The 288,358-nt window shown below is 44.4% G+C and overlaps 3 protein-coding genes across 9 annotated transcripts; 2 read left to right on the plus strand and 1 right to left on the minus strand.

Moving 5' to 3' along the window:
- The first annotated feature begins 10,901 nt into the window (after positions 1-10,901).
- Positions 10,902-190,603, plus strand: CCDC85C (coiled-coil domain containing 85C). 4 transcript variants are annotated; one of them, XM_082218898.1, is made up of 8 exons: positions 10,915-11,650; positions 11,990-12,741; positions 127,029-127,105; positions 143,791-143,829; positions 154,258-154,362; positions 173,295-173,390; positions 179,387-179,485; positions 183,169-190,603. In XM_082218898.1, exons 2-8 carry the CDS (start codon positions 12,036-12,038, stop codon positions 183,256-183,258), a joined length of 1,212 nt encoding a protein of 403 aa, XP_082075024.1. In that variant the 5' UTR covers positions 10,915-11,650; positions 11,990-12,035; the 3' UTR covers positions 183,259-190,603. The 4 variants fall into 4 exon arrangements, with proteins under 4 accessions (XP_082075026.1, XP_082075027.1, XP_082075024.1 ...); XM_082218900.1 differs by lacking the exon at positions 179,387-179,485 and having other exon boundaries at positions 10,902-12,741; XM_082218901.1 differs by lacking the exon at positions 154,258-154,362 and having other exon boundaries at positions 10,908-12,741.
- A 2,831-nt stretch (positions 190,604-193,434) lies between these two features.
- Positions 193,435-206,375, minus strand: CCNK (cyclin K). 3 transcript variants are annotated; one of them, XM_082217935.1, is made up of 12 exons: positions 206,195-206,375; positions 205,366-205,625; positions 204,799-204,880; positions 203,117-203,248; positions 202,718-202,786; positions 201,230-201,335; positions 199,197-199,254; positions 198,317-198,486; positions 196,723-196,994; positions 195,772-195,805; positions 195,495-195,566; positions 193,435-194,754 (listed from the first exon to the last, which is right to left on the minus strand). In XM_082217935.1, the coding sequence occupies exons 2-12, from the start codon at positions 205,560-205,562 to the stop codon at positions 194,138-194,140; spliced, it is 1,809 nt and encodes a 602-aa protein (XP_082074061.1). In that variant the 5' UTR covers positions 205,563-205,625; positions 206,195-206,375; the 3' UTR covers positions 193,435-194,137. The 3 variants fall into 3 exon arrangements, with proteins under 3 accessions (XP_082074061.1, XP_082074062.1, XP_082074063.1); XM_082217936.1 differs by lacking the exon at positions 206,195-206,375 and adding an exon at positions 206,083-206,100; XM_082217937.1 differs by lacking the exon at positions 202,718-202,786 and having other exon boundaries at positions 206,195-206,372.
- Positions 206,376-206,796: 421 nt separating this feature from the next.
- SETD3 (SET domain containing 3, actin N3(tau)-histidine methyltransferase) lies at positions 206,797-258,723 on the plus strand. Of its 2 annotated transcripts, none has more exons than XM_082218020.1 (13): positions 206,797-206,925; positions 218,798-218,907; positions 219,224-219,316; positions 220,989-221,137; positions 221,680-221,752; positions 224,341-224,597; positions 244,016-244,074; positions 245,428-245,542; positions 249,453-249,527; positions 254,091-254,257; positions 255,070-255,155; positions 256,081-256,241; positions 257,358-258,723. In XM_082218020.1, exons 2-13 carry the CDS (start codon positions 218,805-218,807, stop codon positions 257,802-257,804), a joined length of 1,785 nt encoding a protein of 594 aa, XP_082074146.1. In that variant the 5' UTR covers positions 206,797-206,925; positions 218,798-218,804; the 3' UTR covers positions 257,805-258,723. The 2 variants fall into 2 exon arrangements, with proteins under 2 accessions (XP_082074146.1, XP_082074145.1); XM_082218019.1 differs by lacking the exon at positions 206,797-206,925 and adding an exon at positions 206,965-207,100 and having other exon boundaries at positions 218,796-218,907.
- The last annotated feature ends 29,635 nt before the right edge of the window (positions 258,724-288,358 follow it).

Below are 288,358 nucleotides of genomic sequence, written 5' to 3' on the forward strand. Positions count from 1 at the left end.
TTGGAGCGCTCGCAGGCCGGTGTTTCCCAGTTGTCAGTTTTTAAACCTCTTTTGTTGACCACCAGCATTACACTTTCCATTGTTAAATTCAGAATAGAGTAGTTGCTTTGGAAGACGATAATCAGGCATCCGCACAACATGACCAGTTCAATGAACCCTGGAAAAAAAGGAAGTGGTTGTAGTGCTGCTTGGGGATCTATCTATCTATCTATCTATCTATTTGTCTATAATCTTCTGTAATTACCATTTCACATTGGAGTTAATTGTCTTAGTGGGATTGCTTCACCTGTGAGTTGCCATTGGTGATGGCCTGTTTTTGTAGTATGTATTCTCCTTGTTTTGTAAAGAATTGGGATTTTGGGGTGGGGTGGGGTAATAGAGATTCTTTTCATAACGTGATGTGGAACAGTATCCAGTTCTTACTCAGAGCTCTTCAGTGCTCTGTAGGCATTCCTGACATTTAGCACTATTGGATGAAAATAATTTATTGCTATGCCTACTAGCCTTATATCATTTTAGGCAGAGCTGAGTAATTTTATACATCCATACGGGAAAGTACTTGATGCAGGACCTAAAAAGAAGACCTGCTGGTTCTGTTTTGGTTTGAATGCACGCCTGTCATACTGTCTCTGTCTGGTTTCCTCATCAGACAATATGCTGGCATTCTCAAAGCTTCTATTCCCTGGATGGTTCACAGATCACTAGAGCTTGAATATGAGACATAAGGAGGTACAAAAGTTTAATTATTTGCAGCAAATATCAGCATGTGATAAGGAGTTCTCTATTGCTCCAAATGTAAATGCCCGTTCACGTTTACATTTTGGACCAATAAACAATCTAACCTTAGCTGCATCTGCACTAATTATTACCTATCTACGTTCTGATATTAATGTGCACATAAGATTTAGCTGGCAGCAAGACGTATTATCACAGTTCAAGTACTCGTTGGCAGGGCCAGTGAGGGGTAACGCATAGAAAGGGAGGGTGTCCTTAGAAGAGACTGAGAGCTTGGTAGAGAGGCCTGGAGGGCTACACATGGACCCTGAGTCTCTCCACCACTGGTTTAATCAGGCTTGAAGCAATGGTATCAATCTCTTCTGGGTAGATTCTTCTTCTTCTTTGGCAATCACTCGTAGCTGAGTAAGATTGTCTTCCATGAACACGGTTTTAACAGTGAGTCCGTAAATGACTGTGGAGGCCAATTCTGGATCCACACGTCCTTCCACAGTGGGGACATGTGGTTTCCGGGCAGGAGTTGATCACGGTGAGGGTTTACGACCGCTGGGTGGTGACTCCACTGGGTGTGGTGTGGTGATCCAGTCAGAGGAAAGGGGAGACAGGCTATGTTTAGGGCAACTTTTCTAGCACCTCCCCCTTTTTGGGGTTAGCAGAGTGGATCCTAAATAGAGCTGTTCAGTCATGGATACATCTGCCAAGCTGTTCAACTGCCTCGTTCCTTGAGTCAGAGCGACTGAATCTGTATCCACCGCCCGTGTGGCAGTTCATGACCAGGGGCTTCCAGATTTTACGGTCCTGCCCCCGTTACCATTTGCTGACTGCCATGGGGCTTTTGGGGTTTGGGATGGGTTTTTGGAAGACGCCTGTGCGTGAATGTGTTTTATGTGTGGAGATCAGTGCACGGTGACCAACACACAGTCTTTGCAGTAAGGCTCAATTCCCATAGCATGAGTACCACCACGACCGGTAGATTCTTATCGGCTGCAGCCTTCATCTGCCTTCACAGCCGTTGTAACATACCGCTTGTTATCTTCCGCCTGTTCTGCCATTGAGGACTTCTTGGATCAGGCACCCCCAAACTCAGCCCTCCAGATGTTTTGGGACTATAGTTCCCATCACCCCTCACCACTGGTCCTGTTAGCTAGGGATGATGGGAGTTGTAGTCCCAAAACATCTGGAGGGCCAAGTTTGGGGGTGCCTGTTTTGGATCATTCTTTGTCTAGCTCCTCCCCTTTGACCTTACCGCCTTGGGTGACTGCTGGGAGTACGAGACTCCTGATGGCTTTGCTCACAAGAGTCATAGGAACGTGCAAGCCCACTCACCAGCGAGTGAGTCTGGGTTAGATTAGGAATGTGGTGTATCACAGTCTGCGTTTGTATGCAGTGGCATAGCAGGATATTGCTCCATTGACCTGAATTTTAGGAGATTAAGGGGTAGTCAGCTTGGTGCCCAGTAGACAACAGCTCTCTCCATGCTTGACATTGGGTCATGCTGGCAGAAGCTCATGGGAGTTATCGTCCAAACCATCAGCAGGGCACCATCTTGGTTTCTGTTCCACACATTTCTATGTGGGTAAAGAGAGGATAGCATCTAAATGATATCTAGGTGTATGTCTGCAGCATGACTCTTGTAGTTTTTGCCATTTCAGTTTGTCCTTATTATCAATTCCTTGAAAGATTCCATCAACGGTGTCTCCGAAAAATTTTACACATTACTTGGGAAGACAGGCGAACTAATACCAGTGTACTGGAAGAAGCAAAGATCACCAGTGTTGAAGCAATGATTCATCAACATTGTTGGACTGGTCATGTTGTGCGGATGCCTGATGATCCTTTTCCAAAGCAGCTACTCTATTCCGAACTTAAAAATGGAAAGCGTAATGCTGGTGGTCAACAAAAGAGTTTTAAAGACTGTCTCAAGGGAAATCTAAAAAAATGTAATATAAACACTGACAACTGGGAAACACTTGACTGTGAGCGCTCCAATTGGAGAGCAGCCTTTACCAAAGGTATCATGGGCTTTGAAGACGCTTGAACTCAGGACGCAAGGGAGAAACGTGCTAGGAGGAAGGCATGCTTGGCAAATCCACACTGTGATCAACTCCTGCCTGGAAACCAATGTCCTCACTGTGGAAGGACATGTGGATCCAGAATTGGCCTCCATAGTCACTTATGGACTCATTGTTTAAACCGTGTTTATGGAAGACAATCTTACTCAGCTACGAGTGATCGCCAAAGAGATATTTGTTTGTTTGTTTTGTCTTACTTTGTATCTGGTTTCCTTTTTTATATATTTTATTGCAATACTGAAAACCTCAATAAAAATATTACTAAACACACACATTTCTTCCTTTTGAGGTTTAGGGTATTTTTTAATGTAACACTGCAAATATTAAGAAGATACTTAATGCCCAGGTGTCATTACATATCTAGTGCCTGGATGAAACCCAACGTGCTGTGATTTTTCTTCAATATATAATATGAGAAATGTATGATGAATAAATTATAGCTAAATAAATATAAGAACAAGAGACTGTGGGGCTTAGCATGTTTTTGGTGTGCTGAAAGCGGTGGAGTCTGGAAGGTGACACAGTCCATCAAATAGAGAAGAGAGGTCTGGATATAACACCACCAATCTTCTTGCTCTATAAAATAAATAAATAACTGAACAGATAAATACCGGTAACTTAAGAGCATTAATCTTGAAAGAGTTTGCATGTTTGCAATACCCATTTTGTCCTGCAGAGGGAATGTTTTTGGTAAGAATTTGGTCCTGTTAAGGTGCAGCTTGGAATTCTAAATCTTAATTGATGTGGAACATTGTTTAAAAAACACCTGCTAATACATTATTTTATTTTATTTTGAGAAAAACCCAGTGCTTAGCCTATAAAGGCTTTCCACAGTTGCTTTCATCTTATTGTGTGTGCGCAGTTACTCTAAATGCTGACATTATCATTCTTGAAGCCTAAAAAAATATTTGCTGGGATTTGTTCTGCTGATGACGATACGGCTTGCTTTAAGGGGTGTGTTTAACCAGACTGAGTTCCAAGGGAGGTTCAGGAACAGGGATACAAAATGCAATCTGGTATCTATCCTATGAGGGAAAGCGGATTCTAATTGGGGAGTAAATTCTATTTTACTCAGTGGGATTTACTTCTGCAAAGACATGCACAGGAGCGCACTGTAAGACTCCCATCCTATTCCCACTTACATGGAAGGAAGTCCTATTTAACTCAATGTGACTGAGTTAATGGGGTCGTGTTGAAAAACCTTTTGATTGCCTTGACTAACCAATGAACACAAATTATTAAAGTGATTGATGCCGCACCATAAATGCTCTAGTAAGTGAGGTAACACTTTTGTGGTTATTTAATGGAGATAATGAGCTATCTGTTCTTTGAATAAAGCAACAAAGCCTGAATCAAGAGGGATGTAAACATGCTTTGCAACTGTGCCCTCAGTGCTCTGTGGTCCCTTTGCAAAGGGTCTTGGACAAATGCAGTTGAAACCTTAATTAATTTTATTTGATTGCACCAGTTAATAATGTTTTCAGTAATGACCAAGGCTAGTCCTGATTACTCGTATAGCACTTTTGATTTCCAAATGTTTCTTTTTGGCCTTTGTTGCATTTGCTGTCACAACAACAGTGGGTTACAATATTACTCTGTTTTACAAATGGGGAATTGGAAATGAAAGGGTGACAGATTCCATTATTAGACATTATTAAACCGAAAACACGTAGGAGGCGTGGGGCTGTGTGTGCTGCGCCCTTCATCCTTGATCTTGATCTTGATCTTGCTGTGTTTAGTGGCAATGTGGGAATGTTCAGGGTGGCAGGAGAGGATATATTGTTTATTAATATCCTTCCTAATTTGCACTAGCAAGTTCCTTTACATAGCAGAGTTTACATTCCCCTTTTTACATAAACAGCAGATAGCTGGTTGCAGGCTCGTTTGAGCCTCTCACTATTATACAATTCAGTCTGTCTCCGATTGAATTGTACGTTCCTGGTAAGTTCCCTTGAATCCCTCTTAAAAGAATAAAGACGCCACAATCTTATTCAAAGTCAATAAAAGAAGTTTACTTACATCAGTTCACAGTTGGATCCCTGAAGGCAGATTTAGTTATAAATATGTACATGTGGATCTACCCCATATAGGGGAATAATCCCACTTCTTCTGCTAGCTAAAAGCTAGTCAAACGACGAAGGAAGTGAAAAAAAAGAGAGAGTGCTGCATGACTCATCCTTTTGTTACCTGGACAGGTTCGGTCACGTCCACCTTCTTTCACATGCAAAAGGAAGGATGCTCCAGCCAGGAGGAACAGGAAGTTTTGACTAGCTGGACCAAACATTCCCTTGCATGTCTTCTCTAGCATTACAAGGAATGTTGTACTTGACAGCCTCTCATGGATCACATCCCACAGGCAAGGTCTGAAGGGAGCTTCTAAGCCTGCTTAGTTAAACAGGCTTACAAACCTTCCTGTAATGGAAAACACTGATTGTGGGTTCCCAATCACAGGGAGGCTCATAAGCGCCATCAGGTGAACATGCTCACAAACCCCCTTCAGCTCTTGCCACTGAATGACACAAGGTCAGAGATGGAAAGGCTGACGCCCTACATCTTTTAAATGCTTTCAGTTTAAGGAGGGGTGTCATGAGGGATGGTTTGCATGTAACACTAAACCATGGTTTGGCATCATGTGGCGTGAGCCTGAGTGAGACTTGAGCTTCCATGCTCTTTCATTCTTCCTCCTTCTGCTGCATGCACAGCCCAGAGTTGAAGTTCAGCACTTTTACAGAGTTCTGACTTATATCATACCAACAAGAGATTGGGTCAAAAAATAAAATACAGTGGCACCTCTGGATGCGAACAGGATCCACTCCGAAGCCCCGTTCGCATCCTGAAGTGAACGCAACCTGCGTTCACACGTCTGTGGGTCGTGATTCGCCGCTTCTGCACATGCGTGTGGCATCATTTTGAGCGTCAAGCTCCGAAACCTGGAAGTAACGCGCTCCGTTACTTCCGGGTCGCCGCGGAGTGCAGCCTGAAAATGCTTAACCCGAAGCTACTTCAACCCGAGGTATGACTGCAAAATAAATGATCAGTTTAACATCTTAGTTTCACAAGCCATGATTTGAAGCTGGCTTGTTTTGAAACTGATCAGCTTCTTTTAAACCACGGTCATCCACTCTTATGACAGGACGAGTGTAGAATCTGTGACAATGAAACTGAACGCTGCTGGAGTCCTCCTTCTGGTAGGTTGGGAGGAGCAAGAGGGAGTGCGCAAGCTTAAATCTCAGTTGGGCTAGTCCCACTTTGTGTGCTAAACATAGTGCCAAAGCACGGTGTAGCATTATGTACAAAGAATCCCATTGGGGTCGTGGCAGAACTGGGACATGAGTTTTGGCCTCATTAATCCAATGTGAGCTTGCTATCCCACGAACCATATCTGAATTAAAAGTAGAAATAAAAATTAAGATAATATTAGGTTGCACTGATGTTCTGTTGTGCCTGCCGCATAAAGAATGGCATTAATGTTCAAAGATAATAATGCTGGTGCAATAGCCGGTTCTCTCGGCCAATAAAGCGAGATGAGCGCCGCAACCCCAGAGTCAGTCACCACTGGACCTAATGGTCAGGGGTCCCTTTACCTTTACAACTATGCAATTCCTTTGCCTTATGCAAAACTCAGAGAACAAACAAACTCTGTCCTGCTTTTTGGAAACACCTTATATGGAAAGTCCCTGGTTTTGTTATGTTTTTACATCCATCTTATACTGTACAAAAACCGATTCCAATTATTATTATTTTATTATTTATTTATTTTGTATACCACTCTATACCCAAGGATCTCAGGGTTGTTCCCAGCATAAAATCAGAATATAACATCCCAACATAACATCTAGTTATTGGGGATACAGGATAGGCGAAGACGAGTAGGGTAAAGAATTGATTCTATATTTATTGTTAGCTGCCAGGGTGGTTAAAGTAAAAAATAAAATAAAAATGGAAATATTTAGGAGTTAAATAAGGATTTATGGTACAGTCAAATCTGCACATCTAGTGTTAAAAAAATTGACAAAAAAATTAAGGTGTAGTAGAGGACAAAGATTTGTTTTCAACCACATGGCAAACATTTATATTGTATGTAAATTATGACAGCAGTGCCTTCAGTAAAATATGCTATTTGGAATTCTTAGTAACTCTTCAGCATCAAGTGAGTATATCATAAGACCCTGAGGACAGCATCCTGATACAAACAAAACAAATATTTTAAAAGGAAATGTTACTATCCTGCAGTAACAATAGTTCTATCCCCCAGGGATTGTGAGTGAAATGACCTAAAATTGTGCCCTTTTTTTGGTATGCATGTTTAATTTGATATTTCATTTAATTGTAGTCCTTCATTTCTGTATAAAATGAAATGCGCAGAATACGGCGTCTTGCCACAGAGAGACCAATCATGGCTGAATTCACTCCCATAAATTCCAAAGAAACATGCTAAAGGGGAAATCTAGCCCTATGAGCTTTCTTCCGTTCTTGTCATATTAAGTGTTGCTCAGTAAACTCATCCCTGATTAACAGAGGGGAGAAAAATTGTCCTCTTCAGAGCAGTAAATGTGATAGGCTTTGATGCTGCATTACATGGGCATAAAAAGCTTAGTGTGGCATGCACATTAAAAATCCCTTTCATTTGCAGCTTGATGAAGGTCCCCCGGCCAAATGTGAGTGTTTGGTCTATTGTTTATTAACAGCCCTTATTTCCCTGTCACAAATTAGCACACATAATATTTTTATTTTTTTTTAAAAAAAATGCAATTTCCTGCGAGACAGAGACAGGAATTGGCTTTGTTAGCTTGCTGTCTACAACAGATAAGCCCTGATTCAGAAAGGTGGAAACAGGATGTATGTATTCTATCATAAGCATGCATCACAATCATCATCATTCTGTTGTCTCCAACATGCCATATAGTGTCCAGGCTGTGCTTTAGCGATGTGCCCCAATTTACTCTGACTAGTGACATTAAGACCAAACTTACTGTGTGCTTGTGAAACATGGACCACTTATAAACGCCATCTCCAACTCCTCGAAAGACTCCATCAATGGTGTCTCCGAAAATTTTTACACATCACTTGGGAAGACAGGCAAACTAATACCAGTGTACTGGAAGAAGCAAAGATCACCAATACTGAAGTAATGATTCTTCAACATCAACTTCGTTGGGCTGGTCATGTTGGGCAGATGCCTGATGATCGTCTTCCAAAGCAACTACTCTATTCCGAACTTAAAAATGGAAAGCGTAATGCTGATGGTCAACAAAAGAGGTTTAAAGACTGTCTCAAGGCAATTTAAAAAAAATGTAGTATAAACACCAACAATTGGGAAACACTTGCCTGCGAGCTCTCCAATTGGAGAACAGCCTTTACCAAAGGTGTCATGGGCTTGAAGACACTCAAACTCAGGATGCAAGGGAGAAACATGCTAAGAGGAAGGCACGCTTGGGAAATCCACACCGTGATCAACTCTAATCCGGAAACCAATGTCCTCACTGTGGAAGGACGTGTGGGTCCAGAATTGGCCTCCACAGTCACTTACGGACTCATTGTTAAAACAGTGTTTATGGAAGACAATCTTACTCAGCTACGAGTGATTGCCAAAGAAGAAGAAGTAAGGTCCTGGTTTCCAATGGGATGTTGAGATTCCTGCATTGCAAGGGGTTGGATGAGTTGACCCTTGAGGTCCCTTCCAACTCTACAATTTTATGATCCTATGGGAAAGGGGCGGGGTGGGGTGGAGGGTTCTTCGGGTAAGATAGAGGCAGTGTTGCCTGTGGTGTGTACATCCATCCCACCATTGTCTCCCTTCGTGGGATTTGCAGTTGTTTTTGTGGGACTCAAAGCCCCCTGCAAAACCTGTTTGATCAGAGATGACAAGAGAACCAAGTTGTCCCAGAGCAGGGCACAGCCTTGCTGGCGAGATCCAGCCATTGCCTTCATGTCTGACCAGGTGCACGTGCCTGCCCAGACAGAGCACATGTGTGTGCTTGCAGCCTGTAGAGCAAGAGAAGATTGTATGCGAGCTTGCCCCGCCTTGTCTTTAAAAAGCTTGGCGGGAGAGGCGAGTCAGCTGACATCTTCATAGCTTCCTTTTGGTAATGTCCCTCTTGCTTTCCTCAAGTAACTTGGAATCTTGACTTCTGGACCTTGTGCTTGCCGCTGAGCCTCTATCGCTGTTCGCCTGAACAAAGATAATCTTCCTTACACTCAAGTGACAGCTGCTGTCCTTGTGTTCTGGGACGGTAGCCTGACACAAGGTTCTTATATGAATGGGACCAACACCCAAATAAGACAGCATAGTATTGCAGCGTACAAGTTGCTAAGATCGCAAAACTGCAACAACATCTACCTTGGAGACCTTATACTTGGAAGGCAAGATAATAAAACAATGTTTTGCACAGCACATAGATTGGGAGGAAGCTAATATGTAGCGACAATTTATAAAGTGCCCCCCCAAGATCTAGGTGTTGTGCAAGCCACATTTTCCTGTTTTATTTAAATTTTGCCTTGCAACCTTTACAACGCCCCTTGAGGCAGGTGAGAGTGAATGTCCTCAGCAGGGACTGAGACACAGTGACTTGCCTTAATGAGCTACTGAAGTAGAATTGCAGCTATGGGGTTCCTGGTTCACGTCTCACATTCTTAGCCAATGCACCAGCTCCGAGGTTATAAAACGACAGATCTTGTGACCATGCTGTGCAAATGTTCTGAAAACAGCCCAAGGTCAAGCAATTCAGGGACAACGCAAAAAGTTGCCTACTTCCTGTAAGAAAGGTTTTGCTGACTACACCGAGCTCACTTCCAGTGTTCAAAGCATTTCATATACATTCACCCTCCTTACAATGGCCCTATAAGGCAAACCAGGGCTGTTTCTTACTTTTCCCAGGACCCCTATAAGCCAATAGTGGTTTGCTTAACACACCTTACTGAGCTCTGGCCAGATTTCAACTTTCCAAGTCACAAGCTCATAGCCACTCTTCACTATAACCTATGATTGAACCTGTGATCTTTATAGGAAGTATCTACTCTAACCAGGGAGAGTGTTTCTCACCTCCAGCCCATGCTGGCTGATCTCTCTCTCCGTCTTGTTTACCTGTTAGATCAGGCCCAGAATTCAGAGGATGGGATATCAGCCAGGCCAAGCCTATTTATTTTAAAGGAGGAACCCCAGCAGGATCACAGTACCTTCCTTTTGTATTTAAACCTTTACTTGGGTCTGGTTAGAAGAAAAAGAGAAATATGTAAGGAAATTTATTTTAATGTAAAAAAGAACAGAGAAAAGCTCCGGAACACATTTATGGGTGGTTTTTTTTTTTTTAAATCCTTTATTGGCTTTGCTTCTTGGCGTGTGAGATTGACGCTGAACCAAAGTCCACGAAAGTAGACACGTTTCCGACACCCCTGGGTGTTTTTTTATCCTCTGGGATGCGGGTGCGCGCCCCTTTCCCCCGCGTTACAACCCCGCCCCCCCATTGGGAGCCCCACACTGCTCCCAATTTCTGCCTGCTCGGCTATTTCTCCCATCCGATCTGAACCCAAAAATATCCCCACCCCACAAACTTAACCATTCCATTCGCCGTCCTCAAAACGGACCGCCCCCTCCCCCCCCTATCTTCCCCGCTTGCACAGACCAAAGAAATTCCCGAGCCGATTAACACGAAATGAGAAAAAATAAAATGAGGCTGGGGCCACAACAAATCGAGGATTTCCCAAGTTGTGCTCCTTTCTGGGTCCGTTGCGCACGGTTGCCTGCGATCCCTTCCCTGCTCTGGGTTCGAAGGCGCGGATTAGAGGTGACTTTTAGGAGAAAAGAATAAGAGAGGAAGAAGGATCAGGAGGGGGGGGGAAGCCTCCTTTTGTCTGCTGATGCTCCCTGTTGCTGTGTGGGGTGGGGGGGGAGAGAGAGAGGGGCGCGCGCGCGGCCCCTTTAAGCGAGGCGCGCCGCGCGTCTACCTTTCCCTTTTGCGCACCTGGCTCTTTCGAACTGCGCCCTCGCCGCCGCCTCATTGGCTGCGGCGCGCCAGCAGCGCCGCTTCTCCCCGGTAACCTGACCCCGGGGCGGAAAGGGAAGGCCACCTGAACGGGCTTAGGGGCAGGGAGGAGAAGCCGCCTTTGCCCAGGGTCCTCCGGATTGGGCCATCGCGAGGCAGCGGGAGGAGCTTGGCTCCGTCATCTGCCCGCATGCAAAACCGTGCAGGGGTCGGCGGCTGCTGAGAGCAGGGCGCTGCAAGGGGAGAGGGGCGTCTGCGCGGTTGCAGAGCTCTCTTTCTCTCCCGATCTCCGCCGCACTCAATTTTCTCTTTCTTGCTTCTTCTCCAGCGGCATTCCAGGTTTTCCTCCTCCCGGAGCCTCCCACCTCCTTTTCTCCTCCCCTCGAGTAGGCGGCGCCTCGTTTCAAGCTCTTTTTCTCCCTCTCCCCCGGCTCTCCCGTTCCATTAAAGGAATGCTCTCCCCTCCGCCCCATCTCGCCATCACCTTCTCGCCGTGAAATTTAAATGCAGTTTTGACCCCCCCAAAAAAGAGAGAGACAGAAGAAGGGACTGACATCATCCTGCCTCGGAACTGAAAGCGAAGAAAACGAAGGCGAAGGGACCTGCTTCTTAATTTTTAACCAGTGTTGTTTCGTTTTGTTATAACTCTCCAAGCTGCTGCGGGCTCCTAGGAGGCTGGATCGCCGAGGGTGCGCGCTCAGTGCCCCTAGCGCTAGATTTTTTTGTTTTATTTTGCAGCGGGGGATCGAGGTGGCAGCGATGTTGGAGCAAGTGAAACGGGCAAAGACCTAAAGCAGGTTGATCTACGAGCCAGCAACTGCCCCCCCCCCCGCGGCTTGCTGTGGTTTTGATTAACCTCTGGTAAGTTGATTGCTTCACTTGGAGAGAAAAAAATAGCTACAGAGCTTTCGGAGCTGATCCTTTTTTAATTTGGGTTGTGTGGCTTTTTTTATTTTTTTGGCGTCGAATTTTAAGGCATGGGAGTTGTAGGCAGGAGAATGCGATTTACAGAAATGAGTGGATTTGCTCTTCTTCCTTGTTGTGCTCTTCCCTGAAGAATTATAGTGGACTGGGGTTTTGTGTGTGTTGTTTTTTTTTTTAAAAAAAGAAACCCTCCAAGATGTTGCATTAAAAAACATTTTGACCTGAAGGATTTTTTTAAAAAAAAATTAAAAACAATTTTATTTAATTTTTGTGAAGGGCGGTTTTCTTAAAGGAGTAAAAGTAGAAGTGGCTCTGTACAAACATGGCAAAGAATTCTGTGGAAGGGTCCAAGGAAGACCTGAGCAAAGTGACGGAAGAGGACATGTTGAGGTGCAGCAAGGAAGAGCTGGTGAAGAGGCTGAAGAAACTGGAGAGCGAAAAGATGAACTTGATGGTGGAGCACGGCAACTTGATCAAGGACGTGAACCAGAGGCTCCAGATTCATTTGCACGAGATCAGGGGGCTGAAGGAAGTGAACCAAAAGCTCCAGGACGACAACCATGAACTGAGGGAGCTCTGCTGCTTTCTGGACGATGACCGGCAGAAGGGGAAAAAGCTGTCCAGGGAATGGCAGAGGTTTGGGAGGCACACGGCTGGCGTGATGTGGAAGGAGGTGGGGATGTACCAGCAGAAGCTGAAGGAGCTGGAAGCTAAGCAGGACTCCCTCATGAGGGAGAACATGGAGCTGAAGGAGATTGTCCTGATGTTGGACGAGGAGAGGAACGGGGCGGGCTCTCGGAGTTCGATAGACAGCCAAGCCAGCCTCACCAACCTGAACGGGGGCTCTGGAACCAGGGATGTTGGAGATGGGAGCAGTACCTCCAGCACTGGCAGCGCAGGGAGCCCAGACCATCACCACCATCTTCACCATCACAAGCCTGTTGAGAACAAGGCCGGAGCTATCCGCAGGTCGATGGATGACCTCTCTGCACCGCTTCACCACCGGAGCATCCCTAATGGACTGAATGGTAAGTTTTCTTTAAATCCACTTATCTCTCTCTGTGTGTGTGTGTGCACTGGAAATAGCAAGAAGCTTAGAGATCAGTCCAAGGGGGAACCCACCTGTGGGATTTTGGCTTTGTTTGAGGCCTGTTGATCCTGTCTTGCAACCTGACACCTGTCCTCTTGACTTACAACTCGCTTAACAGAAGTCACGCTACGTAGGTTAAAGTTAACCCATAATAACAGCCCAGCCATGCTAGCAATCTGGGTGGTTAAGGAAAAACCCCCACCCCACATTTTTCAACGCATATTTTTTGGGAGAGTATAGCTCAGAAAAAAATAGTTAGAAGTATGGAACCAGGTGTCTGTGCTCAGTTAGCACAGAGGTGCAGTCATTGTGTTACCTGTGCCTCTTGTGACACTTTCACCCCCACCCAGTACACAGCAGCACGAGCTGTTCTGTTCGTGGTACCAGCCTGTCATTTAGGAATTCCTGCTTCTTGGCTCCTGTGCTAACAGAAAGCTTGGCTATGATGTGCTCTTGCTTCTCCACAGAGTCTCCTGGGCAGGAGTGAAGGCTCTGGCCTCCTATTGTCTAGGCTTCACCATCTGCAGCAAAACAAACAAACAAATAGACAGACACAGCTCCCTTGTCTCCAGGGTTTTTGCCAGGTTCAGTTCATTAACATGTAAGAAAAGCACTTTGGGACAGAAGATGTCACAGGGATGCATACAAGATTTGGATGAGTGCAGGTCAGGCAATGGTAGCTGAAATGCTGGGTCCCAAATAGCGGTATTGAGGATCTGGTTGTTTTAAAAAACAACAACCCAGTTTCTTTTATGGCTGGTTGAGTGCAGAACAGTTTTGCTGCTGATACTAATGCATCATTGCAAAATGTTTGTTAGCTGTGCCATTGAAGTGGAAGTTGTGATTCTCCCTCCTGCTCCATTATAAGGCTAAATGAATGGATTGTGTGGAGGGTCTAAATTAAACAGTGTTTAGTAAAATAAAATAAAAAGTTTTCCCCTTCAGCCTTTAATGTTTAGTTTTCTCCTGTTACCTGTTTGATAGTTTGAGCACCACTGAAAGTATAGCAGGGATAGCGATGACGGCAGTTTTAAGTCCTCATCTGCAAGGTGGTGATGAAAATGCTGATTCTTAGGTCTTTGCAATTTTCTCTCTCGCTGAACAATATCTGTGCCAGAAATATTGGTTAGTGTATGTGTAGTTTTGTTTGTGTGTGTGTGTTTGTGTGCTTAATTTGCTGTTCTTCGGTGATTGGATCCATATAAATATTCTGAGTCACTTCTGCCAAACCCTGATACAAAGCTGATGTGATCTCATACTTATTTTATATATCTGCCTACATGTTGAGCTCATTCTGTCTCGAGGGCTTAGCAGAGTACGGGAACTTGGTTAGCATGCTGTCACAGTAGGACGAAATGTGTGCGCGCACGTGCCTTTGTAATGTTACACGCATCAGATTGCCAAGTGAAAAACTATCCTCCCTATCGCCTTGCCTGCAGCCGCCAAATTTGGTTCAGATAAAACTTAGCATATCATCTCTGAAAGGTGTTCAGACTTTGAGTAGCCAAGGATTGAGTAGTTGATGGAGATGCGGCAGCCACTCAGTCTGGCCGCATGCTTTCTGGACTTTATACAAACAGAAAAGCCATGGGTAATATATTGGGCATTGTAGGATGAGAGGTGGATTTTGGGGTCCTCACTTGAACAAACCTATCAATTTGTTATGTAGGGCATTGGGCACTGAGCACTATAGTTAATGCATGTGCAAATACCCTTCAAATCTTAGCAGACTGATGCCTAACCTTTTATATTTGGAAGTAAGTCTTGCCAGCTGTGTTAGGCTTGTGCTATTGCTTTTGTGTTGAACATTGGTCAATAACATCTGGAGTGGCACAGGATTTATAATGGTGTAGGATGCTCCCCTCACAGGGTGCTGAGCTGAGGGGCTGCCAAACAACAGCAACAGCAACACCTATATTTATACGGGCCTTGGTTAGATGGGCGATTGAGTTGCTGCAACTATGACCCAGTGCACTTGAGAGCATTTGCAGAACAGAAGGCAAGAGGGATGACACATGAAAATAAATATTGGGGGGGGGCACCAAATTTTGTCGTCGCTGAGGGTGCCATATCACCAGAGTCCACCCCTGTCTGGAGGGCATCTCATTGGTTACCTCTGCCCTATGGGATATTATTAAGAGAATGAGCCACAGAAGACCTTGTGTTTGCAGTGCTCCTCCAGTGCTGCCCCAAGGAGGAATTTGGAAACTTCCGGTTCTTTTTTAGACTAACCGCAGTTTGCTGTAGTGTCCAAACCCTGACAAACTGTGGTTAGACTTTGCTATGTTTAGTGGAAACAAGACAGCTTCAAAACATGTTTTACAAAGCTGGTTTGTTTCTCTGTCTGTAGATTGGATTAACCACAGTTTAGGGTCTGGACATAACGCTAAACTGTGCTTAATTTAAAACAGAAGTAGAAGTTTCCAATCTTCTCACAACCATGCGATGGATGGAGGAGTGTGCCAGCCCAGTTTTCCTGTGGTTCCTTCTTTCAATGTTAAATCATGGCTTAGCGTTGTATGTGAAATGGGCTATTGATTTAATTGGGGCTTGACTTCCAAACAAGTGTGCTTAGATAGGCAAGTGTGCTCAGAAGACATCTTCTCAAAAGCAATTCAGTTTTGTTAAGAATAATGCTGTGTGAATTGATAAGTAGTGCATATTGTGGCTAAGATGACAAGAAGTGGCCTAGAAATTTTCCCTCTCACACTCATGTAGCCAACCTTTGTAGTAATACACCTGTCAGATTTGGCCTGCAAGGCCAATCCTTATAATGATTTGGCCTTTGGAGCTGAAAAGACCTTCTCTCCTGCCTCAAACACGTTCTTGCCTTCAATCTTGCTGAAAACCTAAGGGAATCCATAGTTATGAAGAGTTCCTGTGCTTCAATTATTTACCAGTACACCACTGATTAATGTACTTGGATTTAATCCAAACCATACTCTCCAGACAAAATTTAAATAAGGGTTTTTAATGGAAAAGTTAGTGCTACATAAACACTTTGACTGAAGAAGGAGCATAACACCACAATTGCATCCCAAGGAACTCCTTGAATCAAGGCAACGGAAATCAAGAACAAAACCTGGCAGAATAATTTAATAGGCCTTTGGGCGTGTAGGAATGGGATTCCTGAACAACTGATGGTCCAGGTACAAATGACTGAGAAATAAGGGCAGAAAACTGGGGAGGGGGTCTGGCCATGGATTAGATGAGTGCTGAAGCTGAGCATTCGCTTGGTGTTTGAGTGATGAGACAGGTGGATAATTTGCAGTGGAGTTGTGAGGGAACTGAGGTGTGATAAGAGAAGGTGGCTGGAATAGCGGAGGTAAAAAAAGGAGGGATGGAGAGGAAGGGATGGATAATCACAATCCTGTTCAGTAGGGAAATATAGTCTCTCTGTCTGGCCCTTGGGACTCACTCTAGGCCACAGGCCCTCCTAAGCCAAACCCCTCACCCGTTGTGTTTTGCACCCTCCTCAAGTTATAAGAAACATCAGGAAGAACTTTCTGGCAGTAATAACTGTTCAACAGTTGAACAGATTCCCTTGGACTCTGGTGGTGGACTCTCCCTCATGGGAGTTTTTTTTCATGGTTACTTCAGTTGAGATTCTTGCATTGCAGGGGGTTGGACTAGATGACCCTTGGGGTCCCTTTTTACTCTACAGTTCTATGATTCCATAAGTGTTTTTTGCCAGGCTGGAATGCGTCCTTGAACTCAAATTATGCTTCTTACTTGCCAGGATAGAGGTGGGTTTGCACGGGCAGGCAAAGGCAGGACTGCTGGTATAGAGGTAGAAATCGCATGATTGCCCTGCCTCCTCTTGCCTCTGGTTCAACCCACCACTGGCATGTGACTCCCAGAATATTGCTGAGAAGGAGATATGACCCCTCTACTGGAAAAAGTTCCTGATCAGGAAATGGGAGAATACATTGTATTGTTGTTGTTTAGTCGTTTAGTCGTGTCCGACTCTTCGTGACCCCCTGGACCAGAGCATGCCAGGCACTCCTGTCTTCCACTGCCTCCTGCAGTTTGGTCAAACTCATGTTGGTAGCTTCGAGAACACTGTCCAACCATCTCATCCTCTTTCGTCCCCTTCTCCTTGTGCCCTCCATCTTTCCCAACATCAGGGTCTTTTCCAGGGAGTCTTCTCTTCTCATGAGGTGGCCAAAGTATTGGAGCTTCAGCTTCAGGATCTGTCCTTCCAGTGAGCACTCAGGGCTGATTTCCTTCAGAATGGAGAGGTTTGATCTTCTTGCAGTCCATGGGACTCTCAAGAGTCCCATCACTAAAGGAATGGCCCTCTGCTGTGGCAGGTCTCTTACAGGAGTCACCAATTACCCACAGTGCTACTGTCCTTAACAGCCACTGGCATTTGGGCATTGATTGTTTGTTAAACCCTTCTCAATGCTACTTACAAGAACACCTAACAAAACCTGGGAGACTTGGCTGTCTAAACACTGCCAATAGGAATTGATAGCAGTACTTCTACAAGATGGCATTTAAAGCTCCTATTTAAAACTTCCCTCTGCCAACCTGTCAAAGGAAATGGTAGTTTGTTTATTTTTGGCATTTTATGTACCGCCCAATCAACCGTGTTGTGGCTCTGCGAAAGAGCTCAAAGAGGAAACTACAGTTCCCAGCATTCTCCAGTTCTTCAGGAGTTCTGTCTTAGAAAAACTGCAGACTCTGCTCTCGTTCTGATCCCACCCATGGCTGGCATGCTGCCTCTGACAGACTGCGGTAAAAAGGTTTCTCCAGTCCCGCCTTGGGATGAGCGGTGCTAAGCCTCTTTCAATCAAACCAGTTTTAAGTGTGTGCGGTATGGCTGTGCCTGAATAATGGATTCACAGGGCCCTCCACCCTGATGGAGAGAGAGAGAGAGAGGTTTTGCACAAGCTCAGCAAGACTTGATGATTGAATTTAGATGCTGCTGTGCTGGCTTGTGATCTCCATAAAATTTTTCTTGCAATCCAGTTTAGCCCTCAGTCCTCATAATCTACATTTTGTTCTAATTTTGAGTATCCATACCCAGCCTTTCAGTTGAATGATTCTCTTTTTTAATTGTAATTTAATTTAATTTAATTTAATTATAAATATCAATACATTACAAAACAATATATACTCAACATAACATTACATATGTTACATACATATGTTACATACAAAACATACAACATATATCTCACCTTCACCACCCCTTCTACCTATCACGTGATTATTGACTTCCAACCAGTCTCATTGTGTAATTCTGTCACTCATTAAATCTATGCGCAATTCATGTTACTTATTTTGTTTATCTTTTGTAATAATTACATCTTTTCACTTGTCTAATTTCTCTGTTCATTAGATTTATTTATACATCTGTCAGGAGATTTGTGTTTTCTATATAAATTTTGAGATAATCATTGACTATTGACCAGTCTTTATTGACCCTTTGTGTGGTATTGCCTCTTAATCTCCCAGACAATTTTGCAAGCTGTGAGTACTCAATCAAGTTGAATGATTCTCAAGGTGACTTAAGAATAGGCTGTGTTAATAGCGGGGATTGAGACCCCAAAACTGGACACAGCCGTGGTCCAGCAATCCATAGCTCCCCTGGCTGATAGATGGGGCCCAAATATGCTTCCCTCTAGCTCCACAATGCCAGGGCAAATGGCAGCTGGAGCTGAGTGTTATTTCTGGCAGGGAGAAAGGAAGCCAGCTCCTTGCAGCTGGTCCTTCTCGGGCTGATTGATGAGGCCTGGCTGAATGTCTCCTTGCTCCGATTGTCTTTCCCCCTCTACATAACTGAGTGCTGTGGTCTGCAGGAGAGAGGACCTCCTGTGGATATCAATTTCATCAAGAAGTGTAAGAACAGGTCCTTTAGTGTGGTGGCACCTACACATTGGAAATCTTTCCTGGAGATTTTTATCATGGTTTGGATCTGGCTTGAAATTGTGTTTTTTCCCCTTGATGCTTTGAAATGTTGGTTGCATTGGGATGTCTCGGGGTGGAGTGATTTGCAAATGAAGTAAAAATAAATATTATTCCTTTGGAGGCAGGGGGCGTAACCTCCCAGTGGGTGGGTCCCCTGGCACAAGGTGTCTGTCTCATCTTCATAAGGAGACTGTAGAGAAGCAGTCTTGCAGTGGATCCATCAGCCCTCTGAATTCCCCCTGTTCTGCTAAGCTGGGAGCACCGGCACTTTGCTGTTGGGTTCCAGGGAAGCACTGACGTCAACAGGAACATGTGTGGTAACTTGCCTAAGCTTCCCCTCTAGGCTATCAAGCCACCTTACCCCACCCTCCCTTATGTTGTAGGGTTCTGGGGGTTGAGAAATCACTTGGCAATTTCCCTCCTTTGAATTCCTTTGCCCTGGAATACAGAGATGGGAGAGACGAATAAGTCTGGTACAGGGAAGGCAAATTGTAGTTTTCTTTGGGTACTTCCTCCAGTAAACACATGTGCGGCTTTGGGGAGGGGTAAAAATGCAGAAAGCGATGGTCTGTTCTTAGGCTGAATCTCTTGTTGGGCTGCTGCTGCTGCTGCTGCTGCTGCAGGAAAGTTGCCCTATGCTGAATCATCCATATTATGGCTGTAACGTGGAGGAGTATTTTATTTCATTTATTTACCAACCTTTAGTTTAAACTCTGGTAAGCACCAAAATGGGAGACATCTTGGGAACAATGGAATATCCATAGCTCAGTGTGTGGGCACATGTTTTGCATATGAAAAGTTCAAAGTTCAACCCCAATACCTCTAGGTAGGTCCAGAAGGATCCCTACCTGGAGAGCTACTGCCCATTATTGTAGACAATACTGAGTAGAAGGGATCTATGGACTGACTGGGGGATAAGATAATTCCATATGTATTCATAGTGGGGTTCAGGTACTATCATCAATTCAAAGTGTTGGTGCTGACCTTTAAAGCCCTAAACGACTTCGACCCTGTATAGCTGAAGGAGCGTTTCCACCTCCATTGTCTAGCCCAGACACTGAGGTTCAGCGCCGAAGGCCTTCTGGCACTTCCCTCATTGCAAGAAGTGAGGGTATAGGGAACCAGGCAGAGGGCCTTCTTGGTAGTGGCGCCAGCCATGTGGAATGCCCTCCCATCAGAAGTTAAGGAGATAAATATATAGTACCTTGGATGTCGAATGGAGTCCGTTCCGGAAGTCCATTCGACTTCCAAAATGTTTGAAAACCAATCAGAAGCAGCCAATGAGAAGCTGCGGAAGCCCCGTCAGACATTCGGGTTCCAAAAGAACGTTCACAAACCAGAACAATCACTTTTGTGGCATTAGGGAATCAAAACGTCTGAGTTCCAGGGCATTCGGGATCCAAAGTATGACTGTACAACCTTTAGAAGACATCTGAAATCAGTCCCGTATAGGGAAGTGTTTAATGTTTAATGTTTGGTGTTTTATTATGCTTTTACATTTGTTGGAAGCCGCCCAGACTATCTGGGGCAACCCAATCAGATGGGCGGGGTGCAAATAATGATGATGATAATTATTATTATTATTATTATTTTATTATCATTATCATCATCATCTTCAGACTGCTCTATAAATTCTGCCTCCTCAAGTATGTGTGGAACATTCTTTCGGAATTAACCAGGATGTACAAGGGTGCATAATTATGCCCGTATACCTTGTACCAAATAGAAATTTTGCTTGCCAGCAAAAATGAAAAGGGTGGCGCTGTTGTGGCCTTGTTCAGTCCCTTGCGTTTGTATAAAAGAGACTTAAGTCTGAAGCCTGCTTTCGTACCCTGTGGCATGTAAAACTGGTGTGCCATGTTTGTGCGACTTTTAAGATGCTGCAATTGGCCCCAAGCTCACGTTTTCCTTGGTGAAATGTTGTGAATGGCAAAACCTGCAGTTTGCTGCATGGCGAAGCAATAGTGCAGACACTTTACTAGCTGGCTGGAATGCAAATCAAGCTCGCCCCACTGAAAAGTGTTTTGTGAATCGGCTCTCCATTTGGGTACGCTGTTGGAATAACTTGCCCTGCGAACAATAGATTGCCTGAGCTTTGTTATAATCTGCTCATGTGTGTGAGCACAGTTCCTCCCACTTCTTGGCTGCCTGTGTGGGAAGGAACTCTCTGGCTGCAAGCCAACCTTTTCTCCCCACCCCCCACCCCCTGGGTACGGAGGCCTCTGTTTTCCAAACATCCAGCTTCAGACACCCAAAGGTGGCTGGTGTTGGCGTTCAGCTTGGTGATAAGTCCTGGATATGGGTCTCATTTGCTGAGAGTTGAGACAGCTATCTTGATGTTCTTTCTTCAGCATCATTCCGGGGGTTTCCTTCTAAACCTGATCTTTCTCCGAGTACATATGTTAAGAACTTCAATGGCTCAGATAAGCATCAGTATTCTGTGTAGCAAAAGCCTTCACATATGTAAATGTAGCCTCTTATCCGCACTGTTTGTACTGAAGCTGAAAAGTCTGCTGTAGCAAAAGCAGTTTCATTAGGACTGTCATACCATTGCTGGTGGGGAGAGTAAACTCCGAGTTTGGAGCTAAAAGAAACCCTCCAAAAACTCTACAGTTTTGACCCCACCCAGAAGTCTGGTGTCAAGGCCAACTGTTACAAATCAGGGGTGGGCAGGCCCAGTTGTACTTTCATGTTTTAAGCTGGCATGTTTTCACATGCCACCTTCTTAATGTGTATTGAAAGAGTTGTCCAGTAGGCGTCGGAGAAAGCAAGTGTTTATTTTTTCCTTAGGAAGTGAAGCTCAAGGGCCTTGCATGCAGAAGATTCAATCGCCTGCTCATCTCCAAATAAGGGCTGGGAATGGTCCCTGCCTGGGACCCTACAGAGCCACTTCTTGTACATATAGATAATGCAGAACCAGATGAGCTAATGGTCTGTGTCCTGTATATGGCAGCTTCCTTGTTCATTTTGTAGCTCAGCACTGCAGGTGCCTTGGTGTTAGACCTTTCCAACTCCCTGCTTTTCTTTTCTGCTGTGCTTAGAAAAATACAAAGTGCCCAGGCTGCAGGTTGACATCCTCTTAGAAAAAGATTAGACGTGTTTTGAGAGTGTAAACGTGTTTTGAGAAAGAACCTGATAGCAGCGTTCAAGGTCAAAATCTGTGAGGCATCTCCCTCAAACAATCCTGAGAGTTCTTGAAGAAGCAGCAACTGGCATCTGCTCCCTCCTTTCCCCAAGGACATGAGAAATATAAATATGAAAGGTTCCACTCCTTTCCATTGCACAGCTCCTAGTATGTGAGGTGTTTTATTAACCATTTTCTTCTTCTTTATTGCTACACTTAGCATCATAGCTAAGCTTGGGAGCTCAGAACCCGGAAATCCCCATTTCAAATCACTGGGCCTGTTGGCGCATCATGCTCAGCCAAACTATGGCGTATCATGAATGTACAGGCTCCTGAGGAGGCAACTGTACCCGTTTGCTCCTTCCTAGGCTTTTTAGGTCAGTGTGCACAGCCAATAAACCAAGCTTTGGCTTAGCATATTGTCCAAATCCGAAATCATGGGTAAGGGTTCTCTTCCATAACCGTGATGACCTGTAGCCAAGGTTTGTCCTATGGTAGAGGTTTTTAAAACAGTTTAGAAGTGGTGTGTGTCTGTGTGTACCATCTCCCTTGTGCAGAGAGGTGGTTCAGAGTTTGGCTGCAGTTCTCTGTTTTAAAAATGACGAAGGTGCCCAATAGAAATTCACCCAAACATTTCAATCAGAGTCTTGGATTTTTATTTTTTAAAAATCTGCACAAAACGTTAACACAGTAAAAGCTCTTTTAGGAAAAAAACAAATCTGGCATTGAGGTCATGATACTTTGCTAAAAGATTTGGTGAGAAAGAAACCCAGAATACGCTGCAATGTAGGAATGCATATTGATTGCGTGTGAATATTCTGCTCAAAAGCAAGCTTAAACATTAGCTTGGCCCCTAAATGACTCTCTCCCCAACACTCTTTCTTTCCCGGATGTGTTTCCATGACTCCATGTTCTTATGGTTGGAACCTTAGATTTTGATCAGACAAGGTTTTTTGAAATTTGACATTGATCCCACGGAGGGCAATGCTTGTTTCCCTTTTAGATCCCAAAACACAGAGCGGTAAGGCTGAATAGGATCCAAATGCCAACCTTTTTTATTTGCTTTATGAGGTAACAACTTTTGTTTATTGCTGTGTTTCTAAGGACTTTCCCTTCCAGGATCTGGCTCAGCTCAGAACCTGCTTACCTTCACAGGTAAGAGTGATAACATTGGGCCTCTTCAGACCACTTAAGCCCAACCTCAAACATGGGACCCATTGAAGTGCTTTACTGTGTAGATCTTCTACCACCACCACCCCAACCCACTTTTTTTTATTTAAAGAAAACTACAGCAGTGGGAACACTGTGATTCCCGTCAGAACAACTCATGACCCAGTTACGGGTCACTTGGACACCAGAGATCTAGGCCAGCTCGCAGCACAGAGCCAGAACCCTGCACCCCCAGATGTTCCAGACAGATTGTCATGTGCGATTGCAGCCTGTGATTTCGTTTATCTGATGCAGCCTGCCCAAGGCAGGGAGGAAATGGGTGCGTGGCGTGTTTTGCCAGACATTATGATGGGAAAAGGGCTCTGGCCTGATTGAAGTGAGTGGCGACCAAACCTTGTGGGAGGAAAAGGAAGAGCCCGGTTCCTCTCTTCCCCACCCTCCTGTTACTTCCAGTCAATAAGGTGACCGACTGTGGAGGGCAGGTCTCCTATATCTGCACTAGACATTTGAAGCAGTTGTATATATACCACTTTATCTGTGTATCTGAAGGAGCTTTACCAGTATATCTGAAGGAGCGTCTCCACCTCCATCGTTCTGCCCAGACACTGAGGTCCAGCGCCGAGGGCCTTCTGGCGGTTCCCTCACTGCGAGAAGGGAACCAGGCAGAGGGCCTTCTCGGTAGTGGCACCCGCCCTGTGGAACGACCAGATGTCAAAGAGATAAACAACTACCATACTTTTAGAAGACATCTGAAGGCAGCCCTGTTTAGGGAAGTTTTCAATGTTTGATGGATTACTGTATTTTAATATTGTGTTGGAAGCCACCCAGAGTGGCTGGGGAAGCCCAGCCAGATGGGCAGGGTATAAATAAGAAATTATTATTATTATTACTTTAAGCAGTCATTGCTCCCCCCAAAGGATCCTGGGAACATTAATGTGTTAAGGGCACCAAGGGTTGTTAGGAGACCCCTGTTTCCCACCTACCCATGGAGTTTCATTTCCCAAAGTTCCCTGGGAAAAAGGACAAATAGTTAAACCACTCTAAGAACTGCAGCTTGGTGGGGGGAACAGTAGTCCCCTAACAATTCTCCTCAGTGCCCTTAAGAAACCACAGTCGGTTTGATAAAGCTTCAGATGCAGAGGATACCAGAGAAAATAAAACTCTGGCAGGTTACAGGCTGCTCTGCACAAGTGATGAAAAGCTGCATTTTGCTGAAATCTCTCTTCCTGTTACACCTGGTCACCTGCTCTTTCCAAGTTCCTTAGTTTGATCTGGGGGAGGACAAAACATGGGTGTGGTTCCAAACTGGCAATTTGGGCCAGTTTCTTTTCCCGTCCTACTTCCAGTGAAGTTTGAGGTGTCCAAATGCCACACCCTATGGCTGGCATTTTCGATGGCTGCGGTGGCCATTCATGTGGCTGGCTAGGTGTGGCAGGTAAGTGGCTCAGGTGTTGCCATTTCCTGGAATTTCTCTGAAGTGTGGCAAGAGGCAGGATGCGAAGAGCTATAATCTCCCCACTTCTTCGTGACATATCAAAATAACGATGGCTTGGTGGCAGACTGCAGGCTTGCCCCAACCCCTTCTGGCCCCACCAAATTTTAATCATGGCGTGGCAGTAAATTTCGTGAGGAAAATGAAGCAGTGAAGTTTCCATGTGCTTTATATTTCATGTAAATATGTTTTTGCATTGCTGTTTGGTGTGTGTCCTAGAACAAATGCGGGCCTCTGCTAATCTGGCCCTTGATTTTTTGAAAAATAAAATTGTTCAGCGTATTCCCTACAAAGCACCTGAAAGTGATTTCACAATACAACATAACCTTTATGCAGAACAATTACACATATAAAAGCAATTAAAAAGCATTACATATGTAAAAACAGTTAAAACCTAAAGCCTGTCCAGACACGTAGATGTTTGTGTGTTTTTATCTTTTTATTGCTAATATTAATTATTTTTAAGGGAGTTTGCTGATAATTTTAATGTTGCTAGCAAACTGCTTAGACGCTTTATTGCAGTCAAGTGCTGTATACATTTTGTTAATTAAACTAATTCACTGAAACAATAAATCTGTCTTGTCTGTCTATGTCTGTCTGCCTATCTGCCTATCTATCTAGCTATCTAGCTATCTGATAACTTTTAGGGAAAGAGCCACAGCTCAGTGGTAGAACAAGCCCGCCAGGTGGGTGGGCATGAATAATAAGATTATTATTATTATTATTATTTGCATGCAGAAGGTCCTAGGTTCAGGTGGTGGCATCTCGGATATGGCCTGGAGAGAACCCTGCCAGAAACCCCACAGAACTGCTGCTAGTAAGTATAGGTATTATTTATCTAGTTGGGCTAATAGAATCATAGAATTGTAGTGTTGGAAGGGACCACAAGGAACATCTAGTCCCACCCCGTGCAACTGCACCAGTGGTCTGACTTAATACGAGGCAGCTTCCAACGTTAGGAAATTCTCCAGATCCTCAGCTGGTTCCTAATTATGTGAGCCTCATATCTTTGGAATGTGTGGTGCGCCATTGATGTGACTCACCTGCTACATCATTCTAGATTCAGGTAGGTAGCCGTGTTGGTCTGATGCAGTTGAAATAAATTTAAAAAGTAAGAAATTGTCCAGTAGCAACTTTTGTTGTTGTTGTTTAGTCGTGTCCAACTCTTCGTGACCCCATGGACCAGAGCACACCAGGCACTCCTGTCTTCCACTGCCTCCCGCAGTTTGGTCAAACTCGTGCTGCTAGCTTCGAGAACACTGTCCAACCATCTTGTCCTCTGTCGTCCCCTTCTCCTTGTGCCCTCAATCTTTCCCAACATCAGAGTCTTTTCCAGTGAGTCTTCTCTTCCCATGAGGTGGCCAAAGTATTGGAGCCTCAGCTTCAGGATCTGTCCTTCCAGTGAGCACTCAGGGCTGATTTTCTTAAGAATGGATAGGTTTGATCTTCTTGCAGTCCATGGGACTCTTAAGAGTCTCCTCCAGCACCATAATTCAAAAGCATCAATTCTTTGGCGATCAGCCTTCTTTATGGTCCAACTCTCACTTCTATACATCACTACTAGGAAAACCATAGCTTTAACTATACGGACCTTTGTCGGCAAGGTGATGTCTTTGCTTTTTAAGATGCTGTTTAGGTTTGTCATTACTTTTCTCCCAAGAAGCAGGCGTCTTTTAATTTCGTGACTGCTGTCACCATCTGCAGTGATCATGGAGCCCAAGAAAGTAAAATCTCTCACTGCCTCCATTTCTTCCCCTTCTATTTGCCAGGAGGTGATGGGCCCAGTAGCCATGATCTTAGTTTATTTGATGTTGAGTAGCAACTTAGAGACCAACTAAGTTTGTTCTGGGTATACGCTATCATGAAGTGTGCATGCACACGAGAGCTTATACCCAGAACAAACTTAATTGGTCTCTAAGGTGCTACTGGACAATTTTTTTATTTATTTCGACTGCTACATCATGTTCAGCTTTGTCACATATATATAGACTTGCTATCCATGAGGTGGCTCAGATTGTTCTGGTTTGAGACCCTATGTGGCTCCCAGAAACATGTCCATTGCTGCTTGAATAGCTAAGTCAGTAAAGCATGAGACTCTTAGACTTTGGGTCGTCGGTTTGAGCTCCACGTTGGGCAAATGGTTCCCACATTGCAGCGGGTTTGACTGGATGACCCTCGTGGGCCCTTTCAACTCTGCAGTTCTATGATTTATGTATTATTGGAGCATTCAAGACAAGTCACTTTGCCAAGAAACCACCACCTTGCTTCAGTTTGCCCTCTCGCCTTTCTGCCTGAATCTGTCCATATTATGGGTGACCTTGCCTAGTTCTTTTCCTTGGTTGGCTCTAGTCAAGCAGGGTACAGATTCTTTACCCTTAGTGAGTAAAGCACAGGCGTATGGAAGGAAACCCGCTGAGATATTTATCTTTTTGGCCAATTACGTTGCTGACTGATGTGTCTGCAGTAATAGCCCATCATGGCTATGTGGTTTTCCGAAGAAGGATTGCTGTCTTGGGGGTTAAGAGGGTGGAAAGATCGCCACTAGTACTATTGATCCCCACTTGTAAATGCTCACTTAGGGGGCACAATGTATTGCAGTAAAGCAGAGGTATGGAAGCATTATTTGAAAGGAAGTGGCTGTTGCCTGGGGGGCGGGATTGGAACTGATCCATGCGTGTGGCCATTAAGGCACAATATATACTTCCCTCTCCCTTGCCTCCCTGCCAGCCCTGTAGGCCAGAGAACCTTCTGTTTTCATTAAGGTATTGACAGTCAATGTGCATGTTTGCTGGGATAAATTAATGAGGCCAGAAAGAGCAACAGGGGGCGGAGGCAGGAAACTGGCCTAGCTCATTGGGATTTCTGAGCAACTGGCAAAGGCCATCCTGGATGTAAAAAAAATGTTTCGAAAAGATAAATAAAGAACAGAGAAACGTGCATTACTTGTTTGTTTTAAATTTCCCAATTCCAAAGATCTCACTGGCTCTCGGTGTACATACCGTCCAATATTTCTCCAATGAAAATAGCAATATTCTATTCCATATTAATAATATTATTAATAATAATTTTATTATTTATAACCCACCCATCTGACGGGGTTGCCCCAGCCACTCTGAGCAGCTAACAAAATGAATTTCAATAGGGACAAATGTCAGGTTGTGCAATTAGGCGGGAAGAACCAGATGCACAAATATAAGATGGAGGATGCCTGGCTTACTAGCAGTACAGGTGAAAAGGATCTAGGAGTCTTCTTGGATTGCAAGCTTAACATGAGTCCGCAGTGTGATGCAGCAAACAAAGCTAATGCTATTCTAGGCTGCCAGTTCAAATATGAAAACCAAGTTCTGCACAAAGTACAATTGTCGGCCAATCTCCAGGAAAGGGGGAGTTCAAGCCTTGAGGGGCTGTTGCCAAGAATGCCCTTGAAGACCTGTGTGATGGCCTTAGATCAGTGGCAGAGCATATGCTTTGCATGCAGAAGGTCCCAGGTACAATCTCCAGTGTCTCCCAGTGGGGCAGGCAGAGACACCTGCCCAAAGTGAGAGCCAGTGTGGTGTAGTGGTTAAGAGCTGTAGATTCGTAATCTGGGGAACCAGGTTCGCGTCTCCGCTCCTCCACATGCAGCTGCTGGGTGACCTTGGGCCAGTCACACTTCTCTGAAGTCTCTCAGCCCCATTCACCTCACAGAGTGTTTGCTGTGGTGGAGGAAGGTAAAGGAGAATGTGAGCCGCTTTGAGACTCCGTAAGGGGAGTGATAAAGCGGGATATCAAATCCAAACTCTTATTCAAAATCTTGGAGAGCTGCAGTCAGACAATACTGAGGTGGACAAGCCAGTTCTCTGACTCAGGAAGCTGCCCTGTACCATGTTCCTTCCTAGGATACCGATTATATTGTCAAGAATGTGGGGTGAACAGCTTGTGGTTCTGGGGCCACACCTGCCTCACCAAGGCTCCCAGGTCCAAGCAGCCACATACCAACAGCAAGAGGGAGATGCTCCCAGAGAGCTGGTTGGTCTGGTCTGACAGCTTTGGTCTCAGAGACTTTCATGTGCAACTCAACCATCTCTTGCTGATGCTGCCTATAGATTTGTTCTCTTGCGCAGACTCTTATTTGTACATCAGTTGAAATGCACCCAGATTTGAAATGGACTATTGCCTAGCGCTTACATCAGTTAAACCTGATAGTTCTTGAGAGTTCAGCTGCCTCAAAGGTGTCTGTGTTCCCTTGCTTATATAATTTAGTATTTGTTACTTTTGCCTCAAATCTTTCCCCTTCTCTCTTTCTCTGACCGCCACCTCTTCCGCTGCCGTTTCCCGGTTTCCTCTCGGTTTTGGTATGTTCTAGCTAAAAAACGTCAGAATAAAGACTCCTTATGGATTGCGAGAGAAAATCAATCAAGAGCCTCTGGGCTGTTGATGCAATTATGGTCTCATACCTGTCCGAGGCAATTAAATAATGGAACGGAAACTGAGTAATGTCAAATATCTGGTTCCTTCCCGCGGTACATGATTACAAAGGATCAAATTAATTTAAGCCGTGGGCCTGCTAAGTTAGAGTGCTGCATTTAGGTGAAGACTGGCTGGGGAATTTGGGAGAGTGAAGGTCCTGAATCATTTAGCATAGGAGCAATCTGAGAGGCAGTAAATAATATAGTTTGGTTTTAAAAACGCAGTCACGGGGAACTTGTCCAGAAGAAGAAACCATCCCTCGAGACCTGTTATATTTAAACAGGAAGTGTAATACTGTATTGGCAGAAAGTATCTGATACCAAAATTCCTACTTGAAGTGTTTATTCAGTGTTGGCCCAGGCATAAAAAGAGAACCCCTGTTTATTAATTCCAGGATTGGTTGGTTGATAAGAATATATTTGCTGGTTCGGAGCAGCAGCACAGTGACTTGTCAAGAACGACATGAGCAGAGCTTTAACTTCTTGTTGATAACCAATCTCTGGTATTCAAATGTGTTTTGCCCCTCAATAGAGCTCTCATGGTAAACAGCTTTCGGGAAGCCTATTCTTTTACATACGATATGATATATATGCAATTTAATAGCTGTCACAAAGAGGGTGGAGCAAATTTCTTTTCTATAGGACCAGAGGGTAGTATCCAAACCAGTGGATCCAAATTACAAAAAAAAAAAAGGGGGGGGGAGAGATTTCAACTAAACATGAGTCAGCAATGTGATGCAGCAGCAAAGAAGGCTAACGCTATTCTCGGCTGCATCAACAGAAGTATATAGTCCAGATCAAGAGAAGTAATGGTCCCACTCTATTCTGCCTTGGTCTGACCACATCTGGAATGCTGTGTTCAGTTCTGGGCACCTCAGTTTAAGAAGGATGTTGACAAGCTAGAACGTGTGCAGAGGACAGCAACCAAGATGATCAAGGGTCTGGAAACCACGTTTTATGAGGAACCTTGAAATAACAGTTTGCTCTTTTTTTAAAAAAAAAAAGGCTGAACAAATAACCTCTCAGAGGTACTGTTTCAACCAAACAGTATGATTTTTATCCGGAGAATACCTGCCATGTTTCTTCAGCTGACCTTAATTTTCCTCGAACCCATCTGACTGATAACAGAAAGGTTCTTTTGCGAACCTTTTCCTAACCCAGCAATATCCTTTTGGAGGTGACCAGAAGTGCGTAAGGTATTTCAAATGCATGCACAAGCTTTTCTCATTCTTGTGTTACCGTGTGGGGGGGAAGGGGGTGGGAAAGAGTTCAAGTGCTGAATTGCTCAGAGCTGTCAAAGGTACAGGAGTCCTGCCAGGAAGGGAAAAGCAAACAAACAAACCATGACAACCATAATCTTGTACTCTGACTTCTGCTGTTTGCTCCAGGCCTCTCTGTATGGGTGGGACTTGGAGTGCTTACGCCGGCAATCGTGGGATGAAGCTCATATAGATTTAGCGAAAGGAGGGAGAGCCGTTCGGATCGTTGCTACAAGTTACGGGGGAAACTCCTCCAGAGGAGCAGTGCAATTCCTCCCTGCGGCTCCTCTTTCTTGTAGAGCCTTCAGGAAGAACTGCCTACAGTTCCCCCAAGCATTTTTTCACAAACGTGTGTTGGGGGGTTGCAGCCAATTTCAGCAAAAATCGAGGCTGAAGGATAAACCGCATGTTTCAGGGTAGAAAGGCAGTCTCCTTAACTGAAAAGCAATAGAATCGTAGAATTGCAGAGTTGGAAGGGATCGCAAAGGGCATTTAGTCCAACCCCCTGCAGGGCGTGAATCTTTCGCAAAATGTGGGGCTCAAACCCACAACCCTGAGATTAAGAGTTATATTCTCTAGTGACTGAGCTATCTGCTTTGGGAGGCTGCAGATTTGGGTGAAGGAGCATTGTGAGAGGAAAGGGTGCTTCATTATCGTACTTTTCTGTGTATAAGACTAGGTTTTTTTTTACTTTAAAATAAGGTTAAAAATCTGGGGGCATCTTATACATGGTTAATGCATATGACCATTTTCAAAATTTGGGGTCCCCAAAAGTAGGGGGGGGGGTTATACATAGAATCATAGAATAGAATCATAGAGTTGGAAGAGACCACAAGGGCCATCGAGTCCAACCCCCTGCCAAGCAGGAAACACCATCAGAGCACTCCTGACATATGGTTGTCAAGCCTCTGCTTAAAGACCTCCAAAGAAGGAGACTCCACCACACTCCTTGGCAGCAAATTCCACTGTCAAACAGCTCTTACTGTCAGGAAGTTCTTCCTAATGTTTAGGAAGAATAAGACATGGGGGTGTCTTATACATGGAAAAATACAGTATTTCCCTGTGTTCCATTTCCCCCTGCTTGAATCACTTCTCAGCACTAACTTAACACATGCGGTGGGGATTGGGAGAAGGTTCAAGAATAAATTTATATATATATATATAATTTATTTTGTATTTTATCCCCACCCCAACACAAGTGGGAAAGCAGTTTGTTGTTATTGTTGTTATTATTTATTAAATGTATAGCCAAAGATCAAACGGCAGTTTAGAGAGTGGTTTGAGATCAGGATTTTGCTTGGGAAAAAATTAAATTTATATACCGCCCTGCACCCACAGGTCTCAGGGAGGTTCACAGGATAAAATCACAAAATGCGTAATCAAAATAAAAACAAGAACAACCCAATACCCCCCCCCCCCCAATAATCAGAGAGGGGAAGTAGAATTTGAAACACACAATATTTGTAACAAAACATATAAAAATAAGCACCCATATAAGTCAAGGAGTAGATTAAAAGATTGATTTAACTTTCAAATCAAAACGTTTTAGCCATCGGTTTCTCCCCTCCCCATTTTAACCATTCATAGACGCTCTTTGATCCAGCAGAGGCTTATATGAAGGGGTGCTGGCAGACAATTTTCTATTACTCCCCCTTCCTTCTGCAGCCCTTGCCCCCATCCCCAAATCTGATCCAAGTATTGAGGAAACCTTTGGGATAGCTTTTGGTGGGAGCAGAGGAAGGGGTTAAGCACCTCCTCCCCTGCTGCTTCTCTAGTCCAGTGTTTCCCAAACTTTTTTGGGCAACGGCACACCTGTTTACTGAAAAAAATCTCGCGGCACACCACCATTAAAGCCCCGCCCTGTGACGTCAGCGCGCAGCGTCACGCCGGGAGGGACGCACGAAAGTGAAAGTTTTTTCCCTCCCCCTTGCCGGGGAACCTCCAAGCTTTGGGGGTGGGAGGAGGCAGCAGAGCGAGGGACTGAGGGACGGCGGCAACTGAGGCGGCGGCGGCTGTTGTGGTGGCGGCGATAGCGGGCGGAGGAGGGGGCGGCGGCGGGGCTTGAGGAGCCGTCGCCGGGAGTTGCTGCTGCTGTTGTTGTTGCTGCTGCCCGGACATGCCGGCCTCCTCCTCCTCCTCCTCCGCTGTCTCGCGCTCCTCCCTTTTGCACGTGCTGCCCCACCGCTCGGCACCACCACCGCGGAGCCGCCCCCGGCTCGACGCGGATCCTCACCGCCGCCGCCTCTCACCGCCCGACTCGCCCGCCTCCCTCCCACGGCACACCAGCCAATGTCTCACGGCACAGTAGTGTGCCGCGGAACACCGGTTGGGAAACACTGCTCTAGTCAAATTGCAGCCTCATCCACTACTTTCCATTACAAAGAAAATAAAATTAGTGAAAGTCTCTGACATGTTGGCATGGTATAGGGGCTGAGAGATAAAAAGGGAAGCTCTTGGGTTCTGACCTTGTCTCTCTGCCACAAATTTGCTCAGTGGTCTTAATCCTGACTGGTCTTGCAGTGTGCATTCCCTCTATTTCCAATGCTCATTTGGGAGTGGTGTTGCTTATACAGCTGAAACATCACCACCCATATACATATAATGGCATTGACAGATTTGGGGGAACTCTTAAGGGTTGTAGAAGTAAAAAAATATTCCTAGGCGAAACATTGCGGGGACCCCCTAAAACAGCCCAACGGTGACTGAGCATGCTCAGTGGCCTCTGAAAGCTGGAGACTGTTGATGCACATGGAAATGGATGGGGAAATGGAATGGAGTTTCCGGGCGGCGGGCGTGGCTGATTAGAACAGCGAACAAGAACACTGCCCGCTGCAACATTTTGTTGCAGGCCCCACGTGCTAAGCATGACACGTTTCCTGCAAAGCCTTGGGCTGCGAGATTCTCAGAAAGGCAAACTCTCCCTGTGTGTGTGTTTTAAGTCTCACGTCCCAATTCATTAAACGAGAGTGCTCGTTAGGGTGGGTGTTTGTGGGTGGGCGTGTAAGTAAAATGAGCCGTTGCCGTTCTTGGCTTTTGCTTCAACCATGCAGTGACTTTCACAAGCAAGCAGCCCTCTTGTTTCTATGGAGAGGGACGTGTTCACGCAGCCTTTAATTTGGGAGATGGAGCTAACCTTCTCCTATGCTTCACAACTCAGTAAGCAGCGCGAAGACAGATTCTCGGAGACAATGCTACTTTTTCTGCCAGCAGATATCTATTTGTGGAAATGGGTCAGCTTCCTCTTGGTGGACACGTTAGCGCTCCAGTGCCTGGGAGCGCTTGCTTTACAATTTTTCTGTCCGCGACGCAGGCAGCAGAGCTCCTCTGCATAACTACTCGTGGCAGCCCAGTGTTTCATGAATTGAAGCGAGTTAACCACAAGGAGAGGATGACATTTCGAGACAGCGCAGGATGAATTCCAAGTTCTGGGCGCACGCACATGAGCTGGATTGCTGTAAAACAAAAGGGGATGTTGTTGTTTTTAGTAGCTAATGCAAGCACAGAAACCATATAAAGGGAGGCATGTTTAAAACAGCCACGACCTGGGTTTATTCCATTACCTGCGCATACCTTTGGTGGTAACGAAATCTCACCTGAACTGATGCTGGGCTCCGGTGTGATGGTGGCTAGCTGCCCTCATCTTCACTGTGGGGCTGCCTTTGTTATTGTTATCACATCCCTTCTACGCAAGCATTTGAGGGTGATGTGCAATAAAAATGGCAGAAATCGTTTAACCACAAAGAAAAAGCCCACAGAGGATATTTATTTATTTTTAAATACAGTCATACCTCGGGATAAATACACTTCAGGATAAGTATTTTCGGGTTGTGCTTCGCGGCGACCCAGAAGTAACGGAGCGCGTTACTTTCGGATTTCTCCGCTCGCGCATGCGCAGATGGTCAAAATGACATCGTGTGCATGCGTGGAAGCAGTGAAACGCGACCCGTGCACGCGCAGTCGTGTCTTAAGTTCTGTTCAGGATGCGAACAGGGCTCCGGAACGGATCCTGTTCGTATTCCGAGGTACCACTGTAATGAAATAGGCACCAATGGCTGAGGCCCAATCCGGCTGCAAAAGCCTTTGAGAATGAAAATGCCTTCAGTTGTTTCTGGAAAGTGCAGAGAGTATCTCAACAGCAGTACTACCCACCAGGAAAGGGGCAGCCCCACTGAAAGCCCTGCTGAGTTACTAGGGCAGAGGCAGACCCACCACACTAAATTACAGTGGTACCTCTGGATGCGAACGGGATCCGTTCTGGAGCCCCGTTCGCATCCTGAGTAGAACATAACACGTGACTGTCCATCTGGGCGTGCGCGGGTTGCGATTCGCCACTTCCGTGCATGCGTGTGACGTCATTTTGAGCATCTGCGCATGCGCGTGTGACAAAACCCGGAAGTAACGTGTTCCGTTACTTCCGGGTCGCGGCAGAGCGTAACCTGAAAATGCTCAACCTGCAGCATATTTAACCCGAGGTATGACTGTACTAGGGACGCGGGTGGCGCTGTGGGCTAAAGCCTCAGCGCCTAGGGCTTGCCGATCGAAAGGTCGGCGGTTCGAATCCCCGCGGCGGGGTGCGCTCCCGCTGCTCGGTCCCAGCGCCTGCCAACCTAGCAGTTCGAAAGCACCCCCGGGGGCAAGTAGATAAATAGGTACCGCTTACCAGCGGGAAGGTAAACGGCGTTCCGTGTGCGGCTCTGGCTCGCCAGATGCAGCTTTGTCACGCTGGCCACGTGACCCGGAAGTGTCTCCGGACAGCGCTGGCCCCCGGCCAATAGATGTGAGATGGGCGCACAAACCCCAGAGTCTGTCAAGACTGGCCCGTTCGGGCAGGGGTACCTTTACCTTTACCTTTATGACTGTACTGTTTCTGCACCATTTGCATTTCTACCTCCTCTTCTGTGGAATTCAGAGAGCCTTCATCACACTAGATTCCCAGTATGCTAGGGAGAAAACTATGTGGCTTGTATGTGGCATGAGAGGGCATGCAGAGGTGGGGATGTGCGCTGCCCTGGTCATCTCTTTGTTCTGGGGATCTAACTGATGTGACCGCCACTAAAAACTTGAGGGCGGCCTTAGTGGTGGTTGAAACAGGTGGATTTTGAATACTTGAGGCAGGTTAAGCAGCTATGCCACCTGCTTCAAGAGTTTAGAGCCTGTCCCCCCCCCCCGCTCCGTTCTTGTATTTGTAAATAGAACATTTGGTACATAGACACCTTCAGAGCTCTCTCACCCAGAGGAAATTATTCTGGCAGTGTCCTGGAACTTGTCTCTGCTCAGGAAAGTTGAGTGTCAAATGCATGACAATAGAATGGAATATTATCAAAATGGCGCCGCAGTTGAGAGCTGCATTAGAAAATGGCAACCCAAGCTCTGTCGTACATATACCTTTTCTAAGAAAGCTGCATCGTTTACAGTAAAGGCAGGCATAGTGCTGAAAATTGGTCATGTAGCCCACAGCAGCTTGCTTCACATGTTGCGGCCAAACATTTATACCCCATTTTGGGCTTATGAAGTGGGAACTGAATTGGGAAGTGAATGCCCGTACTCAGACATTCTGATTCCCCATCTCACTTCCTGATTTGATCAAATCACAGTTTGCTGTTATATCTAGACTGGGCAAACCACATGGTTCATGTAGCACGGTCAGTTATTAACAGCCAGAAAAAGAAAGAAAACACATCACCAAAAAAAGAGTAAGGAAACATGTTACACATTTGCATAAACATTGTATGCGCTGATGTTTGTGTGTAGATGCATATTAAATATGTTTTAACTGGCCTTGGACCAGACAGGCCTTCAAAAATAGAGGACTGTCCTCTGCCCGGTGGGACACCTCAAGTTTCTGCAAAGCATTGTTTTCCTTGGTTGGATGTAAGGGCAACCATGGTTTGAGCAACCTAGGAAATGAGGGAAAGAATTGAATTGCAGTACGTGAGGGGAGGAGATCATGGGAGCCTGAGGTTTGGAAACAGACAAACACAAAAATAGCTTGCCTCTCTGGGAGATATATAGGGAGGTAGCTTTTAAGATGATGTATGCTTGACAGTATGTCCCTTCCCTCTGCAGCCACTCTGACTATGTGATTTCTGCCAAGTTCTCAGTTTTATATTAGCTGCTGTTGGCCTAATTTTGTTGTGACAGCTCCAAACTACAGAGCAGGCTTTTCCTGTGCCAGGGGCTCCTAAATTTAAGCAGGCAAAAAGCTGTTTTTGACACCCCAGGAGATTTGTGTGCAAGGCACATGGCAGGACTGCAGTAGGGCTAGACTGACTCTAAGCTTGGTGGCTCAGCTTTGGTTGCCCTGAGATCCACAATCTGAAACCTGATGCAGAAAAATTGAAGAACTCTATTTTATTACTTTTATATTATTCGATTCCGTTTACGAATTGCTTCCCGTAAAATATCCCAAGAGTGATTTCCCAGTAAAAACCTTGCTGCGCTTCAAAAAAGCAGAGATTGTAGATTGGAAATGGATCAGAAAAGGGGGGCAAAGATGATCAACGGGTTTGGAGAGACTCTCCTCTGAGGAAAGGTTGCAGTGTCTGAGGGCTCTTAGTTTCGAGAAAAAGCGACTTAGAGGCGACATTGTAGAAGTTTGTAAAGCAGATGGAGGAAAGGTTTTCTCCCTCATAATGTTCGTACTCGTGGATATTCAACGAATGTCGGAAGATTCAGGACAGCTTTTTAAAAAGTATTTTTTCAACTGTGCATCATTAAACTATGGAACTCTTTCGCACATGAGGCAATGATCGCCACCATCTTGGATGGCTGTAGAAGAGGGGATAAGGCTATAAGGGTTACAGTAGCTTCAGGTTACAGACTCCACTAACCCAAAAATAGTACCTCTGGTTAAGAACTTTGCTTCAGGATGAGAACAGAAATTGTTCGGCGGCAGCGGGAGGCCCCATTAGCTAAAGTGGTACCTCAGGTTAAGAACATTTTCAGGTTAAGAACAGACCTCCAAAACGAATTAAGTTCTTAACCAGAGGTACCACTGTAAACCTGTTTCTTCAGGGGACATAAAATTCCATACAACGCAAGCAACTGACCAGGAATCTGAGTGCAAGAACTGAACAGAGCTCAGAGTCCTTCCACAACAACTCAACTTTCCTCCCTTTCTTCATTTAATCCATGTAATTTAGGGATGTCCTTTTTTGCAGCTATTGTTAAACAACTGGGAGACAGAAAACCTTACCGGTCTATTGCAAGTCGCCCAGAGATCTATCAACAGACCCAGATCTAACTTCTCTCCACCCCGGCTTGTTGGCTTAATTTGTGCTTCTAGATGTTTGCAGACTTAACATTCACTCAAACTGATCATCTATAATCATATATTGTTCTTATTAATTGGTAGAGAGTGTCATGGCAACGACATGAGGACGCTGGAGCGCTCTTAAGATATGTTGACACCAATGCATCTTACTGAAAAGCCTACAACCTTTGACTTTTCTATCTCTGGCAGATGGTATATCACTTTTGTCTGTTTTCCTAAGCGCAGTTAACATAGAAGCAGTTCCACCGAAATCAATCAGTGATGCTTCCGGACTCGTCTTAAATTACTATCTCAGCCTGTGACAAGTGATGGTTTTCAGCTCTAGATAAGCAGAACAACTTGCAAGTACCGAATGGATTTAAACACCGCTCATGAGTGGATTTTGGAATTGGAAACGAATTCTGCAATCTGTTTTGGGCATGCAGCAAAAAAGCTGACCACATCATGTGATCAGTCTCAGGAGATGACAGGCACCTGTTTTGCATGCTTGCAGTTCCGTGTTGAGGGGCTAATATCTGGGGTTGGACATGGACCCTTTTGTCTGATTCAACACAAGTCTGGCTTATTACAGACTATTTACCTCATAAAAAAAGCTTAACTAGAAACCTGCCTCTCTCCTGAGTGTTTTTGCTGTCTACGTTTTCAAAATGTGTCGGAAGTCACAACTAGGGGTTGCATGTCATGGGCACTAAAATAATTAAAATTCTATACGGAGCAAAGCTAGATTCTATGCCCTCAATAGTGGAGGGCTGTATAGACGATGCCAATTAAATTGGCATATCTGTGTGCCTATTTTACATATCTTTCAACTTTGTGTCAGTTGTGGGTTGTGGAGTGGGGGGCGGGGAAGGAACTACAGAACCTTTCCTTGGTTTCAAAGATTGATAGTGGTGCAGTTAATTTTAGACTCTGAATTTAATGTTCGTGTTGTGAGGGTGGAGGAGTTGCTTTGGATTCTTTAAATGGTAATGTGTATTACTTCACTTAAAAACGTAGCAAGCTATCCCTATTGCATTCGGGGACTGTCCTGTATTTTTCTGCTGAGTGGGGCTCTGGAACATTTTCTTGGCAGTTAGTTCCCTCCTGTTGATACTGGTTTTATTTACTTTGTTAAGCACCTTGGACATTTCTGTGGGGAGGCATTCCCCCAGTGAGGATAAGCATGCTTTATGGGTACCGACTGCTGGGAGTCTGTTGGCAGTGATGATGGAATGTCGAATCTGTACAGCTGGCAGACTGGAACCCAGAGGGTGGTGCTGTGGTCTAAATCACTAAGCCCCTTGGGCTTGCTGATCAGTAGGTCGGAGGATCGAATCCCCGCAGTGGGGTGAGCTTCCGTTGCTCTGTCCTAGCTCCTGCCAACCTAGCAGTTTGAAAGCACACTAGTGCAAGTAGATAAATAGGTACCGTTGTGGCGGGAAGGTAAATGGCATTTCTGTGCGCTCTGGCTTCCGTCACGGTGTCTCGTTGTGTCAGAAGTTATTTAATCATGCTGGCCACATGACCCGGAAAGCTGTCTGTGGACAAATGCCGGCTCCCTCAGCTTTAAGCGAGAGGAGCGCCACACCCCATGGTTGCCTTTGACTGGACTTAACCGCCCAGGGGTCTTTTACCTTTACCTTATATGTGCATGCTGCAACTTTTTGTTGCAAGCGCCACGTGTTCACATTCTTACAACTGCAATTGTTGTTAATTATTTACCTCATAAAGACATCTTTTTCTCCTAATCCACCCTTCAACCTGAGGGATCGTGGGGCAGGATACAAAATACATGCAATCCTGTTAAACACAATAAGAGCTCATTTGGGACAATAGGAGCAGCTAAAACCACTGAGCCAGGGTATCAGTCACCATTTAGCCCTAAGTCCTCGACAATGCCTAGGTAAATAGGTAGGTATTTACTCAGTGCCAGTATCACAACAGCTTTGAGCACATGCTACGAATAATGTTTATGTTATTGTGTGAAGACATCATGGAACTGGTGGAAAGAACCAAGTCAGAGAGAAAAATAATTTCTTACTATTGCTGTCCCTCTTTTTCCTGGACATTCAAATGTGTCACTCCTTTTCAGCAACAAGAATAATAGAATCATAGAATTGTAGAGTCGGAAGGGACTCGAGGGTCATCCAGTCCAACAGCTCTTACTGCCAGAAAGTTGTTCTTGATGTTTCATTGGAATCTCCTTTCTTGTAACTTGAAGGGCTGAGGCTTAGTGGAAGGGCATCTGCTCAGGTTCAGTCCTCAGTGTCATCATATTGGAGGCCCTCTGTCTGCAGCTCTAGAGAGATACTGACAGCCAGTGTAGACAGTACTGACCTAGATGGAACCAGTGGACTCGGGAGCACAATATCACAAAATCACAGCTCCATCGGGCAAAATGTGCACGGTTCTGCATGCTCTTTGCGGCTAGGGATGTTACCTGGCACATGAAAATCTGGGTTCAGAATTATGCCCCAGTGGGGAAGCTTGAACCAGGAAAAAGTACGGCATTACAGTGGACGCTGGGGTCGCGAACGTGATCTGTGCAGGATGGACATCCGCAAACCGCAGCGGTGAGTCTACGCACGCATGCACGCACGCATCTGCTACCTGAGCCAAGGTGAAGGACTTAATGCTGGCCTAGCCCCAGCTCAGCTGGTAAAACCCAAGATCTGCTGAATGCAAACTCTCCTCCTGGGGGAACTTGGGTTTGGATTGCACTGTCCTGTTATACGTTTTGTAGGTACCAGAGCCCAGTGACCCTTTGTCCTTCAGCAGCACCCTCCAAAGCATAAAGGGTAGGAGTAAGCATAGCAGGTTGTATTTCCTGGGCTTTGCAATATATTGATCAGAAGCGAGAACAAACTTATCTGCTCACTTCATTTATCCAGTTTGTCTAGGGGAGAGCACCATCAGCAGCTGGCTAAGCAAATTTTTTTGCTGCACTCATCATCAAATACAGACTTGATGTCTCTCCCAGGTTGTTATGGTCTCTTCACCTACTGGGTCACCAAGACCCAGGGATGCCTTCTCATTCCCTTATTGGCCAGGGCTCCACATGCACACAACTTCTATATATGTCAGGGTTACACAGAGCCAAACATTCCCACTGCTAATAATCTGTTATGACTCGAAATCTCGGCATTCACTGAATTCAATAGTCTTTTTGGTCTGCTGGGGACGGATCACTGTGGCATGCAGTAGGAACCCTTGCCTATGTCCCTTTGGGGGTGTGTGTAAATGGGGGTTAGTTTGATGCCCCACTACCATATTTACTTGAGTCTAATGTGCCATCGAATCTAATGTGTGCCTCAAATTTTCAGAACCTTGAAACCAAAAAAAAATTTGCTGGCGAATGTAAGTGTGCCATCAAATCTAATGCGCGCCTTAATTTTTGCAATGTAATTTGGCCAAAAGAAGCTGAGCATTAGATTCAAATAAATACTGTATTTTTCTGCAGAGTTTTGGAGACCTGCAATGTCACGCCATTCCAGTTTGTAGCTTTGAATGTCTACCCATAAACCCTGAAGCTTATTCATAGTGATCTAACCCAGTTTCAAAAGCTCTGTGTGGCTTCTCAGAAGCGCTTCTTGACACCCGGGGCTCTTGAGGCTGTGAGGTTCTCACTCCTTTTCTCCCATGCTTTTACAATGTGAAGAAGAGAGAGGTAGGATTTTTTATTTTTTTTAAAAAAGTAAAAGGTTGCAAATCACTAAAAATAAACATATGTGCTCAAAACTAGGTAATTCTTACGGCATTTGGTGTTGCTGAATCTCAGCATTTCTATGGAAACAACTTGTATGGAAAAAAAGATTTGCTGTCAGTGGCGTTCTTATCTGATAGAGTTCAAGCCAGGTTTAAAGAGGTTTGCCTTTATCCTTAACGTGTTGCTGGCAATCCTTGCAAAGGCGGCACGTTGCAAATGTATAAGGCTTGTCACTCTTCTGGATGTGTTATCGAGCATTCATCAGGAGAATCCTGCATCTGCCTTTGGGCTTGATTTCCGCCCCCCTTGAAAACACGCTCATTTCCCTAATAGGCATTCCTGAGAGCCACTCCCGTTTTGCAGGTTAAAGACTTGACCTCTGTTTTGGCAAAATGGGTGGGTGGAGGGGGAAGGATGGCAGCAGCAAAATAGGCGAAGTGAATGCCAAGTGAACCTGGTATGGGTTTTTATTTTGTATTCAGGTAGGTAGCCGTATTGGTCTGATGCAGTCGAAATATATTAAAAAATAAAAAAATTGTCCAGTAGCACCTTAGAGACCAACTAAGTTTGTTCTTGATATAAGCTTGAAGAAGTGTGCATGCACACGAAAGCTTATACAGTAGTACCGCGGGTTATATACCGTTACATACGCTTCAGGTTACAGACTCCGCTAACCCAGAAATAGTACCTCGGGTTAAGAACTTTGCTTCAGGATGAGAACAGAAATCGTGTTCCGGCGGTGTGGCAGCAGCAGGAGGCCCCATTAGCTAAAGTGGTGCTTCAGGTTAAGAACAGTTTCAGGTTAAGAACGGACCTCCAGAACAAATTAAGTTCTTAACCCGAGGTACCACTGTACCAAGAACAAACTTAGTTGGTCTCTAAGGTGCTACTAGGTGTCTGAAGAAGTGTGCATGCACATGAAAGCTTATACCAAGAACAAACTTAGTTGGTCTCTAAGGTGCTACTGGACAATTTTTTAACTTTAACTATTTTGTAGTTAAAGTTGCATCAGCCCCTGAAGTGCATTTTACCAAAACGCAATGGTCACCTTTTTCCCTCCCTTTGGCACCTGTTTGGGGTTCATTCTACCACAGACCTACAACCTTTCCCCAAGGAGCACAGCAATGAGCATGCACATGTGACCCTCTCGGACCATTTTGTGCTTGGTCACAGTACGTATTGTTCTGTGTGGAGAGAGAGCTGGTGCAAACCTCTGGAATTATGAGCATGATGGCTACACTTTGCCTCCACGGCTGGAGGCAGCGATGCCTTCTGAAAAACCGTTGCTGGAAACCACAGGAGGGGAAAGGGCTCTTGTGGTTTGTTTGGTCTTGCTTGCTGGTTTCCCACAGGCCTGTGGTTGGCCAGTGTGAGAAGAGGATGCCTGATCAGATGGTTCTTTGGCCTAATCCTGCAGGCTCTTTTTATGTTCTTAATAACATCGTGCCAGACCTTTGGTACTGTCGGGAATCAAGCCTTTATCAGGAGAAACTGGCAACTCCCCCAGGCACCCGGCTTGATCTCCTGTTGACCTCCCTGTCTGCATTCCCCAGCAAGATCCAGGCAGAGGTCGCGATAGGCGATCCCTCTCAGCGTGAGAAGAACACCCCCCCTCTTTCCTGCCCCCCCCCAGCAGGGGAAAGAGATAGACAGAAACGTATTTACATGCCTTTATTTCTGTCTTTGCAGCGTTACAAAAAACATGACTGCTCTCTCTTCAAACTCCAGCAGTCGGAAAAAGAAACACCTGCACTTCCTGTACAGGAACAAGAGGAAGAGCTCATATTACACTCTGAGCTAATTCCGGTGCTTCGCACTGTGAATAGACTGTCCCTCAGTTTCCCATGGACAGTCCCAACATTCCCATTATGTTTTGCTTTCAAGCTACCAGCAGCTCGCGGCTGCATTGCTTCAATATCGTAACAGATACATGCTTATCAGAAGCATGGGTGAAGGTGCAACTGCCGGTTGTTTGGCAGGGTATCAATAGGTTTTGCACTGGTCTCCAGTATCCTTTTTTCTGTGTTGGACAATTTGTATCTTGCATTCCAGTATATTTTGTTCCTTTAGCATTGTTACCTCAAGACACTGGCAGAAAATGTAGCTTCGTTAGAACCAAGGCCAGGAAGACGAAAGGGGGTTTCAAGGCTATCATGCTTGCTAGCACGCTGAAGCAACCTTTGCCGACGTTCTGCTTTTTTAGAACTGGCGAGGGAGATAGGATAGATGTGTAGAACGTTCTGGAAAGTGTGGAGGAAGCGGATAGAGAAAAGCTTTTCTCCCTCTCTCTCACAATGCCTAACCAAGTTAATGCTGGGAGATTCAGGACAAACGAAAGGAAGTGAGGTCTGACCAGAGCAGAATACAGGGAAGTAATAGTGCCACTGTATTCTGCTCTGGTCAGACCTCACCTGGAGTACTGTGTCCAGTTCTGGGCACCACAATTCAAGAAGGACACTGACAAACTGGAATGTGTCCAGAGGAGGGCAACCAAAATGGTCAAAGGCCTGGAAACGATGCCTTATGAGGAACGGCTAAGGGAGCTGGGCATGTTTATCCTGGAGAAGAGGAGGTTAAGGGGTGATATGATAGCCATGTTCAAATATATAAAAGGATGTCACATAGAGGAGGGAGAAAGGTTGTTTTCTGCTGCTCCAGAGAAGCGGGCACGGAGCAATGGATCCAAACTACAAGAAAGAAGATTCCACCTAAACATTAGGAAGAACTTCCTGACAGTAAGAGCTGTTTGACAGTGGAATTTGCTGCCAAGGAGTGTGGTGGAGTCTCCTACTTTGGAGGTCTTTAAGCAGAGGCTTGACAACCATATGTCAGGAGTGCTCTGATTGTGTTTCCTGCTTGGCAGGGGGTTGGACTTGATGGCCCTTGTGGTCTCTTCCAACTCTATGATTCTATGATTCTAAGTACAATGCAGTGTAAATGCAATTTTAAGTAAATGTAATTTAAACTATGGAATTCACACCCATGAGAAGTTATGCTGGCCACCAGCTTGGATAGCTTCAGAAGAGGATTATACAAATTCATGACGGATAAGGCCACTGATAAATGTCTGCTAGGCGTGATAGCTTATGTTCTGCCTCCCACTGCCAGAGACAGCAGGCCTCTGAACACCAGTTGCTGGGAGTCACAAATGGGAAGAGTGCAGTTCCACTCAGGTCCTGCTTTCAGGCTTCCTAGAGGCTTCAGACTAGATGGGCCTTTTTGTCTGCCCCAGTGGTGCTTTTGTTGTCATCCATCTGTCTTGAGAGACAATGGAGTGCACCTCTGGGGGGTGAAGTCAAACGGCTGCTGCGTATCCAGCACTGAAGTGACATCCCCAAGGAGCAAACCTGGGCAGCGTGCACTGCCAGATTTACGTATAAGCTAAACAAGCTATAGCTTAGGGCCCCACTCTCTTGGCCCCCCCCAAAAAAAAAATTAAAGGAAAAAAACACCTGGATGTACATTTCCAAAATATAAGATAAAAAACAAATAAAATAAAACCTACATACAGCAACAGTGTTTTGTGTTGTGTAGGCTCCTATGATGGAAGTAATGGGCCCTGCCTGCTAGCCTGCTCCCTAAAATATTGCTGGTTTGCTCATTTCTATATACAGTGGTACCTTGGGATGCGAACGGGATCCGTTCCAGAGCCCCGTTCGCATCCTGAACAGAACATAAGACACGACAGCGCGTCTGCGTGTTCGCGGGTCGCATTTCACCGCTTCGGCACACGCGTGTGACGTCATTTTGACCATCTGCGCAAGCGGCGAAACTCTTGTTACTTCCGGGTCGCTGCGGAGCGCAACCCGAAAGCGCTCAACCTGAAGCGTATTTATCCTGAGGTATGCCTATATTGGGTGCCTATATATAGCCTGGTTGCATGGTCCATATATTCATCACAAAAAACAGCAACAATTTGTTGTTGATGAAGGACAGCTGGACATATAAAGGGCCTCATTACCTTCAGTAGATTAGGGCCTCAGCAAGCCTACATCCAGCCCTGGCAGTGTGCATGGAGGTGCTGGGCTGCCCAGACAACAGAAACCCCCCCCCCCTCAGCCTTTCTGATGCGGTTCAAAGGAAAAGCAGAGCAATACGTTTGGCACCAACTTGGCTGCAGGAGTTTCCGGAAGGAGGCATAACAACCATCTAAGATTTTACCATCTTAGAGACCCCACTCCTGATTTTAGTGTTTACTCCCAAGCCTTTTCTTCTTCCAAATACCATATTTTTCGCTCTGTAACACGCACTCGACCATAACACGCACGTAGTTTTTAGAGGAGGAAAATCCATAGGCATGCCACCTGTAGGCATTCCCTCCATAACACGCACAGACATTTCCCGTTACTTTTTAGGAGGAAAAAAGTGAGTGTTATGGTGCAAAAAATACGGTACATCCTGCAAGGCAGTGGAGGTTTAGGATCAGAGTATTCCTTTTCCTAGATGGAACCTTCCCAGGTTCACAAGCCCCATCTGCCCCTCACCTCCCTCTACATCAGGTGCAGAAACCACCATTGGCCATTGGATCCATTATTGGTCTCCATCTGCGGAATCTGCCAGAGCCTGTCTTCACATTCCCTATCCCACCAAGGGCTAGAGACCCATCGGCTACCCTCACCTGTTTTAGCCTGCCAGTCAAAGCCGTTCCCAGGGTGCAGCTGCTATCACGTACTGACAGCTTCTAGGAGCCACAGGTGAGAGCTGAGTGCAAGGTGGGGACCAAAGGCGGACAAACTACCCCAGAAGGAGCATGGTGTGTCCCCGCACCCAGTGCAGCGGTAGAAGCAGCAGTGGTGGAGAAGTTGACTTTTAGAATATTTGTCCACTGTGAATGACCTCCGTATGAAATAACCTCTGAGAAGAGGAAAAACCATGGTTCCTAAGAACACAATTCAGAATTCTTTTGCCCCTGTAGATGCTGTGATCCAAAGTGTATAAAGAGAGGGGAGGGGAACAAAAACTCTTTTCCATGCAGAAATGCAGGTTTTACCTAACTGAGCAATTTTCCGTGCCCTGTCTCTTACAACTGCAGTAACATTGATGGGGGGGGGGGTGTCATGTTCTCCCAAGGGCTTTTGTTTTCGCCATCCTCTTAACTACCTGTTCTGCCTCTTTAAAACATGGGGATTTGGTTTTTAAAGCTCAAGGCTTTCATTCCTCTTTGATGTCAGGAAACATGATAATGCATGCCTTGTTTGTTTGGATATTCCCGCCTGGAATCCATGAACATTCCACAACTCCCTGGAAATACTGCAATTTGCAGACCTGCGGGCAGTCTTGGTAAATCTGCATATGAATGCAGCCATACCTAGTTCAGAACCATCTTTTTTTTGTGAAACCAAAATCTGCTTTTATAAAGATTTTACACATAATAGTTGGCAGTCTGGCCTGCTGAGAACACACTTACATTTTCTTTTATCCACTGTTGTGCTGAAATATGGAACAGCAGCATGGTGTGTGTGTGTAGCATAATTTTTCTGTAGCTGATTTAAGAACAAAATTAATCTGTATATACCACTGGCCTTCTGCAGTACCGTATTTTTCTGTCTGTAAGATGCCCCCATGTATGACACCCCCTATTTTTGGGGACTCCAATTTAAGATAACTGGGGGCAGATCTATCCATGTATAAGACTCCCCCAAATTTTGGACATTTTTTTAAAGGAGAGAAACCTAGTCTTATACACGGAAAAATACAGTATGTACTCACAACTGAACATGGTTTTTGGCCATGGTTCCTAAATAAAACGTGGTTCATTGGATCTTATTCATTCATTCATTTATTTAATTTATATACCACCTTTATTTTCCAAGGATCTTGTAGGTGTTTTCATAATACGTTATGTTTTGTTAGCTTTCTTAATATAAGGGGCTTGTGGGAGAATATACTTTCAATTGAGAATGAGGATAAGAATGCTGCTGTTCTGTGTTTCTGAGTCTCTGCAGGCGGCAGTGTGTGTCCTCCCTGACTGCTGGTCCCCCGTCTAGCATTTAACAATAATTTATTGCAAACAGCATGCTTGGTGCAAGGCTCTTTCCCATAGCTGTTCACGTCTACATTGGGTAGACAAGAATGCACAAAGTAGGTAACATGGTATCTTCCTTTGGACAAACTTTTGGTTGTTGTAGGAATATTTCAGGAGTATTGAAGATTCCTGTGAAACTCACAGCCTTGCTCCTGCCTAAAGTTGGTTCAACAGAAAATGCAGTTTTCCTGCTGTGTATATATTTTGTTCTTTGGGAATAGAACATAACTTGTTTTTTTGTTGGCATCTATCTGTATGTCTCTAGAGACAGGGGTGAAGTCAAACTGCTGGAGAACCACAATGCCTGCTGTGGCTGCAGAGACTGGTAACTTGGAGCTGCTTCTTCCCACATTGTTTTTGCTGTGTTAGTCGCTCAGAAGCGACTTTTCCTTGGCTGCCCAGACGACAAGACCCCCAGTCTCAATGTCAAACGTCCAAAGGAAAGTAGAGCAATACAGTGGATGCTCGGGTTGCGAACATGATCCGTGAGGGAAGCATGTCCACAACCCGCAGCGCCGCGTCTGCGCACGCACAGGTCACAATTTAGCGCTTCTGCTCATGCGCAAGCGCCGAAACCTGGAAGTAACCCGTTCCGGTACTTCTGGGTTTGACGCGGTGCGCAACCTGAAATCACGCAACCCAAAGCATCTGTAACCCGAGGTATGACTGCGTTTGGCACCAGCTTGGCTGCAGGAATTACCGGAAGGAGGCGTAAAAGACGCCATCCAACTGTTTTAGGGACACTGGATTTGTGTAGGGTTTTACTCCTCAGCCTTTTCTTCTCCCAGCGATGTCCCTCGAGGCAGTGGGTATGGATTTATCTGAGATGCCTTGCAGAAAGCCACACCAGTGGTTCATCTAACTCAGCTTTCTCTACTGAGCATGACCAGCAAGTCAACAACAAGCCATGGGTCAGGATTGGCTAGTGATCGTGACTGTGCAGCAAACTATGATCCCTGGTTTGGAAGTAACCTGAAGCCAAGACTGTGCATTGTTTATCCTGCTTGCTCTGGGGAGAAGTAGAGCAACAGCAGTCTGGTTTATCATGGCGTGGCATAAACATGCAGCATGTTCACGCACGCATGCAAGGAAGTGCGGCTTATCATTATGCATGAATGTGGCCATAAGGAACCAAATGGGAGAAGGCAGGATTGGCAGAAGGAGGGATGGAGTGGGAATGCTGCTTAATATAGTAACGGGTGCAGAATGGTTAACTGTGAGTTGAAGCCTGAACTCTTCTTGCATCAAGTTGTCATTCCCACTGTATATTGTTTTATTTCACTGGAGGGGAACTAGGGCAGCGTGTACTCTGTGCTATGAAAACAAATTAAAGTTGCAACCCTAGGCTTACTCAGTCGGGCGCAAGCACCATTGAATACGTTGGGCTTTGCTTTTGAGTAAAGGCACCGTGGCTCACACTGCACACTTTCTGCGCAAAAGCCACACAGGTTCTGTGCCCAGGAAAGCAGAATTCTGCAACTCGCCTAAAATCAGCAAGCCGAACAATGTTGAACATTTCCCTTCACCTCCTTTGCATAATTCTAGTTTTGCTAGTAGTGGAGAAGCCCAGGGAATTATTCCTGACACTGCTGTCACCATGCATAGAACCTGTACATAAGAAAAGAAAATGAAATGAAAGCTTTGTTTCTCAGGCAGCTGAATTATTCTCCCTGTATTCCCCCACTTTCTTTTTCTTCACCCTGAACATCCTTAAACTGCTAACATCAGGCAACTCTTTTCTTGCCTAACCCAATTGCCACTTCATCGTTCTGTTGATGATTCTGCAATGTTATTAACCCCTCCTGTGTTAGAAGCAATCAGAGTCAAGCTTCTTTCCCTTTGAAAAAACAGCCTTTTGAGCCTGTCACTGCCTTTCAAAGTAGTTTGCTATGTTAGGGGGAGGGTAGATCTGTCAGAGCTCTGGCAACTTATTAAGGGGAGTGGGGGGAAAGGTGGTGATGAGTCCACAGTAACTCTTCCTAAGCAATTATTGTGAAAGATTGTCAGTGTGAGTAACATGGTATGTTAAAAGCCTTAATTTTAATTTAGAATGCAAACCTTAATGACTTTCCCTGTTCCCAAAATTCCTTTCTTCCTGCTTTTTAAGTTGCCAAAGCAGAGAGGGAAGGAAGCTTTAGTAATACAGATTTTTTCATTGAAAAATCACTTACAACAAATGATAAGATTATTACGGGCGTTATCACCCTTTGAAAAGTGACATTTGTGTCTGCTCCACCAGCCGCCTCATTGAAGACTCATTGTCTTTCTCTCCTCAGCTGGTTGTTAGAAAGGAGTAATTACAACTCTGAAGATTCTATCTTTTCCCATATTTCACATTTTCAGTATCTAAAACCAAAAAGGATGGGGGAAAGGGGCTTCCTGAATGCATGAGTGTTTCTTTCTTTAAATTCTTCAGGCTATATGTGCAAAAAAAACCCCAAAAACCCTACCTGGAGGTGGGGAAGATTTAATATGCCATAATTGAATTCAGTCATTTACTAATTTGCAGCTGAAAGAGTTGTTGAATCTCTCTGTTTGCCATTAGCAAGGTGCTGTTCCAGCCCTCAGAAAAAGAAATGTTATTTCAAGGGCTGTGGGCTGTTGGATGGACTCTTGAGTCCTAGTTTTATCCTGCTTTGGGTTGGGAAGGTTCCATTTTGTTGGGCATTGGTTCAAAACGAAAGCTTCTCCTTTCAAGCTTTTGTATGACTAGAGGCTGAACTCCCTGCTCACTTATCTCTACCACCTAGAACAAGTATAGCATAGAGGGAAATAGCCTCTGAAATGGGACATTTTGTCTAGGTAAAAGACTCCCACTGTGACGTCTTCACTATATGTTTAAAGCAGTGTCATGTCATGGCACTTTAAATAGTCATGGCTTCTCCCAGAGAATTCTGGGAAGTGTAGTTTGTTAAGCATGCTGAGAGTTGTTAGGAGACCCCCCATTCCATTCACAGAGCTACTATTTCAGAGTGGCCAATCCCTCTTTCCTGGGAATTGTAGCTCTCTGAGGGGATCAGGGGTCTCCTAATAACTCTCAGCACTCTTATCAAACCACACTTCCCAGGAGTCTGGAGGAAGTCATGACTATTTATAAAGTGTTGCAATTTAATGTACAGTGTAGATGGGTCCATACTAGGGCATGTAATTGTGAATAGGACTATTAACTGCATGTCCTTGTGGATAGCTCAGTCGGTAGAGCATGAGGCTCTTCATCTCAAGGTCGTGGGTTTGAGCCCCAGGCTGGGCAAAAAACTCCTGCATTGCAGGGGGTCGGACTAGATGACCCCCGGGGTCCCTTCCAGTTCTACAATTCTATGATTCTACACGGCATTTTACATTCTTCAGGGTTCTGGGCAGATGATATCTCCAGCCCTACTTGGGGATTAAACCCGAGGTGTTTTGCTTGCAAAGCATGTGCTCCGTTGTTGAGCTATGACCCGTCTCCAACCGCCAGATTCAAAACAGGATTATTATAATCTACCTCATAGGCCTCTCACCTTAAGGTTTCATGCTCTACAGCCAGAGGTTGCTATCACCATGGCTCATTTGTTTACGCTCAGTCTCTGGTCTGCTGTGCAGATTCACTTTGGCAGCTACTCCTTCCTTTTGCTCACCTTCTTAAGGTGAGCAAGGAAGAAGAGGAGCAGGGCTTGGGAGCACCAGAGAAACTTACCCTTGATCATATACTTTATATCAGTGGTAGGCAATCTAAGGCCTGGGGGCCCGATGTGGCCCAATCACCTTATCAATCCGGCCCGTCCATCAGCGTGTTTTTACATGAGTAGAATATGTCCTTTTATTTTAAATGCATCTCTGGGTTATTTGTGGGGCCTGCCTGGTGTTTTTACATGAGTAGAATGTGTGCTTTTATTTAAAATGTATCTCTGGGTTATTTGTGGGGCATAGGAATTTGTTCTCCCCCCCCCCCATATATCTGGCCCAACACATGGTCTGAGGGACGGTGGACCAGCCCATGGCTGAAAAAGGTTGCTGACCCCTGCTTTTATATCCTGGGTGGAAAACTGGATCCAGCCCACAAGCCAGGTCCTCTATCCTCCACTTCCCTGGTGGGACCACTTTTAACAGCTGGACTCCCATCTGTCAGTCACCAGACATCACCACAATATCACACAAATCTTTATATGATGATGTGTTTAGCTCGAGCTGGGCAGCAAAGGAAGGATCCTCGGGGCAAACACATGTTCATTGGACTCTTTGCCCCAGAAAATGTTGTTTCCCTGGTGGTCTGTCGTCTTAAAATGGCAGCGTCAGGTGGGTAAAGAATTCCAGGTCAGCCATGAGTGACGCTGGAGGAAATCTCTAGCTTCAAGGAGCCTGTGGAAAGTGATTTCTACGGAATAAATACAGGAGATTGGGTTGCTGGAAAAAGTAGCTTCTTGTTAAAAGGAGGGGGCAGAAGCTTATTAGATGTTAGATCTCCTACTTCTTTTCACTATGTGATTGTATGAGCTCTAATTAGTCTAAGAAAATATGTGCTGTGTCAGGCGTGTAAGGGCTGCGTTGTGTGATGAGCAGCAAATGAGGTGGTCTATTTTTTGCTCTTCTCTTTCTCAAGGGATTCCAAGCATATGTTCTATATTTTATTTATGGGTTTGTTAAATGTTGGATAAAGAAAACGAAATGGCATGAAAGTAAGTGTCTAGAAGCTGTGTGATAGGGGTTTCCTCATCCCACCATTGTGGCTTTTGTTTTTTTGGGGGGAGCAGCATGTACTGTTCCAAAACTTGGAACGTGGTGGTGTTGTTGTTAAAAAAGCTATTTGCCCATGTCTGCAAATAATACATTTATTTGGTAAGCATGCAAGGGAATTTACCAAGGCAAATATATTCTGTGCACTTTTAAAATTTATCCTGTATTCATAGGATCATGGAATTGTAGAGTTGGAAGGGGTCACAAGGGGTCATCTAGTCCAACCCCCTGCAATGCAGGAATTTTTTGCCCAGCGTGGGGCTCAAACCCACGACCGTGAGGTTAAGAGTCTCACGCTCTACCGACTTCCTCGTGGATCTAGAAATCGGCACGCTCTGAGCTCACTACAGACAGCAGAGAGCCTATTATTTTTCATATGGCCCACAGTGTGTAATGAAAGATTGAGATAATGCAAGAAAACAGTTATTTATCTGGGATTAGCCTACATAAAACAGTTACTTCAAGCAGAAAGTAGGGCAGAATCACAACCTCTTTAAAATGAGATTGAATTGTAGCCTGATTTTTGAGAAATCCCAGATCGGTGGGAATCGCTTAAATGGGTTAAAGATTAGGTTCATGGAATGGCTCTGCTGAGCTGGACTAAAATTTGCATTGGCGCTACCTGAGGCCCTCTCAGTGGTTGTTGGTGGACCTCAGTTCCCCTAAGCCACAACCAGCATAGCCAGTGCCCAGGGATGATGGGAGTTGTAGTCTAACAACATCTAGAGCAGCCTTTCTCAACCTTGGGTCCCCAGATGTTGTTGAACTACAACTCCCATCATCCCTAGCTAGCAAGGCCAGAGCTCGGGGATGATGGGAGTTGTAGTCCAACAACATCTGGGGGCTCAAGGTTGAGAAACACTGATCTAGAGGGTATCAGATTGGGGAAGCCTGACCTATCTCTTGTATCGTTCAATATGGGTACACTCATCACAATGCGCCATGTGTGTAACTATATTGTTACAAAGGTAGGGCATCACCCCAAGCTGTATACTGTATAAGATACTGTATACAGTTTATTTTGCACCTATATTGCACCTGGGTCTAGGTGGCAGAAGAGAGTTTGCAGCATTACATACTGTAAAAGGTAAAGGGACCCCTGACCATTAGGTCCAGTCCTGACCAACTCTGGGGTTGCGGCGCTCATCTCGCTTTATCGGCCAAGGGAGCCGGCGTACAGCTTCCGGGTCATGTGGCCAGCATGACTAAGCCGCTTCTGGTGAACCAGAGCAGTGCACAGAAACGCCGTTTACCTTCCTGCCGGAGCGGTACCTATTTATCTACCTGCACTTTGACATGCTTTTGAACTGCTAGGTTGGCAGGAGCTGGGACAGAACAACGGGAGCTCACCCCGCCACGGGGTTCGAACCCCCAACCTTTTGATCGGCAAGTCCTAGGCTCTGTGGTTTAACCCACAGCGCCACCCGCGTCCCATTACGTATTGAGGGGTATGCTATTCCCCACAGTAGGGCAGCATTGGAGTCAAACCATGAATCTGGGTTCAGACATACTGCTAAACTAAACCGTCGTTTCCTGGTGACAGGAACAGGACCTGGGAAGGAGTAAAATGGCTACTATTTTGTTGTGAATACTTGCACACTCGTTCCTTCAGCTTGTTTTACAACTGTTTCTTCTTTACTTCTTCCCAAGATAAGCGCTCTCTCTCTCTCTCTCTCTCTCTCTCTCTCTCTCTATGTGAAATCTCTGCTTGCTTGTGAGACAAAAGAAATATTTCCAGTGACTTATTGTGGCAGCAGTTTATCCCTGGTAAATAGATTGTGATGCATATGGCTTTTCTGTGGATGAGAAACTTTATCCCTGACCGCTCCATCACTGCATATTATCATACGGATGGTTCATTGAATGGAATTTCATGACTGCCTTGACCTAATTTAAAGGCCTAGATTAAAACAAAATTTGCCGTCTTCATCTTCTTAATTCAGCAGCACAAAGGAAGGATGCTAGGTTCATTCTTCCTCTGTCTCACCCCACCTCTTTATAACAGACACTGTCTCTCTCAAACACACACAGCAATATGTGGTACCCTTTCGGACATCTATTTAAACGTGTTGCTTAGCCAGAATTGGCCATTATTTATCAGCGAAAATTCAGACCACTTTATGTATGTTTTTATGCGTCTACTAAATTTATTAGATGCCAAATAGCTGCTGCTCGCTGGGTATATTACCAAGAAAAATAGATCGATCAATCGAAAGATAGATAGATAGCTTTTTTTCAGGGGGTCTTTTCTTCTTTGGCGATCACTCGTAGCCGAGTAAGGTTGTCTTCCATAAACACGGTTTTCACAGTGAGTCCATAAGTGACCGTGGAGGCCAATTCTGGATCCACACGTCCTTCCACAGTGGAGACATAGGTTTCCGGGCGGGAGTTGATCATGGTGTGGATTTGCCAAGCATGCCTTCCTCTTATCACATTTCTCCCTTGCATGCCTTGCAGGATTATATATATATCTTTGAAACACCATTGGGAAAGCCTACAGACACCTGTAAACCTCTGGAAACCCTTGGAAAGCCCTGTAAAAACCCAGCAGCACTCACAAGAAGTCAAACTCCACCACAGTTGCTCTGTCCAAACAGTGGTGTAGCTAGTGTGCCCCGGTCTACGCCTCTGCCTCCAAACCTCCTTGCTCAAACTTTTTGCAGGCATCAATGGTCAGTGCAAGGGCTCCCGGAATTGCACTTGCAAAGGGTTTTGGGATGGTTAGGTGCTATTTTTTGTGCCTGCTTGTCCTTTCCGGGCTCTTTTAGGTCTGTTTTGGCTTTTTTAAAGTCACTTCCCAGTTCGGCGCCGTCACACCTCAATTGGACGCGCCTCAGTTGGTTGTTGCTTGTATTACAATTGCTACAGGAGGCAGAAAAAATATATAAAATGGCTCACCAACCTCCTCAACAATTTTCAGGCCCCCAGATTAGGTTTAAACGCTGCCTGGGGCTGGCACCCTTTGCTTGTAGGTCATGTTGGGTCGATGAGGGGCTGTGATGGGGGAGAAACTTGCGGCTGGCCGGCTGGCTGGCTTTGCCTTTGGGCAGCGAGTAAGTTTGTGCTTTTGCCTGGAACTGCCATCTGAAAACTGCTCTGTACAGTGCAAGAGGGAGAGAGGAGAGGCAAAGGTGTTCGGGTTGCTATAAACACTAAAAAAAACAACCAACGCAGATTCTTTAATCTCCCTTTCCTGGGCCGGCTGCGTACTGCATCTCTAATCATTTAATCACTACGTGGCTTTCATGAGCAGGCAATCCTTTTGTGCAAGGTCGAGCCCTGCATCCCCACGGCAGGACCGAAGCCCCATTCATAAACAAGCCCCTGGACATCTCCCTTTTATCCCGTGCACATGGATGCGAGAGAATTGCAAACAATGGGGCGGTTTGAAACAAAAGTGGCCCATTGTTCAGCGACTGCCAAGGCAGGAGGTCAGCCAGCCCAGCCCTGGCCTGTTGCAGGCGGGAGACTATTGTCTCCGTAATTGGATTTGTGCTGATGGTGTCCAGCCAGTGGGGCTGCAAGCAAGGAAGCTGACCTGATTTGGGGGGCAGGCAGAGGGAGGCAGCAGGAGGAAGGAGACGCTTGCCAAGCAAGATAAACAAAGCTGCCGCTTTGGGCCAGCCAGGCTGCCTTGGAAGTTTGTGTGGCATTTGCTGAGGGCAACACATTCAAAGTCCCAGGGAGGGGTGGTGATGGTGGAATTCTAATAAAGTTAGAAAGCAACAGGCTGCGAGGGGGGGGGGCGGGAAGCAGCACTGGGCCTCATGCTGGTAGCCAGGGTGGATCCCAAACACCCTGGCATATTTTGGCACTGAATTTTGGAAGGTGGGCAGGAGAGAGGGGAAGTTGAGCTTGCCACAAAGCGCCAACTTTTCACGCCTGGTAAAAGCAGATGGGCTGCTGTCCTGAAAACCACGTGTTGGTGGTTGGGCTCAGGCTAAGTTGAGTTTAGGGGAAGTGCTTTTGCAGAACTGAGTACCTTGACTTCAGAGTGTGTGGCACAGTTGCCCAGTTTTTCTCCATTCTGTCTCTCTGTCTCTCTCTCTGTCTCTCTCTGTCTCTGTGTGTGTGTGTGTGTGCGTTTGGAGAGGAAGGTGGGTTTCTGTATGTTGTTGTTGTTTAGTCATTTAGTCATGTCCGACTCTTCCTGACCCCATGGACCAGAGCATGCCAGACACTCCTGTCTTCCACTGCCTCCCGCAGTTTGGTCAAACTCATGCTGGTAGCTTCAAGAACACTGTCCAACCATCTCGTCCTCTGTGTTCCCTTCTCCTTGTGCCCTCAATCTTTCCCAACATCAGGGTCTTTTTCAGGGAGTCTTCTCTTCTCATGAGGTGGCCAAAGTATTGGAGTCTCAGCTTCAGGATCTGTCTTTCCAGTGAGCACTCGGGGCTGATTTCCTTCAAAATGGATAGGTTTGATCTTCTTGCAGTCCATGGGACTCTCAAGAGTCTCCTCCAGCACCATAATTCAAAAGCATCAATTCTTCGGCGTTCAGCAGCATGCCTACTTCTGTTTGATACCGGGTGTGAGTAAAATGGGGTCCTGAATAGGCAGGCAATGCCGTACAGTGCGGCATGGAAAGTGAAACTAGAACAAGGGCTAGGACTGCAACACAAGTCAAGCCTGCATTTGTGAGTTTGTTAGGACTATTGCATACCCGCCAACATTTCTCCAATTAAAATAGGGACATCCTATTCCACAGCAGCGGCAGCAGCAGCAGCAACAATTTTATTATTTATACTCTCCCATCTGACTGGGTTGCCGCAGCCACTCTGGGCAGTTTCTGACATACATAAAAACATAATTAAACATTAAACAACTTCCCTATACAGGGCTGCCTTCAGATGCCGTCTAAAGGTTGTATAGTTACTTATCTCCTTGGCTCAGGGGTTGCATAACTCCATACCCTCCCATATTTCTCCGATGAAAATAGGACTTTCTGAGGAAAAGTGGGACATTCTGGGATCTAATCAGAAACTGGGATGGCTTCTGTAAATCCGGGACTGTCCCTGGAAAAATAGGGACACTTGGAGGGTCTGTTGCAATGTCACTTTTAATAAGAGAGTTACAGTTTCTCTACTGCTGTCTCCGGTATTCTTTAAACACTTAGGTATTCCTTATAGTACATTTGCACATGGCCAGATTCTGCGTGTGGAATGACTTATGTGGAGGGAAAGATCAGCCACAGGGAGTAAAATGTATTGGACCAGTCACGCCTTACCTTGAGGGAGAAAAGGCTAGGAAAAAGGAAAAAGGAACTCAGTAGATGAGGAAGAGACTGTAAGTGGAGTTTTCCAAACAGACCACATTTGTCAGGGCACTTACATATGTTTCAATGATTCTGTTCAGTTTTTACGATTAATTTCAATATGTCTATGTGCTTTTAAATTTAGAAATTTTGGTAATTAAGTGGTACATAAATAGCAGAAATAAATATGCAGAAATCGTACTTCAATGCTGACTTTCCCAGATTGGATCGGAGATAGGAAAATCCCCGTGTTTGAATGCTCTGTGTAAAACAATTTCCTGTACGTAGAAAGGTAGCGTGACAGGAGGAGGAAGAGTCTTAGCCTAGTCTTCTCCCCAAGCAGGAGGGGCTTTCTTTGGCTGCAGGAAAATCCAGACATCTGACACGTAACCTTTGCTGTTAGGGATGGTACGATTCAAGAAGGGGTGACCTGCGACTCCAGTCTGCTTGAAACTCCCTTTTGAAGGAACTCGGAAGGGATGGTGTATAACTCCTGCAATAGATCAGGTCGGAGTTCATCTTTGCTCTTCTTCTTCTTTTTTAAGAATTCCCAGCAATTCCCTTTGGTGTTTTAGTGTATTTTGGTTTGTTGATCTCTCTCGCTCACACAGCATTCTTGGGAACTCTGGTTTGACTCTCGTGCATTCCACTTAACAACAGGTGCCTTCAGCAAAAACATAAATCACTGCTCTTTTTTACCAGGAATATTTCCAGTTCTGTGGCCATGCCGAAGAACCTAAGAAGAGCGTGCTGGATCAGGCCAATGGCCTATCTAGTCCAGCATCCTGTTCTCCCAGTGACCTACCAGACGCCTGTGTGAAACCAGGGAGCAGCACAGGAGCACAAGAGTGCTCTGCTCACCTGCGATTCTCAGCAATTGGTATTCAGAGGAATCATAATAGAATCATAGAATTTCAGAATTGGAAGGGATCACAAGGGTCATCTAGTCCCACCCCCCGAAATGTCTTCTCTTTGGTGATCTCATGTAGCCGAGTAAGATCTTCCATAAACACAGTTTTAACAATGAGTCCGTAGGTGACTGTGGAGGCCAATTCTGGATCCACACGTCCTTCCACAGTGGGGACATTGGTTTCCGGGCGGGAGTTCATCACGGTGTGGATTTGCCAAGCATGCTTTCCTCTTAGCACGTTTCTCCCTTGCGTCCTAAGTTCGAGTGTCTTCAAAGTCCATGACACCTTTGGTAAAGGCTGTTCTCCAGCTGGAGCGCTCGCAGGCCAGTGCTTCCCAGTTGTCGGTGTTTATACTACATTTTTATAAATTTGCCTTGAGACCGTCTTTAAACCTCTTTTGTTGACCACCTGCTCACCTGAAATGTAGTGGAGGTAGAACATAGCCATTGTGGCTAGTAACCCTCGAATGCATATGATAATATGTAAAGTATTTTGTGTGTGGGTGTTCGTTTATGAACTGGTCGCCTTTTCCCCTTTCCATACAAATCATCTTTCTCTTTTCACCTGGACCTCCTTATCATGCCTTTTTAGATAATGTAAACTCCCCATCAAGCCCTCCCAGGTTGTACCACTTCCCCCATCAAATCAATCCTGAGAGATGAATCACTGATAGTCACACTGTCTTCCTGGACTGCTAAGTTTACAACAGCCTAGATCTGACACTCATGCATTTCCTGGTTAGACAGGGAGTCGCTCCCAGCCACGTGGATCCACCCACTGGCTGCTTGACCTTTCCCACCCACCCCTCCTTTCTGAAAACTAACATTGGCAGAGTGATCACATCTCATTCCCTTCGTCACATGCCTGGGTGCCCAGAACAAAAGCCTTTTTGTGACCATCGCCTTCTTGAGTGTTCATCCTCCATGGCCCAGTATGGAGCGGCAAATCATACAGGCAATGTATGTGTTTTCTCTCTAGGCTTGTTCACACGTTACAGTGAACACAGGTCCAAGCTGTTTCCTCTACAAGTGCTTGTGTGAAAGAGTGTAAACTTTTTAATTTGTACAGCTGGGCCATTGTGTACACAGGCTGTACACTTACTGAATACTGCATGTGAATAACTGTATGAATGTGCAACTGAGCTGCTTGTATAAGGATTGTATAAAGATTGCACATTTGTTGAATGTAATGTGTGAATGCACAACCCATTCTTTGTGACTCCTTTCTAAATGCTTACATGTTATTTGGCTTCGAAGTCTTCATTCTGAGCTTAAAAAACACTCCCCTCCAGTCTTCTGCGGTGTTGCAGCTTGCAGGTTAAGATAAAGGTAAAAGGTAAAGGACCCCTGGATGGTTAAGTCCAGTCAAAGGCAACTATGGGGTTGTGGCGCTCATCTCGCTTCAGGACTAGGGAGCTGGAGTTTGCCCACAGACAGCTTTCCGGGTCATGTGGCCAGCATGAGTAAACCGCTTCTGTCGCAACAGAACAACATGACGGAAACCAGAGCGCACGGAAACGCCATTTACCTTCCCGCTGCAGCAGTACCTATTTATCTACTTGCACTGGTGTGCTTTCGAACTGCTAGGTTGGCAGGAGCTGGGACAGAGCAACAGGAGCTCACCCTGTCGCGGGGATTTGAACCACCAACCTTCTGATCAGCAAGTTCAAGAGGCTCAGTGGTTTAGACCACAGCACCACCTGCGCCCCTTTCAGGCTAAGATAAACTTTGCTCAACTTGAACTGTTTTATGGCTCACTTCTAAGGGCTTGGAAGACCCTTGCTCTTGGGTAGGCAAACTAAGGCCCAGGGAATGGATCCGGCCCAATTGCCTTCTAAATCCGGCCCGCGGACGGTCTGGGAATCAGCGTGTTTTTACATGAGTAGAATGTGTGCTTTTATTTAAAATGCATCTCTGGGTTATTTGTGAGGCCTAGGAATTTGTTCATCCCCCCCCCCCAAATATAGCCCGCTCCCCCCCACAAGGTCTGAGGGACAGTGGGCTGGCCCCCTGCTGAAAAAGTTTGCTGACCCCTGCCCTTGCTCCTTCGACAGCAAATTAAGCATGGATTAGAATTTATGGAGTGGCATTATAAAACATGTAAGTCCTACTGTTTGGCCTTTAAAGCGTATTAATATGATATACTTGTTCTTGGTCCATGTTTAGGAAAATGATCTGAATAAATGGCTTTGCTTGGGTTTAATTCCATCATAGGTCAAGAACTCAGGACTGAGAGTGGGAATATGGCCCTGGCAAAACCTAAATCTCTCAATTTAGGCTCAATTTTCAAAAGCTGACAAAACGTGTTCATATAAGTACTGTATGCTTATATAGCTTGCAGAGTTGTTCCAACATTTGCCTTTGTTTCACTTTTCTTCTTTGTTGATTTGACCTTTTTTGGCCCTTAACTTATGTGACAGTTTAATGGTAATCCAGATAAACCTTGAGACATAAATCCACGTCTTTGTGGTATTCTGCAGGAAATGTTTAGATAAGGAAGTGGAAGAGTGCAAAGTGTCCTGGAAAGGATCTTCCACAAGGTTGAAATTGTGGCTCACTGTCAGCTGCCTCTGGTTGACCCTGCTGTGTTTTAATGGTGCAATGTTGAGTTGAGAATTACTTAGATTGTGTCTCTCTCTGTGTGTGTTGGTGATATGATTAGTTGAGGTCCACAAATGTGCTTGCTGTTGGCGAGGGGATCTTTTTAAATGGGTGTGTAGAGCACTAGGGAGAATTGCTGTACAGTGGATGCTCGGGCTGCAAACGTGATCCATGTGGGATGCATGTTCGCAACCCGCAGCGTTCGCAACCCGTAGAGGCGCATCTGCGCACACACATGTTGTGATTCGGTGCTTCTGTGCATGCGCAAAGCGCGATTAAGCACTTGTGCACATGCGCGACCGCCGAAACCCGGAAGTAACCTGTTCTGGTACTTCTGAGTTTTGGTGGTCCGGAATCCGAAAAAAAACGCAACCTGAAGCGTCTGTAACCCGAGGTATGACTGTACTTCTCACAAACCTAGAGAAGAGGCCAAAGTGTGGTGAATCTTGGAGATACTTGGAAAGCAGCAAGATGGCTTGTTGGCCTTCCGAGTGTTTTTGAGATTCATCACAGCACATATCCTCTTTCTTTCATAGAATCATAGAGTTGGAAGAGACCACAAGGGCCATCGAGTCCAACCTCCTGCCAAGCAGGAAACACCATCAGAGCACTCCTGACATATGGTTGTCAAGCCTCTGCTTAAAGACCTCCAAAGAAGGAGACTCCGCCACACTCCTTGGCAGCAAATGCCACTGTCAAACAGCTCTTACTGTCAGGAAGTTCTTCCTAATGTTTAGGTGGAATCTTCTTTCTTGTAGTTTGGATCCATTGCTCCGTGTCCTCTTCTCTGGAGCAGCAGAAAACAACCTTTCTCCCTCCTCTATGTGACATCCTTTTATATATTTGAACATGGCTATCATATCACCCCTTAACCTCCTCTTCTCCAGGCTAAACATGCCCAGCTCCCTTAGCCGTTCCTCATAAGGCATCGTTTCCAGGCCTTTGACCATTTTGGTTGCCCTCCTCTGGACACGTTCCAGTTTGTCAGTATCCTTCTTGAACTGTGGTGCCCAGAACTGGACACAGTACTCCAGGTGAGGTCTGACCAGAGCAGAATACAGTGGCACTATTACTTCCCTTGATCTAGATGCTATACTCCTATTGATGCAGCCCAGAATTGCATTGGCTTTTTTAGCTCCCACTCTTTCCTAGCTCGGAGTGAGGGAAGAGGAAAGAAGGTCAAACAAGGGCCCGCCCTCTAGGTGTGGGTTTGTGCATCAAGTCAGTCATACATTTGTGCTGGCTGCCAGGGCCTCCTGGCGTGGTTTGGAATTTGGACTCCACAGACTGCCCTGTTTTCTGACAGAGTTGGAAAATAATTCTTGACTCCGGCTACAAATTTCAGACATTGGAAGGTGGTCTCCCAGTCAACTTCATGGCTGAATGAAGCTTGGAAGCCAGGATTGCTTGACCAAAGCCCATTGCTTTTATCCATCACACCACAACTGGATAGTCTTTTACCTGTCAAGTGACACATTTCTTTGGGGATAATCAGCCAGGGACAGTTTACCACTGGTGGGCAGCAGACGGTGGGATGAATGTCAAAAGTATTCAGGGTCACCTCCTGTCCCCCTCTGCATTTCTGGCACCCCAGCTTTCCTTTCCCCTCAATCTTCTTCCTTCTACCACCCCTTTTGCTTCTCTCCCCTCCCAGAATTCTGCAGAGGGAAGGGCAGATGGCTGTTCCCAAAAATATGAAGGGAGAGGGAATCCCCTGAAGTGTTTGACCCAGTCATAATAATAATAATAATAATAATAATAATAATAATAATAATAATAATTTCTTTATACCCCACCCATCTGGCTGGATTTCCCTAGCCACTCTGGGCGGCTCCCAACACAATATTAAAAACACGATAAAACATCAAACATTAAAAATTTCCCTAAACAGGGTTCCCTTCAGATGTCTTCTAAAAGTCAGATAGTTGTTTATTTCCTTTACATCTGATGGGAGGGCGCTCCACAGGGAGGGGGTTACTGCTGCAAAGGCCCTCTACCTGATTCCCTGTAACCTCACTTCTCGCCAGAAGGCCCTCGGCGCTGGACCTCAGTGTCCAGGCTGAATGATGTGGGTGGAGATGCTCCTTCAGGTACACTGGGCCGAGGCCGTTTAGGGCTTTAAAGGTCAGCACCAACACTGTGAATTGTGCTCAGAAACGTACTGGGAGCCAATGTAGGTATTTCAGGACTGGTGTTATATGGTCTCGGCAACCACTCCCAGTCACTGGTCTAGCTGCTGCATTCTGGTTTGGTTGTAGTTTCTGGGTCACCTTCAAAGGTAGCCCCACGTAGAGCGCATTGCAGTAGTCCAAGTGGGACATAACTAGAGCATGCACCACTCTGGCGAGACAGTCTGTGGGCAGGTGGGGTCTCCACCTTCATACCAGATGGAGCTGGTAGACAGCTGCCCTGGACACAGAATTAACCTGTGCCTCCATAATCACTGTACGTCAGAAGTAATCATTTCATTGCCTTAAGTTTACTGAGCTACTAACCCTTCCGCATTTTATATTTTGGTTTCCTTGCGAACTGGCTTGCAAACATAGCGTGCAAAGGGCTTTTGAAATTAGACTGAGGACTGGATGCATTGCTCCACTTTTCTGTCTAGGCTTTGAGTCTCAAGGAATATCGCTGGGGAAATATCCCTGTATTTTGCATCCACAAGTCAGGATGAGCCTTCTTCAGTACTGCTCAAGTCTCGCCTCGCCGCCTTCCTATCTTCTTCTGAACCTGCCAGTTTTGTCTCTCTCCCCTGCACTGTTTTGAAACCCCCCCTGATGGTTTTCCGAGGGGGGAGTCCTGGGCAGTCACTCAAATCGGATGGCTGGCGCTCGGGGGAGATATTCCAGGGCCCTGGAGATGACTCAAGGCAAGAAGCCCTTTTCATTTCTGTCGCCTGACGTCTTAACGCAAAGGCTCATCTTTTGGGGAATTTCCCACAGGCAGCCTTCTTGTACAGACTGCACAGCATGGCAAGCAGGAACGCCTCACTCCCCAATGCCTCTCCTTTTGTCTAAAGCCTGATTTAAATCACATTTTACCAGTACTGCACACCCACAATACTTCTATAAATCTTGCAGCCGTTGTACACAGTTGTTTACACAGGGTGATAAACACAGGTGTTTTGCCAAGGTTTTTTGCTACTGGCAGTACACTAAGTCAGGAGTGCAAAGAGGGTTCATTTCTTCGAATGGTCCCGGAGCTTTTCTGAGTTGTGGAAGAGACCTAGGCCCCACCTGCACTATGCATTTAAAACAGTATCATGCCACTTTAGACAGTCACATCTCCTCCCAAAGAATCCTGGGGGTCCTAGTTGATTAAGGGCTCAGGGAGTTGTTAAAATGCCCTCTATTCCCCACAGAAAGCTGAAATTTCCACAGCGGTTTAACCATCCATCACTCTTACTAGGGACTTCTGGGAATAGTAGCTCTGTGAGGAGAATAGGGGTCTCCTAACCAATCTCAGCATCCTTAACAAACTACTGTTCCCAGGATCCTTTGGGGGAAGCACTGGAGGAGGAAGAGGGGTGCGGGGGGAGTGCCCTGCCCCCAACATTGCGAACCTGGCAGGGTGCCATCGTGGCTGCCCCCCTGCACTCGGTGCCCCACCCCCCTCTCTCCGCCCCCCGGTGCCGGAACAGGAAGCTGGGGGGAATCCATGCGTTTTTGAGGTGGTGTGATACCGCTTCTTCTTCTTCTTACTATTATTATTATTATTATTATTATTATTATTATTATTATTATTATTATTATATCTTACTTATACTCCACCCATCTTGCTGGGCTCATAACAGAATATTAAAAACACAATAAAGCATCAAACATTTAAAACTTCCCTAAACAGAGCTGGCTTCAGATGTCTTCTAAAAATCTGGTAGTTGTTTATTTCCTTGCCGCCTGATGGGAGGGCATTCCACAGGGAGGGCGCCACCAACGAGAAGGCCCTCTGCCCGGTTCCCTGTAACCTCATTTCTCACAGTGAGGGAACCGCCAGAAGGCCCTCGGAGCTGGACCTTAGTGTCTGGGTAGAACGATGGGGGTGGAGATGCTCCTTCAGGTATACTGGACCAAGGCTGTTTAGTGCAGATGGGACCTCTGATGGATACAGGAGACCCGTCAGATGTCAAGGAAATAAGCAACTATCTGACTTTTAGAAGACATCTGAATGCAGCCCTGTATAGGGAGGTTTTTAATGTTTTTCTTTGCTTAATGTTTTTCATTTGTTGGAAGCTGCCCAGAATGGCTGGGGCAACCTAGTCAGATGGGCAGCGTATAAATAGATCATCATCATTATTGTTATTACCCGCCCTCCACAGCTTGGGTGGAGCAGGAGGGTGGGGAAGTGAAGAACAGGGCGCTTTCCTCTTCCTCCCACATGGTTTGATCACCACTTACTTCAGTCAGGCCAGTTTGTCTTCCTAAACACAGCCCATTTCCCCGCGCCACATCTGGCAAGAGACGCCATGCTCCCATTTCCTCACGGCCTGTGGCAGACTGTACGTCAGATAAATGAAACCACAGGCTGCAGTTGCACATGGCAGTCTGCTTGGAACAGCTTGGTGCGAAGGGATCCTGGCTCTGTTCTGTGAGTCGGCTTAGATCACCGGTGTCCAACTGACCTGCAACTGGGTCATGAGTTGATTCGTTGGGAATCTTTGAGGGAAGCCATTGCTGTTTAAAGTGGTTTGGTGCTGCTTCAAATCAGGGGCTTTGGTGATAGGGCCTGTCTCATTTATTGATATGATGGATTGCAGCTGCCTCTTATCCCAAATTTTGCCAGTCACAGCGCAAAGGAGCTTTTAAGCTCTCCACCTTGCTTGTGTTTAAATTTTGGGATTTCAACCAGCGGCGTCCCACAGGGTATGGTTGAAATTTCGCAAGTTAAATGTGCGTAAGGTGCAGTCCTATTGCATTATACAAACACACTGTCTCTGCTGCCTTTGCCACACCTGCAGAAAACCTTACATTTTCATGCATTTTAAGTAGAGATCTTTCCCGGTCTGCATCTATACTGCAATTGCTTTTAGGTATTCTTAAAGCTAAAGGAATCCCTGACCATTAGGTCCAGTCGTGGCCGACTCTGGGGTTGCGGCGCTCATCTCGCTTTATTGGCCGAGGGAGCTGGCGTACAGCTTCCAGATCATGTGGTCAGCATGACCAAGCCGCTTCTGGCGAACCAGAGCAGCGCACGGAAACGCCGTTTACCTTCCCGCCGGAGCGGTACCTGTTTACTTGCACTTTGACGTGCTTTCGAACTGCTAGGTTGGCAGGAGCAGGGACTGAGCAACGGGAGCTCACCCCGTCACGGGGATTCGAACCGCTGACCTTCTGATCGGCAAGCCCTAGGCTTTGTGGTTTAACCAACAGCGCTACCCTCATCCCTTAGGTATTCTTAGATGTGTTTAATTTTTTTTAAAAAACTATTTTGTTGCTGCTTATGTGTTTTGTACCCTGGGCTCCTTTGGGAAGGAAGGGCTTTATATAAATAAACAGGAAAACTAAAATAAGCTCGTGGTAGCCTCATTTTCTGATGCTCCTAGCTGTCACTGGTTTATTTCCAACTACAGACTGGTGTAGGCAACATCTTACTGGTGCTGTCATCATATATAAGGGGGTCATGGCATGAGGCAAATTTAACGTGGCCTTTTGTGGAAAAGACCAATTCTTAACTATGCAGCCCCAGTGTATTCCATTTTATCTTATGTACTGTGACACAGACTGGCCTGAAAGTTCAGCAGAAGTTCATATATGCCGCCAGGAGGATTCTTCTGGGCACCTGGCTCCTCTCATATCCAACTTTTGCTTTATCTGAGGACTGGTTTTTGCATCACCAGAGCTGAAATCTCAGCTTTTTTGTTAGGTGTTTTTGGTCTTTTTTTGCTCTCCGGCACAGATCTGTTGCTCAAGTGTCAATATGTTCCCTTGAAAAGAAACATCCTGCTGTCCAAGCCATTACATGCTGATTATGGTTTATCGCTGCTGTGGAATCTTCCGCTCCTCCATTTGTCTAAATTGGAGACATCTTAAACCCCTGTTGAGCAACTAGTCTTCCTGGAGGGGCGATTCTGAATTGTGAGCAGGCGTTGGTGGGCTGGAGTCTCACCCTCCGGTCCATTCCCATATGCTCTCTGGCGAGTTCTGTTGCCATAGAAACATATTTTTCTTCTTCTTCTTCACCTTGTTTCCGTCTCTAGTCTAGTAACGGAGAGGGCCCAGGCGGGGCTTGTTAAGGAGGCTGGATTTGGCTCAGAAGCCTCTGGTTGCTGTATAAAAGGTAAAGGGACCCCTGACCATTAGGTCCATTCGTGACCGACTCTGGGGTTGCGGCGCTCATCTTGCTTTATTGGCCTACAGCTTCCGGGTCATGTGGCCAGCATGACTAAGCCGCTTCTGGCGAACCAGAGCAGGGCACGGAAATGCCGTTTACCTTCCTGCTGGAGCGGTACCTATTTATCTACTTGCACTTTGACGTGCTTTCGAACTGCTAGGTTGGCAGGATCTGGGACCGAGCAACAGGCCCTCACCCCGTCGCGGGGATTCGAACCGCCAACCTTCTCATCAGCAAGTCCTAGGCTCTGTGGTTTAACCCACAGCACCACCTGCACCCACCTTAAAACGATTTCTTAGCATCTAGAAATTGAGCTCATCCTTGGGACACTTCTGTACTTCTCAAACTACTTGCAATGCTTGGCCTGTAGGGCAATGAGGAATAATGTTCTTTGGAGAAGTGCAGAGAGCTACACATAGCAAGCTGTCTTTTACCAAGTAAGACTATTGGCCCATCTAACTCAGTTCTGTCAACACTGGCTGGCAGCAGTTCTCCAGGGTTTCTTTTGCCTGGAGATCTACCTGGGAAGTTTGGTATGCAAAGCAATGTGCTCTTCCCTTGAGCTACTGCCCTGACCCACATTTGCTATCAGGATTAATTTTCTTGATTTATTTTTAAATCAGATTTTTTTTATTTAAATCGGATTTTTAAAATAAAATGCTTTTGGAGGAAAAATATTTCTAAAGATAGTTTTCTATTTAAGTTACATTATAGACCAAAGGCTATTCATCAGGAAATAAGGATTTGTTTTTCATGTGTGCTAAAATTCAGTCCACTTTTTTTTAAAAAAAACACCATTTAACCACATTAGTTAACAAGCATGGATACATATGCTATAATGTTATTGTTTTAGTTAAATAAATTGTTTAAATTGTTATTAAGGAATAGATGTCCAAATATAAACAGTTAACTTATTAAATCTCACAATAATTTCATAATTACTTTATCTGCCTATGTATTTTTAATAGTATAACCAAATCAGTAATTTTTTATATAACTGTAAAAACTACTCTGAAAATTGATTATTCCAAAAATAAAACCTTCATCTGGTTGTAAATATTAAGATTATACCATCAAGAATGAATCTTTCTGTAAAAAAGAAAAGATTTAAATCAGGTCTTATTGATTAGTGATTTAAATCGTGATCCACCCTGTTTCTGACTAATTGCTATGTTCAAGAAGAGAAAGGAAAGTATTTGCAAAAGGATCAGAAGGTGTGAGATGCAGGCAGAAACCAGTCAATAGTTGGAGCATAGGCAGAGATCTAAATAGCTTTTTAAAAAAATGAAAACAAAAACAGCATGTTTAAAGCAAGAAAAGACTCACTTGAAATAGGAAAGTTTAAAGATGTGAATAAGAGGAAAGAACAGGCAGAACACTAGTTACTAAATACAAGAGGGAAATGGATCAGGAAGTGAAGTAGAAACTTTAATTAAGGGGTGGGGAACCTTTTTTGGTCCAAAGGCCAGATACGTACCAGGCATGCCCACTGAGGGCCAAGTGGCTGGTTCTAAAGGATGATGCTTTAAATGAAGTTACTATAATTATATTTTTTATTATTAAAAATTCCCCCACTGCAGCTTTCCAACAGTATTGAAGCCCACAAGTTATTCACCACCATGTTAAAGGCAGAATTCATGCATGCATACACACACACACAGAGCAAATTAAAAGGGGACGAGTATGTTTGGGGCAAAAAAAAAAAGTCAGGAGACTCTTGGATGACTGTGAACATTTTTACCCTTGCCTTCAAGTAAATTCCCAGAGCAGCTTACAAGGAAACTCAAATTGCAATAAAACAATTAAGCTACTAAAAGCTTCAACATCTATAAAAGAAGCTCATAAAACAATTAGCAGAGATAAAACAGACTAAAATAAAAGACCCAGGAAAATAAAAACTTGTTTGCCACTTGCTACAATGACATCAAGATAGACACAGGTTGAGACCTCCTGGGGAGGTGATTCTATAGCCAGGGCGCCTCTTTCACTGATAACCATTCACCCCATATCAGACATGAGAGGAACCATTGGTGAAGATTTCAGTGTACATGTGAGATAAAGGTACTAATTGGGGGGGGGGGGAGAGAATGGGCAAAGGAGCAGGTTGAAGAAGAGAATTTGCAGAAGCAACCAAATACTGAGATGAGAGGAAGATTTGGCAAGAAACCGTGAAATTGCTCGGCAGGAAACAGAGCAGGTGGATAGGAGTAAAGGATGTATTTAACACAGAGAGATCAGAGTGAAGTTGTGTTGGCAGCTCTGGCCCAGGAAACAGTCAAGGCTGAGGAGCAACGAGATAAAGAAAACGATAGAGTTGTGGTAAAGGAGGATGTTGCGAGATGGAGTGGGATGCTCTGGAGAAGAAAGACCAAGTGATGGAACAAAGAGGATAAGAGGGTTTGAGGAGAGTGAGATTGGGAGGTGACCTATACTGAGTAATGGTCCACCTAACTCAGTATTGTCTACATTAACCGGGAGTGGATTGCAGGCAGCGTTCTCTCCCACCCTTATGTGGAGATGCCAGGATTTGAACGTGGGACCTTCTGCATGCAAGGCGGATACTCTATCACTGAGCTACAGCTCCTTACCTAACAAGCTGCTGTGCAAGGTGGAGTGAATGATGGACTGAATCTCTGCTACACTTTCTTGGTCACCAAATACCACCACCTAGAACGGAGTTTGCGGAGATCTGCACAACTTGTAGCCCGCCAAGGCACTTGGGTAGCCAAAATTCATGGCAGGCGGGTTGCAGTCACCTTACTCAGTAATTAAAGGTTCTGCCCCTCAATTTTCAGGGCCAAAGCCCCTACCCAAGGCGGCTTGGCGGATCCCAAGTTCTTCAGTAGTTCTGGGGCATTTTTGCTTCTTCAGAAATGGCTGCACAAGAATCAGGATGCCGTGAGTCCATTAAGCAGCCAGTGTAGTTGCGATGCGTAAAAAGCCTGTCTATTTGGTGTGGGTGGAGAAACCCATTAAGCCTCTTAAGCAAAGACAATACAAGACCTGGAATACCAGGCATTCTTCAGAAGAAGAGAGAGACCACCTGCCAGATCAAGGCACCTGAGATCTGAGGTCAGCAGTAAATTTAGGAGGTGGGGATTACTGCAAAGACAGGCTTGTGAGCGACGTTCCCACGCTGTGCTGGAGCTGTGGATGCTGTGAGCTGTGTTCTGGTATGCGCAAAAGGACTGCTACCATTATAAAGGTGTCCAAATAGCTCACACACTCTTTCCCTTTGAAACAGAGAAAATCACAGCCTTAAACCATGGGAAACCAGTTCTCCCTGTGGCCTTTATTGAGAGAGCCTTTACTCATTTTGGAAGGTTTCTTCTTCCTTTTCCTCTCCTCCAGGGACAGTCTATATGTTCTTGTCACGTTGCAGAGAACTGATCACAAGTGCTCTCTGTGGGAGGTAGAAGATGTGGAAGACTTGGTCTGTTGGGCAAAAACAGCAAAAACCCAAAGTGGGGTTTCTCTGAACAGGGTGGGGTGTGTACAGGGGTGCCAACTTGAATAAAATATTGGGTGGGGCCAGGTAAGGCCTACGCTGCACGATCAATCACAAGGCACACACCATTTGAATGGCAATGCCCATCAACTTTGGGGGCGAGGGCCCAGAGCCCTCAAATATTTTCTCGGGAAAGTTTAATGGGAAGGGAGGGGAACAGGAAACTAGTTTTCTTTGAACCACTCAAGAAATCTGGGCTGTATATCTTCGGCACGATTTTTCTTACCTCTGGAATGAAAACCTATCCATTCTTACTTGTGACCAGGCATGGTTACAAACGTTTCTCATATGATACTTTTATCACTGGAATGACGCGTGGGAATCAGCCTTGACACCGAAATGAGTTGTGGGTTTTAATCTTTGGAGAAAATTTGCCGCGTAAATAATACAGTGTTATGACTTTGTACTGAAAAGGCGATACATCTCCTTGTAGCTGGCTTGTAGCTGATTTGAAAATAATGTTATGACTTCTTGCTTCTAGGTTCCCTTAAAAAAAAAAAAAGGCTGTTCATGCTCACTGATCAATATGGAATGAAATTCCATTTATCAACTAAGGATTCTCAAGTGCCTCTCCGAATTTAAATGGGAAAGTTATTATGGTGCATCTTTTTAAAGAGCCTCATGTTGCGTTAGGCATTATAGTCGCTGTGTGGATGGATGTTCGCTCTTTTAACTACACTACCTGCAAAATGAAAATTACGCCATATATCTTTTCTTTTTTAAAAAAGAGCCTTACAATGTTAAGTGGGTCCTCGTAGGAGCATTACTGCAATTCAAAAATAGGCTTTGCTTGGGTTTGACTGGCAATGCATATCTTAAGTGCTCCAGGGATTGGAGAACAAAGATATTGATATTGTGTGAATTCTCTTCCTTAAAAACAGATGAATACATTCTGGCTGTGCGACATCAAAAGATGCAGACAGTGCCAGACTATCCGCTAATGTCAGAATGATGTTTTTGATAAAAGCTTTAGATGACAGGCGTGGATGGCCAAATTAACGGTGTCTGGAGTAACACCTGTCACAGCACCACAGTTTTATCAGGTTTTTTTAAAGGTACAATGTGAATCTTTTTTCATATTTTGAGATTCACGACAGGCTCGTTGTAAGCATCCTGGGTTTAGAATCTCATGTTGAATGCAGATAATTGTGTTTCTTTCAGCTTATAGACAGAACATTTCTCTCCTTTGAGGGTAGCAGAACAGCTGGTTCACACATCCATGACTTCAAGGACGAGCGATGACTTGTACGTGTGAATGAGCCACTGCAGATCTAGCACCACAGATGGAACTCTTACCACAAATTCAATACAGCATTACACAAGGGCCCTGCTGGATCAGAGCAAAGGAATCCTGTTCTCAGGGTAGCCAGTGAGATGCCTGCGGGAGGCTTGCAAACAGGACTTGAGAGCAACAGCATTCTCTTCACTTGTGGGTACTCAAGAATAACCGTGTCCAATTCCATTGTTGTTGTTGTTCACCAGAGTTTTGCCCCTGTTAGCAGAGCTGCTTTGGGCGACAGCACTAGCCTCCACCCAACCCCATTCCATGGAAAGATACAGCCTTGAGCATTGTGGATAAATAAACATGGCGGCTGTTAACAACAGCTCTGCTGCTGCTGCAGCAGCAAAGGAAGCATAAGCCTATGCTCAGGGATGGGGAGCTTGATGCCCTATACAGGTGCTGTTGAACTCCAACTTCCATCAGCCCCAGGGATGATGGGAATTGTGGTCCTGTGGCATTTGGAGGGCCATAGGTCCCTCACCTCTGTCCTAATGGATGATGAATGGTGGGCATGAATGGCAAAGAACCATGTATACCCATTTGCACTCATTTGTTACTAACCCGTTTCAGAAATCAGACTAAATGGGGACTCATTCAATTCCCTTTTAGATTGGTTCTGAAACAGCTCTCTATGACAACAGATCATAAAGGTAAAGGTAAAGGACTCCTGACAGTTAAGTCCAGTCACGAACGACTCTGGGGTTGCAGCGCTCATCTCGCTTTACTGGCCAAGGGAGCCGGCGTGGCTAGCATGACTAAGCTGCCTCTGGCGAAACCAGAGCAGTGCACGGAAATGCCGTTTATCTTCCCGCCGGAGTGGTACCATTTATCTACTTGCACTTGGGGTGTGCTTTTGAACTGCTAGGTTGGCAGAAGCTGGGACCGAGCAATGGGACCTCACCCCATCGCGGGGATTTGAACCGCCGACCTTCCGATCGGCGAGCCCAAGCAGCACAGTGGTTTAGACCACAGCGCCACCCGAGTCCAATAAAAATAAAGGGGGCCCAGTGTGCGGTAGCAGGTTTGCTTCTTGTCACTCCTATTTGAAGAACAGTTAATATTGCTTTAAGCATGAGCTGGACCTGATCAGAAGAGTATGTGGGGAATCTGACCTGCGGAGTCAAAAGCCGAAAGGTCATGTATGCAGTTGAAGTGTCTTTGTAGTGGGGATGCCCTCTGCGCCGTCACAACTGTTTACACAGTTGTTGCCGCTTAATTAAAAGTCCTTAAAAACGATGCTGCTTAAGGAATCGTTGTTTTTATTATTGTTCAGTTAGGTGCTTCTTTTCTCGTGGGAAGAGGTCTTGTTGTCTTGAAATGCGACTAATTGGATAACGATCTGTATGAAGTGCTTAAGGCTGCAGGGATGCAATCTCCAGGGAACTCAATGGGACTGCATTGGAACGAAAAATAATGCAAAATACGTGAATTCAAATATCGTAATGTACATGGAATCAAAGTGATGGTCAGACTTCCAGAAATAATAGAAGGTTGCCTGCATGGAATTATTCTGACTGCAGGGCTGTAGTTTTATAACTGTATACATGAGGATTCACCGTGGATTCAGGTAGCAAGTGTTTTAATATGAAAAACACTTTTAAAGTGATTTTATGTTAGCTGCAAACATAGAACCAAACCTAGCAGCCGTATAAGAGCCTGCTGGATCCGGCCAGTGTCTCATCTAGTCCAGCATCCTGCTCTTACAGTGGCTACCCTGGTGTCTGCAGGAATCCAAGCCCAAGACTACTCTCCCTTACTATGGTTTCCATGCAATTGGTATTCAGCAGCATTGCCCCCAACTGTGGGGGCAGAGCGTAGCCATTGTGGCTGGTAGCCACCAATAGCCGTCTCCTCCATGAATTTGTCCAATCCTCTTTTAAGGCTGTCCAAGTTGGTGGCCATCACTGACTCCTGTGGGAGCGAGTTCCATAGTCTACTGCATGAATAAGTACTTTGAAGAAGTAATTGGTGCAGACTGTTGTCTGTCTGTCTGTCTCTTTCTCTCTCTGTGTGTATGTTAGTGTGCGTGTTCAAAATAAACTTACATTCTTATTTTTGTACAGTCATACCTCGTGTTGCGTTTGCTTCAGGTTGAGCGTTTTCAGGTCGTATCCCGTGGCGACCCGGAAGTACCGGAAAGCGTTACTTCTGGGTTTCGCCGCTCGCACATGGGCAGGTGCTCAAAATGATGTCACGTGCAGAAGCGGCGACAAGCGCAGTCGCGGGTTGCGTTCTGCTCATGTTGCGAACGGGCCTTTGGAACGGATCCCGTTCGCAACCAGAGGTACCACTGTAGTTTCATTCAGGCGTACCCATCAGATAGTATGAGTCAGTACTTTGTCCAGATATACAGCCAAAAGTTCTGGATGAGAGCATATTGTGCTGGTGGCTTGCTATCATTCTCAGTTTTTGTTAACATTGGTAATAAAATCATACCAGCCTGAGATGAATCTGTCAACTTTTGATTGACTTTTGGCCATGCTGTAACTATTTTAAAAGGAACTTAAAACAGAAATAAAAACCCTGCCTGCTTTGTATAAATGCTAGGCAGCATGCAGTGGCAATGAGGGAGCTGTTTAGGACGGTATTCACAAGATGATGATTAATTCAATTTGTATACTTCCCTCCATCCAAAGATCCCAGGATGGTTCACAACAGAAAAATATTAAATGAGAACACAAAAATAGATAATAAAACAAAAACAATCCAATAATCCCTTTCCCCACAAACACATCTAAAAAGCACCCCTCAGGTGGTTTGTGGTGGTAAGCAGCATAACACATTTCTATTGGTGATATCACTTACTGGCTGGATGCAGAGGAGAGGTGGGAGGTAAGGTAAAGGTAAAGGACCCCTGGACGGTTAAGTCCTATGGTTACAATAGGTTTAGTCCTATGAAAGGCGACTATGGGGTTGCAGCAGTGGCGTAGCGTGGGGGGTGCAGGGGGGCCGGCCGCACTGGGCGCAACATCTGGGGGTTAGGGTTAGGGGGCGCAAATCCACGGGTTAGGGGGCGCAAATCCACGGGTTAGGGGGCGCAAATTACTTGCCTTGCCCCGGGTACTGACAACCCACGCTACGCCACTGGGTTGCAGTGCTCATCTCGCTTTCAGCTGAGGGAGCCGGCATTTGTCCACAGACAGCTTTTCAGGTCATGTGGCCAGGATGACGAAACTGCTTCTGGCACAACGGAACACTGTGACGGAAACCAGAGCGCACAGAAATGCTGTTTACCTTCCTGCCACAGCGGTACCTATTTATCTACTTGCACTGGTGTGCTTTCGAACTGCTAGGTTGGCAGGAACTGGGACAGAGCAAGGGGAGCTCACCTGGTCGCAGGGATTTGAACTGCCGACGTTCCGATCAGCAAGCCAAAAGGCTCAGTGGTTTAGACCACAGCAGCTAGGGAATCCCTGGGGATTAGGGGCGTCATTATGATGCACGGGCAGAGGAAGAAGACTGGGAGGTGGTACAGTTGGGATTTTAAACACAGTTGCACTCAATAGGAATTACTTCCAAATAACAGGCAGAGAATTATTTATTATTATTATTATTATTAAACTTTTATACTGCTTAGTTGCCCAGGTGGCTTCTAAGCAGTTTGTACTAGTATAAAACCAAAACTCACATAATTAAAACACACCATAAAACCATCTCATCAAAACATTAGCATAAGCATGCACAATTGGAAAGTGCAATAAAGCAAGCCCATTGAAACAGCACAACAATTACAACGCTTAAAACAGCAATTAAAGCAGGAGGTTCAAAGTCTGGAGGTTAGGGGAATGCTTTCTAAATAGGTGTGGCAGAATGCTTTCTAAAGAGCTGGCAGAAGGCCAGGACATATGGGGCCTCTCATATTGGAGCAGGAGAGCATTCCGCAACATGTGAAAATACTCACCTCTCTGTTAGTGCAAACAGATCATCATCAGGCCGTCGTAAAAAACAATCATAATTGGGTTCCATTTGTCAAATCTCCATGCACTTACTGGTAAAGGGCGGGGAAAGCATCTTTCAGGTAACTTGGTTCAGAGCTGTTTAGGTCTTGACACTTGAGTACCAGGATCACAAAACTGGTTCAGTGGTTAATAGGATCAGGCTGTTGGTTGAAGAACAGGCAGAGTTAAAATGTAATTAATGCAGCTGATAGTTGTTTTATTTTTTCTAAAGCTACTTTGGCTGCAAAGGACGGACCTTCATTCTAACATTATAGTAAGGTAAAGGTAAAGGGACCCCTGACCATTAGGTCCAGTCACGGACGACTCTGGGGTTGCAGCGCTCATCTCGCTTTATTGGCCGAGGGAGCCGGTGTACAGCTTCCGGGTCATGTGGCCAGCATGACTAAGCCTCTTCTGGCGAACCAGAGCAGCGCATGGAAACGCTGTTTACCTTCCCGCCAGAGTGGTACCTATTTATCTACTTGCACTTTGATGTGCTTTCAAACTGCTAGGTTGGCAGGAGCAGGGACCGAGCAACGGGAGCTCACCCCGTTGCGGGTATTCAAACCGCCGACCTTCTGATTGGCAAGTCCTAGGCTCTGTGGTTTAACCCACAGCGCCACCTGCGTCCCTATAACATTATAGTAGCAATTTCCAATTTAACAGGTAACAGCTATAGCACACTTCCCTCAGTGTCTTTTTAAGAACTCTAGATCAGGGGTCGGTAAGCTTTACTCCAGCGGAGATCCCTCTGTGGGCCGGATCGTCTGTGTGTGTGTGTGTGTGTGTGTGTGTGAGAGAGAGAGAGAGAGAGAGTGCCCCCACGATTTTGGGCGTCTGCGCTTACACGATTTCTGGCGCCTGCGCTGATGCGATTTCTGGCGCCGCGAAAGCAAGTCCCTGCGCCGTGCTGGTTTAGTGCCGCATGAGGGGACTTGCCGAGTGGCTGGCTTGATTCAGGGGTGTCTTGTGGGCCAGTTAAATGACCCCTGTGGGCCGCTTGTGGCCTATGGGCTTTAGGTTGCCGACCCCTGCTCTAGATCAAGGATGGGGAATCTGTGGCTCTCCAAATGTTGTTGAACTGCAACTCACCTCTGTGACCATGCTCTCTGGGACTGATGGGAATTGGAGTCCGACAACATCTGGTGGACCACTGGTTCTCCATCTATGCAGAAAGTGAAAGCTTGAATGTGCTCAAATTTATTTAAATATATGTAATTTAATCAGGTGAATCAGATTACTTGGGTAATCAGTTAAAAGACCAGCCATTAGTAGGATAATAGGCCTTTAATTTGTTGATAGCACTCCTGTTTTATCTTATTGCCTTCCCCCCATCTCTCTGCCCACAAAGAAGAAGAAGAAAACCCAGCAGCATAGCTCAGCTGGTAGAGCACAAGACTCAGGGTCGTTGGTTTGGGCAAAAGATTCCTGCCTTGTGGGGGCTGGATGAGAGGATCCTTGTGGCCCCTTCCAGCTCTACAATACAGTGGTACCTCGGGTTATATACGTTTCAGGTTACAGACTCTGCTAACCCAGAAATAGTGCTTCAGATTAAGAACTTTGCTTCAGGATGAGAACAGAAACCGTGTTCCGGCGGCGCGGCGGCAGCAGTAGGCCCCATTAGCTAAAGTGGTGCTTCAGGTTAAGAACAGTTTCAGGTTAAGAACAGACCTCCAGAACGAATTAAGTACTTAACCCGAGGTACCACTGTACTATGATTCTAGGAAGATGAATTTCATATAAGCTTTCCTGTTGTGCTAATAAAAACATGAGAAACTTGACATCTTTCTGCAGGGCCTGCAAGACAGAGCTGTTCTACCAGGCCTTTGGCCAAGGCACAGTCTGACCCGCTCCTTTGGAAATCCCCATAGAACTCTAGCCCAATGGTTGCCATTAATTTGACTCTTGATTGATTTTAGAATGAATTGATTTTAGAATGTATTTCAATTAATTGATTGTGATTTTATGTAAACTGTTTTATTTTTACTGTTGTTAGCAACTCTGAGCCCAACTTTGGCTGGGGAGGGTGGGATATAAATAAAACTTTATTATTATTATTATTGTTGTTGTTGTTGTTGTTGTTGTTGTTGTTGTTGTTATTGTTATTAACATATTATTTGATTATATCTATCTTTACACCCACACCCTGTATGGTTGTCTACTATACAGAAATGGTTACACTTAAAAAAAGCTAATAAAAAGATTTTTTTAAAAAACAGCAACACTTGGTGATCCATGTAAAAGTAGGATGAAGGATCTGTGGCCCTCCAGCTGTTTCCAAGCTCCAGTTCCCACCAGTGCCAACCAGCATGCCCAATGACCAGTGATAATGGGCAGCTGGAGTCTAAGCAAAAGACCATCCTTGTTCCATGTTTTAGCTACACTTTAGCACCAAACTATCTCTAAGGAGGCATGAGCTGTCACCCAGCAATCAAATCAAGAGTCAGCCAGGCAGTTCGGACTGGTGCCTTTTGACGTTCTCATATGTGGGAAATTTCCTCCTGTGCTCCTCATTGTTTCTGGGGGAATACACAGCCGGTGTTTATTCTTAATTAGACCTAATGTATGTGAGAAGTACCTAGATAAATGGCAGATTGAGGCTTATCCTGCATGCATAATGTGGCAGCTAATAAGGCGGGAAAGAGGCATTGTCTTGCTGAAGGCTCCCTGGTTTCTTTCCTCTCCCATTCATTACTGCAGGGGGGGGGGGTTCCCCCAGTCCCTTTGCACTTCCATGGCAATGCAATTGGGCCTTCATGCAGGTGATAATCCGTGATGGAAAATCCATTCCATGGATCATCAGCCCCGGACATCATGCTGGCAGCATTTAATAGCAGTCAGCTTTCGATGGCAAAAGTTATCTGGCTGTTGTCTAAAGTGGCGGGGCGGGACAGGGCAGGGGGGGGGAGGGGAGTCCCTTTGAAAAGCCAAGTCAATGTTAACCTGAGCTGTTTTGGTTGAGCTCTGTTTGTGTTGATTTTGACATCTCCTGTGGAAAGGTCCCCACTCTTTCGTGAAGTACGAATGAATGCATCTGTCCATTTCAGTTCATGGGCGTTTCTCATTTATTACATTCAGTTCTCCAAATTCCTGCATCAATTTGTGGGTTTTCCCAAGTACTCATGAAAATTTTAGTGCAAATTTCCCCTAGTATATACGCATTTTTGTGTGCTACTTTGTCTAATATGCATATTATTAAGGTTTTAAACACTGTATGTGCACAAACACACATACACACAACACTGCATGCGCAGATATATATATGTGTGTGTGTGTGTGTGAAATAATAAATGTTTTTGCATTTGCATTAAGAAAAATAAAATCTATTTTATATGTTACTTTCTAAAAAACACACACACACAAAACAACTTTCTACGGTTCTCTCCTCTTCACTTCAAATGTAATGTAGAGCATTCTTATCCCTTGTGCCAAGGAAACTACAGCAAAAGAAAGGAAAATCCCTCATATGTGGTCACAGCCACTATGGAGCTTCTTTGAGAAAACACGTGTCTCACACTTCCTGTTTTAAGACTGCATAACTAGAACTGAATTTTCGTATATAATAAAAAATATAACACAACACACCCACACTGGTCCCATAACATTAATTTGAATTATGCTTATCACGCCATAGAGCTCCGATGCGAACTAAGGCAGGACACCACCTCTTTCCAGTATCTTTTTGTAGCTTGGTTCTTTTGATGGAACCAACTTTGGGAATGGGTGGGGTAGGTGTCTCCGGGCCTCAATAAACCAATTGTACTGGGTGTTACAGATAATGGGTCATTGCCTTCCTTGGGTGTTCCTGGGTGGCTCAGCGACCGCTGTTGAAAGCCGGCCGTGATGCTTTGATTTTGGCGAGCTGTAAAATGCAGCTGCTTAGGCCTGATGGTTGACTGCAGGCATTTAATTCTTTGCTGTGGGTGGGAGTGAAGAGAAGGCCATCTGTTCCTGTTGAGGCGTGTGGCCGGATGCTTCTGGGAAGGGAAATCTCAGCAGTAACATCTAAGTTGTTACAGATAGGTAGCCGTGTTGGTCTGCCATAGTCACAATAAAAAAATTCCTTCCAGTAGCACCTTAAAGACCAACTAAGTTAGTTCTTGGTATGAGCTTTCGTGTGCATGCACACTTCTTCTTTTTCAGAAGGTGAAAAATAGACTGGAAAGAGAAGCTGCTGAATTGCAACTCATTACCAAACTCAAAACCATGGAGAGACCTGGTCTGAACAGAGACATTGGATTCTTATCTCATTATACATGACTAAGCCATTTTTCACCTTCTCACTCCTTGCCTTTTCCTGTAAGACCTATTGCAGTCGTTAAGAGTCGTCAACAGGCTCATCTCAGCTATCTGCCAATCTCCCATTCCCACCACTCTTCTGAGTAATACCCCTCCCCACCTTCTCACTATATAGAAGGGTCTGGCAACTTCTGTTTCAGTGTATCTGAAGAAGTGTGCATGCACACGAAAGCTCATACCAAGAACTAACTTAGTTGGTCTTTAAGGTGCTACTGGAAGGAATTTTTTTATTTTATCTAAGTTGTTAGTAGGTAATGAGATCCAAGGCTCAGCTTGTCCAGCAATCCTTCTTATCTTGACCAGACAGATAGCCCCAAAAGAGGGCATGTAGCCCCAGGATAGTGAACCTCAGGCCCTGAGCCCCCCTGCCCCAGGCCAGTCTCTCATCTCCCAAGGCCACAGCCATGTGAGGCAGGTTAGGCTGATAGACACTGATCACCCAGTGAACTTTGTAAGGGCTTGTACCCTGGCCTCCCCGGTCCAGCCCCCTAACCTTTGAATGCCTTGGAAATCCGACACTGCTTCTTGCCTGCTTGAATATAGGATATTTTCTCCTACTGCACAAAGGTAGAATTCGTCGTCCTTTGCCTCTGGACCTGTCATGTGGTCTCCCCAGAAGGTCTTCCAAGAAGGAAATGTGGTCCTCCGGCTGAGAGTGGTTACTCATCCACACTGTCATGTACTTGCTGGATGCAGAGGCACCAGCCAGGGACACCCCCCCCCCCCGGTAAGAAGGATCAGAGCCTGGGGGAGTGGTGGTGGGACGACGATTTATTTACTTGATTTTTTTGAGGGGAGCACCCACTTAGCCTCACCTGGCTCCAGGGGCTGGTATCCATAGAGGCATACTGACTCCCAAGTTTGGAGCTTCCATTTGACAATGATGGCTAAAGAGTTGAAGAGCCCTCCTTGAAATTCCGTAACCCCCTTCCAATGCTGCATAAAGCAACAACCACCACCACATCTTGTGGCAGTGAGTTCCACCGGATGATTGTGTGCTGTGTGAAGAAGTAGCTTCTTTCTGGCTGTAAATGTGCTGTGGTAGTGGGTTTACTCTGGAAGGTTTGGATTTGAATCCCCATGCACTTAGTAACCTAGGAGGATGCTTTACTCTGCATCGGACCCTTGGTCCATCTACCTTAGTGTCTCCCACACTGACTGGTAGGGTCTCAAGTTCAAATCTTGCCCCAGCCAAGATTTCTCTAGCTGTCTTTAGGAAAGCCACTATCTCAGTTTGAACCTCTCGTCAGCAGTATGCAAATCAGGCTGCTCTACCTCACAAGGTTGTTGTTGTGTTACTGAAGTAATGCATATACGACGTGCTTTAAGCACTCTGCAGCGCTTTGGAAATGTCATGTTTTGTTACTTGCGACAACTGTAAGGCCCTTAGTTCCTTTTCGGGGTGGGGGTGGGGACTCTGTCAGGGCTCATTCTGCCCCCTCACTTTTTAAATGAGAGTTCTCTGCCACATCTTGTCAGTCTCTCCATGCTTGTCCCACTTCAAATAAAACACTTTAGGAAGCTTGTTAGTAAAACTGGCTCATACTTGATGTTCCTAAATTGACTTTTAATCTTCTCAAATCCAACAACTTGCAATTATAATGAGGCTCTGCTAAACGTTGTAGAAAATATTTCTGAATTCCTCATCTTGTTTTGTAAGCACCTGATTGCATTGCTGAAATTGATTTAATTTAAGTGACATGATTGACCTACTTTATACTCTAGTTTCCTTTCTCTCTTTCTCTGCTCTCCTCCCCCCCCCGCCCCAATTTTGTTGTTAAGGAGAGGCTTTTAAAATGCTGGATATTACTTTGGATAACACAGGAGGGGGGTGGGAGAGCTTTTTTCTTTTGCAAAAGCCAAAACCTTGTTTTAAAGTAGGATTATCAGATCAAAACTTCAGTGCTTTAATTCTGACATTATGTTCTATGGCAGTGTGAAAAATGAGAATGAGACTGCGGTTCTTTGCATGCTCACTGAGCAGCCTAGTACAGCTAGGGACATTTTCTTCCAAGTTAAACCTGAACGAGCTGCGTAGGAAAGACCTTTTAGAATGAGGGCTATCTCTTAAAACAGGTGTTGGCAAGGTTTACCTTGCCTGGGACGGTTCACTCCAGCGGAGATCCCTCCTAGGGCCAGATCGTGTGTGCGCGATTTTTGGCATCTGCGCATGCGCAGACGCAATTTTCAGCACCTCAGAAGCAAGTTGCCACGCTGCGTTGGTTTAGCGCAGCGCACGGGGACTCACCGAGCGTGCGGCTCGGTTCGGGCCTGGTTAAACGACCCCCATGGGCTGCTCATGGCCCATGGGACTTAGGTTGCAGACCCCTGTCTTAAAATAAGTAACACCTGACTCTTTGTATAAAATACAGGTTGCAAATCTGTTGTTCCGAAAGCTGGAAGAGAGAACAGCAGTGTTAGAGATAGAAAAAGAGGTTCTCGCAGCAGCTTCCTTCTATTTTTAAATATTTAGGATTTTCTTTACCAAAAAACAACAACAGAGAAGTTTCCCCAGATCTTTGTGGGGGGCGGGCAAGACACCTGCAAATCTGGAAAAGTGTTGTGGGCCCCACAAAATACCATTTCACAGAAGTCCAACTGACAATGTCTATAACGCCCTCCCACAAAAACCCAGGCAAATGAAACACAGACGGGGGGGAGGCAGGGAACACCCCACCCCCAGCAATCGACACAAAAACCTTAACCAAAATTGGGAGGGACAGGGAACCTTGGTGAGCCCCAAGTGGTGTGTCTGAGGGCACCACATTGGGGACCCCAGGTTTGGAGGATCTCGCCTCTGCCCCTAAACCTTGTGTGTCTGTAGCTGGCTGAGGCACCTCTGGCAGGGCTGAGGAAGGAAGAGCTGAGCTGAATTCCCAGGATCTGTTTCCGGAGTGCCACTTCCGAGTGCTGGCAGTGGTCTTTCCCAACATCTGCTGTCTGATCCTTTTAGCTGTGAAGCCAGGGACTGAATCTTGGATACATACATCCATACAAAGGATGTGCTGCCTGCTGCTGAGCTGCAAGTCCTCCTCAGGAATATAGGACACTCCCTTGAGGCGCCATATTGGTTACCCCCAAACTATACCGACTGGCGGCGCCTCTGCATGCTGGCTAGTTCAGTGGGCAGAGCATGTGACTCTTAATCTCAGGGATGTGTTTTCGAGCCTCACATTGGGTGAAAGATTCCTGCATTGCAGGGGGTTGGACTAGATCCCCCTCGTGGCACCTTCCCAATACAATGATTCCGTGAGATTTAACATGGGACCTTCTGCATGCAAAAGCATTGTGATGATCAGTGAAATGTATAGTATTGTAAATGATAATAATTAGACTTCAGAGCAGGCCAAGTGTTCCACATACAGTGGTACCTTCGGTTACATACGCTTCAGGTTACCTACGCTTCAGGTTACAGACTCCGCTAACCCAGAAATAGTACCTCGGGTTAAGAACTTTGCTTCAGGATGAGAACAGAAATCGTGCAGTGGCGGCGCAAGGCCCCATTAGCTAAAGTGGCGCTTCAGGTTAAGAACAGTTTCAGGTTAAAAACAGACCTCCAGAACGAATTAAACACTTAACCTGAGGTACCACTGTACTTGGTTTCAGCAGTGGTAAGAGACCAGGCATAGGCAAACTTGCCCTCCAGATGTTTTGGGACTATAATTCCCATCATCCCTGACCACTGGTCCTGTTAGGGATGATGGGAGTTGTAGTCCCAAAACATCTGGAGGGCTGAGTTTGCCTATATAGTGACCAACGTTGCTGTCACTATATTGTAGACAGATATTGCAGAAGCTAAGAATATCAACTGCTAGCCTAAGGCCACCTTAAAAATTCATCGTAGAGGTGAATGTTGAACTGGGAACTTTCTAGGGGAACAGCTTACCCCAAATTTCCAGCTGTGTCAAGGTGGTGGTGCACTAACTAGAAGATGTTCAGGGTCCCTTCTAACTAGATAGCTCTTAGTCACTTTGCTTTTATTAGCCTTTCTAATGAATACCTCAATACGAGGCACTTAGATTGCTGTCGTTTACCTTTCTCCTCTCCTAGAAAAGAAGAAGAGAGAGATTCTTACCGATTAGGATGGTTTTGTGACATCTCATGGCAGTTGCTAAGCTATACGGCTTGAATTTCCATGTGGCTTCCCCAATACCACCACCCCTCTCCAAAAAACAAAACAAAACAAAACAAAACAAAAAACCAAGGCCAATCCTTTGCATTGCAGGATGTCCCTTTAGAATAGACATCTGGCGAGGCTAAGTGAGGTTATGGAACATTAATGATCAACCGCTGATTTGTTGGCGTCCCCTTTAGTTTGAGGGGGTCGATTTGTGGTGCTGCTGTGAAATTCAAACCTCCTTCAATTGGAGCTCTATGCCAATAGCTTTGTGCTCTTAAGAAACTGTAATTAGAGCAGCGCTACCACTAGGGTTCTGCAGTTATAGCTTTTATACGGCAATTTCTTCCTTGGCAATGAGTGGCGAAGTCCCCCCCCCCTTCTTTCCAGAGCATTTATGAGTAGATACGATAGTTTAGGTTGTGTAATTGCCTGTGTATAGTCTTCGCCCACAGAGTTTCCTTATCTCTGGCATGTTTAATGATACTTGTGGGTGTAGAAGTGATGTACACTACCTTTTCTGCTTGGGGGGAGGGAATGCACTTGTCACCTTCACTGAATGACAGTTTTCTGCAGGGATCAGGAACTGTTCTTTTGCTGAAGCTGTGTTGTTAATGCATATATTTTTAAAAAACGAAGTCCTTTTTTTAGAGCACTTTCTGTGATGTTAAACCGCGAGAAGACATGTTCTCGTTAATGTTCTTATCTAAAGGGGGCACTATTTTCTATTTGACAGAGCAGAAACAAGAGCTGAAAAACTTGCTCTTGAATTTATTAAACTGCGAAGAAAAAAAGCCACATACTTGTTGCAGATACATTTTGCTAAAGCATGGTAATCATTGCAATGTAATCAGCATAGGTCAAAGACACAAACATACACTTCCTTTTGAAGCAGAGATTTTGTGCCTTTGGTATGCATAGCTAGTCTAGTACATGCACTTAGGATTCCTTGGAAGCACATGCTAGAAATTAAATCTGGTATTTTACGGATGTGAAGCATTCTCTGCCACCCAGCTAAGACACTTCTCTAGTGAGGAATTGCATCCCAGGAATATTTCTCTGGGGATGACTCTGCCAATGGCTTTGATCATGATCAGGGGCTTATAATTTTTGGCTAGCCTTGCTGGCTAAATCAAACGTTTTAGTTGCCCCCCTCCCTTACTAGCAAACCCAGCAAACTGTCCCCTTGTATTTCCCCCAGGAAGGGAACCATTCTAGCATGAGCACCTTGAAGCATTGGCTTCAATTACCAACGCCCCCCCCCCCCAATTTAGATGTGGCAAGTAGATTTGTTGAAATCTGATTATCATAGTCTAAATTTGGGGTGTAATTTTATCCCCGGTGAAATTGACACACGATCTTCCTGTTTATAAAACAGGGGTATGAACAAGGAGCTGTGTTTTGGATTATGTACAGCACTTTAAGAGTTTTGTGATACAATTTCTAAATAAGTAATTTTTGCCTCCCCTGCATCGGCTCACTTCCCTGAGCCGTCTCCAAGGTAACCGGCCTGGAGTTGTGGATTTGTCTTTTCATTTGAATCCAGGCTCCGTCCTACCGGCTGAATGCGAAAACCCATCATAGATTAAATAAATCTATCGGTCTATCAGGATATCCAGTCATGCACCTAGTTTGCTCCAGCTTGTGGCAAACTTTAGCCTAGATAATTATATTGATAAAAGTGGGTGGGAGTGAGAGCTTAGGCTAGACTTCTGTGCCTCTTTCCAGCTGGATGATTCATTTCCAGCTGGATGTTTGAGCCATTAAATCAATGAACACAGGATGCTGCAATCAATGAGGAAGCTTCCACTCGGATTCAGAGGGAGCTAACATAAGCCCAGTGGGATTTATATGAACAGTGACATTCTCAACTTTTAACAGGCTCGGCAATGTTCAGAAACTGTTCTGGGAAAGCCACGTTTAACTTCTTGCTCCAATTCACTAAGTACCTTTTTAGCATTTCAGTTTTGGACACAGGTGGGGTGTGAAGTGAGTAGAGCTGTTTCAAGCATTGCACATGGACCTATGCTTTAGTGACAAATTTTACAGGAGCGCGTGAAGGAACTCTTTCTCTTGCCCCTTTTATGGATTCGTGAATTGAAGCTCATTTATTTATTTTATTAGATAGGTTTCTAACTCACTCGTCATCATGAAGATCTCAGGCGGTGTACAATGGCAGTTACATTGCATACTTATAGAGAACGCTAAAACAATCAAGGCCACAAATGATGAAAGGAGCAGGTTGAAATACAAGGCAGACAGTGAACTTACAAAATCCAGAAGGACTCAGTTTTCTGCATAAAATACCCACATATCTTGCAAATGCCTGGGCAAATAGATGGACAATTTCTTGACATTGAAACGACATCATTGGTTACTAGGCGGGCTTTTAGCAGGAGGGTTTACAGTTCCGGGCACTACAATTTAAGAAGGATATCAACAAGCTGGAACATGCCAGGGCCAAGAGCTAGAGTAAATCAGAAGTTGCAGCAGCAACGAAAACACATCTGAACCTTTCAACATTACTCTAGTTCCTGGAATCAGCTTTAATTCCCTACACTGACTGGTGATTTGAGAATTTTTAAAGAGGCAAAGTTTTGATTGGAATCTTGTCCTTCAGTCATGATGAGCAGTTTCAGCATGTTTAGCTGTGGTAGCTTACCTGAGTTCTTTCAGATGTTATTGGACTACAACACCCATCATCCCTAGTGATGGTGACTATTGGTCATGGGAGAGGTGTTCTAGCAAAACCTTGAGAGTTACAGGTTTTGCCTCTCTGCACTAAAACATGGTATAGTCCCAGGGCATATCATTCTGTAGCATGACAGAGAGAGAGGGAGGGAGGGAGGGAGGGAGCAGATCATCAAGAAACTCTGGCATTTTTTAAATGAAGAAAAGGATTTTAAGTTTCATTTAGCAACAGTTAGATATCGTTTGAGTGGTAAGAATTTATCTAAGTGGTTTACAAAAACATAAAATCTAATATTACAATTCTGAAAAAAAATTATTTAAATGTTAGGAATTGCAGGGAATGGACTCAAACTGTGTTTGTTACAATTCTGAGCAGCACAGTCCTGAAAATTTTGTAACTGCACTATATTTAACGTTGACACATTATACTTTACCGGATTGCTGCCAGAATTGTCTTCATTAATTTATCTAACAAACAGTTGTTTGTGATACGTATCAATATGTCTTGTCAAGCTGGTATCAATTGCAGTGATCACAAGGAAGTCTCTTGCTTCAAAGGATTTGGAAGTGCCAAAAGCATTACCTGAGCTTTGGAAGCCCTGGAAGTGTCTCTCTTTATTCCAGCCAAACTGTTGCCTTCCTAGCCTTTAGATCAGGATTGATTTACATAAGAAGTTGTTGTGCCTAACTCAGAGCAAACAATCCAACACATACTCCCTCAGTTCAGATACCACCTGCCCAACCAAGGTTTGGCCCCTGGGAAAATATCTGTTGCTTGCATGCCCCTCCATTCTTGCTTTCCTCCCTTACATAAGCCAGTTCTTTCCTGAACTTCCTGGTTCATCATAACCATAGTTGGCCATGATGTTTAAATCTGGGAAACTGTGGTTATTGATAACCATAGTTTGCCTCCAAAGCATAATCACAAACCCCAGTTTGACTTAGGTTTCCTGCTCCACATTTGGTGGCTATTACTAAACTTGGCTGTGCTGTCTGGGTGCTGAGAGGAGTTGTAATCCAACAGTCTCAAGGGCACTACGTTGGTGAAGGCTGGTTTACAGCAAGACAGGCCAAAGTGGGTGCTGAATGAGTGTGTACCTGGTAATGCAGTTCCTTGCACACTTTCTGCATATCATGATGCAATGGCTCCCTTCCGGTCTGTATAAAAAGGTAAAGGTACCCCTGCCCGAACGGGCCAGTCTTGCCAGACTCTGGGGTTTGTGCGCCCATCTCACATCTATTGGCCGGGGGCCAGCGCTGTCCGGTGACACTTCCGGGTCACGTGGCCAGCGTGACAACGCTGCTCTGGCGAGCCAGAGCCGCACACGGAACGCCGTTTACCTTCCCGCTGGTAAGCGGTACCTATTTATCTACTTGCCCCCGGGGGTGCTTTCGAACTGCTAGGTTGGCAGGCGCTGGGACCGAGCAGCGAGAGCGCACCCCGCCGCGGGGATTCGAACCGCCGACCTTTCGATCGGCAAGCCCTAGGCACTGAGGCTTTAGCCCACAGCGCCACCCGCGTCCCACCCTCCGGTCTGTATAGGGGGAAAGAAATGTGTGAAGTCAACTGACCCGTACCTTAAAAGCTCTTTTATCTCTCTGCTTCTGGTCTTTGTGTGTTGAGGAACAGGCAACTTAAAAGAAAAACCCAGAAGTAAACAGAGGAAGCCAAAAGCCATTAATTATGAAGTTTGCTTGAGCAACGAACAACCTGACCTTCCAGAAAATGAGAAATTCAGAAACTTTGATAAACAGTCTCTGTTCTCCCCTCCTTCTTTTTCTGTTGATGCTACAAGAGGGAAAATAAGTTCATACCAACTGTGCAATCTTAGACATTGTCTTACATTCCACTGAGTTGAGTAGAGCTTGCTCCCAGGTAATGGAATAGAACCACAGTCTGAGTTGCAAATAATTATCTGCATTGCAGGAAAACCCGCATGACAGAAAGGAGCCCTCAACATAGAAAACTAGATGTGTTACTCATAGTGTGTTGTCAAAACTTAGGCTTGTGGTTTGTCTTACTACAGGCATACCATGAGCTGTAATCCATGTTTGTTTTGGGTCGGACACACCATGAACTCACGTTCGGGTCGGACACACCCTAAGCCAAACCATGGCTTAGCTCTCAGCAGCCACAATCTCTGCTTCAGGACCCCTCACGTCACCTGTTCACGCTAAACCATGGTTTGGCTTAGCATTACATATGAAACAGCTCAGGGTCAGTGGTATGATGTGTTCTATTTTAACTTACACTACGAGGCCAGTTTCCCAGCAGATGGAAGACTTGTAGGCTGCGGTCCAAATTTTTAAATTGCCAGAGTAAATGTTGTGCAAGGAAGCCCTGCAATGATTGTGGCATTGTTGGGAAATATCTAAGTTGTTTCTTCCTTCCTGCTGGCCACACACTTCCAGAGGAATGAAGTGTGTTCAGATACCTATGTTTGTGCTAGGCAGTTCTAAAACCATTCCCTTAAAATCGCACACTTTTCACGGCTGTGGAATGGGGAAGACTTTCTGGTGCCTAAGTTGTTCATTCCTCCAGGCGTTCCAATCCTTTTTTGTCACAAAGGATATTTAGCATTTATATATCTACACCCTGGAACTCAAAGCAGACCAAACCCAGACCTGCTTGGCTTCAGCAATGTCACTGAATCATGTGACTTGGGACAACAGTGCTCTGGTTTGGAGGCCATACAAAGTGCATCATGGACATTATCTTTTACAGCAGCCCCTTAAGGCAGCCTTCACCCACTAGGGGCCCTGCGAACATCTTGAACTACGACTCCCATGAGCACCAGCCAGCACAGCCGGCAGTTAGGGCTGATGGGAGTTGTGGCCTAAAACACCTGGAGGGGCGCCGGCTTGGCAAAGGTTGCTCTAAAATGCACCAGTGTTACTATTCCAACTTTGCAGTTTGTGGGTGGAGGCCAAGGGAGAGAGAACTAAGGCTGCCCAAGCAAGTTCAGCAAATTTTAAACAAGGAATTCCCCATCTGATGTGCTTATCCCACTTCCAGTTTCATAAAGAAGTCCAGAAAGGATAACAACCTGCAAAAAAAAAAGAGAGATAGAATATAAGCAGAAAGAGGCGGGCAGAGAGTGTGTGTGGCATTTCTGCTGTAGCAATCTCACTCCCTCTAGGTTACCTATGGCTACCAGGCTAGTGTTTTAAAACAAGACTGTATTAGCTGTTACACAGCCTCATATTGAGTCAGATCTTTTGTCCATCTAGCTCAGTATTCTCTCAGGGTGGTCCAACTTTTCATACCAAGTGGGCTGTAAGGGTACTTTGACCCGAAACCCACGGGCCACATACTGCCTTGTTTCACAGGGGTGGGGAGCAAGGCCAAAATTAGACACCCACCCAGCAGCCCTTGCTCTGCCTGTCCAAAGCAAGGCTCCATGCTTTGGAAAGGAGGCACGAGGTTCTGGCAGGGTCCTGGAGCCCTCCTTCTTCCTACCCAAAGCTGAGAAAGTGAGGTGGGAGGGCTCTGGGACACAGAAGGCTGTTTTAACTAACTACTCTGAGAAGCATCAATGCCTTAACTATCACAGCCTTGTATTAAGCACTTGCTCTGCAGCTGTAAGTGACCAGGAATTGCATACTGGTGAATACATGGAATTCCCAGTACGTGGACTGGTAGAGGCTGGTGAAATATTGCTGCCTTTCTGTTTTGTCCAGCAGAAGAAACTGAGCTGGCAGCCAAAGAAGTAAATCCCCACTTCGCCTCACAGCATAAAAATGCAGCTGGTAGCTTTCTGTCCCTCCTCTGCCAGGCCTTAGCAGGCTAGTAACTTTTGCGATCTTATTTGCAAGGCCAAGCTTACAAATTAAAACGGATCCACACACAGCAAGATCTACCCCTGAAGGCCATTTCCATAGTTGCATGTATATTTTGCTATGTGCACAGGCTCTTCAAATCTGTGGCCCATGTCTGCTGCCCAGGTGGGATGCTGGACCTAGTTTGTTTACCAAAGACGTTTATGGCCTTGCAGATAAACCACATTGGAACAATACAGTGGTGCCTCGCAAGGCGAAAAGAATCCGTTCTGTGATTCTCTTCGTCTAGCGTTTTTTTCGTCTTGCGAAGCAAGCCCATTGACGGATTAGCGCTATTAGCGGCTTTTAGCGGCTTATCTGCTGATCGGATCAGCTGATAAACGGCTTAGCGGCTTAGAAAAAGGGGGGGAGGGGAAAAACCCCACAGGAACTCACAAGACATTGTCGTATTGCGAAGCAAGCCCATAGGAAATTCGTTTTGCGAAGCACCTCCAAAACGGAAAACTCTTTCGTCTAGCGAGTTTTCCGTCTTGCAAGGCATTCGTCTTGCGGGGCACCACTGTATCCTGATTATCACAGGAGAACAGGGCGGGGGAGCAAAAGTTGGATACCTCTTGAGGAAGCTGGCTTTTATTTTTCCTCATTTTTGACTCCCACCCAATCTTTGTCTGATGAGCACTCTATCCTGGCAAGCTCTTCGTAGGAGTGCGGGAAGTAAACACTGCAAATAACGTCTGTTCATCAAACTGGAAGAAGGAGGCATTGTTTTGAAATATTTGTTTGACCGAAACCTCTTGAGGCATTGAGTGGGCATCTGTGTGCTTTTTGTGAACATTTTCTCCTCTAGGGAAAAACATTCTCCACCACCACACACATACTTTGGGTTGGTTTTGGTTGGGTTTTTGTTTTTTTGAGAAGTGCAAAAGGGAGCAAAAGTGTTGTCACATGGAAGCCTAACACACCTTTAGGACGAATTAGCTTCCTTTGCCCACAGTGAAGCTGTCACACAGCCAAATCTTGACTGGTTGTGGTACGACAGCGTTATTCTTAAGAAGGTTGATTTGGGGAGGGGAGGAGACAAGGATGTAGCAGCCATTGAGGGTAGCAGACACCAGCTAAGCATTAGCAGAAGGCGTGATGGGGTGCCGCAGATCACCTGACCCTCTGGTCAGTTGCATCGCTGCTGCTTATTAGGAGGCAGAGGGAAGGCGGTGGCAAGGTTGAAGCTGTACAAACAAACCGGTGGATACACCAGATTGGCTCCATTGGAAAGCATTTAATGTTTAATAGATTATTGTATTTTAATATTCTGTTGAAAGCCGCCCAGAGTGGCTGGGGAAACCCAGCCAGATGGGTGGGGTATAAATAATAAATTATTATATTATATAATTATATTATTATTATTTGTACCTCCCTACTGTCCCCCCTCCTGCTCTGCCTCCTGGTAAGCAGCAACAATGGTCGGAGGTCAGGTGAGCAGCAGTGGCTCACAATGCCACCTGCTACTACAGATTACTAGTGTGAAAAGGGAAAGATTGCAAGGACTTCTGGAGAAACGTTCAGGCTTCCCGAAGGACTCCGATTCAAGAAATAAAGATAATAGTGTTTCATTCGGTTGCTGCTTGCAAGTTCAGCTTCAGCTGGTCAGCAGAATAGAAGAATAAGCCATTGAACAATTAGGAGAGCCAGTGTGGTGTAGTGGTTAGAGTGTTGGACCAGGACCTGGGAGGCCAGGGTTCAAATCCCAGCTTGGTCATGAAACTCACTGGGTGACTCACCTCTCAGCCTAACCTACCTCCCAGGGTTGTTGTGGAGACTAATGGGGGGGATCATGTATGCCACCTTGAGTTCCTTGGAGAAAAAGGTGGGATAGAAATGGAATCATTAATTAAATAAATCCAACAACAACAAGAACTTTGTTGCCTGGTTGCAACCTGGAGGTCACGCTTTGCATTTAGCAATGCACAAGCAATAGGAGAATGAGTTTTTGCTGTGCCACTGTGCCCATCTTTTCCAAGACCTTGCCACTCATCCCTTTCTTCCATCATCAGGTTGACTGGTAAAGCAACCAGTTTTGCAATTTAGCCCACAAACAGATGAGGGAGAGCAGCGGGATCTGGGGTGGAAGGCATGCTTGTCGTAACTTTGCCCTTCCGTAGACATTATGAGTGACAAAGGTATGATCTCTGAGTTGCACCCTGGCTCAGTGAGTTGCAATTCGCAGCCCTCTCTGATTAGGGTGATAGTGGTTGTTGTTAATTAATTAAATTTATATTCCACTCTTCCTCCCCAGGGTGGCAAATGCTCAAGCAATGCAGCATTAAATCTAAAAGCAATTCTGATGTGGATTCAGACTAGGATATATCTTTATCTAAAAGCCTTTTTGAAAGAGAAAGGTCTTCAGCAGGTGTTGAAAAGACAACAGAGAGACGGTGCCTGTCTAATATTTAACCGGAGGGAATTCCCAAGGCTCAATGATGCTAAAGGCCTGATTTCTGTAGTGTGCAGGACAGACTTCCTGATAAGATGGTATCTATAGCTATAGGAGACTGTCTCCTGCCAAGTGCAGTCATCAGTGTATACTTGGTGAGACAATATTTTAGGTACGAATGCCTGCTGTTCAAGAGCCTTCTTTTAGGGCAGCGTCACCTGTAGGCTTTTGACCTGTGCTCACCTGCCTCAACCTGTCATGTGCGTGTCAGGTTTCCTTCCCCGGGAAGAAAAATTACTGGGAACATAGAAAGGTGCCTTATGCTACCTAAAGAGCGTTGTTCCATCCAGCTTGGTGTTGTCGACATAAAGCAGCATCAGCTCTTCGCAATTTTATGAAGGGCTTTTTCTCAGCCCTACCAGGAAGAAGAAGAAGAAGAAGACGAGTTTGGATTTGATATCCCGCTTTATAAGGGACGCGGGTGGCGCTGTGGGTAAAACTTCAGTGCCTAGGACTTGCTGATCGTAAGGTTGGCGGTTCGAATCCCCGCGGCGGGGTGAGCTCCCGTCGTTCGGTCCCAGCTCCTGCCCACCTAGCAGTTCGAAAGCACACCTAAGTGCAAGTAGATAAATAGGTATCGCTTTATAGCAGGAAGGTATCCGGCGTTTCCGTGTGTGGTACTGGCTCGCCAGTTGCAGCTTCGTCACGCTGGCCACATGACCCGGAAGTGTCTTCGGACGGCGCCGGCTCCCAGCCTCTTGAGTGAGATGAGCGTGCAACCCTAGAGTTGGTCACGACTGGCCCATACGGGCAGGGGTACCTTTACTATCCCGCTTTATCACTACCCTAAGGAGTCTCAAAGCGGCTAACATTCTCCTTTCCCTTCCTCCCCCACAACAAACACTCTGTGAGGTGAGTGGGGCTGAGAGACTTCAGAGAAGTGTGACTAGCCCAAGGTCACCCAGCAGCTGCATGTGGAGGAGCAGAGATGCGAACTCAGTTCCCCAGATTACGAGTCCACCGCTCTTAACCACTACACCACACTGGCTCTCAGGAGCACAACCCGAAAATACTTATCCTGAAGCGTATTTATCCCGAGGTATGACTGTACCGCCCTATACCGGGGGGGGGGGGTCCTCAGGGCGGTTCACAGAATAAAATCAAGATATAAAACCACAAAATACCTAATAAAAATAAAAACAACAACCCAATAGCCCCTCTCCCCAGAACACATTTTAAAAGGGCACAGGATGTAAATCAGATCGACCAAAGGCCTGGTTAAAAAGGAATGTTTCTGCCTGGCACCTAAAGGTATAGAGAAGGCACCAGGTGAACCTTCCTGGGGAGAGCATTCCACAGATGGGGAGCCACTGCAGAGAAGGCCTCGTGTTGCCACCCTCTGGACCTCTCGAGGAGGAGGCACACGAAGAAGGGCCTCAGAAGGGGATCTCAGGGTCTGGGTAGGTTCATATGGAAAGAGGCGGTCCTTGAGGTATTGAGGTCCTGAGCCATTTAAGACTTTATAGATCAAAAGCAGCACTTTGCATTGGGCCCAGAAACTAATTGGTAGCCAGCGCAGTTGGACCAGGACCGGTGTAATATGCTCAAACCGTCTTCCTGCGGTGAGCAACCTGGCCACTGAATTCTGCACCATCCGAAGTTTCCGAACCATCTTCAGAGGCAGCCCTACGCATAATGCATTGCAGTAATCTAACCTTGAGGTTACCACAGCATAGACAACAGTAGTTAGGCTATCCAAATAAATCCAGAAGCAGTGGTGAACGTAGGGTTGGCAGCTCACTATTACTTCTGCTACCCCAACCTGTAACACCGCATTTTCTTTTCCATTACTGAATCAAGCTTCAGCTTTGTCCTGTCAACTTCTGCCAAGACTGCACCCTGGCCGGGCAAGGATGCTATGGTATGCAGAGGAGGAACCCCAGAAATTCCTTACCAATAGACAGGAACAGGACTATATAAAACTCTGGTGCCATCTGTCACTATCACATTAAACAATCAACATTAAAATTGAACCTTTGCCATTCTGCTCGCTCTTCCTGGTATCCTTAATGGCTGGTTTGTTCACTCTTCATGCGAAAAAAATATGTCCACATTAAATTGGCAAGCGACAAATCTACCCATCCCTATTTTTACTCGTATGGTTATTGCTCACCCCTTTGACGTGGAGCCAAAGGGCTGTGTAGCAAATGCCACATGGGGGAAAGAGGGGCAACGAGAGAATGAATAATCTGCTAGCTCAATCTCCCCCAATTTGGTGCCCTTCTGAGTCCTAATCCCATAGCTCAGGGATGATGAGAGTTTGAGTTGAGCAACATCTGGAAGGTGCCAAGTTGGGAAAGGCCGGGGTACACAAACGGTGAAATCATTCCTCTGTCTCTGGGTCTGTAGCTAAAATTATACATGAACAAGGGGTAGGTGTTATAGCAAGTTTGGGGGAAGCCTGAGGATTGCGAAAATGCAAAGAGCTTTAGAAGAAGGACAGCAACCAGAAAATTAAGGCAGGACTGAAGAACCTAAGCTGTCCAGTGAGTATTGAGTATGCTCATTGGTCATAGAGTGCTGAATGAGAGGTGGCAGAGAACGGAATTCTGGGTTGAGGGCGAGGAGACAGAATGGGGTGTGCCTGGCTTACTGGAACCCTGAACAGGGACACTCGACACTGACCAGTTTATTGCAGGTCTTGCCTCTCCGTATTTTCCATTGGTGGAATCTTGAAACAGTCAAACAGTTGACTGTTTGCACCACTGTTACTGTTTGAGGTTGTGGGTCATATATAAATAACCTGTAATTATGGTCAGAATAGGAATTTGAAGTACGTGCAGCATGAAAAGATCTCTACACCTTTAGGTTGTGAATCTTCCTTCCAGCCTTCCTGTTTCCTTTGTATCTCTGCCCTTGGTGACTCAAGAGAGTGCAGCAGGCAGATGGAACGCTGCTCATTTTGAAAGACATTGCCTGCTCCCACCTTGCAAAGTTGCCAGTTGCAGAGGCTGGTGAGCTAACTCAGAGGGAAGATATTTGACATTACCCCCATCTAGCTGGGCTGAGCATAGCTTTTTTTCTTTCAAGAATTGTAGCATTGTAACAGGAGGAATGGCAAAGAAATGTCACACGGGGCTGCCCAGTGACTTTCCTGGGAAATGTGAAATACTGGCTGCTAAAGTATGAGAGGAAGGGAGGCGAAGGGCTGTAGTTCAGTGGTAAAACATTTGCCTTGCATGCAGACGGTCCCAGGTTCAGTTCCCGGCATCTCCAGGTAGAGAAACTGGAGCCCTTAAGAGCCGCTGCCAGACACTGTAGATTTAGTGTTTCTGGTATCCTGCTACTGTTGGACTACAACTCCCATAGTCCCTGACCACTGTTCTTACTAACTAGGGATGATGGGAGTTGTAGTCCGAACAGCAGCTGGGGACCCAGGTTTGAGAAACACTGGTGTAGAGAATTCTGGACCAATGGTTTGACTTATCGTAAGACAGTTTCCGAAGAGAAGACTCCCTGGAAAAGACCCTGATGTTGGGAAAGATGGAGGGCACAAGGAGAAGGGGACGACAGAGGACGAGATGGTTGGACAGTGTTCTCGAAGCTAGCAGCATGAGTCTGACCAAACTGCGGGAGGCAGTGGAAGACAGGAGTGCCTGGCGTGCTCTGGTCCATGGGGTCATGAAGAGTCGGACACGACTAAACAACAACAAGGACAGTTTCCAGCTGTGAAGTGGGCGAGGAGGTGGTTGCAGTGAGAGCTGTTTGAAGGCAGTCTTTCTGAGAATGTTTGCAGTGAACTTGAGGAAGAGTTTGGGCCAGATACCACCCACGTATTGGCCCCTTAGTGTGAGGGGGTCCAGCTTATCTGGGAAAGCCCAAGATCCACTGAATCCAAACTCTCTCGTCCCAGTGGACCTTGATTTGGATTACGATATGCAATTGCCAGGGCTGCTTTCAGACAACACCAAGTTCCATTTTCCCGATGTTTCCTTACCTGGTAACTTCCATGTTTTATGTGATCTTTCATACGACATGAAAGCCAATTATGAAAAGCTAATGGAATCTAGTTTAATGCTCATTTCCCTGTTATCTGCTTTCATAATCATAATCATAAATAAAAACATTAATAATAAATTTGCAAACTCACCAACCTGGAAAATCGTGGGAGTTTTGCATTGTAATTTCATGCTACAAAAAGGGATGGTATTTCGGCATACAGTTCTTGCCTGCTGTTTAAACTTTAGCGCAACATTTATATTGGTTTAAAAGCCACAGTTCTGTAATGCAACTTGTAATTCTGTGTACAGTGGTATCTCGGGTTAAGTACTTAATTCGTTCCAGAGGTCCGTTCTTAACCTGAAACTGTTCTTAACCTGAAGCACCACTTTAGCTAATGGGGCCTCCTGCTGCCACCGTGCTGCCGGAGCACGATTTCTGTTCTCATCCTGAAGCAAAGTTCTTAACCCGAGGTACTATTTCTGGGTTAGCGGAGTCTGTAACCTGAAGCGTCTGTAACCTGAAGCGTATGTAACCCAAGGTACCACTGTAAAAGAAATGTTAGTATTTGGGAGAGAAATGCTAGCCTGTTAATCAGGAAAACAAATGCAATAATCCCCACATTTTAATGCACCTCAGGTGATTCAGGAATATAATGTATATAAACAGTTGTTCCTGGGTATTTTGTGCAGTTGAATCTGAATGAAATGCCAACTTATCACAGATGGAATGGAGAAAGTCCATCAAATAAACTCCTTTAATAAATTATAAAATGGTGTGCAAGGCAAGTGCCATTCACAAACACGGACACAAGTTTGCCGTCTTGTACCTGCCATAATGCCATTCACATCCATCCAGCGACCGCACATTTCTCCCAGGTAGCTTTCGGTGGGGAGCCTGAGGCTACGAAGCAATTTTTGTAGTTTCCGCACGGCTTTGGAAAGGAAGCTGCTTGTTGTGAATTCACCAAGCCGTAGCACTGCGGCAAAATTTCCATGAAAGTAGCTGAGGGCAACGAACAAAGTATTGCTCTCTTTGCAGAGAGAGAGAGAGAGAGAGAGAGAGAGAGAGAGAGAGAGAAGTTTTCACTCTAAAATTTAGGCAAGAGCAGGAAAGTTGCATTTATTACAGCAAGGGCAAACTTCTATAGAGGTTATTTAGCTAGATGTCCCAGATGCCTTTATCATATGCACTCTCTTTATGTCTACTCCTGGGTGGTTTTAACTTTGAAATCCACCTGGAGGTTTCGATATCAGGAAGCGATGCTGCAGGCTTGATTGATAAAAGAATATCTCTTTCATTGGAGGTTTTTAAGCAGAGGCTAGATGGCTGTTTGTCATGGATCCCTGCATCGCAGGGGGTTGGACTAGATGACCCTCGGGGTCTCTTCCAACTCTACAGTGCTGTGATTCTGTGATGTGAACCTTAAGATCTGTCATCTGAGACCTTTCCCCAGAGGTTCTATGTGTGAGAACGGACTCCCTTGGGAGGTTGCCACCTGTTATCAATGATCTAGTTGAGATTCCCGCATTTCAAAGTGTTGCCGTTGACCTTTAAAGCCCTAAACAGCCTCAGCCCAGTATACCTGAGTCTCCACCCCCATTGTTCAGCCTGGACACTGAGATCCAGCTCCGAGGGCCTTCTGGCAGTTCCCTCACTGTGAGAAGTGAGGTTACAGAGAACCAGGCAGAGGGCCTTCTTGGTGGTGGCGCCCGCCCTGTGGAATGCCCACCCACCAGATGTCAAGGAAATAAACAACTATCTGACTTTTAGAAGACAGGGCTACAAGGTAGCCCTGTTTAGGGAAGTTTTTAATGTTTGATGTTTTATTGTGTTTTTAATATGCTGTTGGAAGCCGCCCAGAGGCCCGGCCAGATGGGTGGGGCTTAAGTAATAAATTGTTGTTGTTGTTGTTGTTGTTATATCACATTGCAAGGCTCTGAGGATCCTTTCCAACTCTACAATTCTGTGAATCTATGAAGGGAGTGGACCTTTTGCTTGTAGTCCCCTGCCTGTTATTATTATACGTATTAGTCACTTTTTCCACTTATGCGACTCAAAGCACCTTAGAGAAACAAACATTAAAAACAAGCATAGAAAGCAACCTGAAATGCTCACCCACCTTATGTATAAAAGGGTAAAATCAACTCACCTCACTAGCAGAAGATGAGCAGAAGAACAGTCTACAAATGGACTCCCCTTGCAAAAAAAAAAGTTTCGGTAAATAAAACTGCTTTTGTTTTGATGCTGAAAAGCTGATATTGATGGTACCAGATGGGCCTCTCTAGGAGAGCATCCCACCACAGGGAGCCACCACTGAGAAGGTCAGGTTCTTTACACCACCCTGAGATAGGGGGGGGGTGTCCTATGAAACGCTCCCTTAGTGAGGCCACTGATATGAATAGCTTTTTGGCACCAGGTTAACACGGTCGTTTTCTCACAGACACTTGATGGAATATGACAAATGGGTTGTTTTGCTCCCATGTTGGTGATGCTTTTGAACTGCCGGTGATACATCCGAGTTACATTTTTGAGAACGCTCCTGTTTTGATGTTGTTACGATATGTGTTTTTAAACTTGGTTGTATGCCGCCAAGAGACTGCCCTGGCAAATGACAGAGGGAATGAATCATCATAATAAAATAATAAAAATAGCATAGCCAAGCTTCGAGCACAATTAACAGCAAGTAACACTTGCTTTTTGTATATTTAGCACTGCTGTATTACTTTGGAGAGCTCTGCATACATTATTTCGAACAGCAGCCCTGGAAGGTAGGTAGGTCAGGATTATCGCAGTGTCTACGAGTGAACTCGGCTAGAGAGCACATACAACTAATGCTACTGGCTTTTGAAAACAGAAAGAATTAGCTAATGTCGTACACAACAGGTCTGTCAGTGGCCAGGGCCGTCTTAAGCATATCCGGCGACACCCCCCCGGCAACTCCAAAACAAGGGAGGGGGCAGTGGAAAATGTCCTCTGCCTCCCCCACCGCCCCGATCCCCGGTGTGGTGGGGGCAATCAAGCAGGGAAACGTGCTGGCGGACATGCTCTCCGGTGTTGGGGCGCCCGAGAAGGCAGCCCGGGAAGGCTGCGTGCCCCCTTTCGCCAGGAAGCAGGAGGAGGGCAACGACCAGGAGCAGGGAAATCTTTAGCAGATGCAGAGCCCGTCCTAAGCTTCTGTGGGGATCACTCTCCTCCTGCGGAGGCTTGGGAAGGAAGCTGCATGCCCGCCAGCCATATAGTTGGTGGGGCGCAGCTGTTGGACGTGCAGGGAAAGGGGAGGCTGCTGGCCAAGCTGCGCAGTTCCGCCACTCACTAGAGAGGCTGGCGCCCTGGTGCAACGAACCACTAAGACCAATGGGAAAGACGGCTCTGTCAGTGGCTGTTATGTAATGTCCAGTGGCTGCATTGCTCCTGAGTAATAACAAAAGAGGGACGCGGGTGGCGCTGTGGGTTAAACCACAGAGCCTAGGGCTTGCCGATCAGAAGGTCGGTGGTTCGAATCCCCGCGACAGGGTGAGCTCCTGTTGCTCAGGCCCTGCTCCTGCCAACCTAGCAGTTCAAAAGCATGTCAAAGTGCAAGTAGATAAATAGGTACCACTCCGGCGGGAAGATAAATGGTGTTTCCGTGCGCTGCTCTGGTTTGCCAGAAGCGGCTTAGTCATTTTGGCCACATGACCTGGAAGCTGTACACCGGCTCCCTCGGCCAGTAAAGCGCGATGAGCACCGCAACCCCAGAGTCGGTCACGACTGGACCTAATGGTCAGGGGTCCCTTTACCTTTACCTTTAATAACAAAAGAAGAAATCTGGTACCATCTCCTGCACTTGCGGACTTCTCTCATTAGGAAGAGAATGTTGGACTTTTGATCAGCACAGCAGTTCTTGCATTAACAAGCAGAAGAATCCCAAGTTCTAAGACAGGATCAGTCCTCTGCAGATTCTCCCATGCAATTCATGCCACGTTATTCCTCAGCCAAGGGGGTGGGAGCGTTGTAGGTGCGTCAATAAATCAAATCAAAGTTTGCAATGACCATTTATGACCTAGATTTCAATGAATCAGCATTCAAAGAAAACGCGCTCGTTGAATCACCCAAGCAACCCAACCAGTATGTACAGACTCAAAAGTGTGTGCCTCTGGATAGGAATGCTTCAGTGGGAGCCTGTGGGGCGAGAGATTTATGGCTTTTAGCACTCTGAATGAGAAAACGTGATGAGTTCTATGTGCAGAGCCACAATGTTAGCAGGGCTATAATTAACCCTACTGTGACAATAAATTTTCTTTCCCAACAGCGAATGAATCATTTGTTTTATTGAGATGAAATTGGATAATAAGACAAGAGTTCTGCTTCTTAGTCACCTGTACTATGGTTTCTGTGCTTTTTTTGAAAAAACAAACACCACCCCATTCATAGGTTAGGGGTGGGCAATCTGTTGCCTCCAGACCCAGTTCTTCCCTTTGAGAGTTCAGTCTGACCTTTCAGTTGCCAAACCTTATCCTAGTGACTTGCAGAACAAAACAGACACACCTCGTAGAGGGATCCTGGTTTGCTTCCTGTCGAGCTTTCTGCTTTCCTGCGCTACATCATTGCACTGACTCTGGATAGCTTTTGGCATCAGCTTTGGGCTGGTCTGTACTAAAGAAATTCCTGGACAGGAGTACATGTTAAACCAAGGAAAATTTAGCACCTATCGGATTAGCAAGAATAATGACTCACCCAGTTCTCATCCGTAGCGCTTTTCATCCGATTCAGTTGACACATTCAACTGCCGTTCATCAAGAGCTGGGTCACACATACAGATCACAGTATCAGAAATCCTGTCTACAGCTGTCCTTGGGTAGACTCGAACCACCAACCTTCTGGTTAACAGCCAGATGCACTGACCCACTGCTGATGGACTGACCTTGGGCCAGCCACTGTTTCTCAGTCTAACCTCCCTCACAGAATTGTTGCAAGTAAAGTCCTGCCTTGTTTCTCGAAGAGAATGCATTTCAGGAGTCCGTTTGACTCCCGGAACCGTTCGACAACCAAGGCACAGCTTCTCATTGGCTGCAGGAGTGTCCTGCAGCCAGTCGGAAGCTGAGCCGGATGTTTGGCTTCCAAAAATCATTTGAAAACTGGAACACTCACTTCTGGGTTTTGATTGTTCGGGAGCCGATTTGTTCGGGAGCCAAGGTGTTTGAGATCCAAGGTACGACTGTATAAAAAAGGTTGCCTTGAGCTGTATTATACTGTATTGTTTAATTTGTGTTTTTATGGAGCAGTCAAGTAATTTCGTTGTCCCCGAAGGGGGCAATGACAATAAATATATTATTATTATTATTATTATTATTATTATTATTATTATTAGGAAAACTGGAATATAGATGCAACAAATACCCTTTCCCCAAATTTTGGGATCTCTCGCCTTCTCCCACTTCATACAAGAAAACTCCAGTTACTTTTCTTAATGGGCCAACACAGCTCTTTTGCATTTTCTTCCCAAAATACTTGTAAAGGGTAAATGAATACTGATATGATTTAAATCCATCAAGCCCACCGGAGAGTGAACAGAATCTCCTTGGATCCAAAAAGCTTTCTAGAACACAAGCAAGCCAGGCTCAGAAATTGGTCTTCAGTTCCCCATTTGGGGTTTGGGGCTGTTAACCAAAATGTTAGTGCAGTCGTAACAGACGGGGGAATGCAGGGAAGTTAATGAGTAATGTTTATCACCTAATTTTAAGAAGTTTGGCATGTAATGAGGCCAGCTTGGTGATTATTGCCTCTGTAAATCATTATGTTTGTGATTGCGCTTCAGGAGTAAAAGGCAACCCGAGAGAATGATGGTTTAATTGCTGTATGTGTGAAAAGCAAGAACCAGGGAGAAAACTCTGTCTTTAAATGACCCTTCAGAATATAAGGGGTTGAGTTTGGGGGTGGTTGTTTATATATATGTGTGGAGGTCTGCTAGAAGAAATGAAGTAAGGTCTTTTTCAGTTGGTCCATGAAGCAGAAGTATGAACTGTCCGTGTGTCAGAAAAGTGCTGGAGTTGTGTTGTTTTATTGGGTTTTTTTTTCCTAAACAGCCCTTTTAACCCTTTGAAATCCCCTTTGATTACCCACTGGCAAACTTTGTGAGGTGCTTTGGGTTGAGAGGTCAAATGAAAATAATGGCAGGAAACGGTAGGGTTGCCATAATGTCCGGAATTTCTAGGACATAGCCGGGATTTTTGGAAATCTGCAAAAATGTCCAGGAAAACCCTGGCATATGGAATTTTTTTTTAAAAAAAATTCCCCCTAAATAACAGCTCAAAAGCTTCATTTTTTGAGGGAGATATAGCAAGAAAAAGCTCAATAACTTTGCCCCAAAAGTTGAAATATGGCAACTCTAGAAACGTGAATTTGAAGATGCAACACAATGTTTTATTTTAAAAATAACTCTAAAACAGAATCTATTTTGGCATTAAGCGGTATATAAATTAGACAGTCGTGATGATGATACTTATATGCCGCTTTGCTGCCACAGATGAAATTGATTGAGCTAAGATTGCAGCAATGTAAGTCAGAATCAAAACTGGGGTGTGTGCGTCAGACATTATTAAAAGTATACCAGAAGTTGGCTTTTTCTGCATATCTTCCAAGTGTCCTGATTTCCTAGTGACAGTCCTGGAATTATGAAATACATCCTGGCTTCTGATTTGACCCCAGAATGTCCCTATTTGCCCTGCCTGTGCTGCGTCCTGTTGGTATTGTGTCAGTGGCACTCGCCTTTCTTCAGACAGGAAATGCTCTCTGTGGTGCGGCGGCAAACAAAAATGGCCCGTTGTGGCCTCACAAAGGCTACCCATAAGGGAATATGGCCCTAAGTCTGAAAAAGGCTGCCCACTCCTGCGGTAGATAATGTGTGTGTGGAAACCAGCTTTCTCTTGAGGAAGGATGGGGAAATGAGCCGCTTCCGAACTGTTTCACCCGAAGCCGCACCTACACTCGTAGCATGACTATTTAAAAAGAAAGAAGGAAAAGAGCAACTCCTCTTTCTCAGCTCTTCTTTCAGGTTAGCTGAACAATAATTGGGCCATTCTCTCCTCTCCGTGGGTCTATTTGCAAATGGGAATCCTGCACGTAGCCAGCTCCCAGGCTTTTGTTTTGCTCAAGTGAGCAAACACACAGCCTGCCAACCTCCCATGGTCATTAGAGTGGACAAGGAGAGATGGTTTTCCTCCCAGTACTCTTGGAAATGTGGTGGTGTGTCACTGTAAGAGGTGGAGAGGGTTTCCACTGCCTTCTGGAACCTTCTATGGACTACCTTCTCTCAGTGAGTCTGCCACCCCACTGAGACTTGCACCCCACATGTTCATGGATGAGTAACTTAGGCCAGGAGACCATTTGTGGTCCTCAAGGCATCACTTTATGGCCCTTGGGAGGGCCACACATGCTAGGTGTGAGGACTAAGCTGATGATTCTTTGCTTGTGGTAACACAGAGGTGGTGTTTTTCCCTAGTGGCACCAGTGTTATAGAATGCTCTCATCAGTATTGGCATTCCGCCGGCTTGCCAAGACACCTGTTTAGAATCATAGAATCATAGAGTTGGAATAGACCACAAGGGCCATCGAATCTAACCCCCTGCCAAGCAGAAAACACCATCAGAGCACTCCTGACATATGGTTGTCAAGCCTCTGCTCAAAGACCTCCAAAGTAGGAGACTCCACCACACTCCTTGGCAGCAAATGCCACTGTCGAACAGCTCTTACTGTCAGGAAGTTCTTCCTAATGTTTAGGTGGAATCTTCTTTCTTGTAGTTTGGATCCATTGCTCCATGTCCGCTTCTCTGGAGCAGCAGAAAACAACCTTTCTCCCTCCTCTATATGACATCCTTTTATATATTTGAACATGGCTATCATATCATCCCTTAACCTCCTCTTCTCCAGGCTAAACATGCCCAGCTCCCTTAGCCGTTCCTCATAAGGCATCGTTTCCAGGCCTTTGACCATTTTGGTTGCCCTCTCTGGACACGTTCCAGTTTTTCAGTGTCCTTCTTGAACTGTGGTGCCCAGAACTGGACACAGTACTCCAGGTGAGGTCTGACCAGAGCAGAATACAGTGGCACTATTACTTCCCTTGATCTAGACGCTATACTCCTATTGATGCAGCCCAGAATTGCATTGGCTTTTTTAGCTGCCGCGTCACACTGTTGGCTCATGTCAAGTTTGTGGTCAACCAAGACTCCTAGATCCTTTTCACATGTACTGCTCTCAAGCCAGGTGTCACCCATCTTGTATTTGTGCCTCTCATTTTTTTTGCCCAAGTGCAATACTTTACATTTCTCCCTGTTAAAGTTCATCTTGTTTGTTTTGGCCCAGTTCTCTAATCTGTCAAGGTCGTTTTGAAGTGTGATCCTGTCCTCTGGGGTGTTAGCCACCCCACCCCAGTTTGGTGTCATCTGCAAATTTGATCAGGATGCCCTTGAGTCCATCATCCAAGTTGTTGATAAAGATGTTGAATAAGACCGGGCCCCCCACTAGTCACTCTTCTCCAGGATGAAGAGGAACCATTGATGAGCACCCTTTGGGTTTGGTCAGTCAGCCAGTTACAAATCCACTGAGTGGTAGCAGAGTCAAGTCCGCATTTTACCAGCTTCTTTACAAGAATATCATGGGGCACCTTGTCACATGCCTTGCTGAAATCAAGGTAGGCTACATCCACTGCGTTCCCTTCATCTACCAGGCTTGTAATTCTGTCAAAAAACGAGATCAGGTTAGTCTGACATGACTTATTTTTCAGAAATCCATGCTGACTATTGGTGATCACAGCATTCCTTTCTAGGTGCTCACAGATTGTTTGCTTAATGATCTGCTCCAGAATCTTCCCTGGTATTGATGTCAGACTGACTGGGCGATAATTATTTGGGTCCTCTCTTTTCCCCTTTTTGAAAATAGGGACAACATTTGCCCTCCTCCAGTCTGCCGGGAGGATCAGCATCCTGCGATCTCCTGACCTGAACTTCCTTTTACTTACTGTTTTAACTATTTTTTTAATTGTTCTGCTGCTTTATGGGACGTGTTTCCTTCCACGTTTTATTTACGAATGTTTCTGTGTTTTTAAATTGGTTTTGTACTTGCAAACATCTTCGAGGCCACCTTGGCAATGAAGCGTTATCTAAACGAATAACAGCAGCAGCAGCATCAACAACAACATTGCAGGGGGATTCAGGAAGGCTGCTCCAGGTGTTGAGGGCAGAAAGAGAGAAAGGGTGAGGTTGCTTAAGGGGTTAGGAGACAGTTGGGCAGCCGGGGGCTGGAGAATCGGAAGGTGAATGCTGGAGGCACAGGAGCCGGGCCCCTGCAAGGAACCTGATTGAGCCATTTTCACATCAGCTCTTGTTACACAGTGTAGCCTGTCACCGTGGGAAAGCTGCCAAGGCTTTAACATTTAAATCCCTGTAGTTGTAAATCCCTTAGTCTGACTGATGGGAGCTACAATTGAGTATTACCCAGTTTATTATTGTTGGTTGGTTGGATTTCTGTTGGTCAACATCAATAGCATTGTTTTGAGTGCCACTGTGTTGAGGGATGGAAGTGAGGCATTCCACCGAGAAAAAGGGAAGAAAAAGCTTCCATTTTTTAAAAAAACAACACAGCAAAAAACACCACACACTCACGCTCACACCCACCCCACCTCTTTTTAGAATGGGGCCATAAATCCCTTTCATACTGCTTTGCATCGCTTTTCACTTGCTCGGCTGATCCTAGTGCAGAATGAGTGCTTGCAAAGACTGGTCCTTTGTTGTTTAGACAAATGTCTGGTATGAAAGCATTCGTTTGGGTGCTGCAGAGAGGGAGGGGTGTGTCCCCTCCCCACCCCGCCAAAGGGGCTCAGAGATACGAAGCTAGGAATAACTGACGTAAAATGAATGCAGGCCATGGAAGCCATGTGAAAATGCATGTGTCCCAAGTCCGCCACCCTCCCCTGATGCAACAAGGCTCCCCTCTTGGCCTCGACAGTGTGGTCCAAAGGAAAGGCAAGCAATACATTTGGCATCAGCTTGGCTGCAGGAGCTGCTGGAAGGAGGCGTACAAGGTACCATCTGGCCACCTTAGGGTGCCATCTTCTCACAAAGATGTCCTGCAAGGCAGCAGGTATGGATTGCCCCCCACACCCTGGGGTTTACTCCCGAAGCCTTTCTCATGGATGATAGCTCAGTTGGTTAGAGCGTGGTGCTGATAATGCCAAGGTTATGGGTTCGATCCCTGTATGGGCCACCTGCAGATTCCTGCATTGCAGGGGTTGAACTAGATGGGTCACAGCCAACTGTACAATTCTGTGGTTCTGTGGGTACAGTGGTACCTCAGGTTAAGTACTTAATTCGTTCCAGAGGTCCGTTCTTAACCTGAAACTGTTCTTAACCTGAAGCACCACTTTAGCTAATGGGGCCTTCCGCTGCCGCCGCACCGCCGGAGCACAATTTCTGTTCTCATCCTGAAGCAAAGTTCTTAACCAGAAGCACTATTTCTGGGTTAGCGGAGTCTGCAACCTGAAGCGTATGTAACCTGAAGCATATGTAACCCGAGGTACCACTGTATAGCCACAAGGCAGCAGAGGTTTAGGATCATCATCATCATCATTTATTTATTTATTTATTTATTTATTTATTTCTACATACCCCGCCCATCTAGCAGGGTTTCCATCTCCTAGATGGGCCACCTTCCCAGGTTGATGAACCCCATCTGCCCCTCCCTTCCCTCCCTTTCTGTCTCGCCATTCCACCAAAAAGCTCCACTCACCCCCTTCCTCTAAATCTCTGTTTTCAAAGGGCACCTTTTTTCCTGTGTGACATCACACCCACCTTAACCTTGGCCACACCCTCTTTGCTCAGATGCCAAGGATCTTCCTTTGATGTGTTGATGGCTGGCTATCAGGAGCTTGGTTCTCCCTAAGTATCCCCCCCCCGCCCCCAGGCGATGAAAGGGAAAAGAAGTGTAGCCTGCCTTTTCGCACTGTCAAGTCCAGCGCCTGTTAGCATACTTTAGAATCATAGAATATGCCGTTGGGATCAAACCTGCAACCATGGCATTATCAGCACCCCGCTCTAACCAACTGATTAAACCCCAGCTCCCAGGTATCTAGAGGGGGGGTGAAGTTCCCCAGAGATCCAGAGGCATCAGGGCACCCACAATAGTATTTCCAATGCTGGCTGGCAGTGGATCACCACCACGATTTCAGGCACAAGCATGTCTACCTGGAGATGCTGAGCTACAGCCCTTCTGTGAAAGTCAGGCCACTAGGACACAGAAGGGCATCTTGCAGGCCCTGACCTCACTTCATCTGCTTGCAGGCTCCCCACAGGCACTGTGAAAACAGGAGACAGAACTTGTCTTATGCTCTTATGGTTAACAGAGTACTGATCACAGGGCAGGGTTAACGCTGACCTATCCTAGAAGGATTACATACCAAAATGAAATATCCCGAGGGTCTTGAACACCTGGAATATGCAATATAAATACTAGATATTGGTGTGTTTTTTAAGGGTTCTTTGAACCTTGTGTGGCATTTGTACGGCGCGCCCGGTCGTCTCATGGACGATTGACCCGTACACCACTAATCCGCTGCCACCAACCTGGTCCTCCCTGGTAAATCACTTAGTCTCAGTCAGGTTCTTAAGTTAACAATGAAGATTGTAGTTTATTGCAAACACAAATAACCTTTAAATGCATTCAAAATGCTGTTACCCTTTCCCCTCGTAGTCCTGTTTTATCCTGTCTCTAACTCTTCTACCTCCCCTCACACAAGAACCAACTGCACTAACTGTCTCTCTATTTCCATCTGTCTGCCAACTGCTTTCCCGACTGCCTTTCCCAACTAACTAACTAACTAACCAACCAAACCTCTGGCTAAGCCCTTTTATAAACAGGTAGGCTCCGCCTCTGGTCTACCTATTGGTCTACCTATTAACTCTTTCTCTCCCCCTGTACATTTTCAAAAGAATGGGCAAACGCCACACCTTGATTTCTCGGTTTTCACCCTAGCCGATAGCTCCCCTTCCCCATTTCTCATTTCTTAAACCCACACGTGTACCCTCCAATGATTAAGTCCCACACATGTGCGAATAAACCTCACGAGCTGTGCAGCTGGATGTGGGCAACAACAGCAGCAGCCCCCCCTTGCCTCATTCACTGGGGTGTGGGTGAATCTGGTCTCCAAGGGATTTTTTAAAAAATCCTATGGAATCTAGGCATTATCACTACAAGCATGTAGTCTCTGTTTACATACACTGACTGGGAAGAAGTGGAGTTCAGGGCATTGGGGGCTAAGTAGCTGGCTGGCTGGAACTCTGAATGGAATTGACAGACGGGAGGTTTCCCATCCACCAATGTGGGAAAATAGCTATGCACAGGAAGTAAATCCAGGAAGGTTTACTCCAGAGTAAATATACACAAAATTGGGCTCAATGGCCGCATATATATATATATATATATATATATATATATATATATGCGCTGCTCATAGGTTTTATTACAGTTAAGCAGTATATGTTAGATAAGTGAAATAAACAAGCATGCTTAAATACGTCTCATTTTTCTTATGTCTCATCTAGTAAGGTTAAGATTTGGTGTTATGTTTGCTAAATGACCTAGGCAGCAACAGTTTGGCACTGATCTTGGCAGCAAACTCTAGGCATTAATTGGATGCTAAGTAAAGCCGTGGTATTTTATTTTATTTTATTTGCTTCTCATTTCCTGCTTAATCTGGCGCTGTCGTGTTTTCTTCTGAATTTTGGGTGGAGGTTTTCATTTTTAAGATTAACTTCACAAAGGAAGCTCCCATTAGTCCAAAGTATTCCACGCTAAGGCAACAAGCCTGTTGATAAGTAACTTGGGTGCCTTGCCTTCGTTGTCCGTTTTGCCATGATGGATGTTGTTTTTAGTTAAACAATGTACTTTCAGGGACACCCAGAAAAGTTTTAACGAGAGAGACAGAGATTTGAAATATGTTGCCTTACAGATCCTGGCTCATTTAGGCTGCCGAAAATGCTGTTTCTTAAATTATCCCGGCCAATGAGTGAGATCTCTGACCTCTTAGTAAGGGGTTGCTGGATCTAATCTAGGAGTGCCAACTATCAAAGGGGTGGTGGTGGTCTGGTCTTCTCTTGTGCGTTTAACATGACTTTATAGGCAGAAATAAGCAGACGAAGGTTGCCATGGTGTGGGGCTAAACATTTATTCTCCTCTGCAAACTCCAGTTAAAGAGACAGTCACAGTGACCCTTTTAAAAGTTGGGAATCCTAGTCTAAATAGGCAGAAGAGTTGGTTGTGACTTCTGATCATAGGATGAGGTGGGGCAGGCATGGAAACATTTGGCTTCCTTCGTATGTTGCCACCAAGTTTTACTAGGCTTCCACTTCTTCTCGGCCTTTAACAGCAGCCTGACATCCAGAAGTGGAGCAGAAGAAGATGAAGATTTTGATTCAAATTATTTCAGGGCTCTATGAGATTCCCTGTAGGACTGTGGGATTTTGGCAGGCTCATATACTCCAGACTTGTGTGAAGGCTGCTTGTGATGAACTCCTTGTGTGGCCAGTATGGTTTGTGGGCCACTGCAATTCGGGGCAACCACAGGTCCACACACATCCAGTCATGGAGGCACCAGGGAGTCATTGTACCCCCTTCCCTAGAAGCAAAAGCACCCCTGCTGGCTTTCCTCATATTGTCAACTGGCTTTGAAAGGTAGGGGTGGGGAAAGTGACCGTGTAGTCCGAATATTGTTAGAAACGTTGGGTGCCTCCTACTCTCTCTGCTGAGCAGTGGCAGGAGTCCATTGGGTTCCAGGCACTCACCCAGGGTCTGTGTCCTTTTGGAAGACTGAGACACAGCGGAGACTGTCGTAGCTTTAAGAAATAAGGTTTATTCACCTATTTACACCTTCCATCTGCATGGAATGGGTCCCGATCTTACAGCAGGGTCATTTCAAGAGGGGCTTGTCCCCTACAGCAATGCAGCCCCAGAGTCCAAGGCACCTCTCCCAGCCAGCCTTCAGCCAGCCTGCCCAAAATGGACCCCAGTCTTTTCTCTTCCTTCTCCTTCCCAGCACCCCTTGCTCAAAAAATCTCTTTTACTGTCCTCAAACACTGTCACACCCCCGTCACCTCAGCAACATCTGTCTCCCCAGGCCAAAGGATTCCTCTCAGATGGCCCATCCACCCCTTTTGTCATGATAACAGATTTGCTCTTCACTAGGCCAGCCAGGCTGGTTTGCATAGCTAGCCCTGGGATTCCTTGTCTGGGACAGTTCTGCAGCTGATACTTTCATCCATATCCCAGTTAATCAAAATCCTACCGTTTATCAATTTCTAGGGTTAAGGGGTGTGTCTAAACCCCCACCCCCCGCAATCTATATTTCCCTATTTCTGTTGGGCTTCTTTCAAGGCTAGAAAGTAAAAGTAAACACACATTTTCACACAGTTATGTTTCCTCTGAACTGTGCTTCTCGGAGTTTGAAGCAAATAGAATGTGCTCATGAGAGAGCATGCACATTTTTAGGTACTGATGAGAGCAATTTGGGGTCTTGCCCTTTGAGCAGGACAAGAGAACTGAGGATGAGGGAGCCAGAGAGCCCATGTGCTGAGGCCCCTGCTCTATCTTGAACCCAAACGTAGCATTCAAGACATTCCACCACTGGGCTTTTTCTCAGCCCTTTGCTTGTGGTGAACATGGGACTGCAGCCAAGTCAGATGTTTTTTCCCCCAGGCCAATTACCTGCCATACAGGATGTTCTCCCCAGAGGCATATACACACCATTACTACAGCTAAGCCACAGTCAAGGTAGATCCATTGAAATCAATAGACTTAAGTTAGTCCATTGATTTCCATGGATTTTCTCTCAGTTGGGTGGAATTCAGTGTAGTGCTTATGAGATTTCTTCATCAACGTGAGGCTTTCTGCTTGCCTAATGGAACAATCTCTTTCCCCCTCCCACTTCCATACTGTTCTGGGGGTTCTTATGACACACAGGGATGCCTTAAGGAAGGTGTGTGGGGGGGGAACCTCATTGCACTAGCGGAAGTCCTTGCATAGGCTTCTGTTAGTGCGGGGTTTCCCACACTTGAGCCCCCAGCTGTTTTTGGACTACAGCTCCCATCATCCTTAACTGGGAGGACCAGTGGTCAGGGATGATGGGAATTGTAGTCCAAAAACAGCTGGAGGCCAAGTTCAGGAAACACTGTGTTAGTGGGATCCGTGTGTCAAATTTGGCTCTAAAATTGTGATGTCACAACTGGTTGTTGTTGTTTAGTTGTTTAGTCATGTCTGACTCTTCGTGACCCCATGGACCAGAGCACGCCAGGCACTCCTGTCTTTCATTGCCTCCCTCAGTTTGGTCAGACTCATGTTTGTAGCTTCGAGAACACTGTCCAACCATCTCGTCCTCTGTCGTCCGCTTCTTTTTGTGCCCCCCATCTTTCCCAGCATCAGGGTCTTTTCCAGGGAGTCTTCTCTTCTCATGAGGTGGCCAAAGTACTAGAGCCTCAGCTTCACGATCTGTCCTTCCAGTGAGCACTCAGGGCTGATTTCCTTAAGAGTGGATGCATTTGATCTTCTTGCAGTCCATGGGACTCTCAAGAGTCTCCTCCAGCACCATTATTCAAAAGCATCAATTCTTTGGCGATCAGCCTTCTTTATGGTCTAGCTCTCACTTCCATACATCACTGTATGGAAACCATGGCTTTAACTATGCGGACCTTTGTTGGTAAGGTGATGTCTCTGCTTTTTAAGACGCTGTCTAGGTTTGCCATCGCCTTTCTCCCAAGGAGCAGGCATCTTTTAATTTCGTGACTGCTGTCACCAACTGGTAGTTGATTAGAAAACAAAAAACACCTTTTCCTTGAAAATACTGTGCTATTTAGATTGGGTCTTGCTCTGATCCCCACTATGTTTAGAACTATGTGGGAACTCTGAACCCATTGTCTCAGTGTCTGAATGTACTAAGTTACAGATAGGTAGCCGTGTTGGTCTGCCATAGTCAAAATAAAAAAAAATCCTTCCTGTAGCACCTTAAAGACGAACTAAGTTAGTTCTTGGTATAAGCTTTCGTGTGCATGCACACGAAAGCTTATACCAAGAACTAACTTAGTTGGTCTTTAAGGTGCTACAGGAAGGAATTTTTTTATTTTGGATGTACTAAGTATGGAAGAGTCACTGCATTTTTGCCCAAAGACTATGTGGGATAAGCTCTGTATATATTGCCTTGAGCTCATCATATAGAGATCCGATTAACAGCACTAATATTTCAGAATGTTCCATCCAATGGCAAGTTGATAAGCACAAGCATAAGTTCTGGACCATTCCCACCACCCAAGTCTCTAGAGAAGAGCTGTCCATTCATAGCGGCATCCATCTCCTTTCTGGGTTCATCTCCTTTGACTGCTGTCTCCTTCCACCCAAGCAAATAAGCAGAGATTCCTTCATGCAAATGTGGTTTGTGCATCCATGGGATACCAGACTTTGTAAAGAATGGATGCTGGAGGGGGTTGCTCCACCCATTCAAAAGGAGGCAAACTCTCCCAGCAAGCGGGCCTTTGATGTTCTTCCAGCCTCTTCTAACCAAAGCATCAGCTATTGAATGAGTTTGTGATTTAGGCCCCAGTAGCATGACTGAAACAAATGAAAAGCAGGAGAGGAAGGGTCGGGGGAGGATGGAAGGCAGGAAGATTGCTTACCCTAATCTGGAATGGCTGAGTAGCCTGAACCAATTCAGCCTCCTTTTTGTTAGCCCAATAATGAGTTTTGCTCTCTGCCGATTGCTTTCTTCCTACTTGTATTGGAAAGCAGTGTGTGTGTGTGTTTTACATAGGAGTTATCATTGGGAATCACAAGATGGCTTGCAGAATGCAAATTCGTTTTGTTTTACAATTCCCCCTCAAGAGCTGCTTGGTGGAGAGTTCTTGGAGCACTGACTATGAAGCAACTCAAGATTTGTAGTGGCTGTAGTACTGCTTAAGCAAAAACGGGCTTGCATTGTGATTCCCAGCTATTTATGCAGCCTTCTTCCAGACCTGCTGATGGTATTGTCCGAAAAGACCCTTCTTGAACAAAAGGCCAAAGGGCTGCTCTCATGAATAAATTTTTGTTGCCTGGCAAAAGTATTACGTTGGGCAGCAATCTTGCAAAATAATTGCCTGTGTCTGAGATGCACAGAATGTATCTGAGCATAAACGGGGTCGGATCGAATCCTTTAGTTTGTAAGATAAATAAATAAATCAGGGTGATCCCAACAGGCACAATTCCATTTTTATTTCCTACGTCTGCAGAATAACAGCATGTTTATTATGACAGATAAATGGAAACTTCAGGTGTGGTTTTCTTCTAATTACCCTATGTTGGGGATAAACAGCCTTGCTTGTGAACCCCTCAGATGCATCTGATGGTAACTAAAGGAGTGTTTCCACCCACATTGTTCAGCCCTGAGATCAAGCACTGAGGGCCTTCTGGCGGTTCCGTCACTGTGAGAAGTGAAGCTGCAGGGAACCAAGCAGAGGGCCTTCTCGGTGGTGGCACCCACCCTGTGGAACGCCCTCCCATCAGATGTCAAGAAGATGAGTAACGATATAACCTTTAGAAGACATCTGACGGCAGCCCTACATAGGGAAGCTTCGTAAGGTTCAATGTTTTATTGTGTTTTTATATATGTTGGAAGCTGCCCAGAGTGGCTGGGGCAACCCAGAAAGATAGGTGGGATACAAATAGTAATTTATTATTGTCAGAGCTGCTTCTAGATCCTAGCTCACAGAGGATCACGCTAGCCAGCGGTCACTTTGTAAAAGTCTTTATTGAGTTACAGTTTCCATTCTCAAGCTGCTGCGTGCAGCTCTACGTCTTAAGGGTTAGACCGGCGAAGCTCCGTCTGAGTCTCCGCCCCCTGTACACCAGCTAAGTACCCTAGCCTTACTCCACCTTTTCCGCCTGACCATTCTTCTCTGGGTCCCTCTGCCCCCCGTGGTCTCTTCCTTTCGGGACGCTTCTGACGCTGACCCCCCGGACCCTTCTGTCTCCTTGCGTCGGGCTTTAGGACCTGGCTCCCTTTCCGGGCTGCTTACTACGCCACTTTCCTGTGTATTTGAACTTGGCGCGCGCGCCCAACCTTCCACTTTCCGCCTGACCGTTTCCTCGCTCCCCGATGGAGGTGTGGCCACTCCTGACTCATGCCCTCCCTCCTGCTGCGAGCTGCCAGAGCTCAGTACCTGGCGCCCTTCCTCTCCACTGCGTTCTGCTGGTGATGCTGGCCCCGATTTCCAACTGCTGCTCTCTGAGCCCCCTCTGGACCCTTCTTCCTGGGGTGTCCCCCTAAGCTCCCCCCTTGCCCTGGCCACTGGCGCTCCTTCCTGTGAATCTTCTGATTCACTGGAAAGACTCGGAGATCTCGGGTCGTCGTCATCACTCATCTTTTCTTCTGCCTCCTCCCCCTCGCTCTCTGTTTCCTCCCTTGCCCTCGCCTCTGCTCCTGAACCCCTGACAATTATTATTTATTATTCTAACGTTTGCGGAGATAATAGCTCAGTGGTGGCGTTATGCAGAAGGTCCCAAGCTCAGTCCCCAATATCTTCAGGTAGGATTGGGATTGTCCCCCCTCTGAAACTCCGGAGAGTCATTTCCAAATCAGTGTAGAGAATAATACATGGATGAATGATCTGGCTCACTATCAGACAACTTCCTATACATTGTTGGCAGAAGGTCCTGGGTTCCAGCTACTGCATCTCCAGAATGATAGACTTTTGATGTCATCCAGCAAGTCAAGAATTATAATGTTTCATTTTGTAACATGCAAGATTCTCATACTTTTCCTGCCATTTCCTGGTGAAGGAGAGAGACTTCCAGTTCTTTCTTGACTGTGTAACGCTGCTGAAGTAAGTTACAAAGGAGGCTCTGAAGCTCTGAAGCTGTGCTGGGAACCATATAAGGAGCCTCTGAAGGCTGCATGGAGCTCCAGAAGCTCCAGCTGACTATCCCCAGGACATGCCCAAGTCATGTTGCTGCCGGAGTTGAAGGACAAAAGGGTGTTCCTTCTCCGCTGCATCTACAGAAGCCGACTGGGCTGACAGTTGACTTTTATGCCAATACTGGTGATGGGATAACATCTTCCACCATATTGAAGGGAGCAGGCCACATTAGGATGGTCCAGGACAGGTTGTATAGCATCTGCCACATGAATCAGTTGCCTATCTCTGCCTAATGGTAGGACCGGCTCTTCCTATCCCTGTGGTAAAGGATCAATTGAAGATTCATTCTTGGTGAAAGGGGCCATAGTTTAGTGCTAGAGTAAATGATTTGTCTGCAGAAAGTCCCTCGTTTGGTACCCAGCATCTCTAGGTTGCCCTGGGAAGGACCCCTGTCTAAAATCTTGGAGAACAACCACCCTATTGATGGTCTGACTCAGTATCAAGTACTTTCCTGTGTCCTTATTCCAGTGAAAATGAACATGAGTTCTATCCAGAGTCTTTAGGTGGTTCTCTCTGGCACCAGACACTTGTGTCCAGCTAGAGTTCTTCGGCAAGGGATCACAGGACAAGCGCCATTGCCACGTTTCCTACAAAATGCTGGTACCATAACAAATGTTTCGATGTCTTTGTAGCCAGCGGGAAAGCCGCTAATCGGCTTCGTTTTTCTGCTGGGTCATGTGACTAACGCTACCAAGATTAACGCTGCACGAGGAAAGAAAAGAGGCTTAAGTGACTTGAGGGTGCCCGGCAGGTCATTTTAACCTTTTCCTAATCGTTAAAGCTGCGGAATCTCATTAGTCTGCAAAGTGACTTGCAGTTCCAACCCCTGAGCGGCGGCGATGCATAAAACTTTTTCGGGTTGTTTGCCTCTGTCCCGGTGAGACGGGGTTTGCAAATAACAAAAGCAGAGAGGGCGTCTGCAATGTTTTAAGAATGCTGGCCTGCACAAGTGTGTAAGAACCAGGTGGGGTTCTTCGGGACTCCTCGGGCCACGAGCTAATTTTTGCATGTCACACCAAGGACAAGTTCTATGACAGGTGGAGTTATCGAAGGCCAGCGATTTAGCACCAGGTACCTAAAATTAGACTTCTAAGAAGAGTGTCCCGAGGCCATACTATAGTAGATCAGTGACTTCCCACCTGCACTAAAAAACAAGGAAGGCTGTGTCGACAATTTAAACTGCTGCTTCTGCAGTGTTTTTCGTTGGCAATGCCGGAGGAAATTGTGCTGAAGATCCACAAAGGATCTGGGACTTTGGAGAAGAGTAGCTAGGAGATCTAGGTGGAGAGCTGGTTCACGCAACTATTTCCACATAGTAGCACGACACCGACTTGACTCTGCTTCAGTACATGCTTGGTTCAAGGTCCAGTTTTGATCTCCAAATCCTGGAACAGTCTGGGCCAGGGAGCCGGTTGTCTTGAGCTCCTTGTTTTTGTGCTTCTCCAGCCTTTTCTCTGAAATGCAGCTTTCGCTTCTTTCTGGGAACAAGGCAGAATGGACGTGTGGATACAGAGAGCAAAAGATATGTCCACCTCCCAGTTCCTCCAACAAAGGGACATAGAAAGCTCGGTGGCAATCTGCTTTGAATGGGGAAGGTCCCAGGTCCAATCTCCCTTTCTGAATTTCCTTAGAGCATGCCATTGTAGACAATACCAAGGTGGATGTACCAATGGTTTGGCTTGGTATAAGGTGGCTTCCTTTGTTCCTATGCCCTAGGTCCATCTAACACAGTATTAATAAAGTCTCCAGCAGAAGTCTTTCCCATCACCTATTTAACCAGCAATTCTGGGAATAGAACCTTTGTGAAGTCTATTACAGTGGTACCTCGGGTTAAGAACTTAATTCGTTCCGGTGGTCCGTTCTTAACCTAAAACTGTTTTTAACTTGAGGTACCACTATAGCTAATGGGGCCTCCCGCTGCCGCCGTGCGATTTCTGTTCTCATCCTGAAGCAAAGTTCTTAACCCGAGGTAATATTTCTGGGTTAGCGGAGTCTGTAACCTGAAGCGTATGTAACCTGAAGCGTATGTAACCCGAGGTACCAGTGTACTAAGCTGTGGTCAGTCCTCATATTCATCATTTTAAAGACCCCCTCTCTGAAGAAATTTGCAAAAATTAAATTTCATTTTTATAAAACTTTTAAGCGTGAGGGTTAATTGGCTGTTATTGTTTTTGTGTCTTTATATTGTAAACTGTCCTGTGATCCTTGCATGAAGGATGTTATCTAAATTAATAACAATAATAGCATTAGTACCGTAATTGTTCTTCTTATCAAAAGTGTAACATACAAGTACTTTGGAATCCAGAGTATGCAATGTATGCTTGTATTTTGAAAAATCTTAATTTAAATACACACACACAAAATAAAAAGTGTCGGTTTTTTATTTTTTTACATTACGAGCTGGCATTTGTACGTAAACACTTTGGAAAAACAAAGCAAAAGTTTTACCCGTTCTCTGGTGTTGGTGTGGAAGTGCTGACCTGGCTAATAAATCAGCATGTTTTTACGAGGCAACGCAAGGTCTGTATTTTTAACCTTAAGTGCTGTTCTCAGGAGGCCTGTCAAGGAACGAATCTGAAATATTGCACTAAAGAGCGGAGGTAAGATTTCAAAGCCCACTGACAGCCATTGGGAGCGAAACATTTTACTTAGTCCCCGCGTGGAGGTCCTCACTTGACACAAAGTTTGATGGAAAGGTCATCGCACAATGCAGTGGAAATAGAAGTGTCAGAATCATTCACTGTGCGAGGGAAAATTAGGGCAGCAGACAGGGTGATGTGAGAGAAGTAGGCCAACAGACTTTCAGCTTGGCCGTGTGGAATTCGTGCGATGGGGGGAGAATATTTGTGCTTTTTGGGTGGAGCAAGCAGCTCTGTCGTAAACCAAGTCTTGGTTGCATGTGCCACAACTCAGTTGAGTGTTAATGGCTAGGCTGTTGCGGAACGACAACTCTCAACATCCAGCATGGCCAATGATCAAGGATGATGGGAGTTGTAGTTTGGCAATAGCTAGAGAGCCACAAGATGACCACCTTGGGGCAGAGTCTCTGTGTGCAGAGCCAAAATGGGGCCCTAAGGACTTAGTTTGCAAACGGTGCGAAGGATGTGTGGTCCTCTGGTTGGGTACTATAGTTGTACCTTGGTTTTCGAACAGCTTAGTTCTCGAATGTTTTGGCTCCTGAACGCTGCAAACCCAGAAGTGACTGTTCCGGTTTGCGAACTATTTTTGGAAGCTGAATGTCTGACGGGTCTTCTGCAGCTTCTGATTGGCTGCAGGAGCTTCCTGAAGCCAATTGGAAGCCGCACTTTGGTTTCAGAACATTTTGGAAGTTGGAACGGACTTCTCCAGAACGGATTCTGTTTGACTTCCAAGGTACAACCGTGTAGCAAGTAGGCACGTTGAATTTTTCAGCTTTCCAAAAATGAGTGGGGCCAAAATTTTGTAACATGACTTGGGAATTCAATATATGTTTTGGTTAACTTAATATAATGTAGTTTGGCCTGGCAAGTAAAATATGTGTAAAAGTGCATAGAAATCATTAAAAATGATTGCCTAGTATTTGCAGTTGTTTTATAAGAATAGTAATAGTAATAATAATTTCATTATTTATACCCTTTGTACCTGGGCAGCTTCCAATACTACTACTACTATTACTACTACTATTACTACTACTACTACTATTATTATCTGACAATTTCAAAAGGTAAAATTAAAATTCTGTTTTCCCAAAAGCAGTTTGTGTTTATGCATCAAATGTAGACTTGCCAAGCTAAACAATGTCCAAACACAAGCATAATAGCAGATCTGAATTCCTCACATCCCCAAAACACATATTTATAAGACCCCTCACTGAAGAAATTTGCAAAAAAATAAGTTTAACCCCCTAAAATGGCATGCCCTACTGTAGCAAGATTGTAAAAGAGCGGCTCTTGGACCTAAAGCCAGGAATGGTGGATTAAGGCCTGAATTAAAGCAAAAAATCGTACTTAGGAAGGAACATAGGAAGCTGTGGGTGGCGCTTTGGGTTAAACCACAGAGCCTAGGACTTGCCGATCAGAAGGTTGGCGGTTTGAATCCCCGCAACGGGGTGAGCTCCCGTTGCTCGGTCCCTGCTCCTGCCAACCTAGCAGTTCGAAAGCAAGTGCCAGTAGATAAATAGGTGCCGCTCCGGCGGGAAGGTAAACGGTGTTTCCGTGCGCTGCTCTGATTCGCTTAGTCATGCTGGCCACATGACCTGGAAGCTGTCTGCAGACAAGCCCCGGCTCCCTTGGCCTATAGAGTGAGATGAGTGCCACAACCCCAGAGTCGGTCACGACTGGACCAATGGTCAGGGGTCCCTTTACCTTTTATGTGTCCCTCTAGCTCTGTATTGTCTCTGCACTGACTGGCAGCAGCTTTCCTGGGTTCAAAGCAGGAATCCCTCCTTTCCCTACCTGGAGATGTAAGAGGTAGAACTTGGGAACTTTTGCACGCAAGACAAATGCTCTAGCATGGAGTTACAACCAATCCCCTAACTCCTTTTCCTAAAAAAATGTGTGGCGTACTAATCCCCCTTTTAAAGCATGGTGATCATAGACATGCCCTTATTATGTCTTCAAGCTGATACTGGATGGGAAAGCAACATGGGCTGAGTTGAAGGTTTTGTAATAAAATTCCTGTGCTATCCAGGAGGTTAATTGCCTCCTTAGGTAACCTTAAAAGCCGAAGCATCTGCACAATATTTGTTCCATGCTTCTGTTTGTACGCAATATTAAGATGCCGCTGTTTTAAAAACGTGATTCAGTGCGCTCCTGTAAGAAAATACTTTTTTTTAAAAAAAAATCACCTTTCTCCCAATAGTATTCTACTCCTGTCTGCGTTATAAAAATGGTGAAGTATGGAGGTCAATGAAATGCACTGATTAATTTAATGAAGTAGCATCTGCTATCAATGTTTTCATTATAATGAGAAGCAACAATTTGGAATTAAATTTACAGGTTGAGTAAAAAAAACACACCCCAAAAAACACACACCTGTGCCAAATGTGCTCTCTGACTGAAATGTATGATGACTGGAATATATATGAGGGACTATGCAGGCTTTTGTTTCTACTGCTAGCTTAAATCGTATTTGCAATCGTGGAGCACTCTGTGAAATCTCAGGTGGGGGAAGTCGCAAGTGCTTTGGGCAACCATCCGCCAGGGTTATGTTCATTTCGGAGGCGATTGCCTGGGGATCAAAATATGCACGTGGAGCTTTCAAGGCTGCAGTTCCTTATTTTACATTTTTGCTTCGTTTTGGATGATGGGTAGGGCTGGCATCAGATGGGGGGAATCATCAGGCAGTTGCCATGGCCCAGTAAGGGGACCACATCCGTCCCTCTTTGTCCCACACCACTTCCTCCTTGTTGTCTCTGTCTGTTTACCTGCCCCATTCTTTACTTGTGAACAGTGACAAGAAGGAAAAGGACAAAAAAACCTACCTCTGTGTTCCTAGTCCTCTCCCTTCTTTGCTGTAATATTGCTGGGCTTGGGGAGAGAAGACTATTGAATCAGCAGTGGTGACATTGTCAAGGAGTAGTGGGGCAGCTATGGGCCTAGGAAGGATTTTTGTTGGGGAGGGGCAGAACATCTGTTAGCTATGTATTTTTATTGGTTTTTCTTGATGGGGGGGGACAGCTCCCTGACTACGCCCATGGGGGCAACTGCAGACAACTTGCCAGTGGAGGCTGACTCATAAGGGCAAATGGGGCAATGCGCTGTTAAATTTAGCCTTGATTCCTCCAAGCCCACATTCCAGTCAAGAGGGTGGACCTGGCTGCCAGGTTCTTCCTCCTTAAGTCTCAGTGCTGCCCTTGAAGAACTATCATCGGCTCCGTTGACTTTGGACCTCTTTGCCCTACCAGTTCCACTAAGCACCACCCACCATTGCAACTTACCCAAGGGTCCCACAAAACCTGGGGCTGGCATGGGTGAGAAGAGAGGATTTCTTTCTTTGTTTCCAGTGATAGATCCATATTTGCTGAACGTTCTCACGGAGCTAGAAAACTTGGGTGTCCTTCAACTAAGTTTTAGTCAAGGTGTTGTTGTTGTTGTTGTTTAGTCGTGTCCGACTCTTCGTGACCCCATGGACCAGAGCATGCCAGGCACTCCTGTCTTCCACTGCCTCCCGCAGTTTAGTCTAACTCGTGCTGGTAGCTTCGAGAACACTGTCCAACCATCTTGTCCTCTGTCGTCCCCTTCTCCTTGTGCCCTCCAGCTTTCCCAACAATAGGGTCTTTTCCAGGGAGTCTTCTCTTCTCATGAGGTGGCCAAGGTATTGGAGTCTCAGCTTCACGATCTGTCCTTCCAGTGAGCACTCAGGGCTGATTTCCTTAAGAATGGATAGGTTTGATCTTCTTGCAGTCCATGGGACTCTCAAGCATCAATTCTTCTTGATGGTCCAGCTCTCACTTCCATACATCACTACTGGGAAAACCATCGCTTTAACTATACGGACCTTTGTTGCCAAGGTGATGTCTCTGCTTTTTAAGATGACCCACTGAAATGGATGAACAGGAATAAGTTAGGTCCATCAATTTCAGTAGGACTGCTCAAGAGCAAAACTTAGTTGCATACCATCCCTTGGTCCCTCAAGACAGGTAGTGGTGGTGTTTATTAAATTTGTACGCCACCCTTCATTCATGGATCTCAGTTCACAACATAAAATTGCCATATAAAAAAACATGAACTGCATAATAAAGATAAGAACAAACACAAACCAGTCATTCCAGCCTCCAAGACACATTTAAAAGCACATTGGATCCCAATGAGCCAAAGGCTCAGTTGAAGAATAACATTTTTGCCTGGCGTCTAAAGATATATAACGAGGGTGCCAGTCAAACCTCCCTGGGGAGAACATCCCACAAATGGGGAACCACCTCAGAAAAGACCCATTCTTTTGTTGCCGCTCTCCAGACTCCTCATGGAGGGCCTCAGATGATGATCTCAGGGTTCCGAGTCAGTTCATATGGAGAGAGGTGGTGCTTGAGGTATTGCAGTCCTGAGCCATTTAAGGCCAGCACTGGGCCTAGGAACTAATTGGCAGTCAGTGCCATTGGCCCAGCATTGGTGTAATATGCTCAAACCATGTTCCTCCAGTGAGCAACCTGATCGCCGAATTCTGCACTAGCTGAAGTCTTTGAACCGTCTTCAGGCGCAACCCTATGGGACTTCCCCATCACTGAAGCAAAACAGCCTTACTGCAATCTGTCATTCTTTGGTTTACCTGCAATAATAATTACAAAGTTGTTTGTCAGCTTGGAGAGGGGGAAAATTAGATTGAATTGAGGTTGAATTACACTATATACCAGATGGAATAGCCCTTGTGCTATTCGTGAGGGTAATAATACAGTGTATACGTGAGGGTAATAATACAGCTTCTTTAATGAGTTTAATTCCGGTCCCACAAGCAGAAACGATATCAACTTAGCCAATTAGCTTTTCAGATTCTCAGGATAGGAAAAGGGCATTCAGGTTTTACAACTCAGCTGTGAGGAACTGAAGTGGCTGTTAAATTTTGCTTTTCAGCACAAATGCCGCCAGAGCATCTAAAAATCTTATGTGGATACACAGGCCAAACCTCTAGTGTGGGAAGCTGTCTCCTCAGCTAGAGAATTAACTCAGTAAGACATTCTGTAGCAGGAGCACAAGAGAGATTTTCACAGCAGCCATTACTCAATTAGATAGGCTTCCAATAAAACGAGCCTCGATTGCCCAGTCACAAGATCTAGTTCCTGGTGCTTCTTCTTATTCTGTGGACATCCTAGTTGTTTTCTGTCCTTCCTTTGAAGTGATGGCTCTGTTGTGGTCCGCAGTTTATTCTCTCGTGGAGGGCATCCGCGTTCATGGTTCGCTTCCAACTAGCCAGTGGTGGTGCAGTGCTTGGAGTGTTAGACTAGGACTTGGAAGAACAGGGTTTGATTCCCCCGCTCGGCCATGATGCTCACTGGGTGATCTTAGGCCACTCACTACCTCCCAGCATGGATCTCCTACATGTGCATGTCACACGGAGGTGATGAAGCTGCCTTCAAGATCATAGCCCTTAGTTTTGCCTACACCAGAGACAGGACGCCTGGAGGATCAGCCTGACCAATGGGCAGGGGTGGTAGGAGCCATAGTCCAGCAATAACTGGAAGCCCATTGACTTCCCATCTCTGGTCCACACTGAGCAGCAGTGTGGCTTTAAGGTTTCAGACCAGAGTATTCTCCAGCCCTACCTGTAGATGAACCTAGGACCTTCTGCTTGCAAAAGCAAGTGATGTGCCACTGAGCTGAAGCACTGCTTTGGGTATTTAAACAACAAGAAGAAACATTTGGGCCAGGGCAGTCTTACCCTTAGGCACTAGGAGTGCGGGGCACCCGGGCGCCGGGCTCTCAGGGGTGCCAGGCCAAGAGTCTGGGGCTCGAGAGTTGAGTCCGGGGAAGAGCCTGTCTGTCGGTTGGAGTGCCGCAGTGGGCTCTTCTGCTGCTGGTGGCTCTGTGCTGCAAGTTCGGGAGCCACCAAGCCAGTGAGATGCTGAGGCTGCTGGCTGGCTCCACCCTCCTGCGTGCCTGGGACTGGACAACCTGGGGGGGGGAAGGGCACCGGGTGGCTCTTTGCACCCTGGCGCCGCATATGCTTAAGACAGCCCTGATTTGGGCATACGTGCATATGACTTGTCTGCACGATATTTCTTTATTTCGTTTTTTAATTCTTTCTTTCCTTATCCCAGTTTCTTTACTGCAGAGAAAATCATTATTGCAGATCTTACCCTTTGCTGAAGGCAGAGGGTCGGCTCTTTGTAATGTAGGTCCCGTACTCACCAAATGTTGGGCATTTAATCTCAAAGGGAGCAACAGGAAGGGCAATGGGTTGAATTTGCTTTCAGGCTGAACGTCAAGCGCTGGCAGCAACACCGTTGATTCGTTTGTTTGTTTTTTGCTCTCCTTTGCTTCTGCACACACATACCCTGCCCCCTGTTAAATTGAATTTTATTATGATTGCCCAGTGTTTCCTTACAGAGGCCAGAATGTAAAGAGCCAAATGGTTATTTCATCTGAATGGAGATTAAGGTCTCAAGGCAATAGTTTGATAGAGAGAGTGTAACTTTCATACTTTTCATTACTGGAGCAATTGGAGATGAGTAGAGATGCTCTTCACTTTATTGGGAGCAAGGAATGTCTTGGCACATCCAAAAGTACTCATGGAATGTGTCATTTACTTATCACCAGGTGCTGATTGCAAATACCTTTTTAAAATAAAATAAAATCCAGTGTTCTGTCCCCCATCCATCTGGAACCAATGAGTAAGTGTGTGGGATTTTGTATTTGTTTGTTTTGGGCAGTGGGAAGGCAGATATATGGTGAATTAAATATTAATTTGTTGGAACCTAAGGACAGACCAGGTGCCTAACATTTACTGGGGGGGGGGTCTCTTATTTCCAATGTTATTTGTATGATGTCGGTAGCAGAAACATTTTTTTAAAAAAATCATATTTACAGTAAGTCAAATTAAGGATCAGAAAATGAGATACCTATAAAATAAATAACAAATATCAAGAGATTTAAACATTGCAACAAAATTTTGACTGTTAGTGAGCTACTACAGCTGTTATGGGGGTACTGTTATGTGTGTGTGTGTGTGTGTGTGTGTGATGCATTTTTGTATGAATGTGGCACTGCTATAGTGTGTTTATGGTTTTAAATATATCATCCCCTTGGAGATTTTTGTTTAGCAGGCTACTTAAAAAGTCAAATAAACAAACAAAAGTGATCAGAAGCGAAAACCGGAAAATATAACTTTGTTGCCAGAACCGCAGCATGCTATAATGTTTAAAAATTACAAAGTAGAAAGCACTTGGGCACATGTATCTGGGGAGGGCTTTTCACAATTGAGGGGGCCACTGTGGAAAAGACCCTTTCTCTCGCAGCCATCTGCAATATCCCAGTTGATGGGGAGCACCTGGAAAAGGACTTTGGATGATGATCTCAAGGTCTGGGCAGCTCATATTCCACAGGGGGTGGTCTGAAAACATGGGAGGCCACCACCTAGCTGAAGCTAAGCAGGTACAGGTGTGCTCAGTTGGGTGACCACCTGGGAAACACGTTTGTGCTGCCTTTGATCCCGTGGCAAAAGAAAGGCAGGATATAAATGTAAGAATTCATTTCTTACAAGCTTTTCGGACTAAAAAGCTCCCAAGGGCTTTTGAAGGTCAAAATCAGCAATCGGACTTGGAAATGGACCCAAAGTCACTGGCGATGATAGAAGATAGCGTAACACGCTCGTGGTGCCTGGTCCCAGTTTCCTGGCAGCTATACTGTGCAGTTTTCAAAGGCAGTGTTGCAGAAATCTAAAACAGAAAATTTTATATGTGGAGAGATGCGAATGCCCTTGAAACACTGCAGAAACGGCTGGGTGTTCTTCATAACCGCCTTTGCTCATTCCCTTATTCTTACTACATGCAAAATCTTTCATACTCCTTCAAAATAAAAAGCAGGTATTTTTGAGCAGCGGTAACCCATTTCCCCCCACCTGCTCCCAAACTCAGCTCTTTTGAAGGAGGAGACGGCCTCCTCCTGCCTGCACAAGGTCACCCCAATGTCCCCTTGCTCTTTTGATGCCTAAAACGTCTCCTCTTCTGCGGCTTTCGAATGAGACTGAACCGAACCTCATTATTTCTGCCTAGCTTCTCGAAATGCTCCTGTTATTGGCACAAGCCTCCAAGGGTTGTGAGAGGCCTTTTCTGCTCCTGGGTTTGCTTCTGGTGTGTGTGTGTGTGTGTGTGTGTGTGTGTGTGTGTGTGTGGTCTTTGTTGTATTAATGGATTCAAACTGTGAAATGCCGGCTTTGTTCCCCTGGGCATTGTTCTTCAGTTCTTGTCTTGACCTTTCTTCTTCTGCTGAGAGGAAACATTAGTCTAATTGTGAAGCTATCTTGCTTGACTTTAAAGCACTATCTCCTGGGAAGGTTAATCTCTCATTTTTGCCTCTCTCTCTCTCTCTCCTTTCCTCCCTTTAAAGATTCATCTTCTAACTACATCAGACAACTTGAAACAAAAGTCAAGCTGCTAGAGGACGACAATAAACTTCTCTCTCAGGTAGGTGGGCTTTCGTAAGCATGTGTCGCTACCCTGGTTCCCCCTTCTGGCGGAGCAACGGCGGGTGTTGACCAAGAGGGGCCTGAATTTTAATGGGAACGTACCTTCACTGGCTGACAGAAGATCCGACCAGCTTGCTTGCTTCGCTAAGCATAAACTGAATTTTGAAACTCTGAAATTGAAAACGGTTAATCTATTTTCACACCATTATTATTATTATTATTATTATTATTATTATTACCTGGGACAGGGCCATGTAACCCAAGAAATGAGGTGGGAGGGAGAAGGAGAGAGATAAGGGAACAGCATCCCCATCCCAGAAGCTAAATGGGCTGGCAGGTGAATATTATTTCAGTGCTGGAAACGGGATAGTGTCCTCCACCCCACTCTTGCTAATGGAGGTCCACAGCTCCGTCAGCCAGGGTGCTGAGGAGGATAGCAGGGGGTTTTCCCTGCTGCCCCCCACCATCCCCACATTTTCCACTTGAGGCAGTTGCTTCACTCAGTTAGGCCTGGCTCTGCTCGTTGCTGTACTGTGTTCTAGATCAGGAGTGTGGGACCTTGGGACCTTCAGATGCTGCTAAACTACAACTCCCATCAGGCCTGTGTCTGGGGATGATGGGAATTGTAGTTCAGCAGCATCTGGGGGCAAGGGTTCCCCACATCTGTTCCAGTTAAGAATGAAACCACCGTATTTTTCGCTCTATAAGACGCACCAGACCACAAGACGCACCTAGTTTTTGGAGGAGGAAAACAAGAAAAAAATATTCTGAATCTCAGAAGCCAGAACAGCAAGAGGGATCGCTGCGCAGTGAAAGCAGCAATCCCTCTTGCTGTTCTGGCTTCTGGGATAGCTGCGCAGCCTGCATTCGCTCCATAAGACGCACACACATTTCCCCTTCCTTTTTAGGAGGGGAAAAGTGAGTCTTATAGAGCAAAAAATACGGTAACTTCTTGGTCCTCTGGAGTGAGTATATTGTATAACACATTGTTTTGAAGCAAGGGTTGTGGCTGTCTCTTAAATTTTAAAGCATTGAACTGGCTGGGATCTGCGTATCTTAGGAACATGTCTCACTATATAAACCTTTCCCCCCCCTTAAGATACTCCCAAGAACCCCCTGCCACTTCAGATGCCTCAAAGGCAAAATATTTGTCATATGAGTCACCTACAGAGGGAACCCTCCACAATTGCTATGAATGTCCCCACTTTTTCCTATTAGTTTTAATGCTTATTTTAAAGTTATAATGCTATATTTTAATGTTTCACTTTATCAGTTCTGTGCTGTAAGTATGTCACTACGCCAGATTGAATGTAGCCAATTTTTATTTTAATGTAATCTGCCTCGGAGATAATTAGGTGTAAATGGAGGAGACAGCTATCTGAAATGACGAAAAGAAATCCCCATTGCACCACAGAGGAGTCCAAGGCTTGTAATGTTTTTATGTGGCACATCCATGACCAAAGGGACATGGGAAACCTCCTTCTGCTAGGTCAGATCATTGCTCCACAGAGCCCAAAGCTATCTTCTTGAATCACCCAAGGCTTAGGGTGCTTCTTCCAGCCTTCTGAGATCCGATAGAAGTACAGTGGTACCTCGGATTACAGACGCTTCAGGTTACAGACTCCGCTAACCCGGAAGTAGTACCTCGGGTTAAGACCTTTGCTTCAAGATGAGAACAGAAATCGTGCGGCGGCGTGGCAGCAGCAGGAGGCCCCATTAGCTAAAGTGGTACCTCAGGTTAAGAATGGTTTCAGGTTAAGAACAGACCTCTGGAATGAATGAAGTTCTTAACCCGAGGTACCACTGTATGTCCTATTACGATTAATGGTGCTTACTCCCCAAATAGACTGTGGGAGGTTGGCATGTAAAGTTCTTGCAATGTGCTGAAATGCAGGGGCTGATGGGTAGAATCATAGAATCATAGAGCTGGAAGAGACCACAAGGGCCATCGAGTCCAACCCCCTGACAAGCAGGAAACACCATCAGAGCACTCCTGACATATGGTTGTCAAGCCTCTGCTTAAAGACCTCCAAAGTAGGAGACTCCACCACACTCCTTGGCAGCAAATTCCACTGTCGAACAGCTCTTACTGTCAGGAAGTTCTTCCTAATGTTTAGGTGGAATCTTCTTTCTTGTAGTTTGGATCCATTGCTCCGTGTCCGCTTCTCTGGAGCAGCAGAAAACAACCTTTCTCCCTCCTCTATATGACATCCTTTTATATATTTGAACATGGCTATCATATCACCCCTTAACTTCCTCTTCTCCAGGCTAAACATGCCCAGCTCCCTTAGCCGTTCCTCATAAGGCATCGTTTCCAGGCCTTTGACCATTTTGGTTGCCCTCCTCTGGACACGTTCCAGTTTGTCAGTGTCCTTCTTGAATTGTGGTGCCCAGAACTGGACACAGTACTCCAGGTGTGGTCTGACCAGAGCAGAATACAGTGGCACTATTACTTCCCTTGATCTAGATGCTATACTCCTATTGATGCAGCCCAGAATTGCATTGGTTTTTTTTGCTGCCGTGTTACACTGTTGGCTCATGTCAAGTTTGTGGTCAACCAAGACTCCTAGATCCTTTTCACATGTACTGCTCTCAAGCCAGGTGTTCCCCATCTTGTATTTGTGCCTCTCATTTTTTTTGCCCAAGTGCAATACTTTACATTTCTCCCTGTTAAAATTCATCTTGTTTGTTTTTGCCCAGTTCTCTAATCTGTCAAGGTCGTTTTGAAGTGTGATAGTAGTTTTAGCCTGGAACTGGGTAGTTTTAGCCTGGAACTTTGAAAATCCGAGTCATGTGTCCCAGTAGTAATTATTGTCAGATGCTTTTATTTTTATTTCAAGGAAGCCAAGTTATTATCACTAAAATAAAAAAAAACAAGTAGATGGGCTCTTTTGGCAGTGTGGCTTGTTGCCAGGCAACAAGCCATGGATCGGATCTTGGTGACTGGCTCCCTGTTCAATATGCCCTTGGCCTGACTTCTTCCTGCTTTGTGTGTGCTGCACAAAAAAACACCAGAGGGTACTTTATCTGTTTACCCCCCCCCCCCTTTTTAAAAACATATATACAAGGTCAAAAGCAGGATCAATAACTAATAGTTGAAAAGTGCACGGGCAATTGAAAAAACAAGCAAACAGCAATTTTCCCTGTTCTTCTCCATAGCAGGTGATGTTCCTTCTACAATTGGGCCTCTGAGATTAGGGAACTGCTGAAGAAATGTTCCAGTTGGAATTTAACAGATTTGTTTGTTTATTTATTTATTTTACACCGAATCTGGCCTTTTGTGTTAAAGCACTCTAAAAACAACAACCCAGAAAACAAAAAGGCTGATTAACAATTTCAAGCCGTAGCAGGCTGGGGGGTGGGGTGGGGGGAACCTTCGCTGACACAGATTGTCACATAGACAACGGAGCAAATTTGTTTTCTTCTGCCTAGCCCTAGAGCCTTGGCCAACCTGTTGCCCTCCAATGTTGTTGGGCTACAACTCCTATCAGCCCCTGCCAGCACACTTGTTTTCGGTTAACCTAACACAATTAAAAGGTGGGAATTCCAACAATAAGTAGGTAGGCTGGGACCACTCTTTAAAATAACACCTTTTAAAAGAACTACCGTATTTTTCATCCCATAGGACGCTCCATCCCATAGGACGCACCTAGTTTTCGGGGGGGGGGGAGGAAAATTTTATCCCTTTATTTCCTCCCCCCCCAAAAGCAGGTCGGGGAAACCGAACCAGGTCGAGGAACAGCAGGATGGCGGCGCTGCGCCTCCTTCTGTCCCCCGAGCTTGTGGGGCTGCCCGGCACGAGGGGCGCTCTGCTTCAGGGTGCCCCTCGCGCCAGGCGGCAGGCTGCTATCCGCAGCATGGGGAGCCTTGTGGGGAACTCCCACAGGGCTGCCTAGGTTGCGGATGTGTTCCCGAAGCGCCAGGCACTCTGCTTTCAGGGCGCCTGACGCTCCGGGAAGCAGGCTGCTATCCACAGCACAGACATCCCTGTGGGACCTCCCGCAGGGCTTCCTAGGCTGCGGATGTCTTCCTGAAGCCTGGAGAGCGAGAGGGGTCGGTGCGCACTGACCCCTCTCGCTCTCCAAGCTTCAGCGAAAGCCTGCATTCGCCCCATAGGATGAACCCAGATTTCCCCTTCATTTTTGGAGGGGGGAAAGTGCGTCCTATAGAGCGAAAAATACGGTAGGTTGGTCAGGCCCCAGATTCCATCCTTGAGAAATCAAAGAAATTTGAACGAACCCCATCTAGAAAAGAAGGGGCTTTGTAGTTAGTCTCGTTATGAAAATAATAATTACCCCACTCCCAAATAATTAAAAGCATGCAGATCTAAAACGGATAACCTGACAAACGTACATCAACAGTATCTCTAACAGCAGGCATGGCAGGTTCAAAGCAACCTCTGGAATGTATCCTTCTATTCACACGAGACTAGCATTCTGCCTTCTCATGTGTTGACAGACTGCAGAGATGTCAGGAAGTGCGGAATGACGAGGTGCTTTGAGAAATCCTTTGCTAACTTAATTTCGCTCTCTTCTCAAGGAGACACAATGGGAGCCTTGACGCATCGCAGAGCATCAACTGAGCAGGTCAAGTGACTTGTTCCTGAGAGAGGCTTCTGGTAGCAAAGGGTCTTGCAGGGGGTGGGGGTTATTTGCAACAGGAACACTTTTAAAAAAAACAAAACAAAAAGCTTGCAGTATAGTTTTCAGCCGGAAGATCGAATTTCCTTAGATGAAGCAGTATTTTGCTTCTGTGTTTAGAAGCTGGAAAGATGCCAGGTAGCCTTCCATAATCACCAGCGAGTCACTAATCTCTTAATGCATGGGCATTTGTTAGGACCTCAGATTTCATCACTCCGGGGGTCTTGTCTACACAACTTCCTACCAGCGAACTTACCAAAAGTCACTGAATGTCAGCATTCAAGGGTAAAAGCGTGCTGGGATCAGGCTCCAGTTCAGCCGGTGATCTTGTGAGATCCAGCTATTCCAGGGGAAATTTGTCCGCTTTGAAGAAAACCATCTAACACAGCGGTTCTCAACCTGCGGGTCCCCAGATGTTGTTGGACTACAACTCCCATCATCCCTGAGCTCTGGCCTTGATAGCTAGGGGTGATGGGAGTTGTAGTTCAACAACATCTGGGGACCCACAGGTTGAGAAAGGCTGATTAACAGAACTCATCTCTCTTTCTCGATCTCTTGTTTGTGCTGGCTTCTAATCTAGGAACAGTCAAAGCCAAACATCAACTCCATATATGTTGTTAACAGGCAGGGCTCAGAAGGCTAGATGAAAATGTAATAAGAGTCCTGCAGTGTCAGACCAAATCTAGTTCAGCATCTTGTTCGCAAACTAGCCAACCAGATTTGTATGGAAAGCCTGCAAGCAAGGTTTGAGTGCAAGAGCGCTCTCCTCGCTTTTGCTCCCCAGTAAGTAAGTGATAGGGACACGGGTGGCGCTGTGGGTTAAACCACAGAGCCTAGGACTTGCTGATCAGAAGGTCAGCGGTTCGAATCCCCATGACGGGGTGAGCTCCCGTTGCTCTGTCCCTGCTCCTGCCAACCTAGCAGTTCAAAAGCACGTCAAAGTGCAAGTAGATAAATAGGTACTGCTCCGGCGGGAAGGTAAACAGCGTTTCCGTGAGCTGCTCTGGTCCGCCAGAAGCAGCGTAGTCATGCTGGCCACATGACCCGGAAGCTGTACGCTGGCTCCCTCGGCCAATAAAGCGAGATGAGCGCCGCAACCCTAGAGTCAGTCACGACTGGACCTAATGGTCAGGGGTCCCTTTACCTTTACCTTAAGTGATATTCAGAGGCATATTGTCTTCAATACTGGAGGCAATTTGGGGCCCTCGTGGTAGCATTTTACTGCCTCATCTTCCATGGAGTTGTCCAATTTCCTTTTAAAATCTGGTGCCCATATCACAAGAGCTTTCACTACATCGATATTAACTGCAGTTTAGATAGCAACTTCACTCATGACATACATTAAGCAGTGGTTCTCAACTTGTGCGTCCCCAGATGTTGTTGGACTACAACTCCCATCACCCCTGAGCTCCGGCCTTGCTAGCTAGGGGTGATGGGAGTTGTAGTTCAACAATATCTGGAGACCCACTGGTTGAGAAAGGCGGCATTACCCCCAGTCTAGGGTCTGGGGAAATATAGGGTGGGGGACACCTGACTTACTAGCAGTACATGTGAAAAGGTTCTAAGGATCTTGGTGGACCACAAACCTAACATGAGTCAACAGTATGATGCAGCAGGGAGAAAAAGCTAATGCTATTCTAGGCTGCATCAACAGAAGTGTAGTGAGGGAAGTAATAGTACTACTCTATTCTGCCTTGGTCAGACCACATCTGGAATCCTGTGTCCAGTTCTGGGCACCACAGTTTAAGAAGGATGTTGACAAGCTGGAACGTGTGCAGAGGAGGGCAACCAAGATGGTCAAGGGCTGTAAACCAAGCCTTATGAGGAACAGTTGAAGGAGCTGGGTATGTTTTGCCTGGAAAAGAGGAGAGTGAGAGGAGATATGATAGCCACCTTCAAATATCTCAAGGGCTGCCACATGGTGGATGGAGCGAGCTTGTTTTCTCCTGCTCCGGAGGGTCAGACTCAAACCAATGGCTTCAAGTTGCAAGAAAGGAGATTCCGACTAAACATCAGGAAAAACTTTCCGACAGTAAGAGCTTTTTGGCAGTGAAACGGGCTCTCTCGAGAGGTTGTAGACTCTCCTTCCTTGGAGGTTTATAAGCAGAGGTTGGATGGCCATCTGTGCTAGAAGTTTCAGTTGATATTCCTGAATTGCAGGGGTTGGGCTAGATGGCTCCTGGGTTCCCCTGGACTGTATCTATTGCACAAGAGGGGTTGGGTGGGATAGCAAAATATGAACCAGAATTCTGACCCTGAATTCATTTGTGCAGACTAAGTCTAAAGCATGCTGCTTTCACATGATGGTGCACGACTGCTGTCCGCACTTCATGTATTTCTACTGAAGATTGCAGAAAACCCCGTTAAGCAGAGGCAGCCGCCGCAGAGCAGCCTGGTTTTGTGGACTGAGCCCTTTCTCTGTGCAGCTCAGTCCTGCGCAGGAAGACATCTAAAAATAGTATTGTGCTAACGCGTTTACCTCACTGGTTTGTCATGTTCAATTCGGGGAGAAATCGCAGATGAGTCACAGCAAATTTCATTCTTTAGAACTATAAAATGCATGCCGCTATCTGTGGTTGTTCTCTTCCGCGCTCCCTGTAGTTCCCACCTTGCAGGTTGAGAAACAAGGCCAGGCTTCCCATTCTGCTGGGGGCTTTACATCACTACTGGCAAGGGGCCATAGCTCACTGGTAGAACACATGTGCTGCAGTGCAGAAAGTCACAGGTTCACGTCCCAGCATCTCCAGGTAGGGAAGAAACCATGTATAAAATCTTGGAGAGCCACTGCCAATCAGCACAGTCAGTACTAAGCTGCATTGACCAATAGTATCCTGCCTTCTCACAGTAGGGCAGCATCCTATGTCCCATGATGTTCAGCGCAAGGAACATTTCCAGCCACAGATTTGGGGAGTGTCATGCTTGTCATTGTAAAATAAAGAAGCGAACTTGTAGGACAGCAAATTAAAAGAACAACAAATTATTAATAATAATTATAATGATAATATTTATTTATACTCCGCCCTCCCCGGCCAGAATCAGGCTCAGGGCGGCTAACACCAATAAAATTACAGTAAAAACATAATGGGGGGGAACAATTTAAAATACAGTTTAAAATGCAATTTTAAATGCAGCTTCATTTTAAAAGTAGCCCATAGAGCGAAACCGTAAGGGGAGGGAAACATAAGGGTCAGACTGAGTCCCAACCAAAGGCCAGGCGGAACGGCTCTGTCTTGCAGGCCCTGTGGAAAGATGTCAAGTCCCGCAGGGCCCTAGTCTCTTGTGACAGAGCATTCCACCAAGTCGGGGCTAGTACTGAAAAGGCCCTGGCCCTAGTTGCAACCAATCTAACCACCTTGCAACCTGGGACCTCCAGAATGTTGTCATTTGTGGACCTTAAGGTCCTCCGCAGGGCATACCAGGAGAGGCGGTACCGTAGGTACGTGGGTCCTAGGCCGCATTGACATTTATTTATTTATTTTTACTATGAAAAAGGAAAAGGCAGCATGCCTCTGAATACCAGGTGCTGGGAATCATAAGTGGGGAGTTTGCTGTTGCATTCTGGCTTGCAGGCTTCCCATAGGCACTTCCCACTGCTGCTGTGGGAAGAGGACACTGTATTAGATGGGCCACTGGCCTGATCCAGCAGCGATCCTTCAGATGTTCTTAGGATACATTTGATATTTCTCACTTCAGCTGCCAGAATGTCCTTTTCTGCACAGCACTTAGATATTGCTGGTGTTAACAAGACACAAGAAAGTGCTGTTAGAATCATACAACCATAGATTTGCAGAGTTGGAAGGGACCACAACGGTTATCATCCAGTCCACCCATCTGCAATGCAGGATTATTTTTGCTTGAAACCATGACCCTGAGGTTAAGAGTCTCATGGCCTTCCCGAGCCGCTCTGAACATTCAGGAATAGCAATGCAAATGAAAGATGGAACATTTTGCATCTTTAAATTTTGATACCCTCTGGTCGTGACAGAAGGTGAGTCTTTCCCACGATGCACCTGCCAGAACTTTGTCGGGAAACAGTAGCACCAAAGTCCTGGAATCATGGGGGTGATCGACTATGAAGAAATGCTGGGAATAGACCTATTCATATCTATGGATTTAAGATGCTTACAGCAAGTCCATTGATAGCAGTGGTTTTATTCTGAGTATGGCTAACATCAGATGTCACAAACATTGTTTGCTATAAAACTGCCGAGTGTTGGATCAAGAAACCTTAAAAATAGATTTCACACCTTCTTGTCACCTTAACAAAGTGAACCTGTGCAACACACACACACACACACACACACACACACACACACACACACACCCTTCAATAAAAATCTCCAGAGCAGTTCCCAGGCCACCAACATAACTATCCTATCCTAGGTAACAGGATGGGAGAAACTGTGGCCTAGTGAAACAGGGGTGGGGAATTTTCTCAGTCCAAGGTCCAAAATCCACCCAGGTCATTCAGTGGTGGGTGGGCTAAGAGGTCGAAGTGAGTGGAACAATGACACTGAGCTTTCCCTTTGTACAGCTGGATACTTTCTGCACACATCCCCACGTCCCTCTCTGCTCTCTATCCAGAACAGCAAGAGAAAAATGCTACAGTTCAAGAAACCCATTGCAGCCAAGCAAAAGTGTTCCAGGGTCCAAGGCAGGGGAGTGATGGCTGTTGTCTGCAGAAAGTGACAAAGCTCAGAGAGAGAGACATGTATTTGGCCCTGGGCTCCAGATTCCTCACCCGTGCAGTAAAATAAGGTCTGCTCCGCTCTAAGGAGAGTTTGGAGCCTGGTTGTACAACCACTGTACTTAACAGTACAGTGGTACCTCAGGTTACATACACTTCAGGTTACATACGCTTCAGGTTACAGACTCCGCTAACCCAGAAATAGTGCTTCAGGTTAAGAACTTTGCTTCAGGATGAGAACAGAAATCATTCTCTGGCGGTGCGGCAGCAGTAGGAGGCCCCATTAGCTAAAGTGGTGCTTCAGGTTAAGAACAGTTTCAGGTTAAGAACGGACCTCCGGAACGAATTAAGTACTTAACCCAGGGTACCACTGTACTGATCACTGGGCAATTTGTGTAGTGGGCCATTTCCCTCTGCCAACACGTACAGAATTGTGATTGCATCTTGCTCTTTTACATAAGGTTTCAAGCTTCTCTAAGCTTCAAAATCAAGGCTTGAAGGAAGGAGTGTAATTCTTGTTTGCTTCTTTTGAAACAAGTGCATACGTTTTCGGCCCCTCAGTTTCGGTTCCATGCGCTCGACTTTGCTCCCATGCTCAATAAGGGGATCGGCTGTCAAAATATCAGTGCATGCTTCCAGCCTCTGTTCACAACCAGCATGCCCAGAGGATTTTCCAGGTCAGAGATTGCCTCCACGTTCATTGGTTGTCTCTGACCCGGAAAAAAAGCCCAGATTTCAGTGGGGCTCACATTTCAATGGCAAGTCAGCAAGATGGGAAATAGGAAGAAAGTTTGTCACCCAGATGATGAAAGGGTTTCCATCAAAGCTTTGAGTGCCATGTCCTGCAGTGCTTTTAACAGATCTGAGAGCTAGGACTTGGTGGGATTCGCATTTTTGCATTTAGTGGATTCAAGTTGCATGACTCTTCTTTTTTCTTTTTTGCCTCTGGCTTAGTGCGCTGAACTTGCCACCTGCCACCTCTCGCTCTCCTGCTCAACCCTCTGTGTGAGGATTGACTCATTAGCAGGTTGCGTGTCATGCAAGTAACTTCCACCGTGGGAAAAAACTTCCTGCCGTGTCAGTCCAACACAGCTAAGAAGAAGAAGAAGAGGAGGAGGAGGAGGAGTAGTTTGGATTTGATATCCCGCCTTTCACTCCCTTAAGGAGTCTCAAAGTGGCTAATATTCTCCTTTCCCTTCCTCTCCCACAACAAACACTCTGTGAGGTGAGTGGGACTGAGAGACTTCAGAGAAGTGTGACTGGCCCAAGGTCGCCCAGCAGCTGCATGTGGAGGAGCGGAGACGCGAACCCGGTTCCCCAGATTACGAGACTACCGCTCTTAACCACTACACCACACTGGCTCTCTCTGGGCATAGAGTCCAGTAGCAGCTTAAAAGCTAAGAAGCATTGCATTAGTCTACAGAGGCTTCATCAGATGCATGAAGGGATATTCCCATCTTACGTCATGATGCATTGGTTACATTTTTAAGGTGCTACAGCAAGGATAAGGAACAAATTAAGGCCAAAGACCTCATTTCTTCAGGGCTAACTTGGAGGCTAGATGTCAGCAGTGAGTGGGGCCAGCTCTCTACACGCATTTCTGCCAGCTGGGATGCAGGTGGCACTGTGGTCTAAATCACTGAGCCTCTTGAGCTTGCCAATAGGTCAGCAGTTCGAATCCACCAAATGGGGTGAGCTCATATTGCTCTGTCCCAGCTCTTGCCAGCCTAGCAGCTCGAAAGCATGCCAGTGCAAGTAGATAAATAGGTACCGCTATGGCAGTAACATAAACAGTGTTTTCATGCACTCTGGTTTCCATCATGGTGTTCCATTGCTCCAAAAGTGGTTTAGTCATGCTGGCCCCATGACCCGGAAAGCTGTTGGACAAACGCCGTAGCCTGAAGCAAGATGAGCGCTGCAACCCCATAGTTGCCTTTAACTGGACTTAGCCTTCCAGGGGTCCTTTACCTTTACCTATCCATAACTATCAGACATAACACATGCACCCACATCCATTCTCACACGTAGCAGATATGTAACACATAATTACGTACGTATTTATTCACACGCACGTACACACAGACAAACACATCCAGACTCTCGCACGCACCCCTATGTATATTTATAAAACATTTATATTTATATCCTTTAGGGACCCAGGAGGCAGCTAATAGCAGCACCTGCTCCCTCCAATCATGGATGCAATTAAAACAAGCAATTAAACCACAGTATAAGCTGTGAGCGAGGAACTTCCAGCCCTGTGGACCGGACCTCTATTATTTGGCCCTTGGCTCTCTCTCTAGGCCTTCACCAGCCCTGCTGTGCATCCTCCTTGAGTTCTTTTGCCTGGCTTGAATGTGGCCTTGAACTGGGACAAAGCCCCTTGCTTGCCTGGATGGAGGATGGAGGAATCTGTGCAAACCTCTGACTTTTGCATGCCTGGAATGTAACCTATGCAAGCATTAGAATCACACCCACTTCTACCTCTGGGCCAGCCCAACCCTCGCACATGACCCCTGAAATACTGTGCACAAGGGGGTGTCACCCCCAGGCTAAAAAAAGATTTCCCACCCTTAAAATAAGCTGATAAATGATAAAAATGCAATATATAGTAGAAACGTCCAGTCCGGCAGAACATTGTTCAGCCTGGTCCTCAAAGTGCTTTGAATACAGGGTTCTTTTAATATGCTCCCTCCTGATAATGATGGAACCAGCTGAACCTCCCTGGGAAGTGACTGCTACAAACTTGCTGCCGCCACCGAAAAGGCCCCGTCTTATGTCAAAGGCCCCTTATGTTGCTAAAATGGCATGGGAAGGGGTTCTATGTGCACACTTGACTGGATCTCTCCCTTTGTGGTAGAGCCCCCTCCCACACTGGCTGGACACATCACCATTTGGCAGCAGGGACTTGTCACTGTCACCAGGCACATCCCTGTTGGTGAGGGATGTTTGTGTGAACACCCCACCTTCACATATGAATTGCATGAAGAGGTTCCATGTTATTACACGGGTAGTGGGCCTGCCCATCTGGCATGGACGTCTGCAGTGGGGAAGGCTACAAGAGAATCCTAATGGACAAAGGGCTCCAACTCCCAGAGAAGTTTACATGCATAGAGATCTGTAGACATCCCATTTTGGTCTGGCAAAGGAGCCCACAGAGCAAGGCAAGCCAGGAATTTCAGTACCACGGAGAGCTCCCAAGTGAGCAACTTGTTCCAGGAATGGTTGAAAGCAAACCGAGCATTCTGAAGCCTCCGCCTCCCAGACCACCTCTCCTAGGCTGTGCCCTCTTGCGGAGAGCTTAGTTTATTAAATGGCCAACCCTTTAGCCAGAAGACAGGCACTCCTTCTGTGCTCTATGGCCTCCCTACTGTTGCGCTCACTGCACAAATACTGTGGGAGGTATTAGGTTCCTCAGGCTCCGATGAGTTTGGTGCTTTTGGAGATTGTTCTGTGGACTCCTGTCTGTCAGCCTCAGGCAAATCTCCATCATTAGGCTAAGGGACCTGGATTTCGTCTGGCTCCTTAGCTGGTGACTCTGTCAAAGTAGGGTTCCCTGCTGCAGATATCTGCGCTCAGTATAGGAGCAGGACTGAAGGAAGTGTGGGGCAGTTCCAGCAATGTGGCCCCTTTTTGATCACATGGAGTTCCTTTCATGCAGTGAACACCCAAAGGGGAAGAGTAGTCTATGTGTTTTCATTCACCTCGTCACATGGGCTGCCTGTGCGCCAACCAGCCGCTTAGCCAATGTTTCCAATCACCTTTGGATCTGCCAGGTATAAGGAGGAGGCAAGCTCTTTCCTTCTCCCCCAACAATAACTAGATTATTTCTTTTGGAGCCAGGTTAGAAGCCATTTGTGGTTCCCACTCATTATGTTTGTGTCTTTCGCATAGGCCTCTCATTAGCGATGAACAGTAGTGCCCCGCTCCCTCCCTCAAGGACCCTTTTCCAGTTTGTGCTTGTTAGCTTTGTAATGTGGCAATTATATCCTCAAGGAGCTGCGCACGTATCTCCCACAAGTAACATGAAATTGCAAATCTCTCCTTATTTCCCCCAAGCCCCCTCCTGTTTGTGGGGGTGGAAATTGTTATTATTTTAATGCACGAAACCACAAGGCCAATTTCGAGCAAATGACTCATAACGTGGAGGAGGGGAGGAAAAAAACAGCCCACAATTTCCTATGTTCAGCTTCTCCTTAGTATGCAATAAGGTAAAATATTAAATAGGCTGTAGCCTGAACTTCTGTGTTTTATGTTTTGGTATGTGTGGATTCATACTATTGGTTTTTTTTATAAAAAAAATTGTGTGTCCAGGCATTCCAAATTCTGCGACTTGAATAGATTATACAAATTGAGGATAATGTACATAATTTCTCTTACTTTGCATGAATTCTGCAGGGTAAAAAAAATAAATCAAAATCAAAACTCTATTTGTTCACTGAATGGTCCCAGGGTAGATTACATAAAACATAACAAATTAAAATAATTAAAACCATTAAATTAAATGAAAACCACAAAACTGAAGAAAATCACAAGAGCAAGAACGCAGCGGTATAGAAGGAGGGGACGCACTCACCTAACAGCCTGAGTACAGAGGTCTGTCTTATCCTGACTACCCAATAATAATGCAAGAGGGAAGGGCACCAGGCAGCCTAGGAGCCACCACAGAGAAGACCCTGCCATGCGACTCCACCCCTCAAACCACACAAACATGTGGTACCACTAACAGGCCCCCTCCTGGGCAGGTTGGCTTAGTTTCTTTAGTTTAACCTAACAGCACAAGAATAGCTTTGCTTGATCAGGGCATTGGCTCATCAACAGGATTCAGCATCCTGTTCTCACAGTGGCCAAACAGGCTCCCATAAGAAGCCTGCAAGCTGGACCTGTGTGCCTCAGCACTCTTCCCTCCCATGTTTCCCAGCAACTAGTATTCAGGAACATGCAGCTCCCGGCAGTTTAGCAAGCAACTATGCAAGTGCTGCAACTGGGCCATCGGCAGCCACAGTCTACTCCTATTATTTACATTTACATCCTGCCTGTCATTTCAGTACCACGGAGAGCTCCCGAGTGAGCAACTTGGTCCAGCAATGGTTGAAAGCAAACCAAGCATTCAGGGCAATGTGCATGGTGGTTCTCTCTGCAGTCCCCACTGTCCTCGCAGCAAATAGGTTATGCTGAGAGATTAGGATTGGCCGAAGGTCACTCAGTGAGCTTTGTGGCTGAGTGGGGATTCTCAAACCCTATGGCCAGCTTGTTGCCTGCACTTGATAGGGAATAAGGTGCTTTCCATTTGGAAGGTGTAGTTGTGGTCCAACTGGATCACCCAGTCTATGAGAATTTTCAAGGATTTACACCAATGGCAAAAATATCCTTGAAGGATTCCATGCACCTTCTACGTCTTCATATTACCTGTTTAGGTAACGCCACAGTCTCCTGGAGTAAATTTCTCTCTCTCTCTTAGCCTAAGAGTTATTGTTATGCAAAAAGCTACTCTGAGTATATATAATTGTAAACGTAAATGCATTTCAGTGTGTGTCTCTTATAGTCCAAACCCAAACATATTATTCGACAGGACTTGCTCCCAAGTAATTGTGTACAGCCAGGGTAGCCAACACGTTGCTCTCCAAATGTTTGTTGGGCTACAACTCCCATCATCCTTGACCATTGACTATGCCGGCTGCGGCAGATGGGAGTTGGAGTTCAACAACATTTGGAGGACACAACATTGACTACCCTGGTATATAGGGCTGCAACTTAAGATAACACATCATAGAATTGTAGAACAGGAAGGGACCACAAGAATCCTCTAGTAAGTGTGTGCCTGCTAATGGGGAAAAGAGAGTGGGGGGGTACATCCAGTGTCTCTGGAAATTTTTACACATCACTTGGGAAGAGAGGTGAACTAATACCAGTGTACTGGAAGAAGCAAAGATCACCAGTGTTGAAACAATGATTCTTCAGCATCAACTTTGTTGGACTGGTCATGTTGTGCGGATGCCTGATGATCGTCTTCCAAAGCAACTACTCTATTCCGAACTTAAAAATGGAAAGCGTAATGCTGGTGGTCAACAAAAGAGGTTTAAAGAATGTCTCAAGGCAAATCTTTAAAAATGTAGTATAAACACCAACAATTGGGAAACACTGGCCTGTGAGCGCTCCAATTGGAGAACAGCCTTTACCAAAGGTGTCATAGGCTTTGAAGACTCTCAAACTCAGGACGCAAGGGAGAAACGTGCTAAGAGGAAGGCACACTTGGCAAATCAACTCCCACTCGGAAACCAATGTCCCCACTGTGGAAGGACGTGTGGATCCAGAATTGGCCTCCACAGTCACTTACAGACTCATTGTTAAAACCGTGTTTATGGAAGACAATCTTACTCGTCTACAATTGATCGCTAAAGAAGAAGAAAGAAGACATTGACTCAACATTTAAAAATTGCATCACCAAAAAAGTCAGTGTGAATCAAAGAAATTAGTAGGATCTGGGCTTTACTGCAGATGCGAGGATTCCAGCTGGGTGAGGAGAAGAGGGGCTGTGTATTTTTGCAAAATTAACTTGATATCCTGTTTGCCATTCATGCTTCAGGATGCTCGCAGTGACACACCCTGCTCTCCTCTCCTCCCTTGAAAGCACAGGCTCAGTTTGCCTTTCTTTTCTGGGAAGAAGAGAAAGGCAGCCCTTTTGGAATGTCAGTGGCTTTGTTGTATTTCAGTTGGTTTCTCTGCATCTGTAGAACGCAAAGCACGTGATGCCACACACCACTTTTGCTCCTTGTTCCCCACAGATGATAAATATTTTCATGATTGTTAATTTTACATGCTGAAGCGAACCCCCTTATTAATGATCCCCCGCTATTTGTCATGCGTCCCCCACAGCTTTATCTCTCTGCTGTCAATTACGAATTCCAATTTGCACCAGTTCTCTAAATAGCGCACTGTTGCAATACCTCTTCCAGTTTAATTCACAAACCCATTTTCTCAGAGTGAAAAGCTAGGCTGTTGACTACTGAAATCTGCAGGACTTGATTTATTTTCCATGCCAGTTTTATACTAATTGAGTTCTGTGTTCTTTCAGTTTCACCCTCGTGAAAAAGGCAGTGCTGTCCATCCATTTCTCCAATCTCATCTTTTCAGACCTCCTATATAAGACATTCTGAGGCCTTTTATTTCAGGGCCACCCCCCAATATGCTTATTGAACTGCATATCTCATGCATGACCACAAATTTCTTCGATGCAGGAAGGATTAACACGAATGTGGAGGCTGCTAATTTTTAGGATGCAGTTTTTGAATGTTTGATATTGCTTTGCTTTTCATTATAATCTGATATGTATAATATTCTTTTGTTCCCTCCTAGCTGGCTGGTCACAACAGTTCACCAAGAAATTTAATTAAGGTAGACATATCTTAAGACATTTAAGCTTCCAGCTTTCTGGAATATGGGGAAGCCTTGGCTTGCAATGTCGGTGATGGGTCTTTGCTGCTTTCGTATGTCTAACTTGCAAATGTTGGCAGTTTCCATTTTTAGTAATCCCGAGTTTTTTAAATGAATGCTCAGTTGTTTGACTCATGCTCAGCATGGTGGGTAAATACATTGATACTGAGGCCATACTATCAAATCCTCTCCACTTAATGTCGACCAATCTGCATATGTCCAGTGAAGATGGAGACCTTCTGTTAATCAATTAAATACAAAGAACTGATTTTGAGCGCCAAAAACCGAAGTACTTTAAATATGAGCAAAACAATTTGGAGGGCAGGAAGCATCTATCAATGTGGTAAATAATTCACATCAGTGATGAGCATATGGTCTCCTTTTAATACAAGAACCTTAGTTGTTACATTTTGTACCAATATTTAATGGTTCGAAGAAAATGCAGCCGTCAATGTATTTCCTCTGAGATGTGATCCTTCACTTGTTTAGTTGTCATACCTGTTCGTAATATATTGCAAGGACGTTGGATGGTGTCTTCCATGCTCATGTGTGCTGCACATGAATAGACCACTTATAGAATGTCGTTGACAATCCACACAATTTGTCTTGGTCTTTCACCCAGTTCCCTTTCACAATGATTTCAGCCTCTGTGTTTCCTTAGAAACCTGTTGATCCTTCACAAGACCTTCAGTTGCTTTGCTTCTCATACCCCACCACTCTAAAGCCCTATTAGGTGTTATCTGAAACCTAACAGAACATGAATGTGGAGAGCACAAGAGTGGCTAGTGGGGAGAGATGATGGCACTCACTGGCCTCCTGGGACTGGCGTGGCTGTGGCTTACCAGGGTGGCGGCGGCAGGGATGTCAATGCAGTGTGAATGCACCTGCTCTCCAGAAGTGTGGACTACAATTTGCATTATCCCTGACCATTAACCATGTTGCCTGGGGCAGATGCAAGTTGGGAGTCCAGAACACCTGCGAGGCATCATGTTGGCCACCACTGCTGGTCCATCTGGACCAGCAAACTATGGTTTGCCCTGAAAACCAGGATTGCGAATCAGGGTTTGTTTGCACAAAGTAGCTAATTAAGCAGAGTAGCTGGGGGGTAGTGTGTAGAGGCAAATGGGTTATTCCCATAATGAAAAACCATGGGTTCTAGTTAATGTGTGAAGCATCAGGTTATGTGCAAAGTGATCTCTGCTCTGTCATTTGTCTGCTTATATGCCACTTCCTTTAAACAAATAATGGAAGTGGCACACAATTAAAAAAGCAAAATAAAGCCAGCAATCAATATTACGTTTATTCATTTACTAATCAGATTTCTAGACATATTCCATTTAATATGAAGAAGTTGGCTTTAAAGCTCTGTGAAGTAGCAAATTAAGGGGTGAATTGTCTGTTGGAAATGCGAAATAATTTGTATAAAACTTTTTTGAGATTTTGAAATTCTTCTTAAGATTTAAAAGTTGGAACCGAAAATTCAGAATATTTGGATATGAAGAAGTCAATGGCCTGTCTGTATGTTTCACTCTTCCAAATAACTATCCTTCCAATATGCTTATTTTTGACGAGGATGTTGGTGGTGATGATTCTTAATCTTTCAAGCCTTTTTTGTTTTGTTTTGGCTGTTATAAGCCCCATACGGCTTAATAACATTATTTCTTCTCTGTTGTTATTTTCTAACTTTATATCCCTCCTTTCCATGAGTCATGTTTAAGGCAACTTATGATTTAAAACTGGGATGGTCCTCCCCATTTTGTCAGACTTTGGCTCCCATTTTCCCTATTTGCCACACTGGCATATGGAGGCAGGGCACAGCTGCTCCACCCCTTACTCAAAAGGAAGTGGAACAACACGTACATTTACTGCCTGTTGTCCTGCTATGGAAACTATTATTGCAGAATTTGTTTGAATGCTTGAAGCTCCTTCTGCTGAGTCAAACCACCAGCCCATCCATTTCAGCAGCTCTCGCAAGATATTAGCGGATATGATAGGGCTTCCCCTTTCTCTTCTTTCTCCCCTGCAGCATCCCAAGTCCTCCATTCTCCTCCAGGCAGTCCTCCAGTCCTCAGGAGCAGAATTTGGGAGGGCACATGGGGCTGCAGAGGGGAGGAGAGGGAGGGGAAGTCCAAGCTGTGCAACTGGATTCCCACTGTGTTTGTGGGAGTCCACAATTGGGTATCATCCAACAGTATTCTTAGCTAGGGCATCTGAGATTCTTTCACAGGAGGTGCTGGGAACTGAACATGAGACATTCTGCACGCAGAGCGTATGCTCGTCTGCTGAGTTCTGGCCTCTCGGCAGCTGCAGTGGCTGTGAATCTCCCTTCCCTTTGCTCGCTGTCGGTCTGAATATAAAATACAATCTGCTGTCTCTTTTGGTCAGCATCAGTCACTGAAAACCAGACGAAGCACGAGGCTTACAGTTTGGCGTCTGAAAATTATGACCCACTAGGAAGCCTGCAATCTGCGATGCTATCGGTAGCATTGCATTCTGTTATTGTGCGTCATCCCAGTGCCTCCTTCTCAACTACCCATTTGACTGACAGTAACTGAAAACTCCAGACATGCACATTATCATTAGGAGGAAGCATTCTAACGGCACTTGACAAGATTGATGTTCATTCTGTTTCCCTTGCAAGTCAGACCATCAAATGGCAGCTTGACAGACCAAAGGAAGAGAAGGGTGGGTTTGGGGAGCATTGCGGGCCCCTCCACCTTTTAAATCACCCAGGAGGGACTCAACAATATCAACGCGACAAATCAGTCTCACTGAGAACAGTTGGCCATTGCATTTTGCGAAGACACTAATGCACTGACTGTTAACTAAGCAAATGAAAGTTGTTGGGTACCATTGTGTTGACTCCCAAGACGACAAGATGATAGATAACCTTTTGTAAAATACGTTTTGGTTGGACATACAGTGTTCTTGAACTTGTCCTTCTCCAGCTTAAGAAGAGTATTTTTTAAAAAAAGAAAAACAGCGCCAGAACGGTTCGTTGCGATCAAATTATGGGTTTTTGTTTTTTGCTTAGGCCTTCAAATTCAAACTGTCAGATGTATCAGATGCTGGTTGAAACCCTTCAGTTTTTTAAAAAATAACTTTTTTATTCATTTAGCTTATTCCATTCATGAATCACTTCTTGTGAAGTGATTTAACAACAAAAGCATTAGCCATAAAGACACACACACACACACACACACACTCATATACAGTGGTACCTCGGGTTACAGATACTTCAGGTTACAGACACTTCAGGTTACAGACTCTGCTAACCCAGAAATAGTACCTCAGGTTAAGTACTTTGCTTCAGGATGAGAACAGAAATCAGGCGGTGGTGGGGCGGCGGCAGCGGGAGGCCCTATTAGTTAAAATGGTACCTCAGGTTAAGAACAGTTTCAGGTTAAGAATGGACCTCCAGAACGAATTAAGTTCTTAACCCGAGGTACCAGTGTATAGAAGCCTACCCTGACGCTTAGAAAGTTGAGGTAATTTGTGTATTTTAACTTGTGTATGTTTTAAAATTAAGGTTGCGGTTTTTTCTCAGTTTTCTCTTTTTGTTGTAAACCGCTTTGAGGTGTTGTTGTTGTTGTTTACAATCAAGTGGTGTCTAGATTTTATGGGGAAAACAAACCAATTTTAAATCCAATACTGATGCAGAGTGGGATAACAAACTCCACTTTAAAAGTTTGTTGGAAAAGGGAGGACTTCAATAGGTGCTGCTGAGGTCATGGAGAACATGCCTGTCTTATATGTATCTGGAAAATGTCCTGAAGGGTAGGAACCGTGTGAGTCCTGAAAAGATATACTTCAGGTATCAAAGTGGTGTGTCTTCTGCATTTGGCAGAAGCACACCTCTCTGGGGAGGGAATTCCAGCACCTAGGAGCTGCCACAGGGAATGCCTTCATCTGGGCCAGACCCCATCCCCAAATCCACTGGAGGAATTACCAAGAAGGCCCCTGTTCGTCAGTCTTAAAACTCAAGAGAGTCTGTAGGGAAAGGAGTTGGTCTTTCAGATATCTGGGTGAGGTGGAAGACCCCTCAAGACCAGAGGAGGGCATTTCCAGACACAGTTGAGGCCAGGCATCTTTGCGTGTGTGTCACTGAGCTGGGGCCTGTTGGTTTCAAGTGCAGAAGAGGACATAGTCCTGTTGATGAAGATTCAGGTGCTGGTCCTTTACGTGGGCTAGAGGGTTGTGTGGGTGCCATCTTGTCCTTCGTCTTGGCCCGCTGGTGACAGGATGCCTAGATTTTTACATCCCTCATTAAAGTACTTAATATGGGAAGGGATTAGGGAGCTTCAGTACTGGGTGACCCCACACCTTTAAATAATTGTTTGCAACACTGGATTTAAGAGTAATCTCTGCTAATGAAAAGTAGGGCGGATAATAACAGTAGCTCTTCTTTATTTGTGAACAAACTGTCAAAGCGCACACAATGATTTTCTCGTTTTTATTCCTTAAAAAATGGGTTTAAGTGGAATTACGCTGTCTTCTCTTGATGTGTTATTCGTCCTAGTCCCGTTAATGAGCAATTTGGGTTTTTCTTTTCCTCTGTAATCTTTTTAAACTTGGTAACGAAGCCTGCCTCAATGGGTAAGTGTTTATAAGCATCCGAGGAGCACGCAAGGAGGATTTTACAGGGGTAATTAAAATGCTTTATCCCTCTTATGGCTGTTGTAATATCTTATTAGATTTGGTTGAAAAGTGAAACATATTGTTCATGAAATGTGCACAGTGGCGGTATTAATGATGTGACCCCGTGGGGTTGCAAAGACCTGATTTAGCTGGTCTCAAATTGCATTTGCAGTTTCCAAAACGAACCAAACCAGCCGAGCTGTTTAGAATTATCGCTAATGGGGCTATATTGCAATGAAGAAAAAGGATTTTTTTCCAGAACAAAAAGAGACATTTGCAAGAAAACTTTGAGAGCTGGAGCATGGCATTCAGTAAGGACATACGGAGCCACCTTACACCAAGTCAGACTATTGGTCCTTGTGGGTCAGTGTTGTCAACACTGACTGGCAGCGAGACCCCAGGATTTTAGACAAGGGAGGTTTTCCTGTTGCCACCTGGAGATGCTAAGAATTGAACTTGGGACATTTTGCACACAAAGCGGATTCTCTACCGGTGAACTACAGTGCTTTCCCCACATCTTCTCAGCACTCCAGCTGTGGCGACTCATGCTGGGCACTTGCCTCTGACACAGCTGTATCTCTCAAGGGCAGTTGTGATGATCTACCCCATGGAATGCTGTGAGCCTTTTTTTACCCTATGAGAGCTCTTGTGGCTATAACTAGGATGGGTGTCAGGAATGAGCCAGCTCCCAGCAAAGGTTTGCAGCCAACTTCAGAAAACAGTCAGGAACAGAGAGGCTTAGGTGTTAGTCAGGCAGGGGAGAGCCAGCAGATGCAGACTTCAGTTCTTCTTGACCTTGACGGAGAAGCTGATAAGGCAGTAGTTGAGAGTAGGGTAGAACACAGCCAAAGCTTGCAGGAAGCACAAATAGGCATGAATAGACTTGGAGACTGTTAATGCTTTGATTAGCCATAGTACTTTAATAATAATAAAACCCCTCCCTTTTTTATATCCGTGAGTAGTATGTGAGGTTTTGAGTGTCCTTCTCATTCTATTTAATTCCTTTATTTTCACATCTTGCCAAGATGGATGGGACCATTGGTAAAGTGGCAGTCAGCTGTATGCTGACATTGTACTATCAGTCTAGGTATCTTATCTATCCTCCATGGATAGTGAACTCATTTTCGCAGTGCCCGTCTTTATATAGCTGAGAATTGCAAACTGGGGGAGAGCATTGTTGCACACTGGTTGTGTTTGCTGGCTTCCTATAGGCACCTGGTTGTGAGAAAAGGGATGGTTGTCTATACTGAACTTTGGCCTGATTCAACAGGGCTCTTCTTAGAATCGGATGTGGCCAAAATGGTCCCATCAGAGCACAACAGGAGGCAACAACAGGTTCAGTATGTAGAAGAACAAACAAGCAACCCTTAAGGGAGAAAATCATAAGCGGGCAACAGCAATAACCACCCACATTCCCAAACCCAAAACATCCCTAAGAGGACTAGGAACTGAGAATGCTCAGTGAGTACACAATGTTGCGTGCCTGCTGGGAAAACTCTCTGAGAAAGTCGAGTGGGAATGGAATGGAGCATCTTTTAACGGGGAATAACTGCCTACCCGCTTGGAGCCCTGAACAGGAGCACTCCATACTACACAGCACCCTACTTAAAATTTGTTTGCAGTGCTACAGATTCTGTGGGTGGAACCAGGCAGAGAGCCTTCTCGGTAGTGGCGCCCACCCTGTGGAACACCCTCCTATCAGATGTCAAGGAAATAAACAACTATCTGACTTTCAGAAGACATCTGAAGGCAGCCCTGTTTAGGGACGTTTTTAATGTTTTATCGTGTTTTTGATATTCTGTTGGGAGCCGCCCAGAGTGGCTGGGGAGGTCCGGCCAGATGGGCAGGGTATAAGTAATAAATAATAATAATAATAATCCTCTTGCTGTACATCCCTACCTGGTGTGTAATACAGTGGTACCTTGGGTTACATATGCTTCAGGTTACAGACTCTGCTAACCCAGAAATAGTACCTTGGGTTAAGAACTTTGCTTCAGGATGAGAACAGAAATCGTGCGGCAGCAGTGGGAGGCCCCATTAGCTAAAGTGGTGTCTCAGGTTAAGAACAGTTTCAGGTTAAGAACGGACCTCTGGGACAAATTAAGTACGTAACCAGAGGTACCACTGTAAAATCCTACCTGCTGCCCAATGGGATGGGCAGGTATTCAAGCTTCCCAAAACTGAGAAGGCTCATCCTGGGGTCAGTTGAGCATCTCTCTTTGCCTCTCTGACAAAAATGTGTTAGTCACATGTGTACCCCAGTTTTCCCTTCAAGGAGTTCAGGACAGTGTGTGTGACATTATTCATTTTTCCCCCTGCCAAGTCCCTGTAAGGTGTGCTTAGATGAGAGACTTGAACAGTGACCAGAAGGGAGATAGTGAAGGAACCATAGGAAATGTAGGTTTGCAATGAAATTTGAACCCAAGATACACCAGGATGGGAGAGTTCAGAGTTATCTTGGGCTTTTCCAGGTGAGCCAGAGCTCAGCCAGGGCTACACTGGTGTAAGCTGGGCTCTGCCAGCTCACCTGTGGCCCAGCCAGTGGAACTTAAGCAAATGCAAGTTCCTCAAAAGGGGTGAGATAGGGCTGGAACAGTGTAAGGAGCGACTTGTACCTCTTCCAAACCCTGGTCAGCTGTTTTTGTGATGTGGTTTTTGGGATTCTGTTGCTTTACTTCTGTAAAGTGTTGCTTTACTTCTGCCTTGAAACCAAATGGGGCGATCAATTGAGGAACGCAACTCCCCGCTGTGCTGTTTAGCTTCCTTACCGCCGTGCCTGACAGCAGATATGCAAGCGGCTATGCAATCTCTCACACAACTCAAATGATTGTGTACCATTTCCTGACACTTCAAAATCATTATGAGCCTCTTGCCTCAGATGGCTGGACTCTGAAGTGCATTTTCGGAAGGGGAAAATGCAGACTGAGGTCAGGACAAGAAAGAGAGCCTTCCGCTTGCATGTCGCAAACTCATGTCATGATGGATTCATGAGTTGGTGCCCCCATGACAAATTTTACATATGGGATCCTCCATACGCTTTAATCCGTGGGTTCCAGTGGCCTCCGAGACACTGCTGGCTCTTAAGATCTTGGCGTATCGGTGGGAAGAAAACTACTTGACGTAGAATATGTTGGTTGCAGTCAAACCCTCAAAACACCTGGATTCTTATTGGATGCACAGCTAAGCTTGTTTTTGTGGCCTTCCATCAAATTTTGTTGCCGCAATGGCCCCTCCTCCTTCCAGTTCTTTCGAACTGGAAAAATATCATTGCAGCACCAGATGCAACTCAAAAGCTTTAATGGAGCATAAAGAAACTGGAAAGGTCATGTTTTTGTAGCCTCAGAACGGAGAACAATCCACTACTGGATGGCCTTTGAAAACCGAAAAAGTTAATGAACACAGTTCATGCTAATAAAATTGCATTGTTTCCATCCAAGAGTGTATATTTGATAAATCTGAACTATTTCTATTTTGTTGATTGTCTGGTTTCCAACATTCTGACACTTAATGGCGTATAGCATTATATACATGCATTCACACAAATATACAGGGACTGAGTGCTGGAACCATACCTGGTAGCAGGGACAAGTGGGAAATATGCCGTGGTTACTTGATAATTTTATCCTTTTGACTCTGTTCTGTTTGTTCTCTTTCTCTTTCTTTCTTTCTCTCTCTCTTCTCTTTCTCTTGTTTTCTCTAGTTTTCCAGTAGTATTTTGTATTGGAAACATTTTTCACAGCTTTGGGGTGGGTAGGTGCGGGGGATAAAGAAGTCCTTTACCATGGACTGAGGAGGACACAAATTGGAAGGGGACACTTGGAGGAGGGGAGCCCCTGCTGTATGAAAGGCAGGGTTGAAAGGGTCTCCCAGGGTAAGAGACTGGGAGAAGAAGTAGGCTCCCAGGGTGAGTCTACCTCTCTGTATGTCAATAAATGACAGGATAGATTTGATATAAATATGGTCAAGGGCCTCACAGGTATTTTTTTCCTCTTTCCCCCCATTTATTTATTTTTTAAAAATATTCTTGCTCTGTAGACTAGTTTGATTCTGATTGTATTTTATCTCAAAAACTGTCATTTTTTTTTAAATAAAGCATACAAACAGTCAGTTGAATGCAGCCAAAAGTTGCTCAAAGAAAGTGAAACTATAAATACAGGACGTTTTTTAAAAAAATGTTCCTTAAAAAAGGGTTTTTATCAGCCTTTTCAAAGTAAGTTATCTAACCCAAGAAAATAAGTTTTGCATGGGGGAGGCACCATACATTATCAGCTTCCAAGGATCCTTCTTGTTGGGTAGGGACACAGTGCCTGTGTTCAAACATAGCAGCAAGCCATGGTTTGTTCTAACCATGGCTTGTTCAACAAACCACAGGCATCTCGCAGATCAGCAAACGGCCCACTGCTTGTCGGGAATGCACACTTCCCCACTTCCTCTGTAGCCTCAAGCACAGGTTAGATTTGTGCTGATGCTAAATGGGGTTTCCATCTTTTCCCTTAAATAAATGTTTATTTATTATATGCAAATGCCAGTCTTTCAGGTTTACAGCTGCTTAGCTTCAACCCTGCTACAGCCACACATTTTCCAAAATGATTCACTAGACTGCGGGGCTGCCATCTTGACCAAATTTAGAAGTGACCTGGGTTTGTAAACTTTGGCTAATGGAGAATCTGGTTACATAATGCTCTGGCCGGAGAGGGTGGGGTACAAATAAAATATTATTATTATTATTATTATTATTATCATTATTATTATTATTATTCAATGGTTAAGGCCCACAGTGGGGAGTAGAGGGGAGTCCACCTGGGAGGAAGGTTTGGGAGAGAGGGCATGTTCCCAGAGTTCGTTCCTTATTTGCAAACCATGGTTTGTAGGGAACCAACATTGTACCAAATCTGTTTGTCTGATATGTAGCATATTCATTTAGTCTCTTTCATGTGTGTGTGTCATGCCCTTACCCCCCACCTCACCAGTGAAATTGCATGAGATTCAGTGAATGATAAGTCAATATTTAAAAAGCACTTACTTTTAATTGAGTGATAGACAAAAATAAGGACACAAATGCAGGCTTTCAGAAACATAGTCCTCACAATTGAATTCCCTCAATTGTTTATTGTTTTATTGAAGAGGATGCCATAAAGACACACATACTTTTATATACTTTATATCATTCCCAAATCATAACATAGGAACTTCACGGAGCTACAGTTCCCAGAGTGGTTTAACATTGAACCCCTCTTCACAGGGAACTTGGGGAACGGTAGCTCTGTGAGGGGAATAGGGGCCTCCTGACAACTCTCAGCACGTCAACAAACTATAGCTCCCTTTGAGGGAAGCCATGACAGTTCAAGGTGGCATCATCGTGTTTTAAATGGCATGGTATGAATGTGGCCTCAGGCCTGCTCAGGCCCATCCCCACATCACCCTCAGTTCGGCCCATTTGACAGTTTTCCCTCGTCCCTGCTTTTGCAGCTGAGAAGCTAGCTGAACTGGGACGGGGAGGTAATCCAGCCTCCACCCCAAGCCGGCAGTTTGGATTCAAGCAACATTCCATTTCCTTTCCAACAGCATGCCTTTAAACTAGATTTTTCTTATTGCGTGGTGCCTACAATTGAGCCAGATGAACTGGAGAGGCGAGGGTAGGAACCAAATAAGGAATTGAAAGTAGAATAAAGTCTTGTTGTCTTACTTTGAATTAAATAGAAATCCTTTTCTTTCTCTCTCTCTCTCTCTCTCTCTCTCTCTCCCCTGCAGCAATCAAGCTCTGGGGATCTGAGGACTCTGAGGAAAGGGTTATCCCCGTACCATTCCGAGTCGCAGCTGTCGTCACTGCCGCAGTATCAGGACACCATGCAGAATGTAAGATGCACGCATCGCTATCTACCTGGTGTAATTATGCTGATGGCAATCGTAAATTAGGGAAGAGAGGGAGACGGGAGCCTGACCCATGAATGCAAACATCTGGCAGGCTGGCTGAATTGATGCCAGCATTCTGCAAGCACTGGAAAGCAGGAATCAAAACCAAGTGTTTGATTCTGGCATGTGTACACTCTGTGTCCTCTTGTTCTGTTTTCATGGGAGTCGTGAGAAACCAGTGCTGGCTATGAATAAGAACATAAGACAAGCCCTGCTGGATCAGACCAGTGACCCACCTTGGCCATCATCCTGTCATCACCAAATGCTTGTGGGAAAAACTGCAAGCAGGATGGGAGCTCAAGATCACTTCACTCACTTGCCATACTGCCTCTGACACTCACATGATAGAAATGTTTAAAATTATGCAATTGTGGATAGAGAAAAGTTTTTTTTTCTCCCTCTCTCATAACACTAGAACTCACAAACATCCAACAAGGCTGATAGCTGAGGCTCTTAACGATTTTTCTGCCTCTTGTAGCAATTGTAATGCGCCATGCTGGGTGCCACACGGTCTTTAATTGCATTTCTAACCGCTTCTCTTATTCCTTATATATTGTATTTTATTGCATTGCGTGGAATTCAGATTGTAATACGATAGAAAGCAATGTAAGGAATAAAAGAAGCCATAAAAATACAATTAAAAATTGGTATGAATATTTAATGCCGGCGCCTGCCTTCTCAACTGCAGATCCACAGGCACGCTGCAGACTGCTAAAATGGAGCTCACACACTGCGGTTTGGGAACCCCGGGCTGTAAATCAGCTTAATAATAGCTAGGTAAATAAATCAGTCACAAAAATCAGCAGCGCTACCCTGCAGAGCTGTAATTAATTTAAGAGAAACAAGTGTCGTTGCGGCACACAGTGCATTAAGTGTAACGTGTAGTTTGACCCTCAGCTGACAACCAGTGACACCTGGTGTGTTTGTCTGTGCACACAAATGTATTTCATGCGTAAGATAAAAAAGGCTGACCCTGTGTAAAAGAAAATACCCTTTTCCGTAATTTAAGTAACTTTTGCTTGCGCCCTCGGTTCTTTTTATTCGGACTGGCAATGCATGGTCAATAAGCTCATGTGACTCAAGATTTTGCAGGCGGTTAGAATAGGTGACCCATTTGTATTATTCCATGACTTCCTTTATTTCCTCCCAGAGAACCCTTTTCCAGAGCAAAACATTTTCGTTGTTCTTTCCTGGACACCTCCCTTTTATTTGCCATGACTCCCAAGAACTACTAGACACAATGTAATGGATGGCCTACACGAAAGCGCTTCAAAATGTTCCTCTCCCAAATATTTACCAAGGACTTTTGGACCGTTTCCACAGAGTTGCTGGTAAATGGGTGGATAAGAAGTGCTAACTGTGAAACTTCCCAGGGGCTTCCCGTCAACAGAGCGGTTTCACGTGATCTAAGAAATGATAAAAAGGCAAGAACACGAGCAGCACTGCTTATCTGTCACGGCTGGAACGTTTTGAAACTTAAGAAGTTTTGCAACTTAAGACCTTTTCAGTTTTAAGGAGTAAACTGGGGCTGATGGGATGGGAGTCCAAAATGCCTGGAGGTCACCAGATCAGGGAAGGCTGATCTAGCCAATCAGAATGCTAGGTTGCAGGTGACTCAGAGATTTGGCTCATACGTGATGTGGCCATTACAGGGAAGAAGTATCTTGTTCTGAATCTCAAACTCCTCAGACATGCGTGAACTGTGCTTAATCTGTAAGTCCAGTTCCCTGAGCTTTCCCTTTCCTTCCCTCGCTCCCTTCCTTTCCTGAATGTTGTGTTGAGTTTTCGTAACACGTAAGATAGAAAGTGATTAACATAACCCTCCCATCTCCATACAAATAATAAAAATAGCTATAATTACAATTGCCCTCTCTGCTTGCTCATTTTTACCTTGGCTCACGTAACGCTATAAAAGCATATAGCCATAAAGTAGAGGCTGGACTCCAAGAGCTGTGATTCTGTTAATGGGAGATAGAATCATAGAATTGTAGGGTTGGAAGAGACCCCAAGGGTCATCTAGTCCAACCCCCTGCAATGCAGGAATCTCAGGCATCCATAACAGATGCCCATCCAACCTCTGCTTAAAAACCTCCAAGGAAGGAGAGGCCACCACCACCCGTGAGAGATTGTTCCACTATTGAACAGCTCTTACTGTCAGAAAGTTTTTCCTGATGTTTGGTGGGAATCTCCTTTCTTGTAACTTGAACCCATTGGTTCGTGGAGCAAGAGAAAACAAGTTTGCTCCATCCACCATATGACAGCCCTTGGAATATCTGAAGATGGCTATCATATCTTCTCTCAGTCTCCTCTTTTCCAGGCTAAACATACCCAGCTCCTTCAACCGTTTCTCATAAGTCTTGGTTTCCAGACCCTTTATCATCTTGGTTGCCCTCCTCTGCACATATTCCAGCTTGTCAATATCCTTCTTAAATTGTTGCACCTCTGCCTTGCTGGGCAAGCCACTTCTGGCATGGTGCCACCAAACTCTTCTGCTAGTTAACCCAAAAGGGCAGCTGTATAGAAAGCCAAAGATCCCCTGTTCTCATACTGGTAGTTCCTGATATTTGATCAACATTCAAATATGCATACCCAGCACGGTTTAAAATGGCACAAGCCAGATAAATCTTTTCCACGTGATTCTGATGGTTGTGCAACTAGGCCCTGAGCATGGCTAATATCTACCCCAGCATTCTTCCTACTGAGGAAATGCTTGTTCCACTTGGCAAAGTGCTCTTTTCTGTTTGGAAGCTTGATGTCTTGATATTTGTTGGAAGCACAACATCAAGATCTCTTACTGTGCAACTTAAGGGTTAATTCTGCTAGTGTTAAAGTCAACTAGCCAAGGAGGGTGTGTGGGTGGTGCTTAACAAACAGGCAGAGTGGCAGCATGCTCATTGAGCCAACACAAGCTCTGATTGGCTCTGCAGTGCTGAGGGAGATTTTCCTCTGTATGGTTGATTGAATTTCTTCCAGCTGTTTACAAAGTTTGAACTAAGAAAAGGTGGGGAAATTCTCTGTTGCTTTCTCTTCAAAGTATACTCTGAACTTTAGTTAGTTCAGTTAAAGTGTTATCAGGTTCCTTTTTTTTTCCTCGACTCCCATCTGCATTATTCAAGTGTCTTTGCTAACAATATTAGCCCATAGCTCCAGCCTTACTCCTTAACAAGATAAAACCATATGACACTTCCTCACTCAAGTATATCTGAAGTTGCCTTTCAATGACAGGTGATATATAAGAAGAAAATAGTTAACCTTATAAAATAGTTATGATGAGCCTCGACTCACAGTCTTGCAAGAGCTCATATCTGCTTTGTAGTCTTAGGGAGCTAGCATGATATATAGGCCTCTTCTGGTGCACGTAATAAAGTCATTTTAAGGAAGCCATTCTCCAAATCATAAGAGATAATGAAACTCCTGGAGAGGGGAAATGATCAGTCTTTAAAAGGCTATGGGAGGGGACCATTTTTCTTGCAGAACTGAAAAACCAAATTGAAAGCATTACCATACAAATGAGCCTCTCACACCATCAGGAAAGTTGCGGGTGCATGTCCAATCCTTGCAAACAGGATGCTGTAGGACACAAAACTACTCATTACGCTGTGGATCTGCTCACAAGCCTCTTATTTCTTTTTATTTCTTTTTTGTAAGGGGATATGTTGGATCAAAAACTGCTTCTGCAAATAAGTAAATAAACAATGGAACTTCCGTCTTTGAATTCTCTTGTTTCCAAGTCTCAGCAGTGCCATCCCAATAAATAATCAGGCATAAACAAATGGCCACTCAATTGCTAAATAATCATCCTGCTCTTTCTTCCTTCTGTCATATAGCAAGGGTGCGCAGATTTCAAGCTCGGAAGCTACCAACCAGAGCAGGGTCCAAAAGACATACACTAAGAATTAAAAGCGTTCTGAGCCCGGTTCCAGAACTGAAAGTGATCTTACAGTCCTGTAGGGCTGAGAAAAGGTCTCCCATCCTCTGCCTGAGATGTTGCTCAGCAGATGTCCCCATGTGGAATATGCTCCCCTTAGGACGGCATTAGAAGCCAGTGTGGTGTAGTGGTTAAGAGCGGTAGTCTCGTAATCTGGGGGACAGGGCTCGCTTCCCTGCTCCTCCACATGCAGCTGCTGGGTGACCTTGGGCCAGTCACACTTCTCTGAAGTCTCTCAGCCCCACTCACCTCACAGAGTGTTTGTTGTGGGGGAGGAAGGGAAAGGAGAATGTTAGCCGCTTTGAGACCCCTTAAAGAGAGTGAAAGGCGGGATATCAAATCCAAACTCTTACTCTCTTACTCTTATGCAGAATGCAACTTGGACAGCCTTAAGGCATCTGCGAGGTAGCTCAGTCAGTAAAGCATGAGATTCTTAATCTCAGGGTTGTGGGTTCGAGCCTCATCTCGGGCAAAAGTTTCCTGCATTGCAGGGGGTTGGACTAGATAACCCCCCTGGTCCCTTCCAACTCTACAATTCTGTGATTTTATAAGGCTGCCTTCTGTGGAATGCAACTTGGAAAGACAGTTGCTTTGGGCATTTGCTGCTGAATTGCTCCTGAGGAGAAGGAGCAGTCCTACTGGTAAAAGATATCAAAATGTCCGCTGTTCAATTTAGCTATTTAATTTACTGTTGCTGCAAGAAGAAAGAGAGATGAGAATGCCTCTCCCCCCCCCCAACACCCCGGCACCCAAATATCTTGGGCTGACCCTGCACAAAGTATTATTTACTGGAAATGCTAAAATCACAGGTGGATTGGTGGATGCTTTTCTTAGCCTCTCTCTTTACCCGTATAGATGAGACTGGCCGTAACCCAAGGGAATGGGGAACAGCCATAATAGTTCCATTCTATAAAAAGGGCAATAGAGGGGACCCATCAAACTATAGGCCGATTAGCTTATTAAGTGTGAATAGTAAACTTTACACAAAGCACCTACTTTAAAAGTTTACAGAATGGGTAGAAAATGAGGACATTCTGGCAATAGAACAAGCGGGCTTTAGACCCAGAATATAGCAAATCGGCATATTACGGTTTTGCTATACGCTGATGATGCGGTAATTCTGTCTAGAAACCCTATTGGGCTCAAAAGAGCATTAAGAAAACTTGCAGCCTACTGTGAAATGGAATGTCTTGAAATTAACTACCAAAAGACCAAGATCCTCGCTTTTGGGGGAAAACCAAAGCTTAGAAGCTGGGAACTCCAAGGACATAAACTAGAACAAGTCTCAAATTATAAGTATTTAGTTATGGTGGTTCAGGCTTCAGGATCCAACAAACTACACATAAATTCCATTGGGAGATCCGGGGGGCGGGGGCGGGGACTGCAAATTGTATCCTTAAATTTTTCAGAACTCAAGGGGGCTTTTTCGTCCCCGCAGCATTAAAATTATATAAGGAAGGCCAAAATGTTGGCACAGCTCCTTTACGGATCCTTTCTGGGCCCGCCATCCTCTACTTTCTCCCCCTGAGAGAGAGTTCAATCCAAACTTATTAGAGTCCTCCTACAATTCCCCAGATGTGTCTCAAACGCATGGGTCAGACTAGAAACGGGGATGATGAGCAGTGGCGTAGCGTGGGTTGTCAGCACCCGGGGCAAGGCAAGTAATTTGCGCCCCCTAACCCGTGGATTTGCGCCCCCTAACCCTAACCCCCAGATGCTGCGCCCGGTGCGGCTGGCCCCCCCTGCACCCCCCACGCTACGCCACTGATGATGAGAGTTGAGGCTCATATCAGCCTAATGTTAATATATAAATGGCTGACACTAAATCTGCTCCCCCGTGGTGATCCTTTATGACCAGTTCCAGTCAGGCTGGCAGACAGCAGTCCTGAACATTCTTCAGAAACAAAATGCAAGAAGGGCCTTGACACTTCCCAGAAGCTCGGCTCTGCCCTCCCCGGTCCTGGAAGGATCCTTCAAAAAAGTCCCATATACCCAGAGACTTTGTGCCTGCTCATTGGGGGTTATAGGAAGCCCCGAACATCTGTTTTTTAGATGTCCAATGAGGGACGTAGAGATACTATTGACCACTTGCTGAGGAGGCTTGCTGACCTCCCGGAAAAACACAAATTCGATATTCTCCTTTTAGGTAACGATCATAAGACGATCCGGACGGTCGCCAGATTCTGTCTGCAGATCTGTAGGCGCAGACCATCCCCCGATACAAATTAGTCCGTCAAGAAAATCCCCATACTCTGATCCACGGGTAACTCTGGGCCAATTTTCTATGGTAGTTTCCCCCAAAGATTTTATGTATTTACGTGTTTAGCGCATTTTTAAATAATAATAATAAATAACAAATTTTTATTCATACCCCACCCTCCCTGGCCAGAGCCGGGCTCAGGGTGGCTAACACCAGTAGAATTACAATAAAAACATAATGGGGGGGGGAACCAATTTAAAATACGGGTTAAAATACAATTTAAAATGCAGCCTCATTTAACATGTAAGCCATTGCTGTACAGTGGTACCTCGGGTTACATACGCTTCAGGTTACAGACTCTGCTAACCTAGAAATAGTACCTCGGGTTAAGAACTTTGCTTCAGGATGAGAACCGAAATCGTGCTCTGGCGGCACGGCAGCAGCAGGAGGCCCCATTAGCTAAAGTGGTGCTTCCGGTTAAGAACTGTTTCAGGTTAAGAACGGACCTCCGGAACAAATTAAGTTCTTAACCCAAGGTACCACTGTATATTGTTTTAAATGTTGGCTTTGCTTTTGGGAGTGCAGTCCCGTTATGTGTTTTACAAGCTGGTCTCCGACCGTAATAATAAATTATTATTATAAAATATTATTTACTTTTGCATTTGCCTATACTGCCTGTTGGAGCATTCTGTGTTTTGGCATACCTGTGCTCACCTTCCCCAACTCGCTTGGCTTTGAGGGGACCTTTGAATTGGATAATTTAGCTCACAGAGCTCAGCGGTGCCCAGTGGCAGCAGGTGACTAATGAATGGCAGTACAACTTTGCAAGAAAAGGGAGGAGACAATGGCTAAAGAGCAGAGCCGAAGGGAAGGAGAGGCCGACCGCGCCATGAGGCTGCCGAACAAAGGATGAAATCTGAGGCAGCCCTTTTAACACACGGACAATACAAGAGGGGGAAATGGATTTGTGGGTAGAGACAGGAGGATGCTTCTTCTACGCTTCTGATTGGGTATTAAAAAAAAGCAACAGAGCAGAAACATTGTGGGCTGCTGAAGGAAGCTAAACCTTATCCTTTGGCTATTGTGCAATATTCAAAGAGGGCAGGGAATCGTGAACAGTGGAGGTTGTCATAAGACGATCCTAAGAACATCATAAGAACCTGCTGCATCAGGATAGTGGTCTGGCATCCTGTTCTCACTCTGGCCAGCTCTGGGCCATAGAAGCATAAAATTGTAGAGTTTGAAGGGACCCCGAGGGCTAGATGCTTGTGAGAGCACAGGAGGCCTCTCCTCTCCTGCAACTTCCAGCAACTGGTATTCAAAGCAGTACTAGAAACTCAGATACAGTGGTTTTCGAATGTAATCCGTTCAGAAGCACGCATTATCAGAAGTATTTACGTCCGGAAAACTCAATACAGAAGCTGCGTGGCAAGTTTGGCTTCCAAAAAGCGTTAAAAAACCAAAGCAGTTACTTTCAGGTTTTCAGCATTTGAAAGCCAAAACATTCGACTTCCGAGATGTCCGAAAACCAAGGTACCACTGTATATAAACTGATCACCAAATGGCACCTTGAACCTAGGTTACGGTCGCCACAACAATATATCTGGGTCCCCACCCCATCCCCCATGAACTTTATTATTGTTGCTGTTGTTACTATTACCATTTCATTTCTATACCGCTTTATATTGTAAAGAAAAAGAATCTCAAACACATTAAAATATCCAATAAAACAACCCGGAATAAAACAGATTTGAGCTTCAAGGAGAATATGTCAGAGCTTTTTCTAAGTGACATTTTGCTTTGCTTTCCCCATATGTATTCACCTACTTGATTTATATAGCTGCCCCACAGCAGAAGTACTTTAGGAAGCCAGTGTGGTGTAGTGGTTAGAGTATTGGACCAGGACCTGAGAGATCAGGGTTCAAATCCTCACTTAGTTGTGAAGTTCGCTGGGTAACCTTGGAGTCAGTGGCAGCCTCCTAGCCTACCTCACAGGGTTGTTGTAGGGATTAACTGAGAGGAGCTGGGTAAACCATTTACTCCTTGGAGTAAATGCAATAAATAAGTCTTCTTGAGAAAGCTGGAGAGGCCAGCCAGATGGAGATGTCAGTCGCCAACCTAGCATCCAGAGATCTCCACGTGGTTGCAATTGAACCCGTGCCAGTCACAAAATGCACCTGGAGACTTTTGATTCAGAGGTATACTGTCTCTGACAGCAGAGGTAATAATCAGCCCTCCTGGTTAAAAAACAACAACTGTGTGTGTTAGGTAAATTTCCCTCTACAATTAAATTAAGACAGTGAGTCTTCACAACTGAGAAGTAAGACCTCTGTGTCCACTAGCTGGTGGTGAGCCCAGAACAACTCTTTCAAAATTAACATCTGGGACCATCGCATGTGCCTATATGTAGCAAGTCCTCTACATATGTGCTTAGTTCTGAATGTCCTTCTGGAAAACATCCCTAAGGCCACAAAGCAATAAAGAGTATGCATGCATACGCATGTCTCTGTGTGCATGGGTTCAATGAGAATATGGACATTGGAAGCTGCCTTCTGCTGAGTCCATCTAACTCAGCATTGTCTACACTGGCTGGCAGCATGTCTCCAGAATTTCAGACAGGAGTCTCTCTCCCAGACCACCTGGAGATGCCAGGGATTGAACCTACGACTTTCTGCTTGCAAGGCAGATGCTCTCCCACTGAGCTAAAGCCCTTCCCCCTGTTTCAAGGAGGGTTATTAATCAAAGGGGGCATGTAAGCCTTTTTTTGTGGATTAAGTAGATTTCACCTAACGTTGCCAAGGCCCTGAAGATACGCTGTTGTGTCTGACAAGTTGGTGTCTGAGCTGTGCAGGCAGATGGAAGGGGGCTTGGCTTGGCTTGTGGGCAAGCCCCATGGTTAATTCATAGATCTGAATGTTTACATGGCCGGCTGCTCAGTATGTCTAATGAGAGGCAAATTAAATAACCGATGAAGGAGATTAGCATCTGGAATAAAGTCCATCTCAGCTGGAGGAAGAAAATTGTTTTTGTTTTTCCTTGCTAATACCGTGAGTCAAAAGGCCTTACCCGAGTTTTGAAGGGCTTCAGTGGGATGTTGGGAAAGAGATTCTGATTCGGACAGGACCCATACAGTTCCTCCCCTGACCTTTCCTCCCCTCGCTGCAGAAAATAAAAAATAAAATTGTGTTTCCCAGCTTGTGCCCTGTGGCAAGACATTCTGGGTTTTTTGGCAGCAGGAAAATTCATCACAGCAGGAACTAGGACAGCAAAGCTATTTAAATATATGAGAGAGGGGGGCAGGCCAGGGTTGTGGGTTTTGTTTTGTTTTAAATTGGTTGCCCACAGTGCATCTGACTACTGGGTACCCCAAAATTAAATGTCACAACTGGTAAATGGATAGGCTGGGCAAACTGATGACCAACTGATATTTTGCATTTGGTATGCATCCTGTATACCAGAGGTCAGCAAACTTTTTCAAGCAGGGGGCTGGTCTGCTGTCCCTCAGAGCAGCCAGACTATATTTTGAAGAAAAAAATGAACAAATTCCTATGCCCCACAAATAACCCAGAGATGCATTTTAAATAAAAGCACACATTCTACTCATGTAAAAACACCAGGCAGGCCCCACAAATAACCCAGAGATGCATTTTAAATAAAAGGACACAATCTACTCATGTAAAAAGACCAGGCAGCCCCCACAAATAACTCAGAGGTGCATTTTAAATAAAAGCACACATTCTACTCATGTAAAAACACGCTGATTCCCGGACCGTCCGCTGGCTGAATTCAGAAGGCAATTGGGCCAGATCTGCCCCCCCCGGCCTTAATTTGCCTACCCATGGTGTATACTGTAGGATTATAAGGCTGGATTTAAAAGCTGGACTTTGGCAAAGAATAGTATGCATTATAATCACAGAATGTGAAAGTTGTCAAGGACCTCAGAGCCCATCTAACCCAACCCCAGTTCACTGAAGGAAGCTTTCTGTCACATCATCCCGGGCTGATGGCTGTCCACCCTCTGCTTAAATGCCTCTGGCAAGGGAGGGGACACAAGCTCCTGAGAGAGCCTGGGACACCGTCTAGCAGCTCTTACCATTAGTGGTGCTGATGATGGCTCTCTGACAAGCAGGTCAAGAAAATGCCATGGTACAATTGTTGTGGCCGTCCTTTGTGAAGTAGGAGAAAGACTTGCTTCTCCCACTGGCGTGTGTGCCCCATTGCGGAAGATGGAATATGGACTGAGCCCAGGAATGCAGTGGTTTCCTGGGAATCTTGCTTTTCATTCCAAAAATGTTTCTAGACCTCATGATCATAGAGGAAAACTCGGAAGAAATCTTACGTGCACTCAGAGTGAGGCTGGGTATGTCAAGACAGTAGATTCTTGCTCATATACTTGTGCCACCAATGAGTGGCTGCCCTTTGGATCCCCTAGGCTGGGACAATAATAACTATAATTATTGCTGGGGGGTTTTAATAGTTAGTGCTGTTTTCCTAGAAAAAGAGGTGCCAGAACTCACCATGAATACCTCCCTTGTTCTTTTATAATGGTAATGGTGCCCACCTGAGAAGTGCCGGAACTGAGTCCCGGTGAGTCCCAGCTGAAAAAAAAGCCCTTAGTTGTTGTATTTGCCGATCCAGAAGTTTACTTCATGCCAGGAAAAAAAAATACATGTGAAACAGTCCTTCTGTTCCTCCCTCACCCGACCTGACGGTCACATTTGGAGCTGAGAAGTTTATTGTCTCAAGCTCACTCTGGGTATTGTGTGCTGTAGTGGTTAAGAATGTTGGCCTAGGGCCTGAGAGACCAGGGTGCAAATCCACATTTGGCTTTGAAGCTCACTAGGGCCAATCACTGCCTCTCAGCCTAACCTACCTCACAGGGTTGCTGTGCGAATACAGTGAGGGAGCGGGGAACCATGCATGCTGCTTTCAGCTCCTTAGAGAAGTAAAGGTAAAGGGACCTCTGACCATTAGGTCCAGTCGTGACCGATTCTGGGGTTGCGGTGCTCATCTCGCTTTATTGGCCAAGGGAGCCGGCGTACAGCTTCTGGGTCATGTGGCCAGCATGACTAAGCCGCTTCTGGCGAACCAGAGCAGCGCACGGAAACGCCGTTTACCTTCCCTCCGGAGCAGTACCTATTTATCTACTTGCACTTTGACGTTCTTTCTAACTGCTAGGTGGGCAGGAGTAGGGACCGAGCAACGGGAGCTCACCCCATCGCAGGGATTTGAACCGCCGACCTTCTGATCGGCAAGTTCTAGGCTCTGTGGTTTAACCCACAGCGTCACCCGTGTTCCTTATAGAAGTAAGTGGGATATAAATGCAATGACTGAATGCATATTTAGGCACATGCCCCAGTCTTCCTTTCCCCACTCTCACAGGAGACTGAGGAGCTTGTTTCCACTCAGCCTCCTTGAAACCTCAGCTTTTCTCAGCCTTTCACAACCCATCTCTTTGGAGCGTCTTCCTGCTTTTTTTCCCTTAGCGGAAGGGAGACAGCTGGGCCCAGGAGGGAGGGGGAACCGCTGCCTGCTGGGACGTTGAGCTGCAGCCATATGGGCCCCTTCATTAATCTTCCCTCGCACGCCACCCCCCAGCCACCCATATAAAGATGGTGTGCCCTAACTGTGCCAAAAGGGGCAGGTTTTATTATAGATGCTCATTATTTCCATGGAATTACATGGGCAGCCTTATCCTGACCGAGGCCATCGCTTCATGACCTTCCTCCACATTTCCAGATTGCCGCTGCTGACATCCCACCCTCTGCCCAGACACCCACCTGCTCATTTTCATCTCTCGCACGCCCTTGTGGGGGGGGGGGCGGTTTCTGAGGAAGAAGGATATTTCTCCCTTTGCGTGGGGACTTTTGTGTATCTGTTGCCATTCACAGTTCAGTTCCTTCCCCAGTTGGGAATTTTTTTACCCCCCCCCCAAAAAAAAATACAGTGAAAAACTCACACCCTTCCTGGGGGGAAAAAACTGAGAGGGGAGGTGGGTAAGGATGAGAAGAAGCGTGCTTCCCCCCCCCCCTTTTTAGCATGTTCTTGCCAAAATACTTTTCGCCAAGCAGCAATGACAGCCTGTTAGAACTGAATGGTGTGATTTCTCCTCACATTTCTGAATGAATCATCCTGCAATTTAAGCTAAAGAGATGTTTGGTTTGCAGTGCATCCCCCTTCCCCTCTTTCTACTGATGTGATGCGTGAGTCAGGCACAAATGTGAAAAGTTGGAATTATCCCCATAAATGCTCGCTTTGGGGGGCACAGCCTAATCTAGTTCCTGGCTCATTTTTTAGAAGTATATTTACCTCTTAAGGACAAGGGGCATTTTATAAGTTCATTCTTACTTATTTTTGCTCTTCAGCACGGGGTCTTTAAAGCAGACCACAACAGTTTGGTTTAAACTTATGTTTAAATGGTAAGTTTTTTTTTCCACTGCGAAAATGACAGTGAAAATCAAAGCAGCGGAACTAAAATCCACACATTGTCACAGCTAAACAGTGGGTGCCACCTTAGATTTGTTCAGAGGCCTTGCAGAATGAAAAAAGGTATTGACTAGCCTCCAAACCAAGCTTGATAAGCCTCTAGTTGCAAAGGGTTTCACAGAAGTGACCCTTTACTTCCCTCCAAATAACTGGTGTCCTTCTCTTCTTTGCCCTGTTGCTCAAGAATCCAGATTCTGCAAACCAAATCCTATATCCAGTAAACCAGTATTATTTATTATATCTATATGCCACCTTTGCTCCAGGGAGCAATGAAATTGTGAGGTAGGTTTCCTAGGAAGCTTTGTGGCTTCTTTTTCACATTGTTGTACCTCAAAAAGTTGTATTTCCATAGCTAGAAATGTTATAGTAGCTTGGGAAGGCAAACCTTGGAGGAGGTGGCACTGTAAATCAAAGTTAACAAAGATCCGAACACAAGTAGCATAATATGTCTAATTTAGACCTGTTTAATAAATGTTTTCTAGATATAGTCATCATGCAAATGCCTTGTGCACTCATTGACAAGAACAGTGGAAACAAGGAGCAGGTTTTACTTCTTATTGTGTGTTTCTCTCTATCTATTTTTCCTTATATCTCTATAAAGTATGGTTACCAGATGTCCCCGTTTCCCGGGGACAGTCCCCGGATTTCCAAATCTGTCCCCGGACAAAATCCGTCCCCGGAATGTCCCCAGATTTCATTTAGTGTCCCCGGATTTATATTTTAAGTGTTGTAGATTTATTAGTAGGGAAGGAATGTTGTGTGATTGGTTCAGTGGCACAAAACACATCATATGGGGACTTCCGGCGAGGCAAAATGGCGGGTGCCACTGCAGCGAGCAGCTCCTGAAGCCAGCCAGAGCCAACTGCACTACCAGGCTGGCTCCGGGCTGTTGAGACTGCCATTGCCGCCCCCACTGCCAAGGGGGAACTAGGGACGCCCAGCGCATCAACTGGGAAAACCACTGACACACACCCCCGTGACCCAAATCAAGCCAGGAGCAAGAGGACCTGGCCACCCGGCCGACTGCCCGGCGGTGCTCCGGGGCCAGGAAAATCCTGGAGCTGATGCAGGGAGGAGAGGAGACAGAGAAAAAGAGAAAGGAGAAAAAAGAGGGGAGCCCTGACCTTGACGTGCCGCTGCTGCTGCCACTAAGGAGGAGAGGTAGGAGAGCACCGGGAGGGCAAGGACACGTGGCCGAGCCCAGGCCTAACCGGAGCCTATTCCACGGCAGCTAGCGCTTCAAGAGAGCAGGCCAGGGCCCAGAGGAAGGTCGCGTGACAGAGGAGACCACAGAAGAGAAGACATTTAATAAATAATTTTTTAAAAATAACTCCCCCCCCCTTTTTTTGTCAGGGATGATGGCCATTGTAGTAGAGGTACTAAGTCGAGGAAGACTGGAGTACAGATTCCTGCCTTTTTAGCACTAAGACTGAAAGCTCAGAGAGGAGAATATCCCTGGGGAGATTAGGTCCCCTGAGTTTGTCTTGCATTCTACTGAATGTCTAATTTTGAAGGCAAAGTGGTGTGAGTTGGTTACCTGGAACCTAGTGGAAGTTCTGGGCTGCTTTTGGGTATCAAAATATGCGGGTGGTTGTTGTGGTGCAGCAAGGTGAATAAACTGCCGTGTCCTCTAGTTCTTCTTAAAAATAGTGTTCTTGTGCCACTCAGTTGGCCTCTCAATGTCTCTCTTTCCCCCCCTCCCCGCACCCCCAGACTTCCCATGCTAGCATCTAAACGGACTTTTTATATGCCACTGGTAGATGGATGCAGCAAAGTGCTGCATATGCCAATGTTTGTTTCCATAGTAACTAATGCACTTCAGAGAAGGAGAAATAGGATAGTCAGGAAGGACAAGGGGGAAAAAGATCACAATAAAACTGGCACAGCGAGTGTAGATGCCGGATGCTTGGAATATTTTCTGACAGAGGTTTCGGCTCACAGAGCTCCCCTAAACTTGAGTGGTTTTTAGTGTTTTGGCTTCTGAGTGCCTCATTAGCCACAGTCGTCATTAACCACTTATCATTATTAACCGCTCTCATCTACAAAGATTGAGCTCAGGGAACAGGGCATACCTCTAAATGTTTGAACAGTTCATAGTTATTTGTCCCAGGTTTCCTCTGTGACCTTGAAAATGGATGGTGATCATAGAGTTGTAGAGACAGAAGGGATCCTGGGGGGTCATCCAGCTGAACCCCCTGGTGGGCACAGACCAAGGGTAACTCAAGAGGGGTGTGAGCTGTTGTTCTGTATTGTGTGGCCCAAACTAAGGAGGCCATATGCTAATTAAATCCGGCACAGAAATGTGCCAGACAGCCCAATCCTATCCCTGCCTCTACTCAGAAGTAAGCCCCCATTGAATTCAATGGGACCTACTCCCTGCTAAATGTTTACAGGATTGCAGCCTAACCTTAACTGTTTATACTCACTTCTGAACAACCCCGCTACAAATATAGTTACGCCTTCTTTGGGGGGGTATTGATATGATTCCCTATGTGGTTTTCATAAATTAATGTCAGCCCCATAACTTCACCTGCTCCAGGTGAGCTCCACTGAAATAAATGGATGTCGCCTAGTAGCTGCATTTGGCTGACAGGTGATATGTGCCAATGGACTTCTGGACCCTCCTGAGGCAACAGTTCCATCTCCTGGAGCGAAATCATTAGGAAAGCATTTCTCCTTCTTTTGAAACTAATTAAACATTTGGAGTACTATTAGTACATCGTATGGCAGTTTTGCACAGCATCAGCAACTCTGAAGAGAGAAGGTGAATGAATATTGTGGAGTAATGAACTGGGAGTTGGGGGCAGAAATAAATAAGGAATCACGTTCAGGAGACAAAGAGTTGTTTCCTCCCCAAATCCCATGAGAAATTAACTGTTTGTCAGGGTTTTCCTGTTCTTCAGAGAACCCAGAGTAAAAGAGCTCAGGCTTACATACTGTTCTGCCTGCTTTAATACTCTGTTACTCTTATTAATTGTGTAAACATTTTTTAAAAACTGTTCCCGATGGGGTGTGGATGGACAAAGATAAATGTCTGCCCAGTCCTCAGCAGGGCCTATATTTATTTGGTCTGGTGCAGCAATCACCTCACCATCTCTAACAAGGGCAACTGGCAGGGCTTTTCCCCCAGCTGGAACTTACCGTAACTCAGTTCCAGCACTTCTCAGGTGGGCGTCATTATGAGAGAACAGGGCAGGCGTTCATGATGAGTTCCGGCACCTCTTTTTCTAGAAAAATAGCACTGGCTACTGGTAACCAGGTTTACTTTTTATGGTTTGCAAACCAGCTTCTAACCTTGGTTCCAACCTTTAGTTGAAAACATAACCTTGGTTAGCTTTAGCCATGGGGAGTGTGAATGCAGAAATAAATAGGGTGTTCTTCAATTTGTGCCTTTGAACCCATGAAAGGGCTTTTGATCTGTGCAGGTGTCTACTAAGAGGAAGGGGTGCAATTTTTGGAGATTCTCCTCTGCCCCCTGAAGCCACCTTCCACCATGTTCTGAATGGTTGCCATCATCATCCCTGACCATTGGCCATGGTGGGAGTTGGGGTCTGACCACATCTGGAGGGCCACAGGTTTCAGAACAAGCCAGGATCAAACACCATGGTTTGATCCTGGCTTGTTCTCTTTTAACTGTAGTTAAAAACAAAAAAACAACCATTTCCCGAGATTGGACATAATGGGCATAAAATCAGAAGGGGAAGCTTTTGATCTTTTAACCAGGGCTACGAAAGAGGAAGAGGAAGGATGCAAAGACTCTCTGTAGCTCTTTCATGTAATGGGAAGCTGCTTTTTTGGTTATGTTCAATGTTAGCCATCAGTTGATCTGAAGGCTGCTTAGCTGGGACAGAAAACTGAATAAGAAGCATGAGGGATAAAGCCAGAGCAGCAAAATCTTTAAAAACTACAGCTCCTTCCTTCCTTGTCACATCTGTAATTGTGAAGTTCTTAGATAAGGCACATTTTTTGTGTGTATTTTAGAAAAAGGCTATAATATGCACCTCTTTGCACTGCCTGGACAGCACATTCCCTGCAGTGATACTGCATACCGCTCTGTCATCCCAATTTACCTTCACAGCCCAACGGGATAATCCCCCTTTTGTTTTGCCGAACAGCATGAAGGCAAAATATTGGAGAGTTCTCAATGAAGCCATTGTTGGTTTCTCTGAATGGCATAGTGCAAACATACAAATCATAGAGACAGGAAGGGGGCATCTTTCTGAATAAAGACATTGTGCCTCACCTTGCTTGGGAGAGACTGTAAAAGGGATCCCTCGTACCAGAATTGGACTAGTTGGGCACTCAGGTTTCTTGACATTAAAGGAACTTTTTTTGACTTTTCAACAGAACGCCAAACATCAGAGAACTTGATGGCCCATTCATTAAAAAAACAAGCCCTCCTTTAGCTGCAGCTGTGTGTATATACTTACCTCCTGGGTTCCCTTCACAACCTTCCTTGAAGGGCACTTGATGCTCTTTGGAGAATGTTGCCATGCAGCCAGCGAACTGGGTGCCAAATATTCTCTCCCTCTGCCCGTGTCAGACAGAATATTGCTTCCTAGTTAAAAGCAACCCAGTGCTATGGGTGACTTCAAAGGTTAAGTTGGTTTCTGGGGTTGAAAACTTTCCTGGTATGTTCTGAGTAAACATTTCATTCCACCAAGGACACCAAGGTGCATGTTAGGTAAAACTGTATTTAATTGTAAATTGGTCCTTTTGCTACTGGAAAAGCCACTTCAGGAGGAGTCATTTGGGTCTGGGAAACTTGCCCCTCCAGTAATGTACAGTCATACCTCGGAAGTTGAACGCCTTGCGAGTTGAACGTTTTGGCTCCCAAATGGTACAAACACGGAAGCGAGTGTTCCGGTTTGAGAATGTTCTTTGGAACCCGAATGTCTGACGCGACTTCCGATAGGCTGCAGGAGCTTCCTGCAGCCAATCAGAAGCCATGCCTTGGTTCCCAAACGTTTTGGAAGTCGAACGGACTTCTGAAGCAGATTCCATTCGACTTCTGAGGTATGACTCTAGTGACAAATTCAGAAGTGCAGGGTCCCTTCAGGGTATCTAGCCAAGTCTCTCACAGCCACACTTCTTTATAATTAATAATAATTTAGGGTGCATTGCAATGATCAGTGCAGACATCCATGTGTTTCCTTTCAGCTAGACCTACCATTTTCTGCGTGGATAACATGGGCAAATAATTTGGAGTGCTCTTTCACAGTGACTTGAGCTTTTATCAAAGTCCCATTGTACGTAACAGAACTTGTACACCGTTCTCTTGAAACCTTGTGCTTTCAGTGTTTGTAAAAGCTTAGCTTTGGAGCATACAGAACACCTTATTAGGTATGATGATTCCAACCAGCACCAATTTGGACGCCTCTGAAGATCTTGTTGCCCAAGTCATACTCTGTTGGTAAAGCATGAGACTTGACCACATATCACCCTCATGGTCCCTTCCAACTGCACAAGTCTATGATTCTATGACATCCTTAAATAAGCACATAAATAACAAACCATGAGAAGGATGCCTCTAAAGATATCAGGGGAAATCCAGCCACATGGGTGGGGTATAATAAATAAATAATAATAATAAAATAATAATAATAATATTGCTGTCATAATCATCTACCTTTAGACACTAGGTAAAGGTAAAGGGACCCCTGACCATTAGCTCCAGTCGTGACCGACTCTGGGGTTGCGGCGCTCATCTCGCTTTATTGGTACAGCTTTATTGGTACAGCTTCTGGTTCATGTGGCCAGCAGGACTAAGCCGCTTCTGGCAAAACAGAGCAGTGCACGGAAACGCCGTTTACCTTCCCGCCAGAGCGGTACCTATTTATCTACTTGCACTTTGACGAGCTTTCGAACTGCTAGGTTGGCAGGAGCTGGGACCAAGCAATGGGAGCTCACCCTGTTGTGGGGATTCGAACCACCAACCTTCTGATCGGCAAGTCCTAGGCTCTGTGGTTTAACCCACAGCACCAGACACCACATCAAATCGAGATGACAGTCCAAATAAACCATAATGAAACTTTAGACACACACATCCCATTAATCCAGAGCTGGGTCAGGTGTTCTTTGGATCAGGTCAGAGCCTAAAACTATATAAAATCTGTTGTTTAAAAAAATCACAATATGTGTTGGTTTTCTATATAAAAAATCACAACATGTGTTGGTTTCCTCGGATTCTTGGGCAGCACCAGATGTTTCTTGCTGGAATATATATATACTTACAAGTGTTTGCTCTCTTGTCTTTTGCAGGGCCCTGTCCGTATGGCTCCTGATCTTGCCGCATCTCCTGCCGTGGGATACGTCTCCATGAACCAGAAACCTGAAGCCGTGGTGCACGCTATGAAGGTAAGGGGTGGGGTGTTTTGCATGCATTCATATAGGCTTTGCATTCTAGCTCAAGAGAGGAAGACAATGAGGAGAGGCAATCAGAGGCTCTGGGCTGAGAAATAGCAGAGCAGGTGTGCTCTTTTTATTGACATAAGAAGAGCTCTGCTAGATCAGGCCTTAAGCCCATCTAGTCCGCCACCCTGTTGCCCATGAGTGGCCAACCAGTTGCCCATGAGAAGCCCATAAGCAGGACCTGAGAACAAGAGCCCTCTCCCCATCTGTGGTTTCCAGCAACTGGCATTCATAGAATCTTAGAGCTGGAAGGGACCAGGAGGGTCATCTAGTCCAAGGCAGGAATCTCAGCTAAAGCATCCGTGGCAGATGGCTGTCCAACCTCGACTTAGAAACCTCCAAGGAAGGAGAGAAACATACAGCCTGTGGCAGTACCTAGTAGCCATTGATCACCCTCTCCTTGAATTTGTCTGACCATCTTTTGAAGCCATCCAATTTGGTGGTCACCATTGCCTGGCTTGCAACTGATATTCAGAGGCTGACTGTCTCTGATACAAGAAGTAGCACAACACCCAACACGGCTAGCCTCATCCTCCATGAATTTGCCTAAGTCTCAATAATAATAATAATAATAATAATAATAATAATAATAATAATAATAATAAATTTATTATTTATACCCCACCCATCTGGTTGGGTTTCCCCAGCCACTCTGGGCGCCTCCCAACAGAATAATAACAATAATAATAATAATAATAATAATAATAATAATAATAATAATACAGTGGTACCTCTGCTTATGGATGCGATCTGTTCCGGGGTGCCATTCGCACCTCGAAAAGTCTAAAAGTAGAGTGCCACTTCTGCGCGTGCGTGTGACGGAATACAGCACTCCTGCGCATGCACGAAGCAGCGAACCCAGAAGTACAGTGGTACCTGTACGTAATTCGTTCTGGAGGTCCATTCTTAACCTTAAACTATTCTTAAGCTGAGGTACCACTTTACCTAATGGGGCCTCCCACTGCCGCTGCGCCGCCACTGCATAATTTCTGTTCTCATCCTGAAGCAAAATTCTTAACCCGAGGTACTATTTCTGGGTTAGCGGTGTCTGTAACCTGAGGTACCACTGTAAACACTTCCAGGTTTGCCGCATTCATAACCAGAAAAAATGCAACATGAAGCAAATGCAACTTGAGGTATGACTGTAATAATAAAGCAATAAAACATTAGACATTAAAAACTTCCCTAAACAGGGCTGCCTTCAGATGTCTTCTAAAATTCAGATAGTTGTTTCTTTCCTTGACATCTGATGAGAGGGCATTCCACAGAGCGGGCGCCACTTCCGAGAAGGCCCTCTGCCTGGTTCCTTGTAACCTCACTTCTTGCAGGGAGGGAACTGCCAGAAGGCGCTCGGATCTGGACCTCAGTGTCTGGGCAGAACGATGTGGGTGGAGACACTCCTTCAGGCATACTGGGCCGAGGCCATTTAGGGCTTTAAAGGTCAGCACCAACACTTTGAATTGTGCTCGGAAACGTACTGGGAGCCAATGTTGATCTCTCAGGACTGGTGTTATATGGTCTCGGCAGCCACTCCCAGTCACCAGTCTAGCTGCCTGATTAGTTGTAGTTTCTGGGGCACCTTCAAAGGCAGCCCCACGTAGAGCACATTGCAGTAGTCCAGTGCTACATTTTAAAGCCATTGCTACATCTTGGGGCAGCAAATTCTCCAGATTACCTCTGCCTCGTGTGAAGAAGTACCGTATTTTTTGCACCATAACACTCACTTTTTTCCTCCTAGAAAGTAAGGGGAAATGTCTGTGCGTGTTATGGAGCGAATGCCTGCAAGGGGGGGGGGGTCTGCTGCAGTCATGAGCAGAGGATCCATGGTTCCCCTTCCTTCCCTCCTCCATGGCTCGCTTTGAAACAGCAAAGCGGGAGAGGAGCCGCTTACACAGGTGTAATCGACTCCTGTCTGGTTGGCTGCTTTAAACCTTGCTCTCTGTCCCTCTCTCCTCCCCACTCAGCTCGCTAAATAGCAGCAAAACTTTTCAGCTCTCTAAGCCGGGGAGGAGGGAGAGAAGCAGAGCCTGCTTGTTTTAAAGGAGCAAAGCGGGAGAGGAGAGGAGCCTTCTCCCCTTATACCCCTCTTCTGCATTATTAGCAGCATCCTTCTCCACACACCCCACACGTGCTCCTTCTCCCCTTGAACCCCTCTTCTGCATTATTAGCAGCATCATTCTCCACTCACCCCACGCGTGCTCCTTGTCCCTTGAGTGATTTTCCTTCTCTCCCTACTTAAAACGTGGTTACAAAGCACGATTCACATGGATCCTCAGGATTTTTGCATTGGGCTACCCCTCACCGTCAGATCACATGTCTGTGGCCACAGCATGAACCACAAAAAATCATACATCCACTGTTTCGTTTAGAATATTTTTTTTCTTGTTTTCCTCCTCTAAAAACTACATGCGTGTTATGGTCAGGTGCGTGTTATAGAGCGAAAAATACGGTACTTTCTTTTGTCTGTTAAGAGTTCACACGCATGAGCTTAGGCTACTCCCTCACATGGGCAGCAGAAGGAGCATGACAACATCGGATAGGAATAGCCGAAGCTTCTCTGACTGGGCCCCATGTTCCTCAGACCAGTGTTGACACTGGTGTTCCCCACAGGAAATGGAGACCTCTAGCGCTGCTGTGAGGAATTCTGGGAAAGAGGAGTCAGAAGTCTCTTTTCTATGCTGAACGCAACAAAAGTGATCACAAACCAAATCCTCCACTTTGCCGTAGCCACGTACGCGCAGACTAAATGTCACATCGCTGTATCTGTATCGTCCCCCGGAGACCATTGTTTTCATTATCCACGAGTTTCAGTGCTGCGCAAAGCACTCTTAATGTACCAGGCCTGAGGGCACTTAGATAATCTTCCAGGTTGCGATGCTGTGCATAGATACCAAGGAAAGGGGGTGGGGAGAGAGAAAGCTTGCTCAGCTGGCAGAATGAGCTTGTATTTCTGGGTCCAGAAATCTATTTTTAACAGAACAGACTACGAACGCTGCATTTCATCAGGGCGCATTGACAGAGAAAACTGCCGAGCATCTTCCAGTGGCACAGCTGTTGGAGGCCCAGATCCCCTAAAGCGCAGCCTTTCCAAGGGTTGCCACCTTATAGTCACGGCCCTGCTCCTCTGCTACTAGCAGCCCGAGATGCAGGAATTGAGCAGATGAGTTGTTTTCCGTTGTTTCCTTTGCGGGTCTTTGATAAGCTTCACCTTAATTTCTGTTTGTCAGGCTTCTGTCGAAGGCACAGGGCAAGGTCAGAGAGGAAAGGTGGCAACGCTAGGAGAAAATTGCCCGTTGAGTGTTGCAACCTTTTCCTCCTGCCAGCGGCTTTGTGTTTTTCTACATTTGTATGATTTGGACTCGTTCATCTCTTGGGGGGATTATCAAACAGTTTATACAATGCATTAATAATAATATTGCTGGGCATATGTTCAACAGGAGCAGTTTCCTGCATCCATGCATCTTCATCCAATACAATGCAAGCAGATATGAGGTTTTTTCCTTGCCACAAATCCCTGTAGTTAACATTTTACACTGGGGGAAGCGATACGAGGATGCAATATAGGGTTAGGTTACTGGAGGGTTTCATGCAGGCAATAAAACCTAATGGAGAGTCTCAGCCTGGAGTACATACATGTGGCCGTGTGCATTTATTCAGCTACCGGCATGATATTTCTGGGGCTGGGATTTGATTATCCAGGCTGATGAGTATCGCAGGCGTGCCCAGACCAATGAGTCGGTTTCGCAGCCTGCATCCAGCTTGATCAATAATTAATTCCTTCCTATTCATTAGAGATCTATTTTTATTTGCAAGCTTGTAAATGCCGCTTGCTTGCTTCCTCTGGTGTTCCTGCGCCCCCTTGCAAAAAAGAGAGGAGCCAACGGATTGAATTAATTTAAGCGAAACTGTACAGTCATGCAAAATTGCCATTGGTTCAAAATATGTCGGTTAAGCTAGTGGATAATGCAATTTCCAAAGTAGGTTAAGGGCCCTAAGAGAATGACCTATTTTTGTAACTGAGACTTCTGAGGCACGGCAGGAAAAGGAAGCATTGGTCCAGTTCAAAGCGGTCAGTGTGCAAAGCGCAGTGCCACCCGCTAGAAAGCTGAGCGGAGCATTTGTGCCTGGTTTTACAGAGTGTTGTGTTCATCTGAATTGAAACAATCCACATTCGTTGCGGTGTTAACCATAATTCTGTCATCAATTTGGGGGGGAGGAGGGGGAACCTTGATTCTTCAATCGGAATTACGATGTGGGTGATTATGATGCTCGTGTCACAGCACTCTCAGGAATGTCCAGCGTGAGAAATTAACTCTTTCTTGTCAAAAGCACACTTGCAAGTTAGGAAAAGTCTTGCGCCTCTCAGGTGTGTGCCCAATGAGGCAGTTGCGGCAACAGGGAGGGCCCCCCAGCTCAACTTATGTATCTCCCCCACCTGAGCAGGCAGAGACGACGTCTGTGTGCAACTTGCTTCAGTCCTCTTCTGGTCCTGGGAGACAGTGGAGCAGGAGAGGTGGGGGCAGGAGAAAGAGGTGTGGCAGCCCTGGGCTCTACACCAGCCTGACCTTTCCCTCCCTCCTCCTGCACCTACTCTCGACTCTCCAATCCTGCAGCTTCTCCTGCCTCCGACTCTCGTCTCCTGGCTGCTACAGGCTACCACGGATCCCCTGACAGCTAGACATGAATGGTCATGAGGGTAGTCATGTGTCTCTTGCTTTGCAGAGGACCATCCTCTGTCTGAAAGGAGTCCTCTGTCCAGTCCAGGCTTTCTTTATATTAAAGATAAAGAAGTCCAAGAAGGGAGAGCAGGGGTCTTGAAGTTGCCCATATCCATACCTGGAAAGCAGACTGAGCAGGTACACACAGTCACCTGGTCTTTCCCATAGCGGCGAGATGTATTTCTGTTTAAAATATAGTAATGATTTATCCATTTGTGTCTGTACAGTTTAATCAGCATCACCTTCTGCAAATCTGTTGTACCTTGGAGATCGAATGGAATCTGTTCCGGAAGTCCGTTCGACTTCCGAAAAGATCGGAAACCAAGGCGCGGCTTCTGATTGGCTGCAGGAAGCTCCTGCAGCCAATCGGAAGCTGTGGCGGACGTTCGGGTTCCAAAGAACGTTCGCAAACCGGAACACTCACATCTGGGTTTGCGGCGTTTGGGAGCCAAAACGCTCGACTTGCAAGGCATTTGGGATCCAAGGTACGATTGTACTCTTTTGTCTGCTCTTTGGCAGGTGATGCATAAGTGGCCGCTCTGCTTTATGCAGAGCCGCTCTGTCCATCTTTGTAGCTCAGCATTGTCCAACTGACTGGCTCAGGTTTAGGGCGCGAGTCTTTCCCTGGAGAAGTCAGGGATTGAACCTGGAACCTTTTGCATGCATAGCATCTACCACTGAAGCTCCAGTCCTTCCTTAACTGCTTATGGACCACTCTTCCTTTACTATCTTCTGTACCTAACCATGACGGCAGAAGTTTGTCTCTTTTCACCATACCTTGGCACGATTTTGGAGCAGGAGATCTGAGTCAGGCCACAGCTTTTTCCAGCTTTGTTGCCTTGCACCTGATGCTCTTTTGTGTCAGGAACTGCACAATTCAATGGCAATATGGGCAGCATCCAGTGACCATTTGCAAAAAGTGTGTATGCATATGTTGAAAGTAGATCATATGTTTTTTTTTTTCCGGAAACCCCCCCCCCCCCAGTGCTAACCATTCATTTCCAGCTTAGTGATATATGCAGATGGAACATTTATCTCAAGCTCCATATGTTTTACTGGCAATTAGACTTCCCACTCTCCTATGCATGTGTTGAGATTTTGCCCTGTTTGCCCTCCCAACGTGGCAGACAGCATGAGGATGGAGTGGTCATTCCACTTAGGGGTACCTTAGGGCCTATCACTGTGTGACATCATTTTACAATTTCATGTCCATTGTGTTTGTAGGTCCTTGAAGTCCATGAGAATTTGGACAGGCAAATACAAGAAAACTATGAAGAAGACCTGAGTGAAAAGGAGAAAGCAATTGTTCGTGAAATGTGCAATGTAATGAACCCATTTTCACAGTCTTTCCCATTTCAGTTTTTCACTTCCAACTGTGGTGTTAAATGCTGTCCAATATCTTGTTCTGTGTGTGCAGGCTTAGTCGCTTGTTGTCTTTGCAACCTGCAGAGAAATTGGGTTACGAATACTGTCAGTCAAAACGTTCACACACTCAGAATGCTTGTGGGTGGAAGGTTGCAGAGGCTTACTGCAGTTTTACAGAAATGTGACCATCATGGCTCCTTCCATCCTCCCAGTCATGGTCATTATAGATAGGTAGCCGTGTTGGTCTGCCATAGTCAAAATAAAAAATTCCTTCCAGTAGCACCTTAAAGACCAACTAAGTTAGTTCTTGGTATGAGCTTTCGTGTGCATGCACACTTCTTCAGATACACTGAAACAGAAGTTGCCAGACCCTTCTATATAGTAAGAAGGTGGGGAGGGGTATTACTCAGAATGGTGGTGGGAATGGGAGATTGGCAGATAGCTGAGATGAGCCTGTTGACGACTCTTAACGACTGCAATAGGTCTTACAGGAAAAGGCAAGTGGTGAGAAGGTGAGAAATGGCTTAATCATGTATAATGAGATAGGAATCCAATGTCTTTGTTCAGACCAGGTCTCTCCATGGTTTTGAGTTTGGTAATGAGTTGCAATTCAGCAGCTTCTCTTTCCAGTCTATTTGCCTTTTCCTGTAAGACCTATTACAGTCGTTAAGAGTCGTCAACAGGCTCATCTCAGCTATCTGCCAATCTCCCATTCCCACCACCATTCTGAGTAATACCCCTCCCCACCTTCTCACTATATAGAAGGGTCTGGCAACTTCTGTTTCAGTGTATCTGAAGAAGTGTGCATGCACACGAAAGCTCATACCAAGAACTAACTTAGTTGGTCTTTAAGGTGCTACTGGAAGGAATTTTTTATTATGGTCATTATAGTTCAACATGGCGATGAGAATCACCTATTGAAGATCTTTCCCCCTATCTGATCCCAAAACCACAGTTCTTAAGGCTTCCTGTGAATGGGAATTGTTATTAAATCAGTTAAATCTACAATCCTATATACGGTTACATGAGAGTTGTAATCCAAAACATATGAAGGGCACCAGGTTGGGTCCGACTTAGACCCTCACATATATATGGATATATGGACTGGTGTATTTTGTGTGTTGAGTTATGGTTGGCGTTTGGCTTCCTTCACTGAAAAATGTGGGTGGGGGAAATTCCATTCATGAATCAGGATTCCCATAGCCAGAATGGTTCAGGGCCTGTGTGTCTTATTGGACTATAATCCAGAGAGTGTCTTGGTACTCTAGAGCAGCCTTTCTCAACCTTGGGTTCCCTGATGTTATTGGGAGTCTCAAAGAAAGACATGCTCTCCCAAGCCCATGTTCCCAGCATGCTGACACTCCTGCCTCCAGTGCCTGGAGGCTGACAGGTTGTGCTTCCATAGCAGTGACCAGAGGAGGAATGGGCACTGGGAGGAGCACAGAGAGAAGAAACGCCCTGGTGCATCTGCAGCAGCACAACCAGATGCCTTCATCTGCCCCAGCTGCAATGAAACATGTCTCTCCTGTATCAGTCTCTACAGCTGCAGTGGGCGCTGCAACTCTTCACTTCACCCTCAAGAGATGTACTTCTCCATTGTCTCCTGAGACAGTTGGGTGTCAACAACCACTCCCATTATTTCTGACCGTTGCCCCTGCTGGTTATGGATGATGGGCGTTGTAGTCCAATAGGCTATGGGGACCCAAGGTTGGGAAAGGCTACTCTTGAAGGTTGTGCATAACAAATTGCTTTTGAAAGTCAAAAACTGTGGTCATCTTTAACTTCCCCTTCTTTCCTCTTTTGCAAGTGAAAAGCCTCCCTGGATCTTCAATTTCAGACTGCCCCAGTGCATGTTTAGATAGATAGATAGATAGATAGATAGATAGATAGATAGAGATAGATATTCTTTGGAACCTCAACTGGGGCTTATCTTTAGTTAACTGTGTATAGGACTGCAGCCCTGCAGTCCAGTCCTGTGTCAGTGATCTCTTGATAAGAGTGGGTAGGATTTAACCTCCGCCTTGAAATTCTCTGGTTCGCATCCACTTGTTTTGACTATTTCAGGTCTGTTCCCCTAAAAACCAAACATAAACAAAACTTTGGAGCATTACACCGCTTGTGGGGCCACCTAGGGTAACTGTTATGGTTGAAAGCTCATACTCCCCAGTGGGATCTGGTCCAATTTAGAAGCTTTCAGTAGATGGAAACCGCTAATCTTTGTATGATGTGAACACCCTGGGCTTGTGGGTTGCCACATGGCACGAAGCCATAAGCACCAATGACAAAAGAAGCCCTGTTTCTTTAAGCGCACTCTGTTGCACGGGAAAGGCATCGTGGTTTTTCCCACACACAAAGAGTGAAAAAAACATTCCAGGATACGTCCCTGGAAAACCGCTGTGAACCTTAGACTTGGGTGGTTTCCCACAAACCATCTTGCCATTGCAAGTGCCGTCAACTAATCCGCCCTCTGGGATGTGAAGCACTGCGGAATGTGCTCTGTTGTTCGACAATGAAATCTGTAATCTGCCTTTAGAAAAAGCTTGCTTTTGGTGCAGGGATGTGAGGGCTGCACCTCAAGAGGCTATCCCTTTTAGCTTCTCTTTTTAAAACAAAATAATGATGTTTGCACAGCCTGAGATATTACGACAAACGAGGAAATCTTCTCAGGAATGCTGCCGACACTTCCTGGTCTTTTGAAATGGACTCCCCAAACAGACCTGGCCTAAGAGCCTGGTTTGGCTGGCGAGCTTTCTGGAGACCAGGGATTTTTAAAGGGCTCAGTAATCTGAGCCCTGAACTGGTACAGCCCTTCGTAATGCAGTCCTCTCTTTCGCTCGGTTGCTTCAGAAAAGGAAGGTGTCTTAAGGAAATTGTCCAAGACGTGTAATTTTGCTGGGGCAGAGCTATGGCTCTTGCCTGGAAGCAGGGGTGGCTAATAATAATAATAATAATAATAATAATAATTTGTTATTTGTATACCACCCATCTGACTGGGTTGCCCCAGCCGCTCCGGGTGGCTTCCAACAAATTGTGAAACCACAGTAAAACATCATACATTAAGAACGGATAGGAGCTCTAGTCAAAAACAGCTGGAGGGCGCTCAGTTGGCGATGGCTGCTCTAAGCATTTTTGGATTTCAAATGCAAGGCAACTTTGTGTCTGAAGGGCACACAACTTGCTCCACTTGGGAAGCAATGCTTGATGAAGGGAACATGACTCTTGCAAGCTTGCCAGCAACTGACCTAGCTCTGAACTCAACTTCTGAGCCTAATTTGCTGATTTGATACCATTACCTAAGGCATCTCTCCCTCTCTAGTTCTAATTTCGGGAGACTTTAACAAGATCAGCATTTTAAACCTGTCAGCCAATGTTATCTCGGGATCTGGGTGCCACCTAGTGAGTCAGAGAGGAATCTCGCAAACCCAGCTGGGGCCAGGAATTCCTCGGAACTGCAAGCTTAGCATCCGTAGGGTCATTTACGGCCTTTACCTTTGTCGTATTTTAGGACAATGAAGTCTTAAAACTGTTGTAGGCCACCCTGAGTAGCACATATAGGCACTAGAAGGGTGGGATAGAAAACTCTGTACAAATGCAGATAAAATAAATGGTAACAAGCACCCTCTCTTTCCTTTTGCTCTTAGGTCGTCTGGCGGAAACTGGGGGATGCAGCAAGCTCCAAACCATCCATCAGGCAACATCTTTCCGGAAACCAGTTCAAAGGCCCGTTATAAGCACCTCACGCAGCAAGGCTGGGAGAGGAAAGAGGAAGAGCAACAGGGACTTCTCTGCATCTAGCTGCCAGGGTTATCTTTTCCTACTCGCTCCCATCTTTCTGTAACTGTTTATAGTGTAAATAAGGCAGTTTGGAAGGCTTTGCCTGCAGGCTGTGCTGATCCAGAACAATGTTAAATGGGTTAATAACTATCCTCCAATGGCCGATTTGTGTCATTTGTATTGTAGTGACAACCTGCTTTGTTGTATGGTCATATGTAGAGATACCTGAACCCAAAAGCAAGGGACCTTCCTCGCCTCTACAGTTTCCAGTCCGTTGCCATTTTGCGATCGCAAATTTTGGTTGCACCCCAGGGAGTTGATTGGGAGGCCTTGCACAACACAACTGCTTCGTTCCTCCGCCTCCCCCAAAAAAGATTAGGCTGTTTGCCATAAGGAAAGTTGTGGAGAAATGCTTTGGAAAGTGCTCTTTTTTTTGCAACACCACCCTGCAAACAAATCAGGACAAATGCGCAATACAACAGGTCGTCCAAAAGCACCCGCCCTTTCTTACTTTGCCCTGTTCACGGAGCTACAACCCCAGCTGCGTTGTTTTAGAAACTAACATGGAATCCACAACACCAGAAGTAGCTCTGTGATATCTCTGTAGCCTTATTATTTTGGCAATTACCTGTTGAGAGTGATAAGCTTTGCTAGAGATCTTTGGTTGGTATTAAAATGTGCATTTTGAGAAGCAATGCCCGGCCTTCATGTGACTGCCTTCATGTTTCTAGGTCACATGCCCCACCCCAGGCTGAAGTTCCCAAATCCCGCAAGTCATGGGGGCTGCTTTAGATCAGGAATGGGCAGAAGGTAGGGTCTGCTGGGGTCTGATCTCTGGCTGATTTGCAGGGGCTTTTGACCGCCCATTGTTACAACAGTAGCAACAACACCTTACTTAGGCTGCCTGACATGAAGAAAGCTTTCGAATGGGTTTTTTTCTGTAAGTTCCTTTCAGTTCTGGTGCTGAGAACAGATTCCTAGGCTCAGAACATGCTTGGTGGCACCACGTTCTTATATTCTAACTGTTATCTGTTTTGCATCAGATAGATATTGCGGTTCTTGCAGAAACCAAGGGAGCCCCGATAAGCCTGATGTCTGCCCATCTCTCTTGCATAGCGGCTTCCGGGCGAGGCATTCATGCGAAGGAGACCCCGCTTGCATAATCTTACATTTTTTTCACGTTGCTGCAGCAGAAATGCTGCAGCTTCCAAGCAATAATAGCAGGCACTTAATGCAACGTTGACATACGGCGAATGGTAGGCTAGAGTAGATCAAGTGCTCAGGAGGAACAAGCTCAGGTCTGGTGTCAAGGGTCGGAATCACTGACCAATTTGCCGAGGCCCACACCCTAGCCAAGGTCCCACTGCCAATTCTTGGGGTCTTGTGGCCTTCTTGCTGCCTGTTCCCCAGCAGTTTCTGAGTGAGCAAGGAGGAATGGACCCTAACATTTACACCATGGGTAGGCAAACTAAGGCCCAAACACCTTCTAAATCCAGCCCACGGACAGTCTGGGAACCAGCGTGTTTTTACATGAGTAGAATGTGTGCTTTTATTTAAAATGCATCTCTGGGTTATGTGTGGAGCATAGGAATTCGTTCTTCCCCCCTCGCCTTCAAATATAGCCTGGCCCCCCACAAGGTCTGAGGGACAGTGGACTGAAAAAGTTTGCTGACCCCTGATTTACACGCCTTTTTACACTGTGTGTGCAGTGGTGCTGATTTGCATCCAAAGGGAGAGGAAGGCAAATGGGCAAGAGTGGAGGGAAGAAAGAGGAGGCGAGTCCGCTTAGAGATGGAGCCCCACTAACAGCATTTTACCCAAGGGCGCTGGCGTTGAGCAGGCTCCTAATAGTTGCATGGAAGAGACTCGTTCAGTAAGTGGCAGCCCCTGCCTGAAACCCCTCAAACCACTGCTAGGCCTTGGAGAAAGTACTGAACTAGATTCCTCAGTGTAAGGGCAGCATCCCATTCTCACCTGCCTAAACTCCCTCTTTCATGCAACTCTGCATCCGACAGCGAAAGGTACAGTTGCCTTGCCTACCTTTGCATCACCCTCCAGCGGTCGTGCTTCTGTCTCTGTTGTTGCTTTTGCTTATCCAGACGTTAGCTCCATGCCAGAAAGAAAGAAAAAAGATTATGTGTGAAGCAGTTCTTCGGTGTCCCCTCTTGCCTATGCTTTACAGAACTGAAAAGAAAATGCCACCCCTTCTCTCCATTTTTAAAATATTTATTTCAGCCTTGGCATGACATTGCAAAGAGTGGCTTGCTATCTTCCTTCCTTCCTTCCTTCCTTCCTTCCTTCCTTCCTTCCTTCCTTCCTTCCTTCCTTCTCACTGAAATAATGTGTGGAATGGTGTTATCTAAAAATGTAAGCGGAGGAGCAGCCGTTTGTGTCGCACAAAGAAAACGCTGTCTTTCAGAAGTGCTGCCTCCGCGGTTCAGCCACTCGCCCGCATCAAGTGTCTCTTTGAACTCCTGCGTATAAGGTGGAGGGGCCGCCGGTATTCTATTATGACAATGCAGCTCTTTTGTAACCTGCCAGAGACTTTGATCACTTTCTCCCTGTTTCATCGCATTTCTTGGTACATCTCCTCAAATTGTATAGCGCAGGCAGAGCCAGCAGAGTGAGCTTCACACATTGCTAGAATACAACGCCCATCACCCTGAACACTCACTGGCTAAGGCTGTTGGGAGTTGTAGTCCCAATGGCACGATGTTGGCTCTCCCCAAGAAAGCATAGCAACTCACTAGCCGGCTATGAAATCCCACTTGTGTAAAATAACCAACAGAAAGGGAGATTTGCGGGGGGCTAATGCTCACTCTTCAGATATTTGCGTTTTTCCATTACCCTGAAGTTGCCAAACCTTCAGCCGTTGGAGTCTGGTCTCAGAAAGAATTTTGGCTATTGTGCTGCTAGATCTTTCCGTTTTTTAGGCCTGTTTCTCTTGGATGCCACTATTCAGGGTTTGTTCTTATTGAGGACCCACATAGATCTGCAAACAATAGATAAACCGAAAAGATTTGAGTCAAAGTCTTCCCAGTATACCTCTCCATTTGCATTTCCACTTGAATATGTTTCTTGGCTTTGCAAATCCTTCCCATACCCAGGTACTGGGCCTATTTGGATGTGGTTTATGACCTGGGGCGTCCAGACAGTTGCTGGGATTCAGTTGCAAACCAGCAAATTCAGGTCGTGCAAGATGGTGAGGTCTTGTGTGTCAAACAAACTCACTTCCTCAAAAGATTGCAGTAAGGAATGTGATGGGGACATGCTCTGGACAGTGTGGGAAAACGCTCGTTTTGAAGCATCATTATCTAACCTCCCCAGAAACAAATCAGAATAAATGCCAGTGTTGACAAGTCGGGGTGAATGAATACTCAATAAACAGGTCACCTAGCAGCACCCCTGGGAATTATCCCAAGGAGAGATCAGGTGGGGCCTTGGGCTCACAACACAGCCTCCCTCCTTCCTTGCTCTTCTCACCACAGGCAGATATAACAGTGATAATCTCCCTGTTGTCCCCCCCCCTTTTATTTTCTTATTCAAGTAAGAGGAATGAGGATTGGAACCCAAGGCTTTTTTCCAGGCACTCTCTCCCAAAAAGCCCTTAACCTACTCAGGTGAACATTCACTTAATGAAAACTGTAATACCAGAAATATTTATGCCCATATCCCCTCTCCATACCTGTAAAATCCAACTCATCCATTTAAATAGGCTCAAACTGACCCAAACCATTTTCAGGTCAGTTGTAGTTCAGCCTTTCAGAACCCATTTCTCATGTGAGCCAAAGTCCAAGAGAGCAAATTGGTCCCCCTGCTGGGAATGAAACCACTGACCGCTTAAGAGGACATTTTGCCTGTTGTGTTCTAAAAAAATGCACCTACATTCTTTTTAAGTGAAAATGGTGAATGTGAGAAGCTCAGGTGTGCAGGCATGTATGGACAGTACAGGTGGAGCAGTTAGGGAATCTGGATTGCTTAGAATGGACAGGAGGCTGAGGGATGGCCCAGGTCAGCTGAGATCCCGAGCTGAGATCTGACAGTTGAGATCCCCCGCATGTACACAGAAAATGGCTGAGAGTTAGAAGTGATAAGGCACTTAAGGCACTGTCACTGTTAGAAGTGACAGTGTAAGCCATTTGACAGTGGGGCAGACTACTTTGGAGGGTGATGGACCCCCCTTTCTTTGAGGTTTTTGAGCAGAGGCTGGTTGGTCTACCTGTCAGTGATTGCTGTAGTGGCCGATTTCCTGTGTCTGCAGGAAGTTGAACCAGGTGCCTCTGAAAAACCATCGTCTATGCTGAAATAACCGTTGTTTCTCTCCAACCTTAGTTCTCTTCTACAATATTCCATATTAATTTATATAATAGTAGATTTGCAAGTCTTCTGTTTTTATTGAGTTGGTATTATTTCCCACTGATCCCTCTCCTCTCCTTTCCACTCTTACGAATCCCAACAAGAAGGTAGCAAAGGAGATGATCAGTTCTGCAAGCCACAAGTAACAGTTTATGTTTTTTTCTGTGTTTGGGGGGGGGGGGAGATTTATGTAGCCCTGCTTTGATCCACCTATTTGCTGAACAGATCAAATGGTGCCCAGCCTCTGGAGTAACAAGAAGCCTTTTAAAGTATTAAGCAGCAGAATTTATGGGCTGTGATATTTATTCCATCATGGGACCTACGCTACTGATAGATTTAGGCAGTTGTTCATACAGAAGTGTGCCCTGCTCAAGAGAAATGTGAAACTAGCCAGTAAGCATTTAATGATCTCACTCCTCACAGAACCAAAATAAAAAAAATCCTTCCAGTAGCACCTTAGAGACCAACTAAGTTTGTTATTGGTGTGAGCTTTTGTGTGCAATGCAGGAATCTCAGCTAAAGCATCCATGACAGATGGCCATCCAACTTCTGATTAAAAAACCCCAAGGAAGGAGAGTCCACCACCTCCCGAGGGAGACCATTCCACTGTCAGAACAGCTCTTACTGTCAGAAAGTTCTTCCTGATGTTCAGTCGGAATCTCCTTTCTTGTAACTTGATGCCGTTGGTTTGAGTCCTACCCTTAAAGCTTGTTCCCTCTTCCATGTGACAGCCCTTAAGATATTTGAAGATGGTTATCATATCTCCTCTCAGTCTCCTCTTTTCCAGGCTAAACATACCCAGCTCCTTCAAGCGTTCTGCATAAGGTTTAGTTTCCATACCCTTGATCATCTTGGTTGCCCTCCTCTTGCACATGTTCCCCCGTGTAACACCCTTCTTAAATTGTGGTGCCCAGAACTGGACACAGGATTCCAAGTGTGGTCTGACCAAGGCAGAATAGAGTGGTACTATTACTTCCCTTGATCCGGACATTATACTTCTGTTGATGCAGCTTAGAATAGCATTAGCCTTTTTTGCTTCTGCTGCATCACACTGTTGACTCATGTTCACCTTGTGGTCCACTAGGACCTCTGGATCCTTTTCACATGTATTGCTAGTAAGCCAGGTGTCGCCCATCTTATATTTGTGCTTCTGGTTCTTCCAGTGTGGTGTAGTGGTTAAGAGCGGTAGACTCGTAATCTGGTGAACCGGGTTCGTGTCTCTGCTCCTCCACATGCAGCTGCTGGGTGACCTTGGACTTGTCACACTTCTCTGAAGTCTCTCAGCCTCACTCACCTCACAGAGTGTTTGTTGTGGGGGAGGAAGGGAAAGGAGAATGTTAGCCACTTTGAGACTCCTTAGGGTAGTAATAAAGTGGGATATCAAATCCAAACTACTACTACTACTACTACTACTATTCTTCTTCTTCTTCTTCTTCTTCTTCTTCTTCTTCTTCTTCTTCTTCTTCTTCTTCTTCTTCTTCTTCTTCTTCTTCCTGCCTAAGTGCAGAACCTTACATTTATCCCTATTGAAATAACATTTTGTAGCTTGCGCCTAGTTCTCCAAATTCTGATTCTGTCTTCTGTGGCATTAGCTACCCTTCCCAGTTTGGTGTCATCTGCAAATTTGATGAGCAGTGTTTTGGTGTATAGTTCAGGCCCTTATGGATCCCACTCCAGATGTTTGGGTGGGCTGGATTTTTCTTTCAGCTTTTTGAATGACAGGGGAGCTGGCAAGCCAAAGGAAAACACTTCCTTGCATTGCATTTTATTTCATTGGGTAAAATTCAAACTTTAAAAACACAACAGGGATGAAGTGTTGGCCATGAAACCAACAAATGCCATGAGCGCTACCTTCACCCCCAAGCAATCTGAAAATGAGAAGACATCCAGGACTTAGTAAACTCGCTATAGTGGATATTGCACAAACCATATTATTATAATTAGCCCTATTCAAGCAAATAATTCCCCCTGCTCCTGAGTACTTCTAATTATATGGGTTCTTTTTTTCTTTGCAATGAAAGGATAGTCTATGTTTTCATAGATGAAAGCATAAGGTACACTCAAATGCAAGATATGCATTGTAGAGTTTACAGATGTAATGCTGTATGTAATTTTGTTTTGTTTTGTTAATTGCTGCTTTGTATTTAGCTCAACCTGAGCTAAAGCCAGTGTCTTCCTTGGGGATCGGGAAACGGGTGGGAAATATCACTCAACGATTTGGCAGTATGACTTGGGTGCTGAAGTTTCAGTTGTCAAAAACAGCAAAAATAAACATTGCACACTGTGCTCTAAAGTGTGTGTTTTGGAGTGTAAATCTTGCTCTTCAGCTGAAGGGACAGCCACATACCCCTACAAACGATGGCCTTTTTTTTTTTAAAAAAAAAAAAGAAAGTTCAAAGCTACAACTTGCTTCAGAAAGCTGGGACCAAATTTTTATACCCCAGAAATTCGTGAGCATTCGGTTTTGAGTTGCAACTGCTCTAAAACGCCCAAACAAAATTCATGGTTTTCCATCCTCTACCCTCCTTTCTTTTGAAAAAAATGGGTAACATTTTAACATTTGCAAGTGGAGGAAAATTGTGAAATGGCAAACTCCAAGTGGGCTGGCTCCCTGTACCTTTGTGAGGAAGAGCACAACCTTGTTTCAGAACGGCACATTTTTTTTTTAGTCAAATGATAGCGATAAATCAGTGTTTTAAAGTGACCTTTTACCTTTTTAGAAACAAGGTGGGAGAAGTACTACTGATCTTTTTTCAAAGTGCATGACTGTAAAGTGATAAAATTGTATATTTTTCATAAAGTGGGGAAAATTTGTGCTGCTTTTGGAAATCAGTATGAAATTATGATTTCTGCTCAACCTGTGATCTTACAGCCCCGCTATATTTTCTGTATATGACTGACTAAAAGAACTGGAATAAATTAGTACCTCTGCTCATGTATATATAAGCAATGTCTTTAGATCTTAGCACACACGTTTATACCTTTGAATCACTTTGCTTTTGTGAAGTTGGGATGGGGCAGGTGGGGAGGAGAGAAAATGTAAGCAGATTTTTTGATAAGTGTGTAAAACTTCATTTGAAATATTTTAGTAAAAATTAAGTAAGAGATTGTGATAGTGCATACATTCAGTTGAAGAAAATAAAATACCTTATTTGTAAGTGAGCTGTGATTTTTTTGCTTTTTGACAAACTAAGGGCTTTAAATTAATTGGATTCAAATTAGGATAGGACAATGGTTTCTGTTCACCCTGTGATCTTGCAGTCCTGCAATATTTCAACTTAGTTTGCAGTTATAGGAATATTTTGCAGAGACGCTTTCACCTGAATATTTTAAATCAGACCAGTATTTAACCATAATTTACTCCTTTTGTCCTTTTAACTAATTCCATTGGCCCCAGTGAGTACAATCAATATGCAAGGATGATTATAATTATAGTCCAAAATAGCAATTGGGAGTCTGCTTCAAATATATACAGGAGGGATGATGTTAATTAAGAAGAAGGCCACAACACACATTTCATCCACTTCTGAAAGCACAACTGATTTCACTTTCACTGAGCTACACGGCAGTACCAGAGGTTTATATTCTGGTTTTTTCATTAGCAAACAAAATTATTTACGAAAGTTGAAATTGCAGTGTAACCTTCCAGAACCAGCAGGTGCTTGCTTCTACCTGGAAAAAAAATCTCTCCTGTTAAAAGGTATAACCAGAAAGCATTGACTAATCAAAAGAAAAGTGATGCTTTCTGAAAACAAGTTCCCTTTTACATTGTCCAGAAAAACTTAGCTAAGACTAAGTCCCCTATTATACAAACTCCAGCAAACCAGCTCCCGTTGACTTTTCTTCTCCAGCTATAAAGATTGCCGTGTTGATCATTTTCCAGGAAACTGTGTAATAGTCTTTGATAGCATGGTGTGGCTTTTATGAAAGTGCTACACCGTGTTCCTTGCTACAGCTGATGACCTTTTAGACAAAATTTATTGGAGAGTGCCAAGCCTGCAGCAAGCTGAAATGGATCTGCTTGCACTCTGGCGACATCTGATGTCCTGCTGTCAATATGAACAGTGCAGAACCGTGTCACTGACCTGCTGGTTATTCCTAAGCAATTGCAGTATTTCAAAAGGAGCAGAAATCGAAAATATATATCTATACCTGGGAACAAACATGTCATCGAAAACCATTCATGGGCACTGTGGAAAGAGGAGTGTATACGAGTTATGTGCAGAAATGTTATTCTACCCAGCACAGTCCTTGCCATGTTATGTGCTGCTGCTATTGGCATCGGTCTGTCTTGAAAGACAATGGAGTGTGCCTCCAGGGGTGAAGTCAAATAATGCTCTACCACTGAACGACACTGCTTTCCCCCCGAAGCTTCAGCAAGTCAACGCAAAGATGTGATCATGGAAAAAGAGAAGGATGTGATTTCATGAATTGCCAAGGGCGATCAAAATACGTGTTCAGAAAAAAACTTGGCTCATGCCTTTTATAGGTGAACATGCCTAAGTGTCATTCTTTATCTCCCCCCACATAACGCTCTACAGCAACCCGTTTCTTTTGCGGGGGGACAGGGAGTACATCTGGAAATTGAAGAACCTGTTGTAGGTTACACAAAATAGCCATTTCATAGAAAGAACTAGTGATGCTCAGACCCTGCCATCCAAAATAAGCAAAACATCTATCACCATCAAAACAAGACAAAGAAGCAGCCAATGCCCTCACAAAAGGAGGCAACATCCTTAACAATCCAGGAACACACATTCACACTCATTTTTAAAAATGGGGGAAGCAGCTATCTTGTTGGACCCAAAGTCAGGGACCCCCAGCTCTGCAGCACTACCACAAACAAGCAAAGGACCAGGTGACTCTAATGAAGGGCCTTCTAGTTGATAGAACTGGTTCTCCTTCTCCTGGTTCGCCGATTGGTATTTAGGCATTGGTATTGGTATTCTTGGGAGAAAGGCGATGGCAAACCTAGATAGCATCTTAAAAAGCAGAGACATCACATTACCGACTAAAGTCCGCATAGTTAAAGCCATGGTTTTCCCAGTAGTGATGTATGGAAGTGAGAGCTGGACCATAAAGAAGGCTGATCGCCGAAGAATTGATGCTTTTGAGTTATGGTGCTGGAGGAGATTCTTGAGAGTCCCATGGACTGCAAGAAGATAAAACCTATCCATTCTGAAGGAAATCAGCCCTGAGTGCTCACTGGAAGGACAGGTCCTGAAGCTGAGGCTCTAATACTTTGGCCACCTCATGAGAAGACTCCCTGGAAAAGACCCTGATGCTGGGAAAGATGGAGGGCACAAGGAGAAGGGGGCGACAGAGGACAAGATGGCGGGACAGTGTTCTCAAAGCTACCAACATGAGTCTGACCAAACTGCGGGAGGCAGTGGAAGACAGGAGTGCCTGGGGTACTCTGGTCCATGGGGTCACGAAGAGTCGGACATGACTAAACGACTAAACAACAACAATAATTTAGGCAAAACCATTGGTTGCCATCATCTGGCTGTCCAGTAGCTGACTGTGACTTAGAGCAGCAAGCAAAATCTATCATGCTAAGGCATTCCTTTTGTCTCTTTCTAGGAATGCCTTGCAGAGAGACACACAAAATGTGGTAGGAAGGGTGAAAGTATCAGAAGAGCAGTTATGTAATTCAGATAGATGATGTGACTGTGAGTAGCACAATTTGAATTGGGAGGAGAGGCGCTGCAACCATCTAATGCTGCAGCTAACCAGGTGTCAATTATTGGGATAAATGACTGCTTCTCCACACTAGATTCCAGGACCAGGTTTATTCGGGTACATTTCCACAAAGTCAGCCTTTTTTTTTTTAACCAAGTTGTAAATCACAATATGCCATTACATTCAGACTTCCACACTTAGAAAATATAGATATTTATGTACAGGAATTTGCACGTAGGTTTAAACATACATTACAGGTCAAGAACCCAGTACATTCCAAACCAAAAATGACAGAAAGCCAGACACCAATGGAGGCTCATCAGCAATCAGTTGTTGAGTGTTATATATGTGCATATATATATTAAATAAAATTGCCTCTAAGTGTTGCTGGAACACTACATAAATGAAAACCAGAAAGGGTCTCTCAGATGGAATGCTAACCTTAATCCCGACACTCAGTAAGTAGGCACTGATTTCTAGAAGCAAGTTTTCTTCTTACCAATATAACTTAGCCAATATGGCTTTTAAAACATCTTCACTAGTGCAAAGTAATCCAGTGCTAGAATGAACTCGGAACAACTTGGATTTCAGTTAGTTTTGCAATATTGAAACAAAAAGCCTGCATTGCTCTCTACTGACCGTGAACAAACTGGTCAAAATTCTAAGTCACTGCCTCCCAGATCCCATACACCAGCCTCTTCATTATACAGACTATTCCCCTAGTTGCCACTCAGCTATCCTGTTTAAACCATTTGCTTCCCCCACCCCCTAGGTTAAAGCATATGCTCTGTACAACTGCTATCTCATCCAGGTAGCACGTCCAAGTCCAGCAACAGGTGGCATCCCAGGCGGCGGTATGGGAGGTGGCACTGGCGGCTGCCCACCAGGGGGCACGGCAGGAGGGGGGTAGTTTGCTGGTGGCATTCCCAGTCCTGGAGGAGGATGCGGCGGGACAGCATGAGAAGGAGGTAACCGGGGAGGGGGGAAGTTAGGATTGTAGGTAGGCGGTGGCGGGTAGCCCGGGGTAGGAGGAGGAATAGTTGGTGGGGGGAATGACGTGGGTGGCGGAACAGGAGGAGGAGGGTTGGGAGGGTACACATGCGGGTGGTATGGTAAGTGAGTTGGAGGTCCATAGGAGGGTGGCAGAGCTCCGTAGGTCGGTGCTTCAGTCTTCATCATTGACTGCAGGCTCTGATAGCCCTCTCCCGACATGTAAGAATTGGTGGTGGACATGCCGGTGATGTAACTGGATGGCGGAGGCGGAGGTGGTGGGCGGTGAGGCATAGGGGGCGGCTGATGCACAGGAGCAGGATGCGACGGAGGAGCAATCTGCACCTTTGCCATGTCTACAGAATCGGCTGTAGTCGTCTGATCGCCTGCCATGGAAACAGCGGCAGTCAGAGGAGGCTTATGCTCTGAAAAACAGCAACAAAGAACACAACACTTCAGTCACAAGTGCATCTGCGCAGGACAGAAAGAACACTGTCAGCTAACTGGGCAATTGATCTGTACGTGTTAGGAGCTGATACATATGTGTTAGACTATTCCGTTCCACCTTAAGGGGAACAGGCGTGACTGTTGTGTGTCACATGCCTGTTTACACTCCAGCACAGCTTGCTGGGAACTTCCGTTTTGTGTATAGCTATTGCTTATGCTGCTTGCTTGGACATGAAAGGGAGAAGACATGTTTTTTCCTTTGTCCTGATGAGGTTGAACTTGACCTCAATCAACAGTATGCTCCCAGGCAACCTCAGCTTCCTCCATGTAACAAAACCTCAACAATACACAATAACCATTTTGGCCTAATAGACTCAGCTGCAGTAGAGACTTATAAACTCCCTTGCTGCCGGATTATGTGTCCAATGTCTTTTGTCAAAACAACAGCAGAGGAAATCTTTAGCAGAAACGGAGCGTTGGAAAAGGAAGTTTCTGGTTTGAATGCCATCTTTGGTACATTGGTCGGGTTAGTGGAAACATAAGCCAACATCCATGATGTAAGAGAGAGGCTGCCAGAGACACCATTGCAATAGCCATCCAAATCCTGGGGGACGTGCTGGGTACAGGCTAACCATATGCTGACAATTCCAGCGTTTGCAGAGTTTCAGAGAAAAACAGAGGAGGCAACACCCACTTTGCAGATGGCAGCAGAACTTACCAGGTGGTGGATGCGCAGGGGGTGCTGGTGGGTGTGAAGTCTCAATTTTTGCAATTTTAGGAGGAGGAGCCTCTGAAAATAGAGCAAAACAGGTGATCTTGTGAGTGTCACACCCAAAAAAGTAGCAACAAGGTTTCTTCAAAGAAAATAGCAATGCAATTAAACACTCATTGTGACTTAGCTGCGGGTAGTTATGCATAATAGTACACTTTAATAATTCAACCATTGTTTTACCATGCAAAACAAGATCATTTTAAAACAAAAAGGGGGGAAATACCTGCAGTTTTGGTTTCGTCCTTTGGTGATGCTGCCTGTTATTGAGAAAAAATTGTGCAGATCAAACACTCAAATCACACCAGCAGTATTCAAAGCACTGAGTATCAGGAAATCCAAAATTAGCCTCTCTGGACATCAAATGTTGGTGAGTTAAGAGTTAGGGTCAAATGTAGAATCATATTTTGTAAAAATATTATCACCAAAATCCTTACTATGATGACATATCAGTGGCACAAATTCATACCCTTTCAATATTTTAACAGCCAAATAATTGAAGCCTTTTAGCTTGTGATCTTCTGGCTACAGCTCTATGCTGCACAAATTGGTGCATGCTCCCTTATTTCAAACACCAGAATGGCCATGCAGTCACTTGATAAAACTTCAGCTTCCGTGTTTCGAAAGGAAATATCTCAGTAGTGGCAACACAGTGATTCAGCCCCGTTCTTGTTGGGATGCACCAGGGTCCTTTGTTGCAGGACAATGAAAACATTTTTACTGCTGCTCTCTTATGGTTAAGCATTTTAATTAAGCTAGTGTATTTTTGATGCTGCTTCATTTTTAACTATTTTTGTAATGTTATAGCTAACCTGGGATTAATGTTACCTGCTTGCTGCTGCCACTGATTACTGCGTATTTACAGCTTCAATTCATTATGCTTTATATTCTAATTTTGGAATCTGCTTTGCTTTGGGGGGAGGATTTACCCTAAAAGACGGCTTGTAAGTAATTTCAATCACTCAATAAAACTGCAACACCATGTACCTTTCCATATTGTTCCATGCTTTCTCAAAACTTTAGATATTTGTTTATTCTATTCATGTACAATTAAGAGCTTTATGTAGGTTCTGTATTGCATAAAGATTCTCCAGTAAGACATCCTGTTACCAACGTCTGATTTAAAAAATGGCCACTGTACTTTCCAATGCAATAATATCATTTCTGTTATTCTTACCACTGGTCTTTTCGCCTGCCTGGGAGGACTTGACTGAGGAGATGGTTTTTTAGATGGCTGTGTTTGCGGAGGTGGGGGTGGGGGTGGCTGTCCTGCCTGTTGAGACTCTTTCGGCTGTTGTGCCTGTGACTGCTCTGAGCTTTGAGACTGCTGGGTTGGAGGCACCGGAGGCGTCGACTGAAGGGAAGGAGGCTGCTGCAGCTGATGTGGGGTGTGGTGAGGCATTTGTTGCTTCCCCTGCGAGTACAGATCCAGGATCTGGTGACAGATGTCTTTTAAAACAATGAAATAAAAGACAGAAAGTTACACGCTCTGGTGAACAGCTAAAGCGTTGAGACTTATATTTGTAAGTTGTGTTCAAAAACATACCAGAAACATTTTATCTAACGCTTTTCCAAGGAACCACAAACTTTCCTTTATATGACATTCTGAGTGCCTGCCAGCTTCTCAGCTGGCCATGACAATTGCCCCCCTATGAGGTTGTTGCCCATTCCCTCTTTCCCTTGCAGCTCCCCCGTCTCCCCCATTGCCTCTTCTGTGCTGCTCTCTTGTGCTTGCTAGAGCAAATTTTGAGGGGGCACAGAGGGCTTCAGAAAGAAGAAATAAATTTAACTTGCCCCCCCCCCAATCCAGCAGAGCTTTATGTGAGTAGAACTCTGCTCACCAGATTGAGATCAAAACCATTAGAAGGCAAACTGTTGAGTGAATTCTTCTTTAAAAGTATGGGCCCCTATTAAACATGGTTTTACTGAAGGACCCAAAGCATTCCACACCTACAAATAAGGTTCAATAGGTATGATATAAACACTGATAAATATTTACAGTGGTGCCCCGCAAGACGAATGCCTCGCAATACAAAAAACTCGCTAGACGAAAGTTTTTTCCGTTCGCGATTTGCCTCGCAAGACGAATTTCCCCTATGGGCTTGCTTCGCAAGACGAAAACGTCTCGCGACTTTTTTTCTTTGACTAAAAACAAAGACATGTTTTGTTTATAAAGTTAATTTATTTTCCCTTAAATTTTTGAACTGCTCTTTACAGTATGTGTGACTTTAAAGAGCAGTTAATAAACTGTTGTTGTACCAAATTTGGCTTTGTTTGGACTTTTTTTGACCATAGGAACGCATTAATTGATTTTCAATGCATTCCTATGGGATTTCGTGCTTCGCAAGACGAAAAATTCGCTAGACGACAAAAATTGCGGAACGAATTAATTTCGTCTTGCGGGGCACCACTGTATCAATATTAGGAAGGAGGCAAATAGAACATGAAACAGTACTTTTCCCAGACAGGCTCTAAATGAGGGATGCGAAGACCCCAGTTTATTTAAACAAAATCACAGAATTGTAGAGTTGGCAGGGATCCCAAGGATTATCTAGTCCAACCCTCTGCAATGCAGAAATATGCCGTTGTCCCACATGGGGATCGAACCTGCAACCTTGGCATTATCAGCACCATGCTCTAACCAACCGAGCTATCATGCTGTATTCTGGTTTATAATAAACAGCAGTTTGTATTCAAGTTGTATAAATCATGCCTGTTGTAAAGGTAGCGGTTCGGAGAAAAATGTTTTGGGCAGCAAATACTTTTGATACCTTCCAGGACATCCACAGGTACATCTTGCACAAACTGCTCCCACCACCTTCTGTACATTGGCTTTGATGTCCACTCCTGAATCTCAAACTTGCACAAGCGGCCGGCCAGATACATGACAGCAACCGCTATGATCTCAGGCTCCCACTGCAGCGACAATGTAGTGCACAGACTAGAAAAACCAAACCAGAATCCATTATCATCAGACACTGGTATATGGTATTATAAAACATAAACTACTGGGAGTCCTTTAGCAGGAAGGCAGTAAATAAATCTCACTAACTGAAGCTTCCGGACTATTTACAAAAGGCAGCCCCATGCACAATGCACCACAGTAGTTCTAATGGGCCTGCGTAACTGAAGTGAAACTATCCCTTGCCCAGGGAGGGCTAAGCTAGTAAATGGCACTTCAGACCAGAGGCTGCTTGTGTCTCCTGTGACAAAGATGGAATAATGAGCACTTCAAGACTATAAACCTGATCCTTCAGGGGAGTGCAACCTTCTCGACAACAGGTTGAATGCCACTTAACTGAGCGGATGAATCATCCACTGTTCACACCCCCATGTTCTCTGGACTGAGCTTTAGTTCACTGGCTCCCATCCAGCCCATTACCATTTCCAGGTACTTGATTTAGCACTCCCACATCATGTTCCTCTTCCAACCACCACACACTTCAATATGCAACTATAGCCACATTGCAGAGCACTTGTCATGTGTGGCCAAGGATGTGGGATGGGGTAGACTAAAAGTCTGAATAATGCCATTTTCAAGTTTTTTGGAAATGCTTCAGAAAAGAAAGTGAATGGAAGCCTCAATAAGTGATTAACTACTGAGCATAATGATTTTTAGTAAAAGTTAGCATATGATTGCAGGGTTTTTACCTGTCGTTTACAAATGTCCATGCCATTTGAACCAGTTTTTGAATTTTGTTCTTGTCACCTATTAAGAAGTGGGGGGTTACGTAACAGAAAGAGGAAAGGAGAAAAGATAAGGATTACTAAGAAAATGAAACAGCCTGGTGATTATCAGATATGTAACACAACCTTATGCATTTTCACTCAGAAGCCCCATGAAGTAAAACTGGTCTTCACAGAAGTCTATATAGGATTAAAACCAAAGAAATTTGTTGTGTTTTTGCAGATTGCAGGCTCAGTAAGAAAAACAGCTTTACATGTTTTCCATAACTACATTGGGGCCAAGGATATACAGAGGCAGATTTCTTTATGGCTATCTCCATCTAGATGGTGAACTTTGCACACAACCACATGAAGCTTTTGATTCAATGGATTGTGCAGTCAAAGCCCATTTGAGAAGGCTACATTCTGCCAAACAAAAGAGGCTAGAATCAGACCTTCCACTAAACAGCAAATGTGCAAGTCTAACCTTTTCAACAATAGCTCTCTACACACAGCCCTCAGCTGCTACTTGGAATTGTGGCAACTCCAGCTAAAAAGAAAATGAAAAAGTGAGAAGCGTTCCTTGACCTAAGCAGAATTAGATGTCTTCTCCTCCTCAGAAGAAAGAATACACTGCAGTTTCACTGCACAAAAAAATAAAAATGTGTGATGATCTACTACACAGTATTCATACTTTCTACTTTATCAGGAGTGGGGAATATGTTTCAGCTGGTGGGCTGGATCCAGTTGTGACCAACCTTCTACAAGTCCCATTTGACAGGTGTGCAGGGTCCGCCCACCAGTTAATCATCTGGTATGAGGAGGATCCAGCCCACACGGTGTAGCTTGCATTCAGCATCAAATGTGAATGATGCTGAAAGCACTCTCAATTGCTCCTTTTCAACCACAGCTTTATCTATCCCATGCCTGACATCATATGACATCAAGTGAGCTGCAGGTGGGCCTGAGGGACAATTGCCTCATGAGGCACATTAAGAACTGTAACAGCCTTGAAGTACACATACAGGGTTTTACATTGAGAAAAGGCATGCAGAAGCCCCTGAGTAAGTGTAAGCTCAGCTCTCAATATACAAAACAAATGGCATACATGAAAATAATAATAATAATAATAATAATAATAATAATAATAATAATAATAATAATATATTTATTATTTATACCCCGCCCATCTGGCTGGGCCTCCCCAGCCACTCTGGGCGGCTTCCATAAAAACCAAAAATACAGTAAAATATCACATGTTAAAAACTTCCCTGAACAGGGCTGCCTTAAGATGTCTTCTGAATGTCAGGTAGTTGTTTATCGCTTTGACATCTGCTGGAAGGGCGTTCCACAGGGCGCCACTACCGAGAAGGCCCTCTGCCTGGTTCCCTGTAGCTTTGCTTCTCGCACACACACATTCAGTACAAAATATGCTAAATGGCCTATCAGACATTTCATCTGCCTGCCTCCCACCCTTCAATAATTTCTTCTAAAAATGTGGCTGATTCAATTGACACAATCAGTGGGGGGAAATGAATATGAAATCACCTATACACACCAGCTAGTGATGTATGGAAGTGAGAGCTGGATCATAAAGAAGGCTGATCACCGAAGAATTGATGCTTTTGAATTATGGTGCTGGAGGAGACTCTTGGACTGCAAGAACATCAAACCTATCCATTCTTAAGGAAATCAGCCCTGAGTGCTAACTGGAATGACAGATCCTGAAGCTGAGGCTCCAATACTTTGGCCACCTCATGAGAAGAGAATATTCCCTGGAAAAGACCCTGATGTTGGCAAAGATGGAGGGCACAAGGAGAAGGGGACGACAGAGGACAAGGTGGTTGGATGGTGTTCTCGAAGCTACCAGCATGAGTTTGACCAAACTGCGGGAGGCAGTGGAGGACAGAAGTGCCTGGCATGCTCTGGTCCATGGGGTCATGAAGAGTCGGACACGACTAAACAACTAAACAACAACATACACACCAGCACTGAGAAATGCAATGCTATTTTCATACCTTTGAGCTGCTTAGCATATTTAAGCAGGAATTGGTAAGGATGCTCCACTTGCAAGTCAAATTTTATTGTCTGCAACAAGATCCTCTCTAAAACCATAACTTCTTCCTAAATTTCATAAGAAGAGAGCAAGGACTCCATTACTCCAAAAAGCCAACTGATTTTTTTTTAACATTTTATAAAATTCCAGGTGGCATTACACAATAATGCCAAGGATAGCCACATCGAGGGTTATCTACTTCTGGGCTTGTCTGCAGTAACTTCACCTAATTTTAAAAACTAAAATTTTGCTTTTAACATCTATATAAAATGAGTGCATATAAGCACCCACATTATTGTGGTTGTGCAACAACGTTCAGCAACTGGAAATCACCTTCTACCTCACTGATGACCAGAACCGTTTTTTCTTCATATCCTATTTATTATTTTTTCATATCCTATACTTAGAGACTTAGAGATCATAGAGACAACAAAGAGCAGAGCATAAGGAACCATGATTACAATCAAGCCTTGTGTGCCTCCAGTTTCCACTTCTGGCAAAAAAAACCACACTCTTGATCTGCTGGCAAAGTGTCACAGAAAGGGAAAAATAGGGGAAGAGAAGAGGAAGGTGCAATTGGGGAAGTTACAAGTTCTCACGGCAGTGAGAGGGCTTACTTTCCTAGCTAGTACTATCTCCACAATAAAGCCCAATGGCAAATCCTGTTGCTGATCCCTGCTGTACAACCACATTTTTGTCTTTTTCTTTTAAAAAGTCCATAATACTGCAGCACAGTTTTGGGGAAAGAGTGAAACTGCACAGAAGTGCAGTCAAATGCTAATTACTAGGAAAAGAAATATGAGCTTCCGGATTTCAGTTATTTCAGGAATGACTTCCAACAGCCAAAGTAAAATATCCTTCATAAAGGGATACTTTGGAGGTTGACAGTACTCCCTGAGCATACTCTTTCATTTCCCCCCATTACTTATAGCACTAGGTGCGAGAGCTAGGCAACCATCCATGGCTATGAGAAGATGGGAGGAGTGGAACCAAATGCTTGTTCAGCCATCAAACTGTGACGGGAGCTTCTTAGCCTAAAACTCCAAGTAAAGTTGGAGGAAACATTCTCAGAAGTCAAAGTGGACAAGCAGTTCCTTATTACTAATATTGGCTATCTGAGTGCCTTATGACTAGCTCAAAGCTTGGGTCTACAGAAATTTACACAAAAAATAGGCAACCACAGTGATATTTACAGGGAGTTGCTCCAAGAGGTGTTCAAAAGCTTCCAAACATCCAAAGTTACTCACAAATAATGCGGCAGCACTGTCTAGCAAGACATGTACACTGTTTACCAAATTATGCAGAAAAAAGCCAATGAAATACTATATTCATGCTAACCTGCAAGACTTTCCAGCATATGTCATCTGAAGACTTTGTGGCTGACAAAATGCCTATTATAACTATAACAAAGAAATAAGTGACAAAAGTGTATTTGTTCCAGTTTGCTTACTGTATGCATATGGCTGCACTCTGTGTGGCCAGTTTCACTGCTTCCCCTGTGCAGTGGATTATTTCTTTGCTGAAAAGACAGGCAAACGCAAAGGAGAACAACACACAAGCACTGCAATACACATCGCCTTTGAAAATAACATATGGCAAAAATACTATCTAAATGAACCCAACCACTGAAATATCTTCCAGCTGTTTAAATACTGATGAAAGGTCCTAGTAATATTTTATTTTAAAAATATCAAGTTTTTTATCTAGCTTAAGAAGACTTCTAGTTCACACTATTTTACTCTAACACTATCACTAAAATCATGTGCTATACTAGATATCTACAGACAATATTACTAGGGTTGTACCATGTTAACTTAAGCTAAAGCATCCTTAGCACATGTCCGTTTACCTTTGGATCATCTCCAAATTGCCCGAACTGCACATCATTTAATAAACTACGAGCTGTTTTGATTATATCTTTACATTTTTTGGGTGTTTCTTCAACTTTTCCTGCTAGGAAGAGACAGCAAGCTCCAGTCACCTATAGAGAGAGAGAGAGATAGATAGACAGAGAGAGAGAGCTCCTTTAGAAAGTTGCCCAAATATAAAATTCAGAGGAAATAATAATTTTATTTTATAAAAGAACAACAGATTATCCACTCATACAAAACAAAAAATATATATCTGATTGATGTGATGGGGCTGTCAACTATTTGGAGCCCATGGACACATTTGCAAACTGGAAAAACTGTCAAGGGCACGATACTCAGACTGAAACCAAGCACACACTACAACCTTTTCTATTTGCTGCAATAAAATGCTTCTTTCAAGCAATGAGAAGAGAGGGAGGAGGGTCCCGTGGGTGTCAGGGAAGGCCTTTGCAGGCACAAGTGGGACTATGCACACCACACTGAAGCCCCTACTAACTGTTCACCATCACCACCGGTATTTTGGAAAGTTGTATAAGATTTTATTGCTGTACTTGACCAAGATCAATGCATCATGAGAATAAAAGAGCTTCCAGAAACCATAGTAGCTAGCATTGCCAGCCATGAAATAATTTTGCAAACAAAAATGGCATCGTGTCATGCCGGATTTGTCCACACAATAATGGGTTGTGCCACTTGTGAGAGCACACAATGAAGTGTAACAGTGGCATTCATATGACCTTTACAACTTGGGACCATAGGAACATGATCTTACATTATATTCCACCTAGTTCAATCTTCTGTTTCTAATAGGCCACCTACTGGCAATCACTACACAGTTGTACCTTGGATCCTGAACGCCGCAAATCCAGAAGCGAGTGTTCCAGTTTGTGAATATTCTTTGGAATCTGAATGTCTGACATGGTTTCTGACTGAGTGCAGGAAGTTCCTGCAGCCAATTGGAAGCCGTGCCTTGGTTTTTGAATGTTTTCAGAAGTCGAATGGACTTCTGCAACAGATTACGTTTGACTTCCAAGGTATCAGTCGTACCTCAAAAGTCAAACAGAATCCGTTCTGCAAGTCCGTTTGACCTCCTGAATGTTCAGAAACCAAAGGTTGGCTTCTGATTGGCTGCAGGAAACTCCTGCAGCCAATCGGAAACAGCAGAAGCCCCATCGGACGTTCAGCTTCCAAAAGAACATTCGAAAACTGGAACACTCACTTCTGGTTTTCAATCATTCAGGAGCTGGAACATTCGACTCCCAAGGCTTTGGGAGCCGAGGTACAACTATGAAATCACCAATTTCACCCTCAGATTTGTCGACTGGTAGAAATTTAATTTGCAAAACAAACTGTCCCTATATAATGTAACATATTATGGTATGATCCCAGCAAAAATGCTAAGCTATAGCCTAACTATAGTTTGAATTATGGATTGTACAGGCAAACACACACACACACCATTTACGTAGGGGTTACGTTTAGAGGCACCTGAACACCAGTGAAATGGCATATATTTGAACCATCAATGAAAAAGCCTGCAAACTCCCCACTCTGCCACATTTTATGATGTATTCTGGTCACTTCTGGGTTTAGGACAATACACATGAATGGCAGAGTACTATTAACAGTTTTTGAATAAAAACAGCATATTTATACTTACATATCTTGGAAACTGCTTGAAGGAATGGAACATATAAAATCGATGAAAGTAAATTATCCCAGTTGCTAGCGTATCATAATGTCTGGATTACAAGATAAGGCTCTGAACAGATTTTAGCTCAAACCCAGCTCTAAAGATTAACTGCAAATGAAACTGAATGATGCATCAAAACACAATGATGACAACTTACTTTTTTAATGATGATGCATCTACATGGGGTCGTTTGCAAAGAATGCACTCCCATGCATAGTGCCAGTGTCGCAGATCCATTGCAACGAACTTCTCTTGACACTTTTGCAAGAAAGCAATTTCATGACTGTCCCCAGTATTAGGGTGGAAGGGGAAAGAGGGTACTCTCCCTCCCATCCTATAAGCCACTGCACCAGATCACTGCACACAAGCTATTGAAACCCTGACTTAAGTATTCAGGTGGAACTGCTCAACACCTACTCTGCCTGACTTTAAAGCACTCAGGTGTTTAAGCAAGAGAAATCTTAACTGAATTTTCAACTGCTAAAAAAAAAAAAAAGAGCAGCACAACTGTGCAACACCCAACTGAAAGGATACAGTCCCAAACGGGTTCCCACATCAAATATGAAGCGAGCACCTTCCCTCCGATATCTTGCTTCGGTAGCTGGATCGAGTCCTTCTAGCTGCGATGGCGTATGAGCCAAGTCTTTCTTATCCCAGTACCAGCATGGTTTCGTGTGGTCCAGGTTTGCCGATGTTACAGAAGGGCTGGAGTTCTCTTTTGTTTCCTTCATTTATTGATGCCGAACGGTTCCTGGTTTTCAAGCGTTGGCTTCTTTACAGGGCAACTTCCGAACCTTGGGGGGGGGGGAAGGATTTAGTTATATGACCAGAAAACAACAGTTTCCCACACAAAATGTCACACACAGAAATAACAGGAAACAACCAAAGCGTTTTGCGGCACCTTAAAATTTACTATTTTATTATGACATAGGCTTTTGCCGGTAACATCCTTTATATCATTAGCACCAGATGTCAAGGAAATAAACAACTATCTGACTTTTAGAAGACATCTGAAGGCAACCCTGTTTAGGGAAGTTTTTAATGTTTGATGTTTTATCGTTTTTAATATTCTGTTGGAAGCCGCCCAGAGTGGCTGGGGAAACCCAGCGAGATGGACGGGCTATAAATATATTATCATTGTCATCATCACCATCATTATTATTATCAAAAACCTCCTCAAGAGCCCTTTTAAGGCGGTTTCAGGAGGGGCTGAGGCAAAAACGGGAAGAGTGGAGCAAACGCTTTTCCAACCATCGTTACTGTCGCCGCCACAAGCTCTTTCTAGGAGGGTCCCCCTTTTTAGAAGACTTCCGGGGGCCCCGTAACCCTCTTTCAGCCACTCGCATTCCCCAGAACGACTCACAGAAACAACGCGCCACAGGGAGCCAAACGCGTCGAGGCATCAACGACAACCTCTGCGCGGCGCCATCTTGGGAGAGAGCCTCGACAGAGACGTTGCCGACGTCGTGGCGTCACGCAAGCTACGAGAGAAACGCCAACGAGCGAGTCGCATCCGCCAATCGAAACCCCACCTTAGACTCTTAATCCCGCCTCCTCCATTTTCCCGGCGCGCGCGCGCAGGCGCTCCCTCTACTAATCACGTTCGCGTTTGAGCGAGATAGAGACGAGGCTTGGTTTTTGTCTCTCACCCAACTCCGCTTTGCCCTAGACTCCGTTAGCCAATGGGAGGGACGCACGGGCGAAACGAAGGCGGATGACTCCAGCCAATGAGCTCTCCAAGAGGCGGGAGGTGGGTAAACGAAGAAGACGTACGGGATGAGAAGGGGGCGTTGTTATTGGGCGGAGCTCTTATCCCCGCCAATCAGAATTCACAACACCACCACCACCACCTCTCTCGCCCTCGCTCCGCTGCCCTTTCCCTCCCTCAGGCTCTCGCGCACGCGCCCCACCCTTTCAAAAGAAGTGTGTGTGTGAGAGGGGGGGGCGAACAGGAGGCGCGCCGGATTGGCTGACCCGCCCAAGTGCGAGGACTGCGGACCAATGGCAGCGGTGGAGGCCTGGGCTCCGCTGGAGGGGCGGGCGAGGGAGGCCGCAGGCGGGCCGGGGCCAGCGCTGGGTCCTCAGAGCCACTGAGTGAGTTTGTAGGTGTGTGTTTACGCGCACGCGCGCGGCGGGGCTGTGGTTGGCTTCGCGGCCGCCACCACCGCCGCCGCCTCCTCCTCCTCCCCCCTTCCCCTCCCCCCTCCACACCCCGGGCAGCGCCGTCCGGTGAGAGGATTTTGAACCCCGCGTTGTCGTCGCTAAAAAAGGTAAATGGGGGAGGCCTAATCCCGACCCCGTCTCTCTCGTGCGTCGCCTCAGAGGAGGGCGAGGCGGGTGGCGGCTACTCCGGCCCTGGCGCCTTCCTCCTCCTGTGTCTTTCTTATTTAAATAAATTTTTAAAACCCATGTGGCTGAGGGCCCTCACACGCCACTGAGGAAGACGCTTCCGCCGCCGGCTGCGCTCTTCGGACACCGACACACGCGATTCAGGAGGTCGCCTAGATGCGTCATCCCGTGTCAGCCCCTGTTCACCCGCCCCGTTCACACGCTCTTCCTTGCACGCTGTCATGTCCGCGCTAGTAAATTGGTCCGGGAGAACCGCCGCCGCCGCTTCCCGTGGGCTGTAGTCGGGGTCGGCCCACACCCCTCCCCGTAGTTTTCTTCTAGAGGGCTAGGAAGGGGTGTGGGTGTATGTGTGTGTTTCAAACCACTCGTGCGGTGCCATCCTACAAAACATAACGCTCCAATTTCCGAAGTAAACATGCGTATTTCAACGGCGGGGGGTGGGGAGGAAGAGGCGTTGCGCTCATCAGTTCCAACGGATCTTGAAGATGCGCCCCTGCAGCCGCCCGCGTGGTTTATTTTTAAGTCGGGCCCATGGGTTTTTTGGGCAAGGCGTTCCTTCCTTGCCCAAATGAGTGTGCATAGGATTGCAGCCTTTCTAAGGGCCTTGCCCCTCCGCCTCTTCCATTTCGCAAACGCATTTGCTGCACGCACCGGCCTCCGCCATGCATATTCATCTCCTCATATCCTGGCCTGTTCTATGCCCAATTTTGGCTTCTGCCTCCTGCCGTCCACCATTTCTGCTCAGCTTCTACTCTCTCTTCGCTTTCTAATAAATACTGTAACAGGTAAACACTGCTTTCAGGAGCCTGCATGACAGCTGCTTATCACTGTAATACAGTTGCCTCACAGTTTCTTTGGCATTGATGTTTTGCAAATATTACCTATTGTTTGTCATAATGCTGCCAGCATGCATGAAACTCCCGGTATTTACTTACCTACCTTGTCTATTAAATCAAATTCATGTCTGTATTCCCTCGTACAGACACAGTGAGGCTGTCAGAAATACTTCACTGATTCTCATCGTTCCTTGATGGTTTTTTGCTTTTACTTTAATCTTGACCAGGCCCCTTGTTACCATTCCCCTACTAGTCAACATTATTTCCTGTTCCTATCTTACAACACTGGATATTGCCCTTTCCTGACAACTCACAATCTCGCTGTGTTAGCCCCTATTAGTGGGTTCAAGATTGCAGCCTAAGACTCAGAAGTAAGCCCCATTTCATTCTTTAGGGCAGGAGTCAGCAAACTTTTTCAGCAGGGGGCCGGTCTACTGTCGCTCAGACCTTGTGGGCGGCCGGACTATATTTTGAAGGGGTGTGTGTGTGAACGAATTCCTATGCCCCACAAATAACCCAGAGATTCATTTTAAATGAAAGGACACATTCTACTCATGTAAAAACACGCTGATTCCCGGACCGTCCACAGGCCGGATTTAGAAGGTATTGGGCCACATCTGGCCCCTGGGCCTTAGTTTGCCTACCCATGCTCTACGGTAAGGGTGTATAGGATTGCAGCGCATTCAGCTTAATTTCATGATTATCATATCTTTCTCAGATTAAATTGCCTATAGTTCCAGTATTTTGCTGCTTGTTTTCTAAATTTCTCAATGGTACATTTATCACATCTTGACTTTAATGCCAATTCCATTTCTCTTACAGGAATCATACTGACATTAGTAATTCTTTTGTAATTCTCCATGCAACTGTTTTGATTGTCTCATACACAACTTCCATTCCTTTCCTTAAATGTCTGTCTTGTTTTTGCAGATAATTCTTCTTCTTTTGCCTATTCCTCATAGGGATGAAGCCATAACTTTTCAATTCTCTTCTCTTCTTTTTTATGCTAGTTTACTTTATACAAACTCTAGGGATCATTCCTAGAGTGGAAGAAAGAGGAAATCACAGAGGAGGAGTATACACATGTAGCCAACAGTTGCAGGGGAAAGTCAGGCTGGCTAAACCGCAAAATGAGCTTAGGCTTGAAAGAGAAGCTAAAAAGAATAAAAAAGGTTTCTTCGGCTATGTCTGAAGTAAAAGGAAGAAGAAGCACGTGGTAGGTCCTCTGTGTGGGGAACACGGAGAAATGCTATTGGATGACAGAGAAAAAGCGGAACTACTCAACACCTACTTTGGCCTTGTCTTCACCCAAAAGGAAAACGATGCTCAACCTGGTGATAACAAAATAAATAATGTAAGGAGGGAGCTGCAGACCAAGATAGGAAAAGAGGTAGTGAGGGAACACCTAGCTATTTTAAATGAATTCAAATCTCCAGAGCCTGATGAGCTGCATCCAAGGGTACTAAAGGAGCTTGTGGAGCCTTTGTCTATTATCTTTGAGAACTTTTGGAGAACAGGTGAAGTCCCTACAGACTGGATGCGCGCAAATGTTGTCCCCATCTTCAAAAAGGGAGGAAAGGAAGACCCAGGTAACTACTTGACTGGGGAACCTGACATTGATACCAGGGAAGGTCATAGAACAGATGATTCAACAGTCGGTCTGTGAGCATTTAGAAAAGGATTCTGTGATTACTAAGACCCAGTATGGGTTTCTCAAAAATAAGTCATGCCAGACCAATCTGATTTATTTTTTGAAGGAATTACAAACTTGGTGGATCGGGGAAATGCTGTGGGCACAGTGTATCTTGATTTCAGCAAGGCTTTTGACAAAGTACCTCATGATACTCTCAAGAGGAAGCTGGTAAAATGTGGTTTGAATGAGGTAACTGTTAGGTGGATTTGTAGCTAGTTGACTGACTGAACCCAAAGTGTACTCATTAATGGTTCCTCATCATCCTGGAAAAAAGTAAAAAGGGTGCTGCAGGGTTCTGTCCTGGGCCCGTTGTTCAGCATCTTTATAAATGACCAATGAGGGAATTGAGGGGATGCTCATTAAAGTTGATAACACCATACAGTACTGGGAGAGGTAGCTAATGCCTCAGAAGACAGAATCAGAATTCAAAATGACCGTAACAGTTTGGAGAACTTTGCGCAAGCTACAAAGTGTTATTTCAGTAGGGACAAATGTAAGGTTCTGCACCTAGGCAGAAATAACCAGATGCACAAATATAGGATGGGGGTCACCTGGCTTACTAGCAGTACAGGTGAAAAGGATCATGGGGTCTTGGTGGACCACAAGCTGAACATGAGTCAACAGTGTGATGCGGGGGGGGGGACTAATGCTGCATCAACAGAAGTGTAGTGCCCAGATCAAGGGAAGTAATAGTACCACTCTATTCTGCCTTAGTTAGACCACACTTGGAATCCTGTGTCCAGTTCTGGGCACCACAGTTTAAGAAGGATGTTGACAAGCTGTAACATGTGCAGAGGAGAGCAACCAAGATGATCAAGGATATGGAAACTAAGCCTTATAAGGAGCGCTTGAAGGAGCTGGGTATGTTTAGCCTGGAAAAGAGACTGAGAGGAGATATGATAGCCATCTTCAAATATCTCGAGGGCTGTCACATGGAGGAGGCAGCATGCTTGTTTTCTCCTGCTCTGGGGGGTACGACTCAAACCTATGGCTTCAAGTTGCAAGAAAGGAGATTCCAATTAACATTTGGAAAAACTTTCTGACAGAGCTGTTCAGCAGTGAAACAGATTCCCACAAGAGGTGATGGACTTTCCTTCCTTGGCGGTTTTTAAACACAGGTTGGATGGCCATCTGTTATGGATGCTTTAACTGAGATTCCTGCATTGCAGAGGGTTGAACTGGACGACTTTTGGCATCCCTTCCAACTATGATTTTATGATTCCAGACCTTTTCTGCCAAATGAATGTACAGTTTCCCCCTTTTACTTTAACCTGCTCATAAGCAAATATTCATTGTAGTGTGGTTGCACCTGCTTCCATCTTGAATTCTCCATTCTTATTCATTGATAATTTAATGTCCCTTTCTCTGAAGTTTTGTTTCCTCTCTTCTCAAAGTCTTTTTTTGTAGTAAGTTTAACTTTTTACTGCATTTATCCATCCACCCGCTTAATACTGTCTTGGCAGAGATATGGCTAGTCGTATATGGGTAATGGAGTGATGCTGTTTGCCGTGCCAAGGGTTCTTTGTTGTTAGTTCCTGAGGGAAAGATAGGCAATCTACTTGTGGCTCATGTGGGAGGCAAGCGGAACACAAATTTAACAAGACTTGATGATGCATTAAGATCATAGTTGTAGTTTGGAGGCATTTTTTATTTTGTGAAATCTTGGTTCCCTTCCTCTGTGTTCAACCCAACTGATGTGCCCCTCACCATGAAATATTAAAAATATGGCAAAAAAATCAAGAGAAAAATGGGAGAGGGTTATTGCATTCATGCCCTGCATGTGGGCTTTCCATAGGCTGGTTGGCCATTGCAAGATTTGAATGCCAGGCTGTGCATGTCCTTGATCTGCTCTCAAGGAAACTGATAAACATCATTATGCTTCATCTCTCATTTGGGGATCATTTTCCTTTAGGACAGGGATGAGGAACCTTTGACTCTTCTGATGTTGTTAGACTCCACTCTCATCAGTCACAGTGAGCGTACCCAATAGTCAGGGATGATGAGAATTGTCGTAGTCCAGCAACATCTGAAGGGCCAATCACAACATCTGCTTCAGCAAAATGGCTAGCTTGTTCTAGCCATCACCTCATTTTACTATTCCTTGTTTTGTGGAATCTGTGACATGATTTAACCTGCTAATTGCTTATGGCAGACTGTTAGGTTAGGAATTTGAATTTGCTAAATGCTTTAGATATGCTTTACAGATCCTTTCTTTGGGTTGTATCCAAAGGTGTCTCTGCAAAGGTAGAACAGACTTCAATATACATAAGAGAACTTCTCCTTGCTCTCCTGCTGCCCACCTCCCCGAAAAAAGTCTGCTTTGGAGAGTTTGGGGAATGGCAGGGAGTTAGGAGAAGGAATGAGAAATACTGTTGCAAATTAGAAGTCTGCTTGTTTGACATTGGATCTTACTCTGTCTTCTGGTATATGGAAAGCCTTTGTATGACAAAATTGTGAAAGAGTAAAAGCCAGCAAACAGGCTTGTGTTGCTTATTGTGACTTTCATTTATTTTTAATTTGCTTAAAAATACCCTGTTGACTACATGCTATCTCAAAATAAAATACCAGTATAAGTTTGTCTCCTTGCTAGTATGGTACAACTTCATTTATGATCTTTAAAAATTCCATATTCTACAAAGAAACTGGAGAATTACAAACTCTTAGCAAATTAAGTACAGAATTAATATTCACTTTTTTAATTGATAATATACTTTCAGTAGGTATATTTTTTATTAGCATAAATTGGTTGCAACCCACATGCGTCCAGAATCCCAATTAATTTTAATGATTGCTGAGAAACTGCATGTACAAAACATGATACACCATGTTGTAATTAAATGTCAGGAAGATGCCATTGTTTTCTAGTGTGTGAACTTAACAAGAGAAATGCTTTTTCTTTGAAAGTTGTTGTGGACTTTGCTACATAGATTTGCTGAAACCTAATTTTTCTTGATTGATTTAAGTTCCTAAAAGGGGAGCTGGTTCAGTTGACAGGCAAACAGTCATAAACCATGCTACTGTGATAGCTAACACAAGTAGAATTTATCTTTGTAAGAAGAAAGTACTGTTTGGGTATTCAGTCTTCTTATGTGGGGGGGGGGGACACGCAAGGAGAAGCAGGGTTATGCAGCCCAGCTCTGTTTTAATAGTAATAGTAATAATTTATTGTTTATATTCCGCCCATCTGGCCAGGCCTCCCCAGCCACTCTGGGCAGATCAACTGTACACAGTTTAGAACCTTCCACGAATTTGGGGTCTGAACTAGAGAGCTGCACAACATATTTTAAAGCCCTTCAAAATCAGAGGTTTAAATCACAGAATTTTTGTTTTTTTTAATGCTTTTCAGATTTATACATTTTACTAATTTTACAATCATTTTAACATTTCCAAACTTCATTTCCTTCCCCCTCTTTCTGCAGTTCCTTAAGTTTATTTTTAATATCTTCTGCATATCCAAATTAACTTAATTTGCTCATTTATTCATCTACTTTAAATATATACTCTTATAAAACTGCAGGTTATTACAATAATCCTGCCAGTGTTCTTATCTGTTTACAATTTATTTGTAAATATTCAATAAACCATTTCCATTCTTTTATAAAAAAAGTTTGTGATCTTGATTTCTTATTCTTCCAGTAAGTTTCACCATTTCTGCATATTCCATAAGTTTTTGTATCCATTCTTACTTTACTGGGACTTCTGCTTCTGTCCATTTTGGGGCAAGTAACATTCTTGCCGCTGTAGTAGCGCAGAGATTCTTCACAAGTAGAATATGTGTTCCTCCTTGTGTCTTTCTTTGAATGTGATCTGTTCCATAGTAGAACAAACTCCCTCGGGACTTTACTTCCTTGGAGCTTTTTAAGATTCTAAGACTGAGCCCCCAAATAGGGCAAGAGTTTCTGATGCAGTCTGCTGTCAGTAGGCAGTTGCTTTGTGAAGGAAAGTAGCTTCACTGCTGTATCAGTTACATCAGCCCAAGTACTAATTTTGGGACATTGCAAAACATACTGACTGTTACTGGTGGCCTGAATTCCTGGCTTTCTCTGCAGTAGTAGGGTCCAAAGGTAACAAATGGTAACAGACCGTTACAAATTCAAGTAGACTTGGTGACTTTTAGCTACAAGAAATAAAATTGAAACCTCTGTGTTCAGTGGCAGTACACCTCTAATGATCAAATGCTGGGGTCGAAAAGGGAATGGGTTTTTTGTGACGTCTGCTTGTGACTTCTGAGGATTATCTAACAGGCCACAATTGAGTACTGAACTAGACTGGCATCTGGTCAAATAGTGAGGCAGCTAGAAGTGGAGCATGTTTCGCTAAAGAGCAAAAGAAGGGCTTTCACTGGCAGTTTCCTTGTTTCCCTAGCCCTCGTCTTGTTTCTGAGATTTTAAAGGATTACTCTGTATATTGTCCCCACAGTCATAAAAATCTCAGGATTTAAAGCATACCGTATTTTTCGCTCTATAACACGCAGATTTTTTCTCCTAAAAAGGAAGGGGAAATGTCTGTGCGTGTTATGGAGCGAATGTGTGGTCCCTGGAGCCGAAAAATAAGGCAAAAATCAAACCGCGCTTCAGGGAGAAGGGAGCTCCGTGAGACAGGAAGTGGCAGCTTTCCTGCATTCTGCCTCAGGGTCTTACTGCCCGCCCTCTCTGTTTCGTTACTGTGTTTGCTCAAACGGAACAAAGAGCAGGGAAAGCCCCTCCCCTCCAGGCAAGAAGAGAGGAAAGCAGAGCGTCCGTCCTTCTATCCTCTCCCTGCTCCGGAGGAACAATGTTTGTGAAGGGAAGAGAGATTACAGGTTCGGCTTAAAATTCTGATTTGACTTCCTGCTTTTTGTTTTTGGAGACACACAGCATTCAAATATGCTTTCTTCCATTTAAAGAGAGAGAGAGAGAGCACACGCTGGCTGGCTTGTGTGGGTGGGTGGGGGGAAACTTTTGCCTTCCTTTCCTCACGTTATAGCCCTCTCCTGCATTCTTAGCCTTCTGTGTTTTTCCTTCCCTCCCCACTTAAAATGTGGTTACAAAGCATGGATCCACATGGATCCTCAGGATCTTTGCATTGGGTCAGCCAAAATTCACCATCAGAGCACATAGCATGTCCATGGCTACAGCCTGTCCCCCCCCCAAAAAAAAAATCACGCACCCACTGTTGCCTGGGGCTGCAATGGTGCAAAAACATGGTTACAAAGCATGGATCCACATGGATCCTCAGGATCTTTGCATTGGGTCAGCCAAAATTCCCCATCAGAGCACATAGCATGTCCATGACTACAGCCTGTCCCCCCCAAAAAAAATCATGCACCCACTGTTGCCTGGGGCTGCAATGGTGCAAAAACGTGGTTAAAAAGTATGGGTCCACATGGATCCTCAGGATCTTTGCATTGGGTCAGCCAAAATTCACCATCAGAGCACATAGCATGTCCATGGCTACAGCCTGCCCCCCCCAAAAAAAATCACGCACCCACTGTTGCCTGGGGCTGCAATGGTGCAAAAACGTGGTTACAAAGCATGGATCCACACGGATTCTCAGGATTTTTGCATTGGGTCACCCCAAATTCACCATCAGATCACATGTCTGTGGCCACAGCATGAAGCAGAAAAATGATACGTCCACTGTTTCATTCAGAATATTTTTTCCCTTGTTTTCCTCCTCTAAAAACGATGTGCGTGTTATGGTCAGGTGCGTGTTATAGAGCGAAAAATACGGTAACTTGTCTTAGCTCTCAGCAGTATTTGCAAAATAATATGTAATCTCATTTTCTGTTAAATGAACGATGACAATTTTTTGAATGACATCTAATGATACATGCCTAATTTGCCCAATGCAAAACTTGTGCAACATGGCTTAAGTTTCTTTTCTCCACCCCAGCCCTCTGTGCACCCCAACGCATTCTTTGTAGAATCCTCTGGGGCAATATTTTTCCCCAAGGTGGCTTCAAAGGGAGGACAGGAAGGAGAAGTCCTGTTGCGCGAGTGGATCTTGCCCATTGAGTGTACTTTCAGATGACACCTTAATGAGTAGGCTTTTCTGCAGTGAAACTTGCTTTGCTTAGTTCTTACAAATGAGCTTGGACTGCTAAAAGCCACTTTGTAAAATTGTGATCTTACTTTGATCTTGTACTGAAATAATTATGCTAGTTTGGATTTTGAAATAAGTTAGAATGGGAAAGAGTTGGAGATTTATTGGCTGTATCTAGAGGATTTGTTGTTGATGATTGTCTTTGTTTTCCCTAAAAAGATTTCATCTAACTTCCACTTTGATACTGGTTTAATTTAGTCTATTCTAGAGGTTTTTTTCAAAGACAAGAATGCCTTTGGGTTCTTATCATAAATGTTAGTTTGCAGCATGTACAGTATTCTGTTTTATTACAGTGAGTAAGGAGGACAGGTTACAAAAGTATAGTTATGCATGAGGTGGGGGGGGGAAAGAATAAGTTCTCTTTCTCCTGATGTTTGAACCCTGGATCATCAAGTGAAACCAAATAGTGAGACATTCAGGGCAGACAAAAGGAAATACTTCTTCAAACTGCATAGTTAAACCATGGAGTTTGCTAACATGGTAGTGACCACCAACATGGACCACTTTAAAAGGAAATAGCCTTTTAATGGACACAACCCTTTATGAGCAAATATTATTTTATAGTACAAAAAGAAAATTTAACAGTTTCAGAATAGGAAACTTGATATAAATTACTTATTATACCGTAATTCATTTAACTCCATTATTTAAATCTAGGTGCTTTAAATCAATCAATTTTGTTAAACATCTTTGCATTGCACCAAAGAAAATTATCTCTTCCTTTTTTTTTTTTTTGTTATAGAGGTGACCACTGTATCACAGTGAACTCAAAACAGTTCTGAGATTCCTGTTAGAGGATAGTATTTCACTGTGCAGAAATTTCTTGTACTTTTGATTTAAATTATAGCAACAGCAGTTGGGAGTTGTTGGCATTTTAAAAAGCAACTCGTCAGAAGTGTGATGACACAATTCATTTTTAGACTTCAGGTGTTTTGGCAGAACTTCCATGCTGTAGTGTAACTTATCCTAAGTACATGTAAATGCAATAATCACATCCTTTCCCTGTTGATCCTGGCTCCATTTGTTTCCCTCTCTCTGTTGTCTGTCTGGTATCCTAGATTGTAAAACCCTCAGGGTACGGATCTGTTCTGTCATTATTTGTGGATAATGCTGTAGAAATAATACTGTGTGTATAGTGTTAAAATACTGTTGTGAGTTTGCAGCAGATAGGCTGAGCCACCCTTCCAATTCCTGGATCCAGCATGGATTCAGTTGCTGGAATAGCCAGACCATCCTGGTAATGGCCCGCAAAGGGGGTGGCTCTGTGCCAGAGGGCAAAGGGTTAGACCTCCCCTCCCTCAGTTGTCTGTTAGAAAGACAAAAGCCCAGAGTTGAGAGTTGTGTTTTGTGAACTAGAAGCTGGATGCGAAAGCTACAGGCTGGAAAGGCAGAGAGAGAGAGAGAGAGAGAGAGCGCGCCAGGCCTGATTTCCGCTGCAATCCAAGGCTGTGGCTATTGGAGAAGCAGGACTTTCTTGGGAGGTTAATGCTGTGAACCTCTCCATCGTAGGCTCAGGTTGTGTATATGTGTAAATTAAGCAGATATCATAAAGTCTCAACAGTCTCTAAAGTGTCTCATTCCAAAAGAAAACACAAACCCCGGGTAAGTGCCTGGGACCCCTGGAATCTCACACCACTCGGAGATTGGGATGGCATGCAACAATACCTTAAATGTGTTTATGGGCATGTTTTAAATAAGAAATCTGATAAAAGTTAGCTAGAAATTCTTCTTAGCCTTGCTTATGTGATAGAGATCTTCTATGATTCTATGATTCCTTATTCTTTCTGATAAGGTTTCTGGAATATTTATGTTTGCACCAATTAATAGATTGTGCAGCCGTTGAGTCCTAAAGCATTCTGTTGAGAGCAACATGTTTGCAGAGTTTTCCTAATCCTATCAATCTAACTTTAGGGTTACAGGGTGTTAAGGTTGCAAAATCATGCACTAATGAACTTGTTTATTGCAAAGTGAGTGCCTTCTGAAGGAAAGTATTGGGTCACTTTTTTTTGTTTGTTTAAAACTGCGTGGGAAGGAAGAAAATTATATATATATATATTTCTTTTTTCAAGGAAAGATTTTGGTAGAACAGAAGTTCAAAGCCGAACACAACACGAGATCTTTGCCAACAAGAGTTAAGAGTGGGAGATGAGTTAAACTCTTGCTGCCACTGTTCTTGCATGCTATTTGGTGCCAAGTTCATTGGATCCTCTATATTTGGATACGCGACTTTGCTGCATGTACCAAGCATATTCATCAACACTTGACAGTTTCTCCCTTGGAGAAAATTTCTGTGGTTTTCCAGAAATTTATGTTTTCGATATATTAAAACCAGCTAGCAGAGAAAAACATTTTAAGCACTGGCACTGGCTGTTTGCACAGGTAGGCACTACTTAACCTTGTTCAACAAACCAGCCCTAAATACATTAATGTAAATCTCATCAAAATAAATGAAACAGGAAGCAAGTCAGCTGTTCTATTTTGATAGGTTCTAAATAAAACATTTTATTGCAACTAGGATCAAACCCAATTTATTGAGCATTTAAAAATGTGTATATTTTTTATAAATGTATACATACATTTATGCTAATGTGACTTACATGGTTAGCTACCAGTGTTTTTAGTTATACATGGGAATGCTTTTCTTATACACACTTCAGTAACAGAGCTCGGATAACTGGATGGTATAGAAAAGTCTAAATAATGAATAGAGTGGCACCCAAGTTCTTTGAGCAGAACAGACTTCCATTCATGCAATCTGCTCCATAGGATTGGAGGACCTTCCTAAACAGATCTGGGAGCGGAAGCTGTACCTATGAGGCACCACTCACAGGTGCAAATTTTTATAGAGAATCAGGTGTTTTCTTTCAAGCCTTCCAGATATTTGCTCATCTTCACCTCCCCAGCATTCAATATATTGGTATCAAAAAAAGAAAGAAAGAGAACATAAGTAGTAACAGAAACCCCTTGCTTATTTAACTACTGTTTAACTACTGTTCTCTTTTAGTTGGAAGATGGGGAAGAAAAGCAGAGTGAAAACTCAGAAGTCAGGCACTGGAGCCACAGCAGCAGTCTCTCCAAAAGAAATGTTGAATCTAATTAGTGAATTATTACAAAGTAAGTATGTTGTACTATAGTTGTGGTGAAGGGGATGATCTTTATAAGTTCATGTGGAAAATAGGCAGGGCTGAATTTTGTTCTATTCAGTATTTAAATTAGGAACGGAAACTCTATCCAGGCTCTAGCCCCTCTATTCCTGTAAAATATATTAGAGGTTCATGGCTTCAGTGAACATATGTTTTTAGTATTGGAGTTCAAATGGAAGTTATGAAATTGAACATATAAATCCATTTATGATACTCTCTTGATGTTAAGGAGAGGAGAAATGTTAAATTTCAGTGAGCAATAATTTTTCGTTTGTTTATCTTTCCAGAATGTAGCAGTCCAACTCCAGGTCCTGGAAAGGAGTGGGAAGAGTATCAACAGATCCGAGCTCTTGTTGAGAGAATCCGTAAAAAACAGAAAGGTAAACAAGAAATGGCTTTTCTAATTGCTTGTGGTCAGAAGTAATTTTGGCACTGCGTTTTGCTGCCTTCTGTCTTTTAAAAAAGACTCTTAATTAAATTCCAAGCACACTCTGAGTCACAAATATTTCTTATTTTAGTATTCTCAAAAAGACTGAGCTTTCATTCCTTTGCAAAAGTGTTGAACAGAGACTAGTCTGTATTGTAGAGTGGAGCAGAGCACCTGAGTGTTGAACTTTCAGGGACCACTTCAAGTATTATAAATGTTTAGTTGTGAAACATGTTTGTTTAGTTGCTAAATGCTTTTTATTTGTAAGCATTCCCCTTATTTAAAACAAAATAGCTGGTCTTTCATCAGTCATTACATTCTTTGTGTGTGTGCTGACACCACAACTGCTATTTTTGCAGTGTCTGCAAAGATAATTAGTATTGGATGATTCATTAGTCACATTTAACCTGGTATATTATGTTTGCGTAACATCTTAAAACAAGTGTTTACATTTGAAAAGGTATTTCCTGTTAAGATTATTGTTAATGCTTGAATAGATACCAAAAATTGGGCAGTCCCATTTGCAAGTGACCACCATAGGGAACTCAGCACTTTGTTTCTAGAAACAATCCTTTTGTTTATGCTTTTTTCTTCCCCTTTATTTGTGGCATCACAGTAAAAATGTGAGTTTAATTATTGAAGTGCACATGTGGGCTATATGTGCTTTTATTCTACATGGTAAAATGAAAATCTGTCTTAGCCTGAGCTCCACATGCATATTAACTTTTTAAAATAAAAAAGGTAGAACAATCTAAAAGTGCTGCTGTAGACACTTCCTCGTTCACATTTATACAATAAAGTATTTTCCTCATGTTTTAAAACATTGTAGTACAATAATGTTAAGAAACAGTTCATTGACCTTGTTAGGAATGTTTAACCTTTTATATCTCTTGGTACAGTAAATAATTCTGGCATTTCTAACTCTTCTCACTCTGATGGAATTCTACAGTTTTACCATTTCCCTTGTTTGCCCTAGCTTGTGAGGCTTATCCTATGCCTACTTGGAGAAAGATCTGTAGGTTCATAATGATGCCAAGGAGAACTTCATTAAAGTGAACCCTCCCTAAATATAAGGCAAATTAAGATAATGTAATCTGTGGTCAAGAAAAACAAAGGAATTGTGGCCAATAGCTTTTCATAAGCATGTGACTTGACTGGCAGAATATGTGGTATTTTCGCTGAGGAATTTGGGAATTGCTTGAGCTCACTTTTTATTGGCACGTTGTTTTTCACGCTGAGAATTAAAGCCTTGGTTGACCAAATTGAATTGTATTGCTTGTACAGTCGTACCTTGGAAGTCGAACATCTTAGTTCCCGAACATTTTGGCTCCCGAACATTGCAAACCCGGAAGTGACTATTCCAGTTTGCAAACTATTTTTGGAAGCCAACGAGGCTTCTGTGGCTTCTGGTTGGCTGCAGGAGCTTCTTGCAGCCAATCAGAAGCTGTGCTTTGGTTTGTGAACATTTTAAGTTGAACGGACTTCCGGAATGGATTCCGTTCAACTTCCAAGGTACAACTGTATTTTAAAAGCTGCTATGAATGCTTCCTAAACGTTTTTAACGTCTGTGTTAATTAGTACTGGTGACTCATTGTGTTTTTCTCTGCTGCTAAATATGTACATAGGTTTGTCTGTCGTATTTGATGGGAAAAGAGAAGATTATTTCACTGAACTAATTAACTGGGCCAGAGAGAATGGTGCATCTACAGAGGGCTTTGAAGTGGCTAACTTTGGTGAAGAGGGTTTTGGTTTGAAAGCTACAAGAGAGATAAAAGTGAGTATAGGATGGCATTGGAAGGTACATGGGGGGCATTTAAAGATTACTCAACCAGTCCCCAGTGTTTGAAATACTAAATTGGCAGAAGACTAGATCTTTTGAAATTTACTACAGGTGTTGAGCTTGTCCAAATCATGGTCCTGATGCAGAGATCCTCATGTGGAATAGCAGGATCCTCTATCTTCCAGAAGACAGTGATGTTACAATACTGTATCTCGATGTGCTAATATGTCCCTTGTGAAAGAAAATGTTAGGTATAAATGGCCTGTCTCCCCAACCTCCTCCAATTAGTGATGCAAACATTGCAGAAGCACATATAGTGCAAAGGCTTAATGGTCACAGAGTATAATAATAGTGGTTGCACCAGGTGTTGCCCAGCATCTTTCACAGGTGCAAGACTTGGACTTAGGTTGTGCACTGTGCCACTGTGCTTCCACTAGCAGAATGGCTGTTTTGCAGGCGGATTACCACAATTTGTTACCATCCAGTATGTTTATCAGATCTGTATGATATTGTGAACTTTCCTTGTGTTTTTCTAGGCAGAAGAGCTTTTTCTTTGGGTTCCCAGAAAATTGTTGATGACTGTTGAATCAGCGAAAAATTCAGTTTTGGGTAAGAGAAGATTTTGAATGCGTTTGCAGATGTGCAAAGGGTGTATTGATGGAAAGTTCTCCACTAGCAAAATGATGAAAATTGTCAGTTAGAATTGTCTAGTGGGCTTATTACAATGCTTGAACAATGTATCATATTTATTATTATTTATTGAACTGGGGTGTATGGGGAGGGGTAATACCTCTGGTGGGGGACACTTCATACTTCTTCTGGGGTAGTTTGTCTACCTTTGGTCCCTACCATGCTCTCACCTGTGGCTTCTAGAAGCTGTTGGCATGCAGCAGTGGCCACAGCCCGGAAACAGCTTTGACTGGCTGGCTAAACCATGTACGGGTAGCCAATGGGTCTCAAACCCTCAGTGAGTTTAGGTATTCCCTTGCATGCAAAGACAGACTCTGGAAGATTGAGTGGATGATACCTATGGTGAGTCCAACAGTCAAGAAGATGGTTCCTACACGTGAGAAGCAAATGGGTCTTGTCAACTAGGAAGGTAGCCCATCTAGCAGAAAGAAAACTCTGGTCCTAAACCTCTGCTGCCTTGTGGGATATCTTCAGGAGAGGAGAGGGCTAAGGAGTAAACCCTAAACAAATATGGAGTAGAGTCCCTAAGATGGTTGGATGGCACCTTGTACGCCTCCTTCTGACAAACTCCTGCTGCCAAGCTGGTGCCAAATGTATTGCTCTGCTTTCTTTTCTCAGCAAGGCCAAGAGGGGTGTCTTGTTATCTGGGCAGCCCAGGACCTGCAAACACACTGCCCAGGCTTGAGGTCACTTCAGTGCTGCTAACACAGCGGTTTGGTTTCACCTCTAGAGGCACGCTCTGTTGTCTCTTGAGACAGATGGATGCCAACTAGTTTATTGAAATTACATTTTTAGATCAGTTTAAAGGTTACAGGAAACTTACAGAAAGTCTATAATAGGAAGTAAACAAAACCCATGTTATTGCAAGACCTACCGTAAATTTCGCTCTATAACACGCAGATTTTTTGTCCTAAAAAGTAAGGTGAAATGTCTGTGCGTGTTATTGAGCGAATGTGTGGTCCCTGGAGCTGACTCACGGAGTGCAGGGGCAAAATAGGCAAAAATAAGATCGGGCGGGCGGGCGGGCGGAGGGAAGAGGGAAGGCAGAAGCTTTCCTGCATTCTGCCTCAGGGTCTTACTGCCCGCCCGCTTCTGTTGCTGCGTTTGCTCAAACTCAACAAAGAGCAGGGAATCCCTTGTCCTCCTGGCAAGCAGAGGGTTAAGGAAATGATCGCGTCCTTCCTTCTAATCTTCCCTAGTCACACTGCGTGCAGGCTCCAGCCCACCACTTCCTCCTCTCGTGCTCTAGGGCTTCGCAGGCAGCCGAAAAGCATGCAGGTGGGAGAGAGAGAGAGAGAGAGAGAGGGCTGGCTTGGGTGGTGGTGGGGGGAACGACTTTTGCTTTACAATGGTAGGTTTCTCATTTCTTTTCCAAAAGCAGAGAGCCCTGCCCCCAGGCCCCCTCCAAATTACAGCTTCTCCAAGCAATGTACTGCTGGAGGGAGACAGTATGCTTGTTTGGAAGAGAAACCCTGCTTCCCTGCTCGTAAGTAACAGCAGGCTAGATTGCAGAGTGAGACATGAAAATCTCTGGATTTATATGCTGTATATCAACTATCTTGGCAGATGAAAAAAAGTGTGTTACATGCCCTATTGCCCAAAAGTGTGCAAGCACAGAGCAAAGGTTGCAGTGACAGAGGTGGCCAAAAAAAACCAACCGTAAATAAAAAAGAAATCATACTTCGTATATCCTGTCTGGCTTGGAGGGGGGGGGGACTTTTGCTTTCCTTCCCTCCCCATTTAAAACGTGGTGACAAAGCACGGATCCACATGGATCCTCAGGATTTTTGCATTGGGTCACCCCAAATTCACCATCAGATCACATTACATGTCCATGGCTACAGTCTGTGCCAAAAAAATCACGCACCCACTGTTGCCTGGGGCTGCAATGGTGCAAAAACGTGGTTACAAAGCATGGATCCACAGGATCTTTGCACTGGGTCACCCCAAATTCACCATTAGATAACATAGCATGTCCATGGCTACAGCCTGCACCAAAAAAATCACGCACCCACTGTTGCCTAGGGTCGCAGTGGTGCAAAAACGTGGTTACAAAACATGGATCCACAGGATCTTTGCACTGGGTCACCCCAAATTCACCATTAGATAACATAGCATGTCCATGGCTACAGCCTGCACCAAAAAAATCACGCACCCACTGTTGCCTAGGGTCGCAGTGGTGCAAAAATGTGGTTACAAAGCATGGATCCACATGGATCCTCAGGATTTTTGCATTGGGCTACTCCAAACTCACTGTCAGATCACATGTCTGTGGCCACAGCATGAACCACAAAAATCATACATCCATTGTTTCATTTAGAATATTTTTTTTCTTGTTTTCCTCCTCTAAAAACTACGTGCGTGTTATGGTCGGGTGCGTGTTATAGAGCGAAAAATACGGTACTTATTTTGTTAAAGTTTTCTTTCTTACAGAAATCACTTAATATGCACTTAGGAATCCTGTTAGGGGGACTAAAATTTCTTTATGGGTTCTTTTCCTTTTTTAGGATCCTTGTATTCTCAAGACCGAATTCTCCAAGCCATGGGCAACATCACGCTAGCATTCCACCTTCTTTGTGAACGCTGCAATCCTAGTTCTTTCTGGCTGCCTTACATCCAAACTCTCCCAAGTGAATACAATACTCCTCTTTACTTTGAAGAAGATGAGGTTCAGTATCTTCAGTCAACTCAGGCCATACATGACGTTTTCAGCCAATATAAAAATACTGCTCGACAGTATGCCTATTTCTACAAAGTTATTCAGGTAAGAGCCTGGAACAGACACTGCATTATATGAGGACCATAGCAAAGTAGAACTCTGACATTTTTAAAAGGCTTGCTAAGTGGCCTAAAGTTCTAAGTACCACAGTGCCAATGCTAACCTGATTACTTTTTTTACCATTGCTTATACTAGCAGAATGCTGTTGCTATGATAGTTGTTGTGTGTGGAGGTGGTGGTTATATATGGAAGGACCTCTGACAGAAGTGCAGTACATCGTCTTGTTCTGAGTGCACACATGCAACATACATTTTGGGATAGCTCTCTAGTGTTATTGGAAGAGGGTAGATTTTGCCGCCATCAGTCAGCAGTGTCGCAAGTGCACCATTTTATTTTCTCTATAGTGGATACCTGATTAATACTACTTTTTGCCCCTGGTGTGTCTAGCCTTTAGATGTCTGCATAAACCTATCCTGGGTTGTTGTGATGGAATTTTGAGAATCACTCAAAATGTGCTATATCTGTTTCCTGCAGAAGATACTTTGTAGTGAATGGGAAGGGCTTCATTTTCCTTTGTTCACATGTGCAAAATGATCTGAAAATGATTGCGATCATCTGGCATGCACTTGTGAAATTTTGTGTTCATTTTTAGTGAAAAATCTTTAGCCTGTAAGGTTGCTGATGTACTTCAGATGATATAGAGTGTAATGGCAATAATTCAGTTGTTTGCAGAGCTCATTCATTCTCATGTATGACTCTTCGTTTGTAGCCTTCACCCTGCTCCCCGCCCCCCGAATATATACCTAATTCCTTTTGGTAACATATATATTTCCTCTTAAGGAAGTACTGTAGCTCAGTGGTAGATCACATGAATTCACATGCAAAAGATCCCAAGTTCAATCCTGGGCATCTCCAGCTGGATCTGGGTAGGACTCCTGTGTGAATTCTGGAGAGCCACTAGCAATCATTATAGACAATATTGAGCTCTATGGAACAGTGATCTGTCTTTGTGTAAGGCAGTTTCAATGTTCCTCTACTTATTTTACTGTTATTTTATGAAGAGTATGCTCATGCTTATGATCTTAAAAGTGCTTTACTTCAGTAGTAAAATACTTCACTTGTGTATCTCCTGTCCTGTCATCTTAGTTAGTAAACTGAGTTAGCTGTTTAGACACTACAAGTATTGAGTAAATTTTCTGCTGGAGTAAACTACGGCCTTTTTAAACCATGATAAAAAGGCAACAAAACCCAGACACCATATAATTTTACTTCATGCAGTCTAAACACAACCAGTATCTCGCTATCTAGATTTTTATCACCCCTGTAGCTCTCTTTATCTTTTTTTCAGGGTAGCCAAATTCGTAATGAACTGTGGAGTCCCATTTTTATACAAACTGTACCAGATAATATCTTCAAAGTACTAAGTAGTGTTGTTGCTTCTTAACTCTTTGAAGTGGCTGGGGTTCAAAGAGGGTACATGAATGAGCAGGAAAGAACTATAGGCTCAGTCTCGGAGCTTTGCTCACTTTGTCTCTTTTTTGCTGTAGTTGCTTTTTTGCTCCGTAGAAGAGGCAGACAATCACTTAGTTTTAGAGGCATGGAAACAGCTACATCATAGAGTAAGCAACCCTTTGGCAGCAGGTAAAGTTCTCTCCTGTGTGTTCACGTGTTGACTTTCATTCCTGACCATAGTTCCTATAGTCATAATCCTATTTCAGAACCTACACCCCAGTATTCACACCGATGTGTAGATCAGGGATTCCAAAACTGTGGTCCATGAATTTCATTCGCGTGGTCTGCAGTATACCCGCATTAAATATTCATCTTGTATTTTTATTGCTTCTTTATTTCTATTTTGTTTTATTGTATTGCATTTTAATTTGCAAATTTATTTAAAAAAACAAGAAATAAAAGAAGCAATAAAAATACAGTTTAAAATCATTCATCTAGTATAGGACATTACAGTTGCTACAACAGGCAGAAAAATCATTGAGTTGGCTACCAAGATAATTAACAGTTTTTAAGTAGCCTGTAGAGTGGGAAGTTTGGGAACTACTGGGTAGGTAATCTAGATAGAAAAGCAGCTTTGTAGTGGCCTACCTGCCAGCTCCCTGGGCAAAAGTATCACAGCTACTGCTGTGAAACCATTGCATCAGGAGCTCATCTGGGGCTGAGTGCCTCTGCACAGGAGTACTATTGATCCCTAGCTCCTTCTTTCTTGACAGCTCTGTAGAGCTGACAAGCTAGTGGACTCTTTTGAGGAGGCAGGTTTGTGGGGGAGGAGAGAACATTTTCAGTTCTGAAAATGGCATTTGTTTCTTGTAACACAGCATCGTCTGTTCTCAATCTGTATACATTTTCCTTATGAGTGTTCCTTTCTTAGACCTATGTCTTACCCTTGTCACACATAGCATTTCATAGCCACAGATGTAATGTAGCTGCCTGTGAGTAATCAAGGCATTATATTGTTAACACTATGGAAAAAGTGTCATTCAGGTAAAGTGTACTGGCAGAACATCTTCTCAGACATCATTTTGTGGCTCCTTAAAAATCAGGCAAAGATTTCTTAGTTAGTTATTCAGCCTTCATCAGTCCTTTATTGCACAGAAATGTTTCCAATATAAAGATGGGTGTACCATGCAGCGTGTTTCAGCCATCAATGTTTAATGGAACAAAATCTCTGCTGAAACATAATCTACTTCCTGCCTGTCTTTATTGAATTGTAATATCTATTTACAATTATTTAGAATGTTTTTTTAATATTTTAAAATTAAAGTTTTGTACTTAATGTTGTCATAAAAGCCACTTCGAAAGGTAGGCTAGACAAAATAGTCCCAGTTTGCCTTTAAAGCTATGTGAGTGGTTTTGTTTTGTTTTTTACAGAGGATATGAAAAATATCAACACTAGGTTTCCATAGTACTGAGTAAATCCGTTATTTCATTTCAAGAGCTATGTTTATACAAAAACTGTCTTGTTTCTTTGCTTCAGGAGTCTAGATTGCTCTAAAGTTGTAATAGTACCACTAGGTGGTATTTATAATTTGGGGAGTTCAAACCATGTCTGGACAATTCTTAAAAGGTTAAAAAGGTAAAGGAATCCTGGACAGTTAAGTCCAGTCAAAGGCGACTATGGGGTTGCGGCGCTCATCTCACTTTCAGGCCAAGGGAGGTAGTGTTTGTCCACAGACAGCTTTTCGGGTCATTTGGCCAGTAGGACTAAACTGCTTTTGGCGCAACGGAATACTGTGACGGAAACCAGAGCGCACAGAAATGCCTTTTACCTTCCCGCCACAGCAGTACCTATTTATCTACTTGCACTGGCATGCTTTAAGACTGCTAGGCTGGCAGGAGCTGGGACAGAGCAACGGGACCTGACCTTGTTGCGGGGATTCGAACCGCCGACCTTCTGATCGGCAGGCCCAAGAGGCTCAGCGGTTTAGCCTACAGCGCCACCCGCGTCCCTATGGACAATTCTTATAATATTGTATGAAGGGTTAGATTTAGATTTCTTCCATTGGGAACAGAAGGTACTATATTAATGAGATGCAAATATCACAGATAAGCTCCAGCATTATTATTAAAACTGGCAATGCTAGGCATCTAACACTGCATTAACTGATAGGCTAACCAATCTTCATGCCTGCCATATGTTACCCTAGTGCAAAGTTAGTAAAGTTTACCACTAAATGGCATGATAGCTAATTTATAATTTACATGTACTACTGACATTCAAGAGGACAGAGGTGTGATCATCATCTTGCCAGAATTTCCAAGTGAGAGATGTACTTGGGAGTAATAATGGGGTGTCTGTATGTTCTTTAAGAGGGACCTGTTAAAATGCATATTGCACCTAAAGTTCAACTCTTCTTATGCTCATGCTCTTATGGCCTAGCTGCTGTTGCGTCATTTAAAAAAACAACCCCAATCTACTAACCTCTTACCCATATGAGATTCAGTCATATATCAGTCCCTATAATAGTGAACTCAGGTGGTGTGTGCTGATGGAGATGGGGCCACTGAGAAACAATAAAGAAGTATCAGCAGAGTCTGAAGAATGCTGAGATTTGTTGAAATGCTAACAATATTTTTATAGCCTAAAGGAGCGAAAGAACGAAACACAAACAGTCCAGTGATGACAGAGCATGCTGGAAAGGAGAGACATTAAAGCAGGGGTGGGTAGAGATGGTCTGCTGGAAGAGAGCATGGCTAACTGACTGGAGCTCTGAACAAGAACATTTTGTGGCAGCTAAGAGATAGAGCTACTAATCAGGAAGCACGTGATTTGAATCTGATCTCTGTCATTAGCTCACTAGTTGATCCTTAGGTAAGCCATTGTTTCCCATATCTCCCGCCCCCCCCCCCAAACCCCAAGCCACCTGTAGATGGGGAATAATACTGATTTATCTTACAGGGCCATTGTAAGGATTGCAATTAGATATGCACATGAAGCATTTCAAACACCTGAAAGTGCTTTACAGATTTCAAGCATTGTTGTCGCTGTCTAATGAATTGTGCCATATCTCGTTGGAAATCCAAGGGGTTGTATGAGAGGCAACTAGAACTACTTTAAAAAATGCATCCTTTCCATCAGCTGGCAAATAAATACATAGTATCTTATCTCCTGTTCTCACAAAGACCCTGTGATAATGACTGGCATAGGTTTAAAAAAAAGAAAAACTAAAAATGCAAAATCAAGCATAGGACAAAATCACCACGGAAAACAGGTATGAAATCAGTGGCATAGTTGAGTTTCAAGGCTGACCTGAGTCCAAGTTCAGCACTCTTTTGTGCACCATGGTGGCTTTTTGTAAAGTGATGGCATTTTGAGGTATTCTTTTGAGATGTGTTATGTTTATTTGGTAGCCAGTAATCGCTTCTTCATGAGAGCAGAGGGGAAGTTTAGAAGAGGGCAGTTTTCAGCCGAGCTCTACCTGTCTCTAAGTAGTCTGAATGTTCATGAAGATGGCAGAGACTTCTTCCTTTTACAGTTGCTCCCAGCTGAATATTAGTCTGGTTTGACAACTAAACACAGGTGCATCGCTGGCCTGCCAGAAATAGCCCATTGCTCCAGGCAAAGGACAGCACTGACACCATTGAAATGTATGCAATTTGATACTTAAAATGTGAACGGAGGCAGGTGACTGGATCTCTTAAGATTGCACTTCAAGAAAGAGAAAGGGTTTTGGGCTTAGATGGTCAAGTTACTTCAGGAGGGGTTTTCAGTTTGTTCTAATATGTCCATTTACTTCCCCCCCCCCCAGTTTGCGTGTGTTACTACCATTAGCATGTTATGGGCACTGAATGTGCACAGTAGAGTGAACAGAATCTGTTATATTTATTGCATAATGCTGGATTCTCTATGCACTGAAATGTGGTGTAATAAGCACAAGAGGGAGCCATATAGTTTTACATTCAGAGTGAGATTCCTTGTTCCTTGAAGATCTATAATTTAGTTTGCTTTTGTAAATGAATATGCAGTGGTTTTCTGTTTTAACTTTTCCCCCAGCTTCACAAGGGGCATGGTCACAGCCTTCTGTCAAGGGGAATTGGTCCATAGATTATTGCAGAGCAGTGCTCTTTAGCTCATAAAACATAGGCAGCAGTACTTTCCCAGCTGAACCCCCTTTTCTGCCGGATTGGGAAATGAGAGAGGGAGAAAAAAGTGAATGATGAAAGCTTTTCATTCACCTTCTTAGTAACAAAACATTTCAACGTAAGTATTGCTTTCAAAACAGTATTATGTCTCTACTGCCAAAATAACACCCCTAGAAAACTAACATTCCTCAGTCTTCAGTATAATTTGAATTGCTTCCAGGGGGAAAAGAACCACAAAACGGTTAGGAAATTTGTCAGGGTCGTTAACTATTCTTTAATGTCTCCATATTGATCATTTCACAGCAGCTTTCCAGTGTTTCAAAGCTACTTTTCTAAAAGTTCTACGGACGGGGAAAGGTGAAACCATCATACAGTTAACACATCTGCCTTTTGTCTATTGCTTTTGCACAGTTAAGGACCAGGAGTGTATTTCCCTATATTCATCCCTACAGGCAAGGTGCTACAGTGGCAAGGCCAGAATGCAGTCCAGACAGCTGCTTCCTCCTCGATCTGCATGCCAGAGGAGAGGTACCCACTCCTGAGTGCAGTTGCCAAGTCAGGAAAAGGATCTCCCTGAGATGCTCTCTTTACAGAGAGGCCTTTTTACAGTAGAAAATATGTAGCAAGGTATATTGGCTTAGATACTGTCAGGGAACTGCCATCGGAGGAACAGGTGGTGGAGGGGCTCAGGGAGGATGGGAGAGACTCAACAGCTGAAGCAGGAACCAGCAGGGGGAGGAGTGGATCTCTGAGGGAATGCGAGCAGGTGGGAGGGCTCAGAGACACTTCCAGCGAGAACAGTGGGGAGGTATCTGAAGCTCCCATAGGGAGACCTACGCCTCGCCGGAAACTGTCACGCCGTGAGTCCAGAAGACGTGTTTCCGTTAAGGAGCTCTTATGCTGGAAACGATTCCGAAAACAACCACTGTCGGAATCTGCAAGTGATTAGAGCAGACATGTCTGAGGAGCTCTGTCACACACAGAGGTTTGTGGAGTTGCACAAACTCTGAGGGACTACGATTTTACGCACAAGCAGCTCATCATCCCATCACAGATACGTTCTTATGGACTGGTGGTGGTGCAACATGTATTAGAGAATAAGTGGGGCACAGCAATCTCTGGATATAAACTGTACAGGAAGGACATACTGGAGGTGGTGTTGCTCTGGAAGTTAAATAGGGCATTGACTCCAGCAAGCTAGAAATCCCCAAAGGGACAGAATCATTGTGGGTGATGATTTTTGGTCCCAGTAGTATTTTAGTACGTACTGGGGACACACTATCGTTCCCTGATGAAAATGTTTGGGAAGATCTAGAGATGAAGAATGAAATCAAGCAAGCATCCAGAAGAGGAAATGTTGTAATTTAATTAATTAATTATTGTGTAACTTACACTCTAGAGGGCAAGGGACGCGGGTGGCGCTGTGGGTTAAACCACAGAGCCTAGGACTTGCCGATCAGAAGGTCGGCGGTTCGAATCCCCGTGACGGGGTGAGCTCCCGTTGCTCGGTCCCAGCTCCTGCCAACCTAGCAGTTCGAAAGCACATCAAAGTGCAAGTAGATCAATAGGTACCGCTCCGGCGGGAAGGTAAACGGCGTTTCCGTGCACTGCTCTGGTTCACCAGAAGCGGCTTAGTCATGCTGGCCACATGACCCGGAAGCTGTACGCTGACTCCCTCGGCCAATAAAGCGAGATGAGCGTGCAACCCCAGAGTCGGTCACGACTCTGGTCAGGGGTCTCTTTACCTTTACACTCTAGAGGTATCACATTATATAGTCGCTATATCAGGTGATTTACAAATGGGGGGGAAACACTCATAAAGGGACTTCACAATTTAGCAGAAAGGCATAGATAAAGAGTTCATAATGCCTGCAGAAGAGAATAGTAATTAAAGGGGGGAGGGGGTTGACGTGGGGGGATGAAGTTGGTTTGAATATAGACAAAGATAAGGATCAATAACAATGTTGTTTTAGAAAAGAGACATGTTTCAAAAGAATGAAGAGATTAAATATAAAGTGAGGCAAGTGATTAAAAGTTGAATTTTAAAGTGTGAAATAAAGTGGAATCCAGTGAAGTTGACAAAGCCAAAGCAGGAACATTGTGGAAGTGATGAAAACAGAAAATGGGACTTGACTCAGCATTCGTAAGAGAACCAAGATGTAGATTAAGGAAGGCTGGTGAGAAGAACATAATCAAGATGAGAAATAATAACAGATTGAAAAGTGTTTTAGTAGTGCTATATGGAAGAAAGGAATTAATCTTAGAAATATTGAGGTCATGAAAAAAGATCAGGCAAGGTCACAGATATGGGAGGAAAAGGATAAAGTGGAATCAAAAGCAATAACTAGATTATAAGTGTTATAGAAGAATAGCAATACTAGTTAAGAGGGGGAGAACAATGCAAAGAAAAGATCTGGCAAGACCAAATTCTTAAGATTTAGTTTGAAAAGACAAAATTGTAATTGTCAACATAGAAATAATAGGAGAGATCATAAAGAATATGATGAGTTGGGGCTTCAATACAGATGCCTGCAAGAGACTAACAAAATGAGGGAAAATTTGTGAGAAGGAACCATTAAAAGACATTTTGAAATAATAATTAGACGAATATTGTGAGGGCAGAAACTCTGTTTGGCTAGAGACAGGAGAAGAATGGAATTATTATCAAGGGCTGAAGACACACAAGCCCTGCTTTCCGAACACAGTGCGTTCCCAGGAAATTGTTCGTTAGGCGAGTGTTTGCACAATGAGCTGATGATTTCCATTATTTCCTATGGGAACATTTCTAATCCATGATTTGTCTGATCCCTCTCCCTCCCTCCATGCTTTCTGCCTGAAACAGCTGGTTTCAACCAGCACAACACAAACAAGGAAGGAAGTGGGCAACCTTCTGATATTTGAACGAGCCATTTGTGTAGCAAGGTTGGGTTATAATTCTTTGTGTTTGGATAACTGAGATTTTGAATAACGAGCGTTCCAGTAGTGGGATCTGCATGTACCATCCACAGTATAGAACTAGCATATTCTATATTGCAAGGTGAGGATCCCTGCTAGGCAGCCTGACGCACACAGCAGAGTGTGTCCCTTTGCTACACTGTCACCCAGGATTTGGATACTAATATTTTCAAGATAAATAGAAACCAATTCACTAAGTCCCTTTTCTGTAACAGTGGGAAAATTGGGAGGCTGAGTGAGAACTTCCCATTTTGAAAATCATAAACTTCTCATTTGGGAAACAGTTATCTTCTGTATTTTGGACCCTGCTTGCCAACATAACTACTTTTAATTTATTTCTGCTTCTCTGAATGGCTTACGATCCCATTAAAATAGTCTCCCCAAACACTTTGTCTGAAAACGCTGTGCTTCAAAACCATATATGCCAATATTAGATGAAATTGTTTCTGCACATTTTTAAGCCGCACTTGGGAGAAATATTATGTTGGCTAGAAAATACAGAGGTCTGTGGAGACTCTTGCTTTAGAAGATGAGGTTTCTAACCCCTCTCCTGTCCACAAATTCAGAAGAGCGGTTGATTCTGCAGCTATAATAGTACAACCGCTTATTTTCCTCATATCAAGTTGCACTTCCAGAGAGCAACTGCCTCCATCCCCAGGGATGTTATCTGTGTTTTGGGACTCCGTGCCTCAACAGTTAATCATACTTTTTCACTGATACATAGGCCTTATTGTTAGGATTTAATACTTTTTTTTCTTGATGTAACTGCAGTTATGAATGTTCAATAAAATCAAAGCACAGTAGAAAGCTGGTGTATCTAGAGTGAAATACTCAAAGGAGATATATATTCTAAGCACTGTTAAACTATTTAAGGGACTTATCTTGGTGGAAATTAGTAATTTAACTAAATTAGAAAATGGATTATCTTATACACTCTTAGAGTCTTGTGATACGTCTCAGTGTAGGAGGCTGGAATGTTTCTGAAGTGAAACTTATAAAATGCTTCTTTCTGTGTTCGCTGTGATAAAACTTAAGCATAATTGCTTCCCTCTATTCACATCTCTGAGTGCTGTCCAATAATTGCTGCACTAGCCAAAGTAATCCTAAGTCATTTGAAAGTCCTAACATACTGCTCTGTCTTGTACGCACTGCTCTTGCTATGTAGAAAGGGTTCTGCTAACCACCATTATATCAGGTAATTTCAGTGGACTGGTGAAAATAGCTTTTGTTTAGAACACCAAGAGTTTTTGTGTTTTCACTAAGCTTTCAGTGAAAATACTACCTAGAGATTTTTAAAATATTAAGTGGTTTATAAATGCAAACAAACAAATAGCTGTTAAATAAGACTCTGATTGGCATCCTGACTGGTAGTACCTAAAAATTGCTGAACAGTCTGGCCGTTAAAATGAATGTTACATTGTAAAGGTTATGGGTATTGAATTATTGATTATATGATTATACCGAATACTATATTAAATGCCAATTTATAAGCCTTCATAGAATCAGATTTGCAGAGAAACCTAGGGTCACCAAGTCCAGCTCCCTGCAATGCAGGAATCAGAAGTAACAAATCCCTGACAGATGGCCATACAACCTCTGCTTAAAAACCTCCAGTGAAGGACAGGCCACCACCTTCCAAGATAGTTCAAAGTTTTTTGTTATTATTAATTACCCATCCTTCACCCTAAGGTCCCAGGGCTTAAAACAATTTAAAATGCAACATTGAGAACAGTTTTAAAACTTACAAAAAACACAATTTATGTAAGAACCTAAGAGCCCAGCATCCTGTTTGACATAATAGTCAACCAACAGCTTCCTTTGGGAAGTCCCCCAGCGATTGGTATTCAGCAACATGGTGCCCCTAGTCCTGGAAGTGGTACTATATACCCATCATGTGCTATACATGAGTGCAATTTCCATTGTTGTTTGCTTCAAGTAAATATGCATAGAATCAGACCATTAGTAACTTTGATTCACCACATTATTGAATGGAAAATATTTAAATCTATGCGTGATTCTAATTAATTGTAATTAGTGGGACTTTAAAATTCATAACACTGCAATCCCAAGCATATTTACTCAGAATGTCCCAATGTATTCAATGAGTTTATCCTAGGTTAGTGTTTATTCTAAGGCACGATCTTTTTCATTGGTTCATAGGCCAGCTGGAAGGTGACATGGGTATAGTAAATAAATTTGAGATACTACAATGTGTATACCCATCTCTCTCTCTCTCTCTCTCTCCCCACCCCCCAATACCTTTGGTTTAATGGATGCTGGTCCTTCCATATGATTGATCTAGTTTGCTCTAGAAAGCTGTGTGGGTTTCCTAAGGGTACATCTTTTGAGTGTGCCTTTCTGCATAATGCAAGCTGACAAGAATTACTGTTGGAAGAGAAGAACTTTGAAGAAATCTACTCAAAAGACATTGAGTTACTTGCAGAGTATGTGCTAGTAGAACACTGGAAAGTTGGTTGATGCACATTTAATTATAGGCTCTTATTGACTAGTGACACAGTTTTAGCTCAGCTTTTGTTGGTATTTAATTTTTAATAATAATTAATTGTAACAATACTTCAAATTTATTTATTTATTTAAACACACACACACACCCCGTTTGATTGTAGAAAAAAACCTCTAGTACTAATTTATTGTCAGTTATCCTTCTACTTTGCCCTCACTGGCCAGAAACTGGATAATGTATTTTTGCTTACAATTCCTTTCACTGAAAGGATGGAAGCCTTGAATTTTTTTAAAAAATAAGAATTAGGAAAGAGGCCTGGAATATCCTTAAGGTGATCAACCTCACACCTTCCCATGACTATGCCCTCTCTATTGTTTTCAGTTGGGGTGTAGGCATTAAAATGCAATGATACTTCTCTTAGACTTAAAAAGTCATAAAGATGGTTGCAGTCAGTTAGAAGGCACAGCAATGAACTATTGCTGTGTAGCCTCCCAGCTGTTTCAGCACTGATTCTCTGGGGCAGATAAGCACTTGACTAACCCATCCATAGCTAAACAGTGTTGGGGTGTGTCGAGCATTATTTATGCAGACTCTTATTCAATGTGGCCTCATTTCAAAATAAGTTGTGAAATACCCTATTTTGAAATTTGGTATTAATTTAATGTCGTTCAAAACTCAGATGGCAAATTTTTCCCCTCTGTATGTCCCTAGATTATTTCATTATCAATGTTTCTTTGAAGGTTCAGCTAACATTTTTTTGCTATTTATATTGTGCATAAAGTTACAATATGGCGTGCTTCTAAGTATCAGGAATGATTGAGTTTACCTTGTGGCATATCACTTAAGCTGTGTTCCAATTTAATGCCAACCCATGGCTTGGTGATCAGAAAAATCTTTGCTTGTTCATTTGCCCCTTCTACCTCATTTTACACAAGTTCTTTTTTCCACTTCCTGAGTTTTGCTAACAGTAGTTCGCTGTGATATTTCAATAAGCAAACTGTGGTTAGTGCTTTGCTTCTAAATTTAAATTTGCAAGCTGGGTTTTGGAAGTAAGGCACTAAATTTAGCTTCCCAGTTTAGTAGTCAGTAATAAAGTGATAATAGTATTTAGGTCTAGTAATGCATAGAAAGGTGCCTTCTGATCAGTATTGTTTTGATTATATGCTGGAACTATTTTGTATATTTGCAAAAATTATATTGTTACTCTTGATTATTTTGCTACTGATTCTAACTGTAATTGAGAATCCTTGGTTTCCTCCTGCATTTTATTCTACGCCCATTCTTTAATAGATGGATTATAAACCAATCTACATTATTTTTAAAAAAAGTATTATTGCCTACATATTGATCTTTTGTATCTGATCTGGAGTAATATACCCACCTAGTCATGATCTTAAAACAGTCCACCCTTTTTACTGTATTTATGGAGAATCTATATGCCATTTGCAAAATATTTTCCCAGATATCCAGTAGTATATTTTTGCCGATTATGGGGGCCCATTTTTTTTCATGTAATCTCTTATTTGTTCGTATTCTGTTAACGTATTTGTTAAGCAGCTGATATTACTTATTAACTTCTGTAGTTTTCATGATAAGGTGTTTGAATTCAGTCGTATCTCATTATTTGCAAACATAATTTCAGTTATTCTTGTACACAGTACTTAATTTTAAAGCACTCAGACCAGGTGAGTTTCTCTTTGATACGGCTATTACCTAATCAGGGGAACAGCTGATTTAATCAGCTGAGTTTTAGTTGATTGGCTAAAGCTGCATAGGAATAAAATAGTTTAAAGTGGATGTACATATGTGTTGTATCAGTTTAGAAGAGGCATTCTGCTTCCACGTGAAAGAAGAGTGGGAATGCCTCTAATAAAAGGAGTGATGTGCCTCCTCTAAGATACCTCTTCTTGCCACTTGATGTATTGTACTCATGTTGAAACAGTTACTTCATCAACCAGTGTACCTTATTAATCAAATGTTGCAGATCTGCTTTTTCTGTTATTTATTTGTTTAACAGGACTTGCAGTTACAGCAACTTTAGAGAGAAGAGGTTCTCTTAGAGCTGTTTGCTTCAAAGGTTTTTCGTGGCTGACAGAGCAGTAGCAGCCAGAAAGTGCTGATAGATTTTACTGCGGCAAGCCTTATGCACATGCATGGCACATGCTTGTTTTTTTCTGCACACTTTACACGTTGGCCTGAAATCATCATGTAGCATCCAGACTGATTGTTAATGAGATCTCTCCTCCCCCTCCTGCCTATTAATAGGAAGGGGCTGAGGAAAAAAGATCTCATTAGGATAAAGGGGAGACCACTGAGAATGAGGCAGCAAAGCATTGTGCTTGGTCAAAAGGGGGAAAAAGCCTTGAGCTCTGTGTTCAAAGACATGCAACTTAACAAGGTGAAAATCTTAAGCCTCTAAGTACCTTAAAGTCCCCTTGCTTTTTTGCCACAAAGGTCTTAACTATAACCCACGTTGAGATGATACAAAGAAAATAACCTCATCTTGGTGCCGTTCAGGGATTCCTTGTGGCTGTTGGAAAGATGAGAATTAATGTATGGATTCTTTTCACCAGCAAATTAAGCTCATGTGAAGACATGGACTTCTGAAGGCCTCTTCTGGCAGCCATCATATTCTACACCATACAGTTAACATTAACTGGTCAGTGAACTCAGATGCATGTGTGAGCTATTAATACAGGAATGAACTCAATCCAGATTCTGCAATGCCATTACTCGCTGCAGGAAAACAGTTGAAGGTAGTTTTCTGATTGCTAATCCAATACATTAAACAGCAATGCAAGTGGCAGCTGATATTTAAATACAGGCACATTTCAGTGTTGGCTCTTGTTCTCTCCTTCTTTCTCTTTTTGTTTTTCTCTGCACTAATATATTTGTAAAATTGGAATAATTAAGAGCAAGGCTCCCATTGACAGGAGAAGAGGTGATAATATATTTTCCAAGGTGGCATGTGAACTCTTCACTATGTCAGTTATGGAATTGCCTAGCTATGTGTTAAAGTGTTAGTTATAATCTGGATAAATTATTAAGCAAATGGAGCTGACCATGATCCTAGTGATTGAGGTAGACATACATAGGGTTGTACTGCATGCCATGGTCTCTTGATTCACCATCTATTAGCATTAAATTTCCCATCTCCAAACCTTTCTTTGTTTACAAATATCCATGTAAATAGTCTTATTACTAGTCCAATAAAACGGCAGTGTGTGCTTTTCAATTAAGCATTTGTCCTAATGTTCCCATTTGCATTTTTTTAGAAGTCTGCTACATATTCAGAGTTGACTAAAATAAAGTGAATGTAATACTGTTTCTAAAGCTAAGGAAGCATGAACTTAAAAGATCTGATTTTTGCCATTTATCAACTGGTTGCTTCATTTGAATAAGTGTCTATCTCTTTTTGATCAACCTGAAAAATTTGCATGCTCTGCAGCAGCCATATTCTATACTTTATTAAATATCTGTCAATTATAAATATCAAGGTTTTACATTAATGTCAAGATAGTACATCAAAAATTCATGGAATATGTGACTTTTTCCAAGGGTATTTAATACTTAATGCATTTGTGTCATTTTTCTTTCTAGATATATTGACAGGTTTTATTAAGTGTTTGTTAGGGAGATTTCATTTTTACCGAGGGACTGTAAAGAGAAGCTGCATGCTAAATCGATTTTTTAATCAGAGTATTCTTCTCTTGGTCACTTCAGCAGAGATACGCCAACATACTTTAAAACTCTGGAAAGCATTCTCAGAAATTCAGCAATTAATTTCTTTATAACACAATTCTCTAAACACGTATATGTTGCTGTGAAACAGTAATAATTTTGTATTATAATTCAGTATTGTTTCCTGTGCTCCATTAAGAGTAGAGCTTGATTTCTGGAACTGTACAAATAAGGAAATTTCCTTTGAAAAAAGTATCTTAAAAGGTACAGATGGCTTTCAAAAACATTGTATAAAGCTGTTGACTTTTATTTTCCCTGATCATTTTTAGTTTTTGCCATTTAACACATTATTAAACACCAATTGTGTTAGATATGGAATGTGTCCACTTTCAGTGCTATTTTAGTATCGGCAACACAACCAGGATAAAACTGGAATTATAAATGTGCATCCACAGATTGAGAAGTCCTATGTTTTCCTCCTTGAATTAATACCTTTATGGGCAAAGCATACACTTCAAAATGCATAATCAAGTTTGCATTCTGTTACAACTTTCTTCTATGGGCAGTGTTTGATGAATTTGTATGGTTTGAGGCAGGAAATGAGAAAATACTGAGAAGGAGCTGGAATCAGGTTAGTTACCAAGGGATGACAAACATAGCATTTACACATGGGCCACATAGTCCCTTAGGGCAGGGGCAACTGAAATGATGCTCTCCAGATTTTGGACTACAAGTCACTTCAGCCCCAGTCATGACCAGCATTGAGGTATGATGGGAGTTGTAGTCCACATCATCTGAAGGGCACCATGTTGGTTACTCTTGACACAGAGTGGATGTGTAGATTGCATGTTTTTAATGAGAGTGTACTGTTAAGATTATGTCCCGGACCAGAATACCTTAGGAAATGCCCATTTGCATAGCCTGAGGTGGTAATAGGCAAGTTTCTATGTATTGAGGCTCTGCTCTAGGCTTCCTCTGTTCATGAACCCGCTAGCATGTGAAGCAGAGCCCTTTTAGTGGTGATTTTCCAGAGGCAGTGGTCTGCTCCTTTTTTCGTTAGGTTAAATTGGTCTGTTCAGTACAAGGCTTTTAAGTGACTTTATGGATAGTCGCACCTCAGGAGTTGAATGCCTTGTGAGTCGAACGTTTTGGCTCCCAAATGCCACAAACCCAGAAGTGAGTGTTCCGGTTTGTAAACGTTCTTCGGAACCCGAACGTCCGACGCAGCTTCTGCAGCTTCTGATTGGCTGCAGGAGTTTCCTTGGTTTCCAAACGTTTTGGAAGTCGAATGGACTTCCGGAACAGATTCCATTTGACTTCCGAGGTACGACTATATATTTGAATGTCATATTAAACCATAGTTCATGTATAACGCTACTCAGAATTCCCCATTTCACTCTTCCCTCGATCATGGCTGCAAAAAGCCACAAGCCTTGCTTTGTTGCATTGGAGTCAGAATTGCAGAGTTGGAAGGGTCATCTAATACAACCCCCTGCAATGTAGCAATCACTTGATAACAAACTTGGGCTATGGCTCGTGGTTTGTTTGTAGAGCCCAAGTTCGAAGGACACAACAAGCTTGTGGTTTGGCATGGGCATAAGTACAGCAAAGCAGGGAATCATTAAGCCACAGTTGAACATTAGGGTGTAAGTTAGCTTTGCAGTTTTGGCAGCTTGCTGGACAGAACAATTTCCTCTCACCTCATACATTGTTCTTGGGGTTCCCCTGACCCCCTCAGCTAATTGCTTTTGTGGTTGAAAGTCCCATTGTGCAAACAGAGCTTCCACTGACCGGGTTTATTAGGTGAATTCTGGTTTAATGTGACATCGGAATCAGTTGTATATTTGTCTTGTTTAAAGAGCTGTTGTTGTTGTTTTAAAAAATCATAATAATGAAAACAAAAACAAGGTCAATTTTTAATTTTCTGTAAGCCAACATCGTTTTTGTTTTTGTCGTTTTTTTACTGGATAAACAGATTTCAAAACAATAAGGTCTGTGTGAGCTTTCATTCTCTGAAAAAGTTAGCTTCTTTCAGTCTGTGGTGAAGTAATCTGATCAACTATATCTTAATCGATGTTAAATTCCATCTTGAAGAAAATTGCCCTTCTGCATGTTTTTAAGACAAGAGTTCTAAGGCTGTATTCTGTATTAAATGTGTTCCAGTTTGGTACCAGTAGGTGGAGTCATAGCCATTCTAGCAATCCCATTTTTGCTTCAGAGTGATCTTAACCAAAGGGTATGACCGCTTAGCTGGAAGAACCCTTTTCTTAGTTGAATTGTTACACAAAAATAATGTACAGTAACAGCACTTTTTGTCTAAGGTTGTTTTATGATGTCCATAGGTATTTTCAAAAAGGGTTTGCCCATAACAAGACAAGATGTTGGCTTTCTAATGTGTTTTCCCCCGCCATGTCAATGCAAAATATCTAAGCAAATTAATAACCAGTTATCTGTGAACATTTTTTACTTGTCAAGGTAACTTTTACCAAAATCAGACCATTTGTGTAACCTTGAATTATATATTTTCACTGTATCAATGCCCACATTGTCAAACAGCAAAAACGGGATAACTGAAAAATTTTGTGCTTGGTTTTGATTTCAATATGCTTTTTGATTTATAATGAGACTAGTGATAATGACTATCCTAAATTGTGACACTGAGCTTAACACAAATTATTCTGAGAATATGCAACTAAAATAGTCTGAAATGAAATTTTGCATGTAAACCAAATCACTTATTTTTTATTAGTTGAGAGAGCCGTGGTTTTCAGAGCTAGTCCATCCATAGCGCTAATTTAAGGGGTTGGAGAGAGCAGACACCTGGGACATAACACCCAATTGGCAGTCTTTTGTAATATATAATTTGCCTAAAATTGTGCACTGAGCACAAGCTTTTGTTTTCTAATTGATTTACGGTTTGAGCCACTTTTACCTCATCCCCTACTGTCCTGCACACAGTGCCAGCAAGTACATTACTGTGAGAGATGATAAATTACCATGCACTTGTGATGCTAATGCATCAAGAGTAAAAAAAAGAAGAAAAAGGAGCACACTACATAGAGCTCCTTGCATTAACAGTGTTGCAAAGATACATCCAAGCAAAACTCATTTGTATCATTAGAAATAACCATTCATTTGATCACTTACTGAAACCTGCCTATTCAACTGTAATTGAAATGGAATATTAAAATGATACTGTTAATGGCTCTCAATCTCTTAAGAGGGGAAAGGTTTTTTTTAAGCATGTTCAAAAGGCTATGATTCTTTTTAGCTACTGTGTTTTAAAGTGCATAAGGCAAAGTGGCTTTGGAAGTACTTGAAGTCGGTTGGCCAGAAACGTGAGGCTAGTTCTGTGTAATTAATTCCTCTTTTAAATCATTCTTATTTCCTCATAATAATTAAGGTAGGCTTGCCATATTTCAGAAAGTAAAATTCCTGAGACACCCCCAAAGTCGTTGAGCTTCCTCTTTCTGGGGCTGGCTGAGCGGCAGGCACTGGGCATGTTATGAGCTCCTTCCCAAAGGGAGAGATTTTAGATTCAGATTTCCTTTAGGATCATCTAGCCCAACCCCCTGCAGTGCAGGAGTCTTTCACCCAACACATGAGACTCAAACCCACAACCCTAAAATTAAGAGTATCATGCAGAGCTATCCGGGGGGTGGGGTGGTTAATGCACACAAACAAACAACCCCTCCCTGCTCAGAATTCTTTTCCCAACAGATGTGGAGTATTTCAACCCAACCCCAGAGTGAGATCCCAGCATTCTGCAGGAGGAGTAGGAATGACAAGTTCACATTTCCTTCACATAGATGGGAAGAGGCTTTCCTTTTTACCCGCCTTGGTTTCCCCTCCACCAGATCAGAGAAGACCAGAGAGACTCCATCCCAAATCCTAGAGAGTCCCTGCCAGTCAGCATAGACCAGTGTTTCCCAACCTTGGGCCTCCAGCTGTTTTTGGACTACAACTCCCATCATCCCTAGCTAGCAAGACCAGTGGTCAGGGATGATGGGAATTGTAGTTCAAAAACAGCTGGAGGCCCAAGGTTGTGAAACACTGGCATAGACAACCCTGAAGTAGAGGGACAAATAGCTTCCTACGTTCCCAATTCTAAGCATGGTTACTCAGAGCTTAATTCCATTTATCTCAATAGGGCTTACTGCCTTGTAAGGTGCAGAGGCACGCAGCCTTTAACATGTGGTATGTCCAAAATATAATTATATAACCTATGCATGTGACCATAACTGCTTCAACATTTAAATGTATTATGACTTGCAGGGTATATGTAACGTCTAATTATTATTATTTTAAAAAAAGAAAAAGAAGCATTTTTGGATGTAAAGGAAGAGAGATGCTTAAAATACATTCACCCCTAAATGTGACTAAGGAGAACATAGAATTAACATTTCAGGTTAAGAAAAGAAAAGAATTGGGACAAGCCTTTTCTCAATCAAGTTTTTATGTGTGGCGTGGAGATGGGAGTCCACCTTAAATGTGTGTGTGAGAGATGTTGTGGGTTCCAGTCTTTGAAATATGAAGAAACAGATTTATAGCGGCTGCTGGGCACAACAAATTAAGTTGACAGTGATGTATGAGAGCATAATAGCATGATGATCCCTCTGTAGCGCGGCTGGACGCCTCCTGCTTCATTTGGCTCTTGTTAGGATCTGTTAGGCAGCTAAATAATGAAATTCTGCTGACTGATTTCTGGTTGTTGTTTTTTGTTTTGTTTTTCCTTTTCAACTCTTCTCTGAATCCTCTTATTTCTCAGACCCATCCTAATGCCAGCAAACTGCCATTAAAGGATTCTTTCACTTATGATGATTACAGGTTGGTTTCCCTTTTTATATAAAAGTGGGTTGTTAAATGCCTTCAAATGCTTCCCCAGAAAATAATCAAGTTATTAATCATGAATCCCTGGTCCAGCCATAGTAGTTATATTACAGATCAGAGAATATAATTAATTTAGCCATCTAGATTTTACCATCAAAAGTTTTATAGCTAACCAGTTAGCATTAGTTAATGGTTGTTTCTAAATGCTGTTGTATTACTTTTCTTAATGCTTTATATTACTTTTTTAATTGGCCTTGGCCCACAGTTACTATTTAATACTCTGGTATCTGTTAAAACAAAAGTAAGACCATATATATATATATATATATATATATATATATATATATATATGCTGGAGCATGCTTTGTAAGAAAAGGAATTACATTCATAGAAGTCTTGCTATGTCTGAATTGACTCCCAGAGAAATTATCTTAATTTTCTGACTTATTATTGAGCTGTCACATCAAACCAATACATTAAGCAAAACTGGATACAACTTGTTTGTTTGCTTAGTCTGTCCCACATTCCTTTAGGTTTTCAGAAGACAGATGCTGCAAGTGATTTATTATTATTACTACTACTACTTACTACTACTACTATTAACAACAACAACAACAATAATAATGTTATTATTACTCCCCTCCCATCCGACTAGATTGCCCCATCCACTCTTGGTGGCTTCCAACAAAATACTTAAAATACAATGAACCATAAATCATTAAAAGCTTCCTTATACAGGGCTGCCTTCAGATGTCTTCTAGAAGTCATATAGACATTTATTTCGTAGACATCTGGTTGGAGGGTGCTTCACAGGGTGGCACCACTACCGAGAAGACCCTCTGCCTGGTTCCCTGTAACTTCACTTCTCATAGTGACGTTACTGCCAGAAGGCCTTCAGAGGTGGACCTCAGTGTCTGGGCTGGACAATGGGGGTGGAGATGCTCCTTCAAGGGCCAAAGCTGTATATCGCTTTAAAGGTCACCATACGTGGACAGAAGACAGTAGATTGGCAAGGGATTCTGATTCCCAATTGTTTTGCAGTAGCAACAACAAGCAAAATGACCCACCCACCCCCAAAACCCTAGGTTGTTGAAATGGAGAAAGAATGATGTTCTTCTGAAAGAACTGTGAACTCATTTCAGTTCTTATACTGAACAGTTATTCCTTGGCTCTTGATGTGCTCAGAGGGACCCTGTTCAATTCTAACAATATGTCTTTTCACCTGACTGGTTGGTACTAAGAGCAGATTTTTTCCCCTGCTATTGGCAGAAAGTTGGGAAGGATTATAATCTGAATTGGAACTTTTTGTCTATCTATGGCTTTCACTAAACGGAGTATTTTGTTTTGTAGATGGGCAGTTTCCTCTGTCATGACACGACAAAACCAGATTCCTGCTGAGGATGGTTCCCGGGTTACCTTAGCACTGATTCCTTTATGGGACATGTGTAATCACACCAATGGGCTGGTAAGAACAGTGTTGTTGGGTTGTGTGTGTGTGTGTGTGTGTGTGTGTGTGAGAGAGAGAGAGAGAGAGAGAGAGAGAGAGAGAGAGAGTGTGTCTAACAGCACATTGACTAATTCACAGTGGCTATCCCTGGGATAATGGATATGTCTCAGGTTGACAAGACAACTCTAAATATGTCAGGACGAAGGAGATATTTTTAACAGGTGTTTAACACACACAAAAAGAAGGAGCCAGACACTCGGAGGTAAAAGAATTCCAATACAGTGGTACCTCTGGATACGAACGGGATCCGTTCCGGAACCCTGTTCAGAAACTGAAGTAAACGTAAGACCCGACTGCGCATGCGCGGGTCGCATTTCGCCGCTTCTGCGCATGCACATGATGTCATTTTGAGTGTCTGCGTGAGCGGTGAAACCTGGAAGTAATGCACTCCGTTACTTCCGGGTCGCCGTGGAGCGCAACCCGAAAATACTCATCTCGAAGCTACTTCAACCCGAGGTGTGACTGCAGTAAGCAGCAGAATGGGGGGCACCCTCTAGGCATGAAAGGTGTTGATTTGGGGATGCAAATGTTTGTTTCAGAGGACCGTACCACCTTAAAACTAATAGCTGGAAAGGAGAAGAAGTACAATATAATGTTGAGGAACAAAATCATCAATACAAGTTTTGCTGGGGGGGAGAAAGTATATGCAAAGGAACTGCTTTGTGCAGAAGTTGTCTTTATCCAAATCTGCAGTAAAAACAGAGATATGTTGCCTCCTTTCTCAAGCTATGATGTTTGATACCAGCTGATGGATCTCTTGTATCTCTCTTTTTCTATAGTATTAATACTAGTAATTTTGGGCTTGTTGCATGATGATCCTCTCCGCCCAGTAGGCTCTAAACCTCTGGCAGCACCAGCAACCAGTTTGACTGTCAAGTCACAATACCGCTAGAAAATAACAATGAGAAATACATGAAGACAGTATTCTTGACAGAGTTCTTGGAACAGGATGATCTAATTAGTAGTGTCAGGAGCAAGAGAAAGCAGGATGGACATGGTTCCAGCTAAAACCAAAAGAGCCTTTTATTATTTAGCTTGTGGAAGAAGAAGAAGAAGAAAGGCCCATGGGGTAGAGCAAGAATAGAGATGCATTATAGCTGACTGACTGGAGAAACATCTCGCCACCAACTTTGCAGCAGACTTCAAAGAAGGCAGGGTCATCTCTCTTCCAGCTTTCATGCAGTGAGTCAGGATTTCATGGAGCATCAGTATGGAATCAGAGGCCAGAGTTGTGCTAAGCTCACAGGGAAATGCTTCATTGACGGGACTTGCCCATTTGTTGTAGCACACCTGGGTGTAAACAGTTTTCATCTGCGCTGGGACATCTGCACTGTCCCATTTGGTTGGCAAAGACATTTCTGAACCTCATGCACCTTCTCCAAACATAGCTGCAAATAATATAGCAATCTCAAGCCTAGGTCTATATGCAGCCCTGCAAGCCTCTCTGTCTAGCCCTTGGCATTCCCTCAGGCTGGTGCTCCTCCATGCCTCTCGCTAACCCTAACCCTAGCCCCCTTCAAGTGCTTTTGCCCGAGTAGATGTGTCCTTCAACTGGGATGATATGCATGAGTTTTGCCTGGATAGAGTGTGCGTTCGTGTAAACCTCAATAATTTGTATGGCTGGAATGTAAAGGGAGGAGTCCTCCTATCTGTTGCCCTTCCACCCTCAGTCCATGAACTGTAGTGGGGACCTATAACTAAACCTGACCAGCACTGTAACATTGAATTTGCATTTAGCTTTAAGCATTTTCGGAAGGGGGGGGGGGAATCCAAAGTTTGCATTTTAATGAAACATTTTAATTCATCATTTTGTGCATATATTGGCCTATTTTTCATGTCTTAAGGTTTACTTTTCATGTCCCTTTGATATAGAAGGGGATGTTTCCCTTGAGCTCAATGAATGTTGTGGGCAGGTTGATACTCAAAATCAAAACTGTCCATTAGCTCTTTGGATTTTATTTGGTTCAGAGCCCTTTGCTGTGGCTATTTGCTTTTCCTAGCCCCCCTCCCTCCTTGCTAGACTGTAGTCTATATTTCCCCTGGGTGTTGGTGCTGGGGATTAGCTGGGACTACTGCGCTAGTCCTTATGGGTTTGATCCCCCATGGATAGTTTCTCCTCACTTTTCAGCTCCTGGGACAAGAGGAATTTTTTTTTATAGAACTATAAAAATCCGACATGCCCAAATTCCAAGCTGCTTTTTTGTTTGGAACACTTGTATACAAACAAAAATGATATAAGGAAAAGAGAAACCTTTGAGAAGGACGAAACAGCAGGAAGCTATTCCACTAGGGAATGAGAGGAACAGCTTTTTTAAAAAAAATTAAAATGAAAGCCCATAAAACAAGTTTCATATGCCATAAAACCAGGCACCCTCCCACAAATTCTATATATCGAAACATTAGAAGAGCCCTGAAACACTTGAAACTGATTGTCATCCAATTTAAAGTATTCTGATTAAAGGTGTTACTTTGAAGAAGAAGAAAAAACATTTTCCCTTTGTTTTTAAATGATGGCATGTGTCAGAGCAGGCAACATACTAGAAAAGGCATTCACTTGTATGTGATATAAGATTAATATCTCCTCTAAGATGATACCTGCAACCCTCTTTCTCTTCTGCTCCTTGATTAAATAGGGCACTCTTTTAAATCAATCAAAAGATTTTAAATCTATTGATTTAACTGATTATTCAACTAAGCATTACAGCCCCAATTGAAACTGTAGATTTTGTTTCAAATCCCATCTTCAGGACACAACTATGTATGAGGCCTGTTCCTTGAGATTGGTATGTTTTCTGTGTTGTACAGCTTGATTTATCAAGAACATTCCTGCTTTATGAAAATAATATTGTGGGACAATTTCCATGTTAATAATGAGCCACTTTAGTCCTTGTGGTTTGATAAAAGAAATATGGTTAAGTGGCAACTTCTTCATCTTCCCACAGCAAAATCCCATCACCATCTAAGAATAATTACCTAAGTTTCAGATAAAGAGATTATTTGCAACTAAATTGGAGTCCTCTGAAGAAAGTATCCCCCCAAAGATTCACAGTTATCCACTCCTCTTTTTGATTCAGAGTGATGAAAAATGCACTGAGAGTTGAAGTGTGTGACAGAAACTAGTTCTCTTAATGCAGTGCTGCAGAGGAGCCATGGGAGTAACTTGAAACTCAACAGCACTGTTATGTGCGAGAGGAGTGAACGCAGGACCAACACAAAGTGGTCTAGAAGGGTGCCATTTTTTATAGCTTTTCTATAATATTTGAGAATTGTTGGAGAACAGGTGAGGTCCCTGCAAGCTGGAAGTGCACAAATGTTGTCCCCATCTTTAAAAAAAAGGGGGGGGGGTTATCTGACCAATCTCTCACCAGCCTTTGAAATAGGGTTGGGGAGCCTCTGGCCCTCCAGATGTTGCTAAACTACAACTCCCATAATCCCTGACCATTGTCCATGCTGGCTTGGGCTAAAGGGAGATGGAATCCAGCAACAGCTAGATGGGCACAGGTTCCCCAATCACTGCTCTAAAAGAAAGGAAAATACAAGGTAACTTCCCCAAGGACTAAGGGGCTTGACTTTGTTACAGGGTAGTAGGTGCTGTTTCTTCTTGTTATTTTTTAAGTAGTGGTCATTTTACATCCTTTAAAGCAGACACTCCCAAACTCGGCCCTCCAGCTGTTTTGGTACTACAACTCCCATCATCCTAGCTAACGGAACCAGTGGTCAGGGATGATGGGAATTGTAGTCCCCAAACATCTGGAGGGCCGAGTTTGGGGGGGGGTGCCTGCTTTAAAGGAAGATCAGGCTCACACAAACAAGCTTCAACTTTAAAATGCTGAACATTTTTCTTCTTTCTTTTGAATCCTCTGTATAGATCACTACAGGCTACAATTTGGAAGATGACCGTTGTGAATGTGTAGCACTTCAAGATTTTAAGGCTGACGAACAGGTAATCTTGAGATGTGTGTGTGTGTGATTTAACATTTGAAGTTCCATGTGTAGAATTCGTACATGTACAGATGCATCCAATTGATAGTAAATACACGCAATTCTAATTTAGCTTCAGGAGTCTTGTTAATTTTCACTAGGAGTGTTCCATGAGACATTCCTTACAAATGTGTTATAAAGACTGAGGATAGATAGCTTTTTTTTTTGTAACATAAAAAGTGCTTTTTTCAGTGCAAAGGAAGAAGAATGCCTTGATCTAAAGCAACCTTACCTTGTGCCATGAGTAACTCAGCCATTTTTTGTTTTGAATGATAGCACATTGGTAGAAATGTTCACGTAGGTGAGGACGTTTAAAATACTTGACCTGAGCATCATGAGCTGGGCAGCCATTGTTTGTTCAGCATTTTGCTCTTTGGCATTATTTAGTTCACATTCAGCTGTTTTCTGACTTCTTACCACTTAACCGTCCAGAAAATAAAAGATGATGTCACTAACCAATTCAGCTGTCAGGATCCATTCTCCAAGGGATGTATAGCTCCTTTTAACAGGCATCAATATCTGCCTTCAGTGCTCACTTCTCATATCCTTGCGATTCATGTTGTCCATTATTACTGTTGACCATTAATTCTTGGACTTCCCTGTGATGTAGTATAAAGAGCTATTTGTTAATGCTGTTTATACCCCACCCTGTCACAACAGCTTGAAGTGGATGCTTCATATAGGTTTACAATTTCTCATAAATTTCTTGCACTTCTGAAACATGTCCCAGCTGCTAATTTAGCAAACAACATTATTAAGTAAAATTATTGGATGTTCTCATAGTCTGTTGCTAACCTCCCTGGGATCTTCAGGTGACGGGCAGTATACAAATTTAATAAATAAATAAAATAAAATAAAATAGGTCATTTGTCCCCATAAACATGCACACAATTAAGTTAAATTTGATACTTATATACGTGGGGAAAGTGGAAAGAATATTATGCCCCCTTCTCTAGAGTCCAAAAATCCAGGCATCCATTAGCCACTGGTACCTGAAAAGCAACATGGTGACTGGCACGTGAATTACTAAAGAGATCAGGGTGCAGATTTTCTTCTTCTACTGATGTGTGCTGCTGTTCGGGGGACCTGGTTCCTACCTCCTCTGAGTCTCTTTTTTGTTCCTTTCCCAACTGTGCTCCCTTCCTCTTTGTATATGCCAGGGGTCTGCAACCTTTAAGACAAAAAGAGCCGCTTGGACCCGTTTCCGAAAAAAACAACAACAACTGGGAGCCGCAAAAACATTGCAACATTTAAAACAAATATAACACTGCATATATTGTTTCTGGCCTTAATGCTATATATACAGGATCGTGCAGTCAGCTGTCAATCTCAAGAAAAAAGGACAAATTAATAGCTAATTAAAATATTTAATTTACAACCAGGTAACCAGGTTAATGGGACTTTTGCTCCTGAACCTCAGTGCTCAGTATCTGCACATCAGGGCTGTAAGACGTCACCTTCATTTTCACACAGGCTTGTAAGCTGTCATCTGTGAGGCGTGATCGGTGTTTGTTTTTAATATAGTTCATGTTGGAGAAGACCTGCTCACATACATATGTGGAAGAGACCACAAGGGCCCTCGAGTCCAACCCCCTGCCAAGCAGGAAACACCATCAGAGCACTCCTGAGATATGGTTGTCAAGCCTCTGCTTAAAGACCTCCAAAGTAGGAGACTCCACCACACTCCTGGGCAGCAATTCACCAAACTTTCACCAAACTTTCCCCTGCTTCAAGCAACTAAAAAGGGGCTTCAGGCAACTAACTCTACGTGGAATTCCACGCGACCGCGACTGCATAATCAATGCCACAAAATGCCAAAGAAAATTAACCAGGGCCCCAGTGAACCATAAATCATAATCAGTGCCTGATGTAAATAATAATTAATAATGAGGGCCCAATGTCATCCTCGTCATTATAAAAATAATCCCTCTCTTCGCGCCGCCCAGCCTCCCAAGAAAAAAACCCCACTTCAAAAGGTCACAAAGCACAAATTCCACGCGACCACAACTTGCTATGCCCAATAACCAATGCCCCAAAATGCCATAGAAAATTAATCAGGGCCCCAGTGTACCATAAATCATAATCAGTGTCTGATGTAAATAATATATAATAATGAGGCATTCGTCATTATAAAAATACCTTTTTTGACACTTTTTATTATTTCTTTGTTTGACCCCTCAGAATTACTACTCCTCATATAAATAAACATTAAATTAACAAGTTTCCTTTTTTTGAGTGTGTGTTCTTCACTCCCCTTCAAAACAGTGACCAGTGTATATGCCCCCTTTCAATGCAGCCTGCTTACAAAGGCGGGACGACAAAGACCAGCAATAAGCTGTTGCATAACAATTCACCAAACTTCCCCCTGCTTAAGTTTAAAAAGGGGCTTCAGGCAACTAACTCCCACGTGGAATTTCTACTGGCGGCCGCCTCAGAAGACCACATGGGCAGATAAGATGGCTGCTGGGACGATCCGGTTACCCAGCAACAGCACAGCTGATTCCGACGCTTTTGAAAGCAGCCGGCAAAGCAAGTGTTGGAGCTCCGAAGCCACACTGCTGCGCATGTGACCAAATAGCGAGGACTTACTTTGCTAGAGACAAGCCCCGACGCTACCACAAGCCTCCCTCTCTTCGCGCCGCCCAGCCTCCCAAGAAAAAAACCCCACCTCAAACAGTCACAAAGCACAAATCAGTAAACATAATAAACATTAAATTAACAAGTTACCTTTTTTTGAGTGTGTGTTCTTCACTCCCCTTCAAAACAGTGACCAGTTTTGAACAGTGGCTTCAGGCAACTAACTCCTCCGCCTCCTCCTCCCCTTGCGCCCTCCCCTCGACCCCGCCCCTCGCCTCCTTCCCTCGCGCCCTCCCCTCGACCCCGCCCCTCGCCTCCTTCCCTCGCGCCCTCCCCTCGACCCCGCCCCTCGCCTCCTTCCCTCGACCCCGCCCCTCGCCTCCTTCCCTCGCGCCCTCCCCTCGACCCCGCCCCTCGCCTCCTTCCCTCGCGCCCTCCCCTCGACCCCGCCCCTCGCCTCCTTCCCTCGCGCCCTCCCCTCGACCCCGCCCCTCGCCTCCTTCCCTCGCGCCCTCGCCTCCTTCCCTCGCGCCCTCGCCTCCTTCCCTCGCGCCCTCCCCTCGGCCCCGCCCCGCCCCTCGCCTCCTTCCCTCGCGCCCTCGCTTCCTTCCCTCACGCCCTCCCCTCGCGCCCTCCCCGCGCCCCCGCCCCGCGCCTCCGCCCCGGAGCCGCAGCAAAGGCTTTAAAGAGCCGCATGCGGCTCTGGAGCCGCAGGTTGCCGACCCCCGGTATATGCTATGCTCTGCAGCCTTACACTGATATGTATGTGGGCTAGCAGCAAGACCTTGTTTCCCCCTCCATCCCCATGAAGAGGGAAACAGACCAGAATATTCCAGCAAGTACAGGGCCGGCCCAAGCAGCTGCCTCAGGCAGCAGAAGCCTCAGAAGCAGTGCCGGCATTGGTCCCACAAGATCTTGACGAAATCACGAGAAACCTTGCAAGATTTTGGCAATATCTCACCAGAAGTTGATGCTGATGCCAGCGCCACAGCAACAGTGTTGGCAGAGCTGGTGGCGAAATGGGTCACACCGACCCTAGATCCCACTTCTCACTAGCGGGCATAGGTTTCCATTTCTAGTTATTAGGAAAACTTACTAGCTTTGGTGTTTTGCAAAAACTTTGCACCCCTGCCGCTCAGATGATCTTTGCTTTTTCTATTAAAAAAGCCCAAGTATAAATCCACTGATGACTAACAGAATGCGACAGAGGTGAAGGATGAAGCAGAGTTGACACACTGGAGAGAGGATAAGCATTCTCTTGGATATCTGTTGAAAAGGGGAAGCACTATCCAAAGTTAATCATAGGGCACCAGTTCTGATAACTACAATACACATTTATAGAATTAGATGTTATTTAACACTTAGAGTAGACCTCGAGTCTCTCGGCTAGCTGGCTTCCATTCAGTGGCCTTGGGAAGGTGAGCAGAAGGAAAATCTCAGTTAACTCCCCCCTCCCCCCTGCGTAGTATCAGCAAACTCTGTCAGACGGAACCCTGTTCAGGAATAATATAATATCCAGTAATATTTTGAGGTCCCTTTAGAATGTGAATGCCATCTTTTTAGGTGAGGTGTTCTCTTTCTTTGCTTGGTCAAGTCATTTGACAGCTCATGGTACACCATTTTTTGGGAAAAGCTGCACTTCTGTGTGAATTTTGTTGCTCTCTATTTCTAATGCATGTAGTTCTGAAGATGGTCAATAGAGGAGCTTTGGGCACATGCAGGTAGAGGTCTCTATGTTTAGAACAGCGTCCAAAGCGTTTGAGCAAAAGCAGTTCCTAGGGTTAAAGTTTGCCTTGTCCATTATTTAAAGATAGCATTCTCATATGCATTGTGGTCTGCAGCACTATAGTATGGGGGCGGGGCGGGTTGTGTAATGTGTAATTTGTCATTCCATGAGTTGATCCTAAGCTATTTTTCTGTCCCTTCGCTTCTCTTTTCATCCTCCTAGATTTACATTTTTTATGGCACTCGGTCAAATGCTGAATTTGTGATCCACAGTGGGTTTTTCTTTGATAATAATTCACATGACAGAGTGAAAATAAAGCTTGGAGTGAGTAAAAGTGACAGGCTGTATGCTATGAAGGCAGAGGTCTTAGCTCGCGCTGGCATCCCAACGTAAGTCAAATTGAAAGACGCTGTTTTTGTATTGAAACATTTCAAGCTCTAAGGTCAAGTAGAACATTATAGCAAAACTGCTGTTCATTAAAGTAGGTGGAGCCTACATTATATCTCACTCCTATATAGTTATCTTAAATTTCTGTTATTAAGCATGTTTGCTGATTATGAGACACGTTTACCAACATCTTTAGAATAAATTGTCTGTTGGAGGGCAAGAGAATATGCCGGTTTGCTATTTTTGCTCTCTGTTTCCCCTCATTATAAAAGTACTGTCATGGTCTATTTGTGACCTATAATGCTTTCAGCATCCTTCATTTTTGAACCATAAATCCAAACACACACTGTTACTTTTGAACCATAATCTTTTTAATTCATACTATTGTACAATATCTAGTCAGTGTTCTTTAGTTGAATTGCCAGCTATCTTGCTAGATTGAATAGATTTTCTTCGAATGGATTTTTCAATAATTTCTGATGGTCAGTATGTCAAGGCAGCAAGTGTTAATATTTTGTAGCTTGTAAATGAGATTTCTATAGGTCTGAACGTGGTAAATGAAAGCATGCACAATTTTTATTAGGTAGTTATATAAAGTAATAGTAACGTAATACTTGACTAATCTATTATAGAGGAGGAATTGCTCAATTTTTATCTGAGAAAAGTTTGACCAGCTTCAGTTTAATGCTCAGAAGTTGGATTGACCCTTACACAGCTTCACTTTACAATAATAAGAATATATTATAAATTAAGGATTTTCATACCGGATAATCAAGCTACCAAAGACTGACATCTTATTCCCTTTTTTTTCTAGTTCTAGTGTGTTTGCCTTGCACTCAACAGAGCCTCCAATCTCAGCTCAGCTTCTGGCTTTCCTTAGAGTGTTTTGCATGACGGAAGGTAAAAAAACAAACAAACACCGTTATGAAAAATTGTATCAAATTTTGTTCGATTGTTTGAAGGTCAAAATGGGATTAAGGAAAGAAAGTTCAGGCCTCCAAAGAATTCCAGAGAAATTACTAGCCCACCAAAGAAAAAATATCCCAGCCTTTTTGACCATATATACCATCCTCTAGTAGACATTAATGGAACATTGAAGATATGGAAAGACTATTTTCCAGTTTGCAAAAGCTTTTATAGAATTTTAGAGTTGGAAGGGACCCTGAGGATCATCTAGTCCAACCCCCTGCAGTGCAGGAATATGCAGCAGTCCCATGCAAGGATTGAACCTGCAACCTTGCCATTATCAACACCATGCTGTAACCAACCTAGGCAAATTTTACTTGTCACAATTGATTACACAAGTGGCTATTTACAAGCCTAGTTTGGAAGCCAAAATATATTCTTCAGGATTTTTATACCTCTTTTCTCTTGGAGATGCTATATTGAGGAAGGTGGAGAATTGCAAATAAAAGATCATTAGTTAGGTATTTATTTATCGCTTTATGCAAAAAAAAAAAAAAAAACCCTCTCAAGGTGAGTTTGTAAGATGAAATAAATAAAAGCAATGTAAAACCACAAAAATTTAAAATTATGAACAATACACACTCTGTGATGGTGAAGCCTTCTTAGGCTGTGATATTTTCACAGACTTAGCTGGAAGAAAATCACATTGAACGTGGTGATGGCCAGAATAAATGGAACAATTCTCTGTTTGAATTTAGAGAATCGATTCTGTGCCAGTAAAGTCTGGAGCTTCAGCTCTGAAGAACTCAGAAAGGAACAGGTCCACTTACTAATGCTCATGAATGGTTCGGTTTTGTTAGCCTTCCAGAGGCCAAAATAAATGGAGCAATTGCTGATTGTCCTTTCTCCTCCTCAACAGATGAGCTGAAGGAACACTTGATAGGAGAGCATGCAATCGACAGAATCTTCACTCTTGGCAATTCTGAATTTCCAGTGAGCTGGGACAATGAGGTGAAACTTTGGACATTCCTTGAAGCCAGGGCATCTCTTCTGTTAAAAACCTACAAAACCACTATTTTGGTAAGACTTCTAAGAGCATGCTCGTACTTGTAAACCTAACAGGATATTTGGTCTAATCTCATAGGAATGAGTTCATCTTTTAAAAACATTCCCTTTGATGCCTTTCTCCTCTAGAAAGGAGTTAATAGTATTCTTTGTGCTTGAGAGATGTTTAGAGGTGTAAGCTCATCATTTGGCTGCTGCACTGTAGGTTTTCTGAACTTTGTACAGTGGTACCTCTGGTTACGTACTTAATTTGTCCCAGAGGTCCGTTCTTAACCTGAAACTGTTCTTAACCTGAGGCATTACTTTAGCTAATAGGGCATCCCGCTGCTGCCGTTGCGCGATTTCTGTTCTCATCCTGAAGCAAAGTTCTTAACCCGAGGTACTATTTCTGGGTTAGCGGAGTCTGTAACCTGAAGCGTATGTAACCCGAAGTACCACTGTATTCAGAAATGGACCATGATCTACAGCCCATATGCTGGGCTTCTGAAAAAAAGCAATTTTCTATTTTAGTATGTATGCGGTACTTTGGGGTTGAGGAGGCAGGAATGGACCTCTTAATGCTTATGATTTATACCCACTTTTCAGACACACTCATTCCAGCTACTCTATAGCAGTGTTTCCCAAGCTTAGTTCTTCTGCTGCTTTTGGACTACAATTCCCATCATCCCAGACCACTAATCTTGCTAGCTAGGGATGATGGGTGTTGTAGTCCAAAAACAGCTGGAGACCCAAGTTTGGGAAACACTGCTCTATAGTGTCTTTCTGGGCATGGAAACACTTTTCTCTTCTCAAAAGGGTTCTTCGAATTGCAAACCTCCACTGACTTAAGATTCCAAGACAGTTTCATACTCAGTATTATCTGCTCACTTTAATGACTCTTCTTTCTGCCCCTTAGGCCTAGAACACCTATCAGCTGCTACCTTTCACTATGTATAACTGCATTCATTTTTACATTTGACCTGGCACAACAATGGCATTGTTATTATTAATACAGCAGTGTAAAAAACTGGTACCTTTGACCACTTACAGAAGTACAGCTTTATGGTTAAAATCCAAAGCCCTGCTTAGATTTTGGTGAATACACAACGTTTTATTCTCTTCTCTTCTCCCCTCCCCAATTTCTGTTTTTAGGATGATAAATCTTTTTTGGAAACGCATGACCTTACCTGTCACGCGACAATGGCTATTAAACTGCGCTTAGGAGAGAAAGAAATTTTGGAGAAAGCAGTCAAGAGTGCGGCCGCCAACAGAGAGTACTATGGCAAACAAATGGCAGAAGGAGTTCTCCTCCCCAAGTATGAAGAGAGCAATATTGCCTTACTAGAGAATACTGTGGCAGACTCAAGACTCCCAATTGTCTTGAGAAACTTGGACGAAGAGACAGAGGATCAAGAGGACTTAAAGATTGAGGAAGCCATTGGGGCAGAAGTTGCAGCAAACGGATTTGTGAATGGTGACAATTCTTTGCTTAACGGGACCAAATCGGAAAACAAAAATCTAAATCAAGAGGAAAGTAACAGAGAGACTGAAGATGCCAAAGAATCTTCTTCAGACAGTACTGATGAGGTTAAAGAATAGCTCTAAAATAGTTTTGAATTTATTGTGAAATTGAAAACTAGCAGGTGTTCTCTTCTTCTTCTTCTTTTTCTTCTTCTTCTTCTTCTTCTCCTCCTCCTCCTCCTCCTCCTCCGAACAGTGATTTACATTGGTGTGTTTCCTAACATTTCTTTCTGCAGAGGAAAATGTTTTTTGCTGCTTTATAATAATAATAATAAAAAAGATTTTTAAGTTATTTAAAAGATTTAGCATCCCTTTTCTACTAAGATTGCCATCTTGCTTTTGGAAGACTAGGGTCCAGGAAAAATGAGAGAGGTGGTACCTTTGGAGAATTGTGCAGCCCTCGGTTAGGAAAACGTGTTTACTTCCTAGGGAAGAGTTCAACTTTATCTGCTATCTTTCTGTTCTGTTTTCTCTGACTTCTAAAATGTAAAGCTTGTTTTCTTGCCCAAGGAGGTGGCAAGTTTGACTGACTGACCACTTGGCATAGGCAGCACAAAAGAGTAGATGCACTGAAAAGTAGATACACCCTTAAAAATGTAAGGTGGCAACCTTATTTTCACTAGGTTTCAAACGTTAAGAATACATTCTAATTACAGTGGTTTCTATAAACTATCGTTTATTTTGTGGTTTGGTTCACTGTACAAGAAACTTAATTTCCCACCCCACCATATCCTTGAAATCAAAGTGCGCAACTACAGTACATCCTCAGTTTGTTTATTATTATTTTTTAAGGCTTGACTTTTTTAAAATTTCAAAATGGCACTGGTTTAATTTGGTGAAGGAAGAGATTGGAAGCAGCTCAGCCCAGCCTCCAGATGCAAACTGTGTTGTTCAGAGTGAGGCTGCTCCCCAACCTTTTCAGATTTTCACAAATAGCTAGAGATTTTCAAAGCTACACTTTTGACTAAGAAAATTATTAAAAGTAAAACTTGATTAATTTGTGTCTGCTACTTTTTCATTCATTTTGCATGAGCATAAGCGTTGGACGTATCGACTTAGATTTCGGCTCTGGTTACACAGGCTGCAAGGGAGTTGGGATAGGAGTGGTGAGCGGCAGGGTCTGGGGACACAGCAGGGGTGAGAGGAACTGGATCCCACCAGTGTGGACCGCTTTGGTGTGTGGGTGGGGCACCGTCCTCTCAAATCATGTGACAACAAGTGATTCAAAGGTCAGATATTGGCTTTCAGTGGAAGATTCTTTGTTTGCAGTTCCAGCTCCTCTGCAGCCATTGCTTGACTTCAAACTAGAGAGGCAAAAAGAGACTCTTCCTTGAACTTTCCCATCTGATGTTATATGGTGTCCAATTTGGGGAAAGTAAAGGTAAAGGGACTCCTGACCATTAGATTCAGTCATGACCGACTCTGGGGTTGTGGCGCTCATCTCGCTTTACTGGCCGAGGGAGCCGGTGTACAGCTTCCGGGTCATGTGGCCAGCAGGACTAAGTCGCTTCTGGCGAACCAGAGCAGCGCACGGAAACGCCATTTACCTTCCCGCTGGAGCAGTACCTATTTATCTACTTGCAGTACCTATTTATCTACTTGCACTTTGACGTGCTTTCGAACTGCTAGGTTGGTAGGACCAAGCAACGGGAGCTCACCCCGTCGCGGCGATTCGAACCGCCGACCTTCTGATCAGCAAGTCCTAGGCTCCGTGGTTTAATCCACAGTTTAACCCACATTTGGGGGAAGTGGGTAGTCCTAAATACTATGGTGGGCCAACCTCTGGGACTTGTTTTTATATATATATATATATAAGCATTATTAACAGCTTGGTTTTTTTTAACCCCCTAAGGTTGTGTACAACATAAACAATATTGCTAAAAGAAAAATGCAACATAGAACCAGTAAAACAGCAATAGGAACATGTCCATGGAAAAAGTCTGGGTGTAACACAGTGTTTCTTAGGACGTCATGAGACCTGCAGTTCTGTGCCTTCTTATGTAAGAGTAAATCGTTTTGAAGACATTGGGCTTTACTTCTGAGTAAACATGCATAGGATTGCATTTAAGATTGTGCTTTATTAAGTCCTTCAGTCGTTATTACTTTTGCACTACAATATTGCCACTTTTAGTGACCATATTGTCGACTAATCAGGGTGGGAGGCTGGATGTTCCCTACCAATGAGCTAAAGCCTATTCATTTGGGATGTAACCCAGAGAAAGCTAGGCATGTCCAAATCCCATTGACATCTGGGGGTGATTAACTACAGAGCTAAACTGAAATAGCCCTTTTTAGTTTTGTTCTTGCTATTGTAAAGAGACACTTCTATTTTTTATATGCTTTTGACTGCAAACTTTAATTTTTTGCCAATATCTTAACCTCGGAATTAGAAGGAAGGATGTCTGGTCTAAAGAGCCTGGGTTTTAACGGTCCAGACAATTGTGCAGTTCCTTACAGAGCACAGATCAGGAAAGATCTGGAACCTTGGGGGCAGGTGAGCCGTAATCTATAAGCTTGTCTGAACAATCACATTCAGGGAAGTTTCCCAGTCTAAGCTACCAGGAGTCACCAACTTTTGGGGGCCTATGGGAACATTTGCTATTTTGAGAGTGTGCATTGTGTGCCACTCTCCAGTTGCTTCTCCTCCCTCTTCCATGTCCGTCTGTTTACTCACCCATCAGCAGGAAAGGAGCAGCATGCTCATACACTTTGTTTTTCCGGGTGTCTGGGTGAAAATCTGATCCTGCAAAACTAAAAGCAGGCGCTATTGAACTTTCCATAATTTTGCACAAGGTCCTCAACAGTGCAAGCTTATAGTACATTGCAGTTTTTAAAAAGCGCAGATCTGGTGTGTAGCCCACCTCCACAAAAAATACATTGCATGGGTTTGCATGTTTTTTTACTTTGGTAAACAACAATACCACCAGTTACAGAAACATAAATTTCAGGAAGAGACTGTGCATACTGAAGTGTCCTATGATTTGATTGTAGCTTTGAGGGGATTCCCTTGTAAAAATTAGGAAGACCCATAAAGATCTGTGCCTCAGGTTGATGTATTTGTGCCACGTCAGCTTTTGAAAGCACCTGGACCCATATTTTTTTTTATGGTTCAGTCAGTGGAGATCAATGTGATCTGTGATATGATGGCTGTTGGGTAGGAGGAGATTCTTTGAAAATAGTATGTAATTTGAAGAGAACATTTATGAATCCAAGTTGTTGGGGTGGGGACTGCAAGTACCTTCTCTCTCTCCTGTAGGACCTCACTTTCTTCTCTATTCCTACCTCAAGACTCCTAGATCACTCCCCTTCATTCCCATCTTGACAGTCCGCTTTCTGTGCTGCTGCTCAGGTAAAAAGGTAAAGGGACCCCTGACCATTAGGTCCAGTCGTGTCCGACTCTGGGGTTGCGGCGCTCATCTCGCTTTACTGGCCGAGGGAGCCGGTATACAGCTTCCAGGTCATGTGGCCAACATGACTAAGCTGCTTCTGGCGAACCAGATCAGCACACGGAAACGCCGTTTACCTTCCCGCCGGAGCGGTATCTATTTATCTACTTGCACTGGTGTGCTTTCGAACTGCTAGGTTGGCAGGAGCTGGGACTGAGCAATAGGAGCTCACCTGTCGCGGGGATTCGAACTGCCTACCTTCTGGTTGGCAAGTCCTAGGCTCTGTGGTTTAACCCACAGCACCATCCGCGTCCCAGGTACATAGAGTTAAAGGAGGAAGTTGCAAAACATATATTATTTACCACATTCTCTTGCAGCTTTATGTACTTTTAAAGGGATGAAAGGTAATTCACCCTCACAACCCTTTTATTAACTCAGCCCTGGCGTGCGGAGGTGTAGATGTTTTGCTGATGCCAGGAGACGTATTCAGGGATCCCATTGCACCATGACCACCACATGCAGATGTGCTCCAAAGTTTCATATTTGATCCTCCAGAGGGCCCTGTCCAGGACAGGTAATCCATTCCCAAAATCACACAGACCACCAGCAATAATCATTTCTGTATTGTCTGGATTTACGTTAATCAGAAAACAAAAATGGCACCTCTTTTTTTAGTCGCTTAGTTATCAACCTCTAACCCAGAACAACATGGAAATAGTTTTTCAAAGAAGCTATTGTATTCTCAAGTCTGTGAATTAAAGCTGTCGGTTGTCAGGTAGATTATACTGTGCCTTCCCATTGGTGTACAGAACATTGAAGGGGCTAAAATATAACCTGGTGGGATCTTTCTGCTTACTACTTCCCAGGTTATAAAGCAGCCACCATCTACTCAAATCTCCTGTATTTTAATGCACCATCCTTGAGGATACTCCTGATAGATCTGGTGGTCAGATGTATGAAAAGCAATGAAGACAGGGTCACATTTGCCCATCTCCCTACATGAGTACTGCCTACTAAAGCAGCTTCTGCCCCAGATACTGTTCACAACCCAGAATTATCTGGATCCAGAAAATTGGTTTCTTGCAAAGAATGCTTCGAGCTGTCACATCTAAATACCGAACTTCAAAAAAAAAAAACAACCCAAAAAGGTTTGTATGACATTACTTGGTTGAAAAGAGAGATTTTTAACAATGGTGACTGACTCTTATCCACCTGTGGTTGGTAGCCGTGAGGTATAGCAAAGTAGGAAACTCACATGGTCAGATTGCAGCAAGGTTCGGCAGGGTGTTAAGACGACTGACAATGACAGCTCCCAGCAAGCAACTTGTTGCAATAGGGGCTTAGAAATGGAAGCCTTAAAAGCTGCTTGACTCAAGTCATGAAGAACCTCTGGCCTGAAGATTGGTGCTCCTCTTTAGCTCATAGAATCATAGACTTGGAATAGACCACAAGGGCCATCGAGTCCAACCCCCTGCCAAGCAGGAAACACCATCAGAGCACTCCTGACATATGGTTGTCAAGGCTCTGCTTAAAGACCTCCAAAGAAGGAGACTCCACCACACTCCTTGGCAGCAAATTCCACTGTCGAACAGCTCTTACTGTCAGGAAGTTCTTCCTAATGTTTAGGTGGAATCTTCTTTCATGTAGTTTGGATCCATTGCTCCGTGTCCGCTTCTCTGGAGCAGCAGAAAACAACCTTTCTCCTTCCTCTATATGACATCCTTTTATATATTTGAACATGGCTATCATATTACCCCTCAACCTCCTCTTCTCCAGGCTAAACATGCCCAGCTCCCTTAGCCGTTCCTCATAAGGCATCGTTTCCAGGCCTTTGACCATTTTGGTTGCCCTCCTCTGGACACGTTCCAGTTTGCCAATGTCCTTCTTGAACTGTGGTGCCCAGAACTGGACACAGTACTCCAGGTGTGGTCTGACCAGAGCAGAATACAGTGGCACTATTACTTCCCTTGATCTAGATGCTATACTCCTATTGATGCAGCCCAGAATTGCATTGGCTTTTTTAGCTGCCGCGTCACACTGTTGGCTCATGTCAAGTTTGTGGTCAACCAAGACTCCTAGCTCTGTGGTCTGTTGCCCATTGTTTCCCGTACTATTGTACTGGCAAGGTGCTGTTTTGTTTTAAAAGAGCAGATAGGGAAATAATCAGTATACGGAATCACATTTCAAAATGGAGTCATACCTCTCTGCTTCAGGCCATGTTAGAAAATACCGAAAGACTAGGCCAAATTGTTTTATGTATGCAAGGACTGCTGCCAGGATGTTACTTGTCCAGAGGTTACTGTCCCAACAAAGGAAGAATGGCAAGTGAAATTAATGGACTGCAGAAATGGCAAAACCACAGGAAGATTAAGAAATCAAGAACTTTCAACAAAGAATGGGGATTTTTTTAAAAAATGTAAACAAATACATTAGCAGAATAAATTTAAAATCTAGCAGTTAAAAGGTGGCTTTGGAAGAAGAATAAAGAGTAATAAAAGGAGTTAAGGAAGAGATGCAGGTTTTGCAAATGCTTGTATAGGGGACCAAGGAAAGGGAGGAGGGAAGTCTAAACTATGTATTTGATTGTTATGTTAATTTGAAAAACTAAAATATAAAACTTTAAAAAAGAGAAATTGCTTTAACCCTTAAATTGTTAAAGTGGTTAATGCCTCTCTAACTTTTTCGGTCACTTGCTTGAATGATCTTGGTCTCATCCACACGAAAAGGGAAATAAGATTGCACTAGAAAAACGAACTGCCTTACAAAACCCACAGCCGCTTGTAGGCTGCCGAAGAGTCTTGAGAATAATAACTAAAATATTGCAGCAATTAATTTAAGTGATTGGATGCTGGGGATGGTTTAGTATAATTGCATACAGGTAGTAATTTATTAAGGTGGCTGTTTCTTTTGGCATATGTCAAAAAGGTCAGAGTTTATACCTTTTTTTTGGACATTAACCTAGTCTTCTGAAACTCAGAAATTCTACTTTTTGGTCATTAATTTCATACATGCTGTGATGGTGACAATTAACCCACTTAATAAAGGTCAAGTTTCAATTTTTTCCAATTTCTGGAACACTTAACTTTATTCCTTCTTGAAAATAGGCAGATTACTGAATGATAAATAGCTATTAAATGAGTGCAGGAATGCAGCTCTGCTGACAGGATAGCTGCCGAACAGTTGGCAGCGAAAGGAGTAGGATTACTGTATCTTAACAGAAAGGCAGAGGAAAGGAGGAAAGGGGTCTTCCTTCCATAGCTCTATTTTTTTTAAAAAAAAATACTGTAATTTAACACAAAGCATACAGGCTTCAGTTTTAGACAAGGCTGCGGGTGGTTTCAGAGGACTATTTTGACAATCGTCGGCACTTAACGTGGAAAAATTCTAGTCAGAAATAAGGTGGGGATTTGGCTACATCTACGGATTTCTACCCTGGCAGTCCAGGAAAAAGAAATAGAATCAGGGCTGTCTTAAGCATATGCGGCACCGGGGTGCAAAGATCCACCCGGTGGTCCCCCCCCAAGTTGCCCAGACCCAGGCGCGCAGGAGGGCGGAGCTGGTTGGCTGCCTCAGCATCTCGCTGGCTCGGTCGCCCCGGAACTCGCAGGGCAGAGCCGCCTGCAGCAGGAGATCCCGCCGCGGTGCTCCAGCTGACGGGCAGGCTCTTCCCCGGATTCAACTCTCGGGCCTTGGACTCTTGGCCTGGCGACCCTGAGAGCCTGGCAACCGGGTGCCCTGCACCCTTAGTGCCTATGGGGAAGAAGAATAGTAGTAGTAGTAGTAGTAGTAGTAGTAGTAGTAGTAGTAGTAGTTTGGACTTGATATCCCGCCTTTCACTCCCTTTAAGGAGTCTCAAAGCGGCTAACATTCTCCTTTCCCTTCCTCCCCACAACAAACACTCTGTGAGGTGAGTGGGGCTGAGAGACTTCACAGAAGTGTGACTAGCCCAAGGTCACCCAGCAGCTGCATGTGGAGGAGTGGGGAAGCGAACCCGGTTCATCAGATTACGAGTCCACCACTCTTAACCACTACACCACACTGGCTCTGTTTTATCATGTTTTTAATATTCTGTTGGGAGCCGCTCAGAGTGGCTGGGGAAACCCAGCCAAATGGGCAGGGTATAAATAAATTATTATAGAATAGAACAGAATTCTATAATGGAGGAAGCTGTGATCCACCAGATTGCCTGCACTCCCGATTCCTGTCATTTCTGATCATTTGCCATGTAGACTGGGGCTGATGTGAACTGGAACTCGGCAACAACTGGTGGGCTCCAGTTTCTCCGCTCCAGCCCTAGAGAGTTGCATGTTGAGGTGTTTGGCATCTGTCTGTCTTGAGAGACAATGAAGTGTACCTCTGGGGGTGATGTTTTAAGAGCACTAAAGTGACCTCTCTGGGGTGCAAGCCTGGGCAGTTGTCTGGAGGTCCTGGGATGCACAGACAACAAGATCCCTCTCTCTCGGCCTCTCTGATGTGGTCCAAAGGAAAGCAGAGCAATACGTTTGGCACCAGCTTGGCCGCAGGAGTTGCCAGAAGGAAGCGTTCCAGGTGCCAGGGTTTAGGTTGGTACAGTGGCGTAGCGTGGGTTGTCAGCACCCGGGGCAAGGCAAGTAATTTGCACCCCCTAACCCGTGGATTTGCGCCCCCTAACCCTAACCCCCAGATGTTGCGCCCGGTGCGGCTGGCCCCCCCTGCACCCCCCCACGCTACGCCACTGGGTTGGTAGTATCTTAACTATAAAGGGACGCGGGTAGTGCTGTGGGTTAAACCACAGAGCCTAGGACTTGCCGATCAGAAGATCGGCAGTTCGAATCCCGCGACGGGGTGAGCTCCTGTTGCTCGGTCCCTGCTCCTGCCAACCTAGCAGTTTGAAAGCAAAGTGCAAGTAGATAAATAGGTACCACTCCGGCGGGAAGGTAAATGGCTTTTCCGTGCGCTGCTCTGGTTCACCAGAAGCGGCTTAGTCATGCTGGCCACATGACCCGGAAGCTGTACGCCGGCTCCCTCGGCCAATAAAGCGAGATGAGTGCCGCAACCCCAGAGTCGGCCACGACTGGACCTAATGGTCAGGGGTCCCTTTACCCTTTACCTTTATCTTAACTGTAAGGACTAGCTATGCAGCACAACAGGTGAAGGATAACCAGGAGGTTAATATTCTCTCTAGATATATAAAATTAAAACAAGGTTGGAGTGTATGGAGTTATGCAACCCCCGAGCCAAGGAGATAAGTAACTGCAACCTTTAGGAGACATCTGAAGGCATCCCTGTATTGGGATGTTTCTTAATGTTTAATGTTTTATTATGTTGGAAATTGCCCAGAGTGGCTGGGGTATTATGATGATGATGATGGAATAAGACATCCCTATTTTCATCAGATAAATGTTGGAGGGTATGGCATATTTTTTGGCAAGGGCTCTCATCAAATATTTCCCTTTTGTCAAAAGCTGGCCAAATCTCACTAGCCAGCAGCTGGTCCTGTTTTTACTGTACCTTCTTAATTCTCTCACCATCCGTGCTATATATGCGTATCTCACCTCAGAGTGTGAAATTTTTCAGTTCATTATGTTCTGAACTGTTATTTAATTGAAGCTTTGGATGGCAAGTCAGTAGGTAGAGCATTGGAGAGAGCCATTTAAAATACTCCCAACAGTGTGCACTTTTTGCAAGAGGTGACTCAGTCGAAAATTAGGTAATGGCCTCTCGCCTGTGGCAATGTGCTCTCAGTTTCAAATTTCTTTGCAAGAGAGCCCAGTGCACAAGCTGCCTGAAAGCTGTGCCTCGCCTTGCCTCGCCTCAGTATATATCTATATCTATATCTATATCTATATCTATATCTATATCTATATCTATATCTATATCTATATCTATATCTATATCTATATCTATATCTATATCTATATCTATCTATCTATCTATCTATCTATCTATCTATCTATCTATCTATCTATATTACAATCTTACCCCTGTATGGTAGGGCTACAATAAGGAAGCCCTCAAGGCAGTTTATGCTAAAGTCCCCATAAACAAAGCAACTCGTTTTGAAGTAGTTCATCAAATAATAAAAACAAAAGCAGGGATTGGGAGCTTTTCTCAGCCTGAGGGCAACTTTCTTTCTGGGCAATATTCTGGTGGCCAACATGCCAGTGGAGGGCAGAGCAATAAATGCAAATTTTACCTTTGTATAGTAGGCTGGTTTCACCATACCGTCGCATACTCCTCTCTATCCTCCAAGGAAGGAACAGCAAGAGGAGAGAGGGGGTCTGTGGTTTGGGGAGAGTCCCGTGGACCAGTTAGGCAAGCATGGAGGACCACAGTCGGGTCTCCACACCTGTGTAAACACCTGGTTTACAGAGCAACTGTATGTATGAAATATAGTTCCAAAAGCCCTTCTGGGAAAATAGTTTCCACCATTTTTTTGAAAAACCGTGGCAGAGCAAGCCTGACAAGCTCTATCAGGAAGCATATTTCAAGGAAGGGGCCACGGTCAACAAGGCCATGCCCCCTTTTCTGACTGGCCTTTCCCATACCCTCCATCATTTCTCCATTGAAAATAGGGATGTCCTATTCCACAACAACAACAATTTTATTATTTATACCCTGCCCATCTGACTGGGTTGCCCCAACCACTCTGGGCAATTTCCAACATATATAAAAGCATAATAAAGCATTAAGAAACTTCCCTATATGGGGCTGCCTTCAGTTGTCTTCTAAAGGTTGTATTGTTACTTATCTCCTTGGCTCAGGGGGTCACATAACTGCATACTCTCCAACATTTCTCTAATGAAAATAGGAACATCCTGAGGAAAACCAGGACGTTCCGGGATCAAGTCAGGAACTGAGATGGCTTCTGTAAATCTGGAAATTAGGGACACTTGGAGGGTCTGCTTTTTTGAGGCTGTTCCCTGAAGTATCCTGTACCTAAATTATGAAGGCCTTTAAAGGTTAAAGCCAGCACTTGGAAGCTGGGTGCTGGGAACAACTATAGAAGCTATCAAAATACCTTTTGAAATCTGTGTTAAACATGCTTTATTTGAATAGCGCCCATGTAAGGAGAGACCCACTAGGGCACAAAAAGCTAAGGTGGTTACTATCTAAGCCAGGGTAGGGAAATCCACGTGACAGAAGTGAAAGTGAGCAGGGAGATAAATGTTATTTTTACGTTTTTACAGTTGCCTTCTTTCACAAGCACTTAAGCCTCTCCTTCATCCAGGCAAGCAAAAGGGGCACATTCCAGCCAGGCAAAAACACTTGAGGTGTGAAGTAGGGGAAGTGATGGCTGTGGCTTGGAGAGAATTCTAACTGTCTAACAGCATCCTGGAAGATAATATTCAGGCAGTAGGCTTGAAGTTCCCCACCCATCATTTAAGTCTGATTCACATGAATGTACATAACACAATGTACACCAATGCACAGTTAGTGTTTATTGATAGTGATTCAGCCCCCTGTTCACCCACAAATGGCTTGAAGATATTAACAAGGGGAAAATAATACGGGAACGATTGGGGCACCAGGCTTAAGGTTTCATTCCAACTCCTCCACCAAAGAAGAAAGCTGAGTTTTTTTAAATGTTGAGGGTAGTTGTTTCCCCCCACAAGAGGTCCATGTCTTCTTCCCCACCCCAGGTGCCCTGAATTTCTGAGATTTGAGGGCAGGAAGATGCATTAAAGTTATTACAAGCCCTGGAAATGTAGCTCTGTGGTCTTGGATTAAGCCTACAAACTGCTCCAGCCCTTTCAGCTTCAGTGGGAAAACCGCTTCGTAATCTCTAGTAATGACCCACTCTAACGAAAGAAAAAGCGCTTGTTAAAGGTCATTTTTAGCTGAGCGGAGAATACTGTTTCCTCTCCCAAGCGCTGTCATCTTTCACTTTAATTAATCTCCAAAGTGCAGGCTGATGGCAGTGGCTTCAAATACCGTAACACTGGGAGACTGGACTTCCAGTGACATTTTTATTGAAAAAATGTAAATCATATTTTGCTAGCGCTGTAATATAGGTGTTCATTAGCGAGAGCTAAATTGCCGCAGCACACCTGTGGAAATGCATCTGGTGCCTCCTGAATCTCAAATGAGATGGTGATAATCAGCAGCTTCAGAGCAACAATCCTGGCTGAATTGGGTTGCTGTCAGAAGACTTACATTTGAAGTGGTCTTTATACTGGCTCTTGTCTGTCTGGCCCAGGGATGGAGAACCAAGGCTCTTCTAGGTGCTAAGGGCATAGGAAGAGCCTGCTAGATCCTGAGCCTATGGCCCGTCCAGTCCAGCAACGTGTTTTCACAGTGGCCAACCAGATTTTGTCAGATTATTACTCCAGTCAAGACCCAGCAAGCATAGCCAAGGGTCAGGGATGACAGAAGTCACAGTTCAGCAACATCTGGAGGGCCACAGATCCCACATCGCTGGTTCAACCACACAGCTCATGGGTCCTCAGCACCTGCAGGATAAAGTCTCCCACAGTGCCTGTGAAGCCTCTGCACACCTGCTATCACTAGGAATAACACCCCCCATCATTGGATGTGAGTCAAGTAGGCCTTTCAAGTCCCGGATATACAGAAGTCGTTCTGGTTTCTCATTTGACCCGCTTTTCCTTAGGACTGTCAGGAGCTCAACCTACACTTGAGTAGGACCATGGCAGAGACACATGCCCAACTGGCATGTTCTCTCCCTCCTGGTCAATCGTTTGGGAGCTTCAGAAGCTTTCTTCAGCTGGAACATCACAGTGACCAATGCCAACCGACACCGGCACACTTAGGGATCCGCAGAGTTTGCGCATCATGCATAACAGACCTCAGCAACTCAGCATTTTGGCTAATCTACTTTATTTACATATAAACACACATGGAGCACTGCAACATGGCTCCCTCTCTCTCTAGCACCAGACAGCAAAGAGAAAAAGAACAAAGGACAATAGTCCCACTTCACAGAACACAGTAACACAAACATCCTGTCTCCGTCACTTCCCACTCTGTAGAGTCAAAACATATACCGTCATGTGAAAGACAACAATCCCATGACTGCAATCACGGAGCAGGAATTCTAACAAGGACATCCCTATTTTCATCAGAGAAATGTTGGAGGGTGTGGAGTTACGTGACCCCCGAGCCAAGGAGATACAACTGTTAGAAGACATCTGAAGGCAGCCCTGTACAGGGAAGTTTTTTTAAAAAAATGTTTAATTTTTATTATGTTTAACCTTTTATTATGTTTTTATATATGTTGCAAACCACCCAAAGTGGCTGGGGCAACCCAGTCAGATGGGTGGGGTATAAATAATAAAGTTGTTACTGTTCTTATGGAATAGGACGTCCCTATTTTCATCAGAGAAATGTAAGGGGGGATGCAAGGGCAGTCTCAAGTCACAGCCATACCATACGTTAAAAGCAAAAGGCGTCCCCTCAAGAATCCTGTCATTTACCCATCAGACAACTACAATTCCCCAAACTCTTAACAAACTATGTTTATCAGCTAAGTCCCGAGTGTCTGTATGTAAAAAAATGAGGTAGGTGGTGGTATGTCAATGTTGATAAGAGTGCTTTAGGTGTCAGCACAAAATGGCTGCCATGGGCGGCAAAATAAGTGCTGGCACAATTTACTGGGTGGGTGGCTGATTGAAAAAAGGTTGGATTAGTCCCAGCAGAGAGATGTCATCCTTTGGCACAATCCTTTTTAATTGTTAATGCAGGGAGGTGAACCTGGGACTTTTATACATTAAAAGAAAGAAAACATATTCTGCTACTAAGCTTTGTACACGCTTGCAGTCCCCTTGTATAGTCCCAGGACCTCAAAAGAAACAAAGCGATGAACACTGACGTCTTGAGAAGCACCTGCAGCATCTTATATCTTGTACCCAAAACTAGAACTAGAACTCTGCAAGAGAGTTCATAAAAATAAAAATGCTGCAGGATAAATTATGCATGCATGTTCAGTTTGCATACTTCAGTTGGCAAGTTGCAGGATTCAGAGTGGAATGTGAATATTTATTCCTTTAGCATGAAGAGCCCAGAGCCTTGCAAACGATCTCTTTGCTTATTTGGGCAAGGGTTGTTGTTTATTTGTGCTAGCATTGGTTTGGGGCATGAGCCAGCCAACAAATTAAGTACTTTGCAAGTGTAAACACATGTTAATTGTCCCATTGAAATCAATGGAATTTAAAAAACAGCATTAAGTTTGTGCTGGACATTTTTCGGCTTCACATTTTAAAAAATATGTTTTGTTATTAATGTCCCCAGTGCAGCTGTAGTTATAAACTGATAGTCTTGCAGATAGGAAAGAGGAAACTGCCTTATATTGAGTAAGACCATTGGCCCACCTAACTAAATATTGTCTACAAAAGGAGAAGAAAGCCTTTGGCCCTTCAGAGGGTTTTGAACTACAACTTCCATTGGCACTGGTCAATGACTGAGACTGGTGGAGTCCATCAACAGGTGTTCTTGAACTACAACCTCCATCACTCCTGGCCACTGCTATGCTGGCTCAGAATGATGGGAGTTGTAGTCTTTAACAACATCTAGGAACCCAAAGTTGAGAAAGGATGGCTTGGAGGGTCAAAATCCCAGGAATGTGAAACCTGACTACGTAAGGCAGTCAGTAATTTTGTGCAACTTCTTTGGCTGCAAGAGTTTAGGAGAGGGAGCTGAAATCTGCGGTTTGGGGGGAGGATGGAGAAGGGAGAAGCTATATGCCAGAAGATATGACCAAGAACCTGCTAATCTCCCTCAGGTCACACACACAGCTGTAAAGAGAAAGAAGTGAGAGAAAGGTGCTAAAAATGAGAAATAGTCTCCCAGTCCACACTTGATTGGTTGATATGCTACTGTTATGCCATTGAGGAGGCAACAAGATTTCAATTTGCTATGAAATGTTGGGCAGGCTATGGCGAGAACCAGCATGGTGCAATGGTTATAGCTGCAGTCCCCAGTCTAGTGCCCTCTAAATATTGTTGGACTCGTAACGCCTGTCAGCCCAGGCAACATAGCCAACGCTCAGCAACAACTGAAAGCACCAGAGCCTACAATTGAGATCCAGGTTCAAATCTTCACTCTGATTGAAGCTCATTAGGTGACTGCTTCTCATCCTAACCTAAGCATAAAATGGTTAAGCGGGAAGAGCCCTGAGCTTCTTGAGAAAGGTGGAACAGAAATAGGAGGTTCCTAACAGGCTCATCTCAGCTATCTGCCAATCTCCTATTCGCACCACCCTTCTGAGTAATACCCCTCCCCACCTTCTCACTATATAGAAGGATCTGGCAACTTCTGTTTCAGTGTATCTGAAGAAGTGTGCATGCACACGAAAGCTCATACCAAGAACTAACTTAGTTGGTCTTTAAGGTGCTACTGGAAGGAATTTTTTTATTTAGAAATAGGAGGTGATAGAGTTGGCTTGTGGGCCATGGGTTGGAGCTCCATGTTGGGCAAAAGATTCCTGCATTGCAGCAATGAGCCCCATGGTCTCTTACAACTCTGTGTTTTTATGATATTTCTGTGGAACCAAGCTAAGTTAGTTGCACTTAACTCCTACTGAAATCAGTGAGGCAAGCCACGCATTACGTAAGTCCTATTGATTCAAATAGGAACTAAGGGCAACTTAGACTGGCTCCATCCCAACATAGCAAGTAGTGGCCCCATAAGCAGATGTGCTTCTGCATTTGCATCAATGCAGTGGTGTAGTGTGGGAATGCACAGGGGTGATGGCCCCGGGTGCAAAATTGTTTTTGTTGTTTAGTTGTCTTTGTTGTTGTTTAGTCGTTCAGTTGTGTCCGACTCTTCGTGACCCCATGGGCCAGAGCACACCAGGCACTCCTATCTTCCACTGCCTCCCGCAGTTTGGTCAGACTCATGTTTGTGGCTTCGAGAACACTGTCCAACCATCTCATCCTCTGTCGTCCCCTTCTCCTTGTGCCCTCCATCTTTCCCAACATCAGGGTCTTTTCCAGGGAGTCTTCTCTTCTCATGATGTGCCCAAAGTATTGGAGCCTCAGCTTCACAATCTGTCCTTCCAGTGAGTTTAGTCGTCTTCGTTGTGTTAGTCGTCTTAGTTGTGTTCAACTCTCTGTGACCCCATGAACCAGAGCATGCCTTGGAAACTCTCACTTTCTTCTCAAAGCTTCTCCTTTTTTTATGTCCATGGAGTTTTCTTGGCAAAATACTGGAGTGGATTGCCAGTTCCTTCTCCAGGTGGATCATATTTAGTCTAGACTCTCGGCTATGACCTGTCCGTCTTGGGTGGCCCCGCACGGCACAGCTCATAGCTTCTCTGGGTTATTCAAACCCTTTCGCCATGACAAGGCAGTGTGATCCATGAAAGGGGAAAAATTGTTAGAGGGTGCAAAATTTCATCACCCAGTGCTGCCTCAATACAGCTGTGCATTTCCGTCACTGAGCTCCGCTGACAATGGCTTCTCCATGCAAACCAAGAAGTGACCTCTCCATATAAGAGAACAACTCTTCTTTTCTTATCTCTGCAGCTACAATTTCCTGGATGACACAGACACTGTTAGGCAGTTGAAGGTACATGCATATGCCATCCGTTTTCCTCCCACCCCCTCCGCACGGTCCCAGGAGCCAGCAACCCACTCTACACCACTGCACCAATGCAGTTCAGTACAATGTACATGGACATTGCAATGTGCACCTAGATTCACACTGGTATTGCATGGAAGGGCAGTTGTGCATGCAAATATCTCTCACAGTATTCAGACAAATATATTTAACTGTTACCCTTTTATATATTTCTCAGTGGTTTTGTCTACCCTGTGCCTGAGGACAGGGCAGGTTAAATGGAATATTGGCTCACTCATTTTAAAAAATAAAGATTAATTGCAAAAATGTAAATCCAGGTATATATTCCTGCAACCCCAATGTTGGCAAGACTGTGGACACACACACACACAGTGATCTGTCTCTTCTCGGGGGCTGCTTGCTTGATATCTGGCCCAAATGCCGTGAATGAAAGCAGGTTTCCATGTATTGTGGCTAAAGGTGCAATTAAAGAAGAAATACTAGCAAGCTCTTTGAACTGTGACATATCTGCAGAGCCTTCAATTAGAGCCACCGTTACTTCTGCTTTCACGCAGCTTAAATCATCAGCCTTTGAACTGATTTATGCAGAGGAAAAGTTGCACTAAAATAATCATTTTTTCTGCAAAGAGTGATGAGCCTTCCTGGCTGGAGAGGTGTAAAATTCATTTGAAAGATATATTGTCTGGACATTCTCAGGTTTCTAAATATGCAGCGTCAATAAACCTGTGTGGTCACAGGGCATTTAGAGAAGGGCTTAAGTACCATCTGTGAAGGTTTGAGCTCTGCAGCAAATAAGTTATTTTAGGCTATTCAAAGCCAGTTTCAGTCACAGGAAGGGGAGGGAGGGGACTGTGGTCACAGAGCCACGGTTGCTAACTCTTTCTCTGAATCCTGAAAGGCAGGAGAGACTGAAGACTATTCTGTCAAAACATCGTTGAAAAGGGCCATAGCTCAGTAGCAGAAGCATGTGTTTTGTATGCAGAAGGTCCTTTGCCCAACACCTCACATGTCCAGGTAGAGCTGAGGAAGAATTTTGTATAAAATCCTGCAAAACAGGGGATTTGTAGAGTTGGAAGGGATCCTGAAGATCATCTAATCCAGGCATAGGCAAACTCGGCCCTCCAGATGTTTTTTGAGACTACAATTCCCATCATCCCTGACCACTGGTTCTGTTGGCTAAGGCTGATGGAAGTTGTAGTCCCAAAACATCTGGAGGGCCAAGTTTGCCTATGCCTGATCTAATCTAACCCCCTGCAATGCAGGAATCTCAGCTAAAGCATCTGTCAGGTGTGCGTGTAGGATCCAGGCCCTGTGACCAATAGGACATTGCAGGATGGGGCCTTCCTAAGTTTGTTCTGAAGAGGCAAGGCGTGGCCGCGCAGGTGAGGCCGATTGGTAACTCACAGCACCTGGTGGCAAGAGCTGGGAAGGGATACAGTGGTGCCCCGCAAGACGAATGCCTCGCAAGACGGAAAACTCGCTAGACGAAAGAGTTTTCCGTTTTGGAGGTGCTTCGCAAAACAAATCTCCTATGGGCTTGCTTCGCAAGACGAAAATGTCTTGCGAGTTCCTGCGGGGTTTTTTCCCTTCCCCCCCTTTTTCTAAGCCGCTAAGCCGCTTATCAGCTGATCCGATAATCCGATAAGCCGCTAAAAGCCGCTAATAGCGCTAATAGCGCTAATCCGCTAATCCGTTAATGGGCTTGTTCTCAAGACGAAAAAACCGCTAGACGAAGAGAATCACAGAACGGATTCTTTTCGTCTTGCGAGGCACCACTGTACAAGGTCAGCATTTCCCTTCAGCTCTTTGCCACAGCAACACACTTCCTGCCTTGCTGCATTTGGCTTCTTGCTTCCTGATCCTTGAACCTCGGCTTCTTGACTCCTTGCTTCTTGATCCTCGGACCCCTGGCTTCTTGACTCCTGACTCTCTGACCCTCGGACTCTTGGCTTCCTAACATCTGGCTTCTGGACCCCCATTCCTGCTCCCACCCCACCATCTTGCCCCTGGTCCTGACGTCCACGGCCGGGACTTTGATCTCCTGTGAACTGGACCGTGACAGCATCCATGACAGGTGGCCAACCAACTTCTGCTTCAAAACCTCTGAGGAAGGAGAGTCCATCACTTTCCAAGGGAGTCTATCCCATTGTCAAACAACACTCTCCGTCAGAAAGTTATTCCCGATGTTTCGTCGGAATCTCCTTTCTTGTAACTTGAAGCCATTGGTTCAGGTCCTGCTCTCCCAGAGCAAGAGAAAACAAGCTTGCTCCCTCTTCCAGCCCTTTAGATATTTGAAGGTGGATTTCAGATCTCCTCTTTTACAGGCTGCAATTCCCCAATCCTACGATTCTATGATTCCCAAGCCCTAACTTGGAGATGTCAGGGATTGGTGCTGGGAACTGTAGTTTCTGTGAGATCGGCATCCTTAACAAACTACACTTCCCAGGGTCCTTTGGGGGAAGTCCTCGCTGTTAAAGTGGTACGAGAGTACTATGAACTGAGACCAAAGGGGCTGACAGGAACTCTTTGCTTCCTGCTCTTCTGCTCTGTGGTTTCCATTAAAGACAAGTTTTATGTAGGAATTGTGTGTCTTTAATCATTTAATTCAGTTAATTTAAAACTATGTATGCATAATTTATTTACAGAGAGGTAAAACCTACTAATCCCTGCATTTATTATTATAATGCGTAGTATTAGTGTATTTTTATCACTGCTCTCTGAGCACTGTCTCAACACGTTAGCATTATACACATCACGCAGGAGCAACTGTGTTGGAGTCGGTCGGAGACCCTTGTTCACGTGACATTTCCTCATCCATGATGCATGGAGCTTCCATTTTGAGCTTCAGGAAATTATAATACAAATTAATCTACATGCCAAGGCGCTGTGCCTGTGTTCCTCCTTTTAAATACCTGTATGCCATGCATGTTTCAGACGATACAGTCTGAGCAATTTGCTTTGGATAAGATTGGCTGAAATATTAGCTTAGAATTGACAAACCCACCAGGCTGGAGACAGGTAGAACTCCCCAACCCCACTTCCTGGGATATTTACAAGGCAGTCAAACCAACAATGCATGTTTGCTAGATAGGCGCATGATAGGAGCCTATCTAGGAGCCTTACAGAGTCTTGTAAGTTTCCTAGAGAGGACTCTTGAGACACACTCCCATATAAACTCCTTTTTTTTATAAATATTTTTATTGTTTTTTCCCAGATAAGAAAATTTTCATCAAATTATACAGAGAAATATCGGTTACAGAAAGAAGAAAGAAAAGAAAAGAAGAAAAATGGTTATTTCCAGCTTGTTCCAGTCTATTTATCGGACTTCCCCATATCTCCCTCGCAGTGCATTCTTAAGAAAATAAAATTCAGCAAATTATTACCTTGTTTCATGCGTTTTTTATACCTTCAAAACTTACGTTTTAGTTTAAATTACTTATTGCCAATTTACTTTAAACAGCCAATATAGTAACATTTCCAACCTTTAAACATTAATCCTTTTATTTAATTTATTTATTTAATTTCAATGTCTTGTGCCCTTTTTGCTGGAGCTGATCTTTCCAATTCGTGCGAATTCTTATAGTTCATATAATTTATAAAACTTTTGCAAATAATCTTTAAATTTTTTCCAGTCCTCCTCCATTGCTTCTTCACCCAGGTCTCGTATCCTGGCAGTCATCTCGGCCAGTTCCATATAGTCCATCAGCTGCGTTTGCCACTCTTCCAGTGTGGGCAAATCTTGAGTCTTCCAATGTTTTGCAATAAGAATCCTTGCTGTGGTAGTTGCATACATAAAAAACGTTCTGTCCTTCTTTAACACCTTTTGTCCGACAATGCCCAAGAGGAAGGCCTCCGGTTTCTTAGGGAAGGTGTACTTAAACACCTTTTTACTCCCATATAAACTCCTCACCTGGCCAGAGGACTACTTCTTCATTCCTTGCTCTTTCACCTCATTCCAGCAATGTCCGCATGTCTGAGCATCAATGCTCAGACATTATTTTACATTAGACCAAAGTATGCCTGGAGTGCTCTGGCCCATGGGGTCACAAAGAGTTGGACATGACTAAACGACTAAACAACAACAACATGTCTTAATAACTGGATTACCATTTTCTTTTATGTCATGTTATTTTTAAATTTTATTTATAAATCTCAAAAGAAATTATTGCAACATTTCCTAATTAACCATCAATTAACTCCATCCTGCCAATGTTTTCCCCATTTTTCCAAATATTGCTGCATATTATAGTTATTCTATGTCTTTATCTCCACCACAGTATTTTCAAATATATATGTTCTACTGCTGTTCTTACTCTAAGCTTACTTGCATTTTAACATGTTTGCTTTTAAAAAAACAAAACAAAACAAAACCACACCAATCTACAAACATTGAAGGGATGGAGGTGATATCTGATTCAGTTTGCATTTTAGAGGCAAACCTACTTAATTTGCACGTTCTGAAACAATGCTGCAAACTGCCCTGTGATCCTCAGATGAAGGGCGGTTTAGAAATCTAATGAATAATAAAAATAAACCCACAAACGGAAACACAGCCAACCTTCGAGATTCTCACTTCTTTGAATTTTGAAGTGTGGTTCTCCAGCCAAGTAATGCGAATAAAGATGCATATATTGGAGTAGCATGTGCATAAAAAATGCATACCTTAGTGAAAAAGACATTCAAATGGGCATTATATTCAGGGGGAAATGCTTTGCAGAAAATGTGCATGTTAGGGGAAATTGCATAAAAATGTGTATTAGGAGAAAGTCCTACTAAAATGCTGGCGAGCACCCAATAATGTTTAATTTCAAAGTTGGTAACACTACATAAAAGGCTTTCTCTGAAACTTCCTAATACTCATGGGATGTTAAGAGTGTGACAGATCATGCCAGTTTTGTTCACTTTCCATCATCACACACAGGTGGCAAAATTCAGGTTCTTGGCACAGAATTCAGGTTCCATTGACACCGTATTTTGATTCACACACACTTAGTGCAAGGTATGCCCCAGCTCTGGTTTCAGGGCAGGAAAATTTTCAGCAGCAACAACTCCAGTTCCTAATTCGCGAGTTTTGCTGTAGCCTGAAATTGACCTGATTTTGCCTTAAGCCACATTGGATTCCTGCCCGTTCCTTGCTTCTGTGACCTGTGCTGCAAATTGAAGAGACAACTTCATCAAGCCGTCCGTGGTGATGCCTTACACCGCTAACTCCCAGCCCCTTGGTGTGTAGGAAGAGTTTAAATTATTCCTTGTAATGTGCATTAGCTAGCACTTATCTATGCTGGATTTCCTCTGCCGTCCTGTTGCCCAGCTACAGTTGGGTCAGATCTTTCAGAAGTGCTTTGCCTGTCCCCATAGTCTTGGCTAGCCTACATAATTGTGTCATCGGGACATTTTAACATCCCTTGCTCCCAGGTCACCAAGAAACTTCGCTTAATGAGAATACCAGGACATTCTGAGGAACAGAGGGAAGGGAAATAAATTCCTTTGCACTGGGATGGTGATGAATTGAATTTCCTTTTGCAATTTATTTGAAATGCAATTTAATTAAAGGGCACCAAGGAGGCTAACTACTCTTTATGCTAACCTGTCAGATTCCCAACCCCACCCCAGGTCCAACTGGACCTCTTTCTGTGTAAATCTCAGGGGGAGGGAAACAGGGGAGAATTCACACTTGCCTTGAATGTAAAAACCACAGGTTCAATCTCAAGCACCTCCTTCAAAAAACACTCAGGTAGCATAAAAAGAACCTCCTGGATCAGGGCAATGACCCATCTGGTCCGCCATCCTGTTCTCATAGTGACTGGGAAACCCACAAGCAGGATTCAAGCACAGGAGAACTCTCTCCTGTGTGAGACTCTCACAGAGTTCTGTGTGAACTCTCTCCTGGAGAGCCAGTGTGGTGTAGTGGTTAAGAGCGATAGACTTGTGATCTGGTGAACCAGGTTCGCGTCTCCGCTCCTCCACATGCAGCTGCTGGGTGACCTTGGGCTAGTCACACTTCTCTGAAGTCTCTCAGCCTCACTCACCTCACAGAGTGTTTGTTGTGGGGGAGGAAGGGAAAGGAGAATGTTAGCTGCTTGGAGACTCCTTCGGGCAGTGATAAAGCGGGATATCAATTCCAAACTACTACTACTACTACTACTACTACTACTACTACTACTACTACTCCTCCTCCTCTTCTTCTTCTTCTTCTTCTTCTTCTTCTTCTTCTTCTTCTTCTTCTTCTTCTTCTCTCCTCCTGTGGTTTCCACAGAAGCATTCTGAAGGTGGCCTTCAGAAGCATAGTTGCAGGACTGAACTCCCCACCCATCAGCTGATGCACAGGTAGCTCTGCTTTGTGCAGGGATTAGTGATGTGATGCATCAGCAGGTGATTCAGCTGCATCTCTACCTGCCCGACACCTCAGGCCACATATGATGTCAGGTGTGGGTCAAGTGGGCATCATTTTTTTTAAGCTGCTCCACACTCCAAATGAGCTAATTTCACCCCAAGGCCCAAGGGTCGTGGGTCCAGAGAATGTGAGATTCTTCAGCAGGTACGGGTTTTTCTTATCCGTGCGTGCCGTGCTGGATGTACCAAAGCTCTTAATGTACCTTCCAAAGAAAATGGCAGAAGGGTGAAAAAATACGTCTTTAGTAAGTGGAACAAATTCCTAATTAATAATGTGCACTTCTCACTATTGCTTTTATAATTTCATCTGCCTTTAGAAAACATTTCTACAGCGGAAGTCTGTTTTATTTTATTTTTTAAGGTCTCTATTTTTAGTGGTATTATCCGTGCTACATATTAGATCCAGCTTCAAAAATAAAGTTCCACAGTTTTAAAGTTTGCTGCCTGTGGTCATATTTCACACAGCACTTCAAGGTGCAGGCACCCAGCCTGCCTTCCCTTTGATCATCATTCTACAGGTCAGAGGGCTTGGGATAGTGTATCTTCCTGTGGAACATCACAAATAGGGGAAGGTGCAATGGGTTAGATAACTGTTCTGGGTTAGGCAGGTCCGTTGAAGTAAGGGCAGCAAAAAATGCAGCCAAGACGCTCAAGTCATATCTAAGGCATTAGTGACCTTCGCCACCCACCCAGCTTGGCGTCATCAGAAAATTTGGTGAGCGTCCACTCCACTCCTTCATCCAAGTTATTTATAAAGCTAGTGACTAGTAGTATAAACACTGACAACTGGGAAACACTGGCCTGTGAGCTCTCCAGTGGGAGAACAGCCTTTACCAAAGGTGTCATGGGCTTTGAAGACACTCAAACTCAGGACACAAGGGAGAAACGTGCCAGGAGGAAGGCACGCTTGGCAAATCCACACTGTGATCAACTTCCACCTGGAAACCAATGTCCCCACTGTGGAAGGACGTGTGGATCCAGAATTGGCCTCCACAGTCACTTACAGACTCATTGTTAAAACCTTGTTTATGGAAGACAATCTTACTTGGCTGTGGCCAAGCTGGTGGCCAAAACTGTTACCTTTGGGAGCGAATTTCATAGTTTATGCATCATATGACTATGTACCTCTTTTGACCTGAATCTGCCACCACTTGGTGGCTACATCCCTCTAAATTTTTCGGATGAGCCTGGGTTCTAGAATATTGAGGGACGGAGAAACCCTTTTTCTTCATATCTCTCTCTCTCTCTCTCTCTCTCTCTCTCTCTCTCTCTCTCTCTCTCTCTCTCTTTCTCTCTCTCTCTCCTGTTGGGTAGCTAGGCTGTATCATACCAAATCAAAAATCGTCCCCTCTCTGTAGACAAACCATTAGTTTACCTGGACACATGGAACTCCACAAGAATCTTACAAAGACAAGCAGTAGCGTTTTGCTTGGATTGTGAGCCCCAGTGTCTGTTTTAGGAGGGGGAGTTTCTCCCTTGACATTTTCACAGCACTGAAAGGAACAGGAGGGACTGATGACTCCCATCTCAGCAGAGACAAAGAGGTGATTCTGCCCCAGCGGGCTTTGATGAACCTTGGCATCTAGCCACCACTTGTACTTACAGTCCCTTCCACTCCCACATATATGCAAGAAAGCATGAGAATGTTTTGTGCATCAAATCCATATTAATGCCTGCATACCAAAAAAAGTGTCGTTTTGCCCCCAAACTCTTTTGCATTGTTAGAACAATGACCTACTATTGTGCTAATTTTCTGCACAAATAAAAGGGAGATATAGCTGATAGAGGAGCAAATATGCTCCTTTTAATTTTAATTTCTTAAAAACTTGTAGTAGTAAAAAAAACCCAAAACAACCCTCTGTATCTTAATGCATTACGTGCTTTGCCAAGTTTTGTCAACAGAAAAAGATCAATCAATAAATGTGATTATACCACATTCTGTTTTAATTGCCCTGAAAGATAGACAACTGGCTACAATGAAGCTGTCTTTACTGCTTAAAGTGTTGCACTGCTTTTATTCCAAGTAGAAGAAGAAAATAAGGGGAAATATTATAATTAAAACTAAGGGATCCTAGACCTGGAATGGTTTATATGTGGCAACAGAGGGAAGATTGTAGTTCATTATACCCACTGTGGATGGGTTAAAACACAACAGATTTAAATGTAAGAAATGTAAGACCAGACGACTTGGAGCTGGTTCAAAGCGTCATTTTATATAAACAGTGGGTTGGGTCCAAACTTAGTCACAGTTAGAGAGAGACCCGCTGGAATCTATTGGACTTTAGTTTGTCATGACTTAGATCCCACAGATGACTCTAACCATGACTAGGTATTAATTCAGCCCAGTGTTCAGTAAGGCAACATAGTGTAAGTGCCTCTGCTAAAAAACATTTGCCCTTTCCTCAAAGTATAATATTTGTATAAGTGTGTACAGGTAAGACAGTTTGCCCCTAAATACAGTAGTTTGTTTTCAAGACGAGATCAAAATGATATGCGAAACCACAGGAGGCATTTAATGTTTAAATTCAATTTCCTTATCCTGAGAAGCAACTTCCCAGGAAAACCCCATTTCCCTATCTTCTCAAATACAGTGGTACCTCGGGTTACAGATGCTTCAGGCTACAGACGCTGAAGGTTACAGACTCCGCTAACCCAGAAATAGTACCTTGGGTTAAGAACTTTGCTTCAGGATGAGAACAGAAATTGTGCAGCGGTGGCAGTGGGAGGCCCCATTAGCTAAAGTGGTGCTTCAGATTAAGAACAGTTTCAGGTTAAGAACGGACCTCTGGAACAAATTAAGTACGTAATCAGAGGTACCACTGTAGTGCTTTTTTCTGGTGGGTACTCAAGGGAACTTTCTCTCCCCTGCAAAAGTTAAAAGTGTGGCACTCACTGAACAACTTCATGGTGAGTACCAGTAACCTTTCTTTCTAAAAAACAAAGAAAAACAAAAACACACTGTTCACAGGTACTATTTGTACTGCCATTCTTTCACAATTGTGGCTTCTTTAATATGAATACCCTGGTGTTCTCTCATATATGTGTGTTGCTGCCTCACATGTGGCTTTTTAAAATCTCAAAACTACGTAAACTCTTTTGGTGCGAATGTGTTTTTCTTGTAGTTGCACTGCATCAAAGGTTTCATAGTGCTGGTAATGAGATCATGTTGTGGGAAAGGGGTGAAATATTGTGAGACTGATGATGTGGGGGGGACGGGACACCCACACTACTCCTTTCAATTGCACTGGGGGTGGGGGTGTGAGAAGAATACTACAAAACTTCCTGAATGAATGTAAGCTATAAAATTCAACAAAATGTAAGATTCAGCTAGAAATGGCATAGTGTTTTAGAGCACCGTCCTGCTTTATCAAATGGCAACCGTATTCATATCAGTAAGTTTCATATAAATGCCATCCAAAGTCTTTCCAAAATAAAATGATGCTCTGTGCAATTGATAGACAACTTGTGCAACAAACTGGCTCAGTGCAGGGACAGGAAGAACCTCGGCTTCGGCACAGTATACCTGAAGGAGCGTCTCCATCCCCATCGTTCAGCCTGAACACTGAGATCCAGCTCTGAGGGCCTTCTGGCGGTTCCCTCACTGCAATAAGTGAGGTTACAGGGAAACCAGGCAGAGGGCCTTCTCGGTAGTGGCGCCCGCCCCGTGGAACACCCCCTTGTCAGATGTCAAGGAAACATATAACTATCTTGACTTTTAGAAAACATCTGAAGGCAGCCCTGTTTAGGGAAGTTTTTAATGTTTGATGTATTTATTGTGTTTTTAATATTCTATTCTATTGGGAGCTGCCCAGAGTGGCTGGGGAATCCCAGCCAGATGGGCGTGCTATAAATAATAAATTGTCAGTATTATTATTATTATTATTATTATTATTATTATTATTATTATTAGGATTCATTCCCTGTGTCGGCTCCTGACCCATACACAGCTGTTGGATGAAAGCGGATACTGGTCAATGGGCTAGGCTGCTGGGTATGGCTACAGCTGGAAGAGAAGCCAGCCGTTTGTCTGCCTTTACGTATAGTGTAATTTCCTATGAATTATTGAGCGCATTCTGCGATCGGAGGTAGGCTTCGCCTCTCCCCTGCTGGAGGTCATCAGAAGTCTAGCCGCCCACTCTGTCCCCAAAAGCATTAGGCAGCTGTCCCAAAGCCCCTATCTTTGCATGACTGCCTCCTCATCCCAACACATAGCCATGTAGCCCCTATAATGGAGAACCGCATGTATTATTAAGCAGCTGAAAGCACTTGTACAAGGCTGACGGCACACATGACTTATTTACGCTGACCTAAAATAGCTGCACTTTAAGTGATACAAACACAGAAGACTTTAAAGTGCTCCGCCAAGAATTGTAAATAAAAAAGAGAAACCCGTTGGCTAATTCGTTGGGAGGCGGGGGGGGGGGGAGGAAATAAAAATAAAATAAACCCAATGTTGTTTTCTTATAAAAATGAATGTGGTAACTGAAAAACAACACCACACACATCACCTGGCCCTTTCGTCTTACCTGAAGAGACATTAACTCATTTGATCCATGTGGGCCTCAGCATTAGCATCTATTTAGCAGCCCTCCTTCCTAGTTTCAATACCACAAGGTGGTTCCAGTGGGTTTCAATGCTCTCATGCTTGCTGGGTTAGAAAAGCACTCGTTTTTTCACCTCTTTGAAAGGCATGAGCCGGCAGCCCCGCTATTCTTGAGGGTGGAGGTTTGATGACTCTGTTTTAGCTATCCTATGGCTCATGAAGGCGAAAGGCAGAAAACAGTTTGGTTCCATTATCACTCGCTTGGCAACGAGGACACAGCTACTAAGGGTCCCACACCTTTACTCTAGAGAAGGGCTCAGCTTTGCTTCTGAATCAGAATAGAGGTCAGTACAGGGGCACCCTGGGAAAAGATTTAAGTGTCTATGGTTTATGTTCTGCTGATGCAGAAAAGGCAGATACATATCACTCTCTCTCTCTCTTTAGTTAATCCCTGGTGGATATATATATATATGAGAAACCTTTAAAGATTACTTAACCATTTTAATATAAAAGTCTAACTTACACAAAATTTAATTTAATTTATTTTTACACCAGCAGCTGTCAGTTCAAAGAACAACAACACAGTGGGCCATCTGTCCTTAATTTCATCAATCTACTGTAGGCTGTCACATGACAGCACAAACTTGGACAAAAACGTGTCACGTGACTGGCTCCAGCCACTTTTAAGCCATTCTGTCATATGCAGTCAGATTTAACTGCATCATGCAGGCAACAAGCCCATCCAAATCAGAGGCGGCGGCGGCGGCAGAAGCAGCAGCATACCAGCCTCCCGTGAACCAAACCAGGGATCAACATAACCGGAATCTGAACTGCTCTTCTTCCTCATCCCCCACTCCTTGTACTCCCCTCTCATTTCTTTCAATCTGAAGGACAAACATTTTCAATTTTTAATTGGGACCTATAAACTGATCCAAAAATCTAAGTGCTCCTCGTGCAAAAATCTCGTTTCTCCTGGTTTTATAACGTCAAGGAAATTTTGCACCCTGAAGGAGCAACGTGGAGCTGGGGAATCGCTGAAATATATATATAGGCATGTCTGTTCCCAGATGTTCTCTGTCCCTCTTCTTAAAAGACAGTGGTCCTGTTTTCCAAAATTCTTAGCTTAGTAATCCAGAACTCCTTTTTTAACAAGGCAAATACATAAAGAATAGATTATTATTATTATTGCATTCATATCCCTGTCTACTTCTAATGATGACGAGGTGAGGTATACCTTTTCCCTTCTTCCCACTGTATTCTACTTTTGAAGAAGTTGAGGCTGAGATATCTGAGTGGGAATCTGGAGGTGCTTTTGTGCATTGCTGAACAACGTCCACAACACTACTGGATTTCAACTGGACTCAGAGCTGAGTTGTGCCCCTGAGCATGGGAGTGAACATCACTCCCATGTTCTTTTTTGCTCAGTTAAAGAAAATAAAATACAGTGGTGCCCCGCAAGATGAATGCCTTGCAAGACGGAAAACCCGCTAGACAAAAGGGTTTTCCGTTTTTGAGCTGCTTCGCAAGACAATTTTCCCTATGGACTTGCTTTGCAAGACGAAAACGTCTTGCAAGTGTTCTGATTTTTTTCCGCCCCCCCCTTTTTCTAAGCCGCTAATAGCCTTTTAGCCGCTAATCCGCTAATCCTTTAATAGCCGCTAAGCCTTTAATAGCCGCTAAACCGCTAATAGCGCTAATCCGCTAAGCCGCTAATAGGGTTGCTTCGCAAGACGAAAAAACCGCTAGACGAAGAGACTCGAGGAATGGATTAATTTCGTCTTGTGAGGCCCCACTGTAAAAAGGAGAGGTAAGTGGGGGGGGGATGAGAAAGTGGTAGGAGAAGAAAGGGGGAAATGGAAGTAGAACAGTTGGAGGCTGCTCTAAAGGGACAAATGAAACACCAATTTTAGTCTGTCTTAAAATCATAGAATTGTAGAGTTGGAAAGCATTCTGAGGAACATCAAAGTCCAGTCCCCTGCAATGAAGGAATATGCAGCTGTCAAACCTGCAACAGCTTCACACTCTAACCAACTGAGCTATCTTTAGCCACTCTGCCTTCTTTCTTACAACAATTGTTAAGATATTCCGTTCCACCTTAAGGAACAGGCATGATTGCTGTGTGTCACATGCCTGTTTACATTCCAGCACAGCTTGCTGGGAACTTCCTTTTGTGTATAGCTTTTGCTTATGCTGCTCGCTTGGACATGAAGGGGAGAAGACATGTTTTTCCCTTTGTCCTGATGCTGAATAAAATGCCTGTAAATACGCTTTACACAGCCTCTATCTGCCCTTCTGTTGCGAAGAGTTTACTCTGCTGGCTTGCGTGCTCAGCCTCTGAAGATCTCTGAAGCTTGAGTCGCAGTTACATGCTGATCCAAGGACCGGAGATCGCCAGGCATTGCCAGATGGTGGGCTGGAGCCAGCTGAGGGCCTGCCAATTGCCCCCGTTTCCTTGGACGCATCCCAACACCAACCTCACAGTGATAAGGAAAGTCCAAACATGATACCAACAAAGTTCTCAAAGGGGGGAAGAAGCAGAACAATGGAAGTTCTTCTGCAGGGCAAGAAAACTTTTAAGGAATCGGAGGATGGCATTCATCACAGCGCTGGCGTTTGCCATGTTTAGCTGCATTGACCCTTCATGTTATGTTAGGGACAGGAAACAAGAGTGGCTCTTGCTGTGTCATGAGGCTGGGCACTGCTGGGAACTAGATGCTGATCTACATACATAAAGCACCATATTCCCCTATACCATCATCACATAAATATACACTGGGTTCTTTCCCTGAAGGGAATACCAATGTCCTCTGAAAGGAAGGGAAACAGATTCAAGAGAAGGCTCATCAGATTTTTCTAAATAAAAATATTTTTTAAAATTGTCCAGTAGCACCTTAGAGCCTAAGTAAGTTTGTTCTGGGTATAAGCTTTCGTGTGTATGCACACTGTGTATCTGAAGAAGTTTATACCCAGAACAAACTTAGTTGGTCTCTAAGGTGCTACTGGACAATTTTTAATTTTTTAAAAATTTATTTCGACTGCGTCAGACCAACACGGCTGCCTACCTGAATCCAGATTTTTTTTATTTAGGTAAATAGGATCCAACCCTTGGTTCGCACCAGAAAGTCGGGGGGATTGCTTGCATCATTTCCCAAAACAAACACTATCCTGCTTATTGTCCTTTCCCAGTGTAAGTTCCGGGCTCGCCCCTGAATATACAACTTGGCCTGGGCGAGGAACATGGGAAAGCTGGCCAGGTCCCCATCAAATTTCTCTGGCAAGGCCACTGGGTACTTGCCTGGAGCTGGGGTGTCGGCCCCAGGAGCTGGTAGGATGTCCAACCGCGGCTGAAGCACCGTAACCACATCGCTTAGCTGCTGAATGGTGTGGATCAAGGCCTGGTTCTCCTGGGCCAATGCCACCAGCACAGCTGCCTGGTCAGCCATGGCCTCTGATTCTTCCCGAACGCACCCCAACGAAGGGGGAGTGCGGGTGTGGCAGGAGCAAACTGTGCTGGTCCAGGGGGGAGGTTACCGTGGGGCGAGGTCCAGGACCTGAGTTGAGACAGTCCTCCACAGCGAGGAGCCGGGCAAGGACAGGAACTCTGGGGGAACAGGACTGGATGCTGGCTGAAACAGCTCTTCAACGACGTTGCTCCCGCAACCTGGGACCGGGCTGACTGGCCTTTATCTTCTCTGAGGCCAGGGGCGGTCCCGGCCCCCAGGAGACCCGCCTCTCCTGGCCTTAAGGCGAGCACTCCTCCTGGGAGAAACCAGTTCCCTCCGCCTCTCTGCCCT

Source organism: Podarcis vaucheri, assembly GCF_965113315.1.
Source record: "Podarcis vaucheri genome assembly, chromosome: 1".
In the NCBI taxonomy this organism is placed as follows: Eukaryota; Metazoa; Chordata; class Lepidosauria; order Squamata; family Lacertidae; genus Podarcis; species Podarcis vaucheri.

Coding starts and splice junctions, on each gene's coding strand:
- CCDC85C (XM_082218898.1), top strand. CDS start 12,036: ATGGCAAAGAATTCTGTGGAAGGGTCCAAGGAAGACCTGAGCAAAGTG. Junction 127,106..143,790: donor ACAATAAACTTCTCTCTCAG/GTAGGTGGGCTT, acceptor GTTCCCTCCTAG/CTGGCTGGTCACAACAGTTC. Junction 143,830..154,257: donor CACCAAGAAATTTAATTAAG/GTAGACATATCT, acceptor TCTCCCCTGCAG/CAATCAAGCTCTGGGGATCT.
- CCNK (XM_082217935.1), bottom strand. CDS start 205,562: ATGAAGGAAACAAAAGAGAACTCCAGCCCTTCTGTAACATCGGCAAAC. Junction 198,487..199,196: donor TGGACATTTGTAAACGACAG/GTAAAAACCCTG, acceptor TGGTTTTTCTAG/TCTGTGCACTACATTGTCGC. Junction 196,995..198,316: donor ACCTGTGGATGTCCTGGAAG/GTATCAAAAGTA, acceptor TTGTTTTAAAAG/ACATCTGTCACCAGATCCTG.
- SETD3 (XM_082218020.1), top strand. CDS start 218,805: ATGGGGAAGAAAAGCAGAGTGAAAACTCAGAAGTCAGGCACTGGAGCC. Junction 244,075..245,427: donor TTCACTTATGATGATTACAG/GTTGGTTTCCCT, acceptor TTTGTTTTGTAG/ATGGGCAGTTTCCTCTGTCA. Junction 256,242..257,357: donor CCTACAAAACCACTATTTTG/GTAAGACTTCTA, acceptor TTCTGTTTTTAG/GATGATAAATCTTTTTTGGA.